The sequence below is a fragment of the Symphalangus syndactylus genome, chromosome 17 (assembly GCF_028878055.3).
Source record: "Symphalangus syndactylus isolate Jambi chromosome 17, NHGRI_mSymSyn1-v2.1_pri, whole genome shotgun sequence".
Taxonomy (NCBI): domain Eukaryota; kingdom Metazoa; phylum Chordata; class Mammalia; order Primates; family Hylobatidae; genus Symphalangus; species Symphalangus syndactylus.
The window spans coordinates 62,259,851-62,531,601 of NC_072439.2; the positions used below are offsets into that span (position 1 = coordinate 62,259,851).

Genomic DNA, 271,751 nt, shown 5'->3' on the forward strand with positions numbered 1-271,751 from the left:
GGTAATTGGAATGAGTCAGGGTGGAGCAGGTGATTGAAATGAGTCAGGGTGGAGCAGGTAATCGAAAAAGATTGCTTTATGAGGAAGTTAAGTTTAAAAGTAGAAGGCAAAGAATTGAACATACTGACATATTGATTCTTTGAAAAGAAATTTAGAACTCATATCTCACAAGCATAAATAAAAAACAATCACAGCTTCTAGAATGAAGGAGACATTTAGAAAAACACAAAAGGCAGTAGAAAATCTCAGCAATAGAATCAAACAGGTAGAAGAAAGAACTTCAGAGCTTGAAGACAAGGCTTTCAAATTAACCCAATTTAACAAAGACAAAGAAAAAAGAATTTAAAAAACAAAGCCTCCAAGAAATTTGGGATTATGTTAAATGACCATCTAAGAATAATTGGTGTTCCTAGGAAGAAGAGAAATCTAAAAGTTTGGAAAACATATTTGAGGGAATAATTGAGGAGAATTTCCTTGGCCTTGCTAGAGAACTAGACATCCAAATACAAGAAGTTGAAAGAACACCTGGGAAATTCATCACAAAAAGATCATCACCTAGGCACACAGTCATCAGGTTACCTAGAGTCAAAATGAAGTAAATAATTTTAAAAGCTGTGGAGGAAAAAGCACCAGGTAACCTACACAGGAAAACCTATCAGATTAACAGCAGATTTCTCAACACAAACCCTACAAGCTCGAAGGGATGGGGGTTCTATCTTTAGGCTCCTTAAACAAAACGATTATCAGCCAAGAGTTTTGTATCTGGTGAAACTAAGCCTCATAAATGAAGGAAAGATACAGTCTTTTTCAAACAAATGCTGAGAGAATATGCCACTACCAAGCCAACAGTATAAGAACTACTAAAAGCAGCCCTATGTCTTGAAACAGATTCCTCAAGATACACCAAAATAGAACCTCCTTAAAGCATAAGTCTGACAGGACCTATAAAATAACACGATGTAAAAAAAAAAAAAAAAAAGGTATTAGGCAACAAATAGCATGATGAACAGAACAGTACCTCACATCTCAATACTGACATTGAAAGTAAATGACCTAAATGCTCCACTTAAAAGATACAGAATGGCAGAATGGGTAAGAATTCACCAACCAAATTTCTCCTGCCTTCAAGAGACTCACCTAACATAAGGACTCACATAAACTTAAGGTAAAGGGGTGGAGAAAGATATTCCATGTGAATGGACACCAAAAATGAGCAGTAGCTTTTCTTATGTCAGACAAAACAAACTTTAAAGCAACAGCAGTTAAAAAAGACAAAGAGGGTCATTATATAATGATAAAAAGGACTTGTCCAACAGGAAAATATCACAATCCTAAATACATATGCACCTAACATTGGAGCTCCCAAATTTATAAAACAATTACTACTAGACCTAAGAAATGAGATAGACAGCAACACAATAGTAATGGGGGAATTCAATACTCCACTGACAGCACTAGACAGCTCATCAAGACAGAAAGTCAGCAAAGAAAAAATGAACTTAAACTATACCCTACAACAAATGGACTTCACAGATATTTACAGAACATTCTACCCAACAACTGTAGAATATACATTCTATTCATCAACACATGGAACTTTCTCCAAGACAGACCACATGATAGACAACAAAACAAGTCTCAACAAATTTAAGAAAATTGAAATTATATTAAGTACTATCTCAGACCACAGTGAAAAAAAATTGGAGATCAACTCCAAAAGGAATCCTCAAAACCATGCAAATACATGGAAATTAAATAACCTGCTCTTGAATGATCATTGGGTCAACAATGAAATCAAGATGGAAATTAAAAAATTATTTGAATTGAACAATAATAGTGACCCAACCTATCAAACCTTTGCTCTGGGATGCAGCAAAGGTGGTGCTAACAGAAAAGTTTATAGCCTTAAATGGCTACATCAAAAAGTCTGAAAGCACACAAATAGACAATCTAAGGTCACACCTCAAGGAATTAAATGAGAGCAAACCAAACCCAAATCCAGCAGAAGAAAAGAAAATAACAAAGATCAGAGCAGAGCTAAATGAAATTGAAACAAACAAGCAAAAATACAGAAGACAAATGAAACAAAACCTGGCTCTTTGAAAAGATAAATAAAATTGATAGACCAAGAAAAAAAGATTAACCTAGAAAAGAGAGAAGATCCAAGTAAGCTCAATTAGAAATGAAAAGGGAGATATTACAACCAATACAACGGAAATACAAAATATCATTCAAGGCTACTATGTATACCTTTATGGGCATAAACTAGAAAACCTAGAGGAGATGGATAAATTCCTGGAAATAAACAAGCCTCCTAGATTAAGCCAGGAAGAAATAGAAACTCTGAACAGACCAATAACAAGCAGTGAGATTGAAATGGTAATTTTAAAATTGCCGACAAAAAAAAAGTCCAGGACCAGACAGATTCACAGCTGAATTATATCAGACATTCAAAGAAGAATTGGGGCTGGGTGCAGTGGCCCACGCCTGTAATCTCAGCACTTTGGGAGGCTGAGGTGGGTGGATCACTTGAGGTAAGGCGTTCAAGACCAGCCTGGCCAACATGGCGAAACCCTATCTCTATTAAAAGTAGAAAAATTAGCCAGGCGTGGTGGCATGAGCCTGTAATCCCAGCTACTTGGGAGGCTGAGACAGGAGAATTGCTTGAACCCAGGAGGCAGAGGTTGCAGTGAGCCAAGATGGCACCACTGCACTCCAGCCTGGGCAACAGAGACAGACTACATCTAAAAAAAAAAGAAGAAGAATTGGTACCAATCCTATTAACACAATTCTACAGGATAGAGAAAGAGGGAATCCTCCCTAAATCATTCTATGAAGCCAGTATCACCATAATGCAAAAACCAGGAAAGGACATAACAAAAAAAAAAAAAGAAAACTACAGACACAAAAATTCTCAACAAAATACTAGCTAACCAAATCTGACAGCGTATCAAAAAGATAATCCACCATAATCAAGTGGGTTTCATACCAGGGATGCAGGGATGATTTAACGTATGCAAGTTAGTAAATGTGATACACCACATAAACAGAATTAAAAACAAAAATCACATCATCATCTCAATAGATGCGGAAAAAGCATTTGACAAAATCCAGCATCCCTCTATGATTAAAACCCTCAGCAAAATCAGCACAAAACAGACATATCTTAATGTAATAAAAGCCATCTATCTATGACAAGCCCTCAGCTAACATTGTATTGAATGGGGAAAAGTTGAGAGCATTCCCCCTGAGAACTGGAACAAGACAAGGATGCCCACTTTCATCACTTTTATTCAACATAGTACTGGAAGTCCTAACCATAGCAATCAGACAAGAGAAGGAAATAAAGGGCATCCAAATCAGTAAAGAGGACGTCAAAGTGTTGCTGTTTGTTGATGTTATGATTGTATAGCTAGAAAACCCTAAAGACTCATCCAAAAAGCTCCTAGATATGATAAATGAATTCAGCAAAGTTTCAGGATACGAAGTTAATGTACACAAATCAGTAGCACTGCTATGCACTGACAGTGACCAACCTGAGAATCAAATCAAGAACACAACCCCATTTATAATTGCTGCAAAAAAATAAAATAAAATACTTAGGGATATACCTAACCAAGGAGGTGAAAGACCTCTACAAGAAAACTACAAAACACTGCTAAAAGAAATCATAGATGACACAAACAAATGGAAACACTTTCCATGTTCATAGATGGGTAGACTCAATATTTTGAAAATGACCATACTGCCAAAAGCAATCTACAAATTCAATGTAATTCCCATCAAAATACTACCATCATTCTTCACAGAACTAGAAAAAACAATCATAAGTTCGTATGAAACTAAAAAGGACCCCACATAGCCAAGCAAGACTAAGCAAAAAGAATAAATATGGAGTCATCACATTACTTGACTTCAAACTACACCATAAGGCCATAGTCACCAAAACAGCATGGTACTGATATAAAAATAGGCACATAGAACAATGAAACAGAATAGAGAACCCAGAAATAAAGCCAAATACTTACAGCCAACTGAAAGCAAACAAAAACCTAAAGTAGGGAATGGACACCCTATTCAACAAATGGTGCTGGGATAACCAGCAAGCCACATGTAGAAGAAGGAAACTGGATCCTCATCTCTCACCTTATACAAAAATTAACTCAAGATATATTGGGGTGATCAGACCCAACACCAGGTCATGGAGGCAATGAAGTCCAGCAGTCAAAGGACTGAGAAAAAGACGGTTTGAGAACAAACGTGGGACCAGGAGGCCATCGGGATTACGGAGGCTGCAGAGGCTGCGAAGGCTGCGAAGGCCCCGAGCTCTGGGAGCCCACGCTATTTATTGGTAATTCAACAAAGAAACAGGTGGTGAGAATGTGGGGGTCAAAAGGTCAGGTGCATGATCTACAGCTGTGACGGTTTAGCATTTATATGGAACATGTTCTGCTACTTGAGATAATGGGAATACAATTGATCTAAGAGCGTAAGAGGGCTGGAAGCAAGGAGCCAGCCAATCTAGACACATTCCAGAGGACATTATGTCAGACATACAAGCCCTGCCTCAGTTTTTTTTTACCAACACTCAGCTTTTTCCCAACAAAGATGGATCAAGGACTTAAATCATATCTCAAGACCTGAAACCATAAAAATTCTAGAAGATAACATCGGAAAAACCCTTCTAGAGATTGGCTTAGGCAAAGATTTCGTGGTCAAGAACCCAAAAGCAAATGCAACAAAAATAAGGATAAATAGATGAGACTTAATTAAACTAAAAAGCTTCTGCAAAGCAAAAGAAACAGTCAGCAGAGTAAACAGGCAATCCTCAGAGTGAGAGAAAATTTTCACAATCTATACATCTGGCACAGGACTAATATCCAGAATCTACAAGGAACTCAAACAAGTCATCAAGAAAAAAAAAACCACCCCATCAAAAATTGGTTTAAGGACATGAATAGACAATTCTCAAAATAAGATATATAAATGGCCAACAAACTTGAAAAAAATGCTTAACATCACCAACGTTCAGGGAAATGCAAATCAAAACCACAATGCGATACCACCTCACTCCTTCAAGAATAGCCATTATAAAAAAAAAAAAATAGATGTTGGAGTGAATGTGGTGAAAAGGGAACATTTTTACACTGCTGGTGGGAATGTGAACTAGTACAGCCACTATGGGAAACAGTGTGGAGATTCCTTAAAGTACTAAAAGTAGATCTACCATTTGATCTAGCAATCCTACTACTGGGTATCTACTCAGAGGAATAGAAGACATTATATGAAAAAGATACTTGCATATGCATGCTTATAGCAGCAGAATTCGCAATTGTAAAAATATGGAACCAGCCCAAATGCCCATTAATCAACAAATCAATAAAGAAAATGTTATTTATATATATATATAACATTTATTTATATATATAAATAAATATATATATCACATTTATATATATATATATATAATATATATATATATATATCTCCATGGTATGTATGGTATTCCATGGTGTGTGTGTGTGTGTGTGTGTGTATATATATATATATATATACACATATATAAACTGTCTCAAAAAAAAGAAGAAAGGAAAAAAGATCTATTACTCAATAACTTGTGTGAAAATGTTCATAACACCTTTACTTATAACAGCCCAAGCAAAAGTAGATACCACCCAAATGTCTACCAACTGATGAATGGATAAATAAACTGTGGCATATAAATACAGTGGAATATTATTCAGCAATAAAAGAAAGAACTGATGCATGCTACATGGATAAACCTTGAAAACATTGTGCTAAGTGAAAGAGGCCAGTTACAAAAGACCACACATTGCATAATTCCATTTAAATTAAATGCCCAGGAGAGGAAAATCTGTAAACAGAGGGAGTTGATCTGTAGTTTCCTAGGGCTGGGTGGGGGATAGGTGAGGAGATTCACTGCTAATGGGTACAGGGTTTCTTGGGGTTTTTTTGTATAATAGAAATGTCCAAAATTGATTAAAAATATTTTTAATAAAAATAAAATTACAAAAGTGATATTTAAACACATATTGGAGAAAATTCAGTCTTAAAATCTGTCCTTTATCTCACTACACTGAGATACTCCAATGAACTATAACTTTCCAGTCTTTTTGGTTTACATTTTCAACTCAAGTAATAACATATACATCTTCCTTTAAAAAGAAGGAAGGAAAGAAAGAAGAGAACATTACAACAAAGTCCCCTCTACTACCTTGGTCCTCAATCACTGCCTACTCTCTAAATCGAGATTTAACCAATGTTTGGTAAGTATATTTCCAGAATTTTCTCTGCATATTTTCGCTCCACGTGGATGTACTCAGAGTAAATATATAGCACTGTTTTGCACGTAAGGTTTTTAGTTATGTGCAGCATAATCATTTGGTAGCTTCATGTGACCATCATCACAATCAAGACACAGAACTGTTCTATCATCACAGGGCTTTCTGGTGCTACCTTTTAGCCTTAGAGCCACATCCATTCGCCCTCTCACCACTTCTTAACTTCTGGCAACCACTAATCTGTTTTCCATCTTAATATTTTTTCATTTCAAGAATGTTATATAAATGGACTCATACAGTGTATAACCTTTTGAGATTGCCTTTCTCACTTGAAATAATTCCCTAGAGATCCACCTAGGTTGTTGTGCTGGTCGTTTTCTTTTTACTACTGAATAGTGTTCCATGATATAGATGTACCATAGTTTGTTGAAGCATTCACTCATTGAAAGATATAAGTTGCTTTCAGTTCTTGGCTATTAAGAGTTGAGCTACTACAAACATTTGCATACAGCTTTTTACTTGAAGTTTCCATTTCTCTGGGATAAATGCCCAAGAGTGCAATTGCTTGGTCATATGGTAAGTGCCTGTACAGTTTTGTAAGAGACTGCCATATTTCTTTCCATAGTGGCTATGGCATTTTTATATTCCCACCAGTAAAATGTAAGTAATCCAGTTTCTCTGCGTCCTTGCCAGCATTTATCACTGGTTATTTCAGTCATTCTGATTGGCATGGTTTTAATTTGCATTTCCCTAATTGCTAAGCTGTCGAGCTTCTTTTCCTGTGTGTATTTGCTATCTGTATATCCTCTGTGGTGAAATGTCTGTTCATGTCTCTTGACCGTTTTCTTATGGATTGCTTGTTTGTTTTTTACTGTTAAGATTTGATAGTTCTTGGTAAGTTCTACATGCAGGTCCTTTGTAAAATAGGTGGTCCACATATTTTCTCCCATCTTTTTTTAAGGTCAGTGTTTATTTTTATTGAAGTTATACATGCACATATTTAAGTAGGCAAATACTTCTATAAGGTTTGTTGTGAAAAACAGTAGTACTGGATCCATTCTTCACAACCCTCCCCTCTGCAGAAGCAATCACTTTCAGCTCTTTTAGTTGGCTCTTTTGGTATTTACCTTAATGTATCTATTAATAAATAACATGCTTATTATTTACCAATGGCGGGGGAACAGTATCTATTGTCTCTCCACTATGAAAAATGAAGATTTAGCCTTTTTTACCCTTCCTTTCATCCCAAGCCCATGTATACATCCGAATTTTTACTCCAATTCCTCCAAAACAAATCTATAATCTCATATTCACAACTTATGAATTGTGAATTTATGAACTACAAAAAGTTCTTTCATAACTGACCCAATCTGAACTCATTTGGCAGCAAAACCTGAAGAAAAGCTAGAAAACCTGAAGAGAAGCTACTATCTTTATTTATACCACTTAATATAAATATTCGTGTGTTACACGGCAGAAATATTGATGTGTTTAGGGAATGATCGCTGTGACCCTGCTGGGGATGTTCTGTAACAAACGCATAGTGTTATCAAGAACTTTGGAATACACACCATTTTTCTTAAACAGATTTGAATTCTGAAACAGATTTGACCCAGGGGTTTTATATGTGGGATTGTGGACCTGAATAGTAATTATTTGGTTATATAAATATTCAGTGTTTAGTTATTACGACTATTAAATAGAATCTATTCACAAGCAAGTCATGTTATGATGATGATTATTAATGTCAAAACCATACAGAATTATTTTTATAGATTAGCACATTAAAATTACAGAGGAATAACATGAGCTCCTCTAATAGGAATTTATGTGATCTTTTTCCTGTGTGTTTTTTTGCGGAAGTTTAAATTGAGCACCACTTCTGTGGGGTGTTTGTGCAAATCTCACCTTCTCAGTGACACCTTCCCATTACACTCTATTTATTGATTTATTTTTAACATTGATTATTTTATTAATATTGTTATTATTAGCATTACCTATTCTTTTTTGACTTTATTTTTAAATTAAAAAATTAAAAAAAATTTCAATAGCTTTTGAGGTACAAGTGGTTGTTGTATAATTGTATAATTGGTGAAGTCTGAGATTTTATTTTTGTTTTGTTTTGGTTTTTTTGTTTGTTTGTTTTTTGTTTTATGGAGACAGAGTCTCTCTCTGTCATGCCCAGGCTGGAGTGCAGTGGCACCATCTCGGCTCACTGCAACCTCTGCCTCCCAGATTCAAGTGATTCTCCTGCCTCAGCCTTCCGAGTAGGTGGGATTACAGGCACCCGCCACCATGCCCGGCTAATTTTTGTATTTTTAGTAGAGATGTCGTTTCACCATGTTGGCCAGGCTCGAACTCCTGACCTCAGGCAATCCGCATGCCTCGGCCTGCCAAAGTGCTGCAATTACAGGCATGAGCCACCGCGCCCGGCGGAAGTCTGAGATTTAGTTCACCCGTCATCTGACTACTGTACATTGTACTTAGTAAGTAGCTTTTTTCCTCAGCCATGTTCCACCCTCCCCTTCCTGAGTCACCAGAGTCCATTATATCACTCCGTATGCCTTTGCACAGTACACCCTGTTTAAAATGACATTCCCCCATCATCTTCGTATCTCCTTCTTGTGCTTTGTCTCTGTTTATTAATTCTGAAATACTATATTTTAAAATGTTTGTTTATAGTATGTCTTCTCCCCATACATACTCATTAAAATGTAAGCAGGAATATTTCTTTCTTCTGCTTACTACTGTTTCTTTATCATCTAGAACAGTTCCCAGGCCACAGTAGGTGCTCAATAGTGACTTGGTTGATAAATGGATTTTGCTATTTGCAGTGTAGGTATTCATCAAGAATGAGGAAAGATATTTTATTCATTGAAAACAAGTGCCACAGAAAGGGATTTTGTCAACTTTTAATTATAAATGCTTTATTATTATAACTACTTTTCTGAAAATTTTGACTGATTAATATTAAGAAGACTTAGAAGATAAAAAATTTCATTGCATAGCAACTACTATCTCATATTGTCTTTTAAGTTAAGGACAAATTGATTATAGTCCTGAACCTATTAATATAATCCTTTTAAAATTATGTTTTGTGCATTTTGCTGTTCATATTTGTATCTACCTTAAAAACACAGAAAATGAAGAGACACTATTATGTTAATGGTGCATATTGAAAGACAGGGCAAGAAACATTGGAAAATTAGTCATAGGTTCTACTATTATTTTAATTCTCCAGCACAGTACAAATATTACTTAATCCCTACTCTATGAAATTACATTCTAGCATTTAATGCTAATCACTTGGAGGGTCTTGGCTTACAAACTCTATTGATATTTTATAGAAATAAACATTATTTATTTACTCATTTACTGGCTAAATGAGTAGCCTTCTGGTACACCTCTTGACTTGAAGACAAGAAAATACACTTTAGGTAGATATTTTAGTGCTTCTGGACTAAGTCGTTTTAAACTCTCTATTTTGGCGATAATACTCTCAAAATGAAAAGGAGCTTAGAGCCACTACTTTTTACTCAACTTACTAGGAAAATAATTTGTCATAATCATTTCCATGGAATTAAAATGTTTTTTCAATTAAAAGTACAAAAAATTTTAATGTGCAAATTTCTTCACCATAGAAGATTATTAGAGTAAAAAAGAGTTTTAGATAATCTAGAACATCTGGAGCTGTCTGAAAGCATGAATTGCTCTAAATTGTTTCAAAATGGTTGTTTTGAAGTGGTCTGTTTTAGAAATTACTACATTTAAAAATTTATGCATAGTGCATGGTGAGTGTATGATCCCCTGGGTTGCAAATGGCCAGGCAGTGATATTCCAGCAGCTCAAGCCAATTCACAGGAACAGAGTAACTTTAAAGTAAAGCAGACAGAATTTTTAAAAATTGACTTTGTTAGAGACTGTAAAAGGTTGGGAGAACCTCATAAATTTTCTGGCCCAGAGATCATTTACCACTGAGCAGAAGACACTGAAGATATACAAGCTAAGGACAAGAAGAAGATGATGAGTCTTTCCAAAAGAGCTGCTGCATGACCTTCTTTAGTTTCTGCAGATGGTTCTAAAAGAAATCCTTACAAGTGATTTTCCCAAAATCCTACCCACAAATTAACAAGTTGTTCTTGGTGAATAACATGAATCCATACATTGTTATTGCTGCATATTACCTCTTAATGCTATGTACATTGTAAATTCTGAATTTTGTCAGTATAAGGATTAATAAGGAAAACGTATTTGAGGTATATCTCCAAACAGGATTTATGTAGCGTACTTCATTTTCAGAAAGGTATATATTTTCTATATGTACAAAATGACAGACATTTGAAGACTTTCTTCAATAGGGACACATGGAAATATTTTATTATAGTAAACCATTTCCTAAGGTATATTTGATTTACAACTTGTTTAAAACTTAGGTTCCATATTATATACCATACCCTCTATACCAAAACATTTTTTTGGATCATCATATTTCAGAAATATCATTAGTTTGTAACAGGGTCAGGTCCTAAGCATTCTGGATAAACAATTTTCTCTGTTTTATATGTTTATGAAATATACAAAATACCTACATACAAAAGCACTAAATTGTATCAAACTCTTCTAAAATGTAAAAAAAAAAAAAAAAAATTTTGCATTAAACCAAATGAAAAGCTTCTACAATAGATATTTTTTAAAGCATAAGACAAAAGCACATACAAGTGCAACATTGGATATAACTGAGGGAGTGACTTGGTGATACAATAAAGAAAAACCAGCCTGGGGAACATGGTGAAACTCCGTCTCTACAAAAAATACAAATGTTAGCCGGGCATGGTGGCACCTGCCTGTGGTCCCAGCTTCTTGGGGGCTGAGCTGGGAGGATTGCTTGAGCCAAGGAGGTTGAGCCTGCAGTGAGCTGTGAACGCACCACCGTACTCCAGCCTGAGTGACAAAGTGAGACGCTGTCTCAGAAGAAAAAAAAAGAAAATCTGAGGCTGTGTGGGCATAGTGGCTCACACCTATAATCCCAGCATTTTGGGAGGCTGAGGTGGGAGGATTGCTTGAGGCCAGGAGTTTGAAACCAGCCTGGTAAAGGTAGAAAGACCCCATCTGTACCACAGAAAAACTAAAAAATGAGCTGGGCGTGGTGGTGCACACCTGTAGTCCCAGTCACTCGGGAGGCAGAGGCAGGAGGATCCCTTGAGCCCAGGAATTCCAGGCTGCAGTGAGGTATGATGGTGCCACTGCACTCCAGCCTGGTTGACAGAGGGCAAAAAAAGAGAGAATAAATTTGATCCTTGTCCCTGGTACATGGCACAGAGCTTCCAAAACCCTTCCATTGTCCTGAGTGATAAGAATGTCTTTGCTATGCTAATCATGGCCTCTTGGGGTGCCTAGATGGCTTCAGGATCAGAGCTAGTCACCAGAAAAACCAGCCACATGATTAGATGGCTAGAACTTTCAGCCACCCAGCCATCAGAGAGAGGACAGAGGTTGGAGACTGAGTTCTATCATGTGGCCAAGAGTTAATCAATCAGGCCTTTGTAATAAAACCCTGATTTAAAGACAAAACAAAACAAAACTCAGGGCCCTGAGGTTACAAGGAGCTTTCTGGTTGGTGAACACATTAATGTGCTGGGAGGATGAGATGCCCAAATTCCAGGAGGAGAAGGCACAGAAGCTGCCATTTTGCCCTATGCATTTCTTACATTTGGTTGTTCCTGAGTTGTACTCTTTATAATAAAACTGTAATCATAAGTACAGCATTTCAACGAGTTCTGTGAGTCATTCTAGCAAAGTATCAAACCAGAAGGCAGGTCTTGGGAACCGCCAAATGTGTAGCCAAGTTGGACAGAAGTGTTGGTAAGCCGGGGAACCCATCTGGCTAGCCTTTGAAGTAAGGGCAGTCTTGTTGGGGTCTTTGCCCTTTAACTTGTGGGATCTGCTTCTAACTCCAGGTAGTTAGTGTCAAAATTGATTTGAATTGTAGGACACCCAGCTGGTGTCAGAGAACTGTGGTTAGAACACATTTTTTTTGTGTCAGAAATACGGGATTTCTAGAATGGCCCTGATTCACAGAAACTTGGCTTGGGAACAGAAAGAATGAATGGGTGGGGGATGAGGAATCTGGTTTCTTGATGACTATCTAATAACTAATACCTAATGAGACTGCACTGTGCTGCAATCAGTTACCAAAGGTAAAAATTATCAGTGGAATTTAGAAATGGTGGTAGACTCAACTCCAAAGGAAGGGGATCATTTGAATTATAAACCAAAATGTATGAGACAGGTCTCAATCAATTTAGAAAGTTTATTTTGCCAAGGTTAAAGACGCCCCTGTGACACAGCCTCAGGAGGTCCTTACAATATGTGCCTAAGGTGGTCAGTGTACAGCTTGCTTTTACACATTTTAGGGAGACATGAGACACAATATGTGTAAGATGTACCATGGTTCCATCAGGTAAGGAGGGACAGCTTGAGGCAGGGGCTCCCAGGTCATAAGTAGATAAGAGACAAAAGGTTGCATTATTTTGAGTCCTTTGATCAGCCTTCCACTGAATATACAGTTTAGTCTTGCTCAGTGAATCTGCATTTTTACATAAACAATAGGGGAGAAATATGGGATTTCTGCAATCAGGTATGTATTTGTCTCAGGTGAGCCTCAGAGGGATGACTTTGAGTTCTGTCTTTTGTCCACAAGGAATTTCCTTGTGGGCAAATTGTGAGGGAGGTATGTAGCTTTTTCTCTTTGCAACTATCTTACTTAGGAATAAAATGGAAGGCAGGTTTGCCTGACATAGTTCCCAGGTTGACTTTTCCCTTGGCTCAGTGATTTTGGGGTCTCAAGATTTATTTTCCTTTCACAGGGGACATAAAGAAACGCAAAATAATAAGAAATATAGTAAACATACAATCCCTTGGCTGTATCTATAATAGCTAAAGTTGAGAGTGAAAGAAAATGCTAGGGTGGATGTTGACCTTGAACCAAACTCAGATTTTGGTAAGTCTCAGCTATGGCCACTAGCCTCAGGCAACCCCCAAAACGAACAATTATGCTGGGACCAACAGAAGGTAGCTCTGGTCAGCAAGAGGGTACTTCATGTTGTGGGAGGGCAAACCCATAAAACTACTGAAATCAGTAGGTATAGTGTGAAGGAGCTGTTTCATTTTGTGGATAGTTACCAGCCTCCTGAAGAATCTTTACCAAAGTGGACTGTGAGAGTATCTAATTTAGGGGCAGTACCTTTGGTTTTGAATGCTGCAATGCAGAAGATTATGTTTAGGTTGATACAGGACCCACAGCTCACTATGGAACAATCATAGAAGGTTGTATGTGATCCAGACACACAGCAGGTTATTCCAGAGGTAACAGCTGGCTTGGCAGACGGATAAAAGCCACTGTAAAGAGTGTATTTACCCTGAGAAGGATTTTCTGATTCTCTCTATAAATGTCAAGTGAAATAGCCCAGATGAAGCAGCTGATATGTTTTGTATGCAAACCACTGAAACTGGATTTATGATTATCAGGATATTTATCTACTGAATTTGCCCATTACCCACTCATGGTAAATGCTGTGATTAAAGGGACCCCTTTTGCAAGTCACCTCATGTAAACTTACTCTTACAGAATTCAGCAACAGAGAAGGCTTATTGGATTTTCTGTCTCTGCTTCTTGATGTGGGTCACAAAGATATCAAGAACATTAATTAACAAGACAATGAGAAGAGACATCAGAAACAAAGGATTCATTCCAGCAGGGTGGAAATTTTTAGATGGTTATTAAGAAATGAGATGAATAAAATGGGCACTGATGGGTTGAAATAAAGATCTTAATATAGCACTATAGAAGGTTGGGTGGACCAATGGGACCCCCTCTCCTGGGCCTCCAACATTAAAAGGACTCCTAAAAGTCTGCTTTATTTATCCCAATTTGGAGGAATTTTTCTTTCTTTTTTTTTTTTAAATAGAGACAGGGTCTCGTTATATTGCCCAGGCTGGTCTCAAACTCCTGGCATCAAGCTATCCTACCATCTTGGCCTCCCAATGTATTGAGATTACAGGCATGAGGAGGCTGACCTTGTATGGAAAATGCTGTAACCCTGTTAAACTTCTTTGTCTCTGCTTTTATAAACGAAACCTTAACTTCTCCACTTTAGAGCACTGACCCCATTCCTTCGGAATCTGTGTTTTCCGGGTGGCTATCCTCGAGCTTTTCACTCAACCCTATATTTAATCTTATTTTCTAAATCTAGTGATTTGAGTTTGACAACAGTAAAACAAGCCATATAAATCCACCCATCAAGCCATATTTATTGGACAGGATAAATGAGGATGAATGAGATTCCCAACCCCACACAGTCCATAATAGAAGCTGGAGTGTTGGTCTGGACAAACTCTTGGTGTAATCGCCCTGCATAGAGCAGAGGGGTTCTGCAAAAGCCTATGAGTGCCTCACAGCAACAATGACTGGACCATTTAGATGTTGGACTAGAGAATTCCCATTTGAGGGGCAATTACTAGCTCGCTATCAGACATTAATTGAAACTGCCTCTATGACTGAAGGACATAAAATAATTTTGAAAACCGTAATATCCATCATATCTGGGTTGATGTCAGAGAAACACTAATGAGGAAGAAAGTGTTTGGAAGCGTTCCATAATAAAGTGGAAATGACTTGTATAGGAATACATACTGGGGGGATGTAGTGTATTCATCAGATGGTAGACACTTTTCCCCTAGGACTGCCTTTGGAAGCCCCCAAGGAGCTGCCAGATTCTGTCATCACTTGGACAATATGCCACAAACAGCTTGTTTGATCAATAAATAGCTGTTTGGTTTATGGATAGCAGTTCCAATGTGATCAGACAACATCATTACTCTGATCAAAAACTGTAAAACAAAAAAATTCTTTTTTGAGATAGCATCTTGCTCTGTCATCAGGTTGGACTGCAGTGGCATGATCATGGCTCACTGCAGCCTCTACTTCCCTGGCTCAAGCAATCCTGCCTCTTGAGCAGCTGGGGCTACAGGTGCATGCCACTACGCCTGGCTTTTTTGTAGAGATGGGGTTTCATCATGTTGTCCAGGCTGGTCTCAAACTCCTGGGCTCAAGCAATTCCCCTGCCTTGGCCTTCCAAAGTGCTGGGATTACAGGCATGAGCCAGCGCACCCAGAGTAGAATGTAAAAACAAATCAGCTTGGTGGGCTGTATTGCATGCTCTTTATTCTTATGTTTGGGTTTCTACATACTCATTGGTGGTGACCAGTGGCCTGGTCATACGGTCAGGCAGAAGAGCAATGGGAGATTGGTCTATTAAAGGGATGCCCTTACACGGCATGGCTCTGTGGAAATCATTATGAGAATTTGAGTGGTGCATTAACGTAAGACATGCCAGTGATCATAAGAGGACCTCCCTTCCAGCATCAAAAGGTGATTGGAGTCGATGAGCAGATACCCCGTTTATTCACTTGATATAACCACCTGGGTCCATAAAATGACTCTGGGGAGCTGCAGCAATACATAGATGGGGTGAATATAGACATGCTCCTCTTACATCTTCTGAGGAAAAAACTACCAATAAAAATTGTTCTGTCTGCCAAAAAGAGAGACAGAGACTCCAGATAGATGGCCAGGGGGCAGATTTCCCAGGGAGAATGCCCTACACATAGAGAACAACTTACACTGATGCCAGTGGCCATCGGCGAGCTACAAATGGGTCCTGACAGGAGCAGGCACTCTGGACTGGGGTTTGCTTACACAGGGAGAGATGCAAATACTTAAGAGTATCAGTTATGCCCAGTCAGGTATGATCTTTTTACCACAAAAGATCCTGAGTCAAAGACAAGGGTGTGGTCTGTGATAACCAAAGAATATATATGGTCTAGTGAAGGAAGGTTCCTGGCACAGATCTCCCAAAGTCCTTAGAATTTTCTGAGTGATAAGAATATCTTCATTATGCTAAAAAGGTGACTACTGGGGGAAGAGTCTAGATAGCTTCAGAATGGGGCTGGTTGCCAGAAAAACTGACCACGTAATTAGAGTTTAAGCCACTAGACCTCTGGGCGGAGGAGAGGGCTGGAGACTGAGTTTAATTGTGTGGCCAATGTTTTAATCAATTATGCCCATGTAATGAAACCCTAATTTAAAAAGAAACAAACAAAACTTCAGAAAAGTAAAGCTCAGGGGAGCTTCCTAGTGGGTGAACACATTGATGTGCTAGGAAGATGACATGCCTCGATTCCACGAGGAAAGGACATGGACATTCTGTGTTCCCTCCACATTCCCTCCCCCAACTTTTTCCCAGACCATGCATGTCTTCCTTGTGGCTGTTCCTGAGTTCTATCGTTTTAATAAAACTGTAATTATAAGTAACGTGTTTCTGTGAGTTCTGTGAATCTTTCTAGCAAATTATCAAACTTAAAGGGGGGTTGAGGGAGCCTCCAAATGTGCAGCCAAGTCAGACACAAGTATGAGTAGCCTGGGGACTCTGATTGCGGCTGGAGTCTAAAATAAGAGCAGTCTTAGGGCAGGGGCGGTGGCTCATGCCTGTAATCCCAGCACCTTGGGAGACCGAGGAGCATGGATCACTAGAGGTCAGGAATTCAGGAGTTTGAGACCAGCCTGGCCAACATGGTGAAACCTTGTCTCTACTAAAAATACAAAAAGCCGGGCGTGGTGGTGGGCACTTGTAATCCCAGCCACTTAAGAGGCTGAGGCACTAGAATTGCTTGAACCCGGGAAACGGAGGTTGCAGTGAGCTGTCATCGGGCCACTGCACTCTAGCCTGGGTGACAGAGCCAGACTCTGTCTCAAAAAATAAACAAACAAATAAATAAATAAAGGCAGTCTTTTTGGGAACCTTGCCCTTTAACTTGTGGGATCTGTTTCTAATTCTAGGTAGTTAGTGTTAGAATTGGATTGTATTATAGGATATGAGAGAATTGTTTAGAACACAGACTTTATTTTTTGCATTTATTGTGGTAAAATATACATAACATAAACCTTTTAACCATTTATTTTTAAACATTTTAAGCTTCTCATTGAAATATAACAATATAGGAAACATATACACAGTACAACTTGTAAGTACACTGCTCAATCAGATTTCATCTGGATCAAGAACAGAATATTCTAATATTCCAGAAAAGAAAAGAAACATGTTAAAAAGAAAAGATTTTTATTTAAAAAACCTAGACACAGTAATTAAAATGGGGGTTAAGAGAGGTAATCTATCCCTTTGTGTGTGTGTGTGTGTGTGTGTGTGTGTATACATTATGTATGATATACCTATCATACATAATCCCATATCTATGCATCTATACCCACCCTATAATGTACCATTTTCAGAAATGGGTTTGCAGAAGACTTTCGAAGGGGTATTTGTTTTATTGTTTAAAAGATTATGTAGTAATAACTTTGGGATACACTAAATTAAGAGTAATCAAGTTTATCACCCAAGGAAATTTTCACAAATTCAGACTTCAGGGCCTATTGACTGATCATTCTCAAGTCAAGAGAGGAATGAGGAGAATCCTTCTTGCCCATTCTAGATATATTTTTAAAATTATGATAAAATATACATAACAAAATTTACCATTTTAATCATTTTTATGGGTACAATTTAGTGGCATTAACATTCACAATGCTGAGCAACCATCATCGCTATCCATTTCCAGAATTTGTTCATCCCAAACAGAAACTATGTACTCGTTAAACAATAACTCCACCCCACATTTCCTCCTCCCTGCAGTCCCTGGCAACCACTATTCTCCTTTCTGTTTCTGTGAACTTGCCTGTGCTGGTACCTCATAAAAGTGGCATCATATCTGGCCTTTTGTGTCTGGCTTATTTCACTTAGCATAGTGTTTTCAAGGTTTATCCTGAGGTAGTATTTATCAGAATTTCACTCCTTTTTAAGGCTAAATAATATTCCATTGTATGTATTATAGCACATTTGTTTATCCATTCATGATAGACACTTGAGTTGTTTCCATCTTTTGCTATTCCAGTAATGCTGCTATGAACTTGGTGTATAAATAGCTGCATTTTATACATTTGTACAAATCCATCCTCATGTATTTTTGTTCTATAAATAAATAAACTTTTGGAGGCATTTTACAATTTAGAGGTCAAATAGAAATTAATGGTAACATACATATCAAAGAGTCCAATGTTTTATTATCAATATTAATATTTGTTCATGCTGAAAATTTAGGGATGAAGTAATGGGCAAAAAACTGAAATATAATCAACACTACACAGGTATCTCTTAAGTACATAGTAATATTTTGCTAATTATTGGACTAAAAAATATAAAAGATAGAAATACATCAATTACTTTGTGTTTCATCTTTCTGAATGTACTTTTACATTAAATACACAGCAAGTACTTATACTCGTTTAAAAATTATGCTTTTTTCTTTAGCAACCAAAACATGCTTACCCTTGGTTAATCAGAACGTGTTTCAAAAGATAAAACTTCTTAAAGATAAGCATGGCATTTAGGGCTTTAGACCCATACTCTTGCTGGATTGGCTGCTTGACGATTGCTCTCTTTCTTTTGTAATTTCCATCTCAATTTTGGCTTTGATTTTCTCCCAATCTATTTGGAGCTGCAATAGAAAAAAAAAGAAGAAGAAATATGCTTAGATAGTATGACATTTTTGTTTACTCCAAAGTAACTAAGAGTAAACAGACTGTGTGACTTCCAAAAGATTAGAGAAAAAGAGAGCACCAAAAGATTAGAGAAAAAGAGAGCATCAAAGTTAAGAAAAAGAAATAATGCTTGGCCAGGCATAGTGGCTTACTCCTGTAATCCCAATACTATGGAAGGCTGAGGTGGGTGAATTGCTTGAGTCTAGGAGTTTGACAACATCCTGGGCAACATGGCAAAGTTCCGAGATGGAAAAATAAATACAAAAAATAAAAAAAGTAGCTGGGTGTGGTGGCACACACCTGTAGTCCCAGCTATTAGGGAGGCTGAGGTGGGAGAATCAACTAAGCCCTCAAGGTCAAGGCTGCAGTGAGCCATGATTACACCATTGCACTCCAGCCTGGGTGACAGCGCAAGGGCCCTGTCTCAAAAAAACAAAAACAAATAATGCTCAAAAACCACAAAGTAGTTTTAAGAATAAGACCAAAAAATAAGAATTATATAATAAAAAGCAAAGACTCTCATTGTGATTTAAAAGACCAAAATCTAGTCACAGCTATTTATAAAGGTGCATCTAAACAGTCCCATGGAGCCTTAGGATTGTGCACACGTGCTCAAGGATAAGGTAGGGGATGAGATGGACCGCTGTCTTCCAAATGAGGAAAAAATGGACCAGACTCTGGTTACCAAGCCATTTTTCAAATAGGCTTCACATCTTATATACTGACATTTCCACTGGAAGCCTAGTTATGAGGCAAGACAGGGATTCATTAGCTTCCCCTAAGCATATTCTGTGAAAGTGGCTCCTTTGCACCAACTCTTAAAGTAAGACATGGTGGTCATTAAGACAATGAGGAAAAGATGTTAGAGAAAGCGAAGGGAAAGCAAGACTGGGAAACACATGAAAAGAATAACTGCAAAGTGCAAACATTTTTATTTGTTTGCTTCCCTTCTATCCGTTATGCAGTCTCCCCTCCCCTAGCCCAGCCCCATTCCTCTCCTAAGTTCATTAGACTTGTTAGGAATAGACTCTGCCCCTGAGTTCTATGAGCAACTTCTTTAGGAAAGCACATTCTACCACTTAACAAAGTTTGGAGATCACTAATTTAGGAATGTTTATCCTTTCTGAGGCAAGACATGGAAAAAATTGGGTCATAAATTAAACTAACTCTGATTTACAGGAAATAAACCCAAACCCCTGAGTCTGAGCCAAAAGTGAATAGATTTTCACCTCTGCTTAGGGGAGTTGAATGCAATAAGTAGTATTAAAGCAGAATGAAGTAATCTCAGTCTGCTTGAACAGATTCAGCTTAAGTAAGTGAGGGGTTAATTTAACTTTAATAGGACTTCATGCCTCTTTTATCTTATGCTGGAGGTTAAAGAAATTAAGTTTTTTTTTAATTCCAATATCCCATATCTGAATTGCTGTGAAGCAATTTGTAAATATTTTGGCTCACCTTTATTTAAAATAACAATGCCATATACTTATGTATAATACATAAAATAGATGAATTAATAAAAGAATTCCTCTTACTCATAGAAGACAAATGTCTGTGCTAAGATGCATGTGACAGCTCATTGAAAAGCCAAGCAGATGTTAGATTATTTGAAAGACTCATTTTTTCAATCAGGGCAAAGTCTGATATTTTTTAAATGACAAAGCACTCATTTCTATGTCTAACAGAACACTTACAGAGAAGACGAAACTTGATGAATGCTTTTGGTTTCTTCCAGCCTTAAACTGACTTACATACATTTCTCAAATCAATCACAATAAAACCATACATTGATAGTATACTGAACAATTGCTGCTCTGTTGCAAGTAAATTGATGATATCTGTATTAGTTATTTGTTATAATACAAATCAGGGTGTCAGTGGATAGCTGTCCTACTGAAAATAAATGTTTCACTTTCACTTTGGCATTGATCTAGTTTTAAAAAGTGTTCTACAGATAATTTAGTTCGTGGATTAGAATATTTCTAATAGTAGGTTTTAGATAAGAGTGTTTTCTGATAGTTGTCAAGTGATTTCTACACTAAAATCCATCTTTTGCTAGTACAGGGACTGCCAATATTATCTGGCACTCCTTATTCAATTCGCTAGCCAATTCTTAGTCACCTAGAAGCAATTCAAAATCATACCAAAAGGCTCTCCATCCTCTAACACATTTCTCTTCCTCTCAGCTGAAGATCAGCTTCCTACTTTACAGAGAATATAGTGGCCATCAGGTATGAATTCACTTTATTTTCCTTCCTTGCATTCACAAACTTAACTGTATCTACACCCATCATTATCTTTCTCTTCTGTCTCAGGCCAACCTCTTAACATATGTCTCTGATTCCATTTTCTTTGACTCTTCTAGGAAATCTGACTTGAATTATTCCTCACACATTAAATGTCCTTCTTTTCACTGGCTCGCTGTCATCATCCTTGGCTCTCTATTCTGTCTTCTCCCTGCAAGCTACCATCCCTCTTCTTCTCATTCCTGACTCATTCTCTTCCCAGTCCACTATAATTCTGATCCTGTGACACTTTAGGAACTTTGCACTAAAACCACCATCGGCTGTTTTCAGTCCTTATCTTATATACCTTCTCTGTATGATTCAATTTTTCATTCAACAAATATTTAGTGCTTAGTATATATCAAGGATTGTCTGAGGTACAAGGATTCACTAGTGAACAAAAAGATAGAAATCACTGTCTTCATAGAGAGATAATAAACAAAGACAGATAAAAATGGAAAAGGCAGATAATAAATAAAACAAAAAATATATCTAGTATGCCAGAAGTGGTAAAGATTTTGAAAATAGAGAAGGGAGATAGTGAACACCAGGAATAGAATAGGAGGTTGCAATGTCATCAGTTTACTTCACGGGAGGCCAAGGCAAGAGGATTGCTTGAGCCCAGGAGTTCAAGACCAGCCTGGGCAACATAGTGAGACCCTGTCTATACAAAAAAATAAAAAATTTAGCTGGGCTGGGCTTGCTGGCATTCATCTCTAGTCCCATCTACTTAGAGGGCTCAGGTGAGAGGATCGCTTGAGTCCGGTATGTTGAGGCCACAGTGAGCTGTCATTGTGCCACTGCACTCCAGCCTGGGCAACAAAGTGAGACCCTGTCTCAAAAAAAAAAGGGCGGGGGGGACCTGAAGTGAGAACCCATGTGTATATCTAGAGAAGGGCATGGTGACATGCAGAAGTACATGGACGGCCCTGGAATAAGAGCCTTCTCTGGACCTTGCTGACCACTACTCTTTGAAAAATCTCTCAGACTGTATAATACCACTCTCTTCTGGCTCCTGCTCTCCTTTCTAAATGCTGCTTCTTTCTTTCTCTCTCTTTTTTTCCCCTATATTCTGCTTCCTAGACAATATTGGAGAAGAAATATAATTTCTCCTCAACGCTTGTAAGTTTATTGATGGGAGAGACAGATTAAAAGAGAAAAACAAACCGGTTCAATAGTATGTGCAGCGTACATCACAGCAGGAGAAATCTCAGTGAAAGGTAACTCAAAACAGTGTCTTGGAACTCTGGCTTACATAGCATTTTCAGCAAAGAACAATAAATTTTAAAGATGTGACAAGACTGTTTTTAGAGAAGTGAAAGCAGAGATTGGAAACCAATCCAGAGATTGGAAACCATGGGAAAAAAATAAATGGGAAGAAACTAATCAGGTGAGGTTTGTTCTATTTTTGAGACAGGGTCTTGCTCTGTCACCCAGGCTGGTGTGCGGTGGCCCAAACATGGCTCACTGCAGCTTCAACCTCCTGCTGGGACCACAGGTGTATGCTACCACACCTGGCTAGTTTTTTAAATTTTTTGTAGAGACAAGGTCTCACTTTATTACCCAGGCTGGTCCTGAACTCCTGGGCTTGGCTTACATGACCCTCCTGCCTTGGTCTCCCAAAGTGCTGAGATTACAGGGGTGAGCTACCACGCGCAGCCACGGAGTAAGGTTTTTTGGTAGATTGCTCTGGAGTCGTCCCTGAGCTGACCAAGAGTTATCTCCAATAAAGGAGAATTTATATTTTGTCTTTAAGAGGAAAAGGGGAAGAATAGAGCTCTTCCATTTGCTGCAGCTTGTCTTTAGCTCAAAAATATAAGTGTCAAAGAGACATATTTTGGGGTGTCATATTTTAGTTTCCTTCAACAACCTCTTAACTGTTAATATTCACCAGGGTCCAACCATAGTTTTCTCACACTTTCCCTAAGAAATATCAATTCATATAGCTTCAACTATACCTAGATGGTCAAGGCAATAAATTTAGTTTTCTAGCCCTTATTTCTCCCTTGTCAATGTCCTTTTGTGTTCATATTTATATTTCTAATTGCCTTCTAGATACCTCCTTCTGGACACCTGATAGACACTCTAAACACATACAAAATGGTATATTTTCATGTATTCAAACTCAAAGGTCCAAAATGTGTATATTCTTATGTACTCTTTAGATTAATGGCATTCCCATCTATCAGCTGCCCACACTAGAGTCATTCTCAAATGCCCTGCCTTACCTCACCACCTCTCCTCCCACCCCCAGCCACAACTGTTCTCTTAATTTTGCTTCTAAAATTTTTTCTTACATTAATCGTACCCTTTCTATTTCCTAGTGGGATTATTATAGTAACTTCCTAACTAGTCTCCTAGTCACCACGCTCGCCTCTAAGCTATCTTTCACGTCTGACATTATCTTTCAAGTCATTCTCTTGATTACAAATCTCCAAGTCTTCTCATTGCCTTCATTACGAAGTCTGTTCTCTTATCCTGGTATTAAGACCTTTCAATGACTTTTCCCAACCAGTATTCCAACCACCCAGGGTCCAGAGCAGTCACTCGGGATTCTTCCTCACTTCCTCATTCGTTGAGTAACTCGTACGTTTGCTCTTATTATCATCTCCTTCAACTGACTGGCAAAATCTTAAGATAATTTTGTAAAAACTGTTGTTTCCATTTATTTTTTAGGAATCCAGATTTTATTTTATTGATTATGTATTTCTTTATTTTTATTTTATTTTTGTCCCACTCTGTTGCCCATGCTGGAGTGCGATGGCGTGATCTCAGTTCACTGCAACCTCCAAATCCCGGGTTCAAGCAATTCTCCTGCCTCAGCCTCCCGAGTAGCTGGGACTATAGGTGCAATAACCACGCCTGCTAATTTTTTGTATTTTTAGTAGAGACGGTGTTTCACTGTGTTAGGATGGTCTCGATCTCCTGAACTCGTGATCTGCCCGCCTCGGCCTCCCAAAGTGCTGGGATTACAGGCGTGAGCCACTGCGTCCAGCCTATTTATTTTTAATACAGACAACGTCTCACTATATTGCCCAGGCTGGTCTTGAACTCCTGGGCTCAAGTGATCCTCCCACCTCAACCTCCCAAAGTGTTGGGATTATAGGCTTGAGCCACTGCGCATAGCCAGGAATCAGGATTTTATTTATTTTTTCAGAGATGGAGTCTTGCTCTGTTGCCCAGGGTGGAGTGCAGTGGCGTGACCTCGGCTCACTGCGACCTCTGTCTCCTAGGCTCAAGTGATTCTCCCACCTAAGCTTCCAGAGTAGCTGGAACTACAGGTGCATGCCACCATGCCCAGTTAATTTTTTTTTTTTGTTTGGTAGAGACAAGATCTCGCCATGTTGCCCAGGCTGGTTGCCGAACTCTTAGACTCGAGCAATCCTCCCACCTCAGCCTCCCAAAGTGTTGGGATTACAGGAATGAAATACTGTGCCTGGCCAGGGATCAGGATTTTATTTTATTTTGTTTTATTTTTTGAGGTGGAGTCTCACTCTGTGGCCCAGGTTGGAGTGCAGTGGTGTGACCTCAGCTAACTGCAACCTCTGCCTCCGGGGCTCAAGTGATTCTCCCACCTAACCTTCCAGAGTAGCTGGAACCACAGGTGCATGTCACCATGCCCAGCTAAGTTTTTTGTTTGTTTGTTTGTTTTTGGTAGAGACAGGGTTTAGCCATGTTGCCCAGGCTGGTCTCCAAACTCTTAGACTCAAGTGATCCTCCCATCTCAGCCTCCCAAAGGGCTGGGATTATGGGCGTGAGCCACCACGCCTTGTGGAATCAGGATTTTAAAAGGAAAAAGTGATCATGTTATTTCCCTCCAATGGCTTCTCTTATTTAATTTGCCCTATGAAACCCTAAAGTCAATCCCTCCATTGCTTTTACTGTTTCCTACTTCAAAGCCTTCCCTCTCCTGGAACATGTTATTCTCATCTCCCACCCAACCTCTACCCTACAGTGAGCTTGTACTATTCATCCTCTAAAGCTGAGTTCAAATATCATGCTCTTTGCTAGAACAGTCTCTGCTGATTGCCTCACCATAGGTCAGGACCCCCATTCATAAAGTCTTATAGCACCACGTACATCTCCTTCAAGGCAATTATCACAATTGAAATGAACAATTTCCTAAATAACTGTCACCTCCATTTGAATATAAACTTCATAAAGCCAGGGCCAGTGTCTGTCACATTTACTAGTATATCCCAAGCACTAAGGAGAAAACATTGTTTACAGGAGGCACTCAATAAATACTGAATGAATAAAAGGTAAATAATTACCCAGCAAATCAGTAATCAGCTAACAACTCCTCACTATTAACAACTCCTCCAAACTTAAAACCTGTAAAGCAGCTTTTCGGTAGTAGCTAAGCCTAAAGTGGTTTGTCCCAAGTAGAGTGTTGACTCAGATCTTCAAAATTTTAAACTTTCTGAAATCCTGCTCATGAGTTTGATTTCTTTCACTCTTTTTCTTTTTCCTAGCAAATGTCTGAAGTATTTCCCAGATCTACTTTTCTTCCTGTGCAGAGTATATATTTAATATAATAAATGTATTCTTTGAGTGGATTTTATTTGCTAGATTTACAATTTGTTTTATAAATATTTACAGAACACTACTGTAGACCAAGTACAATGACGCTAAATATCAGGGTTCTTGGAAAACAGTACTCCTTGTAAGAATCCCAGATTGCCATATTTTAAATTAGAAATGGCCAAATAACATTTCAGGGCTCATAAACTAAGTGTCTATCAAAGTTCTCTCTTCTTCCCTTATGGTAGATTCCATTCATTTATAAATTTCCAGGTGGTATGCATTGTGAGCCCACCAAAATCACCAGATATCTAGAATAAATTTCTCAATGTTATTTTTAAAAGACCCATTTCTATTTAACTCTCAGTTCTGAAATAAAGCATTTATATGATCATAAGCCTGGCAAAGATAAATATGGATGATATATTATGACTAGATTATAGACTTAAATGAAACCAAAAGATCTGCAAGTAATGCAGATATCCCCAAGAGCTATTTTCCCAGGGTTACATTTTATTTCATTGGTGGGAAATTTTTAAGAAAAAAATAATTTTCATCATAAAATACTGCTTTATGATTTTTAGTTAACTCCAAATGACATTTATGAAGAAAAGTAGGAAACGAGAACATAGTACCATAGGGAGTCAAAGTAACCTATATAGTTTCTGGATGAAAAAAAAACCCTAAAATACCTAAGAATGCCATGTTGTTCTGGTACTCTTATGATTAAAGTATTATATTTTGGTAACAGTTGAATATATGTATAATGAAAAAGATGATAAGGATGTTAAGTTTTTGCTATCTAAAATATAATTTTCTTTATAGTAAGGACTTTCTTTTCTTTCTCCTCCCCCGCCCCTTCCTTCCTTCCTTCTCTCTTTCTCTCTTTTTTTTCATTCTGACAAGATCTCACTCTGTCACCTAGGCTGGAGTGCAGTGGCATGATCTCAACTCACTTCATCCTTGACCTCCCAGGCTCAGGTGATCCTCCTACCTCTCCCAAGTAGCTGGGACTACAAGCATGAACCACCATGTCCAGCTAATTTTTAAATTTTTTGTACAGGTGGGATCTCACTGTTGCCTAAGCTGGTCTCAAACTCCTGGGCTCAAGTGATCCTCCTGCCTCAGCCTCCCAAAGTGTTGGGATTATAGGCTTGAGCCACCACACCTGATCAGAACTATATTTCCTATGTTTTCAAAAGTATCAAATGTGAATATTAAAAAAATATTGATGACGAGGAGGAAAAAGCAGAGTAGCTTAATCTGCTTTAAAATTATACAATAAACAAGGTGGGTGCTCAGTTTTAACATATGGTCATATTTTCAAAACTGTGACACAAAGATCAGATTACCTGACCTTTGTGTCACAGTTCTTTGGGCTGCTTAGCACTGTTTTGATGGTGGCTGCTGTCATAGATTATGAATCAGAGTGTAGCCCCAGAGATTCCAGGGATGCTGTGTTTGTCCTAATAGTAGAGTATGCCCAAACTCCCAGGATTCACTTCAGTACTAAGCAGGTTCCAAATGAAATCAAAAAAAGGTTTGTGGAGCTTCTATAAAACATGTCTCCTTTCTACCATGAAACCCACAACTTGTAGCTATCCTGGATCCAGATGTTGAAGTTGCACTGCTAAACTCTAAGAATGGTCTCAAAGGCCTCACTAACATGAAAATTGTTCTGAAGTGCAAAAATGTAGATCAAGACACTACATGTTCTAAATACAATAAGTAGATAATGTTGGCTTTAATAGAAATTGTGGGTGCCTTCTCTTTATCTTCTCTCCTCTTCCTAAGGCTCCTCCAACCCAGTCTGCCCCTATGATCAATCAGAACATTCCATTTTATTCTATACCAAGAAGGTGTGTTCCCACATAATCTATAAGCTCCACAGAGACATAAGAGGCTGTATCTGATTTTAACCCCTAGCATAGTGTCTAGGCCAAAGTGAGAAATCATACATTTTTTGAACGAATGAATGAATAAAAGGCTAAAGAAAGTGGTTCACAGAGCTGAAAGAAAGGTCAGCCCCGTCTTGTAATCACAGCTCTTAGGAGTCAAGCCTCTTGGATCTATATGGCTAGTGACATGAGCTCTGTTTCTGCTGTCTGAGCCTAAAGGAATCTGGGTAAGTGGCTATAATCAGTTATGCTCTAGGCAATGGGGCAAACTCATTCTGGGTCTCCTTGTGTGCTGATCTATACTGGAATGACTTCCTTCTTTTTATTTTTATTTGTTTATTTAGAGGTGGGGTCTTGCTATGTTGCCCAGGCTGGCCTTGAATTCCTGGGCTCAAGCAATCCTCCTGCCTCAGCCTCCCAAGTAGCTGGGACTACAGGCATGCACCACTGCATCCCAGAATGACTTTCTTCTAATTAGAGTAATAAAATCTGAGATTCTGGTAGGAGCCTGGGAGGCAAAGGCTGAGTCTTCTTTGGTTCTAGGTAGTGAAATCTACCTAGGCTAGGCACTTCTAGGAGGTGCAACCTAGCTTTCTAGAATTCTACAAAGTGACCAACTATGCATTTTCTGGTCAGTGCCCTCTGTGCATATATATTTCCCATGCAGCAGAAGAGGCAGCTGGTGGCAGGTAAAATTTATGAGTTAGAAGCTTTTATTCCACCCATCTATATTGTTGATCTAAAAATATCAAATAGCACCCAACCTTAGCACAAATAGAATATTATGAAGACAGACTTGAGTTAATCAAAACATGCCTGCAAGATTCCAGAAAAAAAACGTAGTACTATATATAATTAAGTCAAAATAAGATGTCATAAGGCAAAAAGTAATTCTTTTAGAGGTTAAAAGATTCAAAATTTGAATCATTTACATTTTGTCTCATTAGGATGAATATGACGTATACTTATAAAGCATATGTATTATTATACAAAATTGTGAAATACTTACGCCTTCTGCATAATGCAAGTACCGTTTATTAGTTTCCTGTTTACCAAATGTCTCCAAAAACTTTTGACGGTAAGCAAGAACTGTATCAACATGTGTTTTGTATTTTACAGCCAATTCCAGTGCCCTATAATGAGAAATAAAACAGATTATTAACATCGTTTGTGTCAGACTCCATAAGTAGTAGAGTTCTGGAGTTGGGGATAAGACAAATGGCTTTTCCCTCTGTTTATTCCACAATATGAAATGCCATTTTCTACCTCATCCATCTTGCAAATTCCTACTTATATACTTCAGGGCCCAGATCAAACATGGCCTCTTCTCCCTGACCAGCTCCTCTTGTAGAAATAAATGACTATTATCTTACCTATGCTTCATCCCATTTATATATATACTATTATTACAGCACTCTTTATAGTACAATTTTTATGAGTCTTTTTTCTCCACTAGCCAATACACTTATTGAAGGGAGATATTTCTCTTTGGTGAGTAATACAGAGTACATATGTGGTAAATATTCATTGAGAATATTTTTGAGGCTGGGCACAGTGGTTCATGCCTGTAACCCCAGCACTTTGGGAGGCCAAGGTGGAAGGATCACTTGAGGCCAGGAGTTCAAGACTAGCCTGGCCAACATGGCGAAACCCTGTCTCTGCTAAAAATACAAAAATTAGCTGGGCGTGGTGGTACATGCCTGTAACCCCAGCTACTCGGGAGGCTGAGGCAGGAGAATCGCTTGAACCTGGGAGGTGGAAGTCGCAGTGAGCTGAGCTCGCGCCACTGCATTCCGGCCTGGGCGACAGAGCAAGACTCAAAAAAAAAAAAAAAAACAGAAAATATTTTTGAAATCATCCTGTAATTCAAGTGAATGAACTTCCCCACAATGTAAGTGGTCCCATTATTTTGACCATTTTCATAAGTCTATACTGAGTTTATAAAATTAAAAACTGGCATCTTTACATTATTACTATAGCAAATTAAAAATCTTATGAAAATAACAAATTGAGGCTAAGAAGTATGACAAAATGCCTTTTGCCATCTGAGTCTCAGGAAAAGCTGACAGTCATTTAAGTTTTATAATTCAATCAATACTTATGCAAGTTATTTTTAAAGTAATATTTTATTTAAATGGTAGATGATAACTAAATAAATTGCTGCTGAAAACAGTCGTATAAACTAAAGACATAAAATATATACACTGACGATAATTTGCAGGAAAATAAAAAAATTAATCCTCAGTTCCAGGCTTACTGTCACATGTGGGTTTTGGACAGCACCTCAGCCATTGCAATGCTGTGCATAACTCATATTAGTTGAGTAGGGAACAATCCAGTAGACTATAGCTCTCTTACACTGTTCACTGTCATCTTGTTTCAAAATAAGATAACAGTCATCATAATAGTCAAAAGCACATTATTTCTCAAGTTCTCTTGCTTTCTAATATGACATATAACTTCTGAATATTCCAGCCAGGATTTATCAGAGCCAACTATTAGAAATCTGTTGTTTTAGCAAAGCTGACTACTGATTAGATTTTTTGCAACTAGACTCTTCAATACGAAAATCTGGTTCATTTTTAGTATGCTTTGGTTTGGCTATTTTTTTTTTTTTTTAGATGGGGTCTCATTCTGCTGCGCAGGCTGGAGTGCAGTGGCATGATTTTGGCTCACTGCAACCTCTGCCACCAGGGTTCAAGCAGCTCTTCTGCCTCAGCCTCCCAAGTTGCTAGGAATACAGGCATCTGCCACCATACTCAATTAATTTTTGTATTTTTGGTAGAGACGGGGTTTCACCACATTGGCCAGGCTGCTCTTGAACTCCTGACCTCAAGTCATCTGCCTGCCTTGGCCTCCCAAAGTGCTGGGATTACAGCTGTGAGCCACCGTGCCTGGCTTGGTTTGCCTTACTATTGATCAAACTAAATAGTCACTTTAAAAAGTATTTTAGACATGGTGTATGTATTGATTGACAACTGTTAGACTTTTGAGAGATATTAAACACTTAATATGAAAAAATTATGAATGTAAGTTATATATAATACAAATGGTAATGCCAAAATTAGGCAAAATGATTTCTTATATATATATTGACATATACTGTATTGTGAAATCCAAGGGTCAGTATTTGCTACCATCACACATTCTCACAAAATTCCCTCATTCCTCTGTGACCTTACGTCTTTCAGAAAAAAAAAACAGGCAGAAAAGAATGTAGTTACTAGAATATAGAGGGGAAAAGTGGAAGATAAAGAAGGCAAAAAGCAATTCACAGGGGCTCAAAAAAGGAGAAACAGAAGTAAAGATGCCTCAGTTCTGCTAACCCTCTCCCATATAATCCCCCCATGTATATCCCTAAGGCTCTGATTCCAGTGGTGTTATGTGTGAGTGGAGACTGATGAGCTACTTTTTTTTTGTCACCTTAGAAGCTCCATCTTCCATTCTTTCTTTATGATTGTATATGATCAGGGAAAGAGATCTTGAGTGTGCAAAACTGAAAGTATTCTCAATGGGGAGTACATAAAAGCATCCATTCTGGGTTGGAGCTTTTCCAAAATTCCGAAAGAGATACTATGGTATGAAACATCAATACATTTAATTATGTAAGAAGAATAGAATATAATGTCTAATCCCGCATTTAGATGCTAGATCCTAAGAACTATCTATCATTGTCATTATTATTATTATAATAAAATATGTATCAATTGATTGAATAGCAATGGCTAAGGGTAGACATTCAAATGATATGTGCTATTTTAAATGTTCTCTAAAAGCACATACTGGGTAAAAAAATGTTTCTTCTCCATATTTAGGAGGGAACTTACTCCAAATTATATAAGGGTTTTGGGAACAGTATGTCTCTAGTTTTAAAATGGTTATTTGGCAACCAAACAAATGTGACATTAGATTCTAAGGCTGGAATAAATCCATGTATTTTAAATAGAAGGAAGTTATATAAAAAGATGTTATAACTTCAAAATATGATTTTTGCATAACTTGAATGAAGCAAAATCACTTTGTATAACTGGTAGATTAGAAATTATTTTTATTAATATGCACATAAAGGATTAACATGCATATTCAGAGTTTCTAGTTTCTACCTCTCTTAACTTCAGTTTTTAAGAACAGACTACTACCAAATGTCCAAAGTGGATAGCAAACAGATAACTCGCTTACCTATAACTCTTCAAGAGCTGTACCTTACTAGGTTGCAGGCAATTTTCAAATTCAAACATGAAAGACAGAAGCATAAACCAGCAAGACTATGCTTCTCAAGTGGAATATCACATATGAACAAAACAAAATCTGTTCCCTTCTAGAGAATTTAAACAAATATAGAGATTCAGGGATATTAAAAGCAATCTAATGTATTTAGCATCTAACAAATTCTATCCTTCTGGAATGATAGAATATCACCATTTTGTAAGCTCAAATTAATAGAGTTGGGCAATGATCATCAATGGCTACTAACATCACAAAAAATACCATGAAAAACCACTACAGCCAGTCATTACGAAAACATATAACACTACTATAATGAAGTCTTATAAAAAAATATAAAACCTAAATCTAATCAAGTTCCTAGATTCAACAACCAATTTGCAACTAATTCAGGGGACAGATGACTATGTTAAAGTATACCACAAAGATGCAATCTTTGTCCAAAGATCCAATAATGTCCACACTATGGTAAATTCTATAGGTCCAGTTTCTTCAATGGGAAAATTGCAAGAAAACACAAAAAAGAATAGGAGAAGCTATAGATTAAAATAAATTTAAGAACATATCAACCAATCACAATGTGTGGATCTTTACTGGATTCTGATTCAAACAAACCATAAAACAAAACAAAACACTTATGAGTGAAACAGAGAAATAAGAACAGTGAATATAATTACTGTTTACTTTTTAAGGTATGACCACAATATGGTGGCTATGTTAAAAAAATTTAGAGATACATGCTGAAATATTTACAGAAAAAATGATATAATGATTGGGGTCTGCTTTAAAATAAACGGTAGGGTAAGGGTAGAAATTGTTCACAAATTGATCATTGTTGAAGTGAATGATGGGTACATTCAGACTATTCTCTCTACTTTTGTATTTGAAATTTTCCATAATAAACAATTTTTTAAAATTCCATCTTTTCGTCCCTTCTGATCTCTATTGCTAAATTCTCTTTTTAAAGCACACCCTTAAATATTGGTATTCAGCAGATATCTGCTTGCTGCTCTCTTTTCTTAAGTTTTTGTGATTAACCTCAGCCATACTCATGGCCTCAACTACTGTCTGTAGGCTGATAATTCCTTCACTGGCTTTCCCTCAATGTCTAGGATCTCTCATGAACATTAAACTTGTATATCCCACTCCCTACTGGGCCTTATGAACTGGATGTAGAAAGTCAATTAAAGGTAAACAAATTCAAATTGTTAGATAGCTTAACCATTACCTTATACTCGTACAAAAAAATCTAGTACAGCTCTGTTCTATGCACATATTCAATGTGGGCCTTCCCTGCAGCTAAGGTACACAAACAAATTCAAGCCCTGTGCATAGGTTATATGTAAGTACTACGTCATTTTATACAAAGAACTTGAGCATCCCAGATTTTGGTATCCTGGGGGTCCTGGAACCAATCCTTACCCATCTCATGGATACTAAGGGATTACATTCAATTATCTGTTGAATGAATGAATGAATGAGCAGTTGGAACAAATACTCCAAATTGTTTCAGAAATATCTGTAGAACTTAGAAATGAAAACAATATATAAGTTTCCTGAGAGTTTCTTAGCAGCTATAATTACTTTTGCTGAATATTTGCAGTCCTTTCTTATCCAATCTTGATATTTATGCTAAAAGCAATGGGAAACTATGAATTTCACTGAAGTGGGTTTTACTGAAGTGAATCAGAGGTCAAGAGTGATACAATCAGATTTCCATTGTGAAAAGATCACTATGACTGCAGAGTGAAGAATGGGTAGGAAAGAGACAGAGCAGATATAGGGAGATCAGTGATGACATTAAGCAGAAAAACTTGGATCAACTTACATAATGGTACTGGTAGTGAAGTGGATGAGTGGATGAGTGTTAGAGGCATTTGGGAGGGAAATGGTTGATAATAGGGAGGAGGAAGGTGAGGAAAATGTCAAAAGTAACTTCTAGATTTCCAGCTTTGTACAGCTGAAAGAATGATAAGATAGATTAGTCTGGAAGAGGACCAGGTTTATGAGGGAATAAACATAAATTTGAGCTAAAAAATGTGAGATATCTAATGGAAATGTTAAGTAGGCAGTTGGAGAATTGATTCTGGAAGCAAATATGGGCAGAACAGAAGGCTAGATGAGAGATGCATATTTTGGAGTCTTAAATGTATAGATAGTGTAGTGTATAAATAATGGTCAGAATCCAGGAACAATGCTCTGGGATCTTTATCATCTTGTCAGGGAGACTCAGAGATCTCTACTAGCACCTGATCAGCCCACTGGCTTATAGTTAGGTAAAAGCAGGAAACACAGGAAAAGGAGACGCCAGGAGATAAGAAGGATGGAGGAGCACCCAGAATTCATTCTCTTTCCTCATTACATCTTCTTTGACCTTCTTGTTCTCCCTCTCCCTGAGATCTAATAATCTCAAGACAAGGTCCCTTACTGAGAATTGGAAGGTGAAGGGGGGCATGCGGGGAACAGGATATAAGGATAGCAGGGAAAGTTTGAGGTCTCAGCAAAAAATAAGTAGAGACACATGATATAAGCCTTAAAGGATTGGAGATTCTATAAGATAGGGAAGTAAAGATGAGGGAGGCAAAAAGGACACCAACTCCATTCACACTGGATCCTAAGGAATGTAAAGTGGAGAGAATAAATTGACTCCATTTGAGAGGACTGGTAGAGAAGTGGTGTTCTCTTCTCTACCTTCTCTTCCAAATAAAGGTAGGTTTCATTTGGATCAAGGAGGTACAAGAAATGTTCAGAAGGTTATATTATAGGCCATCAGAGGCAAATTTCCTCACCTTCTTCTGTGATACCTACTCACTCACTGCATGTATCTACACCCAATAAATGTTTGAAGAGGAGGAATGCTGCAAAATGATGAAGAGTATTGCATAGAGAGTAAGAGCATGAATATTAACTACCTACTATGTATAGATAATGTGAAATGTTTCTGCTCTTCAGGAAGTATATAATCTGTAAGAGGAAAGACGATTTAATATCTGCAAAGATAAATAAAGAGAGAAATAGTAATCCAGTAACAACAACATAAGCATGGCCAGGCACAGTGGCTACGCCTGTAATCCCAGTGCTTTGGGAGGCCAAGACAGGCAGATTGCTTGAGGTCAGGAGTTTGAGACCAGCCTGGCCAACATGGTGAAAGCCCGTCTCTACTACAAGTACAAAAATTAGCCTGTAATCCCAGCTACTTGGGTGGCTGAAGTAGGAGAATCACCTAAACCCAGGAGGCAGAAGTTGCAGTGAGCCAAGATCGCGCCACTGCACTCCAGCCTGGATGACAGAGCGAGACTCCGTCTCAAAAAAAAACAAAACGATATATGCAATGGTACCAGCCATAGATAATTGATTGCTTAGTGATAAATTGAGCTCTTCTTTGATATTAGACAACTTGGGGGTTCAAATCCTAGATTTTGTGCTTATTTATAAGTAAACCTCAATTTCCTCATTTGTAAAATGGGGCTGGTAATGTCTATACTTCTGGAGTTGCTGAGATAACCTAACCACATGATATATAGAAAATGTCTAGCACAATTAATTCCTAGCACATCATAACCACTGAATAAGTGGAGGCCAGTGTGAAGAAGTACTATTTCAACCTCTGTATGTTCCCACAAAACATTAGTATGTGGGTCATTTTTTATTCTTTAGATGGAAGTTTTTTTTTTATAGAATTGATGTACTGAACCGTATCAATCTAAAAGGAGGAATGCTGCAAAATGATTATTAATGGTCACCAAGCGGTTAATTATGTACTGCTGGTACCATTGTTTATATTGTTTTTACTGGATTACTGTTTATCTCTCTAATTATTTATCTTTGCAGATATTTATGTTATCTTTCCCCTTATGGATTATATGCTTCCTGAACAGCAGAAACATTTTACATTACCTTTACATAGTAGGTAGTTAATATTCATTCTATGTGCAATACTCTTCATCATTTTGACATTTGACTATTATTAATGACAATAAAATGGAATTCCTAATTAGGTTATAAGCATTTTAAGATAAAGACCATTATCTTAAAATTTTTTTGTTAAATTGTACAGTATTCAGAATGCTATAGCAAGAGTAGTGTCTATGATTTCAACATATTTTTTCAAAAACACTGGTCAAAAGAATGCTATAAACACAATTCTTCCCCATTTCTCATAGAACTCTGTTGGCTGGGTAATGATACATACAATTTTCTATCAGTTATTTAACATAAAATTTAAAAAATATTCACACTCTCTAAACTAGTTACCTTAAACTTTATGAATTATGAATAAATTTAGGACAAAGACAAAGGCTTATTTATTTATTTATTTAGATGGAGTCTTAGTCTGGTTGCCCAGGCTGGAACTCCCGGGTTCAAGCAATTCTCCTGCCTCAGCCTTCCGAGTACCTGGGATTACAGGTTTGTGCCACCATGCCCAGCTGCTTTTTTTGTATTTTTAGTAGAGACGGTGTTTCACCATATTGGCCAGGCTGGTCTCAAACTCCTGACCGTGTGATCCGCCTGCCTCAGCCTCCCAAAGTGTTGGGATTACAAGCATGTGAACCACTGTACCTCGCAGCCTATTTATTTTTATAGAATTAAAAACATCTTTCATGATCCTTTGTACAGATAAACAATGACAATGAATTTGTGTTAATAAAGGACAAAAATAGAGTAGCTAAATTATATGAATAGTATAGATCATTAGGCATAAATTAAACAAGGAGACTACAGTATGTCAATCATAAAATTAACCATCTGCCATTTTTGTTACTTTTAGTCAAGGGAAAGACAGAGATAAAATAACTATACAAATTCCAATCTAAGGAAGTTTAAGTAAAGAGCCTTGTAATTGACAGATACAGGGGTTATTTTTCAGCCCAGGCAGAAACAAAGATCATGAAAGACACTTCAAACCTGGAAAAATATGTCAATTCCATAACATACTAACATCAAGAGTATATAAAAACTATAGTTTTGTTCACTGAGAGACATGTACCTGAGAGAATGAGTGGGAGGAACCTCTTATGTCACAGAGAAGAGCAGCATGCCACTTTGCCTCAGAAAGCAATCTGTCCAAGAGTCTAATGTAAGGCTGTCAATTGCTGTTGACCAATCCTTTCCTCTTTCTTCCTTAGTACTACACATCTCTCTTGGTTCTTCTTTTCTCTGCCTGTCTGGCTGCTTTATGGAATAACATTTGGTGTCTTTCTTTTCTTTCATCCATGTCATAATGTAGTGGATGTCTTTTCATTCCACACATTCCCCAAGCAATTGCATCCATTTCTCTTGCTTCAACTACTATCCATTTGCTAATGACTCCTAAATCTAAACCTCTAGTTCAGATATTTCTTATGAGCTCCAGGTCCATTTAATCAATGATTATATCTCTTTGCGAGTATTTCAAATTCAACTTGGCTAAAATGAAACTCACCATCTTCCCTACCAAATCCACAAATGGTATGGTGTCATGATCTCTCCAGTTACTAAAACCAAAAATTTAGGAAACATCCTAGCCTCTCTTCTTCACACCCCAACTTTTAATCAGTCAAAAGTTCAGAGAAGAAATAAATTGCAAACTATTCACAAATATAAATATGAATAAATTCTTCTGTGGTGTTAAGAAACTAAAACATAGTGGAAAATGTAATTTACTAAGTGGTAGATGGAAAAATACATTAAGGTCAAACAGATTTTGGAATTGATGGAAAGCATTCTTATTACCTTTCCCAGTTGTAGAGATTAATATTGATCTGGATTGCTTGATAAACAAGGCCAGCCTGAAGAAGTACTATTTCAGCCTCCTGTATGTTGCCACTAAACAGTAGTATGTGGGCCATTTTTGATTCTTTAGATGGAAGATTTTTTATAGAATTGATGTACTGAACCTTATCAATCTAAAAAAAGAAAAGAAAAATATTGAAGTAGATAGTAACAGAAATATAACAAATTATGCTAAGAAAAAACACATGTACATATATGTAAACATTAATTACTTACTTCACCAACTGCTGCATAGGCTATTTCTGCAGTAGTCATATCTCCATTAGCAACTGCCATAGCAGCTAGACAAGCCCACATGGTTTGCTCCTAAAGTTAAGTATGAGAACAATTATCTTAACTATGTGACTGAACTGCCTTAAAATAAGCAGTGATTTAAATACTCATACTAAGATGATATTTTAATTTAAAAAATAAAAATTACTGAGCAGGGCATTGAAAAAACTAATAATGTGGAAATTTCATTGTGGCCATTTTGTTAAAATATATTAATACACAGAAAACTTTTGAATGAAATTTTCTGAAATTTTCAATTTTGAGTTATTAAGGATTTATTTCTGAATTTAAAATAATAACTCAAGGTTATAAACCTTCTGGTCTTTTTGACGAGGTGTCAAAGAATGTAATTTATAGGGAACCAAAGAAACAGTGAAGTTCTCAGATAATGATATTATGGTAGATTGCTACTGATGTACCAGTTAAGAAGAAATTACTTAGGCAGATAGTGAGGGTATAGAAGTCCTTTATGATAAGGTTGTTCTTTTAATGCAAAGCAGCCCCCAAATCATTTTCTTTTCTAACAAAGAGCAGCCTGTAAAATAGAGCTGCAGACATAAAAAAGCAAGCTGGAAGCTTGCATGAGTGAATGCCAGTAATTGTGCCCATAGCAATATACTACCTGGGACTAGGGATGTTCAAACGGCAGCTCCAACTTTTCTTTTTGCCAGCCATCTGTACAGTAAGGAGTAGACAAGATGGCACTGGCCAGGTGGAAAGTCTATTTGCATAATAAGATTAGGGTGGGTCGATCAGCCTTCCCTATGCTATGTAAATGTCACACCTGGTCAAACCAATCTGTGAGCACTATGTAAATCAGACACAGCCTCCTCAAGCCTGCCTATGAAATATGCTGCTGTCCACCACTTTTCCCTTTTTGGATTCTTCTCTCTGGCAAGGAGCTGCTCTCCTCTCTCCTTTCTTCTGCCTGTTACACTTTCCACTCCTTAACCTACCCACATGTATCCGTCCTTGATTTTCTTGGTGTGAGATGACAAACTCCGGGTATTTACCCCAGACAATGATGCTATTCACCAACAACAACCCATTGTTAAAAAAAAGCATCTAAAAGTCTTTTCACAAAAGTGTATTCTAAGGAATGTTCACTTATGTTCAATAAAAAAGGTCTATGGTCAAACATGTTTGAAAAATACTAGATTCAACCAAGTTGGAACAAGGCTGATTGAAAGCAGAGATTCTTAACCTTAGCTGTACAAAACAATCATCTGAGGAAATTAAAAAATATGCCCAGGACTCAATCCAGATATAATGAATTAGAATCTCTACGGGAGTAGAACTTGGGAACCTGACTTTCAAAAAATTTCCACAGATTTTTATATGTGCCAGTATGGAAAAACAGTCCAAATTTTTATAGCACCTTCAGAGAATAAATCACACAGCAACATGTATTCCTCTGTATTGCTCATGTCTTTACTTATAAAACAAAAGACATGATCTTATTCACAATTTTTCCAGCCTTTAAGCCTATTATCATTACTCATTTTGCACCAAGGTAAACTACTATGAAATACATATACAACTATTAATCTAAAATGTAAATTACCTTAACAAAGCGACAAAGTCTTACAGCATCTTCCCATTTTGAACTGCTTACATATTCATGGAGAATAGCAGGATATGGTGATATGCTGATGTGAACCAAGGAGCCATCAGCTCTTCTAATAGTTACTTGATTTCCAACAAAACTCACAATATGGGAATTTTTACTAAATTCACTGTTGAAAAAAAAAGCAAAGTACAATTTAAAGTTGTATTCTGAGCAAAATTTTTCATGTATATTAAATCTGGGGAGTGGATCGTGAAATATACACGGAGTCCCCAATCTCCAAAAGGCACACCCCCAAAGGTTAACTCCAGGGAGAATGTATATATTCAAAAAAATTTCAATGTATTTATTTGAATACATACATTCTCCCTGGAATTAATTTTGAATGTAAACATTTGAATATAACTTGCTATATAAAGTAGCAAAAATTATTACATATTTGAGAGCTATTCCTAAGAGCATTTGAAATCATCTTTTTTTCCCTGAGGCTTAAGATAAATCACAACAATAATTTATATAGCTTCAGCTTTTAAAAGTATTAAAGGGTAAAACAATAAAAAGTAAACTAAATTCCAAGACTATTTTCTCAGAATAAAAAGAGGTGAGCCAGGCGCACTGGCTCACACCTGCAGCCTTAACTACTTGGGAAGATCACTTAAGCCCAGGCTGCAGTGAGCCATGATTACACCACTGCATTCCAGCTTTGGCAACAGAGCGTGATCTTGACTCTAAAAATAAATAAATAAAAAGAGATGACCTTTAAATACTAATTTCTTTTCATTAGTTCAAACACTTTTAAAAACACACTGTTTTATTTTGATGCCTCTCTGGTTTTGTTAAGGTTTTGGATTTGAATACTAAAAACAAACTCAAAACAGATTTGAAAACTAAGCTAAGGTCTAGAATTAAGAAGCCTTTGTATTCCTATTTTGTCAAGAATAAGAGATCTCCTTGCTATTTCTTAGAGAATTTAGGAATATAAATGGTTTGATTTTCTGAAGCATATAAATTTTAAAAAATTTCAGTAACTTTGGTCTTTTCCTACTTTTAATATCAATCAAAAATTCAATTCTAGAGACATTTACATTCTTGAAAGTGTTAACGTCAATGATAATCTGTGACAAAGTTGGGTAGTTGTCACAAGGTTGTGCATCCTGAAAAATCTTAAAGAGTGCCTAGACTAAAATCACTTGATCACACTGAGAAAACTACCTGAGCTACCATTACACAATATTAAGCTTGAAAATTATATTCATATAAGGGACAAATAAATAATTCATATCATACCACACTTTCAACTTGATTCTCTCACTTAAGTCTCAAGCTAGCTTTAGCCGAACAATTTATTCATCAATAAATCTGACTGATGTGTAAAACACCTTGCAGGATTGAAAACAGAAGCAAAAACATGATATTCTGTTAGAGTTTTATTTACTACAAAACAGAATTATACGCAGTAAAATGTTACCTTGCATCCCTTTCATATAATGTTTTAGGCAAAATGTCTCTGTCCACATAAACTGTATTGGGGTAATACCACATTATAAATCGAGTATCTTGAAGTCCACAAAGGATATTGCATGTATCATTCCATGCCAAAGTATGCACCATTGTTCCTTAATTTAAAAAGAATGTTAATGTGCTATTAGCTTTAATATGTAAGAATTAAAAATAGATCTTTAAAATGCCTGACAAACAAAATCCCATATAATTTCTGGTAGATATGACTCTACTTTCTGACTCTATAATGGTGAAAAACACATATAAAACAATCACACAAGAATTTACAGAAATATTTGAATGCTTTACTTAGAACCGTTATATTTTTAATTTGCAAATCTTTCTTTCAGTGACAATTTAGCTGCAGCAGCTAAAGACTTGCTACTAAGTTAATCCTCTTGCCTGCAGGCCATAAAGCTCCAGATGATCCTCAGTGAGGAATACCGTCCCCTCAATATTCAAGAGTCACTCTTCTACAGGGGACCCCTAGTCTGCCCATCAGTGGGACATGACAGAGGTGAAGTCCTCCCTTGTCTCCCTTGGACCGAGCTGCATACTGCTTTCACCAACCCACAGAGCCATCCTGCCCTGACAGCTAGCAAGAGGCCAAGATCCACAGAATAACCACCACTGCCCCTCTGTCAGCAGGAAGCAGTTACAGAAGACTGACTTTTGTCCATTTTCCCCATAGAATTGGGGTCTTGGACTCTTGAGGGTGGAAATGTTATAGCAGGTAGTCAGGCAGACATGAGCAAGGCAGGAGAGGCCCCTGCCACCAGCACCAGGAATGTCAGGTGACCATCAGGTGATGGTCAGGCTGTTGTTAAGCTGTCTCTCTAAAATAATAATTGGTTGCAGCCAGTGCCAGGGAAAGGTAGTCTCTCAATATAAACACCAAAACTGGAAATCAGTAGCTTCTCAATAAGATCTCAAGAGCTAGGTGAGTGGGCTCACACATGACTAACAGGCAAAATGGTGGAGGAGTTTAACTGGTATACAAACTTCCTCTAGAAACACTGGAGTGGTAAGGGAAAAACGCCTCAAGTGAGCATGTGTATAACTTTAGTAAACACACTGTGCATGTGGCCCCTCCCAGGTGCCGGCAGGCCACTGTGCATGTGGACAGCCCACCCAAGGGAAGAATTAGGGCAGTAGGGTTGCAACTCCCCAGAAGCATGCCAAAGTATAAAACCCCAAGTCAAAGATCAAACAGTGCACTTGATCTCTCAAGCTGCCTGCTTGCCCTCTTCCAAGTTTACTTTATTTCCTTTCTTTCCTCCTCTAAAGCTTTTAAATAGGCCGGGCCCAGTGGCTTACGCCTGTAATCCCAGCACTTTAAGCGACCGAGGCAGGTGGATAGCTTGAGCTCAGGAGTTCGAGACCAGTCTGGGCAACATGGTGAAACCTTGTCTCTACCAAAAATACAAAAAAATTAGCTGGATATGGTGGCACATGCCTGTAGTCCTAGCTACTTGGGAGGCTGAGGCAGGAGAATCACTTGAGCCCAGGAGGCAGAGGTTACAGTGAGCCTTGATCTTGCCACTGCACTCCAGCATGGGTGACAGAGTGAGACCCTGTCTCAATAAAACACAATAAAAATTTAAAAATAAAGCTTTTTAACAAACTTTCACTCCTACTTTTTAAAAAAAAGGATTAAGTAGCTAAGAAGTATTACAAGATCAAAACATTAAAACATTTCCAGATTCATTCAAATTATTTATTACAGCAAATATAAGAAAGTTGACAATTAAAACTTAAAATGTATTAAAATTATTTTACCAAGCTTGATAATTTGTTCTTCCTTCCCAAATCGTTTCACAGAAGTGATACAGAGATCTCTATTTTTATCAATGAAAGCAATTTTTCTATCATTGGTAAGTCCTTTTTGATCCAGAGCAATTTCCAAGATTTCATTCTAAAATTTTTTAAAAATGTAAATACTGGGTTAGTTTTAGTGTTTGACACTAGATCATTTTAATTAATTATAAAATCATTTCCTTTAAGATCAATTAAATGTCATTTACACATTTATAATGATAAAATGTCCCTGTTAAATAATTTTAAACTGCCAGTATGTTAATTGTTCAAAAGCTGCACTAAAGTGTATTTGCCTGACATCCAAGGAAAAGATACCTATTAAAATACAATAAAATAATATATATTTTGATACTCTGTAGGCTGAGAAACACTCCCATCTGTCCTGTCCTACCTTTCGTAGCCAGGGTGAAAGGGTCAGGCAATTCTGAGTATCATGTGAGAGGCCTATTTTGATTAATAAGTTGCTTAACAACTATATCTTAAATATTTGTAAAAACAAATTTTGGAAATATGTGGAAATACATCATGTGTCCACGGCCTTAAATTCTACAGATTCTCTCACATTCATTCTTGCAAAACAGGAAACAAGCTTGTAATGTAGGTATTACTATATTTACTTTGCATATCGGAAGAATAGACTCATATTCATTAAGTGATTTTGCTCAGAAAAAGCCAGTGTCAAGTATATCTAAACTTGCAACTCAGACTTCTAACTCCAAGATCATTGCTTTTCATTTGCTAGTGAGATGAATTTTACTATAACTTGAAAATGTTTTAATATAGATTCATTTTAATTCAAACCAAGCAAGATTTATTTACTTCCTACAATGTCTGAAGACTTTGGTAGGAATTGTGAATTCAACCAGAATAATGACCACAACATCAAGTCATTGTATCAAAATGTACTATAAAAAACACTTTTTAAAGTAAAACAAAAACATACACCTTTATCCAAATTGATGAATCAGTCATATACCAGTTCATAATACATTTTAAAAAGTTCAACTCTTTCTGGAATACCATAATTTATTTTTAAGAAAGAAAAGAATTTGGTTTCATATATATCAGGGCATGCATGAAATATAACTCTAGGTATTTTCAAAATGGAAATGTTTCAGAGAAACTGATCTTTACAATAAAGAATTGCTTATCGTCATCATCATCAGAACCTAGTGTATTCTTTTAAAAACACTGTTAAACAGATATGATTCTCCTAAGAAATTAAAAATCAAAGATGGATAGCCGGGCGCGGTGGCTCACGCTTGTAATCCCAGCACTTTGGGAGGCCGAGGCGGGCGGATCACGAGGTCAGGAGATCGAGACCACGGTGAAACCCCGTCTCTACTAAAAAATACAAAAAATTAGCCGGGCGCGGTGGCGGGCGCCTGTAGTCCCAGCTACTCGGAGGCTGAGGCAGGAGAATGGCGTGAACCCGGGAGGCGGAGCTTGCAGTGAGCCGAGATTGCGCCACTGCACTCCAGCCCCGGCGACAGAGCGAGACTCTGTCTCAAAAAAAAAAAAAAAAAAAAAAAAAAAGATGGATAGTAATTATAATAATGCCTATGTACACAGGGGAAGAGGGGCTCCCCCACTTCATTCAGCAGGGCTTCCCCCATTTTCCTCTTGTCAAGTCCTTCCACCTCCACATATGTTCTATTCCTCCTGGGTTACTCTTTGTAGTGGGACATAAAAGCGGTTTTGTGTTCATTAGAACCGTCTCCCATGCCCTACACTAATTAATATTCATTTACTAATACACAGACTTGAGTTCTAGTTTGGGCTCTGTTATTATTTGGGAAGATCCTGGATATGAATTTCTTCCACTTATAAAATAAAATAGATTGGGTGATTTTTCTATTATTTTATAGAATGTAAAATTTAAAAATCCTTTGTATTGCACACAAATGTACCGGGTAATTGGGTGAAGTGTGACATGTAGAAGACACTTCCATTGTTATAATTAGGAAATTATAAATTTCTTAATTTTAATTGTCAATTAATTGTAAATTAGGAAATTCTTACACTTAGGAAAAGTGTTACACAAAGAGTTATAACATTAAAATAAATATTCAAGCTTATTAATTGACTCTTCTTTCAATCCTACTAACAAAAATGACTGCATCTTGAAAAGCTGAGACATTTACTCCTTTTGATATGCTTAATCTTACCGAAGAGGAAAAACTCTGCTTACATAGTTTAGATTTAAAATGACAATAACGGAGAGGTTATAGGGAAATAAGCACTTGATATATTACCAGTGCAAAGATAAACTGATACACTGTCTTTGGAAGATAACTTCACAATACTTATTAAAATTACAAATTCTCATATCCTTTGACCCAGCAACAATATTTCAAGAATAAATTCCACAGTTACATTAGCACATGTATAAGAAGATGCATATGCAAGGTAATTCATCTTGGCAATACTGTAATACTAATGGCAAAAGACTGGAAAGTTTAAATTCTGATACATACATAAAATATTATACCATACAGTGGGAGGAAAAAGGGTTAGGAAAGCACTTTATGTATAGATATGGAACTATCTCCAGAAAGAGAGTATTATATGAAAAAAGCAAAGTGTAAAATTGTTTGTTACATTTTTGTAAAAGGGGAGGAAGAGAACATATATCAGTTTTGTTGATACATACACTAAAAATCTCTGGAAGAATATATAAGAGATTAATAATAATGGTTACTTATTTGGTGGAGAGGCACTACAGTGATGAATAATAGTATAGTAGGGAGACTACCACTGTATACTTTTTAATGCTTTCTGATTTCTGAACCATATGAATGTATTTGTTATTCAAATTTAAAACTAAGGCCAGGCGTGGTGGCTAACATCTGTAATCCTAGAACTTTGGGGGTCTGAGGCGAGTGGATTGCTTGAGCTCAGGAGTTCGAGACCAGCCTGGGCAACATGGCAAAACCCTGTCTCTACCAAAAACAAACAAAAAAACTAATAATTACAAAGATATATATATAATTTTGAGTAACAGTTCACTAGAAGTATTACTAAAACTAAAAGTGTCTTTAGACCCTAATATATCAGCAATTTAGAAGGATAACTCAATGCAATGTGCTTCTTTTTCTAAGGCTAAAAATCAGAAACCAATAAACAACTTACAATTCAGGGTCTTTTGTACTTTGTATAGAGTTTTCTTACTACAGTCTTAAAACCTAAAGAAAATGCTGACGAAGAACAGGTCAATGAGAAAACTGCAAGATACTTAGAAACACAAATACATTCTTATTTACTGATAAGTGCTAAAATTTTAATCAAAAAAGAACATGTAACTGAAAAACAGTAAAGAGTTTGACAACAGACATATAAGTCAGATCCCTTCATTCAACTAATTTGCATGTATAGCTTCCTATTACAAACTTTACCAGTGCTTAGTCTTTAACTGTGACATTTTTAGGCAAAATAGTCAATAGAGAATGCACATTGATTTTAAATAAAAAACTAATTCCTTTGTGTCCTCTTTAAGATGAAAACATTAATTTTGAAAAGGAAATAAATAAATAGTGGCTATTTACATTAGAAGTAGTTAATGTCCATTACCTCATGAGAAAGAAACTTTCCATCACCTAACGGCTTTCCAGTTGATGCCTCAAAGAGGAAGATTACTTGAAAAAAAGTAGAACATTAATTAATGTGTTATATTATAATCTTTACTGGTAAAATTCAGTGAAACTATTATAATCCTTATGAGAAATTATTTAACTCTCTAGACCACAGAGAGAGCAGCAGCATCCAATTTTAATTTATTAATGTGGTCACATTTCTTATGAAAACAATAAAACTGAATACTTCTTCCTAAAATACATTCCCAAATTAGAATTTTTATTAATGGTATGGCATCAATGCTCCATAGGCTCAACAATGGGAAGTCCAAATGTGAATGTAATTTATAATTCTGATAACTTTGATTTAAACTAATATAACACCATAGTGTAGAGGCCAAAGGAAAACTTCCTCTTTGTCTTTTGAAGGTTAGCTGAAAATCAACTCACAAAAGGCAGATTAAGAGTAGTGGTTCTCCCAGCACGCAGCTGGAGATCTGAGAATGGGCAGACTGCCTCCTCAAGTGGGTCCCTGACCCCTGACCCCTGAGCAGCCTAACTGGGAGGCACCCCCGAGTAGGGGCAGAGTGACACCTCACACGGCCGGGTACTCCTCTGAGACAAAACTTCCAGAGGAACAATCAGGCAGCAGCATTCGCGGTTCACAAAAATCCGCTGTTCTGCAGCCTCCGCTGCTGAGACCCAGGCAAACGGTCTGGAGTGGACCTCTAGCAAACTCCAACAGACCTGCAGCTGAGGGCCCTGTCTGGTAGAAGGAAAACTAACAAACAGAAAGGACATCCACACCAAAAACCCATCTGTACGTCACCATCATCAAAGACCAAAAGTAGACAAAACCACAAAGATGGGGGAAAAACAGAGCAGAAAAACTGGAAATTCTAAAAAGCATAGCGCCTCTCCTCCTCCAAAGGAATGCAGTTCCTCACCAGCAATGGAACAAAGCTGGACGGAGAATGACTGACAAGTTGAGAGAAGAAGGCTTCAGACGATCAAACTACTCCAAGCTACAGGAGGAAATTCAAACCAAAGGCAAAGAAGTTAAAAACTTTGAAAAAAATTTAGACAAATGTATAACTAGAATAACCAATACAGAAAAGTGCTTAAAGGAGCTGATGGAGCTGAAAGCCAAGGCTCGAGAACTACGTGAAGAATGCAGAAGCCTCAGGAGCTGATGCGATCAACTGCAAGAAAGGGTATCAGTGATGGAAGACGAAATGAATGAAATGAAGTGAGAAGGGAAGTTTAGAGAAAAAAGAATAAAAAGAAACAAACAAAACCTCCAAGAAATATGGGACTATGTGAAAAGACCAAATCTACGTCTGATTGGTGTACCTGAAAGTGATGGGGAGAATGGAACCAAGTTGGAAAACACTCTGCAGGATATTATCCAGGAGAACTTCCGCAATCTAGCAAGGCAGGCCAACATTCAGATTCAGGAAATACAGAGAACGCCACAAAGATACTCCTCGAGAAGAGCAACTCCAAGACACATAATTGTCAGATTCACCAAAGTTGAAATGAAGGAAAAAATGTTAAGAGCAGACAGAGAGAAAGGTCGGGTCACCCACAAAGGAAAGCCCATCAGACTAACAGTGGACCTCTCAGCAGAAACTCTACAAGCCAGAAGAGAGTGGGGGGCCAATATTCAACATTCTGAAAGAAAAGAATTTTCAACCCAGAATTTCATATCCAGCCAAACTAAGCTTCATAAGTGAAGGAGAAATAAAATACTTTACAGACAAGCAAATGCTGAGAGATTTTGTCACCACCAGGCCTGCCCTAAAAGAGCTCCTGAAGGAAGCACTAAACATGGAAAGAAATAACCGGTACCAGCCACTGCAAAATCATGCCAAATTGTAAAGATCATCAAGGCTAGGAAGAAACTGCATCAACTAACAAGCAAAATAACCAGCTAACATCACAATGACAGGATCAAATTCTCACATAACAATATTAACTTTAAATGTAAATGGGCTAAATGCTCCAATTAAAAGACACAGACTAGCAAATTGGATAAAGAATCAAGACCCATCAGTGTGCTGTATTCAGGAAACCCATCTCACAGGCAGAGACACACATAGGCTCAAAATAAAGGGATGGAGGAAGATCTATCAAGCAAATGGAAAACAAAGGCAGGGGTTGCAATCCTAGTCTCTGATAAAATAGACTTTAAACCAACAAAGATCAAAAGAGACAAAGAAGGCCATTACATAATGGTAAAGGGATCAATTCAACAAGAAGAGCTAACTATCCTAAATATATATGCACCCAATACAGGAGCACCCAGATTCATAAACCAAGTCCTGAGTGACCTACGAAGAGACTTAGACTCCCACACAATAATAATGGGAGACTTTAACACCCCACTGTCAACATTAGACAGATCAACGAGACAGAAAGTTAACAAGGATACCCAGGAATTGAACTCAGCTCTGTACCAAGCGGACCTAATAGACATCTACAGAACTCTCCACCCCAAATCAACAGAATATACATTTTTTCAGCACCACACCACACCTATTCCAAAATTGACCACATACTTGGAAGTAAAGCTGTCCTCAGCAAATGTAAAAGAACAGAAATTATAACAAACTGTCTCTCAGACCACAGTGCAATCAAACTAGAACTCAGGATTAAGAAACTCACTCAAAACTGCTCAACTACATGGAAACTGAACAACCTGCTCCTGAATGACTAGCGGGTACATAACGAATGAAGGCAGAAATAAAGATGTTCTTTGAAACCATTGAGAACAAAGACACAACATACCAGAATCTCTGGGACACATTCAAAGCAGAGTGTAGAGGGAAATTTATAGCACTAAATGCCCACAAGAAAAAGCAGGAAAGATCCAAAATTGACACCCTAACATCACAATTAAAAGAACTAGAAAAGCAAGAGCAAACACATTCAAAAGCTAGCAGAAGGCAAGAAATAACTAAAATCAGAGCAGAACTGAAGGAAATAGAGACACAAAAGCCCTTCAAAAAATTAATGAATCCAGGAGCTGGTTTTTTGAAAAGATCAACAAAATTGATAGACCACTAGCAAGACTAATAAAGAAGAAAAGAGAGAAGAATCAAATAGATGCAATAAAAAATGATAAAGGGGGCCGGGCGCAGTGGCTTACACTTGTAATCCCAGCACTTTGGGAGGCCGAGGCGGGTGGATCACGAGGTCAGGAGATCGAGACCACGGTGAAACCCTGTCTCTACTAAAAATACAAAAAAATTAGCCAGGCGTGGTGGCAGGCGCCTGTAGTCCCAGCTACTCAGAGAGGCTGAGGCAGGAGAATGGCGTGAACCCGGGAGGCGGAGCTTGCAGTGAGCCTAGATTGCGCCACTGCACTCCAGCCTGGGCAACAGAGCGAGACTCCGTCTCAAAAAAAAAAAAAAAAAAAATGATAAAGGGGATATCACTACCAATCCCACAGAAATACAAACTACCATCAGAGAATACTACAAACACCTCTACGCAAACAAACTAGAAAATCTAGAAGAAATGGATAAATTCCTCGACACATACACCCTCCCAAGACTAAACCAGGAAGAAGTTGAATCTCTGAATAGACCAATAACAGGCTCTGAAATTGTGGCAATAATCAATAGCTTACCAACCAAAAAGAGTACAGGACCAGACGGATTCACAGCCGAATTCTACCAGAGGCACAAGGAGGAACTGGTACCATTCCTTCTGAAACTATTCCAATCAATAGAAAAAGAGGGAATCCTCCCTAACTCATTTTATGAGGCCAGCATCATCCTGATACCAAAGCCGGGCAGAGACACAACCAAAAAAGAGAATTTTAGACCGATATCCTTGATGAACATTGATGCAAAAATCCTCAATAAAATACTGGCAAACCGAATCCAGCAGCACATCAAAAAGCTTATACACCATGATCAAGTGGGCTTCATCCCTGGGATGCAAGGCTGGTTCAACATATGCCAATCAATAAATGTAATCCAGCATATAAACAGAACCAAAGACAAAAACCCCATGATTATCTCAATAGATGCAGAAAAGGCCTTTGACAAAATTCAACAACACTTCATGCTAAAAACTCTCAATAAATTAGGTATTGATGGGACGTATCTCAAAATAATAAGAGCTATCTATGACAAACCCACAGCCAATATAATACTGAACGGGCAAAAACTGGAAGCATTCCCTTTGAAAACTGGCACAAGACAGGGATGCCCTCTCTCACCACTCCTATTCAACATAGTGTTGGAAGTTCTGGCCAGGGCAATTAGGCAGGAGAAGGAAATAAAGGGTATTCAATTAGGAAAAGAGGAAGTCAAATTCTCCCTGTTTACAGATGACATGACTGTATATCTAGAAAACCCCATTGTCTCAGTCAAAAATCTCCTTAAGCTGATAAGCAACTTCAGCAAAGTCTCAGGATACAAAATCGATGTACAAAAATGACAAGCATTCTTATACACCAATAACAAACAGAGAGCCAAATCATGAGTGAACTCCCATTCACAATTGCTTCAAAGAGAATCAAATACCTAGGAATCCAACTTACAAGGGACGTGAAGGACCTCTTCAAGGAGAACTACAAACCACCGCTCAATGAAATAAAAGAGGATACAAACAAATGGAAGAACATTCCATGCTCATGGGTTGAAAGAATCAATGTCGTGAAAATGGCCATACTGCCCAAGGTAATTTATAGATTCAATGCCATCCCCATCAAGCTACCAATGACTTTCTTCACAGAATTGGAAAAAACTACTTTAAAGTTCATATGGAACCAAAAAAGAGCCCACATTGCCAAGTCAATCCTAAGCCAAAAGAACAAAGCTGGAGGCATCACGCTACCTGACTTCAAACTATACTTCAAGGCTACAGTAACCAAAACAGCAAGGTACTGGTACTAAAACAGAGATATAGATCAATGGAACAGAACGGAGCCCTCAGAAATAATGCCGCATATCTACAACTATCTGATCTTTGACAAACCTGACAAAAACAAGAAATGGGGAAAGGATTCTCTATTTAATAAATGGTGCTGGGAAAACTGGCTAGCCATATGTAGAAAGCTGAAACTGGATCCCTTCCTTACACCTTATACAAAAATTAATTCAAGATGGATTAAAGACTTAAATGTTAGACCTAAAACCATAAAAACCCTAGAAGAAAACCTAGGCATTACCATTCAGGACATAGGCATGGACAAGGACTTCATGTCTAAAACACCAAAAGCAATGGCAACGAAAGCCAAAATTGACAAATGGGATCTAATTAAACTAAAGAGCTTCTGCACAGCAAAAGAAACTACCATCAGAGTGAATAGGCAACCTACAAAATGGGAGAAAATTTTCACAACCTACTCATCTGACAAAGGGCTAATATCCAGAATCTACAATGAACTCAAACAAATTTACAAGAAAAAAACAAACAACCCCATCAAAAAGTGGGTGAAGGATATGAACAGACACTTCTCAAAAGAAGACATTTATGCAGCCAAAAAACACATGAAAAAATGCTCATCATCACTGGCCATCAGAGAAATGCAAATCAAAACCACAATGGGATACCATCTCACACCAGTTAGAATGGCCATCATTAAAAAGTCAGGAAACAACAGGTGCTGGAGAGGATGTGAAGAAATAGGAACACTTTTACACTGTTGGTGGGACTGTAAACTAGTTCAACCATTGTGGAAGTCAGTGTGGCGATTCCTCAGGGATCTAGAACTAGAAATACCATTCGGCCCAGCCATCCCATTACTGGGTATATACCCAAAGGACTATAAATCATGCTGCTATAAAGACACATGCACACGTATGTTTATTGCGGCACTATTCACAATAGCAAAGACTTGGAACCAACCCAAATGTCCAACAACGATAGACTGGATTAAGAAAATGTGGCACATATACACCATGGAATACTATGCAGCCATAAAAAATGATGAGTTCATGTCCTTTGTAGGGACATGGATGAAACTGGAAATCATCATTCTCAGTAAACTATTGCAAGGACAAAAAACCAAACACCGCATGTTCTCACTCATAGATGGGAATTGAACAATGAGAACATGTGGACACAGGAAGGGGAACATCACACTCCGGGGACTGTTGCAGGGTTGGGGGAGACGGGAGGGATAGCATTAGGAGATATACCTAATGCTAAATGACCAGTTAATGGGTGCAGCACACCAACATGGCACATATATACATATGTAACAAACCTGCACATTGTGCACATGTACCCTAAAACTTAAAGTATCATAATAATAATAATAATAAAAACAAAAAAATGCTGTAATAAATAATTATACCTATTCAAATTATATATGTATATTTTTACAATGAGCTTAAAGTGCATATGTATGTGCAGTATATGTGTATATAACTTTTTATACTTAATATGCATTTTAATGAATAAATACAGATCTATAGCATCTTTTTAATGGCTGTATATTATATCAGAGGGATGAAACGTAGTTTGTTTAATGAATGCCCTGCTGTTAGACATTCACGTTGTTCTTGATTTTTCACTATTATAAACACTGCAGTGTTGAACAAAAAAAAGAAAAGAAAAGAAAAGAAAATACAGCGAACAATTCTATAAAAACCCTGGAAGACAACCTAGGCAATACCATTCTGGACATGGGAACAAGGAAAGATTTCATGGCAAAGATGCCAAAAGCAATCACAACAAAAGCAAAAATTGACAAATAGAATCTAATTAAACTTAAGACCTTCTGCACAGGAAAAGAAACTATCAACAGAGTAAACAGACAACCTACAGAATAGGAGAAAATTTCTGCAAACTGTGCATCGGACAAAAGTCTAATATCCAACATCTATAAGGAACTTAACAAATTTACAAGAAAAAAAAACACTAAAAACTGGGCAAAGGACAGGAACAGACACTTAAAAGAAGATATACATGCGGCCAACAAACATATGAACAAAAGCACAATATCATTGATCATTAGAGAAATACAGATCAAAACCACAATGAGATACCATCTCACACCAGTCAGAAAGGCTATTATTAAAAAGTCAAAAAATAACAGATGCTGGTGAGTTGTGGAGAAAAGGGAACAGTTTTACACTGTTGGTGGGAGTGTAAATTAGTTCAATCATTGTGGAGAGGAGTGTGGCAATTCCTCTAAAAGCTAAAAACAGAACTACCATTCAACCCAGCAATCCCATTACTGGGTGTATACCCAAAGGAATATAAATCAGTCTACCATAAAGACACACGCATGCGAATGTTCACTGCAACACCTATTCACAATGGCAAAGACATGGAGTCAACTTAAATGCCCATCAGTGACAGATTTGATAAAGAAAACGTTGTACATAGACACTATGGAATAGTCATAAAAAAAATGAGATGATGTTCTTTGCGGGAACGTTGATGGACCTGGAGGCCATTATCCTTAGCAAACTAATGCAGAAACAGAAAACCAATTACCACATGTTCTCACTTATAAGTGGGAGCTAAATAATGAGAACCCATGGACACAAAGAGGGAAACAGAGACTGGGGGCTTGAGGGTGAAAAGTGGGAGGAGGGAGAGGATCAGAAAAAATAATTATCGGGTACTAGGCTTAGTAACTAGGTGATCAAATAATCTGTACAACAAACCCCTATGACACAAGTTTACCTATTTAACAAACCTGCACATGTACCCTGAACCTAAAACAAAAGTTTCTTTTTTTTTGGTTGTTTTTTAAAGAAGCGGGGTGAAAAAGCGAACGCTGATGGGGGTAAAATGAAAGGGAAAGAGAAAGGGGAGAGTCAAGGGACTCATCACAGCAGGGTGGAAGTCTCGGATCAACACACAGAGGTTGGGTGGACCAATGTGGCGGTCCTGCTAGTGCCCCAACATTTAAGAGTGCTAAGCAAATCTGCTTTATTCATCTTAGTTTGGAAGAATTTGGAAAGCAGAAAGGCAAAGATGGCAACAAGAAACCTGACCTTCAATTACCTGGAGCAATGGTCTACCAATTTAATCAAGAAAAAGATTCAGGAAAGAGCCTGGGTTCCTTGGCTCAATTCTGAGCTGGGGACCAAACACCTTAAGCACATGAATAGGCAAAATGGTCAGGGGGTGGACAGGAGAAGACTCTAAACACCCGGATGCAAAAGTGCCATGTACTTTGGCCAAAACCCCCTGGTGAAGCCCTAAAGGAGACTACAATTAAATTGAGAGAGTACGGAAGTGCAACGGTTGGTAGAATTAAGTTGAAAGTTTGAATGAAAACTGGAGAGTTTAAACAGACTTTATGTGAACAGGCTGTGTCTCCTTTACCTGAATGTTTCATGGGAACAGATATTATGTCTGACCGGAACACTTCCCCCACCTACTACTGAAAGTCCTAATGGGGCCAGGCTCATACCTGTAATCCCAGCATTTTGGGAGGCTGAGGTAGGCAGATCACTTGAGGTTAGGAATTTGAGACCAGCCTGGCCAACATGGTGAAACCCCATCTCTCCTAAAAGTACAAAAAATTAGCTGGGCGTGGTGGCACATGCCTGTAATCCTAGCTATTCAGGAGACTGAAGCAGGAGAATCACTTGAACCTGAGAGGAGGAGGTTGTAGTGAGCCAAGGTCATGCCACTGCACTCCAGCCTGGCGAGACTGTCTCAAAAAAAGAAAAAGAAAAAAAAAAAAAAAGAAAACAAAAGAAAGTCCTAATGGGAGTCATAACTCGATTGAGAAGATATAGAAATGCAAGAGCTAATGGGATTAAGGAGAAAGTTTTGGATGAAAATTCGTATATTTAAAACAAGCTTTGGTGTTTTTTTTTTTTTTTTAGACGGAGTTTTTGCTCTTGTTGACCAGGCTGGAGTGCAGTGGTGCGATCTCGGCTCACTGCAAACTCTGCCTCCTGGGTTCAAGCAATTCTCCTGCCTCACCCTCCCGAATAGCTAGGACACCAGCTAATTTTTTTGTATTTTTAGTAAAGTCGGGGTTTCGCCATGTTGGCCAGGCTGGTCTTGAATTCCTGACCTCAGGTGATCCGCCTGCCTCGGCTTCCCAAAGTGCTGGGATTACAGATGTGAGCCACCACACCTGGCCCTAAATGAGCTTTATGTTAAGTAGTTGTGTCTCATTTACCAGGATATATTATGGGGACTGATATTATGTCTGACTGGAGAGCGTTTCCTCTATCAAGTAATGTGAAACAGATGGCATGTAAACCCACCCTTTAAACAATATTAATTGGGAATGCAAAATGGGAATCAATAAGATTACTCAAGTTCAACAGGCCTTTAAAATCAATCAGTATATGAACTAGTATGGATGAATTCTCTATACAGTAACCCCGGGTAGAATACAGATTGGAACCTACAGGGGAAAGCCTATGAACACCTCTCGGTGAAAATTACTGGGATTTTGGACTAGAGAATTCCCATCTGAGGGGCAATTACTAGCTTGCTATCTGACATTAATTGAAACTGCCCCTATAACCGAAGAATAGAAAATAATCTTGAAATCTAATGTACCCATAGTATCTTAGGTGATACTGGAGACAGATTCTACTAGGAAAGGCAATGCCCAGAAGAGTTTCGTAATAAAATGGAAATGAATTGAATAGGAACACATTACTGGGAAATGCAAAAAGTTACACAGTGTATTCATGAGTCTACCTGCTCTGACAGACTTTGGAACCACTTGAGTTGCTGCCAGATTCTGTTGACACTCGGACAGTGGCCTATAAACAGCTCTCAATTAACCAACAAATAGCTGCTTGGTTTATGAATAGCAGTTCTATTGTGAACATACAACATTTTATTTGTAAGGCCATTCCTCTGACAGAAGAAGGTGAAAACAAATAAGCGTGGTGGGCTGCACTGCATGCTGTTTGCCTCGATATCTGAGTTTTTATTAACTCGCAGGCCATGGTCACATGGTCAGGAAGGAGGACAATGGAAAACAGGCCTATTATAGGGATGCCCATATAGGGTACAGCCTCAAGGAACTTACTGTGGGAATTTCATGGGTGCATTAAGGTATGTCGTACCAATGCCTATCGGGAGACTTCCCCTTCTAGGTTCAAAAGGCGATTGGAATTGATGAGCAAATACCTCAGGATGCCTGCTTGAGGTGGCCCCCTGGGTATATGAAGCAAGTGGACACTGGGGGCTGCAGCAATGCAAAGATGAACTGAATCTAGAAATGTTCCTCTCAAACCCTCTGAGGCACAAAATACCAGTAAGAACTTTCTGTCTGCCCATGACAGACTGCAGATGGCTATAGGGCAGATTCCCCGGGAGGAAGGCCCTACACATAGCTGGAAACTTGGACTCATGCCAGTAGCCCTGGAGGGCTACAAAAGGGTCCTGACATGAATAGATGCCGAGTCCGCACTGGGCTTTGCTTAACCAGTGGTAGCCTGGCAAATACTGAGGGAACTATAAAAGAACCAGCAGAGAAGATAATGCATTGATTTGGACCACCTAGTCACATTTCGTCAGACCAAGGAATATACTTTACAATCCATAATGTCCAACAACGGGCAGAGAGATATCTTCCCCAGAGTAATGGTTTGGTAAAGAATCAGAATGGCAAGTTAAAACAGTGGTTTTCTAAAACAGAGGAAAGCATGAAGAACTGGCTTGCATGCCTGCATGAGTATGGATTCAACAAGAGAGAAGCAAAGAGATAGATTCCTGCACTAGATAGATTCCTCTGTTTTTTTTTTGTTTTGTTTTGTTTTGTTTTTGAGACAGAGTCTCGCTCTGTCATCCAGGCTGGAGTGCAGTGGCACGATCTTGGCTCACTGCAACCTCCACCTGCCAGGTTCAAGCGATTCTCCTGCCTCAGCCTCCTGAGTAGCTGGGATTACAGGTGCACACCACCACGGCTGGCTAATTTTTGTATTTTTAGTAGAGACAGGGTTTCACCATGTTGGTCAGGTTGCTCAAACTACTGACCTTGTGATCTGCCCACCTCGACCTCCTTTTGTTTTTTTGACGGATCTCAGGGAGAGGGAGAGGAGAAAGGAGGATGCTGGTATGGCAAAACACTTTTTTCTTTCTTCCTTGTATCACCTTCTCCTACCTGACGCCACGGTCCCAAGACCAGGGCTACCACTACAAATGCCAGAAGCAGACATGGTTCCCAAGAAAGAAACCGTAACTATACTTTTAAGCCTTAATGTCAAAATTCCTAAGGACCTGATAGGATGGGTTGTGCCTTCACTCCATCTGGAGAATTTGGGTTTAATAGTGAATGCAGCTTTATTGGCTGGTAGTGGAAATAGCCTGTTTGCTCTATACAAATGGATAGGAGAAATAATAGCTGAGAGTAAAGAAATGAATAAATGGGTTATGCAGTAAGTAAAATATTACATTAATGCTTCAAAAGAGGCTCAGAGCAAAGGAATGGTATTGTTTCTTAGCTTAATTATAGCTGATACATGAAAAGATGAAGCCATATATTGCTGAGACCTCTCCTGCTTGGAACTTGACAAACTTGAATGGAATCCTATAAACCTCAGAGGCCTAAACTTGAAGACAACTTGGTCACAGAACATGATGATGGACTGCACTAATTATTAATGACTAGTAGAACTCTAGTAATGCGCTAGTGTCTTCTGACTCTTATTTTATAATATGGTATAACACTGGAATTGTTGGTAAGAGTATAATACTGACAGTGATGATCAAATGTACTGGGAATGGAATTAAAAGCCTCCTTTCTCTACCCAATATTGATTCCTCCAAACATTAGGCATATTCATGCTGGTCCTATTGACAGGAATGATCCTTTTGCCATAAGGGATCCATGGTCATAGGCCAGGGGGTGGTCTGTAGTTTAATAAATAATTTGTCTGGTCTTTGTCCTGGCCTCCTGGCAGGTAGCTTCAAAAATGCTTGGAATTTTCTGAGTGATAGAAGTGCCTTTGTTATCCTAATAAGGTGACTCTGGTGAGCCCCTAGATAGCTTTAGGATAGTGGCTGGTCACCAGAAAGACCAATCTCATGTTCAGAGGGTTGAGTACTTTCAGCCCTCCACCCCACTAGCAACCTCTTGAGAAGGGAGCTGGAAACTGAGTGCAATCACATGGCCAATGACTTAAATAATCATGCCTAATTAATCATGTAATCAAACCCCAAAAGTATTCTCTAGACACCAAAGCTCAAAGCTCAGTGGAGCTTCCTTGTGGAATACATTGATGTGCCAGGAAGGTGATGTACCCTGATTCCATGAAGGCACAGAAGCTCCAGGCCTCATCCAAGGCCTGCCCTTTTTAATAAAATTGTAATCATAAATATGGTGCTTTCCTGAGTTCTGACTCATTCTAACAAATTATTGAACTTAAGGGGCTGATGGGGTCCCCAAATTTTTAGCCAGCTGGTCAGAAATGCAAGTGCCCTTGGGAACCCCCACCCCCACAAAACTAGCGCTGGCATCTGAAGCGAGGTCAGTCTTGGCAGGCCTTTGTCCCTAACTTTTTTTTTCTTTTTTGGAGACAGGGTCCTGTTCTGATGCCCAGGCTGTGGTGCAGTGGTGTGATCTCAGCTCACTGCAACCTCTGCCTCAAGAGGGCTCAAGCTATCTTCCCACCTCAGCCTCCCAAGTAGCTGGGAGTACAGGGGTGCACCACTACGCCTGCCTAAGTTTTGTATTTTTTGTAGAAATATGGTTTCACCATGTTGCACAGGCTGGTCTCAAACTCCTGAGCTCAAGTGATCCACCCATCTTGGCCTCCCAAAATGCTGGGGTTGCAGGCATGAGCCACCATGTCCAGCCAACTTTTGGCATCGCACTAACTCTGAGTAATCAGTGTCTGAATTGAATTGCAGTATATTCAGTTGGAGTAGAGAAAGATTAATTACTAACAAGTGAGATTCTCCATAAGTCATCAATACGGTGTTACAAATTTGTGGCCTTATTGTAAAATATTCAGCTCAAAGTTCCAGAATATCAGAGAACTACGGAGAAGTCTTGAAGAACCTATATTTGTCACAAACACTTGCGTTGGGAGCTAAGCTAAGCTCCCAGTCTGAGAATTTCCTTAAACTCTTGAGGGAGGCTTTCAGAACTATCCTCTCCATATCTCCAGTAAGCCCCCTAATTTTTAGAGTTAGTGGAGGAAAAAGCATACACGCAAATAAGGTGCAGTCTGTAAAATAATTGTTTAAAATAGATGATTATTTTACCATCACTTCTAAAGTGTTTTTCTTTTTAAGGGCTGCTTAGCAATGATTTATCTAACTGATAGTTGGGGAGATCAGCTCCTGTAATAAAACAGGGCAGATATTTCAAGATTAAATATTTTCCAAAGATAATCAAGAGTTGATTTTAAGACAGACAGAATATATGTTTGGGTCAACAGGTAAATGAAAAGATGCTCAATGTCATTAATCATCAAGGAAATGCAAATCAAACCATAATGAGATACCACCTCAAACCTGTTAAGGCTATTGCTTTAAGAAGACAACATGTTGGTGAGGATGTGAAGAAACTGGAACACTTGCCCACTTCTAGTGAGAAAGCAAAATAGTACAGCCACTGTGAAAAACATTATGAAGGTTCCTCAAAAAATTAGAATAGGCTGGGCATGGTGGCTCATGCCTGTAATCCCAGCACTTTGGGAAGCTGAAGTGGGAGGATCGCTTAAACTCAGGAGTTTGAGACCAGCCCGGGCAACATAGTGAGCCTTGTCTCTACTAAAAATACAAAAATTAACTGGGCATGGAGGTGCCTGCCTGCCTGTAGCCCCAGATACTTGGAGGCTGAGGCAGGAGGATCACTTGAGCCCACGATGTTGAGGCTGCAGTGGAGCACCAGTGCACTCTAGCCTGGGCAAAAGAGTGAGATCCCATCTCAAAAAAAAAAAAAAAAATTGAAAATATAATTACCCAGCAATCCCACATCTGAGTGCTTATCTGAAAGAACTGAAATCAGGATCTTGAAGAGATATTTGTATTCCCATGTTCATTGCAGCACTGGTCACAATAACCAAGATGTAGAAACAACCTAAATATCCGTTGACAGATGAACAAATAAAGAAAATGTGGTGTATATGTACAATGGATTATTATTAGTCTTCGAAGAAAAAAGGAATACCTGCAATATGTAACAACATGGATGAACCTGACGGACATTATGCTAACTGAAAAGCTAGTCACAGAAGAACAAATACTGCGTGATTCCACCTATATGAGGTATACTAAAATAGTCAAATTTATTGGAACAAAAAGCAGATCCGGTTGCCAGAGGCAGCAGGGAGGGGGAAATGGGGAGTTGCTAATCAAGGGCATAAAATTTCAGTAATGCAAGATGAGTAAGTTCCAGGTATCTGCTGTCTAACATTGTACCTATATTGTATTGTATTCTGTTAACAATATTGAACTGTACCCTGAAAAATCTGTTAAAAAGGTAGATCTCATGTTAACTATTTCTATCACAATCAAATAAAAATAAATTTCAATCCTAAAAAAAACTGCCTGAAAGCCACTAAATAGATATGAAGTATTCATTAAAATCATGTAAGTATTTTTAAATTTCACCATATAAAAATAAACTTTTGGTAACTTTTGATGTAACAGCTCAATTTCCCTCAGATTTATCTCCAAACTTACTATAATAGTTCTGGTCCTCACCACATACATTCTAATTTCAGCCAAAGGAGTGTCTATTGCTCATACTTCTCCATCCCTACCACATTCTTTACCTGTATATTGTTATTCTATCTGCCTGGCTTTCTCCGAGATATTATTCTATCAACAATCCCCACTTTCTCCTGCACCTTTATACTCTGGTTCATTCTCAGCATATAAACAACTCTGTTATCATCCTCACTAAAAAAAAAAAAAAAAAAAAAAAAAAAAAAAAAAAATCACTATTACAATTCTTTGCCTTTTTTTAACCCTAAACTTTGTGGAACAACAGTTATTCCAGTTTTTACAACTCCTACCCATTCTTCAACCTATGACAATTTGCTGTTCAACCTTACTACGCTGATAGAAAGCCTTTTCCTGGGTCACCAATGACCCATATGTTGCCAAATCAAAGACTATTTTTAGTCCTCACTCTAAGACTCTATTTTCAGTCTTGACCTCCCAGCAGCACTGACGCTTCTGACTATCCTCTCTGTCTTGAAACTCTTATGTGGGCTACACGTAACATTGTTTCCTCCCAGTTCTCTTCTATTTTGGATCATTCCTCATTCTTCTTTGCTAGCTCCTCCTTATCTGACAACCCTTGATCTTAAGGTTTTGTTCTTTGCTGTCTTTTTACTATAAATACTTTCCCCAGTATCATTTAATTATACAGCATCAATCACTATTTAAATAATGATAATTCATAGTTCTCTATTTCCAGCCTCAAACTTTCCCTGATGTTGTGAAGTAGGTAAAGTTGTAAAAATTGCAGGAGATATTCTATTGAAGAAGCCTGGCACAAACGCTGCCTCTGCCCCTTTCTCTGTTTCACCAAGGCTTCTCTTAGTCTCAATCATAACAGTGGTATTGGTAGCTGCTGTTTACTCTTTTGAAAAGATTGTTGGGAAAAAAAAAACCAAGAAATTATTTTGATGATTCTCTTTAAGTAATTCTCAAATTACTCCAGCCCAAGATTAATAAATACAGTAATTTTATATGACAGCATATGAATATGATTACAAGAAATTAAAAGATAGAAATGGCGTAAGACAGAAGTGGCACTGAGTACTCAGCAAAAAAAATTGGACAACATATATAGATTACAAAAATGCTACAATGTGTATAACATGAAATTTAATTCCAGAGGATCGCACTTAATACATTATTAGCTTTTAGTAAATCATAGGATGTTAAGTTGGAGGTCACCACTATATTCACCAAGAAAAATCATGTTGTAACATTTAGTTATCTTCTAAGGCTGCCAATTATGAAAAATAAAAAAAGAAAAATACTATAATAGAATTTTTAATTAAGTAGGAAAACAAAAACGTAAAATTTTTGTCTTTCATTTAAAAATGCTTTGGGTTTAGCTAAATCCTATTATTTTCATAGCTATGCAAACTAATAAACTTTTTAAACAATAGCAGCCTTCCATCCTTTTTCTGACTATATATATAAAAAGCTGGGGATATGTGGATGAACTCATCTACTTTTTCCACAACTGTAAGTGCATCTGATCTATGGGAGGCTGGTCCTGTTTTTCAGTGTTAACATGTAATAGAAACTGGCAGAATGAACAACTAAGGAGCTGTGAGTTGAAATAGTTGCTTCGAAACATGAGTAACTACTCCCCAACTTCTAGACATTTGTTTCAAATAATCACCACACTAATATCATAGCATATCTGTGCAAAGTGAATAGGGAGAAGAAGGAAAGTGAATAGGGAGAAGAAGGAAGGCAAAAACAGCAGCTCTAGTACTTAATCAATCACCAAAAGGGGTACTCAAACCCACCCAAGATCTAGTTATGGAGCACCTATTATAATACAGAGTACTACACTTAACACAAAAATAAAGAAGCTCCCAAATTAGGAAGGAACCAGTGATATCAGCTACAGATAGCACCCTTCTAAGAGTTAAATACATCGGGTACTTCAATTGTGTTTCCTATTGTTAGCATTTACCTCTATTTAGCCATCAATAAATGCTAATTTTTTTTAAAAAGGAACATACAAAATATTTTCCCACTTATTTTATGTTCTACAATAATTTTATTTTAGTCTTTTGAGTTTATATTTACAGCAAAACAAAGTTACATAATTATCTTGTTTAACAATAAAAACTTACATAAGTAAAACAGATAATTTATTGGCATATAAATTCATATTTCTGTAAATGTTAATAATTCTTTCTAGCTTTACAATTATCAATGGATTAAAGAATAATGAAATATGTTCCAGATGTGAATTAACTACAGAAAATTTCAGAATAGGGTATATTCAGTTGGGAACACACATACTGCCATGCCTTGCTCAATGATGGCGATATATTCTGAGAAACGTGCTGTTAGGCAATTTATCATTGTGTGGACATCATGGAGTGTGCTTATACAAACCTAGACAATATAACTTACCATACACTTAGGCTATATGATATAGCCTATTGCTACTAGGCTACAAACCTACACAGCAAGTTACTGTACTGAATATTATGGACAATTGTAACACAATGGTATTTGTGTAACTAACCACATCTAAACATAGAAAAAGGTAATGCACTATGACATTACAATGGCTATGACATTACTTGGTGATAAGAATTTTTTAGCTCCATTATAATCTTATGGTATATGCAGTCTGTTGTTGACTGAAATGTTGTTATGCAGGGAATGACTGTACTTTATTAAAGCTTTTATCTAAAATATGTGGTGTTGAATAAGGAAAGCATAGACCACTCATAGTGATCACAGGGACTTTCAATCTTAAGTTTATTGAAAACAAAAATCTGGCTTCCAAATTACTATTATTTTTACAATTTATAGTTATCTTAATTCTGTCTGCCATCTGGATACTATATTATTCCATTCTCTTTTCCTCTTTTTTAGCCAAAAAGGAAGTCCTTTAAAAAAAATTACCAAAAGTCTTCTCTCAGAGAAGGCCTAAATGAAGAGATAGAAAAGCTCTATTTAGGAGAGTTATATTTCCTGCCAGTATAAGAGGTGCTATTATCTGAAGTACTGAAAATTAAAAATTAGGACAGTTTCTAGTTCATGAATTAGGTCTTCCATGGTGTGAACTAACAAAATTAACATTCAAGTCAGATTTTTTGGTAACAGTAATGTACAGTGTTTCATAATATATATTAACAGAGAGAAATAATTATTTAATATTTAACATTTTTCACTAGGTTTTTGGGATCACTCACTCTTAACTTTCCTCTTACCTCACTGGCTCCTCTTCCTTTTATTCATCCCTAATTACTGATGTGCTGTGTTTGGTCCTCTTCTTTGTGTACACTTACTTCCCAGGTGATTTCATTCAGTGTTATGACTTTAAGCACTAGCAGTATACCAATGACCACCAAATTTATATCTCTAGTCCCAACCTCTCTCCCGAGCCTTGGACTTGTTTATCCTATTGTTCACTCTCATCCCTGCTTGGCTGTCTAAGAAAGATTTAAACACACCAGGACCAAAATCAACTCTTGGTTTGCAGACCGACACCCTCCAAATGACGTCCTTCTCTGTCTTCCATCTCATTTACTCAGGATAAAAACCTATGATAATATGCTTGCCTTCTCTCTTTCCTCCATGCCCACATCTTCACCATGGCCAAGTCTTTACATGATCTGGTTCCTGCCTATCTCCATGTTGTCCTCTCCTCCCACTCTCTACCTAGCTCATTTTGACCCAGTCACATTGCCTTCTAGCAGTTCCTTTAACATGCCAGTTACTCCCACCTCAGAATCCTTGCACTTGATTGTCTGTCATTCCCCTGCCCCATCTTCACAATGCATTATTCTCTCACCCTGCACTAGTTTTCTTCATAGCATGTATCATTATCTGACAATTTATATTTATTAAATTTTAATTTTAATTTGCTAATTTTGTTCACCATTGTATCCTGAACTTCTAGACTAGTAGTTGCCACATAGTAAGCACTCAATAATACTTGCTGGATGAGTGAATCTGTGATACACATATGCCCTAATAAAATGGTTTCATTGTACTATGTAACCCAAAACACCTGACATACTTATATTTATTTATAATTACTAATGTGGCCTAGATTTTTAAACAGAAAATTTAAGTTATTCATACCTTTCTTTCAATTAACTTAAAATATGAATTTAAAAATGTAAACGAATTAAATAGTTCAATGAAGTGCAATATTTACTACGTTACCAAATGAAGAAAAAGGGAATATTTAAAAAGATAAAAAACTTAAGCATTAATATACATTTTTAGGACCACAACATTAAGTTCAAACTCTCTAGCAACAGCTACTGAATATATAAAGATTTTTTTCCTGATTACTGATCTTTGATGTTGTGACAATATCTGTTTGTTCTATTAACTGGATATAGTATGACAACTTTAGCTGTTTAATTAACTCATGTTTTGAAAACAAATTAGAAAGCTCATAATTCTTTTTCTGTAAAGTTGATGTATTGGTAGATAAGAAAATGTAAGTTAATTTGTGAAAATTTTATAGTGTTAACAAATTTCATATTTGACAGGAAAAATTAAAAAAATATACTTACTTTTTTCATCAGCTTTGTCTCTTATTGCTATGGTATCATTACTCAAAGATACAGTCTGTGCATTCAGAATATCTGTTCTCATTCCAGGAAATTTTGGAGATGAAATAAAGCGCCCTTCATATGAATGTAAATAGATACTACTACCATCTACAAGAAGAAAATGTCTAAAAAATAAAGAATAGAAATAGATTCTCAAATAAGAGTATACTTTATTTTCGTTTTTATATTACAGAATAGTTTAACCTTGGGAAAAAAATCTAAATCTTACAATTAATATAAATGTGTAGATATATAAGGAATAAAACATTTCAAACACTGAAAGCCAGCATTGGTTGTTTTGGTTTGTTTTCTGGGTTTTTGTTTTATGATGAAGTAGGAGAAGAAAAATGAAAATGTCCATAATCACCACCCTATACACTAATATTCTGACTTCTTTTACATTATACCAACAATTCATTTCCTTTCCTAAAGAATATTCTATACAAAGGCAATCAAAAAAATCGTATAATTTACAATAGTCATTTTAATGCCAGGTGCTATTTGTTTCATGAAAAAGTCTTAATATATATTTTATAACTAAAGATTATGCTAAAAATAATTAAAGATTAAATAGTCGTTAAAGTCTAAAGCAGTGAAAATGACTTAAAAAATTAACATTAGGGCAGGCATTTATTAAAATAAGGCAGCTGTGACTTTAAAATCATATGGTGACTATCAGTATGTATTCATATCTAAAAACTCCTATTTTTTTGCCACAGGGTCAGATTCATTTGCTATGCTGACAACCATATTTAAGGCACAGGGCTCTCTGCAGTTAATTTTTTATTAACTCAAAACATAAATATTTTATGGCTGTTATATTTTTCCTTTGAAAATTTACAAATATTGTACAAAATAAATCAAGCAATACAGAGAAAACAAAAGATCTCTAGAGATCCTGCCTCCATAGAGATAACTACGGCAAAGTATGAACTTCCAGAACTTTACTAACTCACTCATTTCCTGATATACATTTGTTTCAAATTATTCACTGTTTTAAAGAATGTCTACAGTGTATATACATCTCCATATGTCTGCCCTACTTATTTCCTTAGTACAGCTTCTAGAAGTGAAATTACTGGATTAAAGAGCATACATTTAAAATTTTTAAATATATCTTGTTTTACTGGCCTTTGAAAAGTTGTATTGATTTACACACATACTATGGCTATATTGGTGTGCCTGTTTCCTTAATGCTGAAGACATTATTACTTTTCAAAATCTTATGTTTAATGTTTTAAATATCCTTGATTCAGAACTGGTTCTTGATTTAGGAATTGCTAAATGTTCTTTTTTTGCTATGGAAACAAAAAGGAAATAAATGCCAAAACCAATGAAAAATTAGTATCTAATGAACACCAACCACATACACTTCAATAAAATTAATACTTGAGGGTTAGTAGGTAGTTTATTTAATTGAAGGGTTTGGCCCTTACATACTAGTGTATGGTCATACGTATTGGTTTATGGAAACAATATTTGCTAAACTTGACAAAGTGACATATATTAGTATATATTCCTTTGTCTCAGTCTAAATGCATTTTCTTTTCCAATAAGACATTATAGCTTTTAACCTACTTGTGAGTAAACACCCTGTTTGAAGGGGCAAACATCTCTACATACATAAATAAGACCAATGATAGGCAGTAACTAAATTTTTTAGCTATTTATGCCATTAATATATGTCTTTATTAACAGTATATTCAATAAATACCTTTATAAATAATGTATAAATGAATTTATTTGGAACTGTTAGAGTAAAAAGCATTTCAGAAACATGGTTTTTTAGATAGCTGATATCTTACCTTTTAAATGACAAAAATGACTTATTTTTTAAAATTTATGATATAACTAAATAATTGATATATTTCAATTTCATTAAATAGATAACATAAAATTTGATATAACATTTTCTTGGTCACTCAAGGTCATCAATACGGTGATCACATTTTTCACTAACTAACTGGTAACTTTGATACTCATAAGAATCTGTTGGTGCACAGAATCATTGTACTACTCAGCTACACAGTTCCGTGCTTTTAGTTTTCTCCATGTTCCCTTGCCAGGCAGCTACTTTCCTTCTTGTCATTGTGCCAGCCTCTAACAGCCCACCAGTACCATTCTTCTTCTGGTTTTCTATTTATAAAAAGCTGTGGGCTAGAAAACCTGATAATAAACACTAATAAGAGTTGCCTACATGATGAGGAATGAGGAATAAAGCACATGGTTTTGGTGCAAATGTTTTATGGGTAGATATTTTAGGTAATTGTCGATTATATTTTCATAATTTTTAACAAGTGTTATTGGGTTGTAGCTGTCTAAGTCTTCCTCTGATTCAGTAGGCTATCACTGTACTCAAGAGACTAACTGACAGTTTTCAAGGAAAAGTGTAGGTTCTTGAGTAATAGCTATTCCTAATTTACTCCAGTTAATTGCCTGGCATTTCTTAGCCCTGTATACACTGAATGTCTTAGTAGAGAAAACTAGTTTTCAAACTTCAGGTCACAGCCCAGTAGGCCCATGAAACCAAAGAGTTTCAACCAATATTTAAAATAAAGCAGAAAAGAACAGAATAGAAAATAGGGGGACTATGAGGTAAAAACTCTTTAATAGTTATTTACCTGTGTTGGTCTCATTCTCTCATGTCATTACTGTGATGTTTACTTGTAATGAGTTTATTCTCATCACTTAAAATAAATAGCTTTAAAATTTGTTTTAATTTCTAATATCGTAAATGCTGATATATTTAACCCACATATAACTCTCAATAATTTTCTAAGAATGTTAAGAAATTCAGAGGCTAAAATGTTTCAGAATCACTGATTTAAATAACTTATTTATTCTATTCTTTTTATTCTAAAATGTAAAATAGAAACAGATTAGTTCTAAATGACTAGTATACCATTCTTTTAATTGGATGTTTTTATTAAAGAGTGCTTTAATGCTATTTATTTTAACCCCAGGTCCAATAGTTAAACATATTACCTTTCTGCCTGCAGAATTAAACTAACAGTTCCTTCTCTGAGATCAAATATAATTGGTGTGTTCCAGTTCTTCGTGCTAAAAGACAAGTAAAATGGATATTTATTAACATTTAAAATACCAAATACTTTTAAATAAGTAGATTGGTATTCATTTTAAATAAAGTTACTTCACTTTCATAGCAATTATATACATACTTTTATTACAGCACTTGGTGCATTGTTCTGAAATTATTCACTTATATGTCTGTATCCCCAACTAAAAAGCAGAGACTCTGTATTCCCAGCAATTAGCACATAATAGGAATCCAATAAATGTTTACTGTAGGTATTACAACATGTGAACTGAGGAATTCTAAGTTTGAGTTCTGCCATTTATTGGCTCTGTGAGTTTGGGCAAGTCATCCAATGATTCTCATTTTAAAAACAGTAGCAGCATGGCATAATGAAGAGATGATAGCTTTTTGTTAGACATATCTGGATGAGAAATATGGTTTCACCACCTGTCAGCCACTTGATTTTTTCTTTTTTTTTTTTTTTTTTTGAGATGGAGTCTCGCTCTGTCGCCCACGCTGGAGTGCAGTGGCACAATTTCAGCTCACTGCAAGCTCCGCCTCCTAGGTTCACGCCATTCTCCTGCCTCAGCCTCCTGAGTAGCTGGGATTACAGGTGCCCGCCACCATGCCCGGCTAATTTTTTGTATTTTTAGTAGAGGCGGGGTTTCACCGTGTTAGCCAGGATGGTCTAGATCTCCTGACCTCATGATCTGCCCGCCTCCGCCTCCCAAAGTGCTGGGATTACAGGCATGAGCCACCGCGCTGGCCCACTTGATCTTAACAAGCTTAACCTGCTAAGCGTTAGCTTCCTTATTTGTAAAATGGGGATAATGATGACTTACATTGTGTCTGGCAAAAGACCTGTTATAAAGCAGGTACCAGAAAAACAGAAACTGTAATAATAGTAATATGATGAACATGATTATTTTTCCTGCAGGCCTCCCAGTGTTATTGTTGGGTTGAAACGAAAAGATTTCTGTGAAGCATTCTGCAAACCCTAAAATACTATATAAATGTAAGCCATGAACATGCTTATTGAATAAATGGATTAATAAATGAACAAACAAATCATTTTGTTTTTATAGGGTAACATGAATCAAAGATTGGGGTGGGTAAAGAGAACATTTACAAACAGAAAAACCCATCCTTAAATAATAAAAATCATTCCACAGTTTAAAATAAGTTTTATTACTTCTATATATTCTGAATTTCTCTCAGTGATTTTCATAATGCCAATTCTCTACCTCAGATTAAATCTCATGTTCAAATCCAGAAAATGAAGGAGGGAAGGGGAAGGAAGCAGTGAGTAAGCAAACTGGTAGGCAACTAATCTGGGCTAATGCAAAGAATCTGATAATCATTTCAGTAAGTAAATACATGGACAAAGCAAAATAACAAATAAATTACTGCTAATAATTAGTGATTACTAATTACTGATTTAGTAATTATTAATTAATCTGGGGTTCACAGATATGATAAAGATATATGCTTTTGTACTTTAGAAAAAATATCACAAAATACTTTATTAATTAACCTTCATTCTTTGTCAAGAGAGTTGGTAAGGAAAGTAGTGATTATGTGAGGGTTTAATATCCCCTTAGAAAATATCTGAGATTTCTGACAACTGAGAGATATAAAAATGCCATGGAAACATAAACTCCCTAAGCTATAAATGCCGAATAGAACAATAATATTTTCAATATAATTATCTGAAAAATCAAATGAAAATTTAATGTAGAATGCTTATATATTGTTTTCTTTTTCTGGAACTTCTTTTCATATAAACCAGTAAATTACTTGCATGTCTGTTTTTAAAATTATATTTTTATTACTAAAAAAGAGCCAACAGTTATTAAGAACTTGTTTTCAAATCCCTGCTTTCCTTTAGTAACAAAGTCAATAATCTGATGTAAGGTAAGTTATCTAATCATTCTCTATGTCCTTTAGCTTCAGCTTTCAAATGAGAACAATAATAAACATGAAAGTGTAACAGTTGCTCAATAAATGATAGTCATTATTATCTAAAATGCTAGTAGGTTTTTAAAACTTTATGAAACACGTTTTGGTGGTGATTCATTCCCACTACTGCATCCTTGCATTTCATTACCACTGCTGCATCCTGGTATTAATATTTTGTACCTTAATAAATGTCTTGACAATCAAAAAGTGGAGGCAAGGTTCAATCACAAAAGAAGAAAAGCAGTTTTACATTTGCCACACATTAACTTGTAAGGGAAAAGTAGAGTGACCAAAAAAATTAACAGCTGCTAAACTTTGGGTATTTTTATTTTTATATTTATTTATTTATTTATTTATTTATTTATTTTGAGATGGAGTCTTGCTCTTTCTCCCAGGCCAGAGTGCAGTGGCGCGATCTCGGCTCACTGCAAGCTCCACCTCCTGGGTTCACGCCATTCTCCTGCCTCAGCCTCCCGAGTAGCTGGGACTACAGGTGCACGCCACCGCACCCGGCTAATTTTTTGTATTTTTTTAGTAGAGACAGGGTTTCACCGTGTTAGCCAGGATGGTCTCGATCTCCTGACCTCGTGATCCGCCCGCCTCGGCCTCCCAAAGTGCTGGGATTACAGGTGTGAGCCACCGCGCCCGGCCCAACTTTGGGTATTTTTAAAGGCAACTTCTCCAATACATGTAACACCTAATGATACCAATCCTACAGATTCAAACATTATATCCTTGCCACTATAACTAGTAGAATAATGGGGAAGTTATTATGGGGAAATTAAGAGCCTTACCTTTCTTCAAACAAACACTGAACTGAAAAGATCTCTGTTTTCCCCCACCCCATGAAAATTAATTATTCAAACATCTATCTACATTAAAGTGATTATATGATTTTCTCACATTCTATAATCCCTTCCCCACATCTCAACTTCTTAACTTAGTATCTTTTTTGAATCTTCCCAAATTCTTACTGTTCCTCTTTCACTCTCATGTAAGGGAAAAAAAAAAAAAAACTCACATAAAATTAAATTGCTTATTTCTTTATCCACTTGCCTCTGTTTCTTCTAGTTCATTACTCCAGATTTGGCTATTCGTCCCAAACTGCAGATTCTGATTAGTAGCAGGTTTACACATAATGAGTGGGAATTTTAAAATATATAGTTGTAGCAGTTGTTAATTAAGTTAAATACCTTTGTGTTGTGTACCACTAGACTTGGATACCAAGATGATGCTACATTTTACATATTTTAATTCATTTATTCATTCAAAAGTATTTATTAGGTACCCACAACATGTTGGGCACTGTGCTAGGTGCTAGGCATACAATGGTGAACGAGACACATATAGTCTCCATCCTCAATTTTATATTCAATGACTAAACTATAACTACATAATGTTATAAATATAAGGACAAAATTTTTAAAAAATCCTTAACTATTTCTAATTCTTGAAAGTATTATAGTGGTTATGTGAGTTTTCTGGATAGTTGAGGAATTAACTGGTAGTATGCTAGAGCCAGCCTGTACTAGTTATTAAATTTTCAAGAATTTTGTAAGCCAACTGTTTAATAAAGCCATTATTTATTATTTGAGACAGGGTCTCACTCTGTCATCCAGGCTGGAGTGCAGTGGTAGGATCACAGCTCACTGCACCCTAGACCTCCTGGGCTCAAGCAATCCTCTAGTCCCAGCCTCCTGAGAAGCTAGGACCACAGGTGCGCACCTCCACACCCAGCTAATTCAAAAAATGTTTTCTAGAGATGGGGTCTCACTGTGTTGCTTATGCTGGTCTCAAGCCTCTGCTCTCAAGCAATCCTCCTGCTTTGGTCTCCAAAAGTGCTGGGGTTACAAGCATGAGCCATTGCGCCTCGCTTGTCTATTAACTGTTGATGTACAAACCTCGTTAGATCTATTTTCACTGCTGTAAGTTCACTTTCTCTCACTTCCTGGTTTGAAGTTCAGGATAGCTGAGGTTTTGAAAAAGTTAAGCTTAAACCAAACCACGCTGATGTGAAATCCTGAAAATAAACTCCTCAGCACAGACAGACAAAACCCTGAATTTTTAAGAAATGCAAGATGCTTACGAGAACACGTAACATTGAAGAGACGTTGAAACAACTAAGTGTGCATAGTTGAAAGATGCTTTAATGACTCTATCACGGAATTCCAGTAAATCCACTGCATCATTAAGAACATTACGAACCTAAACAAAGAAAAATAAAATACCAATAAACATTATAACATATCCAAATTTTATTTAGATAAGTTAGCAAGATTTTGAAACACAAAAAATTAAATGCACTACTGATTACCTAATCATATAAAAAAGAATTTAATAGAAACTAGGCATAAGATAGCATACCTAATAGTAAAAAACCAACTGACAAAGTATAGATACAGAAAATCTCTTAGAAATAAGAAGAAAAAGACCTACAGAGATTTCTAACTTGCAAGCCAAACTTAATGATGTAGCAATGGAGTGATATAAAAAATATTCCAACACTGAGATATAGTCAAAGGAGGGTGGCATATTGAAGTTGGAAAGATTCTATGTGATTTCTGCCCAAAACGGTAAGAATATCTCTTTTTGGTGTTAGATTTTACTTTAAAATATACATTCTAAAAGAAGAGACATAATTGCTTTAAAAATCAAAAGTGGGGTAGGAGGTATTGGTAAACAAACCAATTGCATGGTGAAGAAGCCAAGCTGCAGGGAGTGGGGAAAGGTATTTCCATATGCAAAAACACAAAGACAGTGTCTAAAAAAGCCAAGCAGCAATTAACAAAGAGAGATTTGCTTATGACAGTCAGATTTATCATAAAATTTGTAACAGACTATTTTGCAAGGATTTTAATATTTGGCAGTATTGAAAAAAATCTTGAAGTTGATGAACAAATTGCAAGAAATTAAGAAAAATGTTGAGCAAGTTAAATTTACCTAATCTCTGGTCAATAACAGAATGGGAATGGCAGTATAGTTAAAAGGAGAAAAATATAGGCAAAAAAAAGTAATTATATCTAGAAATTAGTATTGCTTTAAGTTCTCCTCAAAACGTTACCATTTTTCTAAATATAATGTGATAATTATAATATTAATGAACAATGAAAAGTATGGAAAGAAAAATAGGAAGGTAAATCAAACTTCTTGTAAGTACTTCAAAGAAGTACTTATGCCTACCAGGCACTGCCATGATCTAAATGTTTGTGTCTTAAAAATTCATATTTTGAAACCTACTCACCAATATGACAGTATTAGCAGGTGGAGCCTTTGGAAGGTTGTGAGCCCTTATGAATGGGATTGGTGCTCTTATAAAAGAGGACCCAGAGAGCTGCCTTGCCCATTCCACCAAGCATGGACACAGCAAGAAGGCACCATATATGAATTAGAAAGTGGGCCCTTGCCAGACACTAAATCTGCTGGCACCTTGATCTTGGACTCCCAGCTTCCAAAACTGTGAGAAATAAACTTCTGTTTTTTATAAGCTACCCAGATTATGGCATTTTGTCACAGCAGCACAAACAGAATAAACAGGTATGTTATGTTTTTTTACTATCTGCTCTCTAACTCCCATCTCCACCAAAATATTGACCCAGCAATCTCATTTCTAGAGTTCTATAAGCAAAACTATAAAATAACATATGCACAGACTATCACTACAGCACTATTAGTAATAGCAAAAGACTGGAAATAGCCTAAACGTCTATTGATAAGGGACAGGTTGTATAAACTATGATATAGTCACACAGGGGAATATTATACAGCTATAAAAAGGAATAAGGAAGATCTATAGATGCCCATGAGATGTAGTAAAGTGAAAAAATGCGCCAGGTGTGGTGGCTCACGCCTGTCATCCTAGCACTTTGGGAGGCCAAGGCAGGCGGATCACAAGGTCAGATCGAGACCATCCTGGCTAACACGGTGAAACCCTGTCTCTACTAAAAATACAAAAAATTAGCCGGGTGTGGTGGCAGGCCCCTGTAGTCCCAGCTACTCGGGAGGCTGAGGCAGGAGAATGGCATGAACCCGGGAGGTGGAGCTTGCAGTGAGCTGAGATCGCGCCACTGCACTCCAGCCTGGGCGACAGAGCGAGACTACATCTCAAAAAAAAAAAAAAAAAAAAATGCAAGATGCAGAACAGCGTGTATAGTATGATACCTTTTATCTAAGAAAGGGAAGAATATGAAGATATATAGATTTGCTCACATTTAAAAAAAAACAAGAAATCTTAAACAGTATTCAGTAACATATTATTAGAATAATAATATTGTTATTTTCAAACTATATTTTGGGATATAATGTTTTTAGGAACCAAAATTTTCTGGTCAGAGAGAGTTGCTCTTAAAAAATCAAGAGTAAAACTCTATAATCTCAAATTTAAATCAGAAACCTCAGCATAAACTCGTGATGTATTTTTATCGGTCAAAAACAAAAACATTTCTTCCCAGTGTAGACTCAAGTAAAAAGAAAAACGAAAAAAAATTTTTGTCTAGAAGTAATGATCAAATCAGTAGCAATGAACACACGTTATTTACAGATCTGATTGTGGTCTATAAATAACATTTCCCTCCAAAAGGAGCAAGGCCTTCATGGAAAAATGGTTGATTCCAAGTCTAGATGGGAAATGTACAAAAGAAGCCTGAAACATCTTGTCACACCAGAAAGCAAGGAAGCTATTGAAATCAGTCAAAAGAACATAGGAGCCAACTGGCCAAAGATGAGACAATTTGAGCATTAAAGAAAATAACCACGATGGGTTGAAACATACAGAAAATGTTAAAATCTACAAGTTTATCATGATAACATCAATGACAAGAAAAAAGAAATTTACTGGGCATGCTAGGAAACCAACTTATTACTTGAAAACTGGCAAACAGGAAAATAATTCAGCATTTGTTACCTCTCCCCACAGGGTAACCTAATGGTTGAGGAGGCAAACAAAGTCTTTTATAGGAGAATTCTAGCTAATAAATGTAGAAGGAATGACAGAATTACAATGTTACTATTTCACAACCCCCAGTGAAAAATAGATCTAAACAACTATCATTAATGACAGCTAAAAACATTAAGGTACAAAACCCAGTGTGAAACTATATGATAGATGAATCAGATTTATAATACCTGAACACACTGATCAAATCTTAATATCAGTAAAAGAGAGACAAGCAGACATATGCGCCTCCTGATGTAATGCAACAGGAAGTGCACAGCATCACCTAAGGCTCTAAACCCAATAACCAGTCTAGAGAAAACACAGGATAAATGAACATATTAATTGTAATCAAGGCTGGGCGTGGTGGCTTATGTCTTTATTCCTAGCACTTTGGGTGGCTGAGGTGGGCAGAGTTCGAAACTAGCCCAGGCAACAAGATGAAACCCTGTCTCTACAAAAAACAAACAAAAAACATTAGCTAGGCGTGGTGGCAGACGCCTGTGGTCCCAGCAACTCGGGAGGCTGAAGTGGGAGGATCGTTTGAGCTTGGGAAGTCCAGACTACCATGAGCCGTGACTGTGCCACTGCACTCCAGCCTGGGTGATAAAGTGAGGGCATGTCTTGAAAAAATAAATACATAAATAAGTAAATAAAAATAAATAAATAAATGTAATCATACCACAAAGATGGAATCAGTCAAATACAGAATGTGGGAAATTCAACAGAATAACCTGGTTCCTTTAACAAATAAATTGTAAGTAAATAAATAATAAGTTGTTTCAGATTTAAAAAGACTTAAGAGACGAATTAAATGCAATGTGGGGCTTTATTTCCTGATAAAAACAAACCAACTAGAAAAATATATTTAGAAAATAATTGGAGAAATGTGATCTGTTACTATAGAAAGACGTTAGGAAAAGACTAGGGAAATGTGAATGTTACTATGGTAATGTTAAAATGAAAATAGTTCTTATCTTTCTGACCGTTTAAAAAGAACTTAAAACAATTCCAGAACTAGTGATGAAGAAAAAGACACGAATATTTTTGTTCACCTCTTCAAGAAGTAGGAGGAATGACTGTAAAGAGGGGAGTAGTCTGATGACAAGTGTTTCAAAAGAGCAAGAGTTTTTTAGGGAGGAGGAGGTTGTAGTGGTCTAGAATCAGCAGGAGTAAGGAAGACATCTAACCAGATCCAGTGATACGCGGCGCATCAAAGAAAAACACCTCTACTCGAGAAGGCTGGAGGAAAAACACTGCTCTCAGTAGTCAGGTGTTGTTTTTTGTTTGTCTGTTTTAAGATGGAGTCTCGCACTGTCTCCTGGGCAGGAGTGCAATGGCGTGATATGAGGCTCACTGCAACCTCCGCCTCCCAGGTTCAAGCCGGGACTCTTCCGCCTCAGCCTCCTGAGTAGCTGGGACTACAGGCGCCTGCCACCACACCCGGCTAATTTTTTTGTATTTTTAGTAGACACAGGGTTTCACCGTGTTAGCCAGGATGGCCTCGATCTCCTGACCTCGTGATCCGCCCGCCTTGGCCTCCCAAAGTGCTGGGATTACAGGCATGAGCTACCGCGCCTGGCCAGTAGTCAGTTGCTAATTACAATAAGAATGCTCTTAGTGAAATGGCTGAGCTTTGTCTGCAAGGCCACAGCTATATGACTGCAGGTTGTGTACTGCACAACTCTGGGTCTATGTGAATGGTGCCCTCTGGAATTGAGCAGGCCGCTGACTGCAGGTGGTGTCTTCAAATTTCTTAGGCCTACAACTACACATATGAAGCCCCATGTAGCAGGTGGCTGTAGATTTTTTAGGTCTCCTTGCAGGATGGAGAGAAAGGAGCTACCTCATAGACCCCCAGGCTCTGATTTCAAACAGACACTTGAATCTAGTCCCTTGTCTCACTTCAAGTATAATACTTTCAGTTTCCTTAGCCAGCAGGAGCAACTTTCCTCACTGCCTTTCCCTGCCTGCTTCTGGACCTGAAGTAGGTCTGAGACTCCACATTGCATTTTTGTTCTGTTTCTGGTCCACAGAGATCTTTATCTTGTTTTTGAGTCCAGATGAGTCTTTTATATATATATATATTTAAATCTTTTGGTGCCAAAAGTATGTCTCTTTCTTCCATGTATGAATTAACACCATTTTCACAAGAAGTCTGAGCTCTCAGAGATTTTTTTTTTTAAGATCCAAAATGCCATCTTCCAGAAACAGTTTAAAGCTAATAGAATGATATAAAATTTTTAAAGGGAAGTTATATGTTAGTTTCTTTATAGCAACATGCTATCTAGTCAAACTGCCTGCAAACTTTCCTAAACAAACAGGTTTAAGAAAATTCAACATTTAAAAATACAATTGTATAGGCCTCTAACATTATTAAAATTATAGATAGATTTCTTAAGATCCATATTTGCCTAAAGCCTCACATGGAGGAATGTCCCTTTTTGTGAATCTGGTACACTTGAACCAAAACAGAATAAAGCATCCTAGCCATAATAACAAAACTAAAGGCACTCTAGTAATTGCTGTTATAGTTTCAAAACTATGGCAAATTCCACATCAGAAATGTTCTGTGCTGAATTTTTTTTTTTTTTATTTGAGACAGAGTCTTGTTCTGTCACCCAGGCTGGAGTGCAGTGGCGTGATCTCGGCCCACTGCAACCTCCGCCTCCAGGGTTCAAGCGATTCTCCTACCTCAGCCTTCTGAGTAGCTGGGACTACAGGCACAAGCCACCATGCCTGGCTAATTTTTTGTATTTTTAGTAGAGACAGGGTTTCAGTATGTTGGCCAGGCTGGTCTTAACTCCTGACCTTGTGATCCACCCACCTCGGCCTCCCAAAGTGCTGGGATTATAGTTGTGAGTCATCGCGCCCAGCCTCTGTGCTGAATTTTAAAATACACCTATTACTCTGTTCAACTCAGGGCAGCTCCAGGATTAATTTCCTGATATTTGCATCACCAATTCTTCTATATGATCACAATATTTAGACTCCTCAGATTGACATAAGTCTAAACATTCTGTTTGCACATTTGCAAAACACTCATTTAATCCTATACATAGCTATAATCATAATCATAGCAATAGCTATCACTTATTTTTGTTTTACATATATTATCTCATTTCATCTTCAAAATTACTCTATTACTAGCTCATTTTTACAAGACATAAAGTGTCCTGTAAGAATTAGACACTTTTGAACTTTGATGACTATTAAAAGCCAAATTTATGCCCCATCCTAAAGTTAGAGTGGCAGGAAAAAAACAAAGGTAACTTTGGGACACTAGAAATGCCTCACCCTTTGTACCTGCATGCTTTCCCTCCTAGGCACTTCCTTCTAACAAAGACATCAAGGATCTCTTTTGGAAAGAATCATCCACTGGGCTGCTTCCTGGAGGCAAGAGGCAGATTAAGAAACTTTTTCACGGCCGGGCGCGGTGGCTCACGCTTGTAATCCCAGCACTTTGGGAGGCCGAGGCGGGCGGATCACGAGGTCAGGAGATCGAGACCACGGTGAAACCCCGTCTCTACTAAAAATACAAAAAAATTAGCCGGGCATAGCAGCGGGCACCTGTAGTCCCAGCTCCTCGGAGAGGCTAGGGCAGGAGAATGGCGTGAACCCGGGAGGCGGAGCTTGCAGTGAGCCGAGATTGTGCCACTGCACTCCAGCCTGGGCGACAGAGCGAGACTCCGTCTTAAAAAAAAAAAAAAAAAAAAGAAACTTGAAACTTTTTCACTACAGGCTACTGAGATGGTAGGGCAAATAAGTCTACTGTAGGAAAACAGCAACAGCAGGTCAAGGTGTAGATTTAACAATCATGACTCAGTGACCTCTGGTTTCTGAGTTAATGAAACACGGATAAACCAAAAGCTGAAGAAGCCTCTATGGAAACTGTAAAATTCTAAATTGGGCAAACAAAAACAATTGTGATTGTTTAGTCTCACTGAAATCCTGTGACTCCACCTTGCAACAAAAGTGGGCTGTTAAAAAGTACAGCCCTCAGAAAGGGAATCCTCCCAAATGTCCAGAGATCTTCCCAGAAAGGCAAACTAGAGTTAACAAACTGACCAAGCAACTACTTTGTTGCTAAGAGAGTTCTCAGGATATTCTTGGTGTAAAACCAAAGAAAATGACTGGAGGCGAGCCTCAATCAATTTATAGGTTTATTTTGCCAAGGTTGGGGATGTGCCCAGGAAAAAGGAACACAAAATCACAGGAACATCTGTGATCCATGCTTTTTCCAAAAAGGGTTTGAAGAGCTTCAATACTTAAAGGGAAAAAAAGTGGGCAGGAGGGGAAAAAAGAAGGAAGGAAGGAAGGAAGGAAGGAAGGAAGGAAGGAAGGAAGGAAGGAAGGAAGGAAGGAAGGAAGAGAGGGAGGGAGGGAGGGAGGGAGGAAAAAAGAGAGAGAGAAAGAGAAAGAGAGAAAGAAAGAAAGAGGAGGGAGGGTATGGTCACATTCTTGTGAGGCTTAGATTACAGCTCACTGAATCCACATGTTGCAAGTGAAAAGAGGTACAGGCATAGTCAACTATGTATTCCCCCTGCAGTGAATCTGAATTTTTACATAAGATAAACACAGAGTAGATGAAGCAGTGAAATATGCATTGTCTCTGGTGAGCAGAGGGATGACTTCTAGTCTTGTCTTTCTCCCATACCTGTGAAGATAAGCTGTTAATTTACATTGTCAGGGTGAAATTCAACAGAACTCTCTTTTAGGGTAAAGATCTTGGGGCCTACAGGGAATTTACTTGTGAGCATATTGTAAGGGAAGCCCTCTGGAGAGGTATGTGCTCTTCTATCTTTGCAGCTATCTGCTTAGGAACAAAATGGGAGACAGTTTTGCATGACTCAGTTCTCAAGCTTATCCTTTCCCTTTGACATAATGAGTTTAGGGTCTCAAGATTTTTATTTTCCTTTCACACTCACCAGCTGGATTTTAGCTATAAATCGGTAATCACTGTGTGCTGTTTTCCTTTCTCCCCTTTTCCAAATTGTTTTCATTGCAGCCACCCTCTTTTCCCTTTGCCATTGTAAACTGGGAATATGGAAAGTGGGAGGGGAGGGGAGAAGAATCAAAATATATATTTATGTATAGTTTTCCAAACCAGAGAGTTGGAGCTGGATGCAATAACCATAGAGTCTAGGTTATCTTTTTTTAGAAAGGGGATGGGTTTGTTTTCAATTACTTATGAAATAGCTGCATGATAAAGTAGTATATTTCTGAATCATATGTATAAGAGTAAGTTGAATATGTATCCATATATATGAATAAAGGAAGCTTGTAAGGTGACTCCCAATGATCCCTGCCTCCTGGTATTCAAACCCTTGTGCAAATCTCTCCATTTAATGTGGTTTGGACCTAATAGCTTGCTTCTAGTAAATGGAATATGGCAAAAGTGATGAGATGTCACTTCTGAGCTTGGGTTATAAAAAACTGTGACTTATGTCTTGCTTGCACTCTCTCTGGCCCTTCTTGCTTGCTCTGCTAAAGCAAACCATCAAGTTGTGAGCTGCCCTATGAAGAGGCCACATACAAAGAACTGAAGGAGACCTCCAGTCAATAGTCAAGAAAAAACTGAGGCCTACAGGTACAAATGACACTGATGAACTGAATCTTGCCAACCATCATGTCAGTGAGCTTGAAAGCAAATCTTTCCCCAGTTGAGCCTTCAGATAAAACTAAAGTCCTGGCCAACACCTTGTTTGCAGCCTTGTGAGACTGTGAAACAGGGGACCCAGTTAAGCCATGGCTGGATTCCTGACTCACAGAAAATGAGAGATAATAATTGTTGCTGTTTAAGCCACTATGTCTACGGTTATTCATTTTGCAGCAATAAGTAACTAACACAGTATAGCTGCTAAACAGCTCAAGGATAGACTATAGCATATATCTATCTATCATTTTTTGTCTGCCCAGAATCAAATGACATCTTTTCTCATAAATATACATTGATTTTCCTTTAGGAAACCATTCCTTCTACTATTCTCAGTGACTGGCTAGATGGGATTGACTCATTTTCCCCTGCCTCTCCCTGACTAAATACGCTTGACTCAGGCTCAGCATATGAAATCCAAGGCTGAGATTTCTCCTGGAATTACTAGGGGAAGAAAAGCACTCTTTCTGCTGAACTTGAAGTTGGTAGAATGTCAACCTGGAACTACCAAGGCCACAAAATAGAGCCTTTCTGAAAACTAAGACAATTACAGAGAAAAGAAGAGTTGAGGAAGAGAAAGAGATGAAGTCCTCTTGGCATTATTTAAGCCTCTGAACCAATAATGCCTCTAAGTCAGTCTGTCTCTTAACTTCACAAGAATCAATAAATTTCCTTTTTTTCCCTCATTTTTCACTTTAAATCAATTACAGCTGAATTTATGAAAAAACATTTTCAAGGTAATAATCTAGAGGATCCATAAAAACAAGGACCAAATCTGTCTTGTTCACTACTGTATTCCTCATTACTTAGCCCAATGCCTGGCAAGTAGGGATCACTCAATAGATATCCATTGAATGAGTGAATAAAATCATTCTAAAAAGAAACAGTGAATAGGCCTAACTTAGCAAAAATGTAGTCAAATGTTTTATAATCATGGAGAAAGTAAAACTTCTTTTAAAAAATCAAAATAATGTTCTAGTTTAAAACTTTAAAAATTATTTATAAATATTATTTTAAACACAAAGATAATTTAGATTAGATAAGCCATTTAAGCATTTCCACGGTTCATCTTATTTCACATAAAAATCTTCTCATCACTAGGATAATTCCTTTTTATTATGAAAGAAGAACTCCTCTTTCTAGATATAGTCTCATGTTGGGGCATTTCTGTAATTAAGGCTAAAACTTATTTTAGCACTACTATATTAGCTATAAATATAATATTATACCCCAATTAGTTGATTAGAACTCACAATGGATTCTATGTCATATACAGAATATTATAATGGTTTAGATCCCAGGTTAATTAGAAGAAATATACATTAAACCATCATGTGGATCCTAAATCCTTCTTAAAGGAAACACAGAAGATAGAGGGACATGTCAAATCACATGATGGAGATACAATCAGCCCAGTCCAGACTGAGAAACTCTACCAGACAGATAACTTGGTTCTTCAACAAACAAACTGCAGGGCAGGAAACAGAGATAGAAGGGGACTCTACAGACTAAAAGAGACTTGAAAGATACATCAGCCATTACAATATGTAAAACTGGATCCTGATTCAAACAAAGTTTTGTGGCATATAGGAAACAACTGGACAGTTAAACGCTTTGTGGATATTTGATAATGTTAAGAAATTATTATTATTATTATTATTATATGATATGATAATGTTAGTGTGGTTATATTAAAACAGAGTCCTTATCTTTTAGTTATATATACTAAAATATTTATAAATGAAATACAATGTCTGAATTTGGGGAACAAGGAAAGTAGACAGGACATGGACTGGGCAGGCTTAAGCATGAATTGGTGATTATTGGGGCCAGGTGATGAGTACATGGGGATTCAATATACTAGTCTGTGTGTGTTTTAAATTATCTAAATAAAAAGTTTTACAATTTTAAAATAAATAAACAGAATGAAGAAAAAGTATACTATACCTAATTATTAGTAATCTAGTGACTATATTATCCAAATTTTAAAATCTGGATATGTGGGCTAACAGAATATTTGAATAGACCTGCCCATGCTTCTAAATTTTTATAGTAATAATATGAATTATGAATACTGAAGATAGAGGCAATTGATACAGGCAAAAGGAAGAAGAGGAAGGTCGAATCCTTCTTTTTCAGAGGATTTGCATTGGCACATTGTACTTTGATCTTCTCCTTGTACCTTTCTTCAACTAATTATTAATATATTAAGGGCAAGGCACTGGGCTAGAGGCTCTGAAGAAGAGACAAAGATGAGCCATGAGGATACTTGTGCCCTCCCACTGATGTCCTTTGACCTGTAAAACATTTCTCCCCAATTCCATTGCCACATCCCAACTTTCTTGTATTAATCTACAAAATATTTCACTTCAAAATTTTCTTCTGATGGGACTGAGGATACACTATACCAAAATATGGCACTATGGCATACTGAGTATTTTAAGCTAAAGGAATTTGATAAAACAAGAGCAGCAGGAGGTCAGTCTGACCTTCCCCTACTCTTCTTCCCTAACACAGGTCATAAAACCTAGAAAGGATTTTCTGACCTTTTCCTGAAGCAGGTCATAAGACTCTCATGTGAGAGGTGCCCTCCCTATACCCAGAGGAAAGTTATATCCTTATTTCTGAAGACACAGGGACACAGAGAAGAATCTAAACACACAGGTCTTGCTAAATTTCCCCCAGCTTATTACCACTAGATCATACCTTTTTTGCCCTATTGTATATCGCCACAACTGTCTACTCTTCATCAAATGTAGCATAAAAGCACACAGGCTTAACTGTTTCTTCAGGTCTGCATTTCCTCAGGAAGGCTCCAGCGTCATGTAAAACTTACATTAAATCAATTTATATGCTGTTTTCTTATTAACATATCTTTTGTTATAGGGACCTCAGTCATGAGCCTAGGATGGGTAGAGATATTTTTCTTCCCCTACACTTCCTAATTCCCAATAAGAACTTCCCATACCATTTTCCCATTTTGACTCTCCTTAGGTAATTCTTAAAATAAAATTTAAAAAAAATCAGGTTAAATAAGTTCATCTAATTACAAATAAGTAAAACAATTAACCCTGTCAGTAACTGGCAGATTAGGCCTGCCTTGGATTCAGATCCAGGAGTCAAATCCAACATGCTACTATTTGTTACAGCTTTTTCTCTCCTTCCCTCACTGAATCCACATTATTTCCTCAATGTTTCCAATTTCACTATATTTGTCCTAAATGCATAACTGAAGTAGCTTTGGGCATTCAGGTTCTATATCTGTGAAAGGTTTTTATGTCAGAGAAAGTGACTAATGGAATAGTTAAAATATTTCTAATGTGACTGAATTTTTATAAGCTTGACTAAATATAATTAATGAAGATAATTCCATATTCTGTACAGTTAACTAATATGAAAAGAAGCAGGTTTAATTAACCTTGGAACATAATCATACCTGCATGGCCCTTCTTTTAGTTAATGTTACTTGAAAATTTTTCCACTCCCAATGTTGTTCCACCACATGTGCAAAAACAACATGTCCATTTCCACAGGCTCCAGCAATCTGAGTGCCATCAATAGACCATGCAATATTAAATATGCTGCCAGTGTTGGGTTTTTCTAATGCATATGACCACTGGGGGAGAAAAAAAACAAGAAAAAAATGGACTTATTGAAAAAAAATTTTTAGGACGTTTTAAATCAGGCGCATGACAACATATTAAGATCATTTTTAAAAGAATGTCTATTCTGGAATTATTAAAGTATTTTTCTTAATAAAATTATAGTGTACTGAACGGAAAATACAGATGTAATTGTTAAAGTCCACAGTAGAACATCATGATAAAACAGTGTATAAAATATCTCAAGAACTGTAAAAAACCCACATCATCTCAATGTTTACTATTCCTTTTAAGTAATAATACTTAATAGGTAAACACAAAGATTCTGTAGAAAAAACAAAGACATCTTACTATTCATTCCTAATATATAGTCTCTACATCTAAAAGAATTTCTCATTACGATATTTTAAGAATGTCACAAAAAAATTGAAACTCAACACACAATGTAACTAAAATAGCTCTGACACACATCTTAAATCATGAAATTACACGAAACTGGATCTATTTCTTATCTTTTTTTTAACAGACTGCAGTTAAGTATGACCTCTCCTTGAACCTATCTATCTGTTTGAGAAAATTATCTAGAGATATCAATAAGCATTAAATAGGACAAAAGAGATTCTTGTGTGTGTGTATATAAATAAGACAAAAGAAAAAAACAAACTTTTTAATACATGGTATTATATGCACTTGTTTCATTTTTCAGATGCAACATATGTTATTTGCTAGGATGATTAATTTGACTAAACTTATATACATATTCTCTTTCCATTCTTCCAGCCTTACAGCGTATAATCACAGTCTTGATTTTGTTGTTGTTGTTGCTCTTGGCTGGATATATATACATATATATATATTGTTTGTTTGTTTTACATTATTTTTTTCCAGAAATACTCATTATTAGCTACAGGCTCACTCTGACAACAAATCTAGGAGAATGGAAAAATATAAAGATTTACTAATTGATGCTATTACAAAGCAAGACTTTAAAATTCCTAATGAAAGTTCATACATAACATAAAAATACTGAAAGGCTCTTCGACCACTCACTGACACTCTTTTACGACTCTCCCCACCCTCCAACTTTGGAGCCACTAACTGTTGATTTAATGGCTTCATTAAAGGCCTAATAATAAAGTTATCAAGGAGAAGATAATGAACAAACCATAACCTTTGCTTCATCAGCAGTATGAAAATACTATAAACTTCCTTTTTGAAAATTAAGAAAAATCAATTTAAAAAAGAATACATATAATATTTGAAGTCCTCTTTTGAAAATAACTGTAGAAGACTGGGAACTTCAAAGATACTAATAACCTGCTTTGGGCGATAAAATGAAATTAATTCATTTGTGTTTGACAAACAAGAATTATGAAACATTACATGAATACTATTTTACATAAAGATTAAAAGTGGTTGATAATGACAAATGAGACTTGATTTATTAATATATAGGCTTATGGCATATCTCTCTCTCTTCCTAAATCTAGTCTATCCTCATGGTGTAGAAGAAACAGAGATCTTAGTTTAATTTCTATTTTAAAACCATACATTCATGTAACAGTCCTTCCTTAACCATGGGGATAAGTCCCAGGATCCCCAGTGGAAGCCTGAAACTATGCATGGTACTAAACCCTATGCATCCTATGTTTTTTTCTATATATATATATATATATATATATATATATATATATATATATACCTATGTTAAAGTTTAATTTATAAATTAGGGAAAGTAAGAGATTAACAATGTCTAATAATACAATAGAACAATTATAAAAATATACCATAGTAAAAGTTATGTGAATGTGGTCTCCATTTCTGGAAATTTCCATTTCGGACTGCAGTTGACAAAGGGTAACTGAACTCACAGAAAGAGAAACTGTGAAAAAGGGAGGACTACCAAATTTAAAGTATGGTTTTAAAACACTGGAAGAACCGAATCAGCCAGAAAGAAATGTCTTACTAAAATTAAACAGAAATATTTATCTAGGAACTTACAGATGCATGATCCTAAGAGGAGAAAATGAAATGTTTAGATAATAGTATATCATCATCCTATATTCAACTGATTTCCTTTACAGTCCACATGAACCAACAAAAATAAAATCTGCAACATGCAACTTATCCCTGAAAACACATCTCAGGGAATAAGATTGAGTATCCTTTACCTGAAATGCTTGGGAGCCAGAAGCAAATTTTGAATTTCTTCAGATTTTGAAATATTTGCATATACATAAGAAGATATCTTGAGAATGAGACCCAAATCTAAACATGAAATTCATTTATGTTTCATATATATGTTATACACATAGCATAAAGGTAATTTTATATATATTTCTTATAATTTTGTGCATGAAACAAAGTTTTGTAAGTGTTTTGGTTGTGGCCTGTCACATGAGGTCAAGTGTTGGAATTTTCTACATGTGGCATCATGTTGGTGCTCAAAAAGCTTTGGATTTTGGAGTATTTTGGCTTTTGAATTTTTCAGATTAGGAATGCTCAACCTGTATAACAATATTGTGATAGTAAAGTTAAATTAAATTCTTACATTAAAAATTTTTAAATTTACAATTTAAAAATTATTTTAAATGTAAGGATTAAAAATTAAAATTTCATCACCCAGGTATTAAGCCCAGTACCCATTAATGATAACAAACCCCCATGATACAAGGTTACCTATATAACAAACCTGCACATGTACCCCTGAACTCAAAATAAAAGATTAAAAAATAAATTAAAATTATTTCTCTCTGTTTTAGATTACTCTAGTAATAAAACAATATAATCAAAACCTAATCAGCAGAGAATAAGTCTTTAATAGTTGCTAAAATTGGAGAGACATACTGGAACTATTCCAAAAAATTGAAAAGGAGGCACTCCTCCCTAACTCATTCTATGAGGTCTGCATCATCCTGATACCAAAACCTGGCAGAGATACAACAAAAAAAGAAAACTTCAGGCCAGAGTCTTTGATGAACATCAATGCAATAATCCTCAACAAAATACTGGCAAAGTGAATCCAGTAGCACATCAAAAAGCTTATTCCACCATGATCAAGCAGGCTTCATCCCCAGATACAAGGCTGATTCAACATACATGAATCAATAAATGTGATTCATTACATAAACAGAAATAAAGACAAAAACCACACGATTATCTCAACAGATGCAGAAAAGGCTTCCGGTAAAATTCAACATCCTTCATGTTAAAAACTCTCAATAAACTAGGTATTGAAAGAATACCTCAAAATAAGAGCCATATATGACAAATTTACAGCCAGTATCACACTGAAAAGGCAAAAGCTGGAAGCATTCACCTTGAAAACGGGCACAGGACAAGGATGCCCTCTCTCACCATTCCTATTCAATACAGTATTGGAAGTTCTGGCCAGAGTAATCAGGCAAGGAAAAAAAAATAAGGGTACTCAGATAGGAAGAGAGGAAGTCACACTATCCCTGTTTGCAGATGACATGATCCCATTATATATCTAGAAAACCCTATCATCTCAGCCCAAAAGCTTCTTAAGCTGATAATCAACTTCAGCAAAGTCTCAGGATACAAAATCAATGTGCAAAAATCACTAGCATTCCTATACACCAACAACAGACAAGCAGAGAGCCAAATCATGAATGAACTCCCATTCACAACTGTCACAAAAAGAATAAAATACCTAGGAATACAGCTAACAAGGGAAATGAAGAACCTCTACAAGGAGAACTACAAACCACTGCTCAAAGAAAGCAGAGAGAACACAAACAAATGGAAAAACATTCCATGCTCATGGACAGGAAGAATCAATATCGTGAAAATGGCCATACTACCCAAAGCAATGTATAGATTCAATGCTATTCCCATTAAACTACCACTGATATTCTTCACAGAACTAGAAAAAAACTATTTTAAAATTCATATGGAGCCAAAAAAGAGCCTGAACAGCCAAGACAATCCTAAGCAAAAAGAACAAAGCTGGAGGCATTATACTACCTGACTTCAAACTGTACTAACAGGGCTACAATAACCAAAACGGCAAGGTACTGGTACAAGAACAGACACAAAGTCCAATGGAACAGAATAGAGAACCCAGAAATAAGACTGCACACCTACAACTATCTGATCTTCAACAAACCTGACAAAACAAGCAATGAGGAAAGGATTCCCTATTTAATAAATAAATTTAATAAATGGTGTTGGGAGAACTGGCTAGCCATATGCAGGAAAGTGAAACTGGACCCCTTCCTTAAACCATACACAAACATTAACTCAAGATGGATTAAACACAAATGTGAAACACAAAACTACAAAAACCCTAGAAGAAAACCTAGGCAATACCACTCAGGACATAGGCATGGGTACAGATTTCAGGATGAAGATGCCAAAAGCAATTGCAACAAAAACAAAAATTGATAAATGGGATCTAATTAAACTAAAGAACTTCTGCATAGCAAAAGAAACCATCAACAGGGTAAAGAGATAACCTACAGAATGGGAGAAAATTTTTGCAAACTATGCATCTGACAAAGGTCTAATATACAGCATCTATTAGGAACTTAAACAAGTTTACAAGAAAATAAACAACCCCATTAAAAAGTGGGCAAAGGACATGAAAAGATGTCTTCTCAAAAGAAGACATATGTGGCCAACAGTCATATGAAAGCAAGCTCAACATCACTAATCATTGGAGAAATGCAAATCAAAACCACAGTGAGATACCATCTCACACCAGTCAGAATGGCTATTACTAAAAAGTCAGGCTGAGTGCAGTAGCTCACACCTGTAATCCCAGCACTTCGGGAGGCTGAGGTGGGTGGATCACTTGAGGTCAGGAGTTCAAGACCAGCCTGGCAAACAGTGAAACCCTGTCCCTAATGAAAATACAAAAATGAGCCAGGCATGGTGGCAAGTGCCTATAATCCCAGCTACTTGGGAGGCTGAGGCAGGAGAATCACTTGAACCCACGAGGCGGAGGTTGCAATGAGCAGAGATTGTGCCAGTGCACTCCAGCCTGGGTGACAGAGGGAGACTCCATCTCCAAAAAAAAAAAAAAAAGGTCAAAAAATAACGGATGCTGGCGAGGTTGTGGAGAAAAAAGAATGCTTTTACACTGTTGGTGGGAGTGTAAATTAGTTCATTGTGGAAGATAGTATGGCAATTCCTCAAAGAGCTAAAAACAGAACTATTATTTGGCCCAGTGATCCCATTACTGGGTATATACCCAAAGGAATATAAATTGTTCTATTATAAAGACACATGCAGCCATATGTGCATTACAGTACAATAACAAAGAAATGGAATCAACCTAAATTCCTATCGATTACAGGCTGGATAAAGAAAATGTGGTACATATATGCCATGGAATACTATGTAGCCATAAAAAGGAACGAGATCATGTCCTTCGCAGGGACATGGATGGAGTTGGAGGGATATTATCCTTAGCAAACAAACACAGGAGCAGAAAACCAAATACCACATGCTCTCACTCATAAGTGGGAGATAAATGATGAGAATACATGGACACATGGGGGGAACAATGCACACTCGGTCCTACTGGAGGGTGGAGGGTGGGAGGGAGGACAGGATCAGGAAAAATAACTAGTGGATACTAGGCTTAATACCTGGGTGATGAAATAATCTGTACAACAAACTCCCATGACATACATGTATCTATGTAACAAACCTGCACATCCTGCATGTGTACCCCTGAACTTAAAAGTTAAAATAAAATTGGGGAGACAGGGTTGTATTTTTCCAATCAGTAAATTGAATAATTTTTATTGGTAAATAAAAAAGATCTATTTATCATCTGTGCTTTTAAAGAGATTTTTTTAACACTCTAATTCTCTTTTCTTCCCTAAATATGCTACGAGATACTTGATTCACATTTGTATTACTACCCTCTAAAAGGGAATGAGACAGCTGCCCTGGGTGTAATTTAGTGGTAGTGGCAGTGAGAACCCTGGTAGATGAATTTTAAATATCCCTCTTGATGGGGCTCAGAACACACTACCTCCAAAATACGGCACATCAACATAGAGAACACAGCAGAAGCAGGAACGTCATTCTCTAACCTTCTTTCACCACTCTCCCGAGGGAAGTCAGTTCATCAAGGGAAAGGTACCTTCCCCGTACCAGGAGGAAAGGAACATCCTTATCTCTAAAGACACAGGGATGCAAAGAAGAATCTGAACAGAAAGGCTTTGCTAAATTTCCCCCAGTTTATTAGCATTAGATCATAACCTCTTTGTCCAATCATACTTTTGCATGACTATTCATTTGTAATAAAACCTAAGCATAAAAATACACAGGTTTCCCTGTTTCTTGGGGGGGTCTTCATTTCTGAAGGCTTCCATGTTATGTAAAGTTTGCATTAAATAAAATTGTATGCTTTTTTTTTTCTTGTTAATCTGTCTTTCGTTATAGGGTCCTCATCCATGAACCTAAGATGGGAAGAAGAGACATACTTTTTCTCCCCTACACTGTTACTTATCTTACTTATCTCTTTCTTTGACCAGACTATCTCTCACGTTAAGATGTTACTCATAGTGTGCAAGCCAGCAGCATCTGTATCATGTGTGAGCTTATCAGAAATGTAAATTCATGGACCCTACCCGAAGCTATTGAATCTGAATCTCTGGAGAGGAGAGACAGGAAGCTTTTAACAAGCTCTTGAGATAATTCTTATGCACATAAAGTTAGGATACTTGTTATCAATGCTAGCTGCACATTATTATCATCTTAGAAACTTTAAAACAAAAGAACAACCAAAACTCTGGCTCTGATCCAACCAATTAAATCCAGACTCTCCTGGGGGTAGGTCTGGATGTGTGTTTAAAAGTCCTCTAGGTGATTTTAATAAAGAACCATTGTTTCAAGAGAAGAGCAAAATTTGTAATTTGGTTTATCATTAGCAGCTGGCTCTCTGACAGTACCTTACCAACTCATCTGCTAACTATTAAGACAATTATACAACCTTGTCTTAGCCTCTAAACCAGCTTCTTCTAGGTGTGTGTATATTTGGCTTCTTATATTCATAACCTAATTTTTCTTTTGCACTTTTTATTTCTTTGAATTTCAAACATAAACTTAAGTAGGAATAATAATACAAAGCAGTGGTTTTCAAACTTTAGTGTGCATCAGAGTTACCTAGGATTGTTAAAATGGATTCCTGGGCCCGACCCCAGCGTGTCTGATTTAGTAGATGTGGGCTGGGGTCAAAAAATTTGCATTTCTAACAAGCTCCAAGGTCCTGAAGCTACTGGGCCAATGACCACACTTTGAGAATGACTGGCATAATAGACCTCTATTTACCTGTTACCCAGTTTCCAACAATTATCAACTAATGGCTAATTCTCATCTCCTCTGTACCACCATCCACTTCTCCATGGCCCAGATTATTTGAAGCAAATCCCTAACATATTTCATCAATAAATATTTCAGTATACAGTAGTCCCTTCTTGTCCACAGGGATAGGTTCCAAGACCCCCAGTGGAGGCCTGAAACCACAGATAGCACTGTACTATCTATATAACACTACGAACAGATTTATTTTTCCTCCTTCACAATTTGATGGATAGAAGATTCATTTTTACTATAGATGTTAGCAACCACAGCCTACTATCTTTTTCTAATTGAGAACTTTCACCTTTTCACTTAAAGGAAGCACTTTATGGCTTCTCTTTGGCACACTGAATTGCTAGCATCCCTACTTTTGTGCTTTGGGGCCATTATTAAGAAAATGAAAGGTTAATTGAACACAAGCCCTGAAATACTGTGACAGTTGATCTGATAACTAAGCCAGCTACTAAGTAACTTACGGGTGGGTAGTGTACAGAGTGGATATGCTGGACAAAGGGATGATTCACGTCCTGGGAAAACAAAGTAGGATAGCTTGAGATTTCATCATGCTGCACAGAACAGTGTGCAATATAAAACTTATGCATTCTTTTTTCTAGAATTTCCCTTTAATATTTTCAGATCATGGTTGACCATAGGTAACTGAAAAATCATGAAAGCAAAACCACAGACAAGGAAGAACGACTATGTATCACTAAAAAGACAGACTTTTTAAACCCAACTTCAATACCTCATTAAGTCACTGTTCAAAATTTCCCAATTGTCATTTTTTTCCAGTTTGTTTCCAGTTTGTTTCAATCAAGATGCAAATAAGGTACAACCACTATGTTTGATGGGTAAGATCTTTATGTTCTCTTTCCACATCTTTTTACCCTTGTAATTTTTTTTTTTTTTTTTTGAGACAATGTCTTGGTCTGTCATCCATGCTGGAGTACAGTGATGCAATAATAGCTTACTCTAGCCTCAATCTCCGGGCTCAAGTGATCCTCCCACCTCAGCATCCTGAGTAGCTGGAACCACAGGTGCATGCCAAGACATTGGGATTTTTATTTTTATTTTTAGTAGAGATAAGGTCTATGTTGCCCAGGCTGCTCTTGAACTCTTGAGCTCAAGTGATCCTCCCGCTTTGGCCTCCCAAAGTGCTAGGATTACAGGCATAAGCCACCACGCCTGGCCTCCCCTTGTAATTTTGTGGTTGTTGAAGAAACTGGGTCATATGTCCTATAAAATTTCCCAGTCTGGATTTTGGCTTCTGCGTTCTCATGGTGTTATTTAACATTCCCTCTGTCCCCTTTATGTCCTGTAAATTAGTAGTTAGATTTAGAGTCTTGATCAGATTCAGGTTCCATATTTTTGGCAAGAAAACTTCATAGGTGATGTTGTATACTGTTGTAATTTGTTAAGTGAGGTATTTAAGCTAGGTTTTGTGTGGCACAGTGAGGAACATTCAGACTGGAATAGTAGAAAGATTAGGTTTATTACTCATAGATCTAAGCGAGAAGGCAGAGACAATGGGAAGGTGTGGGGTGTCATCAAGAACATGAATGCTCAACCAGCAGATGGGGGGCAAGAGAAAGAGGGTGAAACCTTTGCGTGGAGGCTTTTATTGGTGTGCAGGGTGTTACCTAGGTGGGTTTCCCCTGGCAACCCGTAGTGGGGTTGTTTGAAGGGAGCACAAGGATAAGCACGGGAACTTGGGGATTACATTATTAGGTTCCTAACACTTAAAAGTAGGTGATCAAACAGTTTGGGATATGGGGCCTTATCTATCTAGAAGATAAAATGCTAACTAGATGGAGACTATCTCAAAATAGGTGGGTCAAAAGTCAGGGACAAGACAACAAAATGGATGCTGGGACAGCATTACATAAATAAGAGTTATGACATGTACTTCCAGTAGGAAGCAATTAACGTCTGTTGCCTCTCTTCTTAAGCTTTTAGTAAACGACGATCATTGCCTGCATCTACTAATTCAGTAGGGTTGCAAAATAGGTAATCTTCTAATCTTTTCTTCACTTACTAACTGCAATAGTTTTAGAAAAAGAAGTATCTTCTCATCACCTATTTGGTTACCCTGGGGTATATATATCAAAGGCAGGATAAATTCTTGATTATTTCCAGTTAGTTGCCATCATGTGTTGCTTAATGAAGGGGATGCATTCTGAGAAATGGGCTATTAGGTGATTTCATCATGTGAACATCATAGTGTGTACTTTTACAAATATAGATAATATAGCATCTAGACTATACGGTATAGCCTATTGCTCCTAGGCCACAAACCTATCAAGTACCTTACTGTACTGAATACTAAAGGAAACTGTCACACAACGATAGTAGTGTACCCAAACATACCTAGACACAAAAAAGGTATAATAAAATACATCATTAAAACATAAAAAATGGTATAACTGTATATGACACTTACATGAATGGAGCTTGCAGGCTTGGAAGTTGTTCTGGGTGAGTCAGGAAGTGAACGGTGGGTTAATGTGAAGGCCTGAAACACTACTGCATACTACTATCAATTTTACAAACACTGTATACTTAGGCTACTAAAGTTATTAAAAAATATTTTTCTTTCTTCAATAACAAATTAACTTCAGCTTACTATAACTTTTTTCCTTTATAAACCTCTTAATTTTTTAAACTTTTTGACTCTTGTAGTAACACTAAGCTTAAAATAAAACACGTTGTGACAGCTGTACAAATATATTTTCTTTATATCCTTATTCTTTATGTTTTTTTCTATCTTTAAAATTTTTTGTTTTGTTTTTTACTTTTTAAACTTTCTTGTTAAAAACTAAGATATAAACACACACATTAGCCTAGGCCTATGCAGGGTCAGAATCATCAATATCACTGTCTTCCATCTCTACATCTTGTCCCACTGGAAGGTCTTCAGGGGCAATAGCATACATGAAGCTGTCATCTCTTATGATAATAACGTCTTCTTCTGCAATACTTCCTGAAGGACCTATGTGAGGCTGTATTATAGTTAACTTCTTTTTAAAATTGGAGTACTCACTAAAATAACACTAAAAAGAACAGTATAAGAAATATATAAACCAGTAACACAGTCATCTATTATCACTATCAAGTATTATGTACTGTACATAATTGTACGTACTGTACTTTTATATGGCTGACAGTGCAGTGGTATGTTTACACCAGCATCAACACAAACACATAAGTAATATGCTGTACTATGATACTAGGATGGCTATGACATCACTAGGCAACAGGAATTTTTCAACTCCATTATAATCTTATGGGACCACTGTCATATATGCAGTCTGTCACTGACCAAAATGTTATTATGTGGTACATGATCATATTACTTTTCAAAAATATAAATTTGAATAGTGACTAGATACTTGACGATACTTAAAAATTACTGTTAATTGTTTTCAGATTTAATAATGGTATTGAGGTTAGGTTAACAGACTTTGTGCTTTCAGTGATATATATTAAAATATTTAGTGACAGAATGATAGGATGCTAGGGATTTGCTTAAGTGGGTGGTGGTACAGATGAGATATGTTATTAGTTGATAATTGTTGGAAGTTGAGTAATGGGTAAATAGGGGTTTGTTATACCAGTTGGCATAAACACATTTGATGTGTTTCAATAAATATGATGCTCAAATTGGCTCACTTTTTTTTTTGAGACACAGTCTTGCTCTGTTGCCCAGGCTGGAGTGCAGTGGCACGATCTCAGCTCACTGCAACCTCCGCCTCCCAGGTTCAAGCAATTCTCCTGCCTCAGCCTCCAGAGTAGCTGGGACTACAGGTGCCTGCCAGGATGCCCAGCTGATTTTTGTATTTTTAGTAGAGACAGGGTTTCACCATATTAGCCAGGCGGGTCTTGAACTCCTGACCTTGTGACCTGCCCGCCTCGGCATCCCAAAGTGCTGAGATTACAGGCATGGGCCACTGTGCCCAGCTCAAATTGGCTCACTTTTAGCCTGTGAGATCTCTTTCAAGTTGGGTTTTTTGTTTTGTTTTTTTTTTTAGTCTCCTTGACAGACTCTCATAGCTTTTTTTTTTTAAGACATTTTCCTTGTTTTCTAGTATGATAAAATGTCCATATTCATATTTTAGATTTCCTGACTTACACGGGGAATTCTCAGTGAGCTCTGGTTCATTTTATAAAAATATGGAAAATATTATTTAAAGAATGCCCACAAGTGCTTGGATACTATTACTGAGTTGATCATTGCTTTTCTAGGTCCTTTTAGTGGAAAGAAATAGGTAATTTTTTCAACATAAAAAACAAACTCTAATACTTTCCATTCAAATCCACGAACTATCGGATTTCTACTTACCCTCACCAGTCTTACCCCAGGATCTCCTTTAATTAGCCAAAAAAAAAAATCATCTTTTTTTTTTTTTTTTTTGAGATAGAGTTTCACTATGTTTTGCAGGCTGATGTCAAACTCGGTTCGGCAGAAAAATCCCAATTCTTTTTTTCTTTTCTTTTTTTTTTTGAGACGGAGTCTTGCTCTGTCACCCAGGCTTGAGTGCGGTGGCAGAATCTTGGCTCACTGCAACCTTTGCCTCCCAGGTTCTCCTGCCTCAGCCTCCCGAGTAGCTGGGACTACAGGCACCCGTCACCACACCCGGCTGATTTTTGTATTTTTAGTAGAGACGGGGTTTTGCCATGTTGGCCAGGCTGGTCTCAAACTCCTGACCTCAGGTGATCCACCCGCCTCGGCCTCCCAAAGTGCTGGGATTACAGGCATGAGCTGCCACATCTGGCCCTAAAAATCCCAATTCTTAAGACACCAATATAGATACTCAGAATAACACTATTAATACCACAAACAAATGATTATAAAAGAGTTTAAAACTTCTTTTTGCATTCTATTTTCCCTTAGGCCAATTTTCTTTTAAGCAACAACTTTATTCAGATATCACATATTATAAAATTCATCCTTTTAAAGTATAGAATTCAGTAGTTTTTAGTATATTCAAAGTTGTGCAACAATCACCACTATCTAATTTCAGAACATTTTCATCACCATAAAAGGAAACCCCATATCCATCAGAAGTCACTCCAATTCCCTGCATCCCTCAGCTCCTAGCAGGCATCAACCAGCAGATGGGGAGCATTAATCTACTTTTATTTTCTATTTTGATTATTTCATATAAATAAAACACTACATTATGTGGCCTTTTGTGTCTGGCTTCTTTCACTTAGCATGTTTGTTTTCAGGGTTCATCCATGTTGTAGCATGTATCAGTACTTTATTCTTTTTTACTGCCAAATAATATTCTATTGTATGGATAGAACATAGTTGGTTTACACACTAAGCAATGGATGGACACTTCAATTTTTTCAGCTTTTTGGCTTTTATGAATAATGTTGCTATGAGCATTTATGTGGACATATGTTTTCATTTCACTTGGGTATGGAATTGCTGGATCTACGGCAACTCCATGTTTAATGTTTTGAGTAGCTGCCAAACATTTTCCAAAGTGGAGGGGTTACTTTCTACTGGGTTTCTACTGTGAGCACCAGGAGCAGACAATCAAATAATTTAAATCACTGAAAACAGTTATTCTATGAGAAGTTATGCAAATAAGTGAATCCACAATTAGATCCATTTGTTTCATTTGCTTTTGAGGTTTAGGAATTGCTTTCTAAAAAGTTAATTTTTATATAATTATGTAAAATATTTAAATGATTCCAAAGTTGAATTTACAAGAAAAGATATACAAAGTATAGTCAAATAAGTCTAACTTCTATTCCTTTTCTCTCCCCCATTTCCTCCCTCTCTCTATAGATAACAATTTTTTATTTTTGTTTTATCCTTACATCTTTCTTCAACGTGTGTGTGTGTGTGTGTGTGTGTGTGTGTGTGTGTGTATCCATAGCAATGTGTCCCAGAGATCATCTATTGTAATATATGAAGATATACTTTCCTATATAGCTATTGACGGTATGATCAATATGTTTCACCTCAGCTCTATCATTTTATGTAATATGTATGTCTGTGTATCTGTGCCTTTCAAACAGTCTTTTTGTAGATGATCTATTTTATTTGCTCTCTTTTTTTGGGATATATTTTAGTATTCAGGAAAGTTTCCATTTTTAACCTAATGATTACATTTATGCTAATTACTTTTATAAAAATAACTTATCCCCATGCCACACATTTTTTAGGGCAATTTTCTATTTGTTCTCCACTATAAGCAATATGAAAATTAAAAGACAGCCTTTTTCCCCTCCTCTCCTTTTCTCCATATCTGATTTTAAGTAATAACCCTTTTATTACCAATTAATATCTACAAGCCAGTCAGCAAATTTATTCTACTTTTCATATATTATTTTTCATTCTCTTCCTATTTTTGCAATGTTGGTGTCTATAGCCAATATACATACTATGCTGTATCTTTCACATCCACCATTTTATCTTAGTTCTACAGATGAATATAAAATGCTCACAATCAGTCCTGATTTTACTATGTCCCTAGTCATATTGTTTATCTCAAGCTAATTCTCTAGTCGATTCCTCAAAACATCTATGAAAACATTCCATGAGTTCTTACATGTTTATAATAGTTTGCTTATGACCTTTATATTTAAAGGTAAGAATGGGCCGGGCGTGGTGGTTCACGCCTCTAATCCCAGCACTGTGGGAGGCTGAGGCGGGTGGATCACGAGGTCAGGAGTTCAAGGCCAGCCTGGCCAATATGGTGAAACCCCATCTACTAAAACTATAAAAAAAAAATAGCTGGGTGTGGTGGCGGCCTGTAATCCCAGCTACTGGGGAGCTGAGGCAGAGAATTGATTGAACTCAGGAGGCTGAGGTTGCAGTGAGCCGAGATCGTGCCACTGCACTCCAGCCTGGGTGACAGAGCGAGACTCTGTCCCAAAAAAAAAAAAAAAAAAAAAGGTAAGAAAAGTTCTATGTAAAATCTTTGGCTTGCCTATTTTTTCTTTGAGTATCCTATATTAACCTATAGTCTTCTGACATAAAGTGTTGCTATCAAAGTCTGATGATGTTCTGATTTTCTTCTTTATAAGTGACTTGGTCTTTTCTTTAGATGGCCAAAGTATTTTTTTTCCCTTTTCTCTAAATTCTTATAGTTTTCTTAGCATATATCAGGTGTTAGCCATCTGGATCAATTTTCCTAATTATCTGTATGCCTTTTCAATATCAATGTCAAATTCCTTATTTTGAGGAAATATTTATTGAATGGTAGCTTTTAGTATTTCTTTATTCATTGCTTTGGGCTTCATCTTTGCAGACTCCTATTATATGTACTTTGGATCTTCTCTGCCTAAATTCTCTATCACTTTCTATCAAAACTTTTTAACTCTTGAGACTTCAGGTTCTAAAATGGCAGCATAGAAATAAGGTGGCTTCAACCACACCCCACACCCCAGAAAACCAAAAACAATTATACAGCACCAAGATTACCACCAGCAATATCCTAGAACTCAAATATGAAGATGAGATAGTTCCTGGGCATGGATAAATGAAAAAACTCTGAGCAGACAGTAAGAGAACTGGACTTCCATATCAGTGACACCCTTTCCCCCGTCTGCCTGGCACCAACTGCACAGAAAAATTTGTCCCCAGGCTAGGTGCAGTGGCTCATGCCTGTAATCCTAGCACAGGCATCCACGAGGGAGGAGGATCCTAAGCTGTAATCCACAAGGGAGGAGGATCACTTGCATCTAGGAGTTTGAGACCAGCCTGGGCAACACAGTGATACCCTGTCACTACAAAAAATTAAAAATTAGCTGGGCATGCTGGTATGTGCCTGTATTCCCAGCTACTCAGGAGGCTGAGGTGGGAGGATTGCTTGAGCCTGAGAGGCTGAGGCTACAGTGAGCCATCACTGCACCACTGCACTCCAGCCTGGGCAACAAAGTGAGACTCTGTCTCAAAAAAAAAAAAAGAGACCTGAAGGAGATGAGTGAGAACCCATGTGTGTATCTGGAAAAGGGCATGGTGACATAGAGAAGAACATGGCCCTGGAATAAGAGCATTCTCTGGACCTTGCTGACCACTGATCTTTGAAAAATCGCTCAGACTGTATAATACCAACCTCTTCTGGCTCTTGCTCTCCTTTCTAAATGCTGCCTCTTTCTTTCTTTCTCTTTTTTCCCCTACATTCTGCTCCCTAGACATTATTGGAGAAGAAATATAATTTCTCCTCAACCCTTGTAAGTTTATTGCTGGGATAAACCTCTGTAACAAAAGATAGATTGAAAAGACAAAAACAAGCAAGTTTACTATTATGCGCAGTGTACATCACGCAGGAGAAATCTCAACGAAAGGTAACTCAAAACAGTGTCTTGGAACTCCAGCTTACCTAGCATCTTCAGGATGCTATGTTTCTGGAATATTGATAACGCTCTTTATTAATATGGGTGGTGGTTTCTTGGATATTTACATATGTAAAAAATTGAACTGTGCACATAAGATACTGTATGTAAGTAATATCTCTATTAAAAACAACAGTTTGTTATAATTTCTGTTCTTTTACATCTGTTGAGGAGAGCTTTACTTCCAACTATGTGGTCAATTTTGGAATAGGTGTGGTGTGGTGCTGAAAAAAATGTATATTCTGTTGATATGGGGTGGAGAGTTCTGTAGATGTCTATTAGGTCCACTTTGTGTAGAGCTGAGTTCAATTCCTGGATATCCTTGTTAACTTTCTGTCTCGTTCATCTGTCTCATGTTGACAGTGGGGTGTTAAAATCTCCCATTATTATTGTGTGGGAGTTTAAGTCCCTTTGTAGGTCACTCAGGACTTGCTTTATGAACCTGGGTGCTCCTGTGTTGGGTGTATATATATTTAGGATAGTTAGCTCTTCTTGTTGAATTGATCCCTTTACCATTATGTAATGGCCTTCTTTGTCTCTTTTGATCTTTGTTGGTTTAAAGTCTATTTTATCAGAGACTAGGATTGCAACCCCTGCCTTTGTTTTCCATTTGCTTGATAGATCTTCCTCCATCCCTTTATTTTGAGTCTATGTGTGTCTCTGCATGTGAGATGGGTTTCCTGAATACAGCACACTGATGGGTCTTGACTCCTTATCCAGTTTGCCAGTCTGTGTCTTTTAATTGGAGCATTTAGCCCATTTACATTTAAAGTTAATATTGTTATGTGTGAATTTGATCCTGTCATTATGATGTTAGTTGGTTATTTTGCTCATTAGTTGATGCAGTTTCTTCCTAGCCTCAATGGTCTTTACAATTTGGCATGTTTTTGCAGTAGCTGGTACCGGTTGTTCCTTTCCATGTTTAGTGCTTCCTTCAGGAGCTCTTTTAGGGCAGGCCTGGTGGTGACAAAATCACTCAGCATTTGCTTGTCTACAAACTGTTTCTCAGACCACAGTGCAATCAAACTAGAACTCAGGATTAAGAAACTCAGTCAAAACCGCTCAACTACATGGAAACTGAACAACCTGCTCCTGAATGACTACTGGGTACATAGTGAAATGAAGGCAGAAATAAAGATGTTCTTTGAAACCAACGAGAACAAAGACACAACATACCAGAATCTCTGGGACACATTCAAAGCAGTGTGTAGAGGGAAATTTATAGCACTAAATGCCCACAAGAGAAAGCAGGAAAGATCCAAAATTGACACCCTAACATCACAATTAAAAGAACTACAAAAGCAAGAGCAAACACATTGAACAGCTAGCAGAAGGCTAGAAATAACTAAAATCAGAGCAGAACTGAAGGAAACAGAGACACAAAAAACCCTTCAAAAAATTAATGAATCCAGGAGCTGGTTTTTTGAAAAGATCAACAAAATTGATAGACCACTAGCAAGACTAATAAAGAAGAAAAGAGAGAAGAATCAAATAGATGCAATAAAAAATGAAAAAGGGGATATCACCACTGATCCCACAGAAATACAATCTACCATCAGAGAATACTACAAACACCTCTATGCAAATAAACTAGAAAATCTAGAAGAAATGGATAAATTCCTCGACACATACACCCTCCCAAGACTAAACCAGGAAGAAGTTGAATCTCTGAATAGACCAATAACAGGCTCTGAAATTGTGGCAATTATCAATAGCTTACCAACCAAAAAGAGTCCAGGACCTGATGGATTCACAGCCGAATTCTACCAGAGGTACAAGGAGGAACTGGTACCATTCCTTCTGAAACTATTCCAATCAATAGAAAACGAAGGAATCCTCCCTAACACATTTTATGAGGCCAGCATCGTCCTGATACCAAAGCCTGGCAGAGACATAACCAAAAAAGAGAATTTCAGACCGATATCCTTGATGAACATTGATGCAAAAAAACTCAATAAAATACTGGCAAACCGAATCCAGCAGCACATCAAAAAGCTTATACACCATGATCAAGTGGGCTTCATCCCTGGGATGCAAGGCTGTTTCAACATACACAAATCAATAAATGTAATCCAGCATATAAACAGAACCAAAGACAAAAACCACATGATTATCTCAATAGATGCAGAAAAGGCCTTTGACAAAATTCAACAACCTTCACGCTAAAAACTCTCAATAAATTAGGTATTGATGGGACGTATCTCAAAATAATAAGAGCTATCTATGACAAACCCACAGCCAATATAATACTGAATGGGCAAAAACTGGAAGCATTTCCTTTGAAAAATGGCACAAGACAGGGATGCCCTCTCTCACCACTCCTATTCAACATAGTGTTGGAAGTTCTGGCCAAGGCAATCAGGCAGGAGAAGGAAATAAAGGGTATTCAATTAGGAAAAGAGGAAGTCAAATTCTCCCTGTTTGCAGATGACATGATTGTATATCTAGAAAACCCCACTGTCTCAGTCAAAAATCTCCTTAAGCTGATCAGCAACTTCAGCAAAGTCTCAGGATACAAAATCAATGTACAAAAATCACAAGCATTCTTGTACACCAATCACAGACAAACAGAGAGCCAAATCATGAGTGAACTCTCATTCACAATTGCTTCAAAGAGAATCAAATACCTAGGAATCCAACTTACAAGGAATGTGAAGGACCTCTTCAAGGAGAACTACAAACCACTGATCAATGAAATAAAAGAGGATACAAACAAATGGAAGAACATTCCATGCTCATGGGTTGGAAGAATCAATATTGTCAAACTGGCCATACTGCCCAAGGTAATTTATAGATTCAATGCCATCCCCATCAAGCTACCAATGACTTTCTTCACAGAATTGGAAAAAACTACTTTAAAGTTCATATGGAACCAAAAAAGAGCCCGCATCGCCAAGTCAATCCTAAGCCAAAAGAACAAAGCTGGAGGCATCACGCTACCTGACTTCAAACTATACTACAAGTCTACAGTAACCAAAACAGCATGGTACTGGTACCACAACAGAGACATAGATCAATGGAACAGAACAGAGCCCTCAGAAATAATGCCACATATCTACAACTATCTGATCTTTGACAAACCTGACAAAAACAAGCAATGGGGAAAGGATTCCCTATTTAATAAATGGTGCTGGGAAAACTGGCTAGCCATATGTAGAAAGCCGAAACTGGATCCCTTCCTTACACCTTATACAAAAATTAATTCAAGATGGATTAAAGACTTATATGTTAGACCTAAAACCATAAAAACCCTAGAAGAAAACCTAGGCAATACCATTCAGGACATAGGCGTGGGCAAGGACTTCAGGTCTAAAACACCAAAAGCAATGGCAACAAAAGCCAAAATTGACAAATGGGATACAATTAAACTAAAGAGCTTCTGCACAGCAAAAGAAACTACCCTCAGAGTGAACAGGCAACCTACAGAATGGGAGAAAATTTTTGCAACCTCCTCATCTGACAAAGGGCTAATATCCAGAGTCTACAATGAACTCAAACAAATTTACAAGAAAAAAACAAACAACCCCATCAAAAAGTGGGCAAAGGACATGAACAGACACTTCTCAAAAGAAGACATTTATGCAGCCAAAAAACACATGAAAAAATGCTCATCATCACTGGCCATCAGAGAAATGCAAATCAAAACCACAATGAGATACCATCTCACACCAGTTAGAATGGCCATCATTAAAAAGTCAGGAAACAACAGGTGCTGGAGAGGATGTGGAGAAATAGGAACACTTTTACACTGTTGGTGGGACTGTAAACTAGTTCAACCATTGTGGAAGTCAGTGTGGCGATTCCTCAGGGATCTAGAACTAGAAATACCATTTGACCCAGCCATCCCATTACTGGGTATATACCTAAAGGACTATAAATCATGCTGCTATAAAGACACATGCACACGTATGTTTATTGTGGCACTATTCACAATAGCAAAGACTTGGAACCAACCCAAATGTCCAACAAGGATAGACTGGATTAAGAAAATGTGGCACATATACACCATGGAATACTATGCAGCCATAAAAAATGATGAGTTCATGTCCTTTGTAGGGACATGGATGAAACTGGAAAACATCATTCTCAGTAAACTATCACAAGGACAAAAAATCAAACACCGCATGTTCTCACTCATAGGTGGGAATTGAACAATGAGAACTCATGGACACAGGAAGGGGAACATCACACTCTGGGGACTGTTGTGGGGTGGGGGGGGACGGGGGAGGGACAGCATTAGGAGATATACTTAATGCTAAATGACGAGTTAATGGGTGCAGCAAACGAACACGGCACATGGATACATATGTAACAAACCTGCACGTTGTGCACATGTACCCTAAAACCTAAAGTATAATAATAAAATTAAAAATAATAATAAAAAATAAATAAATAAAAACAACATGCTGCCTCTGCCATTATCTTCCCCCCAAGCTATTTTTATAGAAATTATAGTCAGCCCTTGCTTTCATTGTTTAAGAATATTTTGAGACTACAACAATATTATTACTACAATAATATTGAGCTAAAATAAGTATATTATGTCAATACCAAAATGTGAAAAATGCCCGAAGACAAAAACTTGGAAGGCAGACAGAAAAATTAAGATATTTTGTTATGATTATGGGTATTATTTTTTCTAGCTTTTTGTTTTCATTATTTTTGTTATACTAATTTTTTGCCACAAATTTCTCCAAAATATAAGTTTATCCTGTATATCTAATTAAACCACTTACCACAATTTTTGTCTCCAAAATAGTGGTAAGGTTTTCTATTTTTCCTTAATTCTATACAGCAAATTGCAGCTAACACAGTTTTCTTAGGCTACAGAATATGAAAAAGTAAACAAAGATTATTTTTTACTTCATTTGATACAAATAATTTCTAAAAACAAAAGGTGGGTAAGCAAAACATAGAAATGGAAAAAAGTAATTATAAAAGAAGTTTACAGGACACAAAAGTGTTCTGTATTAACAATATGATATCCAACTAAAACACTAATGTTATTTTGAGGTGCTTGTTAAGTAGCACTATATCACTGAACATGAACATATCAATTGCTGTTAGCTTTTGAAAGATTTAGCAACGTATTTTTGTCTGAAGGGAGGGCAGTCTTGAAAAAGTGTGAGGCTGACCAATTTGGTTTTTAGCTCTGGGCAAATATCACTGGCATTTCCCCAAATATCCAGTACCTTGAGGGTGTTCTACAACTAGCCAAAATCTCTTCATAAAGGGCCATCTCCTGGGCAAAAATATTCTATGCGTCTCTTCACATGCTCTAAAGTCTGCTCTCAGCTAGCCAAGTTACTTAGAAAAGGACGTGATAAAAACAAGTTTAATGTGTTACTCCCATGATACTATTATATTTTAAGAAATAATTTCTTAAATCAAAGCAATAAAGCTAGTGAGATAATTTTTTATCAGTAAGAAGAAGGTGAAATCCTCCCCAAGTTATCTACCTACATGACTCATTGCTAACACTGGCCCTAAAATGCAAAAAAGATAGAGTTTATATCTTTGCAGGTATATCTGCAGTGTTCTATTACTGCTTTAACAAATTACCACAAATTTAGAGGCTTAGAAAAACATAATTTGATTATCTTGCAGTTCTCTAAGTCATAAACCCAGCATGAGTTTCACTGAGCTAAAATCAAGGTGCTAACAAGGCTGCATTCCTTTCTGGAGGCTCTGGGAGAAGGACCATTTCCTTGATCATTCAGACTGTTGGCAGAATTGTTTCTTGCAGCTGTATGACTGAGGTGCCCATTTCCTTGCTGGCGATTCATAGTTTCTAGAGGCCACCTGCATTCCTCAACTTGTGGTCCACTTCCTTCACCTTTAAAGCCAGCAACAGCAGGTGGAGCGCTCTTACTTTGAATCTGTCCTTCATCCACTAACCCCCAGCTAGGAAAAGTTCTCTGCTTTTAAGAACTCGTGTGATTATATTGGATGACTGGATAATCCAGGATAATTTTACCATCTAAAGGTCCCTACCCTTAATTACATCTGCAAAGTTCCTTTTGCCATATTAGGTAACACATTCACAGGTTCTGGGGATTAGCATATGGGTATCTTTGGAGGCCCATTATTCAGCCAGTCATGAAATTGCATTAGGAAGAATATAGCAGTTAATTTGGGGATTGTAAAAGTATATTCCTTTTTTCTAAATATTCATATTTAGATATGAGCATAAACACATAAAATGATATTTTTACTACTTTTTTTTTTTTTTTGAGACAGGTTTTCACTCTGTCACCCATGCTGGAGTGCAGTGGCGCAATCATGGCTTACTGCAGCCTGAGCCCAGGCAATCCTCTCACTTCAGCCTCTTGAGCAGCTACAACTACAGGTGCTTGCCACCACACCTGGCTGATTCTTTTCTGGTACTTTTTGTAGAGACAGGTCTCACCATGTTGCCCAGGCTGGTCTTGAACTCCTGGGATCAAGAAATCTGCCTGCCTTGGCCTCCCAAAGTCTTACCATTTTTTAAACGTAGTTTGTGATTTGTGGTTTTGGCTTTCAAGGACTTATTAACAATGATTAAAAAAAAAAAACCTAAATAATAATTTGACCATGTGACCATGTTGTCACCAAGTGGTGGTAGGAACTTGGCATGTGGTACTGGATTATTAAAGGTATCCAAAAGAAAACATTTTAAGTTATTGAAGAAGTTGCTTTTAAAAAGAAAAAAATAGCCAAAATAGGTGCACCTACCCCAACCTGCCTAGACACAACTCATTAGACGGGGCATGTGTACCAAACCTAAGCTGAGCCAGTGATCCCTTCCCTGAGGGAGTGTTTAAAATTGGGACTAAGATTCTTGTCTCAGCCTTACTACTCTCTCAAATAAAAAAAAATGTACACTTGAGAGTTGTTAACACTGGTTACTTTCCAGCACATAAACTGAGGTGGGTAAAAAAGGTCAATCCACTGGAAAAGAAAAAAAGGACCTGGATATACAGACAGAAGCAGAGACAAAAGACACAAAGAGAACAGGTACTTTCTGTGTTCTCCTAGCACTCCAGTTCCTGTTTCCTGAGGTCTGGCTATATCCTTTCCCTGGCTTCTGGAAGATATCCCTGTATCCTTATAATCAATTCTCCTTTTTACTTAATGGTTTATTCTACTTGCACCAACTAAAGGAAAACATAGAGTAAGTCTGAAGTCATAAGATCAGCCACACTTCTCCACACTGCTTGTGTTTTTCTCACTTCTGGCATACCACTGCAGTGTTGCCTCTTCCTATATAATAACTTTATATTAAAAAACAAAGAAACAATCAACACACTAATAGTTATAAGAGGAAGCAAGCAAGATGTCCGATGCCCATGGAAAAGGTATCATAGAATCGTGGAGTTGAAAAGAGAGTTAATCATTTAGCTTAGACAATTTATTTTGTAGATGAGAAATGTAAAGACCCAGAAGAGGCCTTTGACTTTGTAAACTCACCTCTGGAGTCTTGACTCCAGGCTTTACAAATATGCTAATGCTACTCTTACATTAAAACAAAATAAGCAATCATACTAAACAGCACAATATAGAGAATAACAATTCAGAACGTTTTATAAAGTGTTGATATATCAAAAAATGATACATTCCTTGAGGGAAGAGACTATTTTTTTCCTTCTGTATTCTGTCAAATTGCTTAGGCATGCAGGTTATTTCCCAACAGGGAAATAAATATTTAAACTAAAAAACATGACTTGACTATAAGGACTTTTAAAAGTATCTCCTCAATGCCAACCTCACCCTTCTCTTTACTATTCCTGTATAAATATATTACATTGAAAGGATCCTCAAAAGGATAATCTTTGGCTCTTTCTGCCATCTTGGAGCCTGTGGAGGCCTGCTGGGAACAGCATGTCTAAAAGGGAAATATGCTGGAAGGCTATGGTACAAGACCATGTTTGCTTGCTCTAAGTGGGGTCTCCAGAACCAAAGTATGCAGCTCTTCTTAAAGTTGAAGGCGTTTATGCATGAGATGAAACTGACTTCTATTTGGGCAAGAGATGTGCTTATGTATATAAAACAAAGAATAACATAGTGACTCCTGGTGGCAAACCAAATAAACTAGAGTAATCCATGGAAAGATAATTTGGGCCCATGGAAACAGTACCGTGGTTTGTGCCAAAATCCAAAGCAATCTTCCTGCTAAGGCCACTGGACACAGAATCTGTGTGATGCTGTACCCCTCAAGGATTTAAGCTAATGAAAAGTAAATAAAAGTGGATTTGTGTTCTTAGGGGGAAAAAAAGCATAAACTTTGGCCAAGTTCAATAAATTCAATTCATAAAATTGTACATTCACAAAATAAGTTTAAGTGGAAAAAAAATAGATGTAAAGTTTCTTACATTCATTTAGGGCACATTAACTGATGTTTAGGACCAGTTACTGCAGATGGTAAGTCATTGCAATTATTTTAGTTGAAAAGATGAACAGGGAGATGCCTTTTTATTATAATGCCTAAACGAATATTCAAAGACAGAGAAAATGAGAATCACAAAAAAAGTTATCTCTTACACAAGCAATAGCACCACCTGCTGATAAATAAAAGCAACAATGTCAGTTAATTAAAAATGAGGCCAAGTACTTTGTATATTTAGATCTTTCCCCTTGGATGCTATTGTTTAATACAGTATAATTTATTAATATATTATACAATTTATTTATAATAACTATGTTAATTTGAACATTGGTGCCCTTACAACTGGAATCAAGCATTTCTTAAAAATCAAAGGTAAAAATAAAACTTATTATGTAATACAGAAAACATTATAGTACTATGACTTTTAATTTTTATCCCAAAGGTAATTTATTTGTACCTTATTTATTTTACTTACCATCCAGTAATGTACATTTAGTTTCTATATTTGTTTTTATATTTCCTGATCATCTCATTTAAAATAATGCCATCTCCTTTGCCCAGCTTAATTTTTATAGCACTCATTACCATTTAAAATATGTTACCTTTGCTTGTTTACAGTCTCTCATCTGATGAAATAAAAACTGTCAACAACACAGAATTTATTTATTGATTTTCTTTAACAACTAGGGAAGTACCTGGCATCTAGCAGACTCTCAATAAATATTTGTAAAAGAATTGATAAATATGAAAATAAATGAACAAATTATTATGCAATGCATTTTTATACTTCCTTGAAGTAATAGCTATGTCAAAAGTTTCAAAGCTCTTGACAGATTTTACCAAATTATCCTTGAGAAAAGCTGTACCAGTTAATGTTCCCATCAATGTTCTACAAAGAGCCCCATTTTCCCATTATCTGATGAGTGGGAATGGCATAACATTGTAATTTTTATTTGCATAAAACTCATTGCTAAAGAGACAACATATTTTGCATTTCTGGGGGTATGTACCCTTCTTTTATCCTTTGCTTTTTTCCAACTCCAGAATTTCTATTACATTCCTTTTGTCTAATTTCTATCCTTTTACTGGTATTTTCTATTTATTCAGACTGTGATCTGTTTTCCTTTGGCTCTTTGAGCATATTTAAGATCACTGATTTAGTCTTTGTCCAGTCTCTTCAACAAATGGTGCTGGGAAGACGGGATATCTATATGCAGAAGAATGAAACTAGACCCCTATCTCTCACCATATGCAAAAATCAAGTCAAAATGGATTAAAGTCTTAAATCAAAGACCCAAACTATGAAACTACTAAAAGAAAGCATTGGGAAAAATCTCCAGGACGCTAGTCTGGGCAAAAATTTCTTGAGTAATACTCCACAAGTACAGGCAACCAAAGCAAAAATGGACAAATGGGATCATATCAAGTTAAAAAGCTTCTGTACAGCAGAGAAGACAATCAACAAAATGAACAGACAACTCACAGAATTGGAGAAGATATCTGCAAACTACCCATCTGACAAAGGATTAGTAACCACAATATATAAGGAAACCCAACAACTCCATAGGAAAAAAATCTAATAATATGATCAAAAATTGGGCAAAAGATCTGAATAGACATTTCTCAAAAGAAGTCATACAAATGGCAAACAGGTATATGAAAAGGTGCTCAATATCATTGAGCATCAGAGAAATGCAAATCAAAACAACAATGACATATCATCTCACTGCAGTTAAAATGGCTTATATCTAAAAGACAGGCAATAACAAAATGCTGGTAAGGATGTGGGGGAAGGGAACACTCATACACTGCTGGTGAGAATGTAAATTTGTACAACCACTCTGGAGAACAGTTTAGAGGTTCCTCAAAAAACTAAAAATAAAGCTACCATATGACCAAGCAATCCCACTGCTAGGTATATACCTAAAAGAAAAGAATCAGTATATCCAAGAGCTATCTCCATGTTTGTTGCAGCTCTGTTCACAATGGGCAAGATGTAGAAGCAACCTAAGTGTCCATCAAGAGATAAATAAAGAAAATGTGGTACATATACACAATGGAGTACTATTCAGCCATAAAAATGAATGAGATCCTGTTATTTGCAATAACATGTATGGAAATCGAGATCACTATGTTAAGTGAAATAAGCCAGGTACAGAAAGACAAATATTGCATGTTCTCACTTATTTGTGAGATTTAAAAATCAAAACAACTGAACACATGGAGATAGAGAGTAGAAGGATGACGCCTGTAATCTCAGCACTTTGGGAGGCCAAGGTGGGTGGATCACTTGAGGTCAAGAGTTCGAGACCAGCCTGACCAACATGGGTGAAATCCAGTCTCTACTAAAAAAAATACAAAACTTAGTAGCCGGGCGTGGTGGCAGGCACTTGTAATCCCAGCTACTTGGGAGGCTGAGGCGGAAGAATTGCTTGAACCCAGGAGGCAGAGGTTGCAGTGGGCCGAGATTGCTCCATTGCACTCCAGCCTTGGCGAGAGAGCAAGACTCTGTCTCCAAAAAAAAAAAAAAGAAGGATGGTTATCAGATGCTCGGAAAGGTCATGGGTTGGGGGAGGAGAGGAGGTGGGAATAGTTAATAGGTATTTAAAAAATCAGAAAGAATAACTAAGATCTACTATTATTTGATAGTACAACAGAGTGACTATAGTCAATAATTTAACTGCATATTTTAAAATCACTAAAGGAGTATAATTGGATTGTTTGTAACACAAAGGATAAATGCTTGAGGGAATGGATACCCCATTCTCTGTGATATGATTATTATACATTGCATGCCTGCATCAAAACATCTCATATACACCATAAATATCTGCACCTACTGTGTATCTATAAAAATTAAAGTTAAATAAATAAAAAAATCAAATCTATAAAAGTAGAGAATAGAACAGTGGTTACCAGGTGGTGCGTAGTGGGGAATGGGGAAATGCTGATCAAAGGGTATAAAGTTTCAGTTAGGACAGAAAGTTTTCAAAATCTATTGCATAGCATGGTTAATAATAATAACAAAGTATTGTAAATTTCAAAATTGCTAAAATAGAAGATTTTCAACATTATCACTACAAAAAATGTTATGTAAGGTGATAGATATGTTAGTTTGACATAATCTTTCCACGATGTATACATATATCAAAACATCACATAGTACCTGTACCTCATAAGTATATACAATTATTATTTGTCAATTAACAATAAAACTTTGAAAAAAATAAAGTCTTTGTGTAATAAGTCCAATGCTGGGCATTCTCAGGGATGGTTTCTATTAATTTCTTTCCCTGTGAATGGGCCGTAATTTCCTGCTTCCTGTATGCCTTGTAATTTTTTGTTGAAAATTGGATGTTTTTAATATCATAATGTGATAACTCTGGAAATCAGAATCTCTCTCCAACAAGGCTTGCATTTTTGCTTGTTGAGGGCTCAGTCATCTGTCTATTTACTGACTTTTCCAAACTGTTTTTGCAGACTGCTTTTTGTGTGTGGTCACTGAAGTCTCCATTCCGTTATCTCAGTGGTCAGCCAGACAGAGCCAAAAAGAAAGAAAAAAAATACTCTCCTACTCTTTGCCAATTGGCTCTGACCTAGGCACTCCTTTAATACATAGCCAGACCACCTACAACTCTACTTTAGCTTTCACTCCTTGTTTGTTCATAAATGAAAGATATTCCAGTGACACAAGCCTCACATCCTCTGGTCTTTTCTGAGCACAGGGCATGTATGTTACATTCCAGATCCCTCAGTATATGTGAGGACCCTCCAAAGCCCTTATTCGTTGATGCCACTCTGAGAGATTTCTAAGGCGTCAAAACAAAGCCAAAACTTTATGCCAGTCATTCAGGGAACTATGAAAGGTCAAAAAGTGCAATTTGTGAGAACCGCAACTTTTTGAGGACACTGTCCGTATTGTGTACCCTGCTCCACCCCCACTGCACCACCCAATACACACACACCAGCAAGCCACACCAGAATCCAGGTTGCCATCATTTTAGCTACCGCCAGGCTGGGAGTGGGGGATGGTAGGCAGGTAAGCAAAAATGCCACAATGCTTTCTTCCCAAAATTTGGCAGTATATATATATATTTTTAAATTAAGCACTCCTCTGGTTGCTAGTGGTTTTTTTCATTAGATCTCAAAGCTTGGAAAAAATTGATTGACATTTTTTGCCAGCTTAACGGCTGCTTCAGTGGAGGAACCAATTTTTAGGGCCGCCTATTCCACATTTTCTGTGACACCATACCTCTTCTGCTCATTTTTACTGAAGAAAGTTTTAAAACCTTTATTGCATCTGTGTAACTGATATAGAGTCAGAGAGGAAGGCTCACACTACACAAAATCATCTAAAGAGGAAGGAAAAGATGACTCAAATATACTATCCAACAACAATGGGTATACTTTCAGCCATACAGTTAGAGACATGGGTACACAATTTTACTTACGTGAGATCATAGAATAACATGCTATCCTATAACCCAGTCTTTTTACTAAATAACATTCCGAGTATCTTTCCAGGTGATTAAACATAATCCTTCTTCTCCATTTTTAATGAGTTGAGGGTATTGCACTTTAGGTATATAGAATAATAACCAATCAGTCTCCTGCTCATGGACATTTATTTTTACTTTTCACTATTAATACTGTGATGAAAACTGATATGCATACATCTTTGTGTACTTATACAATGATCTCTTTAAAGAAAATTCCTAGAAGAGAGATTCCTGAGTCAAGGGATATGTGCATCTGACATTTGGACATGTATCATCAAAATACCCTTCAAAAAGTCAAATTGCTCTATATTTCCACTATTACTATATAAACAAAGAAGCTCATTTCCTCCTGCTTAAGTGAAACTGAGGGTTTTAGGTCATTATTCATCTTTTTAACTTATTGGGTAAAATATATCATTTTATTTATTTACTTCTTTATTTTATATCTATTTATTAGTTAAATTGAACATCCGTTCATGTTTTTTATTGGCCATTTACATTTGTCTATGAACTATTCACGCCTTTTGGCTATTTTTCTGGATAATTTCTTGAACAATGAAATTCAAACTGGTAGCTTTCCCACTCTACTCCGCCTTGAGAATCACTGCAGTGGTTTAGCATAGCTCTGAAATGTGCAAAGCTGATTTTTACAAACTCATGTTCAATTATTTAAAATAAACTTTTGATATGTAAGGAATCACAATAGCAGAACAGCTGCTATTAGATCTGCCTTCTCACAGATAACACCTATGTACTCCAGACAAAATACAAAAACAAGTATTTGAACACTGGACAGCAATCAAAAGTAGGCAGACAGCCACTTTGGAAAACAATTTGGCAGGTCCTCAAAGAGTTAAACATAGGGTTACACTGGTCGTAGCAATTCTACTTCTAAGTATACACTCCAGAAAAATTAAAACATGTCCACACAAAAATAAAAACGTGTTCACACATTCATAGTGGCATTATTTCTAATAACCAAATTTTGAAACCACTAAGTGTCCATTAACTGATCAATAAACAAAATGTGTTATAAATATTATTTGTCTATAAAAAAGAATAAAGTACTGGATACACGGATGAATCTTGAAAACACGCTAACTGAAAGAAGCCAGTCACAAAAGGCCACATAACATTATTATTTCATTTATATGAACTGTCGAAACTTGACAAATCCATAGGAAAAAAAGTAGATTAGTGGTTGCCAGGGACTAGGAATAGAGTAGGGAAAAATAAGGATTGACAGTTAATGGGTATACAATTCCTTTTAGAGGAGAGGAAAATGTCCTAAAATTAGAGTTATGTAACGGTTGCACAACCCTATGAATATAGTAAAAAACACTTTTTTTAATTGGGTACATTTTAAATGGGTAAAATGTGTCATGGATACACAAATTGTATCCTGATAAATTTGTTTCTTTAAAAAAGCAGCCAGAAACTTGAGTCAATGGTTGAAAGAAGAGAATAGGGCTGGGCACGGTGGCTCACCCTGTAATCCCAGCACTTTGGGAGGCCGAAGCAAGTGGATCACCTGAGGTCAGGAGTTCGAGACCAGTCTGGCCAACATGGCAAAACCCCGTCTCTAATAAAAAATACAAAAATTAGCTGGGCACTGTGGCAGGCGCTTGTAATCCCAGCTACTCTGGAGGCTGAGGCAGAAGAATCTCTTGAACCCAGGAGGCAGAGGTTGCAGTGAGCCGAGATCGCTCCACTGCACTCCAGCCTGGGTAACAGAGCTAGACTCCCTCTCAAAAAAGAAAAAAAAAAAAGGAACACTGCACCTCAACTAAAAATTTGTGAAGAGCTCTCAAACACTAAATAGAAATTTGATAAATTTGTAGAAAATGCTAGGGTATAGATCATTCCTGGAGATTAGATTCTTATATATTTGATATTGAAATTCTTTCACAAAATCTGGCCCTGGATAAATACCACTTTAAGTTACAGATTATGAGAGAAACAAAAAGAAACAAGGGGCTACATTTAAGGGTAACATTTCCAGATTCAAGAAAACATGTACTTTTTAAAAGAAGCCTTGGCAAGTTTTTTTTCCAAAGAGAAAACATTGTGTGAGAAAAGCAGCTGACACAAGCTAACTTAAATTTTCAGGTCTAAATTGACACCATTAAGAGTAAGTTGGGTCAACTTACTCTAAGTTGACACCAGCAGTTACCATATCTACTTACTTGGTAAGAAGAAAAGGTGAAGAGTCTCAATAAGCAATGCCCTTCTTACCTTTCATCACACTAACCTGCTTTGACCCTCCAGACATTAGTTCTCATTACTAAGAGCAGCCTGTTCCTGTTTTTAAAATGTATTGCAACTGTAATTAAATAACTGAGTGTATAATTAATGTTTTAATATATGTCTTATCAACAAGAAAGTAAACTCTATAAAGGCAATGTCTGCTTGGGATTCTTAAAAAAGATATGCAGAGGCCGGGCACGGTGGCTCATGCCTGTAATCCTAGCACTTTGGGAGGCCAAGACGGACGGATCGCTTGAGCTCAGGAGTTCAAGACCAGCCTGGGTAACACGGTGAAACCCCGTCTTTACTAAAAATACAAAAAATCAGCTGGGAGTGGTGGTGGACGCCGGTAGTCCCAGCTACTTGGGAGGCTGAGGCACAAGAATCACTTGAACCCGGGAGGCAGAGATTGCAGTGAGCTGAGATAGTGCCACTGCACTCCAGCCTGGGTGACAGAGCAAGACTCTGTCTCAAAAAAAAAAAGATATGCAAAAAGTATTTACATACTTTTTTTTAACTCAAAATGCTCATAGCATTTATATCTTAGTGAGTAGAATTATTCCCCAATAAAGATGTATGTCACCAGGCCGGGCGCAGTGGCTTACGCCTGTAATCTCAGCACTTTGGGAGGCCAAGGCAGGTGGATCACGAGGTCAAGAGATTGAGACCATCCTGGCCAACATGGGGAAGCCCCAACTCTACTAAAAATACAAAAATTAGCTGGGCGTGGTGATGTGCGCATGTAGTCCCAGCTACTTGTGAGGCTGGGGCAGGAGAATCACTTGAATCCGGGAGATGGAAATTGCAGTGAGCCGAGATCGTGCCACTGCACTCCAGCCTGGCGACAGAGCGAGACTCTGTTTCAAAAAAAAAAAAAAAAGTTATGTTACCTTAAAAATAGTTTCCCATATTTTAACTAATACATATTTCTAAAATAAATTGGATAGCTTCAAAAAACAACATTTCTTAAAAAGAGAAAGAAGGCTGAATTACATGATTAGAGAATTTAGGGAAAGCTAAATAAAATAAAGGATAGAGCTATTTTTTCCCTTTTCAAAAACTGTACATTTTATTTGAAAATGTAGATATGCAAAAAAGAAGAAAAATCACCTATCACCACCTATGACTAAATCACCAAACTCAAGACATGACCATTGTTGAAATTTGTTATATCATGTCAGACTATTTTTTTGTTTATTTATACAGATATATACTAATAAGATTACCCTATGCATAAAGTTTGTAACTACTTTTTTCTTGTGGTCATATATTTTAAAACATTTTCATGGTATTATAAAAGTAATTATCATTTTAATAACAATATAATAATTCATTTTAAGAATTATATTCCATAATTAAGTTAAATAATATCTTATTGTTAGAGATTTAGATTGCTTTTCATTTGTTAAATTATAAAGAATTCTCCACTAAGCATTCTTTATCTTACTATTACGTTAGGATAAATCCTAAAACTGGAATTGCTGGGTTAAAGTACATGTTTATTTCTTGGGCTTTTGATATATAGTATCAAAATATCCTCCAGAAAGATTTGAACAAATATATATATATATATATATATATATAGAGAGAGAGAGAGAGAGAGAGAGAGACAGAGAGAGAAAGTATATATAGACATACATGAATACATAAATATGCATACATACACACATAAATAACACATTAACTCATAAAAATCTAAATATTAAGTAATTCATAAAAATCTAAATGATAACTATAAAAGGATATATTACAGGGTTAATACAAACTTTGCAAAAAGAAATGGTTGCATAAATGAACTCCAAATACTTTTGTGGAAATATACAAGGCAGAAAATGAACAAAAAAACTATTGATAATTCAATGAATGAAAGTTAAGTGTTTGAATAGTATTTACAACTAGCTATTCTGAAAGAATCAGTCTAGAACATTAAGAGATAATATCATCACACATATGATTCATATACTATCAACATTTTTGCTTCAGCAAAGTGGCAGACATAACCCAACAGTAATTTTTTTTTTTTTTTTTTTTTTTTTTTTTGAGACAGAGTCTCGCTCTGTCACCCAGGCTGGAGTGCAGTGGTGCGATCTTGGCTCACTGCAAGCTCTGCCTCCCGGGTTCATGCCATTCTCCTGCCTCAGCCTCCCAAGTAGCTGGGACTACAGGCACCTGCCACCACATCCGGCTAATTTTGTTTTTGTATTTTTAGTAGAGATGGGGTTTCACCATGTTAGCCAGGATGGTATTGATCTCCTGACCTCGTGATCCCCCTGCCTCGGCCTCCCAAAGTGCTGGGATTACAGGCGTGAGCCACCACGCCCGGCCCCCAACAGTAATTTTAAATGAAGAAGATGCTTAGAACAAGTCAGAAGAATAAATTACCCGAGATTTTTAAGAAATGTAATTTTTTCTATTATACTATTCTTTTTTGGTATCACCTGCTTATGGTTTACTATTTCATCTCCAAATTCAAGGTATTTTTTCTACAGTAGACTAAGCACTGCCCATTTCAGAACTTAAAAGGAATATCAAGCATCTCACTAAGTCTCCCTTCAAGTGCCCTCTGAGGACAGCCTGCATAGACAACTAGGAAACTTCCTAAAAATACCACTTCACAGAGCCACATCCTCTGAGATTTTGATTCTCCATATTGCAAATAATGCCCAAGAATGTGTATTTTGCAATACCCAGGTGATGCTTAGGAATGCTGAAATTTAGGTAACTTGGTTTACTATTGTAATGATTGAACAGGGCATCACATCATGAAAGGGCATTGTCCTCAGGCAAACACCCAGACAGTAAGGAATGGAAACTCAGGTAATTATTCTTGTCTCTTTCTACTTATACAGCAAGGATTTATCTCCTGAACCTGTCTATTTCTTTCCATCTCCACTGCTACTTCCCTATTATTCAGGCCAATGTCATCATTTTCTTGTATTGCAACAGCTCCTAATTAGCCATCCTGCCTCTAGTGTACCTCTACTCTAATCTGTCCTCTATGATGATCTTAGAGTATGCTTCCCCAAAAATGCCAAATCTAATAAGGTAACTATCTAAAATGGATCAGTGACTCACCATTGCCCATAAGATAAACTCCAAACTATTGTGGCCATACTAAATTTTTAATTTTTCTAATAAACTATGATTCCTCACCTTCGTTTATTCTATTCCTTCTCTCGAATCACTGTTCCTTTCACCTCAAAGCAGTATTTCCAACATTTGAATACTACCATGTTACTACACACCATCCATGGCTCTCTACCGACTAATATACTCAATTTCCAACTTCACTGTTTCAACTGTTCAAAGAAAATCTTATATTAGATGCTCAAACAGTATAACCGGAACTGCTCTGGTTGCAAGTAGTGAGAGATCAGGGGCTCAACTCCCTCACCTCTTTTCTACCCCACAGCAACCCCAAAGGAGGCTCCACACAACAGAATTAGATTTTAAAGGACTGAAATCTGGATTCTGTTGTATGGCAAACACTTTAGTCCATCTATCTTTTCTGTATTATCTCCTGGTATTATGCTATGAAAATTTTACAGACATTGCACAAAAAGCACCATACTCTTTTGTACTTTGATTCACAAGAGGTTTCTTTTGCCTGCAACTCTCTTCCCCAACTTTGTCTCCTTGGAGAACTACTAATTCTTCAAGGCTCTGCTCTCTAGTCAATGTCCCACAGGCTGAGTTAGGCTCTTCCACACCTTTGCAGTGCTTGTATAAAAAACTTTCTGTATAGCACTTGTCATAATGTACTGTAAGTCTTATAGTCTAATCTTCACTAGACTGTCAACAACTTGAGTAAAAGTCTTTATATCTTTTTCTTATTTATACCCCCAGTTTCTAGAACACTGTCTGATGAGTAGTATATATTTAATGTCTATTGAATAAAAGATAGATGTTAACATTTTAAATAAAATGACTAGACGCTTAATGAGGTAAACCTTTAATAAGTTTTTAAAATTTTAAAATATTTTAATCTAAATGACAAACTAAAATTATGTTTAAATTGGCTTATTAATAAATTGTTGAGTATCTACTGTGTTGCACAGATAATACAGAATTATTGAACTATCAGATTTTATAAACTAGGGAGTCAAAAATAATATACATGAAACTAAAATTGACAATGTAAGAATGTAATACATTGTGAAAATGAGACTACACATTCTATAGATTTAGAATCACTGATAGGGAAAATCAGAGGTAAAAGCTCCTTAAGTGATTAGATGGGATGATCTAACATCCTGACGTTGTAATTGAGAAAGGAGAGACCTAGCAGAAAAGAAATTAGAAAAATATACAAACTTTAGAGTCAATGGAAGGCATGATCAAAGGAAGTCAAACATGAGACAGGCCTTTAAGAATGAGTGGAACTCAGGCCGGGCGGGGTGGCTCATGGCTGTAATCTCAGCACTTTGGGAGGCTGAGGTGGGTGGATCACTAGGTCAGGAAATCGAGACCATCCTGGCTAACACAGTGAAACCCCGTCTCTACTAAAAACACAAAAAACTAGCCGGGTGTGGTGACGAGTGCCTGTAGTCCCAGCGCTAGGGAAGCTAAGGCAGGAGAATGGCGTGAACCTGGGAGGCGGAACTTGCAGTGAGCTGAGACTGCGCCTGGGCAACAGAGCAAGGCTCTGTCTCAGAAAAAAAAAAAAAAAAAAAAAAAAAAAGAATGAGTGGGACTCACTATGGTCTAAGACAGAAATCAAAGTATTCCATGAAATGAGAAAATGAGTGGGGGTGTTAGTAAGAGGCAGGAAAGGTTCAAAAGCCAGTGTTCAATGTGAGTTGAACACACTTAGAGAGTTGTGGGGGAAAAGACTGGATTTTCTTTGGCACCAGGTTTCAAACAGCTTCTAAAGCCAAGCAGAGGACTTCATATTTTATGCAATAGAAAGCAAGTAACCAGAAATCTTAATAGATTAAAAGCTCTAAAAATTTTGTCTTATTCTGCATTAGAGGCAAATAAGCCACAGAACAATTTTATGATTTCCCCAGTTAGGAATAGTATAAAACAGCCGCACTCAAACTCTTTTTACCGCATAATGCTGCTGCTTTTGGGGTACTTCAACGAACAATTCATTCAAGTACAATGGGTAAATGCTGCTGAGCTTGGCTATTTCCCCCGGTTCTAAACAGAATTTGTATGAAGGAGGGCATATTCTCTTATGGGGAAAAATTCTTGCATGTATTCAAATATGAATTCTTGATAAAGAAAAATATGTCCTTTGGTTATTTATTTATTTATTTAGAGACAGGGTCTAATTCTCATCCAGGCTGGAGTACAGTGGCATGATTATAGCTCGCTACAGCCTCCACCTCCTGGGCTCCAGTGAGCCTCCCACCTCAGTCTTCCCAGTAGCTGGGACCACAGGTATGCACCATCATGCCTGGCAAATTTTTTAATTTTTTTTGTACAGACAGAGTTTCACTATGTTACCTGGGCTGGTCTCAAACTCCTGGGCTCAAGCAATCCTCCCTCCTCGGACTCCGGAAGTGCTGGGATTACAGGCATGAAACACCACATCCAGCCATGTCCTCTGGTCTTAAAATGACTATTTTTCAAATGCACTAATTTCTTACACAAAATATGCAATTGAGATTTCGTATGAAACATATTGACAGCAAAAAATAAATAAAAGTTTATGAGCTTCAAGTCAGTGAAAGGTTAGAAAAAAAAAGTTTAAAACTGAATTTTCCATATTGAATGGGCATAAATTTTAATACTTTAACTACTTCATCCTTCACAATCATGCTCAAAATAAGTATTTCCAGAAAGACAAATAGTAGAGATCGTGCCCATTCTTCAAACTTAAACAGATTTTGGTCCCATATATCTGGAATTAATTGAACCAGCATATTAAGAAGACAAATCAGAAAGATTCAACCAAATGCATCCATTGAAAACGTTTTTTAAAGATTGAGAACCATGTGTGTTGTGCATTACCACATTTATAACAGCACATCTGTGATTGCTCACCACTATAACTTACCCCAGTTTTATCACACAAGCGTAAAGTATGAAACGATCCAACAGCAAATAATTCTCCATCTGGAGCCCAGGCAACTGAAGTAATAGGATGCTCATGAGGTTGTGAACTGTACAGTGGGCGGCTGTAACTATCCCACACCTACAAAAGCAATTTTTAAAAATCTTTTATAATATCAGGGAGAAGTTTGCCAAAACTAAAAGAAAAATAAATAAATAAAATAAAAATGTTTTATAACAGACACCACATAAAAACAAGTTTGTCTTCCAGTAAGGTAGTAAATAAAAATTTAGAAATCAGCACCTTATATATCAGCAATTAAACGTCTTTACTATCACACAAGGGGAAAACAAAGCTGTATTCCTTTAAGCCTAAATATCTCAAAAAGAAACTATTTTATAACATTGTCATAATTTTCAGATTTTACTAAATCTCTGAACATAAAATCTACCCATTTTAAATCCTTTTAAATATAATAGTACATTTTGAAATGTTTAGTTCTTAGCTTTGTTTTGTTTTTTGAATTTTAGAGACAGGGTCTCACTCTGTGGCCCAGGCTGGAGTACGGTAGCATGACCATAGCTCACTGCAGTCTTGATCTCCTGGGCTCAAGAGATCTTCCTGCTTTAGCCTCCCAAGTAGCAAGGACTACAGGTACATGCTGCCATACTTGGCTAATTTTTTAATTTTTGTAGAGACGGGGTCTTGTTATATTGCCTAGGCTGTTCTCCAACTCCTGGTCTCAAGTAACCCTACTGCCTTGGCCTCTCAAAGCACTGGGGTTATATGTATGAGCTACCATACCTAGCTTGCTTACCACTTTGTTTAAATTTTTTTCTCCCTGTAAGGGCTCTACCTACTTTCTCTAAAAGTATTTATTTCAATTTAATTGCCTCTAACTCTAGTTATTAATATATTAAACCTCATTCCTCTCTACAAATTATTTTGACCTGAAATTGATCAATATTTAGTAAACCAGCAGGGTTGATTTTTAAAAACATACTGAATTGACTTATATTGAGTCATGGTAAAATTACGGGCTATACTGATATTGTTACTTATTAAATATCAAGCTCTATATATCAATGAGATAGTCTTTCTTTTTTTGAGAGAGAGAGGGTCTCACTTTGTTGCTCAGGCTGGAATGCAGTGGCACGATTATGGCTCACTGCAGCCTCAACCACCTGTGCTCAAGTGATCCATTCACCTCAGCTTCCCAAGTAGCTGGGAACACAGATGTGCTCCATCACAACTGGCTAATTTTTTTTTGTAGAGGTAGGGTCTCACTGTGTTGTCCAGGCTAATGAGATAGTCTTTATGAAGTCCATGCTTTAAAATACCACTTAACATTATAAAATAATTTGCCAAATTACTGGAGTAAAAAGACATGGCTAAAGTAAAAAACTAAAAGAATATTCTTATATGCTATTTATAAATTTGATTATTTCAGCCAAGTGATAAATCTAAACATTACATACCTTATATTTACAGTCTTCACCAGCAGATAAAATAAGATCATTGACTGAGTTCCAATCTACTTTTAAAATAATGCCATCATGAGCTTTCCACTGTGAGAAAAAAGTAAGAATAAGATATTAATTATAACTTTAAAAGCACTTAAGTTTTTTTCTGTAAGAAAATAAATTTTGCCTCTTTCTAACGACTCCCTTGTCATCTTCTCAGGGATTCCTATCTTCCTTTTATAGCCAATGTACAATACCTCATTTCCTTGTTTCATTTGTAATTTACACTAATGCAAGCACCTAGCACCTAAGATATCCACTATATAGCTTCAAAGCTTATGAATTTCCTCAGTTGCCTGGACTCCAGATGGAAAATGACTTGCTGCTGAACTATTTCAAGCTAGACATTTATACAATAACACTGAATGAATATGTTACATATTCCAAAAATGTCAACTGAATCCAAATCTTGCTTTCTCCTTCATATAGCAGATCCCATTACTGATATTGCCTTCATGCTTGTTTACGTATTTATTTATTTTTTTTTTATTTTTTGAGGCAGGGTCTCACTGTCACACAGGTTGGAGTTCAATGATGTGATCAGGGCTAACTGCAGTCTCGACCTTCCACATTCAAGCAATCCTCTTGCCTCAGCCTCCCGAGCGGCTGGGACTACAGGCACGTGCCACTACACCCAGCTAATTTTTTTTTTTTTTTTTCATTTTTGGTAGAGAACTCTTGCTATATTGCCTAGGCTAGTCTCAAACTCCTGGGCTCAAGTAATCCTCCTGCCTTGGCCTCCCAGTGTGCTGGGATTACAGGCGTGAGCCACCATGTTCGGCCCCCACCAACCATTTTTTTTTTTTTTTAAACTTCTGCACAAACATCTTTAATACCCTCTTCATTTCATTCTGTTCATCATAGTCCTCTAAGTTTCATTCACTTTATCTTCATGTGTCTGGTTTACAACTGGACTACTCTGAGAAACTTCTGCTGTATTTACCATGTAACAAAAATATGTTTTCCATAGATAAATACATATTCTATGTATATAGTCATTCTTTGGTATCTGGGGGGATTGGTTCCAGTACCTCCCATTGATATGAAAATCGTTAAGTTCTGCCTTGGCCTCCCAAAGTGCTGGGATTACAGGCATGAGCCACTGTACCCAGCCATGGATTCTTAAGAGTTTCATTTTAAAGGAACAAAATAAATATTGCATATTCAAGATTTATGAATAAAATATGATTTAAATTTTCCTTACACTGTAATTTAGGGTATCAACATATATTACAAATATTTGCATATTGTTATACATATAATAATTTTTATTTATTTATTAATTTATTAGGCATTTTGTAAAATTCCTTTGAACAACAAGCTCCTTGAAGGCAGAAGCTATGTTCTGTTTCATTTTGACTATCTCATACCTACCACAGTGCCTGGTATATAATAGGTATGCATTACATTTTTATTCAATGAATAAATAAAAATTTCCTCACCATAAAACCAAGTTCGAGGTGTTGAGAAGGCCTTAAAAGACATGAGGTATATACTTCTGAACTGCATTCCACAAGCAAGAATTAATTAAGCACACTTTTTTGTGGACAATCCCAATTTGAATATGTTTTTATGCTCAAGAAGAATTGCAGCTGCTTCAGTCTCCCAAAAGGAATAGATAATTTGCATGAAGTTACTAATTATACTTTAAGTCCTGTTTCTCCCTAGCTAATTTTGGCAACGGATACTTTGCTTCTCTCTAATACCTCCTGGCCCAAAGGTTCTACTGAACCACTAAGCCATATTTTACTTGACCAACTGTGATATAACCAGCTTCCTGAGTTTCATTTATACAAGCATAATTACAGGTATCTAAACAAATTTACAGGAACACTATTCCAAAATGGCTGAATAGGAACAGCTCTGGTCTGCAGCTCCCAGCGTGATCGACACAGAAGACGGGTGATTTCTGCATTTCCAGCTGAGCTCTGAAGAGAGCAGTGGTTCTCCCAGCATGGCGTTTGAGCTCTGAGAATGGACAGACTGCCTCCTCAAGTGGGTCCTTGACCCCTGTGTAGCCTAACTGGGAGACACCTCCCAGTAGGGGCCGACTGACACCTCATACAGGCAGGTGCCCTTCTGGGACGAAGCTTCCAGAGGAAGGATCAGGCAGCAATATTTGCTGTTCTGCAATATTTGCTATTCTGCAGCCTCTGCTGGTGATACCCAGGCAAACAGGGCCTGAAGTGGACCTCCAGCAAACTCCAACAGACCTGCAGCTGAGGGTCCTGACTGTTAGAAGGAAAACTAACAAACAGAAAGGAATAGCATCAACATCAACAAAAAGGACGTCCACACCAAAACACCATCTGTAGGTCACCACCATCAAAGACCAAAGGTAGATAAAACCACAAAGATGGGGAGAAACCAGAGCAGAAAAGCTGAAAATTCTAAAAACCAGAACGCCCCTTCTCCTCCAAAGGATCGCAGCTCCTCACCAGCAATGGAACAAAGCTGGACAGAGAATGACTTTGATGAGTTGACAGAAGTAGGCTTCAGAAGGTCAGTAATAACAAACTTCCCCGAGCTAAAGGAGCATGTTCTAAGCCATCACAAGGAAGCTAAAAACCTTGAAAAAAAGATTAGATGAATGGCTAACTAGAATAAACAGTGTAGAGAAGACCTTAAATGACCTGATGGAATTGAAAACCATGGCACGAGAACTACTTGATGCATGCACAAGCTTCAGTAGCTGATTCGATCAAGTGGAAGAAAGGGTATCAGTGATTGAAGATCAAATTAATGAAATAAAGTGAGAAGAGAAGTTTAGACAAAACAGAGTAAAAAGAAAGGAACAAAGCCTCCAAGAAATATGGGACTATGTGAAAAGCCCAAATCTACATTTGATTGGTGTACCTGAAAGTGATGGGGAGAATGGAACCAAGTTGGAAAACACTCTTCAGGATATTATCCAAGAGAACTTCCCCAACCTAGCAAGGCAGGCAAACATTCAAATTCAGGAAATACAGAGAACACAACAAAGATACTCCTCAAGAAGAGCAACCCCAAGACACATAATTGTCAGATTCACCAAAGTAGAAATGAAGGAAAAAATGTTAAGGGCAGCCAAAAAGAAAGACTGGGTTACCCACAAAGGGAATCCCATCAGACTAACAGCGGATCTCTCAGCAGAAACTCTGCAAGCCAGAAGGGAGAGTGGGGGCCAATATTCAACATTCTTAAAGGAAAGAATTTTCAACCCAGAATTTCATATCCCACAAAACTAAGCTTCACAAGTGCAGGAGAAATAAAATCCTTTACAGACAAGCAAATGCTGAGAGATTTTGTCACCACCAGGCCTGCCTTACAAGAGCTCCTGAAGGAAGCACTAAACATGGAAAGGAACAACCGGTACCAGCCACTGCAAAAACATGCCAAATTGTAAAGACCATTGATGCTAGGAAGAAACTACATCAACTAATGGGCAAAATAACCAGCTAACATCATGTCAGGATCAAATTCACACATAACAATATTAACCTTAAATGTAAATGGGCTAAATGCCCCAATTAAAAGACACAGACTGGCAAACTGGATGAAGAATCAAGATCCATCAGTGTGCTGTATTCAGGAGACCCATCGCACATGCAGAGACACACATAGGCTCAAAATAAATGGATGGAGGAAGATCTACCACGCAAATGGAAGCAAAAAAAGCAGGGGTTGCAATCCTAGTCTCTGTTAAACAGATTTTAAACCAACAAAGATCAAAAGGGACAAAGAAGGCCATTACATAATGGTAAACAGATCAATTCAACAGGAAGAGCTAATTATCCTAAATACATATGCACCCAATACAGGAGCACCCAGATTCATAAAGCAAGTCCTTAGAGACCTACAAAGAAACTTGGACTCTCACACAATAATAATGGGAGACTTTAACATGCCACTGTCAATATTAGACAGATCAACAAGACAGAAGGTTAACAAGGATATCCAGGACTTGAACTCAGCTCTGCACCAAGCAGACCCAACAGACATCTACAGAACTCTCCCCCCAAATCAACAGAATATACATTATTCTCAGCACCACATCACACTTATTCCAAAATTGACCGCATAGCAGGAAGTAAAGCACTCCTCAGCAAATGTAAAAGAACAGAATTCACAACAAACTGTCTCTCAGACCACAGTGCAATCAAATTAGAACTCAGGATTAAGAAACTCACTCAAAACCACACAACTACATGAAAACTGAACAACCTTCTCCTGAATGACTACTGGGTACATAATGAAATGAAGGCAGAAATAAAGATGTTCTTTGAAACCAATGAGAACAAAGATACAACATACCAGAATCTTTGGGATACATTTAAAGCAGTGTATAGAGGGAAATTTATAGCACTAAATGCCCACGAGAGAAAGCAGGAAAGATCTAAAATCAACACCCTAACATCACAATTAAAAGAACTAGAGAAACAAGAGCAAACACATTCAAAAGCTGGCAGAAGGCAAGAAATAACTAAGATCAGAGCAGAACTGAAGGAGATAGAGACACAAAAAACTCTTCAAAAAAATCAATGAATCCAGGAGCTGTTTTTTTGAAAAGATCAACAAAATTGATACACTACTAGCAAGACTAATAAAGAAGAAAAGAGAGAAGAATCAAATAGATACGATAAAAAATGATAAAGGGGATATCACAACCAATTTCACAGAAATACAAACTACCATCAGAGAATACAATAAACACCTCTATGCAAATAAACTAGGAAATCTAGAAGAAATCAATAAACTCCTGGACACATATGCCCTCTCAAGACTAAACAAGGAAGAAGTTGAATAGACCAATAACAGGCTCTGAAATTGAGGCAATAATCAATAACCTACCAACCAAAAAAAGTCCAGGGCCAGACGGATTCACAGCCGAATTCTACCAGAGGTACAAAGAGGAGCTGGTACCATTCCTTCTGAAACTATTCCGATCAATAGAAAAAGAGGGAATCCTCCCTAACTCATTTTATGAGGCCAGCATCATTCTGATACCAAAGCCTGGCAGAGACACAACAAAAAAAGAGAATTTTAGACCAATATCCCTGATGAACATTGATGCAAAAATCCTCAAAAAAACACTGGCAAACTGAATCCAGCAGCACATCAAAAAGCTTATCCACCACAATCAAGTTGGCTTCACCCCTGGGATGCGAGGGGTTCAACATATGCAAATAAAAAAACGTAATCCGTCACATAAACAGAACCAATGACAAAACCACATGATTACCTCAATAGATGCAGAAAAGGCCTTCGACAAAATTCAACAGCCCTTCATGCTAAAAACTGTCAATAAACTAGGTATTGATGGAACATATCTCAAAATAAGAGCTACTTATGACAAACTCACAGCCAATATCATACTGAATGGGCAAAAACTGGAAGCATTCCCTTTGAAAACTGGCACAAGACAGGGATGCCCTCTCTCACCATTCCTAATTCAACATAGTGTTGGAAGTTCTGGCCAGGGCAATCAGGCAAGAGAAAGAAATAAAGGGTATTCAATTAGGAAAAGAGGAAGTCAAATTGTCCCTGTTTGCAGATGACACAACTGTATATTTAGAAAACCCCATCATCTCAGCCCAAAATCTCCTTAAGCTGATAACCAACTTCAGTAAAGTCTCAGGATACAAAATCAATGTGCAAAAATCACAACCATTTCTATACACCAATGACAAACAGAGAGCCAAATCATGAGTGAACTCCCATTCACAATTGCTACACAGATACTAAAATACCTAGGAATCCAACTTACAACGGATGGGAGGGACCTCTTAAATGCGAACTACAAACCACTGCTCAACAAAATAAAGGAGGACACAAACAAATGGAAGAACATTCCATGCTCATGGATAGGAAGAATCAATATCGTGAAATGGCCATACTGCCCAACGTAATTTATAGATTCAATGCCATCCCCATTAAGCTACCAATCACTTTCTTCACAGAATTGGAAAAAACTACTTTAAAGTTGATATGGAACCAAAAAAGAGCCTGCATTGCCAAGACAATCCTAAGCAAAAAGAACAAAGCTGGAGGCATCACGCTACCTGACTTCAAACTATACTACAAGGCTACCAAAACAGCACGGTACTGGTACCAAAACAGAGATATAGACCAACGGAACAGAACAGAGCCCTCAGAAATAACACCATACATTTACAACCATCTGATCTTTGACAAACCTGACAAAAACAAGCAATGGGGAAAGGATTCCCTATTTAATAAATGGTGCTGGGAAAACTGGTTAGCCATATATAGAAAGCTGAAACTGGTTCCCTTCCTTACACCTTATACAAAAATTAATTCAAGATGGGTTAAAGACTTAAATTTTAGACCTAAAACCATAAAAATCCTAGAAGAAAATCTAGGCAATACCATTCAGGACATAGGCATTGGCAAGGACTTCATGACTAATACACCAAAAGCAATGGCAACAAAAGCCAAAATTGACAAATGGGATCTAATTAAACTAAAGAGCTTCTGCACAGCAAAAGAAACTACCATCAGAGTGAACAGGCAACCTACAGAATGGGAGAAAATTTTTGCAATCTACCCATCTGACAAAGGGCTAATATCCAGAATCTACAAAGAACTTAAATTTATAAGAAAAAAACAAACAACCCCATCAAAAAGTGGACAAAGGATATGAACAGACACTTCTCAAAAGAAGACATTTACGCAGCCAACAGACACATGAAGAAATGTTCATCAACACTGGTCATCAGAGAAATGCAAATCAAAACCACAATGAGATACCATCTCACACCAGTTAGAATGGTGATCATTAAAAAGTCAGGAAACAACAGTGCTGGAGAGGATATGGAGAAACAGGAATCCTTTTACACTGTTGGTGGGAGTGTAAACTAGTTCAACCACTGTGGAAGACAGTGTGGCAATTCCTCAAGGATGTAGAACTAGAAATACCATTTGACCCAGCTATCCCATTACTGGGTATATACCCAAAGGATGATAAATCATGCTACTATAAAGACACATGCACACATATGTTTATTGTGGCACTATTCACAACAGCAAAGACTTGGAACCAATCCAAATGTCCATCAGTGATAGACTGGATTAAGAAAATGTGGCACATATACACCATGGAATACTATGCAGCCATAAAAACGGATGAGTTCATGTCCTTTGCAGGGACATGGATGAAGCTGGAAATCATCATTCTCAGCAAACTATCGCAAGGACAGAAAACCAAACACCGCGTGTTCTCACTCATAGGTGGGAATTGAACAGTAAGAACACTTGTACACAGGATGGGGAACATCACACACCGGGGCCTGTCGTAAGGTGGGGGGCTGGGGGAGGGATAGCATTAGGAGAAATACCTAATGTAAATGATGAGTTAATGGGTGCAGCAAACCTACATGGCACATGTATACCTATGTAACAAACCTGCACATTGTGCACATGTATCCTAGAACTTAAAGTATAATTTTAAAAAAAAAGAAAAAAAAACAAATTCACATAACTATAAACTAAAGGTATAAACTAAAAGATTCAACTTGCCTGTTTTTGCTGTATAAATTTCATAGCAGATTTTCAGCATAGGTAATTGGCATGGAAGGACTTTGACTAAGAGCCACCAGAACTAGTCCTCTTTCCCAGCTTCTTCCCTTTGCCCAAATTCTTTACCTTAGGTGCCTAAGGACAGGGGCTTGTATGTTCTATTCTTGCATGTCCCTATAGTTCCTAGCAGAGTCCGTAAAAATGTAAATGCATTTTGGCTGTGTAAAATACGTATAGCATAATCTGTACAGATGTTATTAATATGGAACCTCAAAGTCATCTCTATGTTCTTATTCCCTAAAATCTACATCTACTCAACTGTTAATAAATGTTGTAGCCTGTTTTGGACAGTTAATGTTAATAAATGCTGTAGCCTGTCAATGTCTACCAACAAATCTCTTACTCAAGGCCTAGTCATTTTACAATGTTTTCCTGGTCTCCTTGGTTGACTAAAAGGTAGAGATGGCATAGCAACTTATAATAGCATAATAATACAGATAATAACAGGTACTCTATATTGAGTGCTTACTGTATGCCCGGAATTGTCCTTTGCACTTTGCAATTTTAACTCATTTAATCCCCACAGCAATCCTGTTAAGCTGATATTAGTGTCACTAACTAAGAGATGTTCTCGTCTCTTAGTTGAGATGTTGAAGGCTGACATTCAACAATATTTTATAACTTGCCTAAGGTCATGTATAGGTAAGTAAGTGAAGATTTGAACCCAAGTGGCTAACTCCAAAGCCTGTGTTCTTATTAGCAAAACTATGCTGTATCATTATCAAAATGAGTTGGAATAAGGGGAAAACAAACTTTGTTGGAAATATAAAGATATTCCTTGTTCTGTAATAAAGGCTGATTAAACCATGTACTTAAAGACCAGACTGTAAAAAGACCACCCAGAAGAAAGAGACTCCTAAGCAAGTGCCCTCTAGTTTAGCAGTCAGGCAGACATTGATAACAATTTACAAATGACTGAGAAGTACCTGTAAAACTTTAGCATTTGGTTGAAGAGGTTTGATGATTAGCTGCTTGCCTGCTGTATAAAGAACCTTTTCTGAATCAGGGCCCCACGCTACTGAATACACTGGTGTTCCTGTAAGATGAAAAAAGAAAAAAAAAGGCTGATAAACTTTAATTATTATGCCTTATAAAAAGAGAGATTGTTAAGAGGATCAAAAAAGCCACATGAAGTGTCATTTCATTTCTTCTCTTTTCAATGGACCTTTCAAATTAGAGTACAGTCTGATGTTGAAATGCTGACTGGGTTAATATTGACCTTTGAAAATCTACTGTGAGCAACTGATATACTATATTTTTAACTAATTAGGATCTTGCTGAGAAAATATGGAGTTTTTGGAAATTCTATATAGAGTGCTACTGAAATACATAAGATAAAATAAATATACTTCATTTTTAATATATAAAGGAATAGCAGAAAAGTCATGATTTATCATTTCCCATCATTGACAGCCATCAGTATGTATCTATTTATTGGCAGCAAATGTTTTTACATTCATTTGCAACTAGTTCAACAAATCATGTTGGTTTAAAGCAGCAGTCTTGGGGCTTGGCTGCACATTGTAATCACCTAGCAAGCTTTTTAAAAATTTTTATTTTTAATTTTTGTGGGTACACAGTATATATATATATTTATGGGGTACATGAGATATTTTGATACTGGCATACAATACATAATAACTACATCATGGAAAATGGGGTATCCATCCCCTCAAGCATTTTTCCTCTGTGTTATGAACAATCCAATTGTACTCTCACCTTGTTGTGTTATCAAATACTAGGCCTTATTCATTCATTCATTCATTCTATTTTTGGTACCCATTAACCACCCCACCTCCCTCATAACCTGCTCACTACCTTTCCCAGCATCTTGTTACCATCCTTCTCTCTATCTCCATGGGTTCCATTGTTTTGATTTTCAGATCCCACAAATAAGTGAGAACACGCAATGTTTGTCTTTCTGTGCCTGGCTCATTTCACTCAACATAATGAATGAACTACAGTTCCATCCATGTTGTAGCAAATGACTGAATCTCATTCTTTTTTATGGCTGAATAGTACTCCACTGTGTATAAGTACCACATTTTCTTTATCTAGTCATCTGTTGATGGACACTTAGGTTGCCTTCAAATGTTGGTATTGTGAACAGAGTTGCAACAAACACAAAAATGTAGCTATCTCTTTAATATACTGATTTCCTTTCTTTTGGCTATATACCCAGCAATGGAGTTATAACCATCAGTATTAAACTGACTCAATGCATAAAGTAACTTAAATTTTACATATTAAAATACAAATGGTATACTCACCTTATAAATTAATTATCATACCTGATGCTACAACAGGCAACAGAACTTCCCCTCACATGCTACTTAAGCAGCAGACTAATGGACAGAAATAACTTCATCCCAAAATATCTAATAACCTCCCACTCACGAATTCACAAATGGCAAATTTTTTTATATCAGATTAGGGAAAGTTTTGTTATCTATTAGGTTTGGCTTTAGCCTGAAAGCTTGGCTTAAAAGAAGCTCCAATATCTTATAACTAGCATAAAGTTTACTTCCAGAGGAAGAGTACAAGTTTGATTTACCTACCACTCTATAAACTACGTTACACTTGATAGTGTTTTCAATTGCCAATATGAATTTAGAGACGGTATTTTTAAACTCAATTACATTTAAGTATAGTATTTCTTACCTTAATTACTTTCTAGATTACCTAATGTCTTCTGGAAGACTATACTTTATGTAAGCCTAGTTTTAAAAAACGACTATCATATTTATTGAAAACATTGGTTATACGGCAGTAAACAATCTGTTTTCCACTTGCCCGGCACAGCTGCCTAGTCATTAGGCAGGTGAATCAAGGTTATGTAGTTAATCTATGAAATAGTAACCCAATTATATTTACAAAACCATCTTTTAAAAATTGTCTAGGACTCTTAAATCAGACTGTTGTAGTAATTGACTTTCTGTGAATCAATGAATCAATGAATAAATGAATCATTAAGGAATTTACATTCTTAGTAGAATAAAATCTGAATTTCATGGTTTGTGGGCAATCAATAAAATTTAATTGTTTATTCAAATGAAAAGCCCAACTGATGATATAATCAATAAATCAATGTCTTACTGAATAAATTTCAGTAAGACAGATGCTTTTGTTTAAGAGGTACTCTACTTTTTTTGTGCCATTTTCTCCCTAATAAAAACATAATTCGATTGTGAGCAAGTCCCAATGGTTTATAGAGGTTAGAAAGTCTAGTCTAGATCCAGTCCAAAAAAAAAAAAAAAAAAAACCCTGAAACATGTCTTCCACAGTTCAGGAATAAAATGTCTAAATATCCTGTTTAGTCAATGACATCTAGGATTGTTCTGTATCAAAGGAACCCACGGAAATTCTTCCTGATGAGATGGCCAACCTCAGAAGGTACTCCTCCTTTTTCTGTACTTGATGAGTATATTTTCTGGGAATATTCTCTGGGAGCAGCCAGGAGTTGACCTGTGCTTCAAAAATAAATCTCCAAATGAACAAAGTTTAACCTTAATAAACTCCCCAAAAATAGAAGTCAAAATTTCAGATATTTCAAATGTAGTTCTTGGTGAGGACTGGAAAGGAGTAACAGGGACTTACTAGCTAAGGTTGTAGAATTATATAAGCCATCTTTATTTCCATTATTATAGTTATAATTTTTGTACAAAAAAGTAAATTAATGTTTTAATTTATAGCGTATCAAATCTTCATAAATACACTCAGTAAAATTATACTTTCCTGGCGTGTATACCAAACTGTGACAAACATCTACCCTCAAGGAAATAATTCAGTAAATACAACTCCCATTGAGTTATACAGGATGTGACTTTAAGGCTTTAGTTGTGGTAAAAGGCACGGTTGGGGTACAGAATGAGGAACTAAGGACTCTTTAGTCCTCTTAACTTTAACATTTAATTTGTGGTCCCATTAAGTCAGCTATGACACCATTTCCTTGTTTATGAACCTTTCTTCATAGTATTTATCTTCCCTTTTGGGACAAAGAGATAATTCATTTCCTGCTTATAAAACAAATTTGTAAACAATAATGCTAAAGAAATAAGTATAACTATATAATAAAAGAAAATAAGCTTATAAAGAAAAAGTTAAGTAATTCCTTTGTTATAACATGTGGTTTTCAACCACATTCCTTCAATAAAAATACAAGCAATGGAAACAAATAAATTATTTATTTATGATAAATAAGCATGGTCAACAGATAGGACTCATTAATTACTCTCCTTAACCACTAAAAATTCAAAATGGATATCACATCAAAAACCTTGATCTTTATTATAATCATTCCTTATACTTAAAATAAAATATTAAGCATTAAACTACTGTATATGTGAACATTTTCTTTTCTAAAAGGAAATAAACTACATAGCTATACAACTTTCAATTTGGGTGGTTCTAATAAAGATCATTATTAAAAGTGGAAGAATCAGCTTCACAAAATAATTTGTATTATTATGAAATCCATCCACTAGCATTTTAAAAATTTATAATATTTCAAATTTTTAAAATATACTTATTAAAGCATGAATTATTCCCAGTGCTATGTTTCGCTTTGCAAAGTCAGCATGGAAATAACAAACTTAGCCTTTGGATTGAATTACTTTAAAACAAAGAGTTTAGCAAATTATGTAACAAAATGTTATTTATTTCATCATTAACAAAAATGGACAAAAAATAAAAAATAGCTTTATAATAGTTTTTTACTTTTTATATTGGAAATTTTAATTTATGCTCCATTTCTGCTAAGACACTCAAAAAGATCTTGTTTTTCTAACTTTGTACACTAAAATCATGTGACCTTTTTGACATTTTTTAAGAAACCACATGCACCTGGGGTTGTGTTAAATGTCAGACCCTTATCTCTCCATAAAACAAATTATCTAAATTCTTTCAACCTGTTGAAGGCATTTTAAACCACAGAAGAGGAGACAAAAATGTATTTCAATTGTTTTAAGGAAGTACATGGTTAAATAAACCGTGTTTTTCACATTCATACTATAAAAGTATCCCCTAAAAACGTTGTTTTTGTATGTTTTTAAGAATGCCTTTGAAACAAACTGTTCACTACTATAATAAAGCATTAGCTATCTCTGCCTTGAATGCAGTATTGGTCTATATAGAGTGAACAGAAGTAAAGTACTTGGAATAGAGTCTGGCACTATACAGCACTATCTGTTAACTACTACTACTACAAATTATTTTGTAATGTAATAAGCAAGCATTTGCTTACTGTATTGTTCATAGCAGTAGCCATTGATTTTTTTTTTCTGTTTTGGCCAAATCATTGGCATTCAAAAACCAAGAATGATTTCCTTTTCATTTTATTTGTAGGAGACATGAGCTAACAATAGTTAATCAAGTGGGATTTATTCAAAAAATTCCATGCTCCATGCTTACGTATGTCACTGGATCAATACAAGAAAAAGTTTAAATAAAGGCATTTTTTTTTTTAAGTTTCTATCTTCAACCACTTCTCCCTTGGGAGGTCTCAACTTCCCCATAGCTTCACCTTTCACTTAATGTAACTGACTCCCAAATTAATATTTTAGCCTTTACCTCTGAGCTCCAACACATTTCTACTGATCCAAAGAGATCTCCATCACAGAGCTTCAAATTCTACATATCCAAAACCATCACCCCTCCGTGTATATTTCCTAATTTATCCCTCTTTGAAGTCTTTACCCTTACAGGGTACATCCCTCTCAGTCTCTGAGAACTATCCACTTTTCCAACTACTATTGTCGATGCCTCTATTCAAGCCTTAATCGCTGCCTTTGTTCAAGTTTTCATTAGCACTAGCATAGACAATTTGAAACCTTACTGGCTACCTCTATTTAATCTCTACCTCCTCTAGTTTTTAACTTTATTATTACTGCAAAGGGAATCTGTCTAAAAGATTGGCATTATCTTTTACTTTCCTGGTCAATTTTTTTTTTTTTTTTGAGACGGAGTCTGGCTCTGTCGCCCAGGCTGGAGTGCAGTGGCACAATCTCGGCTCACTGCAAGCTCCGCCTCCCGGGTTCACGCCATTCTCCTGCCCAGCCTGTAGCTGGGACTACAGGCACACGCCACTACGCCCGGCTAATTTTTTGTATTTTTAGTAGAGATGGGGTTTCACTGTGTTAGCCAGGATGGTCTTGATCTCCTGACCTCGTGATCCTCCCCCCTCGGCCTCCCAAAGTGCTGGGATTACAGGCGTGAGCCACCGTGCCCGGCCCCTGGTCAATTTTTTAAAGGTTTTGTATGCTTATAGAATAAATGCCAAACCCCTTCTTTTAGCATCCAGGACTGTCAGCGTTTCGGTCCCCTTGGCAGTACTATCCTTCACATGGCCTACACTCTGGCCCAAGGAGTTAGCTCCCACTCACCTGACTTTTATGTCTCACAGTCTTCTGTCTCTCAAGTCTCTTATGATGCTAAGCTTCTTAACAGCTTCACTCCAATGCCAACAAGCCCATTTCCTTTCCCATTTCTTCACTCTTCAAAGCCCAGTTCAAAAGATGTTGCAATATTTGCCAGGAAGCCTTTCCAATACATTCACTCTCCCCAGAACACTAATCTCCACCCTCTGGTCCACTCCCACCTGCCACCGACAACACCTTAAGCACATTCCCTTGTATTACAATTATTTATTTATTAATTTCTATTGATTGATTTTTTTGAGAAAGGGTCTTACTCTGGCACCCAGGCTGGAGTGCAGCAGCATGATCACAGTTCACTGTAGTCCCAACACCCATGGGCTCAGGTGATCCTCCCACCTCAGCCTTCTGAGTAGCTGGGACTACAGGGATGCACCACTATGCCCGGCTAACTTTTGTATTTTTTGTAGAGACGGGGTTTTCTCATGTTGCCCAGGCTGATCTCCAGCTGGGCTCAAGTGATCTGCCCACTTCAGCCTCTCAAGTGTTGAGATTACAGGCATGAGCCACTGTGCCCAGCCACAATTACTTATATTTACAGTTTACCTCCTTTACTAAATCATTATAGACAAGTTCCATGTTTTGTTGTTCTATTCCTCCACTTGAAAACGGTGTGGGAAAAATGTCCTTAAAGGTTTGCAGCATTACTTTATATATTTTAATTAGAGATTAAAACTGGAACAATGACACAAAAGATATGGCCTAAGTATAATTATCTCTAGTGTACATATTATTTTTCTCTAATAAGGAACAATAAACTCCCCATAAATACCAGTAAGAATCATTTTTAAACTAAGTCAAATCCCCCCACCCAAAACTGAGATTAAAGTATCTTCTGGATTAGAAGAGAAGTTAATGACTATGGCTTTTTCTATCTGAACATCTGGCTCCAATAGTCAAGAAATGAATTCAGGAATTAATCTCTATTCATCAAGAAATATGTATAATGAACACACATAGACAAAGTCACACAGATGCTTCCAACACTGTTTACATATTTCCAAATTTTATGATAATTCAGGTTTATGTTATTTCATTTTTGTGTCAAAATTTAGTTTCTCCCTTCAAAGGAGGCAGTAGTCTTGCACTCCCAGCTGCCTTGGCCTTCTTACTTGAGCCTTTAGCATCCAGCTCTCAGTAGTTCAGATTTACAATCACCCTCAAAACTCGCAATCTCTAATAGATCAAAGAAACTTTATAAGTAATTAGGGAACTTTCCTTTTGGGTTACTGTCATTATAACAACTTAACTGCTCTACTGGTTTTTCTGGAGATGAAAAAGGAAAAGTCTATGCCTTATGAGGAAAGTATAAGTGGCACCAATGATTAAACACTCAAAAATTAGATTCATAGTTCTACAGTAAGTTTGTAATTCTTGGTCCAGAAAAAGATATCAGATTACTCTGTTGAAATACTAAGAGGTTAGCCAAAATGGGAATATCTATCTAATTTAATTCTGCTTATTAATCCATAATTAACAAACTTTGAATGAGAATAATAAAATTAAAATAGGACAAAAATGATAGTCATTTCAAAGTCATTTGGTGTTAAGGAAAACACATTTTAAATGTTGATGGGTAATATCATTACATGATATGATGCATACATAAGAAAATCACCTGTATTATATGGTACAATCTGTATTTACCTTTTAAGAAAATCTTGTTTACCCAACTATGGGAAGGCAGTGAGGGGAAGAGCATCACCATCCCCTCTCTAAAATAAACACTGCACACAAAACCAACTCAAAATGAATCACAGACCTGAATGTAAGCACTGAAATTTCACTGTAAGTGAAATTTTTATGTCATGGGCTTAGGCAATAACTTCGTCACTAGAATATCAAAAGCAGAAGCAAACTTTGTATTTTTTGTAGAGATGGGGTTTCGCCATGTTGCCCAGGCTGGTCTCAAATTCCTGAGCTCAAGTGATCCACCCATCTTGGCCTCCCAAAGTGCTGGGATTACAGCAGTGAGCCACGATGCCTGGCCAAAATGTCCTGATTTTGAATATTGGGTCTCCCCCATGCTAGTGGGCCAGATTAAGCTCAGAGGCCATCTATTTGTGATCTCCAATTCTTCATTGTGAACATGTGCTTCCAACCAGCCTTTCCAAGTCTGGAGACTCTGAATGTATTTTCCCCATAAGAATAAAATAAGTAGCAATTTGGTTTCCAGACTCATTATACAGGAAAACTACAGCACTAAACTACTAGCACTATTATCACCTAAACCAGTGATTCCCAGCCTTTTTGGCACCAGTGACTGGTTTTGTGGAAGACAATTTTTTCCATGGACCAGGTAGGGGTGGTTCAGGATAATTCAAGGGCATTACATTTATTGTGCACTTTATTTCTATTATTACATTGTAATATATAATGAAATAATTATACAATTCACCATAATATAGAATCAGTGGGAGCCCTGAACTTGTTTTTCTGCAACAAGATGGTCCCTTCTGGGGGTTATGGGAGACAGTGACAGATCATCAGGCATTAGATTCTCATAAGGAGTGAACGACCCAGATCCCTTGTATGCACAGTTCACAAGAGGGTTTGTGCTTCTATGAGAATCTAATGTCACCACTGATCTGACAGGAGGTGTAGGTCAGGCAGTGATGAAAGTGATGGGGAGCAGCTGTAAATGCAGATAAAGCTTTACTCGCTTGCCCACCCACCGCTCATCTCCTGCTGTACTGCCCATTTCCTAACAGACAACAGACAGCTACCGGTCTGTGGCCCAGGGGTTGGGGAACCCTGACATAGACTAAACAATTAACAATGTTTATATTAAACAACTTATTCCAAATTTCCATTTTAGACTCTGGAATGTCTGAAATGGTGAATCCACAGGTAGTAAATGGGAAGGAGATAACAGAAAAATTGAAGGAATTGGAAGAAGCACTGGGAGGGCACTGGTGAAGGGTCTCGGGAAAGAATTCAAATCTTCAGACTGGCACAGTAGCTCACACCTGTAATCCCAACACTTTGGGAGGCTAAAGCAGGAGGATCACTTGAGCCCAGGAGTTCAAGACCAGCCTGGGAACATGGCAAAATCCCAGCTCTACACATGTACTCCCAGCAACTTGGGAAGCTGAGGTGGCAAGATCGATTCAGCCCAAGAGGAGGAGGTTACAGGGAGCCAAGATAGTGCCACTGTACTCCAGTCGGGTGATAGCAAGACCCTGTCTAAAAAAAAAAAAAGGAAAGAAAAGAAAGAAAAAGAAAAAATCTTCTATGGTGGATAGTGGGATGGGCTTTTAGAATTTCTCTGAAGATCTGTGTCATCTACAGGCAACAAATTGATAGAAGAGAAAAGAAAGGAAAAATGGATATAGCATTTCAGCTGCTGCACACTGTCTCAGCAGTAACAGCAGCTGAAATTCTTGTAGTTCTTCCAAAAGGCCAGTGATCTCTGGAAGAATTCTGTCAATTATTCATAAGTGATTCATCACAAAGTGAGAATGTCAAATAATAATCCTTAAAAGAAAAATCTATGAAGCCAAAAGTAAATCCATCTGCCTATTAGAAGACTAAAGTAAGATTTATGTTCTAAAGGTACATTTATTACTAAAGTAACAATAAGTTGACTTTTGCTGTTAACTGAAACTTACCCATGGCTACCTCTATGAACTCTGAATTTTCTACTCATGAATAAATATTCTACCTTGAGATTATCTGTAGCAAACATTTAAGCTTAGAAAAGAAATACTACCTAGTATTTCTGGTTACCTTTGCTAACATTCAGTTAATACACAGCTAAAGAAATGCAAGTGATTTGAACCTTATCCTAAAAGTAAACGTGATTTTAATAATAAAATTTGGAAATTTTTGGAAGTCAGTTATTGAAAATGTTTCACAATATGACTTTATCAAATAGTTCTGAGGAACAGTCCACAAGTTTTTTGGCAACCTAAAGATCAGCTGATACATGCTCAGGTAAACATTAAAACTGCCTACTGTTCCTACGTAAAATCTAATTAAGAAAATTAACCTGTTACACAGAAAAAAAATCATATGTAATCTAACTTCCAACAGGAAGGACCATTGGATTGACTTTATGGCCACTCCTTTCTATTAACATAAAAAATTAAGATGCTCCTCTAAATAGTGCGGTTTCGGATTCTTAATGTGTCTGTTCCCCTCCATTAGTATAGAAATCAAACATACAACTTAATTTGGAAAGGGTGTTAATATTATGAAGTTATCGGGGGTTTTTAAGTAAGGAGATACTCAGTATCTTTTCGTACTATGATTTACTTAACTAGACACCCAATTCTATTCTATATGATATGCTTCAAACGTTTCACAATTATTTTTTGAAAATATTTAGCTTGTAACTGCCTTTATAGAGATTCACTAACATAAAAAAAAAGCCCTTGAGTATTTCTTATATTTCTTGGCTTGAAATAATAGCGTTACCATGGTACATCAGTTACCAAGCAAAGAAAGACAAAAAAGTATAAAATATAAGAGATTACTGTTTTGAACTCAACCAAAGTCAGTCTCAACCACCATATTAGATTGTTTCTAAAGGAAAACTTTAAGGCATTTTTGTATTGTATAATTTGCAAAAATGAAATTGTCAATTGTAAAACATACCTTGCTGAGCTAAAGTTGATCTAAGCATCCCAGTCTTTGACCAAATTTTTATTTGTCCATCTTCTCCAACTATACAGGGAAAAAAAATTCATCAGTATTTTTACCTATAGAAAATAATTTAACCATTAAATTTGCATATAAAAATCAACAGTATCTACCACATATTCTTTTTTCTTCTAGGCTTCCTCAAATCATGGAATATTACTACATATTTAAAATTCAGATACAGTTTAATTAAATGACAGAGTGCTTTATAATTATCATTTAATAGAAATTACTTTGAAACGATTTATCAAAGTAGCTTAACTTTCATGACTAAAATTTTTATTTTATTTCCTTCAATCTTAGAAGACTTGTAAGTATATTACTCAAATAATATTTCCTTTGTCACTGCAGTCTCCATCTTAGAATTCTAAGAAAAGTGTTTCCAGTGTAATAAGAAGAGCTGCAGCCAAATTCCAGTGAGTTGGGAACCGAATGAAGTGAGATAATAGACTACTCTTTTGAACAGCTTCACTGAAAAAGGGAGAAAGAAAATAGTTGCAGGTAGAGAGAGCTGTTTGTTAAGAGAAGGATTTCTATTTCTTCTTAATTTTTAAGATGGGTGACATCTGAACATATTTACATGCTGACAAAGAAACCACTGGAAAAGATGTTAAAGATACAAGTAAGAGAAGGGCCAATTCACTGAGGAAAGTCCTGGAGAAGGCCCAGAGTATAGGTATGGTGATTTTAAAACACCTCCTCAAATTCTTTCTTATTCTTCAAGAGGCACAGTTTAATTTCCCTCTCTTCTACTGTGGGCTGTACTTAGTGACTTGCTAAGTTAACAGAATATAACTGAAACAGAGTATCATATCTGAGGGTACACTACAAAAGATACAGTAGCTTCTACCTGGCTCTCTTTTGGATCACTGGGAGACACCAGCTGTCATGTTGTAAAAACACTTAAGCAACCCTATGGAGATGCCCATGTGGCAAGGAATTAATTAAGGTCTCCTGTCAAAGCCAGAGAAGAACTAAGGCCTCCTGCCAACAATCATGTGAGTAAGACATCTTCGAAGTGGATCCTCCAGCCCCAGACAAGCCTTCATATGACTGCCGCCCCATCCAACAATTTGACCAGAACCTCATGAGAGGCTCTGAGTCAGACAGAACCACCCACCTAAACTGATCCCTGACCCACAGAAACTATCAGGTACTATATGCTTATGATTTTAAGTCACTAACTATTAGAGTAATTTGTTATGAGCAATAGATAACTAATGTAATAGGTTGAATCCTTAGAGTAGGGCAGGGGATTGGAAACAGACAGAATGGGGATAACGATCAGTTATACGAGAATATTTGGAATTTTCAAATTTTAAAGAATTACAACTTTTATTTATTCCATACTTGACCATTCCAAAAGCCTTCTTTGACAGAACAGTCTACAAAGGTCACATAAGAAAATGATTAATATAACATTCTGAATTATAACATTTATATAGCAGTGTAGAACAACACTACGCCAATTATTTGCTATTAGACAATGAAAGACATTATTGCTAAATGAAAATATCGTCTTTGGAAATTTTTCTTTAAAATATTCATTTCAAATGTCATTTTTACAGACAACTTACCTGTAACTAATGCTGTTCCTTCATAATTCCATCTTCCTGCAAGTACTGCTCCACAGTGAGCTTCTACACTTTTTTCCACTCTTCCCAACTTGGAAATCAGATGAAATTTACCTGAAAGAAATTACATTTGAAAAATCTATTTTAAGGCCGGGCGCGGTGGCTCAAGCCTGTAATCCCAGCACTTTGGGAGGCCGAGGCGGGCGGATCACGAGGTCAGGAGATCGAGACCATCCTGGCTAACACAGTGAAACCTCGTCTCTACTAAAAATACAAAAAATTAGCCGGGCGTGTTGGCGGGTGCCTGTAGTCCCAGCTACTTGGGAGGCTGAGGCAGGAGAATGGCGTGAACCCGGGAGGCGGAGCTTGCAGTGAGCCGAGATCGCGCCACTGCACTCCAGCCTAGGGAACAGAGAAAGACTCCGTCTCAAAAAAAAAAAAAAAAAAAAAGAAAAATCTATTTTATATATTCAATCAACAACAAAAAAAATCTACTACTAGACTAAGTAATAGGCACTAGAGGCATAAAGGCAAATATTAACGTTATAATTATTCTTAATATCACATATAAATCTATTGGAAAATAGGCACAAGAACAAAATTATTTAAATATTTTAAAATAAATTGAAAATGCATATGCTTACTTGGTTCAAAATAACTATACATGCTCATAATAGGGAAAAATCCAAATTCATAAACCTTTTGATTTAGTTAACATAATTTAAATACCTATGGTCTGGGTATATGTCTATGCTTCAGAAACAGTGTGCCAATAAATATACCACACCTATGGATGAGAAAGTGTTTTAAATTACCAGCTGTATATTACTAGAATTAATATTCATTCAGACACCACACTGATCCTTTCTTGGCTTCTTGTATCACTTATTCTTTGCACTGTTGACTTGTGTCTCTGACATCTCTTATATAATTAGCTTATGCCCTTTAAAGTTTTACAGTGTTTTTACTTTTTGCCAATATATGTACATACTTCTGCAACTAAGTGGCTTGCTTTTGTCTACCTGTTGCCTGACACAGTATAAAATTATATAAGGCCAAGTATTTTAAACTTGGGATTATCCATTTTACTATTTTGGTTCTTCTCCTTTATACCTTTTCCAGCTTTTTTATAGCCTACAAAAAAAAAAAAGTCAAGACTGCAAGACTGTGCTTAAATGGAAGACTTTCTTGACATTTCTCTTGACCCTCCCTTGGCCACACCACAACAGTTTTATGTCCCTCTGATTTATCATAGCACTATACACATATGTCTATTATGTTACTTGTTTCAAGGTTTTATATTCACAGTTCTTAGCTCTGTCCACTGAAAGGGCCTTGAAGCAAATACACCCCATTGGAATGAGCACAGCTAGCACAGTTATCTTGTTTTTTTAAATACCATTAACCACCAGAAAAAGAACAGGTCTCTGTGGAAAATGGCTGATTTGGGGGCTGGGACTAAGAAAGTACAAGATAAGCCTGGAACATCTTGTGCCAGCAAGGAAGTGCTCAAAAAATGATGACATATAAAATTTAAAAAAAAAATCACTGTAGCTGGCTTGATGGGGCTCCCACTGGCCAAATCTGGGGCACTTTTAACATCAAAATTTAAAAATGATAATGATAATATATTTATGAAATAAAACAAGAATCTACAAGTCTAATCTGACCCCAAAAAAACAAATAAAGATATAGGCATGGGACAGGAAGTTCTTCCTTGGAGTAGAGTACCAACTAATCAATATGGAAGGAATTACGGAGTTGGAAAAATCACCATTTGGCAAACCATCTTAGTAATAAATGATTCAGCCAAGAGTCATCAATAGACGCTAAGAGAGTGGGAGGAAGTTTGATGAGAAAGATAATATTTTTACATAGTCTCAAAGTATCTTTTCATAAATTATTAAAAGGAATAAATAACTTTACGAGATTAACTTATTGAACATGAACTTATTAACTTATAATTAAGGTTAACATCACCAATAATGGGTCAAATCAACATCATAAATCTCCTAATCTGATGCCCCGAGTATTCCTGCTAAGGACATATAAATTGAATCTAATCATGAGGAAACATCAGACAAAAACAAATTGAAGAACTATAAAATAACAGGCCTATATTCTTCAACACTGTCAAGATCATAAAAGACTGAAGAGTTGTTCCAGATTAAAGGAAGCTAAAGAGACACAGCAAAAACAATATGTTATCCTGTACCAGCAAAAATAAACTTCTATGGAAAATTAGAATGATTATTAAAATTTAAATATAAACTATAGATTAGATAATAGTATTGCAGCAGTGTTAAATGTCCTGATTTTTATCAACAAATTGTGGCAATGTAACAGAAAATTCTTATTCTTAGGAAATGCATTGAAGTATTTATGGTTAAAAGTAGATGTCTGCAAATTGCTCTCACATCTTTCAGAAAAAGGGTGTGTGCTGGAGGGGAGGAGGGTTTGTGTAAAAAGAAACAGAGACAATACTTTGTCCTAACGTATATGGGACAAAATGTTAAACTAGTGAATCTGGATAAAGGACATGCAGGAATTGTTTGTACAATTCTTAAAACTTTTCTGTAAATGCAAAATTGTATCAAAATAATTGTTTAAGTCAAACACTCCCTTTATCACCTGAGGTAAACTCAATTCTAGCTGTGGTTCAGGGCCAATCTTCTAAGTGCCAGGCACTCTACCAAGTGATTTTACACATGTATCTCATTTAATCAAGTTTCTGAAAAACAAAGTTTTAAAAAACTACCACAAGTCTCTCGGTAAATGAGGTGTAATCTGATATTATTGTTTGTCCTAACATCCTTTCCATCTTCAGGTTACAAAAGCCCTCTTCTCTTTCTCTTTTCCTTTGCATGCGGATGGCCTGAGGCTGGATATGCTCAATCAGTATCCCATTGTCTTTTTTTCTTTTTTTGAGACAGGGTCTTGCTCTGTTGCCCAGGATAGAGTGCAATGGCACAATCTCGGCTCACTGAAACCTCTGCATTCCAGGTTCAAGCAATTCTCCTATCTCAGCCTCCCGAGTAGCTGGAACTATAGGCATGTGCCACCATGCCTGGCTAAAATTTTTTTGTATTTCAGTACAGACGGGGGTTTCATCATGTTGCTCAGGCTGGTCTCGATCTCCTGACCTCAAATGATGCACCTGCCTCAGCCTCCCAAAATCCGTTTCTCTTGACTAAACTTATTGACTCAGTGATGGGCATATGACCCAAAATCATTTAGGGTCCCTCTGCAAGCTGCCTGCACAAGGTACTGAGGAAGAAGCAGTCTTATGAAACATGATGAGCCTTGGGCTACTGGTCACCTTCATACTCACCATCATGTTCACCATGTGCAGAGAGCCTGCCCAAGAGATGGTGAGAACAGGGACCTGATGCAACTAGTGCTTGATCTACCCCTACAGCTGGGTGAACCAAAAAACTCCATTTGTGCTTAAGTTAGCCAAGTAAGTTTCTGTTACTTTCAGTGAATGTACTCCTAATTGAAACAGCAGGTAAAGTATAACATAGATGAAAACAGTTCAAGTATTTCTAAGAAAACAAATATAAAAACATACCCTTAAAAAGTGAAAAAAAATCATACTTTCTATTCACCAATAAGAAAGCTGCAGTCAAATTATAAAACTCTTCAACTCTGTAACTGAAAATTAACATGTACTGGAAAATAAAGTATATATTTTAACAGATAACTTACTAAATGAATAGGTATATCTTTTCAGTGTGGTTATATTAAATTTGAAGAATTTAGAAACTAAAACTATGATAACAGCTTAACTCAACTCATAAGAGTACTAAAAAAGTAAAGCCAGCTGGGCATGGTAGCTCATACCTGTTATCCCAGCACTTTGGGAGGCCAAAGCAGGAGGATTGCTTGAGGCCAGGAGTACAAGACTAGCTTGGGCAACAAGATGAGACCCTGTCTCTACAAAAAAAAGTTTTAATTAACCAGATGTAATAGTGTGTGCCTGTAGTCCCAGCTACTCAAGAGGCTGAGGCAGGAAGATTTTGTGAGCCCAGGAGTTTGAAGCTACAGTGAGCTATGATCACACCACTGCACTCTGGCCTGGGCAACAGAGTGAGACCCCATCTCATATATATCTATATCTATATATATATCTATATATATAGATATAGATATATATATACTAGGATTGAATATGGGCCTTTGGCTTTATTTTATATATATATTTATATATATTATATATATTTTATATACATTTTATATATATTATATTACATATATTATATATTATATATTACATATTTTATATTTTATATATATTATATATATTTTATATATTTTTATATATATTTTATATATATATAAAATAAAGCCAAAGGCCCATATTCAATCCTAGTATATGCCAGTTAAATTAACTTTCTTCCATGACATAATTTCATAGCCCATACACAAACCAAGTGACTATTCAGAAAAGAAATACAATGTGTGGATAAAAATACGCAGATCCACAAATACTAGTTTTGTAAAACAACTCAAAGCATAAATCATACTATTAAGTCTTTTAAATACAATGGCAAGCATATAATGTTTATTAAAAACTTACCATCAGAACTTGTGAGGACAAAGCTTTCTGCCTGGGTTTGTTTCTTTACACCTAAACTTTTTGGAAACCAGTGAAAATCAATAGGGTAAATATCATCAGGAAGCTTTACTATTTGAGTTGTTTCACTGGTTAACAAGTTCCACTTCACTATCTGGTGATCATCACTACATGAATACAGCTCTTCAGCAGTAGTCCAGCCCACACAGCTTACTAATTCTTGATGTGTCACCATGTTAAGGAGACATAAAACGTACAAAAGTCTTAAATCTTAATGAATAATTCACAGATGCAGATTATAAGGTGTAAGTAAAATAGGTCAAATGGTTTCAAGATTCTAAATGTATTTTCCATTTTATGACTGGTATTTTTTTCTATATAAAAGAAAATAAGCATCTATTAAAAGAGTTGTAACTTCCTTCCTTCCCTCCCTCCCTCCTTCCTTCCTTCTTGCTTTCTTCTTTTCTTCCCTCTGTGGCCCAGGCTGGATTACACTCGGCTCACTGCAGACTCCCTGCGTCCCGCTCTCATCATTCTCCTGCCCTGGCCTGCGGGCTGCCTGGGATTGCCGGCGCGCGCCACCACCCCTCCCTGGTTTTTCTCCTTTGGCTGGAGGCGCGGTTTTGCCATGTCGGCCGGGCTGGTCTCCAGCTCCTGACCTCGAGTGGTCTGCCCGCCTCGGCCTCCCGAGGTGCTGGGACTGCAGACGGAGTCTCGCTCACTCGGTCCTCGGTGTTGCCCGGGCTGGAGTGCGGTGGCGTGGTCTTGGCTCGCTGCAGCCCCCGCCTCCCAGCCGCCTGCCTTGGCCTCCCAGGGTGCTGGGATTGCAGCCTCTGCCCGGCCGCCGCCCCGTCTGGGACGTGGAGAGCGTCTCTGCCTGGCCGCCCACCGTCTGGGTTATGATGAGCTCCTGTGCCCGGCCGCCCCGTCTGGGAGCTGAGGAGCGCCTCTGCCCAGCCGCCACCCCGTCTAGGAAGTGAGGAACGTCTCTGCCCAGCCGCCCACCGTCTGGGATGTGAGGAGCGCCTCTGCCCGGCCGCCCATCGTCTGGGATGTGAGGAGCGACTCTGCCCGGCCGCCACCCCGTCTGGGATGTGAGGAGCGCCTCTGCCCGGCCGCCCCGTCTGGGAAGTGAGGAGCGCCTCTGTGCGGCCGCCCCGTCTGGGAAGTGAGGAGAGCCTCTGCGCGGCCGCCCCGTCTGGGAAGTGAGCGCCTCTGCCCGGCCGCCCCTTCTGGGATGTGAGGAGCGCCTCTGCCCGGCCGCCCCGTCTGGGATGTGAGGAGCGCCTCTGCCCGGCCGCCCCGTCTGGGAAGTGAGGAGCGCCTCTGCCCGGCCGCCCCGTCTGGGAAGTGAGGAGCGCCTCTGCCCGGCCGCCCCGTGCGGGAAGTGATGAGCGTCTCTGCCCGGCCGCCCCATCTAGGAAGTGAGGAGCACCTCTGCCTGGCTGCCCCATCTGGGATGTGGGGAGCGCCTCTGCCCGGCCGCCCCATCTGGGAGGTCTACCACAGAGGCCAGAAGCAATGTGGGGGCTGGACGTGGTGGCTCACGCCTGTAGTCCCAGTACTCTGGGAGGCCGGGGCGGGTTGATCACTTGAGGCTAGGAGTTCGAGACCAGCCTGGCCAACATGGCAAAACATATGAAAAATACAACTGACAAACCAACCAAGTGACAACAAAACAGGTCTACCCTGGAGTCATACTCTAATTTTTTCTATTTTCCTCCCTTTCTGATCCTTTATCCCACTTTCTTTTTCTTCCTCTTCCTTCTTCTTCTTTGTCAAATAGAGGATTGAGTTATTATCATTGATCCATACAAAGTCCCTCTCTCATTTATTTTCTTTAATTCCCACCCCCCATTTCTATTCCCCGTCTTCCCATGTGCAACCTTCCTAATATGTTTGATATGCATCTTTTTGTTTGTATGTACTTTTAGAAAATGTTTATTGTTTTGTGTGCAATAAAAAAATTAAAAAAAAAAAAGAGTTGTAAGAATGGAAAGCAAGAAAGAAATCCAGATGCCAAAAGGAGGGGGAGAAAAGATCTGACCACATGAAAATTTAAAACTTGTGTTACACAATATTCTATACACAAAGCCAAAAGGTACACAAAAGAAACCTAGTAGATCAAAAGGCATCAAAGAATCTACACTGAACTGTTGGGGGATAGGTAGGGAGCAAAGGGAACTATACTTTTTTCTTTATATATGTCTGTATCATTTAAGTTATTAAAATAAGCATGTATTCTTTTGCTAAGGAAAAAATAATCAAGTGTCAAAAGAAGACTGAAATCTAACAGTAGGCTATCCTTTTCAATCACATATTATCATAACAACTCACCTAGGAAAGAACTTATGGTTTAACAGCTGAAACTAAAATCTTACCAAACTTTTTTAAAATTTTTCATTTTATTTCTTCACTTATTTTTCTTTTTTTTTTTTTTTTTTTGAGACGGAGTCTCGCTCTGTCACCCAGGCTGGAGTGCAGTGGCGCAATCTTGGCTCACTGCAAGCTCCGCCTCCCGGGCTCACACCATTCTCCTGCCTCAGCCTCTCCGAGTAGCTGGGACTACAGGCGTCCGCCACCACGCCTGGCTAATTTTTTTGTATTTTTAGTAGAGACAGGGTTTCACCGTGGTCTCGATCTCCTGACCTCGTGATCCGCCCGCCTCGGCCTCCCAAAGTGTTGGGATTACGAGCGTGAGCCACCGCGCCCAGCCTTCTTCACTTATTTTTAATTGACAATACCAAACTTTCCTACATTAAAATTAGGAAATAATTCAATTATAATTTACTTCACTTATAAGATGCATAGTGCTGGATGAGATATGATCCCTAAAATTTTTACTTTATTTAACCCATTTTTTCAGCTCTAATTTATCAGAAGAATTTCTATGTAAGTTGAGATGCTCAAGTAGCCCTCACTTCCTCCATCAGGACAGGGTGCTTACCCTAGCAGAATTGTGTACCTAAAAGGCATTTCAGTTTGTTATTTACAAAGGATGTTTTCTCTTGTTACATCTGGATTTCTATATTGCCAGATTATTCCTGGTTGAGTTGTTTGTTCTTATTGTTATGATATAATCCTTTTATTTCCTTCATTTCTCACCAATACTTTTACTGTCTTATCTGAGCAATAATATGATTGCTTTTTCTAAGGAAACACAGACAACATGCCTAATTATTCTAGTATGTTCCAAGATTTTTTAATACTTCAAAATATGATAGATTAAGCAGAAACCAAAAAGATAAAGAGAGATTATAGAAAGAGCTTAGGAGTCTGCACAAAAAGGTAATAAAGAGATACTGGAATACTCAAAACTCAAAACACAATCTAAACAAAAGGACACTAGACCATTCCTGAAAAAAAGTTGTATTATCATTGCTGTCACCTAAACAATGTTAGGTAAAACCTAAAATGGGAGAAGCTTAGATAAAACCTAGAAAGGAAGAAAACTCACACAAACAAATATGCACACATCTCAAACCAAAAATCATTAGCTTATCCTTATATAAATTGCTGTAAGTACATGCCAGACATCCATGACATTATCTTCAAACTCATAGGTCAACTAAAATTATGGGAGAAATGAGAAGACTGCCAGATCAACAAAGTCTAAAAACACTGTTATTCTTTGGCTTGAAAGGTAAAGGCAGACAGTAGACATGGTCAAAATCTATAAAATTGTGTATGGCGTGAACTCTTGAAAGCACATTTGTTTTTGAAAAGACAGTAAAAATGATTTAAGGGGGAATAAAAACAATTACATCTTCACTTAATAGTTAAATAAGCAGACAAGATAATATAAATGAAAACACCTATCAATTTAAAATGTCTGCCCAAATGTTTAAATCAGTGTTTTCCTAGTTCTGATGAAGGACCAGATTTTTCTTTATTTCAAATCCACTGCAGATGGATATTTTGTAAGATACAATAACAACGAAATATTAGAAAATTTGGACATTATAACAATGTAAAATTGCTACAAAAATTTCTCAGCCCTTACTTTCAATTTCTTTACCTATTCTTTCAGACCTGCAATACAGTCTACAAAGGATACTTTGAGTAGAATTAGTCCAAATGTATAAGAATGATGATAGTGGGGCCTGGTCATATCTCCTTGACACATAACTGGGGACTCTTGCTGACAAAATATAGGGTCATGTGTTTGAGAAAATATTACTAATTGCCACCTTCCCATGTGAAATAATGAGGATCTGACTGCTCAGATTTCCCCAACTTGTCCTTCACTTTATCATGAATGTAAAGAAATAGGGCACAGCGGAATGAATACATGCTAGATTACACTAGCAAAGAAACAGTTTGGTTTAAAAAATGCTTCATTTTGGCCAGGCGCAGTGGCTCATGCCTGTAATCCCAGCACTTCGGGAGGCTGGGGTGGGTGGATCACCTGAGGTCGAGAGTTCGAGACCAGCCTGGCCAACATGGTGAAACCCCGTCTCTACTAAAAATACAAAAATTAGCTGGGCATGTTGGCAGGTGCCTGTAGTCCGAGCTGCTCAGGAGGCTGAGGCAGGAGAATCACTTGAACCCAGGAGGTGGAGGTTGCAGTGAGCTGAGATCACACCACAGTACTCCAGCCTGGGTGACAGAGTGAGACTCTGTCTCAAAAAAAAAAAAAAATCTTCTTTTTAAGATCCTACTAAAGTAGCAACTGCTTTTTAAGTATTTAAGTATAGTACTTAAGTAGAGTAAGAAAAACGTCAGTAAGAATTTTAAAATAAGATTTATAGCAAATGGTTCACTTTGGAGAATTACGACACATGATCTTAAATATTTTAAAACAATTTAGGTAAACAGCCACTAAAGGAATGAAAAAAAAAAAATCTATTCTTCAACTAGAATATAAAGTAGAGAAACTTTTAACAATACTATAATTAAGAAAATCCAATAAGATTTATAAGCATTAAAAGGATATGCTTTGGTTCTTTTAAAAGAGATATCTTCAGTCTCATGACTCCACTTCCAGCAAAAATTTAAGATGCCACTTGATTGTATTTACTGTAAAAATAAAAGGAGAGAAAATATAAAGTCAGCATTAAAAACAAATGTATGTATACAAACACAAAAAGCAAACAAATATCATTGCACCCCAAAGAGCACCTTCAGTCCTTCTGACATCAAGTACATGGAAAGAGAAAGAAAACTAGTGGGTGTGCCAATCCTAACAAGGGATAACGGAGAGCTTTGGGCTGAACCCCAGGAGTCCTCTAAACCTGCCTGAGACAGTCCTATGCAGAACACCACTAGGTAAATCTGGTTAAGTAAAGAATTTCCATGTCCTGAGGCCAAATCAAAAAATTCCACAAACTGGGAACTCTTCACTTGCAAATCAATTTTGGTCCTGTCTACTGGATACAAATATCCAAGGTCCGATTGAGGGCTAAGCTACAATTCTAGAATCCATGTGGAAAAATACAACATCATAAACTTAGTGGCCTAATCTGGAGTTGACATTCTGCAGTGGTGCAGATACACTGCCCAACAGTTATGGTTACCACAGTGACAATGTGAAAAATAGGTGACTTATTTAAGGAAGAGGTAATAAATTGCTTATAAAAGTTATGTAAAAATCACAGTGTAATTGCCAAATAAAAACTTAGGAAAAGAAGAATAACATTTCCCAAATAGCCATACCATCAAAAGACCAAATCATTGCTATAAATATAGTTGTTATACAAAAAAAAAGAGAAATCAAGAAAATGCTAAATTGTCTGAGTCCGATTTACATTTACAGAATTCTGAGTAACATCACTAACCTAACTAGGCAAATATAAATCAAATGAAAGTGTAATTAAAGGGAAAAAGTCCTCTTTACTAAGTTGAAAATTACTGCTAACTATATCAAAGGAGGTACTGACTATAGATAAGAATTCAGCAGGCCTCCCTTAGATAATTTCTCATTCTCATGAATCCAAGAACCTTTAGATGAGCAAGCTGCTAAATAAAGCTGTATTTCAAAGCACTCTTTTCACTTCTTTCTCTTCCAGTTCTCTTAAGGTGATTTCTGTTGAACTTCAAAAGTATGAAACTATGTGGAACACAGCCAGAGCTAGAATACAATGTCTCCCAGGCACACTTCCTAGGTTCACTTTTTGGTCTTTAGGAGTTCTCCACCTTCCTCCAAACTCCATCTTCCATCAGGACCCCACCAATTAGACAGGGGAAAAAAGACTAATAACATTTTACAAAATGCTGCTTTTTCACAATAATTGAAATTTACTCAGCTTATAAGGATTTTAAAAGAAGAAAGGCAGATAAATATTTGCTTCTGGAAATGAGAATACAATAGACGACAAAAATACACATAAAAATTGAATATACTATTACAATCAGAAACTTAAAAGACATAATGTTATTCTACATCAGAAAACCTCAAACTGCTGAAATCCATAATAATTAGGATAATAGGCCGGGCGCGGTGGCTCACGCTTGTAATCCCAGCACTTTGGGAGGCCGAGGCGGGCGGATCACGAGGTCAGGAGATCGAGACCACGATGAAACCCCGTCTCTACTAAAAATACAAAAAAATTAGCCGGGCGTGGTGGCGGGCGCCTGTAGTCCCAGCTACTCGGAGAGGCTGAGGCAGGAGAATGGCGTGAACCCGGGAGGCGGAGCTTGCAGTGAGCCGAGATTGCGCCACTGCACTCCAGCCTGGGCGACAGAGCGAGACTCCCTCTCAAAAAAAAATTAAATTTAATTAAATTAAAATAATTAGGATAATTCCTGATGAGAATAAATCATAATCCTCTATAAATAGTAGAAGCAGTATGGTTTTTACAAGAAAGGAATCACTAACCATTAAGAAACATCATGCCAAGGAATCAGAGAAAGTAAGACGATGGCATTCTAACACTGGAAAGATTCTCCCTTACTCAGAAAGATTTTCCTCACACATTCCATTTATCTGGGACCATCTGTATGAATGATATGTGCACTTTCATGTGGGACTGAATGAGGGAATAAAAGAAAAGTAATGTTAAAACATAGCCAATTTGGGGAAGTACAGAGCTGCCTGAATGCTGCATTGAGGTGTTTTTATCTGCCTAAAGGGATTGATCATGAGTATCTGACTAACAAGTGGTGTTGGGGCAGTGGTTGGGTTTAGATAATAGAAAGGCAATTTTGAGGGTATAGGTAACTTTGCAACTTTACATAGGGAGCAAGTAGCAGCAACTATGTCTTTGCTACTAAAAATCATTTATAAGTTGTTTTTGGTCCAGTGTGGGTCAACATTTATGAGGCTTGAGAGGAAAAAATGTGCCCAACAAAATCTGAGAGTCCAACCACTAAAATACACAGCAAATCTGGTCACTTCTCAGCACCTCCATCATAATCCAAAGCCACCAACATCCCCTGCCTCAATTATTGCAGTGGCCTCAAAATTGATCTTCCTATTCCTACATTTACCCCTACAAACTATTCTAAATACACCAGCCAGTAATTCTTTTAAAGCTAAGTCAGAATATGAAGGCCAGTATGCCTAAAATAAAATGAGTGAGGGACTGGCAGGAAATTAGGGAAGGAGAGGGTGGGACACAACATGCAGGGCCTTGGAAAGTCATAATAAAAGCTTTAGTTTTTCTTCTGAGTGAACCAAGAAGCCAGTGGAGAAGTTATGAGCAAATAAGCAATACAAACTGACTTACATTTTAAATGGATGCAATGGATGGTATACAAAAAAGAGCCTATCAGGAGGGAAAATGAATAAGCCTGGATGCAGTAAGACCAGTTAGGATTTCAATACTCCAGAAGAGAAATGAAAGTGACTTAGATAAAGGACAAGGAAGGCAACAGTACAAGTAGCATGAAGTAGTCATATGCTAAATATATTTTGAGGAAAGATTCCAGAAATTTGCTGGTGAATTGAGTTTAAGAAAAACAGTTGTAGCCGGGCACGGTGGCTCACGCCTGTAATCCCAGCACTTTGGGAGGCTGAGGCAGGCGGATCATGAGGTGAGGAGTTCGAGACCAGCCTGGCCAAAATGGTGAAACCCTGTCTCTACTAAAAATACAAAAATTAGCTGGGTGTGGTGGCGCATGCCTGTAATCCCAGCTACTCGGGAGGCTGAGGCAGGAGAATCGCTTGAACCCGGGAGGCGGAGGTTGCAGTGAGCTGAGATCGCACTACTGCACTCCAGCCTGGGCGTCAGAGCCAGACTCAGTCTCAAAAAACAAAAAAGAAAAACGGTAGTAAAAAATGACTGTAAAGTTTCAATAGGTGGAATGGAGTTGCCATTTATTGAAATGAGGAAGATTGAGAAACAAGTTGGAATGGGGTGATATCAAACATTCTGTTTTGGATATGTTAAGTACAAGGTTTCTATTAGACAACCCAATGGAGAAGTCAAAGAGAAATGAGATATAATATAGTAAGTCTGGAGTCAAGTGGGAAATTGGAGTTGCAGATATCAATTAGATATCAACTTGAGGTTGTCAGCAAAAAGATCATATTCAAAGCCATGGAATAAGATGAAATTACCAAAGAGACTATGAAAAAGTGGTAGATTCAATGGCCTGGAAATCTTACTGAAGTCTTTAGAATTGTTAGCATTAAGATTCCAGAAGAAGTTAACTAGCAAAAACAAGTAGAGATAGACAATGGGACACTTAAAACAGATTTTAGAGCCAGTATAGATATTGGTAATGATAAGATAGGTTATGACTGTGAAAGTGGGTGGCTGAGGTCAAGGAACTGACAGGCCAGGGATTTATTTGTGGACATTTTAATGATGTCAAGATAATGACAAGAATAGTAGTAGAGATAAGGACAATTAGCCAAATGCTAAAATATTCATTGAATGAGGGAAGAGCAAAGAGATATGCAGATGACCACATAAAAGCACAGCAGAGAATGGTTTAATCTGGTAGGACTTGTTTCAAAGGGACCAGGAGATTTTAGACAGGAAGGAGAAAGAGAATCAACTGCCCAGATACAGTAACGAGAGATAAGACTCTCACATATGGGAGTTTGGGAGGCAAAACAGCTTCTACTTGAGAGATCTGTAAGAAAAGCAGTTTCCAGGGACGGGCATGGTGGCTCATGCCTGTAATCCCAGCATTTTGGGAGGCCGAGGCGGGCGGATCACCTGAGGTCAGGAGTTTGAGACCAGTCTGACAAACATGCAGAAACCCTGTCTCTACTAAAAATACAAAATTAGCTGGGCATGGTGGTGCATGCCTGTAATCCCTGCTACTCAGGAGGCTGAGGCAGGAGAATCGCTTGAACCCGGAAGGCAGAGGTTGCAGTGAGCCGAGATTGCACCATTGCACGCCAGCCTGGGCAACAAGAGTGAAACTCCGTTTCAAAAAAAAAAAAAGAAAAAGAAAAGAAAAGCAGTTTCCTTAGGAAACAACCAGATTTAAGTTAGACTTTGAGAGTAAAGGGATCATTCAGAATAAAAGTGGAGGACTGATTTGGGTAATGACACACAGTGAGTTCCAAAAAATTTAGATGGTGAAGAACTAATGGTTTAAGATAGATGGTTAGAGATGGTAGAAACAGCTGGCTATCCATTCATCCCTGCTTCTGTGGTATAGGAATTTGAAGTTTTGCTATACATCTGGCCACCTAGAACAAAGACTATGTTTCCTAGCTGCCCTTGAAACTAGGTGTGGCCACATAAGGCATTAATAATACTGAAACCAACAGTGGCTATTCTAATATCAACAACCTACCGGCCCAATCCGGATTTTATATTCTGTGAGGGGTAGAAATGAGGTAAGAGGCAGGACTCAACTCTGGAGGCAGAGCTCAGACATGGCACCAGATTGGGGACTGGCTAAAACACAGAAGAGGTGAAAGCACCTCTCTGTAAGACATGCCTATCAGTGTGCCATATCAGTTTACTATTGCCATGGTAACACCAGGAAGTTACCTGTTTTTCTAGAAGTTTCTGCATAGCCAACTTCTTAATTTGCATATAGCCAAGAGTGGGCATAAATATGACTGCAGAAGTGCCTTTGAGCTGCTCCTCTGGGCACACTGCCTATGGAGTAGCCCTGCTCCGCAAGGAACAGTACCTCTGCTGCTGCTATACACTGCTGCTTCAATAAAAGTTGCTGTATAACACCACCAGCTTGCCCTTGAATTCTTTCTTGGGCCGTGCCAAGAACACTCCTGGGCTAACCCCCAGTTTTGGAGCTTGCCTGCCCTGCATCAGATATACTGCCTAACAGTAATAGTACCTAAGTTCACATTGCCTAATTTCACAGTGAGTTATCTAAGGAACCCATTTCATTACTTCTTATAAACGTTATATAAAATTGCCCGGCGTGGTGGCTCACGCCTGTAATCCCAGCACTTTGGGGGGCCGAGGCAGGTGGATCACAAGGTCAGAAGATTGAGACCATCCTAGCTAACACGATGAAACCCCGTCTCTACTAAAAATACAAAAAAATTAGCCAGGGGTGGTGACACACACCTGTAATCCCAGCTACTCGGGAGGCTGAGGCAGGGAATCTCTGGAACTCAGGAGGTGGAGGTTGCAGTGAGCCGAGATCACACCACTGCACTCCAGCCTGGGCGACAGAGAGAGACTGTCTCAAAAAAAAAAAGTTATATAAAATCACAGCATAATTGGCAAATAAAAACTTGGAAGAGTGACACTTCCCATGCCATGCCATCAAGGCCATGTATAACACAGCAAGATAAAAAAGAGCCAAGATTCCTGACCTTGTGGAAAGTCACATCAATCCTGTACCATCAAAGTTTTAAGTGATAGAGAATAGTTGCATCATATTTAAGTTACTGTCTTCAACAGCTAATCCTAATAACAAACTAATGCAGGGAATTAAGTCTTGAATGTGGAGACTGAGGTAAACAGGGATGTAAGGTATGACACAGTAGTCCCAAATGTCTCTTGAGAAAAGGTGGCTAATCAATTTAAACCGTAACCTTCTTGGAACTGCTCTCTTAGGCAGCATTGATACAACTTTCATAAGGGGAAAAGGGGCAGTCGTCCTCTAGCAGCATATGGAACTATGTGGGATTTCTTTTCAATCTTGATAAGGGTGTTGGCATTTACTTCACTAGCAGTTTAAGGAGGAAAAGGAACTACAGAGAATTAGAGGGAATAACCAAATGTTACTTTCTCCTAATATCCCCAGCCTTAAATGGTAGGCTCAGTCCTTCTACCTCTTCTGTATCTGCACTCACTGCCATGGTGAACTCATCCAGTTTTATGGCTTAATATGAATGTAAATATATTCACCATATAGTGACAACTACTAATTTCATATTTCTAGTTCATACCTCTCCACTGAACCCCAGACTTTTATATCTATTTGACAACTCTATTTGTTTTTTTCTTTATTATTATTATTATTATACTTTAAGTTTTAGGGTACATGTGCACAATGTGCAGGTTTGTTACATATGTATACATGTTCCATGTTGGTGTGCTGCACCCATTAACTGGTCATTTAGCATTAGGTATATCTCCTAATGCTATCCCTCCCCTCTCACCCCACCCCACAACAGTCCCCGGAGTGTGATGTTCCCCTTCCTGTGTCCATGTGTTCTCATTGTTCAATTCCCACCTATGAGTGAGAACATGTGGTGTTTGGTTTTTTTGTCCTTGCAATAGTTTACTGAGAATGATGATTTCCAGTTTCATCCACGTCCCTACAAAGGACATGAACTCATCATTTTTTATGGCTGCATAGTATTCCATGGTGTATATGTGCCACATTTTCTTAATCCAGTCTATCGTTGTTGGACATTTGGGTTGGTTCCAAGCTTTGTTATTGTGAATAGTGCCGCAATAAACATACGTGTGCATGTGTCTTTATAGCAGCATGATTTATAGTCCTTTCGGTATATACCCAGTAATGGGATGGCTGGGTCAAATGGTATTTCTAGTTCTAGATCCCTGAGGAATCGCCACACTGACTTCCACAATGGTTGAACTAGTTTACAGTCCCACCAACAGTGTAAAAGTGTTCCTATTTCTCCACATCCTCTCCAGCACCTGGACAACTCTATTTGAATGTCTAACAGACATTTCAAATTTAACAAGATCCAAATCAAAACCCTGATTTTCCCTCCAACTTTGCTCCTACCACATTCTTACCCATCCTGGTAAATGGCAATTCCATTCTTCCAGTTACATACACCAAAAACTTAAGTCATCATTTACTCTTCTCACACATACCAAATCCAACTTGTAAATAAAAACATTTGTTGGCTTTATCTTCAAAATGTAAAATATTTCACCACCTCCACTATGACCGCAATCCAAGATGCCATCTTCTCTTAACCAGAATTACTACAATAGCTTCCTAATTAGCCTCTGAGCCACTTTACAATGTATGCTCACCACAACAGCCAATGTGACTGATTTAAAATAAACCACAGCCAGGTACAATGCCTCATACCTGTGATCACAGCACTTTAGGAGACCAAGGCAGGAAGACTGCTGAGTTCAAGACCAGCCTGGGCAACATAGTGAGACCCCTTCTTTACAAAAAAATAAAAAATTAGCCAGGTATGGTGGTGAATGCCAGTAGTCCTAGCTACTTGGGAAGGCTGAAGCAGGAGGACTGCTTGAGCACAGGAGCTTAAAGTTACAGTGAGCTATGTTCATGCCACTGAACCCCAGCCTGGCCAACAGAGTGAGACCCTGTCTCTCAAAAATACAAATTAGATTAAATAAACCATCGTACTTTTCTGCTGAACACTCTTCAGTGGCTTCCTATCTCACCCAGAGTGAAAACAAGTCCTTACAATGTTGTCCAAGGCCCTTATTAATCTGGATTTCCATTGTGATGGTTAATTTTATGTGACGACTTGGCTAGATTATGGTGCACAGTCGTTTGGGCAAACACTACTGTAAAGGTATTTTTTTACAGGTGAGTATAACATTTTCAACCAGCTAACTTTAAATAAAGCATATTAGCCTGCATAATGTAGGTAGGCTTCATTCAATCAGCTGAAGGCCTTAAGAACAAAGAGCAAGGTTTCCTCCACAAAAAAGGAATTCTGCCTCCAGACTACAACACAGAAATTCTGTTTGAGTTTCCAGCCTTTGGACTCAAAACTGCAACATCAACTCATACCTGAATTTCCAACCTACTGGACAGCATTGCCCTACAGATTTTATCCTTGCCAGCTCCCACAATCACATGAGACAATTCCTAAACTCTCCCTCTATATAGAGACAGATAGATCTATGTATCTATGACTATATATGGGGAATATATATATATATATATTTATATATAAAATATAAAATATATATCATATATGTATAAATAGATAAATATAAAATATATATCATATATATCATAAGATATATATCATATATGTATCATATATATGATATATATCATATATATACAGACAAAGGTATATCTCATTTTATTCTGGTTTATTACACTTCACAGATATTGAATTTTTTTTTTTTTTTTTTTTTTTTTACAAATTGAAGGTTTATGGTAACCCTGCCTTGGGCAAGTCTATCAACCATTTTTCCAACAGCATGTGCTCACTTTGTGTCTCTGTATCACATTTTCGTAATTCTTGCAATATTTCAGATATTTTCATTATTATTATATCAGCCATGGTGATCTGTGATCAGTGATATTTGATGTTACTATTTTAATTGTTTTGGGGCACCGCAAAGCATGACCATGTAAAATGGCAAACTTAATGGATAAATGTTGTGTGTGTTCTGACTGTTCCACCCACCAGCCGTTTCCCCATCTCTCTCCTCTCTTCAGACATCCCTATTCTCTGAGACACAACAATATTGAAATTAGGTGAATTAATAACACCACAATGGCCTCTAAGTATTCAAGAAAAGGGTCTATCACTTTAAATCCAAAGCTAGAAATGATTAAGCTTAGTGAGGAAGGCATGTTGAAAGCCCAGAGAGGCCAAAAGCTAGGCCTCTTATGCCAAACAGCCAAGTTGTGAATGCAAAGAGAAAGTTCTTGAAAAAAATTAAAAGTGCTACTCCAATGAAAACACGAATGATAAGAAAGTAAAACTGCCTTATTGCTGATATAGAGAAAGTTTTAGTGGTCTGAATAGAAGATCAAAGCAGCCACAACATTCCCTTAAGCCAAAGCCTAATCCAGAGCAAGGCCCTAATTCTCTTTTATTCTATGAATGCTGAGAAATCTTAGTGAGGAAGCTGCAGAAGAAAAGTCTGAAGCTAGTAGGGTTTGGTTCATGAGATTTAAGGAGACAAGACTTCTCCATAACATGAAGGCAAAAAGTGAAGCAGCAAGTGCTTACTTAGATGCTACAGCAAGTTATCTAGATCTAGTTAAGATAATTAATGAAATCAGGTGGTTCTACTAAGCAACAGATTTTCAATGTAGATGAAATAGTCAAGATGATGGCATCTAGGACTTTCATAATTAGAAAAGACAAGTTAATGCCTGGCTTCAAAGCTTCAAATGGCATCCTGACTCTCTTGTTAGGTGCTAATGCAGCTGGTGACTTTAAGGTGAAGCCAATGCTCATTTACCATTCCAAAAATCCTAGGGCCCTTAAGAATTATGCCTGTGCTTTATAAATAGAATAACAAAGCCTGAATGATAGCACATATGTATACAGCATAGTTTACTGACTATTTTAAGCCCATTTTTGAGACATACTCCACAGGAAAAAAAAGATTCCTTTCAAAAGATTACTGTTTATTGACAATGTACCTAATTACCCAAGAGCTCGGATGGAGGTGTACAAGATTAATGTTGTTTCCATGCCTGCTACCCACAACATCCTTTCTGCAGCCCATGAATGAAGAAGTCATTTTGGCTTTCAAGTCTTATTGTTTAAGAAATAACATATTGCTTTACAAATTGCAAGAGAACTAGAAATGGAGCCTAAAAATGTGATTAAATTACTGTAATCTCATGATGAAACTTGAACAGAGGAGGGGTTTCTTTTTATGAATGAACGAAGAAAGTAGTTTCTTGAGATAGAATCTACCCCTGATGAAGATGCTATGAACCCTGTTGAAATAACAAAAGATTTAGAATATTACATAAACTTATTTGATAAAGCAGCAGCAGAGTTGAAGAGGACTGACTTCAATTTTGAAAGAAGTTCTACCCTGGGTAAAATGCTACCAAACAGCATACATGCTAGAAAAAAATATTTCATGAAGGGAACAGTCAATCAATGCAGAAAACTTTATTGTTGTTTTATTTTAAGAAACTGCCACAGCTACCCCAACCTTTAGCAACCACCACCCTAATCAATCAGCAGCCATTGACATCCAGGCAACATCCTTAGCCAACAAAAATATTATGACTCGCTAAAGGCTCAGATGAGTATCAGCATTTTTTAGCAATAAAGTAGTTTTTCATTAAGCTATGTACATTCTTTTCTTAGACATATTACTACTGCACACTTAATGGACTACCATATGGTGTAAATATGACTTTTATATGCAGTGGGAAACCAAAAACTTCATGGGACTCACTTTATTGCAATATTAGCTTTATTGTGGTGGTCTGGAACCCAACCTGCAATATCTGAGGTACGCCTGTATATATCCCATGTTTGTTCTGTTTCTCTAGAGAGCCCTGAGTAATATACCCATTATTTCTCTGACAATATCTTCTGCCTCTCTCCTCTTTCACTAAAACTGTTCCAGCCACAATGACATCTATGCTTTTCTTTCAAGCATGCTCCTGCCTCAGGGCCTTTGTACTTAACCCCACCCTGCCTGGAATCCCTATCCCCTGAGAGTTGCATGGCTTACTCCCCTTTCCTTCTTTATATCTTTGTCCAAAAGTCACCTTCTCAGTAAAGCCTTCTCTGTATACCCTATTACGTCTGTCTGTCATACTACGTATTTTACTTACTGTTGCCCCTTTCTAAGATGTAAGCTCCATGAGGGCAGAAATTTTTGTCTGTTTTGTGCACTCAAAAATCCTCTTCAACTAGAAACATGCCTTCCTTACAGTAAGTGCTCAGTAAACATTTGTCCAATGAACAAATGGAGAAAATATGAAGCCAGTAGGCATAGATTATAAGTGTAGAGGTTAAAGGTCTGTAAGTGTGGATAGATAGATGTAGTATGTGCATGTGTATTAATATACCATATATATGTGTGTGTGTGTTTAAAAGTATATAAGTATAGGGTTAAAGGAAAGAAATACAGCTGTAGCTATGAAGGCCTTTTAAATTAGGGTACACCTTAGTATGTTTGGAAGCAGAGGACTCAGTGGACAGGGATAGATTAATAATACCATGGAAACAGAGGAAAACTAAGAGAGCACAGTCCTTAGAAATCATTTGATCAAGGGCACTGATAATGGGGTACCTTCTATTTTTAAAAATGTACAGATGCACAGTTCATAGAAACATAAAGATGGTCATGGGCAATCAGAAACAAACAATGCCCAGCCTCAATTATAATTATAGAAATGAAAATTAAAACAACCAGATACATTGTTCTGTTCTCCAAGTAGTCAAATGCAAAATACCCAAAACCCAGTTGGCCAGTACAGAGAAACAGATACTTCCATACATTATTGAAGGGTAGGTCAACTGGTGCTGCATTTCCTATGTTTGGGGAATTCCCTGTCTTATGAGTCCTTCTTCCCATTATACAAAACAAATTATTTCCTCTCTAGCCTTCCTTATAGCTGAAACACAGGTAAATATTAATAAAACTTAAGCTCTGCCAAATCTACGATCTGTGCCATATTTTAAACTAGAAGCTACTGATGCAAAGGAAGCATCATATAAGGAATATACACTGGGAATAATTCCTAGTCATAGGAATTCACCCTACGCATATGAATGTACATCAAGATATACAGATGCTCCTCAACAATTTACAAAGGGGTTACATCCAATAAACCCATCATAAGTTGAAAATATCATTAAGCCAAAAATACATTTAACACATGTAACAAACCAAACATCATAGCTTAGTCTAGTCTACCTTAAATATGCTTAGAACACTTACATTAGCCTATAGTTGCATGCTGTAGCTTATCAGTTGTTTACCCTCATGATCATGTGGTTGACTGGATGTTGCGGCAGGCTGCCCACTGCCAAGCATCCCAAGAGAGCATCATATCATGTATCACTAGCCCAAAAAAAGATCAAAATTCAAAATTTAAAGACAGTTTCTACTGAAAAGTGCTTTCCTTTCACACCATCATAGTCAATATAAATCATGTCAAACCATCATAGTCTGAGACTGTCTGTATATTCAAATCTGTTCATTACAGAACTCTGAAATACTATCAAAAATTAGAAATTTAAATGTTCACAGATTTTACATCCCTGTGTGGATATATGTGTTTATAATATGGAAGGGTTAAAATCAAGAAAATATAATTAAGAGTTAGACCTAAGTAAGCATTATGCTAATTGAAAAAAGCTAGTACAAAAGGACAAATACTGTATGAATTCTACTTATATAAGGTACCTAGAGTAGTCAAATTCATAGAAACAAAAAGTAGAATGATGGCTGCCAGGGGCTAAGGGAAGGAAGAATAGGGAGTTATTGTTCAATGGGTACAGTTTCAGTTCTGCAGGATGAAAAGAGTTCTGTGGAACGATGGATGAATGAATGAATGGATGTGACAGTGGCACAACAGTGGATATACTTAATGTCACTAAACTGTACACTTTAAAAAAAAGATGGTTTTTAAAGAAGAAAATAAAAGAATTAGATTTAGGAAATAAAACTAAGAGGTAAAAGCACTAACAATAAGAAAAATTTTAGATGATAAACAGGAGACCATGACTTGTCAACAAGAATGTAACTGTAGATAAGAAGTGGCAGAAAAATCTCTAGTATTGAACAAGAATGTGAAGAATAGGTAAGAAATTCAAGAGCTAGATCACAAGCACACTTATACCAAGTTTTCTTTGGGTCACTTGCACACTAGTTAATAGAGACAGCAGGCTGGCTTTTTACTAACCAAGGTCCTATTAAAAGAAGTACAGTTTTTATCAACAGTCCCCTAAATTGATAGCTCTGACCAGACTCCTGTGTCTCTTCTCCAATAGAGAAAGGAGAAAGGAGAAAGGCAAGCCTTTTATTCAGATTGGTGCCATCACAGAACTTGTAAACTTGAGCTGAGATCTCTTGTACGGTAGAAAAGAGAGAGAAGCAGGCTCACCATTTCCAGGCACAGACTCAAAGGCTTAGCCACAGGAAACAGTATGGCAGTTTACTTTATCAGGGGTGTCCAATCTTGCGGCATCCCTAGGCCACATTGGAGGAAGAATTGTCTTAGACCACACATAAAATACACTAACATTAATGATGGCTGATGAGCTAAAGAAAAAAAAAATCACAAAAAAATCTCATAATGTCTTAAGGATATTTACAAATTTGTGTTGGGCTGCATTCAAGGCCGTCCTGGGCTGCATGTGGCCCATGGACCATGGGTTGGACGACCATAGTTTAATTAGTAAAGACCTCCAACTCCCACCCCATCTCAATTCCTATATGCATTTGCTAAAGTGTATGTGTACACTGTGGTATTTACATTTCCTTGAAATTCTAGCTATGATTAATAGACATTCTTCAATATTATTCTTATTGGCTATACTTATAACGAAAATTAGCTGGGCATGGTGGTGGGCGCCTGTAATCCCAGCTACTCGGGAGGCTGAGGCAGGAGAATCACTTGAACCCAGGAGGTGGAGGTTGCAGTGAGCCGAGATTGTGCCACTACACTCCAGCCTGGGCGACAGAGTGAGACTCCATCTCAAAAAAGAAAACAAAAACTATTTTAAAAATGAGATGAATTTGTACATGTTGATATAGAAAGATGTCTATGTTAAATGACAAAAGCAAGGTATACAGCTGTATTATATGATTCAATTCCTTTTGTGAAAAGAAAAAGTGAGATATATTTAAGCTGGTGGATACCAAAACATTTTCTGGGAAGATATGCAAGACACTTAATAATGAGAGACCCCTAAAAGGGTGGGGGCACTGGAATGAGAAAGAAAGCTTTAAATTCTGATTTTATATGTTTCTGTTCTGTTTGAAGTTTTTAACAATGATCACAGTATTTTTTAATCTATCCACTTATATATTTAATATAGGATTATCTGAGTGAAAGGATTATGACCAAATTTTTATGCATTTCTATAAAACCCTGATAAATGACATTTTTATAAGATCACCATTCTCCACACTTGAATTCCTTCTTATTAAAACTCTCACCTGGCTTATTCTCATGAAGATACTATACTTTGTTTTCTTTCTTATGTAAAATGAGGCTAATAATACCTACCTGACAAATTAGTTATGATGATTAAATGAGATAAAGTATGTAAAGTGTCCAGTAGAGTACCCAATACATAGTAAGCACTTAATAAATGTTAGTAATTCCAGTGAAAGTTGTTTTTTCACCCTGCGTATATATAGTCACTCTTTTCCTACCTAAGAAGAATTTCTCTTCGGAACAACCACTTCCTCACTGTTAGCCCATGTGGCATGAGGCCCAGACTTAAGCCAATTAGAGCATTCCATTCCCTTTGCACAGACTGTTTCACAGGTGGCCCCGGACTTTTATTCAAATCAATGCTGGGGAAGAGAAACTCTCATTGCCCCTTTGATTTAAATTTTAGAAGATATGAGGCTGGAGTTGCTGTAGCTATCTTACCACAGCAAGGGGAGAGCCTAAAGGTGCTAGAGGCCATCATATAGAACCTGAAAATACTGCCAACACAATGGAATTCAAAGCAAGGAAAGAAACCAAATCCTTGTGTCTTTGTCTGAACCCTTAATCCAGTTACAGTCACCTGAATTTTTAGTTCCAGGAGACAATATTTGTTTTTTCTCAAGACAATTTGGATTGGGCTTTCTGTCACTTGTAATCAACAGGGTCCTATCCTAGATATTACTGTAATTATTTCTTCTTCTTACATTCTAAAAATGAACATTTTCTTAATATCCTTGGTCTGGTGCTAGCTTCTCTCCACTTACAATCTTAAAAAACTAACCTATTTTTAATGTTCCAGTTATTCTTGTAACACTATCCATTTTATTTTCTCTCTTAAACCATACTCTCTACCTCTACTGCTTGTTGAATATATCTTTCCAGAATTCCAACCTACAGAATAAAAACATACTTATCTTTCAAAATGATATTTCCAAAAAAGAGCTGTTCTGCCTTCTAGCTTCCTGGGTTTTTGGTGGTAAGTTATGTGGGTTTCAGTAACATTAATATACCAAGGTGCTTATATTATCAGGAGGAATATTCACTTCTATCTGCACTGTGTCTGTATCTAATTTATTAATCTTAAACAATATTCTCTAAATATTTATAAAATACATAAATTCATATTAATTAATATCTAATTTATCTAAATATTTACAATTACAAACTTAATCTTTTAAAATATTTACTCAGAAATCTAATTTCAGCCTTTCTGAAATGTTATGACATTAGAAGGCAAACAAAACACGTATTATTAAAATGATGAAAAAACCTTGCACTTAAAGAATTGAAAATGAAGATTTTAATTCTAATTCCAATTTTTCTCTTTGAACTTAATTCCTCCTGTGGGTTATAATTTTTTTCTAATGTAAAAAGTGAGGTTTTCCTTCTAAGACTGCCTGAAATTGCAGATAGAGATTACTGGCAGATCATTTTAGACTAGGAAGATAAGACCCGGTTATAGCAATACTTTCCAAAATGATTGTAACTCAGTCTTTTCCAGGTAGGCCAGCTTCTCTTTGTAATTAAACTCTGTTAATTTCATAAGACATGTCCAAAATATTGGCAACAATCAACCAAAAGTCTTTATTTCTTGTGACTCTAGTATCTTCTCAAAATTTATACTTATTCTGAATGTCTTATTTTTGTGGTATATATAAATCTCCAGATTTAAGTCTACTCTGTAGCTGTTTGTTGTTTTCTCATTATACAACCTGGTTTATGCCCCTTTTCAAAATAGTTTTCTGAGTGGGCAATGGTTGGGTTCAATTAAATTTAAGGCCATCAGTCAGTTTATTTATCAAAACTATATTTTCTGTGACTTATCATTCTTCCTATACCTTATCACTAATTCAAGGATACACAAAGAATAGTATATGACTGACTTCAAGGGTTTATACTCTGAACCATCACAATCTACAAAAGCTATAGATTTTTTCCCCAAAATGACTCCAGATTTTTTTCCATCCTACTTAGGCACTTCTCACTTATTGTTATATAGTAACAATCTTAACTAAAGCCTAGACTGATCTCAGTTTCTTTCCCCTTTAACATACCCCATGTAACTACTGTTAATTATTCTTCCTACATTTACTAAGTCATTCCTTGGCTCAGAATTGTTCTAAAAGCTGTTTCCTCCATATCATATCTAACATCCTTGACTTGGTTTTCAAGATCCTTCAGGAGCTACCCTTCCTCTAAGTTGATATCCCATTATTCACCCTTAGCATACTTTAGTAAGTTCAATGTCATAAACACAGCAAAATCAAATCCTTATGGAATATGTGCTAGATGAACAATCATAAACAGTATGATGAGACAGGTATTATATGCTAGTTTCATAAATAAATACTCTCAAGATTGACAAAGTGAGGAAACTGTCAAGCATATACCTAAAAAATGATGGAACTTGGGATTCTGTTTTCTATATTACATCTTTCCACTACATTGTGCTCTGTTCCCCCAAATACACCACTCAATTTGGTCTATACTTTTTTTTTTTTTTTTGAGACGCAGTTTCGCTCTTGTTCCCAGGCTGGAGTGCAATGGCACTATCTCAGCTCACCGCAACCTCCGCCTCCCGCGTTCAAGAGATTCTCCTGCCTCAGCCTCCCTAGTAGCTGGGATTACAGGCATGTGCCATCATGCCCTGCTAATTTTTTATTTTTAGTAGAGACGGGGTTTCTCCATGTTGGTCAGGCTGGTCTCGAACTCCCAACCTCAGGTGATCCGCATAGTTGATACTTCTCCAACTCACGTTTTGTAGTGTTTTACAACCTTTGGAAATGCAAAAATTCCAGAAGCCCTCAAAGTTAATCCTTGTATCTTCTTGGTATGCTTACCAGCCAAAAAACTTTTTTCATTAAGCTTTATTTTCTGTAGTTTGTTTCATGAAAACAATAATTAGTTTTTAACTTCAAACATAAAGATATATCACGATATTGAGTCTATGCTTATTCAAAACACACCAGTCTCCCAACCTCACCAAATTCTTACAATTGGTTGGGAGGGGGGTGGCTCTCCATACCTTTTTGAGAATCACTGAATCTGACTTCATGCTCTTCGAGGGAAGAACCGTAATATATTTAGAGTGATAATGTAAATTCATTCAAAAGGCAGATTTATTGGTGATTTAACATGCCAGACCCTAAGTAAGCAAAAGTTAAAGAAAAAAAAAGGAGGCTAGTAGTTCTCAATGTCAAGTACTTAAGAGTTGTTGCATGAATACTGGAGATAGTCAAATTAGCCGGTGGCTCTTTAACAATGTAGGGAATTAGGAGCAAGTATGAGATTCTGATTATAAAGTTGTAGGAAAACTAACTTCCCAGAAAAATGCACATAGAATTATGTATACAATGTCAGGCGAGTTATGAACTCTGAAGCCCAATCACCTACCACCAGATCCACAGACCTCAGGTTAAAAATCCACTAAAACTAAGTTCTCGGGGAACAGGAATTGCCAAACTTGCTTACTAATCCTAATTATGCCTCATCCAGTGCAATGTATACAAACACTACTTAGGGAATATTTGCTGGTCGATAATTTCCTCATAAAAATAACCAGAACACTGGCGAGTCGTTTTTTCCATTAAAGAGCCTTTTAGTCAAATTATTTTAAAAGTCCGAAACCTTTCACTAGTAACACCAATGATCTAAAAACTAGTAACTCGAAAATCGTTATTGCGCTATTCACATGTGGACTAAGCTATCACTAATCCAGGTCTTGTTCTAGTTGTCTCTCTACTCCCTTCAAATTCAGGGCTTCCTCCTTCGCATCCCAAAAGCTACACCCAGAGCCCCGCTGCCGCCAGAGAGACAGAAAATGATGCTCCACGAAGCACACACCTTCAAAACAGGAAAGATGGGATCCAGTGACGGCTACAACTTCCAAACTCTTTTCTCACCAGGTCCAGAGGTGAAGAGATTTACCTCAAGTTCCAGGAAAGCGGTGGCGATTGCTCTCAAATACTTGGTACCAGTTACCAACAAGCCTCCCGACCTCCCCGTCACCATAGTGACTTCTAAGAGTTACCCTCCCTTCCTCTTCCCGCGATACTTCTACGCTGCACGTCATCCGAGTGGGCCCGAGACCCCGCCTCTCGGCGAGCCCGCCCTCTTCTGAAGAGGCGTTTCTGGACCACTGAGCCCTTCCTCCAGCTGTGAGCGGAACCCTACCGTTTTTAAAAACATCTTTCAAAACTTACCACGTTGTCTTTCCAAATATTTTTAATAATAGTGCTGCTGCTGTAGACCACAGAGAAAACAATCCCTCGCTCTTCCTTTTCACTTAGTAGAAACTTCTGCGTAGGTCCCGCCAGGAGTTCGCGCATGCGCAGGAGCGACCATAAGATGGCGGTGATAATCGCCGCACTTTTTTTCAAATTAGTGGATCCCACAAATCATTGCGCGCATTTGTAACGAATTTCCGTTCGAGTTTGTATTTTAGGCGCCATTTTCGAGTGAAGGACCCGGAGCCGAAACACCGGTAAGAGCGGGGAGGTGGGTACTACAGAACCGTCTCCAGCCTTGGTCTGAGTGGACTGTCCTGCAGGTAAAGTACTTCTCTTCCTGGTCAGGTTGTCACGCTCTTACTTCCTGCCTTGTCCGCGAGCGCCTGGAAAATAGAGGCCTTGAGCCCGAGCGGCGAAGTCCGGGCTTGAGGCTGCCGCTGGGAGATTTCTCTTGCTGTCACCCCTCCCCCCCTCGGCCGCTCCCCGGCGGCCCGGGCTCCCGCGCGCAGCTCCCGGGCGCCACTTTGCCAAGCTACTCAAACGTCTCGGGGAGGCCCCGAGCCTCGCAGATCTCTTCTTTAAAAAATCCTAGTCTCTATCTGGGAAAGGGCGTCTCCCCCTACCCCTCTTTCTTTTGCCAAGGGACTAGTCACCGGGGCTCAGCCTTCGCTGGTGACCTTTCATGGTTTACTGTCCAACGGGACTCCGCCCTGGGAGCTGGAGAGACAAACTCTTGCCACCCCAAATTAGCAAGCGCTGCCAGCGTCCGACTTGAAGTTGCTAGTGGTTGGTCCCAGCCTTCGCCCTTCGCGGTCCGACCGCAGAGAGGAGGGAGACCTCGTTATGCCCCTGGCCGTCAACGGCGCCAGGAGCTAAAGGGCGGGCAGACGAAAGCGGGCGGCGAGTCGCCAGTTAGTCCTCACCGCTCTAGAGAGAGTTGCTAGCCACGGGATCCAGACCCTGACACGAACTCGTTTCTCCACGTCGGTGCGCTTGCATCCCTGGCCCCGAGAGCGTGGGAATGTCCGGAAGTGCTGGCGTATGGGAGTCCCTTGGTTAGAAATGCGTTAGCGAATATTACACGCTTATACCATGGGCGGACGAATGGAGAGCCTTAAAAAAAAAAATGCTAAGCAGTTGCCCAATCGTTGATTGATCCTCAGGCACGTCTAGTTTTTCCCACTTACATAGGTCTTGTTAAGAAACCAGTTCTGCCTTCTTGCCACTCGTGTCTTTCGATGGCTCCCTTCCCGAAGTCCCGCTGCCTCTAAGCGGGGTGTTAAGCGGGGCTCTCGGAAGCCGGTGGACAGAGGTTTCCCCGGGTGGGGCGGACGCTGTGTAGCGGCCCGCGGGCTGACTTGGTCCTCGCTGTCCGCCGGCCCCAGCGACCATGCCCCGTAAAGGTACCCAGCCCTCCACTGCCCGGCGCAGAGAGGAAGGGCCGCCGCCGTTCCCTGACGGCGCCAGCAGCGACGCGGAGCCTGAGCCGCCGTCCGGCCGCACGGAGAGCCCAGCCACCGCCGCAGGTGAGTGACCCGCCGCGACTCGGCAGGAACGCGCGCTGGGGGACTGGCAGGCAAACTCGCCCAGCCGGAGGCTGGCTGGGGTTGTTGAGCGCGGGCTAGAGGCTGCGGGGTTGACGTCTGAAGGTCTGGTGTCGGTCCGGTAGAGGCTCAGGAAAGCCATTTGGCAACTTTGAGATAGGACTCCCGTGCAATTTTGGTGTAACGGCGCTGGAAGGGATGGGGGCGAGCAAACGGGTTCAGTTGTGAATTTTTGTTTGTGACCTGTGGAATGGTACAGACATCTTTATTGTATTTACGCTAAAATGGAGACGGTCAATCAAGAGAGCAAGTGGACTTTTTTCCCGGAGACAAGTGAATATGACTATGTGAGCATGATGAAAAGTTTCTTGACCCTAATCTCACCTCCGTGGTCTTAGATTGCCTTTAAAGAGAAGACAATAATTTATTTGAAATCATTGTAGCTTTTGTGAGTCCAGGAATTGGGTGACATTATTAAACCCTTGTGGCAGTGTCGCTGAAGTTCATGAGTTTCCAAAATGAAGGTTCCAGGTGCTCAGCGGTACGGAGAATTGGATCTAGAGCCTTAGGATTTAACCTGTTTAGGATAGACAGCAGGAAATAGCTTGTTACGGTTTTCCCAGATTTGCTCTATGCTGTAATGTTTTGACTCTGAAGAGGTGTAGGTGTATAGAATTTTGTGACTGGTGGCATTTCTTTCTATAATTTCTTTTTTAGTAAAACCAAGCTGAAGGTTTAGTCACCCCCATGAGTTTAAGATAATAACATATTTAAGTGGAAAATATAGACTCCTAAGTTTCATAAATAACATCCCTCCATCCCCTACTTTAAAGATGGGCAGTCATTAGTTCTGGGAACTAATTGCACTAATGTAGGCTTTTCCCTCGGTTTGCCTTCCTTTTCCTTTCCTTTCACTGACTTAGAGACTGCAAGTGAGGAACTTGATAATAGAAGTTTAGAAGAGATTTTGAAAAGCATTCCTCCTCCCCCGCCTCCAGCAATGACCAATGAAGCTGGAGCTCCTCGGCTTATGATAACTCATATTGTAAACCAGAACTTCAAATCCTATGCTGGGGAGAAAATTCTGGGACCTTTCCATAAGGTATTTGTATGGAAATAACTATTTTATAACTTTTAAATAACTGTTGTAAGGTAATACGTCTTTACCAGATGTTTCAGTTTTGTAACTCCTAAAATTCATTCACTGCTTATTTATCCTGATAGTCTTTCTCTCTCTCTCTCTGTCTCTCTCGCTCTCTACACACACACACACACACACACACACACACACACACACACACACACGTTTCATATGATTTTAACACTGAAATTATCTTTTGTTTATCTGGTTATCTTTGGTACCTCTAGCTATAAAGTTTTCCGTTGAATGGAGTCGGTGTGTGTTTTTGTTTGAAAGAGTGTTTTCCCTTGGATAATTTTTTTTTTTCTTAAAGCCTTCATTGGAACCCTTAGATAATTTAACTATAAAATGAGTTTTCTAAAACGTCTGCGTTAGAATTGGAGCATTCTTATTGAATGTTGAAGCTTTTAAGAGAGGAGAACTTGATGTAAGAAAACTCAAGTTGTATGCCTGTGATTAGCAATGAGAACTTTTAAATACTGGCAGTTTTTAAGTGCAAGTAAAAAAACTAACAGTTTAAGTTAAAATCAGTAGTATTAGCATGACCTTATGAACTTTTCCGTGTTTTGTTTTTGTTTTTTTAATGCAGCGCTTTTCCTGTATTATCGGGCCAAATGGCAGTGGCAAATCCAATGTTATTGATTCTATGCTTTTTGTGTTTGGCTATCGAGCACAAAAAATAAGATCTAAAAAACTCTCAGTATTAATACATAATTCTGATGAACACAAGGACATTCAGAGTTGTACAGTAGAAGTTCATTTTCAAAAGATAATTGATAAGGTAAGGGGTTTTTACTGTTATTGGCAAGTTCAAGTAAGGAAAATGGACTTAAATGCATTACATATTTTATTTTTGGCTTTAAGAAGTTTGTATATAATTATAGCAGAAAGCATTGGTTTCATTACCTCTGACCGTATTTTATTTTGGGGGAGTGGTGGTGCCTGTTAAAATACTAATTTTTTAGCTAAAGAAATGAATTACAAATAGTTCATAGTAATCCTTTTTGGAATAAAAGCATTGAGCAGTTTTAGGGTCCTGAGTACTAAATAGGCATTATTTTACTATAAATATTCAGTTCATTTTTAAAGTTATATTTTGATTGCGTTAGAATAAATTGGCTAAACTTGAAAATGTAGCAGTTGGCCGGTTTTACCATCTTCATTATTTCAGTGCATTTTAACTCTACTGTTAGTGGCCCCTGAGTATCTGTGATATGAAAGAGCTTTGCTTCAGTTTGACTACTGCTGTAATTAAGTCCTTTAGAAATGGAGGAAGGACAAGCTAATGTTTGTTTTCTAGAAATGGAGAGACAACTATAGGTAAAATGTCTAGATTATTTACCTGTTGAGACTTTTTCTCTTCTGTTTAATAATTAATGTAGGAAATTGATTGTTCAAAAATGACTCGATGGAACCTAACAATATAGAAAACTAATTACATAATGAAATTGGGAGGTGATTTGGCTTTTGAATTTCGTTTTCCTTTTTTTTAATACAAAAAAATACATACTTTAATTACACAGAATCATCTATTTTAATTTGGTTTCTTTTGTGCTTTCTATTGTACAAGTTGGGATGGGAAATAGATTGCCAGGAAATCAGATTTTATTCCATTGCCTATTAATTACATTTGATTTATCTAAATTTTAGAAGCTTTTGCTTCAGTATGACAGAACTTTTAAGGTTAAGGGAAAGTGAGTGTTAAAGTAGATTTGCAATTGATTTTTTTAAAACTGTTTAAAAGAAAATCTAGAGAATTTAGTTGTTATTTCTTTGTGATTCTTTTTACTTTAAATTAATGGCACACTCTTTACCCTCCCACACAAAAAAAACTAAACTGTATCACCCCGTTACTACCTTCCTTCCTTTTTCTTTGAATCATCATTTTAAAAAGCTGCAGCTTTTTAATCTGTCAACATGTTAATAATTTGTGTGGGTTTTGGATATGGTGGGAATCTTGTGTACCTCTTCTCAATCATAAACGTTTTTAGGCTTGTTTGGAGGTGGGTTTTTTCGTTGGCTGGTTGGTTTGGTTTCTTGATTTTTGTGATCTTTGAGAAAGGGACCAAAACAGCATGGAAAAGTATCAATTCTTTGCTAAGTTGGGTTATTAATGAGAACTACTGGCAGTTTGTGTGCATGTTCAATTGAAGTTTTTAATCCATAGAATTAGTTTCAGTATGAAATGAGTGAATTCTGAAGTAGGCCTATGACTTAATACCAACAATTGTTTTCTGGTTTTGTTTTTCCTCAAAACAGGAAGGGGATGATTATGAAGTCATTCCTAACAGTAATTTCTATGTATCCAGAACGGCCTACAGAGATAATACTTCTGTCTATCACATAAGTGGAAAGAAAAAGACATTTAAGGATGTTGGAAATCTTCTTCGAAGCCATGGAATTGACTTGGACCATAATAGATTTTTAATTTTACAGGTAAGTTTATTAAAGACTTCAAAGATTCTCTTATTCTTGTTACTTTTTTTTCTATAAAGCTAGGTTGGATGAATCCTATATTTTTGAGGCCTTAAAGTACTGTAGCAGCACATCATGGTTTACATGCTACAGTCAAGATGCGAATCATTATTTGCTGCTCTAGAAATTTAAGGAAATTCATTCAAAACTATGTTTTCATCATCAGATGTTCATTTTGTTTGGATGAACTGACATACTTGTTCCACTCTAGCAGCACGTAAATATTGGCGTAGTGAAATAGATATTAAACACCAATATTACTGTGCTGCTTTAGTGTGACAGGGGCATAGCAACTATTTTATCAATTGTTTGTATTTCTCTTTAAGGTAACATTTTAAATGAAATGTATTATCTTTTAATCTATCCTTTTCCTTTATTTTTGTTCTTGTTATCTCTTCTGATATATAACCAAAAAATGAAAAAATCTGTATACTTGGTGTTTGATTTACCTAAGCACCTAGTTAATTTAATCTTTGTAACATTTTGGGTGGTTAACTTAACCTTTACTGAAATTGGTTTTTGTTTTGTTGAAAATGACTTACTTGGTGGAACCACTACTACTGAAAGAAAGAAACGTTGATATTACATTGTTAAGTATCACAACTGTTTAAAAGAGCAAGTCCTTTTAAAGAGATGTAAAAATTAAGTACCTGTGCCAAACTGATTTTTATTAGAAACCCTGTTTTCTTTAAGTAAAAGTATATTCTACCAGCATGGCTTGGTAAGAAAAATCGCCTTTTTTTCCCTGTCCTCAAAATTTAGAATTTTTCGGAAAAAAAAAAAATAAATAAATAAATAAATAAGGGTAAAACCATGGCTTTGTCAAGTTCCTGTTTGATTCGAGGGTGTCTTCTTTTCCTGTGTTCTATCCAGAATCACCAAAGCATAATAATAAAAGCAAAACTATTTTGTGATGCAGAAATGACTGAAATAAGTAAGGAATTTTGATTTGATGCTAAAAGTTTTGTTAGGGTGACTGAATGTTCCTAATAACAAACATAAAATATTAGCCTCTGTTTCCATTTTAGTCTTTATTGTTCGATTGTTTTTAAAAATTATTACTTTTAGACATTCATAGTATACAAGGTAAATCAGTATCATTCTAGGATAACCTTTTTAAGTATCTTTTATTACCAGGCACCAGTATATTTGCAATACTTCAACCTAAACTTATTTAAAAATTAATGTTGAGGAAATTAATTGCGGATATGTTTCTAAACAAGATTTGAATTGTTAGAATGTGGCATTAAAGGATTTTGTGTGTTTTTAAAATCAAATTGAACTGTCTTATTGACTTACATAATCTAGGACTTGGTTTGGTTAATAATGGATAAAAAGTTATGTCCCTGTATAATACTAAATTTGATGATGATACCAATTTGCAGGAAATCGTACTTATGTTTATCTTGTGCTTAGTCTTCTTTTACCGTCATCCTGGGATAATCAAAGTTCCACATTTATGCAAAGATTCATCAAAATACACTGCATTTTAACCCTTCTAAGGATAATTTTTTTCTCTCTACAGCATCTCTGTACATAATTCATTAATAAAGGAAGCTAATGTAATATTGTCCCAACAAGTAATTAATTTATAAATTGTCAAATTTATATTACATTTGTGCTTCTGAAGTATATGGGATACTAAAGCCAATTTGTCCACATGATAATCTGAACCTTTTTATGTGATCTTTACAATTGTTTAAAAGACATTTCTTCCCAAATAATACCAAGGTGAATGTTCCAAGTTAACAGATTCAGTTTGACTCAATTAAATTTACAGATAAGGACCTTAGGAACTCACCTGTTAGGAATAAGAAACAGGGATTGGACTACGGTAGAACTAATAGTACCCAATTAAAACTTTGAGGGAAAGTGGCATGGTTTCTATGGATTTTTTTTTTTTAAGTCGCTTATGAAAATTTCAGACGCCTAAGTGGCAATTTAAAGCATTTGATGGTAAGTAAAAATGTGATTTTTATTACCTTCTCTCCTACTGAATAACATCTATCTTAAAAGCTGATTTGGGAGGTTGAGAAATTGGAAACAGCACCGTAGTTATCAACATCCAAGACCTAAATTATTACTTGGAATAAAACATGTAGACTATTTGGCCCGTAATAGTGATTAACAGCAAAAGTAATCTAAATTTAGTAAAAATAAACATTTATTTTTGAGATTAAAAAGAAGTTCCTAAGAGTAAAATTTTTCAGTGTTAATATATTCACTTAGCAAATTTTTCAAGTAGACATTTTTATTACTTAAATTCATTAAAAATTTCATTAATTGGCCATTCAAATGAATTCCTATTAAGGCACTATGCTAAAATGCTATAAGTAATAGTAAGATAGCTAAACCTTGTTTCTTGTCCTTAAAGACACATACATGACCTCAGAAAGTTTGTTATGATTGACCATTGTGTTTTTTATAATTGTACATTTTCTTTTATATATACCTACTTTGGGAGCCTCGGTCCCATTGTAAGTCCATACAAGTAGAGTTCTGTTAGCTCTGTAGAGCATTTCTTGGGTAACTATGACTTGTAAATTAGGGGTGCTTTTGCTACATTCAGGGGTAGAAGAATGGTTAATGTTTTTACTAAAAAGTTGTATTAATGATTGATGCCTCAGGAATATTTTTGTAAACTCAAAAGCTACAACTATTAGCACAACTTTAATTTTGTCAAAGTTTTCAACTTCATATGCTTTTGTCTTCATATTACAAAATCTAAAGTTTGAAACAAGAACCAGACTGGGCGCGTTAGCTCACGCCTATAATCCCAGCACTTTGGAAGGCTGAGGCAGGCAGATCACTTGAGCCCAGGAGTTGAGACCAGCCTAGGCAACATGGTGAAACTATGTCTCTACAGAAAATACAAAAATTAGCTGGGCATGGTGACACACCCCTATAGTCCCAGCTACTCAGGAGGCTGAGGTGGGAGGACTGCTTGAACCCAGGAGGCAGAGGTTGCAGTGAGCCAACATCGTACCACTGCACTCCAGCCTGGGTGACAGACTTTGTCTCTAAATAAATAAATAATAGCCAAGTTCTTTTTTTTTTTTTTTTTTAATTATTTTGTAATTTGGAGATTTAATTAACCTAGGTCTGAGTTGTTGCCTACCCATCTGTTCTTTTTTCCAATGTACTTCTCTTACTTAAGCTTGTCACGTAAAGTACTTGGGTTCTAGTCTCTTAGTCTGTAGAAATGAGCCTATGCTATAATATCAAAAGAAATTTTTAGTTTTTACAATAATACCTCAGTTTTCCAAAGGTGTCTGATTCAATATCCACAACTAGGGTGGAGGTGGTGGAGAGCAGCAAGGAAGCTACCTCTAACCAACCAGAAATAGATATCAAGAAGTCCAACTACTAACAGATTACTCTTTCTGTTTTATTTTAGAAAGATACTAACCTTGGTGGTTTAGTTTCTTGGCCTCTGGTAGCTTACAAAGATCAAATCAGAGTAAAATGTATTAGAGGAAGATAAAGAACACTGATTTATAGTATAGTATAATAAAAGATACAGAAAATAAAAAGATGATCAAGATAAAAACTTAAACCCAGTAATTTTAGGCTGTTTAATTTTTATGCAAACACCCATATTTGCTGTAAGAATGATTGAAACCCTCCTTCATAGTAATTACAAGTAAAAATAAAGAGAAGAATAATTGAGGCCTTACTAGGACAACAAAACTTTGTTATAGCTATGTACTGTTTGAGTTTTCTGTAGTTTATGCTTGCTAAAATTTGAATTACATTTGAATAAGGATAAAGGACATCACACCTATTCATTCCTCTTAGATTTCTAAGCTGTATTTCGTAAATTCATTCTCAAAGAATGGTATAACTGGATCATAATATCCTTGTTTGCCACTCAAGAAACTATTCCATAAATTAAGATAACAGTGGTGGGAAAAAAGCATTTGAGACCTTGTTTCATATGCTTTAAGATACAGCAAATAGAGAACACTGGGAACATATGAAACTTTATCAGCGTCAGATAATAGTATTGTAGCAACTTGAAACACTTTTTGTCTGTGATTGTGCCAGTCACTATTTGTGATTTGGATTGAACCTTGATATGACTTTAAATTCAGGTTGATGTTTTAAAATTATTTCGGAAATATATTGAGCTTAGTGCCCTAAAGGGACTATATTCTATAATTTTACACAAGTTATGTAAGTTTTCTGAAGAAATAAGGAGGAATCCTTTAGGCACAGACTGTCAGTCTATAGATTACATAGGAGATGGCCCAAATGGAAGAAGGAGGAAGAAAGGAAATGGTAGCAAGTGGTAGAGCAGGCAAAGGACATCAAAGAACAGAGCAACAAGAAAAGTCCCAGGTTGTCATTGTAATACCACAGTAGTCTTAATAGTCAAAGGACAAGTAAAGGCCTGTTAATAGCCTGTTGATTCAATAATGCTAATCTGATAGTATGGTAACTGGCTTAAAAAAGAACAATACAGTGTAATAATCTTAAGACTGAATGTTATATAGGATTTGAGATGTAACTATTTTGCTTTGTAAATATCCTGCCTTTTAAAAAAAAATGTTCAACTCTATTAGAGGAAATCATAGCTGTATCTTTCATTTTATTTGGAGAGAGAGGAACAAACAACCAAAAATAAGCAACCATTGTTATTTACCCAAAGCTAAGCTGTTTCTTAATAGCTGTACTCTCTCTCTTCAATAAGTAATTTGCCAGGAGAAATACGATGTTTTTAAGGAATATTTTTTTTCAGCGTAAACTGTTACACTGAATCCCACCTTTTAGCTATCTGAAAAATGTATACTTAAATAATACATTATGGCTATTTGACTCAAATGTAAGTTCTTTTGGGATGGTTTTTCGTTTTCTTAAGTGTTCAGATGTTCTCCTTGAATTGGGTAGAATATTAATTGTCAGATATTGTTTGTTATTTGGATGATAAACACTAACCCACAGGATTTAAACTACAACTTCTAGACTAGGCATGGTGGTTCATGCCCTTAATCCCAGCATTTTGGGAGGCTGAGGCAAAAGGATCTCTTGAGTCCAGGAGTTCGAGACCAGCCTGGGCAACATAGAGGGACCACCATCTGTACAAAAAAAAAATTTTTTTTCTAAAGATTAGCTGGGTATGGTGGTGTGCATTTGTAGTCCCGGCTACTTGGGACACTGAGGTGGGCGGATTGCTTGAGTCTGGAAGGTCAAGGCTGCAGTGAGCTGAGACTACACCACTGTACTCCAGCTTAGGTGATAGAACAAGACCCTGTCTCAAAAAAATAATAAATGAGTGAACAAACAAACTGCAGCCTCTAGATCAGTGGTTCTCAGCTGACAGTAATTCTGCCCCCCCTTCCCATAGGACATTCAGTAACGTCTGAAGACAGTTTTGGTTGTTACAGCTAGGTAGAAGGGGGGATGCTACTGGCATCTAGTGGGTAAAGGTTAGAAATGCTATTAAAGCATCTTACAATGTCCAGCATAGCTCACCACAACAAAGAATATCCAGCCCAAAATGTCAGTAGTGCCACTGTTCATAAACCTTACGTAGAGACAAACTTTGAATGAGACTCTTGGCTTCCTCAGTGACTTAACATTCATCCTGTGTAATCCAAAGGTTTGGGCATTTTTCCAGGGTTCAATCCTGTCTAAAACTTAAACTATTGCTGCAAACATTTAGAGAGAACTAAAAGTTGAGAGTAGAATAAAATACTTTATATAAATATCTACATATTTTCACTTAACTTACCGATTCATACATAATATAATGAATGTTATGGAAAATAACTTTTGGGGTAGCAGTTTTACTTTGTTTGATAATCATTGTGCTTATAGACTGTCAAAAGTATTGAAAAGTGATGTATACAAGTAAAATTATGCCTTAATGAGTAGATTTTCAAATAAGTTGTTTTGTCCACTGTTATTAAATTGTCTACTTTTTTTGTTGAGGCTTTTGGTGAATATGATGCTCTCATTAGTAAGTTTTACCCCACATTTTTTTTTTTTTTTTTTGAGACGGAGTCTCGCTCTTTCACCCAGGCTGGAGTGTAGTGGCGCGATCTCGGCTCACTGCAAGCTCCGCCTCCCGGGTTCACGCCATTCTCCTGCCTCAGCCTCTCCGAGTAGCTGGGACTACAGGCGTGCGCCACCACGCCCGGCTAATTTTTTGTATTTTTAGTAGAGACGGGGTTTCACCTTGGTCTCGATCTCTTGACCTCGTGATCCGCCCGCCTCGGCCTCCCAAAGTGCTGGGATTACAAGCGTGAGCCACCGCGCCCGGCCTTACCCCACATTTTTAAGGTTCACCTGTATTCACTTACGAAATGGGAATCACTAAGATATTTAAATTAATAAAATTAAATTAAAAAAACAAAATATTTTTAATGTGTAATTGTTTTTGTTGACTTTTTTCATCTTAGCTATTTTGCTGAAAATAAGAGGTATATCTTTTTTCATTTGCCTGTACCTGTTCTTCCATTGTAATAGTCTAGAGTACAAACAAGCTACTTCTATAAAGTAGCAGCATTTGGCCTGAACATACTCAGACACAACTTTCTCTCCACCATCAAACTAAATGGCTGCCTGGCAGTCACCCTTGATAGTTACTTATTATGGATTTTTTTTTCTCTTTTCATAATTAAACTGCATAAATGCAAATATGTAAAGTTAATCTAAGATTTTAATTACAGTTCAAAGTTGTTATATTAGTGATTACAAACTAAAAGTTTTCTGATGTTACCATTAGTTTTCTCTAGTCAAGGTGGTCTGTTTGATTTCTGTTATTACCATGAGAAATAGGTAATATCCTTTTCTGTCGAAGGCTCTTGTTTTTAGAAAACTGAACATTTAAGTTTTTGACTACTTTTGAAACCTATTACTTGTTCAGGAACTCCTAAAATCCATGTTTGTAGAGAAAGTTGGTAATACTACTTTGGGGCAGGGTTCCTAGCACAGTTTAACCATGCAAGTGTTTTTGAAAATTCTTTATTTTAGAACAGGAGCTTCAATTGTGTTATTAACAATTGATAATGTTGCCACTATAATCAGATTGCAGATTAAGTGAATGCTTTCCTAAATTTTACTTAAAGAAACAAGTTTTATTTACTTATATTGAACATTCTAGATGGGGCAATGAGTGTGTGTAAGTGGGTGTATATTACACTTTTATAAGGATTTATCTAAGGGAATATAAATTCATGTTTCGTATCTCCCTATATAAAATTAAAACTCTAGGAATAGCAGTGAAAATAACATTTTTATTTATACCTTATTGTTGCACTACTAACTGTACATTATTTAGATGTTTATTACTCTTGGCTTTGTTATTTAACTGCTCCCAATTCTCACTTAAGATTGATTTAGCTAAACATATACAGTGAGTATGAAATATGACTTTTTTTAAAGGGCGAAGTTGAACAAATTGCTATGATGAAACCAAAAGGCCAGACTGAACACGATGAGGGTATGCTTGAATATTTAGAAGATATAATTGGTTGTGGACGGCTAAATGAACCTATTAAAGTTTTGTGTCGGAGAGTTGAAATATTAAATGAACACAGAGGAGAGAAGGTGAATCTTCTGTAGACTTCATTGTAAATGAGAATGTTTCATTTATGATTTAACAAATTATACTAAGTTAGATATTCATATTATAATACTTCATAATGAAGAAATGTTATATTGAAATTTATATGTTAACATTTAAGATGAACATTCTCCTTATTTGTTTTTATCTAATGTTTGCGTATTTTAAGTTCATATTGTACATATGAAGTGTGTATTCAGTCTTTAAACTTTTAATTTCTATAGTTAAACAGGGTAAAGATGGTGGAAAAGGAAAAGGATGCCTTAGAAGGAGAGAAAAACATAGCTATCGAATTTCTTACCTTGGAAAATGAAATATTTAGAAAAAAGAATCATGTTTGTCAATATTACATGTAAGTGCCTTGATTTATCAATTTTTATATTAGTTTTTAACCATTAAGTCAAAGCCCTTTTCCTAGATAAACATGAAGACTGAACTGAAAAAATATCTCTAAACATTGTTTTGTGTGACTGGATGTGTTAGCTCATGCCTGTAATTCCAGCACTTTGGGAGGCTAAGGCAGGAGGATCACTTGAGGCTGGGAGTTCAAGACCAGCCTGGGCAACATAGCAAGACCCCATCTCTACAAAAAAAGAAATTATGTGGTGAATATATCCAATGTGAGGACTATCTGGCTGTGACACCTGTCACCCCATTGATCACCAGGGTTGAATTTATTAAATTAGGCATATTTATCAATTCATTGAAGTTGACTTTTTAGTATCCTGCTTTAAGTTGGGAGGTGGGTTCACAGGTATTTATTACCATACTCAATCCTTTTACATGTGCACTTTTTAAAATTCGTGTAATAGCAGATCTGATTTTTTTCAGCTTACAATGAACTGTTTTTTGAGACGGGGGCTCTTTCACCCAGGGTGGAGTGCAGTGTGTGATCACGGCTCACTGCAATCTCAACCTTCCGGACTCAGTTGATCCTCCCACCTCCACTTCATGAGTAGCTAGGACTACAGGGCGCACACCAACACACCTGGCTAATTATTATTGTTATTATTGTTGCTGGGATTTTTTTGTTTTTATTTTTTTTTGGTAGAGATGGGGTTTTGCCATGTTGCTGAAGCTGGTCTCAAACTTCTGGGTTCAGGCAGTTTGCCTGCCTCAGCCTCCTAAAGTGCTGGGATTACAGGCGTCAGCCACTGCATTGGTACAATGAAACCGATTTTTGTTCCTAAATTCTAGCTTTGACCCAGGGGAATTTTCCCCTCATAGCCTAGGTAGTCATATATTGACTAGTTAATATTTTAGAAACAGTTAATTTTACTAAAATTGTTATACAGTTTTAGAAATGGTATTTTAGGAGTTTCAATTTCTTTTTTTTTTCCTCCCTCTAGTTATGATTTGCAGAAACGAATTGCTGAAATGGAAACTCAAAAGGAAAAAATTCATGAAGATACCAAAGAAATTAATGAGAAGAGCAATATACTATCAAATGAAATGAAAGCTAAGAATAAAGATGTAAAAGATACAGAAAAGTAATAATATTTTGGGAAGTACTAAAAGTATTTAGATAATTTTATTACATGTGTATTTATATATAAAGTTATTGCTAGCACATTATGAGTGTAAGACATTTGCCAGCATATCAAGTGGTGGCCGCCTTAGCAAAAAAAAAAAAACTTGCCTTGCATCCAGTTCGTTATTACAGATCAAATTCCCTACTCTGAAGTCTTAGAACTGTGGGGATGCTACCCCCTAGTGGCATAGCACAGTAACAAACAATAAGCACTTGGCTTCACAGGTTAATCTTTTAATAGTCCAAAAATCTGATAGAGGATTATGATTTGGGTTTTTCTAGACATATTTTTAAGGATTTTATCATATCCCTACTTTATGCCATTTTACAGTGACACTAGTATCTCTATTTTTTTAAATAAAAAACTTTGTATAGTAAGTTTATTGTATAGTAACTTATAAGTATATTCGTAAAAGGTAAAAACAAAATTTTACTCCTATGGTAAAATTTTTATATACCTAGACATTGTAGTCACTGGAAAATGTGTTATTTTCCCTCCAACTTAGGCAAAATAGCTGTCATAATCACAAATACAGGTGCTTCTTCAACTATGGGGAGAGGGATTATCTTGGAATAAGGAGAGTTTTAGGATCCTGCCTTATTAAGAGCCTGGACATATTTATAGAGGAAGTGTACCAGGTAGGAAATATAACATGGTTTTAAAATATCTGCGCATTCAAAATAATGACTTAAAATATACTTGCTTTGCTAGGAAACTGAATAAAATTACAAAATTTATTGAGGAGAATAAAGAAAAATTCACACAGCTAGATTTGGAAGATGTTCAAGTTAGAGAAAAATTAAAACATGCAACGAGTAAAGCCAAAAAACTGGAGAAACAACTTCAAAAAGAGAAAGAAAAGGTAGGTATTAGAAAAAAATTCTTAAAATTTCATGTCTGAATATCATATCTAGTTTTCATGGATGTGTTTGCCCCTTATTGCCTAAGAGAATGAATTAGTATTCTAAATGTTGTTTTAAGGTTTGTCTCTGAACATGATTTTACCCCTTCAAGGGAAGGCTTGCTTCCACTGACTTTATTTTGCAGGAGGTTTTTTGTTTGGTTTTGGAGTTTTACAGAGATGGAGTCTTAGTCTGTTGCCCAGGCTAGCGTGCAGTGGTATGATTATAGTCTTGAACTCCTGGGCTTAAGCAATCCTACCTCAGCTTCCCAAAGTAACTTGGACTACAAGTGTGAGCCATTGCTCCTAGCTTGACTTTGAGTTTTAAAGCTTATATTACAATAATATATGTTATTGGGAAAACATTTACCAAATCAACAATTCGATTTTGGTGTTAATCTTAATTTTCTTTTTCCTAAAGTAGTAGTTTTTAAAGATATTTAAGTTAGGTATTACAGACTTAAAAATATTGCCTGTCTTCTACAAAAACTAAGCTAACAGGATCAGAGCAGGATTTCCCAAGAATTACCAATGTTGGCCAGGCATAGCGGCTTACACCTGTGTTCCCAGTGCTTTGGGCGGCCAAAGTTGGAGAATTGCTTGATAGTAAGATAGATAGTAAGATCCCGTCTCTACAGAAAATCAAAAATTAGCCAGGCTCAGTGGAACATGCCTGTAAGTCCTAGCTAGTCAGGAGACTGAGGCGGCAGGATGCCTTGAGTTCAAGGTTCCAGTGAATAGTGATCAAGCCACTGCATCCAGCCTGGGTGACAAAGTGAGACTGTGTCTTAGAGATAGGAAAGCTCATAATTTGGAATCTCTTCAGCTATGTTCATGTTCATAGCTCTATCATATATAAGTAGATGTGATAGCTTAACCCCAGCCCTGCAAAAAGAAGCTTTGTTCTGTATGGTTACACAATAATTATAGATTAGGCTCTACTTTACGCTATAAGCATTTTCTAAATGTATCTATTCACAAAATACTTTCTGCTTAGCACAGCTGATAAATATGTTGAGTCAGTGTTTAAGGAAATGGCATTTTGGGAAATGTTGAACTTCACAGGTAGTAGATAATCTGAGTAAACAAAATAACAAGGCTTTGGGGGTAACCCCAAAGACTTGACAGACTTAGCTAAGTGTAACTGTTACAGAGTCATTAGCCTTTAGGCACAGACTGCATGGATAAGTGATTATTATCAGAAGATGTTAATGGAGTAAAATATTAGCCCTATATGATGACTCTGGAAGAGTAAAGTTGTGAAAGATTTTAGGGTTGGGGAGATGGTAAAGATAATTTGTAGTAATTTATGATATACCAGGAAGGATAGTTTAGAAAATTCCATGTGGTCAGAGCATATTTATAGCCAAAGAAGAATAATTACAACCTGAAATCAGGAGAGAAGGATGAGAGACCTAAGGCCCTGCCAGAGAGAATTTTCCTTCATAAGAAGTCAGGTGTTTGTAGAAGTTGTTTTACTATTAGATTGAGAGAATATAGAAATTACAGTGAAGAGTCGGGAAAATTTTGTTAAAGCTAGCTAATTTAACTCTGATTATGAAGAAAAGAACTAGAAGGCCCTGAGAAATGCCTTTAAATAAGTCAAATATTGATAGTATTGGGTAACATAAAGATGTATGCTCCTATAACTTGTTTTATAATCTCAGGTTGAAGAATTTAAAAGTATACCTGCCAAGAGTAACAATATTATTAATGAAACAACAACCAGAAACAATACCCTCGAGAAGGAAAAAGAGAAAGAAGAAAAAAAATTAAAGGAAGTTATGGATAGCCTTAAACAGGAAACACAAGGGCTTCAGAAAGAAAAAGAAGTAAGATTTTTTTTTTATCAGTGTTTATTTTGGTGGCCTTTTTTTTTTTTTTTAAACTTAAAGATTATTTTTTCAAAAATACTGAAACCTGAACTGGTAAGTTTGGACTTTTAATGTCCAACATTCCTAAAACTAGTCAACCTAGACTTAGATGACTATTCTTTCGATTCTTGCTGTCCTGTTTTTTAAAAAGTTTACTGAAGGAGAGTTTGTAGTAGCAGCAGAAGGTGTGATGTCAAATACAGTACCTTGATTATTATATATGCCACTCCTAAGCCTGTTGAATCATCATATTTTGTTGCCACCTGTAAAACCTGGAGCCACACTAAGCACAGGTTAATGTCTCCTTTCTTTTTGCTTCTATAGCTCTTGTGTAATAGTTAAAAGCTGTGGCTCTTGTTTCAGTTATTGATTCAAATCCTAGGTCAATCACTTACTGTCTCTGTTCTTGTGCCGGTTGTCTTATCTCCAAGTCATCTTTCTTAAAATGAGAAAGAAAATGTCTACTTTGTAAAAATAAAGAATAAATATATCTATATAAAGTACTGAGAAATGTTAGCTATAATTTTAGCACTTTATTAATAAAACGAGAGCATGAAGTTGTCACATTGATATGTATTATCTACCCCAACAAGAGTAAGCATAAAATTATCTATCTTTGTTTATATGTACCACAGCATTTTTGACAGTGCTAAGCATGTTAAATACATATATTAATGGATAATGGTAATTGACTGCATTAAAAAGTCATGGACTTAATAGAGTCTACTCTGGCGTATCGACATGTTCTAATGTCAAACTGTAAAACTTCACAGGTTAGAATACCTGTGTGATGAAGTGTCACTTAATAGAGTCTGCTTTGGAATATGGACATGTTCTAATGTCAGATTATAAAACTTTACAGGTTAGAATACCTGTGTGATAAAGTGTCAATGGATAATGCAATAGCTTTCATGATGGGATACTTCATGGTTAGTGGATTTTCACTGTTTGCTTATTTAATATATATTGAGTACTCATATGCCCTGCACCCCATGTTAATGACAAAGCTAGGCCTCAAATGTCTTTATTCCTCGGCATAATGATCTATCTCACAAAGCTCTTGTGAAATCAGTTGGGAAAAGACTGTGCAGTGAATATTGACAACTAGGCAAAAACTGAATTTTGTCCACTTATGAGAATTTCTTATTTCTATATACTGTGCTTATAGAATCTCCTTTCTTAGATTGAATATAAAATGTATGGTTTCATTTCAGTGTAGGTTTGAAAGTAAATATCTGTCCAGATTTAATGAACTCATATTTTAACAGAGTCGAGAGAAAGAACTTATGGGTTTCAGCAAATCGGTAAATGAAGCACGTTCAAAGATGGATGTAGCCCAGTCAGAACTTGATATCTATCTCAGTCGTCATAATACTGCAGTGTCTCAATTAACTAAGGCTAAGGAAGCTCTAATTGCAGCTTCTGAGACTCTCAAAGAAAGGAAAGCTGCAATCAGAGATATAGAAGGAAAACTCCCTCAAACTGAACAAGAATTAAAGGAGGTAAGTCTTTGCTTCTCTATTGCATCAGAACATCATTGGTCCACTTTAGCTTTATACATTTTTGTTGTTTTTAATCTCCGCATCTAAGGTGACTAGTGATAGATAAATTTTATTCATTTTGTATAATCTCAAAAGAATGAGGTCAGCATTTCAGTATTCCATGTGAACTGAGACTATCAAGAAACTATATTATCCCCAGAAGCATCATACAGTAAGTAAATCACCACCACCACCCCACTGTAGAAATAATTTAAACAAAAGAAAGTTTGTGTTTCTTTAAATCTTAAGTATAGACAATTTAAGGATAAATAAAAAACGTAAGTGTATATGTATTTATATAATGAATATACAAACAACTACCTTAGTATGTTTTGGGTTTTGAATTTATGGATGTAGTTTCTTTGCTGGCATTCCAAAATGTTATAAACTAACCAAGATGTATAGCTTAGCTCATCGGTGCCCGCCGCCCATCCTTGAGTGAATTAGATGTGTAAGGAATTTCATAAACTTTAATCTCCAAAGATCTCTAAAACCTCAGTAGGCAAGGTGGCAATGAAAAAAAAAAATCTGTTTGAAGTGTAATTATACTGAAAATAAATATGAGTCTTTTTCATTTTAGTAAGTGCATGCTATTTGGTCATCAGGGAATTTCATGACCAGGTAGAATTTAAATGTAAATTAAGTTAGATCCAGTGACTACTTCTATCTTCCTGGTGATTCTGTTTCTTTTGAGATGAATTATGTCAGTAACTTGGTTTAAACTTTATGCCAGTACAGTAAGTAATAGACATAATTTAAATCTAGTGGATGGAGGAAAATACCAGTTACAAAAGATGGCTGCAGCTAAGTTGGAGATTGAGAAACTGAGAGGTTGTGTTTATGTATGTATGTATGTGGTTCCTCTCTTGTTGGGAGCCTGGCATTTTTGTATAGCAATAGGACTATCCAGTCATCTTTCTCCCCTTCGTTTCAGAGGTGTGCTTTTTCTCCAGCAATCCCCAGCCCCGTTCAGCTAAAATAAAGCACAGCATAACCATAGTCCTGCCCAGTCATTCATACCTTGAATCCTATTTCTGGGTCTGGTTTTCATTAGGGCAGAGCTTAAGAATTAGGGCACACTTACGTATAACTATGTAGTATCAAACTGGGATTTCCACAGCCCCAGCTGTACTTTCTCTATCAAGATGAACTGTTTGCTCCTGGAAAAAATATTACACCTAATGTTTTCTTTTATTGACCCAAGTAATTTATGCCCCTTTTAAACCCATCCATATTTTCCACAACCAAACCAGCAATTGCCATACAGCTGCTCAGTTTTGGTTCAAGTTTTTATCGTTGGTCTTTTTTTCTTTATTGTTATTAAAGCGTTACAACTAATTCAGTGCTATGACTGGTCATATTTAGGAGTTAATGCTTCTGAATTTCATTTTATTTTCACTTTTAGAAAGAAAAAGAACTTCAAAAACTTACACAAGAAGAAACAAACTTTAAAAGTTTGGTTCATGATCTGTTCCAAAAAGTTGAAGAAGCAAAGAGCTCATTAGCAATGAATCGAAGTAGGGGGAAAGTTCTTGATGCAATAATTCAAGAAAAAAAATCTGGCAGGATTCCAGGAATATATGGAAGATTGGTAAAATAGATTTTTGGGGGGCATGGCTTTACTTTTTTTTTTTTTTAAGAAAGTGTAACTTATTTTTTTGCCTTGACTTAACCATATTTCAAGTGTCACTGTATATAAAATAAGATTCATTTTGTTTGTTTTAAGGTACATTTCTTCTTAAACATTTTGCCCTTACAGTTTCTTGTTTACTTAGCTTTCGACAAATACAATTATTTCATACATATCAAAAATATTAGTAATGGCACACAAACTTAAAACCATTTTATCCTTTTTTTTTTTTGAAGAAAGACTAGCCAGGCACAATGGTGTGTGCCTGTAGTCCCAGCTGTTGGAGAGGCAGAGGCAGAAGGATCACTTGAGCCTAGGAGTTCAAGTCCATCCTGGGCAATATAGCAAGACTCTGTTTTTTAAAAAATGAAAATTAAAAAAAATTGTTTATATATTTTGGGTTTCACACCATTTTACTTAGGTTTGGGCTAGCATTTATGGATACAACAAGGGATAATCTAAAAATCCAAGCTAGCAATAGTGAGGACCATTACTGCTTCTTAGCCTCAAGGGAAGGGAGTTGTGGTCCAGAGGAAATGGGGAAAATGGATACCTTAACCCCACCTATTGCCTGCCCTCCAGTCTCAGCTGAAACCTCAAATTGGCTGAAGGTGGAGAGTCAAAGGAGCCAGTTGATGCAGTCCTTAAGTCAGCCTTTCGGAGAAGGGAACAAAGTGATTTAAAAACTACCCAACATGATTGCTTCTGCATCTTGTATCGGGACTTCCACCTTATTTTCTTGAAGATAACAGTTTGATCCTATTCATTTGCTCTCAAAGAAAGCCCAAACCAGTGAATACTGCTAGATAGCTGTGTAATAGATAAACAGATAAATGTGTTTCATTCATCAGGATTTCCATAATTTTAGATGCTTTTCAATAATTCAAAGTTTTCTGAGTTTTGCTTATAGTTCATTTAGGTTTTATAGCTTCATGTTTTCATAAAATGAAAACAGTTCTTTCATTTTGTGCTCATTAGAAATTCAAGCTGCATATTCATAAACTTCTGCATATTTTGTATTTTGTTGTGTACCCTTTTGTTCTCTTTAAAACCGTGTCTACATGAAGTTTTTCAATTAAAAGAACTTTTTAAAACTTGATGAATGAAATGGTCCTATGCTTTTCTGCCTAACTCTCTTTCCCCCCACTCTCCATTATTAGGGAGACTTAGGAGCCATTGATGAAAAATACGATGTGGCTATATCATCCTGTTGTCATGCATTGGATTACATTGTTGTTGATTCTATTGATACAGCCCAAGAATGTGTAAACTTCCTTAAAAGACAAAATATTGGAGTTGCAACCTTCATAGGTTTAGATAAGGTGGGTATTCATAATAACCTACCTATAATTGAATTTTTTTTTTTTTTTTTTTTTTTTTTTTTGAGACGGAGTCTCGCTCTGTCGCCCAGGCTGGAGTGCAGTGGCACAATCTCGGCTCACTGCAAGCTCCACCTCCCGGATTCACGGGATTCTCCTGCCTCAGCCTCCGGAGTAGCTGGGACTACAGGTGCACGCCACCACGCCCGGCTAATTTTTTTGTATTTTCAGTAGAGAGGGGGTTTCACTGTGTTAGCCAGGATGGTCTCGATCTCCTGACCTTGTGATGCGCCCGCCTCGGCCTCCCAAAGTGCTGGGATTACAGGCGTGAGCCACCACGCCCAGCTCTATAATTGAATTTTTAAGTGCTAAGTGTGTTTTTCTTTTTGGATTCAAGCGTTTTCTTAATGGTTACTCAGTGAACACCTGATGGATTTTGAGGATTATTTTATGTTCTGGGGTTATATGATTATAAAAAATTGTTTGACATATTGCAGTGCCTCCACTAAAGGAGTGTACATTCCAGTTAAAAGGAAAACCTTTATTGAGATAATTTACCTACAATAAAATTTATCATTTTAGGCCAGGTGCAGTGACTTATGCCTGTAATCCCAGCATTCTGGGAGGCCAAGGCGGGTGGATCACGAGGTCAGGAGTTTGAGACCAGCCTGGCCAACATGGCGAAACCCCATCTCTACTAAAAATACAAAAATAAGCTAGGCATGGTGGCAGGCGCCTGGATCTCAGCTACTCTGGAGGCTGAGGCAGGAGAATTGCCTAAACCTGGGAGGTGGAGATTGCAGTGAACCTAGATTGCGCCACTGCACTCCAGTCTGGGTGACAGAGTGAGACTGAAAAACAAGAAACAAAAAAATCATTTTAAAATATGCAATTTGGTGGGTATTAGTATATTCACAGTGTTGTTCACCCATGACTACTATCTAATTCCAGGATATTTTTATCACTCCCAGAAAGAAACCCCATAGACAGTAATAGTCACTGCCTATACCCCTTCACCCCCTCCAAACACTAACTACTTTTTTGTGTTTATAGATTTATCTGCATATAAATGGAATCATACAATATATGGCCTTTTTATACAGCTACATTTACTTAGTGGGTTTTCAGGTTCATGTATGTTGTAGCATGTATCAGTACTTCATTCCCTTTTATTGCCAAATGGTACTCTGTTACATCATTTTGTATAACCATTTGTCAGCTGATGGACATTTGTGTTTTCACTTTTTGGCTGCTTTGGCAATACTTCTGCTATGAACATTTGTGTACAAGTTTTTGAGTGAACATGTATTTTCAGTTCTCTCGGGTATATATATATACCTAGGGTAGAACTGCTGGGTCATATGGTAATTCTATGTTTAACTTTTTGAAGAACTGTCAAGATTGTTTCCACAGTGGCTGTACCATTTCCCGCAAGCATGTGTAAGGGTTCCAGTTTCTTTACATCCTCGTTAACACTTGTTATGGTACATCTTTTTGATTATAGTCATCTTAGTGAATATGAAATGGTATCTCATGGTTTTGATTAGGATTTTCCTGGTGATTTATGATAGTGAAAGTCCTTTCATGTCCTTGGCCATTTGTTATCTTCCTTGGAGAAATGTGTGTTTCAAATCCTTTGCCCATTTTTTAATTGGTTTCTCTTTGTTGAGTTGTAGGATTTCTTTATTCTGAATACAAGTCTCTTGTGAGATATGATTTACAGATATTTTACCCTATTCCTTGGATTGTATTTTCACTTTCTTGATGGCATCCTTTGAGGCACAATTTATCTTTTTTTTCCTTTGGTTGCTTGTGTTTTGGGTGTCATACCCAAGAAACCACTGCCTAATCCAAGGTCATAGTGATTTACCTCCTTTGTTTTCTTCTAAGAGTTCTATAGTTTTGGCTTTATATTTAGGTTTTAATCTATTTTGAGTTAATTTTATCACGTGATATAAAGTAGAGCTCAAACTACCCTTTCCATGTGGCTATCCAGTTATTCCAGCACCATTTGTTGAAAAGATTCTTTACCCCATTGAATTTTCTTGGCATCCTTGTTGAAACCACCCAACCATTAATGTAAAGGTTTATTTCTGGGCTTTCAGTTTTATTACTTGTGCTGGTATAGCACACTGTCTTGATTATTGCAGCATTGTAATAAGTTTTAAAATCAGGAAGTCTGAGTCCTCTAATTTTGTTCTTTATCATATTGACTGTTCTGGGTCCCCATAATTTGTACGTATGAATTTTAAGATCCAGATGGTCAATTACTGCCACAAAAATAACTGGGATTTTGATACAGGTTGTATTGAATTTGTAGATCAGTTTAGATAGTATAGCCATCTTAACAGTATTAAATCTTTAGATCCACAAACATGGGATGTCTTCCGTTTAGGTCTAATTTTAGAACCTTTTGTGTATAATTCTTGTTTCTTTTGTTGAATTTATTCCTGTAGTTTTTTTTTGTTTTGTTTTGTTTTGTTTGAGCTTTCTTTTTTGTTACTGTTTTCTTTTGTTTTTTTTTTTTTTTACTTTTAGATGGCTGTATGGGCGAAAAAGATGACCGAAATTCAAACTCCTGAAAATACTCCTCGTTTATTTGATTTAGTAAAAGTAAAAGATGAGAAAATTCGCCAAGCTTTTTATTTTGCTTTACGAGATACCTTAATAGCTGACAACTTGGATCAAGCCACAAGAGTAGCATATCAGAAAGATAGAAGATGGAGAGTGGTAACTTTACAGGGACAAATCATAGAACAGTCAGGTAATAGTGTTTTTGTTTCTTGTTTTTTTTTTTCCCCCACAGCATTGACTTTATTTAATCTTGTTGGGGAGACATCTAAAGCTGACTTCTCTCCCCTGTTTTCTAGGTACAATGACTGGTGGTGGAAGCAAAGTAATGAAAGGAAGAATGGGTTCCTCACTTGTCATTGAAATCTCTGAAGAAGAGGTCAGCATATCTAAAATTGTATCCAGATTTTTTTTTTTTTAATAGCTTTACTGAGGTATATACTTACCACAAAATTTGGCCATTTTAAGTATGGTGTACTCAAATTTCAATAGATTAAATTTTCTATAAATGACTAGGGATTTTTTATGTAAAGTCCTTTAAAGTTTTAGAAAACAGAATATTAATCAGAAACTATATGCTCAAAATAAACTTTTTAATTAGTACATTTGGATCATACAGATATTCCATAACTTACATAATTATTTCTGTTTTACATTTAATTTATTGGGGTTTTTTTTTTTGCATTATTGCTGTATTACATAATTTTTTATTTCAAAATAATTCTTTATAAGTATAGCAAAGACTTCTTGATGCAAATCTCAACTTCGAAGTATTTTATACTTTTTTCCTCCTCAAAAACATGTTCTTGAATAGCTTGAATACCTTTTCCCAAAGTGTTGTGCTTTGATTTTTTCCCTCCCATATTTTGAAAATTCGAGTTTATATCCTTCCGCTTAAGTATTTGAATCCTGTACCTTCATTGAAATAACAGGTGACTATACAACACTTAGTTACCTTTCCATCTGATTATTTGATGAAGAAATTACTTGACCATCTCCTGAACTTTAAGATTGGGATTGGAACGGGTGGTTTGATTTTGTTCTGGTCTTTAAGATCAGAAGTTTTAGGCTGGGCGCAGTGGCTCACACCTGTAATCCCAGCACTTTGGGAGGCTGAGGCGGTCGGATCACAAGGTCAGAAGTTCAAGACCAGCCTGGCCAACATAGGGAAACCCCGTCTCTACTAAAAACACAAAAATTAGCCGGGTGTGGTGGCACGCACCTGTAGTCCCAGCTACTCAGGAGGCTGAGGCAGGAGAATCGCTTGAACCCGGGAGGTGGAGGTTGCAGTGAGCTAAGACCGCGCCATTGCACTCCAGCCTGGGCGACAGAAGTTTTAGTTTTCTTCGTAAGTTGACTTTTCTGTCAATCTGAAATGGCTCTTAGAGAAAACTTTCTTTGTAGGTAAACAAAATGGAATCACAGTTGCAAAACGACTCTAAAAAAGCAATGCAAATCCAAGAACAGAAAGTACAACTTGAAGAAAGAGTAGTTAAGTTACGGCATAGTGAACGAGAAATGAGGAACACGCTAGAAAAATTTACTGCAAGCATCCAGGTATGTGCGTGTGTGTGTGTGTGTGTGTGTGTGTGTGTGTGTGTGTTTGTGTGTGTGTGTACTGAAACTATCGGGATTCAACAGGAATTTATCAGAACCATTTCGCTATTTGCTTACAATTTATTAAATATATAAGGGAGGGAGGATCTATAGGCAGATCTAACTCTTGATTTTGTTTCACTGAGTACTAATAGATAACGCCCTGTCACAATGTTGCTCCAACCACAGCTACTCCTGTTTTCTGTTTGTACTCCATAGAAACATTACTTTCCTTAACAACTATATGACCCTTTATTTTTATTCTCTTTTCAAAGTGGAATGCTTTTTTAATTATGAAAAAGCAATGCACGCCTATTTTTTTTTTTAGTAAGTTTCCAGAAAATACCCAAATGATCGCCTTCAATTTTGATGTATGTTCTTTCGACTTTTCTAATACCTAGTTTGCATGTAATATATATGTGGTAGATATGTTAGATATATAAAGTGTGCATATGGTTTTTTTAATGTCATACTAACTTTTCTTAAATTACGGTTTTCTTTCCAAGCCAGTATAAATGTACTTTGTTTTTAATTGCTTTGGAGCATTTTGTTTATACCATAATCTGACAAATATTTTTTGTATTATGTACACGGCTACGTTAAAAAAAAATCCTTGTAGGTATACCTTGATTCATTCAGTTATTTCCTTAGATTTCAAAAATTATAAGTATTACACCATATGTGTACAATGTTTAAGGCATTTGTTGCATAATGCCAGATTGTTTTCAGAAAAGGTTAAAATTCATGCGCTACTAACAGCATATTCAAATAATTATTTTTCCAAGTCTTTGAACATTAGGGTGGTCTACATAAGTTTGCTACCTTGTAAACAGAAATGTGGCATTTTAACTTGTCTTTATAATGAGCTTATGTATTTTGTGTTTGTTGGCCATTTTCATTTTTTATATCAATGGCACATATCTTCCCTTTTCCTATTAGTGTATGTCTTTTTCCTGAAGATTTTAAGTGCCCTTTTTAAAAATTCACAATGTTTAAAGCAAATGTTAAAATATTGACCTTAAATGTTAAAACATTTTTGTAGCGTTTAATAGAGCAAGAAGAATATTTGAATGTCCAAGTTAAGGAACTTGAAGCTAATGTACTTGCTACAGCCCCTGACAAAAAAAAGCAGAAATTGCTAGAAGAAAACGTTAGTGCTTTCAAAACAGGTATGTTTAAAGATAGACCTATTTTGGAAAAAAAAAAAAAAACAGGCTTTTAAAGCTTGCAATATTTAAGAAGCAGTAGAATAATAATAGAAGCTAAGTATATGCAAGTCATTGCACTATTTTATGGTGTTTGTTATAAAGTAAGTGCTATTAATAGTCTTATTTGACAAATAAGGAAACTGAGGCATTTGCCTAAGGTCACACAGCACGTGGTGGTATAGGAATAGGTGATAATAGTCTGATTTTTGAGTCCATGCTTTGAATGTCATACTTTGTATACTTTGGCCCTAATCTTTCCAAAACCCCTTCAAGATAGTGGTTATAGATTTAGAAAAACTATATCACTCAAATAACACAGGGAATAAGTGGTATGCAATCAAAGAAAAACAATGTATAGTTGAAAACTTAAAATACATATATATGTATTTTTTTCTTTCATAACTTCTTCTTGTGCACATATAGACATGTAAATGTTCTACCAAAATAGAATCTTTAGGCAGGAAAAGGAATTCACAGGCAGAATTGGCTCTGTAGCCTTAATTGAAATCCCCTGATCATGGACTTGAGCAGCCGTGCTTCTCTTTCCATGTTGGCTTCAATCAAACATAGATGTGCACCTTAATGGGAGAAGGGATGGTAGATTATGCCACAGTCCCCTTCCAGGTTTACAGAGTCTTAGCTAGTGACTCCAGCAGACACGGCAAGGTTCATTTTATTCTTAAGACAGATCCCTGTTACAGTTTGCTTTGTGAGCCAAGGAAGACAAATACTGATTAACCATCCCAAAGAACTAATGAGAGTGGAGTTGGAGCAATTATCCAATTGCTCCAAAAATGTGGGGATTTTCTTCCAAAAGAAAAAGAGATTTTTAAATGTTGACACATTTCTACAATGCATATCAAATGTGCATTTATACTCATATTAATTTGTGTGTGTGTCTGTGTCTGTGTTTATCTGCATTTCTAATATTCAGGCACTCACTTAAATAGTATCTGCTACTGGCCAGGCTTTGTTTTAGGTCCTATTGATAGAGCAGTAAACAAAAAGTCTCTTTCCAGGGAGCACACATGTAAGATGGCACATATTTGAGTGGAGGCCCAAAGAAAGTATGAGTGCTAACCCGTGTATGTTTGAGAAAAAAGCATTCCAAGAAGAGTATAAAGGAACAAATACAAAGGCTGAATCAGGAGTATGCTGGGAACACAAACCATTGTGGCTGCAATAAAGGATGGAAGAACCCAGATCCTCTGGGGCCTTCAACCACACTCCCCTTTCCCTACAAGCACCCACAACAATGGCTTTGATGGTACCTAATGGTCAGTTGAGAAGCCAAAATGTATATCTGTACTATTAATGGCAACATTTTCATGGAGAGACTACAAGAGTCTGTATGTGTTTCATCCTTATTTGAAAAGGAATCCTTGACTTTGTTAGGAGCTCTATATATCTCCTCATAGAAATGCCATATATTATCAGCAGACTCTGTTAATATCTCATGTGGAGGACCCATTTGTGCAAGCATATCTTTAAAATTAAATATTTTCTTTTCAACTCTTGAACATACTCATATTTTTAAATAAAGGCTACAGTAAACCATTATATCTAAATCTGTGCAAACATTTTATATTTAAGATAAATTGGGCTGTGCATGGTGGCTCACACCTGTAATCCCAGCACTTGGGGAGGCCGAGGCAGGCAGATCACTTGAGGTCAGGAGTCTGAGACCAGCCTGGCCAACATGGTGAAACCCCATCTCTTCGAAAAATACACACACAAAAAAAAAGCCGAGTGTGGTGGCACATGCTTATAATCCCAGCTACATGGTAAGCTGAACCAGGAGAATGGCTTGAACCTGGGAGGTGGATGGAGGTTGGAGTGAGCTGCGATCGTGCCACTGCACTCCAGCCTGGGCCATAGAGCTGGAGAACCTCTAACTTCATTACAGAAAATCCAGACTTCTGTGTGACTGCTTGCCAGAAGAAACATGTCCAAATTTGTTTATGCCTTCCAAATTATGCAAGTACTTTTGATTGAATTGACCTAAATTCTAAACCCTAGCCACAGGGGAATCTGGGAAATGTTAACTTTTACTCTTCGTTGTCACAGGAGGGAATGCTAATTCATCTTACATCCTCCACTTTGTTTTAATGTGGAGAACTGCGAAGTTATGTTAGCAGAAGAAAATAACCACAGTTTCTTCATTGTGGGCAAGTTAATGTTGAGTTAGGTACATAGTGTATCTAAGGCTAAAAATCATTATGAACTCAGTAGTCAAGGAAGTGCCCTAAGCAAAAGTTGTAAAGATACTTTAAAAGAAGCTGAGAACATGAAGCCATTAAGAAATGGTGTGTTTACAGCTGAGCTAGAGTGTTTAACCTTGTGCATTGTTGTAACACCATTTGTTTTGATATAGGATATCATTTTTAAGATGCTTTTTCCCATATGCCTAAAATTTGTTTTAATGCATCACGTTAAGTCATAGCAACTGAAGAAATGTACATCTAACAAATGATGTTAATTAGCATAAAAACACAAATTAGGTTCTTTATTTTTTAATCTCAGAATATGATGCTGTGGCTGAGAAAGCTGGTAAAGTAGAAGCTGAGGTTAAACGCTTACACAATACCATCGTAGAAATCAATAATCATAAACTCAAGGCCCAACAAGACAAACTTGATAAAATAAATAAGCAATTAGATGAATGTGCTTCTGCTATTACTAAAGCCCAAGTAGCAATCAAGACTGCTGACAGGTAGAGTATGCATGTTACCCTAACTCGTTTTCCCTTTCCCTGCCTTCACATTGGAAAGGGGGTTACTATGTAATGTTCCATAAAATTTTTCTCTGTTAATTTATTGAACCTGTCTGACACATTACCTGATGGGACTTTCATGACGGAAAACCTATAATGAACATTTATCCTATGGCCAATTAAAAAGGCTGGTAAACAGGTATGCCATAGGAAAGTACAGGTAGATTGTAACTCCCCAGTTGCTGTGAGGGCATAGAAATCAGTTTTGTTTCTCTGGTCTGGGGGAGGGAGTAGTTGGTCCTTAATTTAAATAGATATAGGCCTTAAAAGAATAAGTAAAAAGAGGTAAAAATGGGATCACTTAGCAAAATTAATTCTCTTGGTAACTTACATTTTATTTTTTATTTTTATTTTTTGATGCAGAGTCTTGCTCTGTTGCCCAGGCTGGAGTGCAGTGGCACAGTCAGGGCTCACTGCAGCCTCAATCTCCCAGGCTCAGGCACTCCTCCCACCTCAGCCTCCCAAGTAGCTGGGACTACAGAAATGCACCACGACACCTGGCTAATTTTTGTATTTTTTTGTAGAGACAGAGTTTGGCCATGTTTCCCAGGCAGGTCTTGAACTCCTGGGCTGAAGCAATCCTCTTGCCTTGGCCTCCCAAAAGACTGAGATTACAGGCATGAGCCACTGCACCCAGCCACCTTAAATTTTTAAATACCTAAAAGATTTCATTGTCCTTAAAAAAAGGTTTATCTACTTAGATTTTTTTTTTCTTTTTGAGACAGTCTCGCTCTGCCATCCCGGCTGGAGTACAGTGGTGCGATCTCGGCTCACTGCAGCCTCCACCTCCCAGGTTCAAGCGATTCTCCTGCCTCAGCCTCCCAAGTAGCTGGGATTACAGGCACACACTACCAGGCCCTGCTAATTTTTGCATTTTTAGTAGAGACAGGGTTTCACCATGTTGGTCAGGCTGGTCTTGAACTCCTGACCTCATGGTCCGCCTGCCTCAGCCTCCCAAAGTGCTGGGATTACAGGCATGAGCCACTGCACCGGGCCTTAATTTTTTTAGAGTATTTATTGAAGTGTGTCTAAAATAAAGCTAGGTATGTATATAAAATATTGAAATTTAAATAGCCATTTCTTTTTTTAGAAAAAATTCTAACAAATTGATTGCATATTGATTATCTGGTTAAATTAATCCCAGAGTGTTTTGCTCAGAGATAAGGAGGTAATAAGGGAGAAGTAGTGTCTTGCTTTTTTGGAAGTATTTGTTGCCTTGTCTTGAACTGGGAAGTATTTGAAGGTATAACTTTATGGGTGTAGAGATTTAAGAATCTCTGATGAGAAAATGACAAAAGAATTTGATAATCTAATGGACAGTGTTGCATCAGTCTAAAGTTGGATGATACAAGCAGCTTATATAAGAAAGTCATGTATAATTAAAAATATACAACTCATCCCATAAGTGTTTGTATAAACCTACAAAAACCGATTTAAGGATGGTTTAGTAAATCATAAACTTAAAAATCTATGAATAGAAAAAATGTCACATTAAATTTCATGAAAAGTTCTTTAGTAGGTTTTCAGAAACAATAACAAATCACCTTACCACATTTTTGATGCATCATTTTGCTTCTTTAGAAACCTTCAAAAGGCACAAGACTCTGTCTTGCGTACAGAGAAAGAAATAAAAGATACTGAGAAAGAGGTGGATGACCTAACAACAGAGCTGAAAAATCTTGAGGACAAAGCAGCAGAGGTGGTAAAGAATACAAATGTTGCAGAGGTATGAGTTGCTTTGTATTGAAGAGGAGATGGGATGATACTGGAACCAATTTAAAGAGCTGGATATATGACAGTGCCTAGAATGTAGTAAGCACTCATAGACTTAAAGTTTTATAACCATCAATTTTTGTTTGTACAATAAGAATACTGTAAATTGTGAATTTAAATGCTTAAATCATTTTAAAATGGAAGGGGCATGGGGAGAGATTGGTGATTCCTTCACCTTTGTAATGCGAAAATGATGGCTCTATTTGGGAAGATTTCTATCTAGCAGTTCTTTTCGGTGTTTAGGAATCCTTACCAGAGATCCAGAAAGAACATCGCAATCTGCTTCAAGAATTAAAAGTTATTCAAGAAAATGAACATGCTCTTCAAAAAGATGCACTTAGTATTAAGTTGAAACTTGAACAAATAGATGGTCACATTGCTGAACATAATTCTAAAATAAAATATTGGCACAAAGAGGTGAGATTGTTACCGTCTAGTTTAATTTTAAACATATTCTTTATGAAAAAGGAGGGTTTAGGGAGGATTGTTTTAGGGGGTTGGGGTTCTTAAATTTTGTTTGTGAGCTACATTGTGATTTTTAATTCTATGATCACTTCTCAGGTTTATAGGGGACATAACAATATAAATTGTTATATACAGAAAAGTCTGAGTAATGGTTAGAATTAGACAACTACGCTTTCACCCTAGGGCTGATCTGGACATTTAAGAAAAGATTACATGAACACTTTTGAGTGTTACAACTATTTTTCTTGAAGTCCTTTGAAAAATAATTGATAAATCAGTCACAACTCCTGTTTTCATAGCTGTGTAATTTGTCATTTTTTTTAAACAGTGAATTGTATGTAATATTATGCCTTCTCTAACTCTCCCCTAAATTAAACTTTTAGATTTCAAAAATATCATTGCATCCTATAGAAGATAATCCTATTGAAGAGATTTCAGTTCTAAGCCCAGAGGATCTTGAAGCGATCAAGAATCCAGATTCTGTAACAAATCAAATTGCACTTTTGGAAGCCCGGTGTCATGAAATGAAACCAAACCTCGGTGCCATTGCAGAGTATAAAAAGAAGGTATGAATGAACTGTTTATGTATACTAGTTGGAATTCTTTTTAGTCCTTAGCCTAAATTCTGACCTTTAGTTTTGTATAATTAACAATGCTGTCGGCCGGGCGTGGTGGCTCACGCCTGTAATCCCAGCACTTTGGGAGGCTGAAGGCGGGTGGATCACAAGGTCAGGAGTTCGAGACCAGCCGGGCCAACATAGTGAAACCTCGTCTCTATTAAAGATACAAAAAATTAGCCAGGCGTTGTGGCACATGCCTGTAATCCCAGGTACTCGGGAGGCTGAGGCAGGAGAATCGCTTGAACCTGGGAGGTGGAGGTTGCAGTGAGCCAAGATCGCGCCGTTGCACTCCAGCCTGGGTGTCAGGGCGAGACTACGTCTCAAAACAAAATAATAATTAACAATGCTAATTCTCATATCAAATTTATCTGAATAGATTTTTCCTATCATAATCTTTTCACAGGAAGAATTGTATTTGCAACGGGTAGCAGAATTGGACAAAATTACTTATGAAAGAGACAATTTTAGACAGGCATATGAAGATCTTCGGAAACAAAGGCTTAATGAATTTATGGCAGGTTTTTATATAATAACAAATAAATTAAAGGAAAATTACCAAATGCTTACTTTGGGAGGGGATGCTGAACTCGAGCTTGTAGACAGCTTGGATCCTTTCTCTGAAGGAATCATGTTCAGGTGTGTAATTATGCTGAGTTTATAATCCCACTGTTACCTTTTTCTACATATTCTCCAAACTCAGTATTTCTTGGGGGTAGGATATGAAGGCAAGATCTACAACTTGTTTCATTTACTAGTAAATACTAATTTGCTTACATGCTATTTATGCTTGCAGTTTACAGGGGCAGACAGCCAGTATTTGCAAAATATTTGTCTAGTTCATCTTTTAAATTTTCAAGACATTTTTAACATCAGGATTGAGAAATTGTATTTGATAAGGAGAAGGAATAGCAAGAAGTATACTTAGCTTGCTCTTTAAATCTTAAAACCTCGGTATGTGTTCCTATGTATGCATCCTCCAATAACGTTTTTATAAAATAACAGAAAAGAGAGTTCATATTTGTGAAAAGCAAATTACAGATTCCTAAAAAAGATAGAACTCAATTATGGAAAACAAATCACAAGGTCTTAACTTTAGCTTTACAGGTAATTTGGCTATGATTTTCTTAATCATTTCAGTGTTCGACCACCTAAGAAAAGTTGGAAAAAGATCTTCAACCTTTCGGGAGGAGAGAAAACACTTAGTTCATTGGCTTTAGTATTTGCTCTTCACCACTACAAGCCCACTCCTCTTTACTTCATGGATGAGATTGATGCAGCCCTTGATTTTAAAAATGTGTCCATTGTTGCATTTTATATATATGTAAGTAATCATTTTGGGATTTTCATTCCAGAAACTTTTAGGGGTATCCTAAACATTACACATGGAATTCTTTATTTCTAACTATTGAGCTTTTTCTTTATTGTGTAACTCCATCTCCTCTGGTATCAGTGGAGACCAAATTATTTTTTATTTGAACCAAATATTTCCATTTTGGAGTAAAATATAAATTAAAAATGCAAATTAGGAGCAGAATCACAGCTAGAATCCTAGGTCATCTTCCTAGATCTTTTCCACTAGAAATCAAAATAACCAAATTCCTTTCACACTCAAATACTGTTTTATGAATTATTCCTGCCATCATTCTTTTACATGTTATCAATGTAATGTTTATTGTCCAAATATTTTTTGGACAATAAACAATAAATGTTTGTGTGATTTACCTGTTATTACTTATGTTTGACTTTTCTTTGTTTCTCTTTAGGAACAAACAAAAAATGCACAGTTCATAATAATTTCTCTTCGAAATAATATGTTCGAGATTTCAGATAGACTTATTGGAATTTACAAGACATACAACATAACAAAAAGTGTTGCTGTAAATCCAAAAGAAATTGCATCTAAGGGACTTTGTTGAACTTGTTTATACTGAAGATTCTTCAAGTTGATTCAGTGTATTACTGATTTTTTTCTCTTTGTAAAGGATTATGAGTTGTATAAAATACTCCTTAAACTAGATCATGAAAGTGGTTTCTATTTTATGCAGTTAAGTCATTTGTAAAGTCTAATAAAATATTCTCTATAATTGCTTCTAAATTACAAAAATATGACAATCTTGTAAGTAGCAGACTATGGAGAAAAATGAGTTACCTGGAGGGTCAGGTAACTTGCCAAACTATAAAGTATGTTAGTTGAGGCAAAGTCCTAAACAACGTTGTGCTATCAAGGCTCAGCATACCTTTGTGGGCCTTTGATTTACCTACACTGGAAACGCCTGCCAACTAATCTTGGATAGATTCTTTGAGGCATTTCACTTAGCTTGCCAGTTTAGACAATCACTACTGTTATTACCCAAATACTATGAACGTATTTTTGTAAACCAGTCATTCTGAATTATAGTGATGAGAATTTAAATATGCTTTTCTAGAATTTGATGTTTGACCATTTATGACTTAATTACCAGAGAGCCAGTAAATTAGGACAGTGTTTCAACAAGCCTAGGCTATCTCGTAAGTTGAAAACTATCCCACTATAGTTGCTTCATGAGTATGAAGTAAGATGGTCCGACTTAACATTGGTTCAATTTACAAATTTTCAACTTTTATGATAGGTTTATCAGGTTACTAAATGCATTTCAACTTCATAGTTTCAACTTATGATAGGTTTGCCAGGATGTAGCCCCACTGTTGAGGAGCATCTGTATTTGGGGGTTAATTACTTTAGTAATAAATGGAAAGTAAGATATCTTGAGTAATGTTTGCCTATAAAATTGTCAGCGTATTTTTACCCTTTTGGCTCAAGAATGTTATAATGCTACTGGACATAAGTTGGCAACCACTTGTTTTCTGGAATTTTGATATTGTATTAGAAGTCTGCCCTAGCTGTTAAATTTCTGGGTATTTATCCTAAGGAATTAAAGAGTTAATTGTTCCTTTCTTCAGTGGGCCATTGTTTTAGATATTTTAAAAATCCAACAGTTTGTATCATAATGTAACTGTAAAAATGTAAACACATATTAGCATGGACTTTAAAGATTTAAATAAAGCAAGATCTGAAATTCAAGTATGGTAATTTGTTCTAAATCAAGAATATATAAGGGAAAAGTAAGTTTAAAATGCTATAATGATAAGTGTTTTCATTTGGTGGGAAATGGAATTTAATACTTATATTTTAATAACCAATGTAGTAGAGCTCAGATTTTTTTTTTTTTTTTTTTTTTGAGAGTTTCACTCCATCACCCAGGGTGGAGTGCTGTGGCAAGATCTTGGCTCACTGCAACCCCGCCTCACGGGTTCAAGTGATTCAAGTGCCTCAGCCACATGAGTAGCTGGGACTACAGGTGCACACCACAGTGCCCAGTTTTTGGTAGACGTGGGGTTTTGCCATGTTGGCCAAGCTGGTCTCAAACTCCTGGCCTCAAGTGATCTGCCTGCCTCAGCCTCCCAAAATGCTAGACTACAGGCATGAGCCACCGTGCCCAGCCTGCAGTACTAAGTCTCAAAGAATTAGAAGTACCTAGAACCCATGTGAAACTCAACTCTCATAGCTGCCACTCCTGAGTTTGGAAGTCTCATTAAGACAGTGCAAATAAAATATCAAAAGGAGTTTATTAAAATACATATTTTGTTATACATAAAACTTACTTAGAAATATTTCAAGATTTATATACGTTAACTTTTGCAATCTTCCTGCTGGTAAAAATACAAAACAGCAGCATAAGAACCAGTTACTCATATATTCAACTATATTCATGCATACTTAACAAAATGAAAAGTTTTCCTAAAAACTAGCAAGATACAAAATAATGTCATCTAAAATGACGTATATACTTACGTTTTTAGCTATTTTCTTACAGATTACAAACCCTTACCAACATTAATCTTGGCCTACTTTAAAGTTGAGTGATAGCATGAACTCTGAAAAGAGAATGCGTGGGTTTTCTCACAGCTCTATGGCCTTGGGCAAGTCACTTGTCGGTTCCCTCATCTACAAAAAGTGGGGGTTAAAAATATTCACATCACAGAAATGAGATTAAGTAGCTTAACAATGGCTAATAAACATTTCATTGCTTGTGTTTTTGAAACTACAGGGCACTTTTATGGTGTGACTAGTATTTTAAGTAATCAGTGCAACTTAACATTTTTATCTCTAAATAGCTGAGTATGTGTTTCTCCTTAGCTCTACTATGCCCTTTAAATGTTCTTTGCCCACACAATAGTTAATTGTGCTAGGTGTAAGTCTGATTCTAATAATAAATTGATATAATAGTCATCTTAGTGTTAAGACTTATTCTCAGCAGATAAGAGTTTTAGAACTAGTTCCCTGAAAAAGCTGTATTTATTTATGATAGTTTATGTGCAATTTGTAGGGCCAGGAGCATAGTCTAATCTGACCCAGAATGTCTTTCTGAACTAGCTCTTCTTCGGTGATCCAAGAGCAGCCCCTTTGGGATTTCTGGAAAGCACCATCAACCTGCACTTAGGGTTGCATGGACGGTGGGCCAAGAGTCGTAACACATGCATCATAACTCCAGTCCCTCTTAAAGGGAACTAAAGGGCTTTGATTTAATAGGTCCTCTTAAGCAAAGCTAATAGATTAAGTTGTTGGGCCAGGCGTGGTGGCTCACGCCTGTAATCCCAGCACTTTGGGAGGCTGACGCAGGTGGATCATGAGGTCAGGAGATCGAGACCATCCTGGCTAACACAGTGAAACCCCGTTTCTACTAAAAATACAGAAAATTAGCTGGGTGTGGTGGCGGATGCCTGCAGTCCCAGCTACTCGGGAGGCTGAGGCAGGAGAATGGTGTGAACCTGGAAGGCAGAGCTTGCAACGAGCCGAGATCACGCCACTGCACTCCAGCGAGGGCGACAGAGCAAGACTCCATCTCAAAAAAAAAAAAAAAAAGATTAAGTTGTTGGTACTTTTGCATTAGCTTAATTAAGGGAATGTGGTAGAAAATTTAAATGAGTTAAGATGAATAAAGTCCACATGATGCCATCAAAACCTGTTGCAGACCAAGTTACCAACATGATTCTGTTCTAGTAAAAATGAGTTTTTAATCCAAGAACTGATTTGACTGACGAGCAGAAAAAACATACAATCTTAAATTTACACAAACTATAGAATACGACAAGTATTAGAAAATGCTGGCCCCCAGGCACAGTGTGGCTAACATCTGTAATCCCAGCACTTTGGGAGGCAAGGTGGGCAGATCTCTTGAGCCCATAAGTTTGAAACCAACCTAGGCAATATGGCAAAACCTCGTTTCTACAAAAAATTTTTTAATTAGCCAGGCATGGGGGTGTGTGCCTTGTCCCAGCTACTCCAGAGGCAGAGGCGGGAGGATCAATTGAGCCTGGGTGGTCGAAACTGCAGTGAGTCATGACTAGACAACTATACTCCAGCCTGGGCAACAAGGTGAGACCCAGTCTCAAAAATTTCTTTTAAAAAGCCACTGTTCTCTAACAGTTATCCAAAAGCAATAGCTTTATTTGGAGTGAATGGTGATAAACATTTAGGGCTCTTAAATCTATCTAAAACACAGGTATGTTTGATCAAAAGATCTTTAAGCCATGCCTTATCACTTTAAGACTTTGTTGCTTGATTTTGAAACCTTTCTATCATCCTTATTCATCCATTCAAAAGCTTCAAGCCACATCAAAATAAAGGTATATGTACTTTCAGGATTTTGTTATATATATATATAAAGAACTGTAAAGCCAATTAACTGCAGTATATAATAATGATAAAAGACAATATTGGTACAAGAATGTTTAAATGTCACAGCAACATTATGTCAACCTTCATAAAGCCAATAAAAATGGGATGGTGTATTAATTTTCAAATTGTTACTAGATTCTGTTTCCCAAAGATTTTAGTATTTCAGATATTTCTAACTTTGACATATCATTGCTAACCAAAAGAAGTAACAAATATAAACATGTTTATATTAGTTGCAGCGCTAATAAAGCTTAGTTTGCTATTTATCCATGCCACCCCATTTTTCATTTAGCAATGTACAGAATAAGCCCATTTAAACAATTCAGGTTGACGTTTTCAATGGGAAACTATTTTCCATACGAATTCCTTCAACAAATAGAAAATGTGACACAGTGTATTCTTTACCTCATGCAGACTGTTAGATAAACTTTGGTAAACAGATAGAGAGGCTTCAGAAAACCATATTAAAGTGATTTCATTTAAAAAGGTTATGATGTGTTGGTTGAAAAAGAGTATCGACATCAGTATCACTGAAATCAATGTAACTACAACAATGTTTAAAATTTTTAAAAATTCAATTTCCTTTTCATCCTTATCAGGCCAGGAACATGGCATCCTTTTTGGAGAAATTTTCATTTTGGGAATGAGAACGTTCTTAATTTGTCCAATTTCTGTTCTGCTCCATTCTTCTTTCAATATTTTGCTTACTCGAGGATAAATTTCAACAGGTTGAACCTCAGGAAGTGGTCTTTGTTTCAAGATCTGTACATGCTGGCGTACATCATCAACTTTTTCAAGAAATGTAAGTGGAGACTCTTCTTGTAAAGATGTTGTCAGTGTCATTAATTCAAGCTGCTGCTCTCTTATTTTCCTCATTCTTTCAATTTGTGGAGTATATTCTTGATTAATTAGATTACCAACATCACAGAGAGCCGTTAGGAAACTTTTTTTTTTCTGTTCTAATATATCATTAAGCTCCTTAAAATACTGGAGAACAACTTCCTTATCGCCTTGGATCATTTTCTCAGAATGAGATTTTTGTTCTTCCAGCTTTTCAATAAGACAGGTAAGATCTGTCCAGTGTGTGTCAGTCAACTGTTCAAGCAGTTTTTGAGGAGTGTCCTTTTCTTTCAAATAGGCACTTTGAAGGTCATCTATAGGATGACCATGATGTTGACCTATGGTAAGGCAATGACCACAAACTAATTTTTTGTCTAATAGACAGTAAACATTTAATGGTTGCCTGTAATGTTCAGGGCAGGTGACAATATCTGGATGGTCTTCTTGCTGGTACTTTTCAATAATAGCTCTTAGTGCAAAATTAACAGGTAAAGATTCAATGCCAGTTGGAGCAATTTCAATAATACTTCTGCAATTAGGGCACTTGAGTGGAATTCGTAAAGGTCTCCATATATAAAAGTTACCAGATGCCTGAAGAATGTTTTCCAAACAATTTCTACAAAATGTATGAGAGCATGGCAGTACACGAGGATCTTCAAAAATACTGTAACATATGGGACAAGTTAACTCTTCCTCAAAATTGTGCATTTCCTGTCAAGAGAAAAATGTATTTTAAGTTTACATAGAGACACCTGTACATATTATTTAACATTCTAGGCATTAACCTCCAAATTGTTACCATACTGCTTGTCATTTAAAAGAGAACAAGGTATTTTTAAAATGAAGCTTTCTGAGTAATTCAATTCCTAGTATATACAGTGAATAATTGATCACAATTAAGAGTTTATTCCTTAGGGACCAAAATCATCCCAAGGCAATTATCATTAATTTGTAGTAAAATGCTTCAAATTTAAGTTATTTAAATTTGTTGCTATGTGATATGGTTTGGCTGTGTCTCCACCCAAATCTCATCTTGAACTGTAGCTCCCATAATTCCCACACATTGTGGGAGGGACTTGGCGGTAGATAACTTTAGTCATGGGGACAGTTCCCCCATACTGTTCTTGTGGTATCACGAGATCTGATGGTTTTGTAAGAGGAAACCCCTTTCGCTTGACTCATTCTCTTTTCTTGTCTGCTGCCATGTGAGACGTGCCTTTAACCTTCTGCCATGATTGTGAGGTCTCCCCAGCCACCTGGAACGGTGAGTCCATTAAACCTCTTTTTCCTTATAAATTACCCAGTCTCAGGTATGTCTTTATCAGCAGTATGAAAACAGACTAATACACTACATAATAAAGACTAAAATTCAAAGTGTTCTGTTAAAGTCTACTTAGTGATTACAACTATTTTGTCCAACGTTTTAACATTTAAGATGATAAAATCAAAACCAAGCACATATAATGAGTAGACAAGACTATTTCTATTATAACAAGTTAGGCCTAGCAAAAGTATATTCTTTAATACAAAAGGAGGAAACATGTCCCAGTTGGCTCAATAATGGTTTCTAAAGCAAGTTATCAAATTTCTCCACAGTAAATGTTACTACCATAAATTTTTTAGCTTCTCAAATTAGAATACAAGAATGCTTAAACCCCAGGATCAGCATAGTATAATTTTCTAAGGCAATAATTTTAACTTGGAGATTTAGAAGGCAGAAAAATTTTGAATTAATCCTCATAATAAAAATCAGTTTGAAAGATAAGAGTTGACTATGGTAACTGTGAATTATTGCCTTAATTTTTAAGTGAAAAACTAGAGCACTAAATGGTAAAGAACAAAAAGGAGACCATTAGTCATCTTTCCTTCATGAAAAAGTCTCTGGATCAGTATTTCTCTGAGACAGAAAAAGAAATGCAGCAATTGTTCAGAGACCATCTCTGACACAAGTAACTTGACCTCTTGGCAAGCTACTATTGATATTTCCAGTAACAGAAGCCTGACCATTTTGCAACCTACCACCTCCTACTGTTTTCCTTTATACCTGCCCTCAATGCATAAGCCACAATTCTAAAGACTAGCTTACCCCTTGATAGAGAAAAATCAAGTTACACCACTGTTGAAAGTACCTTAGGCAAAACTTAAAAACCCAAGTGCCATGGCCAGGCGCAGTGGCTCACGCCTGTAATCCCAGCACTTTGGGAGGCTGAGGTGGGTGGATCACCTGAAGTCGGGAGTTTGAGACCAGCCTGACCAACATGGAGAAACTCCGTCTCTACTAAAAATACAAAATTAGCCCAGTGTGGTCCCAGCTACTTGGGAGGCTGAGACAGGAGAATTGCTTTAACTCAGGAGGCGGAGGTTGCAGTGAGCCAAGATTACACCATCACACTCATCTGGGCAACAAGAGCAAAACTCCATCTCAAAAAAAAATAAACACCCAAGTGCCATTCACGTAAAATATAAAGGTTACCAAATCACATGCTATAAAACTAACTTTTAAGATTAAAAATCTGTGAAAACAGCAACTAAAAGTAACTAACTGCATTTTTAATAAAATGCAAACTTGGCTCCTTATCTTTATGATCTGTCAAACTCTTACTCTTCCTTCAAGGCTCAACTTGAGGCTGCCTTTTCCCCAGATTAGGTCCCCTGTTATTCTCATTAAACACTGCATTTTTACTTCATAGCACTTTAACAAGATTTTATTTAAAAGAATTTTGTAACTTTTCTGTATACATTAGAATGTAGGCCTCCTATAAGGGCAGGAATTGTGTCTAAATGGTTATGTTCCTGCAATTAGGCACAAATTTTAACACAGCAGGCATTCACTTGTTATTGGTTCAATGAACAAATGCCTTTTCAGAGACCTGTGTTAATACAGATTTTTGTTTTGGGGTTTTTTGGTTTTTGTCTTTTAATAGCAAAATCTCTACTTAGGAAAAGGTGTAAAAGGAATATCTATGAGAAAATACTCCATTCAGGCCGGGCGCAGGGGCTCACGCCCGTAATCTCCACACTTTGGGAGGCCGACAGGGGTGGATCATGAGGTCAGGAGATTGAGACCATCCTGGCTAACATGGTGAAACCCCATCTCTACTAAAAATACAAAAAAAATTAGCCAGACGTGGTGGCGGGCACCTGTAGTCCCAGCCACTTGGGAGGCTGAGGCAGGAGAATGGCGTGAACCCGGGAGGCAGAGCTTGCAGTGAGCCGAGTTCACGCCACTGCACACCAGCCTGGGCAACAGAGTGAGACTCTGTCTCAAAAAAAAAAAAAGAAAAAAGAAAACACTCCATTCAGAATGACAATATTCAGATCCCGAATGAGCCAAAGTGTGTCACACAGAGACTACGCTTGAACTGTAAAGCACTCCAGTAATCTAAAGTAATTGAGCAACAGTAAAGAAGATGACATTCACTGCAGATAAATTCAAGTGAGTGCATGTTGGCAAGACTTTACAACTTTACCCTACACCTACAGAAAGCTATGAAGTCATACAGAAACCACCCAAGAAAAACAAAGGTGTTTTTCAGAGTATTTCAGTGATGTCAGAATTCACATTGAAGGAATAAACAGAATAACACTTTGTAGGAAATAAAATTTGGGCAGTGGACATACATTTAATCTAGATTTAATATTACTGGAGCTATTCAATTGTTTAAGTAGCAAAACTAGTCCTAAAATAGAATCTAACTTTTCTCTCCAAACCCCTATTCTGTGCTTGCAAAAAACGAGGGAACAGCTCTGAGAATGCATTTAGGGGCCCAAAAGCTCAACCTTCTTTAGAATGAGAATATTCACAACATTGTAAAGCATATCCTAAGCTTACATAAAATGGAAGCAGGCCAAAGCAGGTGGATCACTTGAGGCAAGTAGTTTGAGACCAGCCTGGCCAACATGGTGAAACCCTGTATCTACAAAAAATGCAAAAATTAGCCAGGCATGGTGGCGCACACCTGTAATCCCTATAATCCCAGCTACTCAGGAAGCTGAGGGATGAGATGGCGCAACTGCACTCCAGCCTGGGTAACAGAGCAAGACTCTGTCTCAAAAAAAGGGAAAAAAAAAAAAAAGGAAGCAAAAATCATGGTTGGTCTCAAAGTTACTGCTATCATATGTAAAATTTTTAATAATACTTTTTAGACAAAAATTTGTGGATAACTTGAAGTTCACAGAAGTCAAAATCTATTCTCAGACTACCCTTTTCTCACTGATTTATTGATTAAAAACTAATTTTAGGCAACAAATTCAAGAGAAACTAGAACTGAAAAATAACTTCATAAGGTCAGGAACTTTCTGACTCTGGTTGCTGCCTGAGAAGTAAACTATATAGGTGGGCCAGGTGCAGTGGCTCACGCCTGTAATTCCAACACTTTGGGAGGCCGAGGTGGGAAGATCACTTGAAGCCAGTTCAAGACCAAGCTGGGCAACACCATGAGACCCCATCTCTATGAAAAATTAAACATTAGTTGGGCACAGTGATACACACCTATAATCCCAGCTACGCGGGAAGCTGAGGCAGGAGGATCACTTCACTTGAGCCCAAGAAGTTGAGGCTGCAGTGAGCCACGACTATTCCACTGCACTCCAGCCTAGGCAACAGAGCAAGACCCTGTCTTTTTTTTTTTTTTTTTTAGAAAAAAAAAAGATACAGGTGGCTACCATGCTTACAGGCTAGTTCTTTCAGAAACCAGTATGAAATTTTATGCAGCAGAAATTTTCCACAACCAGTCTAGGCTTCTGAAAGGAAGAAAAAGAACAAAAAATTAACCTATGTATATTTTCTAGGATGAACATCTTGGATTTAGCTATGCTGTATGTAGGTTTCCAAACAGTAAAAACATCAATAACACTGGAAATAATAAGACAATGGAGTAATGCCTTTGATATTCTCAGGGAAAAAAAATGGCTTCTGAAATGGAAATTAAAATTCTATACCTAGAAAAAAAAAATCCATTTTTATATAAAGACAGTTGGACAATACAAGATCTCAAAAATGAACAACCTTCTTCCACTCTTTCTAAAGAAGCTACTGCAGGGAGAAAAGAAAAGCAAGAATGTTCACCAGCATAATGGTGAAATAAAGTCCAGGACAACTGTGAAAGCCTAGGGAAGAGTCACTCTAGAAGAGGAAGAAAGATCCAAAAGACAGATCTTTTTTTTTTTTGAAACAGAGTCTCGCTCTGTCGCCCAGGCTGGAGTGCAGTGGCACTATCTCCGCTCACTGCAAGCTCTGCCTCTTGGGTTCATGCCATTCTCCTGCCTCAGCTTTCCCAGCAGCTAGGACTACAGGCGCTCACCACCACGCCCAGCTAATTTTTTTGTATTTTTAGTAGAGATGGGGTTTCACCATGATAGCCAGGATGGTCTCAATCTCCTGACCTCATGATCTGCCCGCCTCGACCTCCCAAAGTGCCGTGATTTCAGGCATGCAGAAGACAGATCTTTAAGTAAATAAATGGAACTGACAGAAATGCTTCATGTATATGAAACATATTGAGAGGTAACTAAATTTAGGGAAAAAACGTGATAGAATCATGAAAAGAGAGGAAATATTAATAATATAGTATATGGCTCAGCTGTCACTGTAACAGTCATAATATTGTAAATATCAAATACTGATTTTACCAAAGAGTAACAAAATTATATTGAGGGGGAAAATAAGGAAAGGAAACAGTTTAAGAACTAAATCTTAATTTTTCCTTATGAGAAAGTCAATACATACTTAAAAAATAACCCACAAAAAATAAATATCTAGAAATATAAAAGAAAATACCAAAAGAAATGTTAAAGCAGATAAAAGTGACTGCTTCTAGAGGGCAAGAATCTGTTTTTCATTATAAGTCATGGTTTCACTTTTTTTTTTTTTTTTAAAAAAAAGAAAAGGTTATGTGAGAAAAGGACCCTGGCTAGCAACAGTGGACTTATTACGTAGGTGAAACCTCACTGGGAGCAGTCCTCAGAGAGAATAGACAGAAAATGTTTCTTTCAGACCTTTGGAGACCTCAGACTCTCAGTTAACCTTTCCTAGATCCAGACAAGGGGGCAGACTTCAGAGAAAGCCTGGCTGCATCAGGGCAGATTCTCTACCGATGCAAATCTCCCCAAGACAGCTTTGCAGCTATGTTTGCATTTCCAGCCCTTCTGAATAGCCATTTTGAAACATATCAAGGAAATATATTTTGGGGTAAAATATATTGGTTTCCTTCATACAGCTATAAAACATGGTTTCACTTTTAACTATTAAGCAATTAAAAATATAATACAATTTTAAGGAAATAAGGATAATCCTACAAGTATCCACACAGAAAAGAAGGATGAAAAAAGGAAAACAAAACCAAAGGTCTCAGAATTCTCCTCTGGGAGACTGGAATTTCCAAAATTGGAATGGCCACAATAATTATCTCCCACATGAGCTGTCCTGTAATGTGACTTTGCTGCTACTCCCTGCGCATGAAGAGATGAAATCTATTCTCCCCCTATTAGAATATGTGTGGGCCATGTGATTGCTCTGACCAACAGGATACAGTATAAGTGATGTGGTGAGTTCTAGGTATAGCCCTTAACTAGTTTGGCAGGTTGCGGCCTCGGAGCCACAAACTGCTATGTAAGAAGTCCAGGCTACTTTGCTGAAGAGACAGGCCAAATAGAAGGGCAAGGAGCTGCCAGACACATGAGTGAAAAAGACATCTTGAATATCTGGCCAGCCAAGCTTTCAGATGTTTGTTACACAGCAGGAAATAACCAGAACATCACCAGCAACAAGGAATGCTAGACCACAATGTAGCAATGTCCACAAAGTCTAGAAGGAAAGGGATATGAGCTGAGAATTCTGTACACAGCCAAGACATAATTTATTCATGTGAAACAACAGAAATACTCTTCAGTAAAATCTACAGAGCTAAAAAAAAAATTACATGGGCAGAGCTGACACCATACACTTTACTTACCAAACCAAAAGGAATATAAAATAACTCAACTTAAAAAAAGAGGAAAAAAAAAGGAAAAGTGGAAAAAAAAGAATAAAAATTGGCCTGGCATGATGGCTCATACCTGTAATCCCAGCACCGTGGAAGGCCAAGGTGGAAGGATCACTTGAGCCCAGCAATTTGAGACCAGCCCTGGCAACACAGTGAAACCCCATCTCTACAAAATATAAAAAAACTTAGCCAAGTATGGTGGCGCATACCTATTAGTCCCAGCTACTCAGGAGGCTGAGGAGGGAGGATTGCTTGAGCCTGGGAGGTCCAGGCTGCAGTGAGCCATAAGCCATGGTCGTTCCACTGCATTCCAGCCTAGACTACAGAGCCACACTTTGTCTCAAAAAAAAAAAAAAAAAAAAGAATAAAGATAAATGGAAGATGATAATGAACTAGAAAACTTAAATTGCTAGAACTGGCTGGGCACTGTGGCTCACACCTGTAATCCCAGTACTTTGGGAGGCCGAGGCAGGCAGACCACCTGAAGTCAGGAGTTCGAGACCAGCCTGGCCAACATGACAAAACCCCGTCTCTACTAAAAATACAAAAATTAGCTGGGCAGGGTGACAGGCACCTATAATCCCAGCTACTCGGGAGGCTGAGGCAGGAGAATCGCTTAAACCTGGGAGGCGGAGGTCGCAGTGAGCTGAAATCATGCCATTACACTCCAGTCTGGGTGACAGAGCAAGACAGTGTCTCAAAAAAAAAAAAAAAATTGCTAGAACTGATAAACCCAGTTTTTGAGACTGAGTCTTGCTCTGTCACCAGGGCTGGAATGCAGTGGTGTGACCATGGCTCACTGCAGCCTCAACTTCCCAGGCTCAAACAATCCTTCCAGTTCAGCCTCCCAAGTAGCTGATAGGTGCGTGTTAACACACATGCCTAATGTTTTTATGCTTTGTAGAGATAGGGTCTCACTATATTGCCCAGGCTGGTCTCAAACTCCTAGCCTCAAGAGATCCTCCCCCTGTCAGCCTCCCAAAGTGCCAGGATTACAGCTGTGAGCCACCATGACAAGTCTAAGAGTTGGTTCTTTAAGTAAATAAACAAGCCATTAGCTATCTGTGATAGGCAGCCTCTAAAATGGCCCCCAATGACCTACACTTCCTCGATACTCTTGAAATCTCCTCTCCCTTGAGTGTGGATTAGGTCCTACTCAACTGTTCCAGAATACAAATATGAAAAGTTTGCTAAATGTTTTGAAGACAGTGTAACATGATTCCAAAACCTGAGACAATACAAACTAAAAATGGACTAATTTCAAAAATGGACACTGATGTAAAATTCTGAATACAATGTTAGCAAAAACAAATACAGGAGTACATTAAAAAAAACACTGTACTATGACTAAATAAGGTTCTTTCCAGAAATACAAAGTTAATTCAATAACGAAAAATCTATTAATATAATTCAGTCAATTAGTTCAATGGAAAAAAATTTACATTCACATTATACGTGAAAAAAGCATATAATATATACAATATCAAAACCAATAAGCAGTCCTCAAAGACAGAAAGTAGAATGGTAGTTGCCAGGGCTTGAGAGCAGGGAAGATGTAGAGTTATCGTTTAATGCAGGGGTCCCCAACCCTTCCTACCCACCCTGCACCCCCACCATGGCAGCAGGCCAGCCCACCTGAGCTCTGCCTCCTGCCAGATCAGTGTCAGCATTAGATTCTCATAAGAGCGTGAACCCTACTGTGAACTGCACACACGAGGGATCTATGTTGTGGCTCATTGTGAGAATCTAACTAATGCCTGATGATGTGCGGCAGAACAGTTTTATCCCAAAACCATGCACCACCCACCCCCACCCGTCCATGGAAAAATTGTCTTCCACAAGACCGGTCCCTGGTGCCAAAAAGGTTGAGGACTGCTGGTTTAATGGGTACACAGTTTCAGTTTGGGAAGATGAAAAAGTTACGGAGATAGTTGATGGTGATAATTACAAAACAATTTGAATGTATTTAATACCACCAAACTGCATACTTAAAAAAATTAAAATGGTAAATTTTATGTTTAGTATATTTTACACAATAAAAAAAAAACTTTAAAAATTTTTCAAGTGTCTTGCCTATTATCCAGTCTTTCTTTTGCTAAATGAATTTGAATCAATTTATACTACTGTATGTTTTTAAAAAGCAAAAAAGTAAAATAATACATGTACAATGTATTTTCCTCTAGTGAGTACTAAGCTCATGTAGAAACCAGTAGTTCAAGATTTCCTGCTTCTCTTTTAAAAGTAACTGAGAAATATGAATATGAAAAAATGAATCTTCTCAGAAAGAAACCTGAGGCTAAATCACTCTACTTACAAATTATTTCACTAATGTCTTGTGTGTTTAAGTGTCAAAACAAATACATTTCTGAATTTCCAAACTTTGTATTAAGTCTTTCTCCAGAGGGCCAATTCACTAGGGAGCCTCGCTGATGTCTAACTGGCATATTAGGTAATAGACAGTATAATAGACGATTAAATAGCACCAAAAATATCATTACACATTCTCCTGTGTAAACCAGTTTTTAAGTTTTAATTCACTAATGCTTTCCTGCCTTTCAACTCTAAACATCAACAGTTGTAAAATGTTAATTACATTTCACAACTTCTGAAAGGAAAATACATTTACTACGTTATAGAATTCGATGACTTGCCCCAAGACTTCTAGCGAGTCAGCTTTAAGTATGGGAAAATTCAAGTGGTGCCACCACCCAAATTGGGGCTCACATCTTTGTGGCGCTAACTGATAAAGAAGAAATACATTTCATGCAATTCAAGACTTAATAATTACAACTGCACCATTTATATACATATATGTTTTTTTAACATTGTTGCAGAAAGTCTGAGAAAAAAGATTTTTAAAAATAATTCTGTCACATATAAATACACAAAAATAATGAGAGATCACCTTAACTTTTTCAAATTAAAAAATCCTATGGTGAGCTGATTTTAACTCTCTTTGTCCATCTGTACTATTTTCTTTCATTTTGATATCAACCTGTTTCCCTAAACTAAAAAATAAAAATAAAAACTAAAAACAAAACAAAAAAAGACTATTAATTCAATTTAACCAGGAATTGACTTGAGAAATTAAGGCTTTAATTGCTTTTGTTATACTTTTCAAAGTAAAAATATATCTGGTGGGAAATATTCATCAACGTGTTTGGTGAAAGGCAATGTCAAAACTAACATTACCTAAAATCAAAATTTCACCTTGCCAGATTAAATAGCCACTTACTCATTTAAAAAGACCAATATATGAACGCACAGTGAAAAAGTATCCAGGTAACTTAATTTGCAGTTTTGTGTAGTTCTGCAGATCTGTATGTATAAAATAACAACTTTGCATGTGTTTTGAGATGTACACATTCTTGTAAAATTTCTAGAAGGATGTACAAAAAAGTTAAGTGACTACCTTTAAGGTATAGATCAGAGAAGGGAGTTGTTTACTTTTCACTTTATGCTCCGCTCCTTCGATAAGATGGTTGGAATTTTATACACCACCAACACAATGTTTTTTCAAAAGACTTGTAAATTTCACTTTATAGTTTAAAATCATACACTCTGTAAAAACTTAATTGTTTTTCATATTTAATTTCCCAGAACTTACCTACTTCGTCAATCTCGTGGTTTGGGGACTGAATACACTCTTCTCCAACTCCTCCAGAATCTTTTATTCTTATTCTAAAATTAAAATAATGTTATCTTTAATGTTTTCAATTTATTGTCTCATGTCATAAAAATGGTTGTTAGTTCACTGTCTTTGATGTTTATCTTCACGATGCTTCACTGTGTTTTCAGAAAAGTCACAAACACCAACACAGCTGCTGGAGCTGCAGTAGAGGTATGACTTGTTCCTTGAAAATCCTAACTGACCAAACAGACTGCCACAAAGGACCTCTTTTCACAACGTCAAGTAGCTTATGAGCTCTCTGGTGATGGCAGAAAAAACATTCACGGTCATTTTAGAGTGCTTAAAATTAACTACAAGACAAAAGCATCCACGGGAGTAAAATACTTTGCCAGCTCTAAATTATAACTGATTTAGTATAGTTTGCTCATCTCTCTGTTCTGCCATGTCAATGCTGTGGGACCTGGGTCAGTATTACCAAATACCTCTCAAAAGTGAGGCTTCACATCTGTAAAATGGGTAACTGCACCTACCTCAATTAAGTCCTGCGAGCACCCCCCACAAAGGGGCTCAAAATGGCAGTACTCTTCCCTTCCCCTTCTCAAAGCTCCTCTCTCCCAGGCCTCCCTCCTAACGCGCCTCCGCCTCGGCACCCGCCCGTCCCCAACCCCGCGGGGCTGACCGACTCGGTGGCGTCCGCTCAGCTCACCCTCGCCACCACAGAGGGCCTCCTCCCTCACAGGAACGCAGCTCCACAGTGGAGGGACGGGAAAGTGGCTTCCCAAACTCCAGTGTGGGACAAGAGGGAATGAGTGCAGGTCCCAAGCCACTCCCTCCATCGTCACGCCCCCAGGACTCACCGCCAAACACACTGGGCACACCAGCCTGTGCTACAGGAAAAGAAAAAAGACTCAGAACCACCTTCTCGCATCCGTAAAGGTCCTTAGACTCACCGGGGGGAGGAGGCGGACCAGGCAACTCCACAGCGCCGAAACACAGCGCCACGGACTCCAGGCGGATGCTGAGAGCCGCCCCGAGTCCCCGCCCTCCTCCGCCCCGAAGGGCTTCAGGTGCCCAGACCGGGCGGGGCCTCGCGGAGCCTCGCGGCGCAGGCGCAGTCTGCAGGCAACGTTCAACTGCAAGGCATTGGCCAATGGGAACTATTGCTGGGCTCGTTCGAAAATAAACGGCAGACGGCGCGGCCCGAAGCAGGTGGCTGGGGTCAGTTCAAGGCTGGCGCTCAGCTTTCCGCGCCTGCGTGCTAGGCACAGGCCACCTCTCGGAAGCTTGGCCTCGCAGTAGAGGCTCTCTATCCTGTGGGGGGCTTCGGCCAGTGGGCTTCGTGAGCTGGGGTCCCGCCTGGGGAATCCGGATGGCACCGGTGGTCTGGGGGAGAGGCGGGGCCTGGCGCGGGACAAGGCGAAGCGTCGGCGGCCGACGGCTTCTGAGGAATTATCTTTCACTTGGAGCCACACGGGGCGGGGCCTGCTGCTAGGCTGTGGAGCGCAGTGTCTTCCAACGTTGCCTCACAGACCCGCTGCTCCCGGAAGTCGCCACGCATCCTCAGGGCACACCCACACCTGTTGCCTGCGCCCTTCGCCGCTCAGCTGTTTGCTTTTGTTTACGCATTCCGGAGACCTGACCCACCGGAGCACTGGGTTTTGGAGCGCTCTTTGTATTCAACTCCGAGAGCGAGTGGGAAACCCGGAACTGGGTTGGGTGGATCCCTGCGTCTCTCCCTAGCCTTCGTCCTCTTCTCCCATTTTTCCACTTTATGAAAGTATTGCCTAGAGATGAGGGCTGTCCAACTCAACACTTCCAACTTCAAGTTCCTACTTCATCTCTAACTCCCTAGAGTTAGAAAACAACGTACAGCTCAGAGGTCCCTTTCCCTTTTTTTCTTGAGAAACTTTATTCAGCTTTATCTCAAGACATCACCGCTTCCCTCTCCTGTCAACCTTAAATAGTGAGGTTCTGGAAATATGATTAAGGATAGAGTTTATTCCAGCGTAAGGCTTGAGGGTAGCCACCCAGGAGACACCAGCTCCAAATGGGGTCAGCATTCCAAAGTGAAGAAGTTAAGGTTTCACTTAGGTGGCCAGAGACAAATTTTAACAGGATTTCATTTCCCGTTAAGAGACCAGTGCATACTTACAGCTATTTGGTAGGTTACAGATGGCTACATTCCAAGAAAGGGTACTTTGTTACTCCATGAGGAGGGGTAGTGATCTCAGGGGGTTGTATCTCCGGTATGGTTTGGTCCTCCTATTTTAATTATTTATAGAAACAAAAGGCAGACGTTGCAGATGCCTGCTGCTTGACTCAGGCTGTAGCCACATTCCTCTCAAGGCTCAGAATAAAGTTCCAACAGCTTTAAGTTTAAATTATTTAACTTCAAATAACTATACTTAGGTCATTTTGTTTACTAATGTGCTAAATAAAGATGTGGGCTCTAGGCCGGGTGCAGTGGCTCAGGCCTGTAATCCCAGCACTTTCGGGAGGCCAAGGCAGGTGGATCACCTGTGGTCAGGAGTTCGAGACCAGCCTGGCCAACATGGTGAAACCCCGTCTCTACTAAAAATACAAAAATTAGCTGGGCGTGGTGACAGGCACCTGTAATCCCAGCTAGTCGGGAGGCTGGGGCAGGAGAATCGCTTGAACCCGGGAGGCGGAGGTTGCAGTGAGCCAAAATGGCACCACTGCATTCCAGAAAAAAAAAAAAAAAGCTATGGGCTCTATATACTGCACATTGCAGTACATCCAGGTCCTAGATTTTTATTCAGTAAATTACAGAAAATATTAAAGATATAAAGCAGAAAGTAAGGCAATATTAGGCCTTAGTCCATCTCAGCTTCACCAATTCAGCTCCTAGAAAGGTTGCTTATGAAGTGTGAATTGTAGTGGTAGCTACTGTTTCATGGTGGTAAATATTCGTTTTGACTTTATGTACATTTTCTATTAAACATTGGAGTCATCCTGATAGACATCTTTGTAACTTCCTGTCAAAACAACATGTGGGACAGGCCTAGTGGCTCATGTGTGTAATTCCAGCACTTTGGGAGGCCAAAGTGGAAGAACTGCTTGAGCTCGGGAATTTGAGAGCAGTCTGGACCACAAAGTGAGAACCCATCTCTACAAAAAATAAAATAATTAGCCGGAGTGGTGGCTCACACCTGTAGTCCCAGCTACTTGGGAGACTGAGGCAGGAAGATTGCTTGAGCCCAGGAAATCAGGGCCACAGTGAGTTATGATCACACCACTGCACTCCAGCCTGGGCAGCTGAGTGAGACCCTGTCTCAAAAACGAACAAAAAAACCCAACATATTATGAATTATCTATCCATAGCAGTAAATGCACTATATTTCTATTAAATTATTGTCTTTTAAAAAAAGTGTAATTGCTTCTGGAATTGAATTAATATGGCTGAAAATGTTTTTGAGCTATAATTTTTTTCACCTGTTTTCCCCTCTGTGCTTTCTTACCCCAAAACAGTTATGTATGTAGCAAGAAAACAGAAGAACCTCACACTAGACTTACTGGCTGTTGTTTCCCAAAAAGCCTGAGCCCATGGAGAAAAATAGTATTTGAGAGATCCCGCCTGCTCGGTCGCGGGCGGCGGCGCGGCCATGAAGTTGAAGCTGAAGAACGTGTTTCTCGCCTACTTCCTGGTGTCGATCGCCGGCCTCCTCTACGTGCTGGCCAGCCATGTGACTGCCTTCCTCCCCTGCGGGCAGCAGCCAAGCAGCTACAGCAGAAGGATCTGAGGATTTCCCAGCTGCAAGCGGAACTCCGACGGCCACCCCCTGCCCCTGCCCAGCCCCCTGAACCTGAGGCCCTGCCTACTATCTATGTTGTTACCCCCACCTATGCCAGGCTGGTACAGAAGGCAGAGCTGGTACGGCTGTCCCAGACACTGAGCCTGGTGCCCCGGCTGCATTGGCTGCTGGTGGAGGATGCTGAGGGTCCCACCCCGCTGGTCTCAGGGCTGCTGGCTGTCTCTGGCCTCCTCTTCACACACCTGGTGGTCCTCTTGCCCAAAGCCCAGCAGCTTCGGGACGGCAAGCCTGGCTGGGTTCATCCCCGTGGTGTCAAGCGGCGGAACAAGGCCCCGGACTGGCTCCGGGGCAGAGGGGGTGCTGTGGGTGGGGAGAAGGACCCACCACCACCAGGGACCCAAGGAGTCGTGTACTTGGCTGACAATGACAACACCTACAGCCGGGAGCTGTTTGAGGAGATGCGCTGGACCTGTGGTGTCTCAGTGTGGCCTGTGGGGCTGGTGGGTGGCCTGCGATTTGAGGGCCCTCAGGTACAGGATGGCCGGGTAGTGGGCTTCCACAAAGTATGGGAGCCCAACAGGCCCTTCCCTGTGGATATGGCCGGATTTGCTGTGGCCCTGCCCTTGCTATTAGCTAAGCCCAATGCCCAGTTTGGTTCCACTGCTCCCCGGAGCCACCTGGAGAGCAGTCTTCTAAGCCACCTTGTGGATCCCAAGGACCTGGAGCCACAGGCTGCCAACTGCACTCGGGTACTGATGTCGCATACATGAACAGAGAAGCCCAAGATGAAGCAGGAGGAGCAGCGACAACGGCAGGGCTGGGGCTCAGACCCAGCAATTGAGGTGTGATGGTGGCCCCAACCCAACTACCACCTCTTTTCTGTCATAGACCTTGTGGGACTGGGCCCCAGGCCTGCCCAGGATGTGGTTTTCCAAGTCCTGACCCCTTGAAGCCAGAAGTGGCCCCTCTGCCCCTCCAGGCCCAGGGTATGGTCCTGCTGCTTCACCTCTCCCCCAGCCTGCCATATGGCACTGCCCACAGGCTGGGGACAAGCAGCCCTTGTATTGAGCCAGGTTGGCCCTGTCTAGGGTGGAACAGAAGGACAGATGGACCCAGGAGGGAGGGCAGCTGAGTAACTGGGTAACTTATTGGGGCTGGACATGCACTGGGGGGCTGGAGGAACTGGGCTGGACCCTCCCCACCTGAGCATGCTGACCCCCTTCCTACCTCCAGAATAAAGAATCTCAACCTGAAGAAAAAAAAAATATTTGAAGGAAGAGGCCAAATGCTTGAGAGAAGCAGAAAGAATTGTTTGCCCCAAAATAGAGATGACTCAGGTCCTAGTGGGGGAAAACTATGACACCAAAAGGGAAGGGTTATATTGGTGCCTCCAGGGAGTCTGCTTTAGAGGCCCATGGGTTCCCAACCCTGCCAAAGATTCAAGATTTCTGTAGCCCAGCAATAACTTGGGGGTTGAGGAGGCTGGGATGGTGTGGAGAACCACAGGAGCCTACAAAAACAATGGTGGCCTCAGTGGTGGCAGACAACTTGGCATACTTGGTTTTGTGGACTGTGATTAACATACTCTACAAAAGATAATGTTTTTCTGGGAAGGTGGGACAAGAGAACTAATACTCAAATGCAGGAGTACATGCTTCAAATCCATAAGCCTAAAACTCAGGTGGTAAGTTGCTCAGCCACCCAAAAAACAGGTGGGGAAGAGGACAGTTGAGTTGAGCTGCGTGGGGGTCTCTCTCTCTCTTTTTTTTTTTTTTTTTGAAGCTAGAGTCTTGCTCTGTCGCCCAGGCTGGAGTGCAGTGGCGCGATCTCGGCTCACTACAACTTCCACCTCCCAGGTTCAAGCGATTCTCCTGCCTCAGCTTCCCAAGTAGCTGGGATTACAGGCATGTACCACTATGTCCAACTAATTTTTGTATTTTTAGTAGAGATGGGGTTTCACCATGTTGGCCAGACTGGTCTTGAACTCCTAACCTCAAGTGATCCACCCACCTTGGCCTCCCAAAGTGCTGGGTTTATAGGCTTGAGCCACCGCACCCGGCCTTACTTCCAGTAATCTTTTGATAGAATATTGGAAAGAGATAAAAGATGATAAACATTTGCAGTTATTACCAGGTGTAGAAGAGGAGGCAATATAACATTAATTTTATGACAACCAGGCCAAGTGCGGTGGCTTATGCCTGTAATCCCAGCACTTTGGGAAACAGAGGCAGGCGGATCAGTTGAGTTCAGGAGTTTGAGACCAGCCATGGGCAACATGGTGAGACCCCATCTCTACAAAGAATTTTTTTTTTTAATTATGACAACCTTTTGGTGCTCAGGTCAGACTTTTTGCTTCTAGGCATCTTCTGTCTCAGTTGCTAAAACAGGAGGCATCAGTAACAGAGAAGTGCCCTATAGGCAAGCTAAAACACTTTGATTAGGGGTATTAATAGCTATAGAGTTTAAATACTCCACTCCTGTCTCCCATCACATTAGCGTCAGCAGAATTCTTTTTTTTTTTTTTTTTTTTGAGACAGAGTCTTGCTGTCGCCCAGGCTGGAGTGCAATAGTGCGATCTCGGCTCACTGCAGGCTCCGCCCCCCGGGGTTCACGGAAGTCTCCTGCCTCAGCCTCCCGAGTAGCTGGGACTACAGGTGCCCGCCACCTCGCCTGGCTAATTTTTTGTATTTTTAGTAGAGACGGGGTTTCACTGTGTTAGCCAGGACGGTCTCTATCTCCTGACCTCGTGATCCACCCGCCTCGGCCTCCCAAAGTGCTGGGATTACAGGCGTGAGCCACCGCGCCCGGCCAGCCTCAGCAGAATTCTAATAAAGAGAACGTGATTTTCTGAAGTTAGAAAGCTCCTGTGTTTCATTTCTAGGACTTCACAGAAAATGCACAGCTCTCATCTGGAGCCTGGAGTGCAAAGAAAACAAAAAAACAGCAGCAGCTGGCACCATAATTATAGTGGCAATCAATCTGTGATAATGAGCTAGGAGAATCTATCTGACAGTTCACAGAAGGTCATTTTATCTGGAAAAAAGCACACAGCTATATGACGCAGTGGAGTTTATAGACTCAGAGACCTGGAGTTTGGGGGGATTTTGGAGGCAATGTAGAACCTCATTTTTAGAGGAGAGAAACCTATCAACCATGTTGGTGTTGCTTTCAGCTGAGCTTGAGTTCGTTTGCATATTACTACCTAAAAATATATAAACTACACAATTTTAAAAACTAGAACATAAACAGACTTTGTTTTCACACAGCCCTTTTCAGCTATATCTCTGAATGCACCTTGGAAGACTCCAAAGATGTGTCTGTCCTGTAGCAGTTTACCTTGTAACTAGTTTTCCTTTTCTTTATTATCATAGAGTCTTTTTTATTTCAAATGCCACTAACTTTTTTGCCACCAGCTTTTTTAAGTACTCAGTTTTATGGGTGGCTGTAACCTTAAGTAAATTTGGGGATCTCTTTATGTAGGCACTTAATATCCAATTTTCTAGACTATTTTGTAATGGTTATGCATGCATCTATTTTTTAAAAATGATCCAAACATTTTGAATTTCAAGAATTTTTTCTGATAAATGATTCATAGAATTTTTATTTTGATACAGCCTTGTGTGATTCTCTAGTCCATTTCTTCAAACCAATATCTGTTAGTTGCCTTCTAAAATACACAGCATTACAGAGGCAAAGAATACAGCTCCTGTACTGAAGTTGCTTATCTAAGTGAGCTAACATACAGATCTAGTTAAATGACAATATCAGATAAACTGCAGATTAAAGTGTACCTCCAACTGGGACAAGCAGCCCAGGCTGTATGCCACTGAGTTTCCGAGATTTCTGGTGACTGATGACCAGAAGTTGGAGCTGTACCTGGATGATCTTCACCTGTTCTGAGATCCATAGAGGGATTTCCAGAATAGATACAAATCACACCGGCTGCCCACCTCACAATTAGGCCCCCATTCATCATGTCTGTGCTATCTCACCTTTTCAGATGATAATCTCTGTCTCCTGTAATTCAGAATGGTTGGATTTGGGGCAGCAAGACAAGTCTGGGATTGGGTAATGTCTTCCTAATGCTGGTTGGCATTATAGCTGAAAAGCCAAGAAACATGTATCTTTGAAGTTTTCAAGATTTGAGAGAATAAAACACCTCCGTAATTTAAATCCTCTACTGAGACACTGCCTTGTTGTCTTTTAAAGGAGAAACACTAGGACTTTTCTAGTTACAAAAACCCTCTTACAGTATATACATGTCACTCTGTATGTTCAGAATGGCAAATCCCAAATATATGTGTGCGCTAAGGACTTGAAATAGTTCATGTGGATGATTACTTACACTGTTAACCCTTGAAGAACACAGGTTTGAACTGTGAGGGCCCACTTATGGGTGGATTTTTAAAAATAAATATATTAGAAAATATCATGGAGATTTGGACAATTTGAAAAAAACTCACAGATGAACCGTGTGGCCTAGAAATATCAAAAAAAAAGGTATGTCATGAATGCATAAAATATAGGTAGATGCTAGTTTATCATTTACTACCATAAAATATACACAAACCTTTTATAAAAAGTTAAAATTTACCAAAACTTATACACACAGACTGTACATAGCACCATTCAAAGTTGAGAGAAGTGTAAAGAAACATAAAGATGCAATGTTAAATCATAACTGCATAAAATGAACTATAGCACATACCGTCCTACTGTAGTAATTTCATAGCCCCTTCTGTTGCTATTGCAGTGAGCTCATGATGTATCTGCTTAAAACACTGTGTGACCTTAATCTTCTCCCCATGAGCAGTTCATCTCCCTAGTAAATCGCTTATTGTGGTAAAAAGTGATCTCTCGCGGTTCTCATGTATTTTTCATTGTGTTTAGTGCAATACTGTAAACCTTGAATAACACCATGGGACCCATAGAGTGTCAGTAATGATGCTGGAAGTGCTCTCGAGAAGCAGAGAAAAGTCATGACGTTACAAGAACAGGTTGAATTGCTTGATATGTACCATAGAGTGAAGTCTGCAGCTGAGATTGCCCACCATTTCAAGTTAAATAAATCCAGCATAAAGGCCACTATAGAAGAAAAGGAGGCCGGACGCGGTGGCTCACGCCTGTAATCCCAGCACTTTGGGAACGCCAAGGCAGGCAGATCACGAGGTCAAGAGATCGAGACCATCCTGGCCAACATGGTGAAACCCCATTTTTTGTACTAAATATACAAAAATTAGCTGGGCATGGTGGTGCGCACCTGTAGTCCAAGCTACTCGGGAGGCTGAGGCAGGAGAATCGCTTAAACTCAGGAGGCAGAGGTTGCAAGTGAGCCGAGATCATGCCACTGCACTCCAGCCTGGCGACAGAGTGAGACTTCGTCTCAAAAAAAAAAAAAAAAGGAAATTTATGAAGGTGTCACTATAGCTATGCCAGCAGGCACAAAAACCTTGCACTTTTTGCAAAATACTTTATCTCATATTGAGAATGCAGCTTTTACATAGGTATAGGATTGCTATAAGAAAGGCATACCTATAGACTCTAATATGATTCAAGAAGAAGCAAAGTCACAATATGACAACTTAAAGCGAAAGGAAGGTTAAAGGATCTAAAGCTGGAAAATGTAACACCAGCAATGGAAGGTTTGATGATTTTAGAAAGAGATTTGGCTTTTAAAATGTCAGGATAACCGGAGAAGCAGCTTCTGCTGACCAAGAGGCAGCAGATGAATTCCCAGATGCCATTAAGAAAATCATTAAAGCCAGTGACCGTAGGTCGCTCCTGTGATCCCAGCACTTTGGGAAGCTGAGGCAGGAGAATAACTTGAGTCTGGGAATTTGAGACCAACCTGGGCAACATGATGAGACTCCATCTCAAAAATACGAAAAAAAAAAAAGTCATTGAGGGGAAATGATATCTGCCTGATCGGGTTTTTAATACAGATGAAAGTGCCCTATTATGGAAAAAAAAAAGGCACAAAGGACATGTATTAGTAAGGTAGAGAAGTGAGCACCAGGATTTAAGGCAAGAAAGTATAGGCTAACTCTAGTGTTTTATGCAAATGCTATCAGGACTGCGATTTTCTAGAAAGCCACTAATCCCCAAGCCTTGAAGAGAAAAGATAAACACCAGCTGCCAGTCTTGGTGTACAACAGGCCTGGACAAGGAGAACCCTTTTTCTGGTTTGGTTCCATTGATGCTTTGTCCCTAAAGTCAAGAAGTATCTTACCAGTAGTGGACTGCCTTTTAAAGTTCTTTCGATATTGGACATTGTCCCTGGCCACCCAGAACCCCAGAAGCTCAACACTGAAGGTGTGAAAGTGGTCTACTTGCCCCCAAACACAACGCGTCTAAAGTAGCCTCTAGGTCAGAGGGTCATAAGGACCATGAAGGCTCATTACATACACATGGTACCCTAAGGAAAGGAAGAGAACCCCAACAGAGAAAACACATGAAAGTCTGGGTTACACCACTAAAGATGGCATCATTGTTATAGAAAAAGCTGTGAAAGTTATCAAGCCCCAACAATACATTCCTGCAGTTTTCTTCAGCAGGAATGTATTGTTTGGTGCTTGCTAACTTATATGTAACTTGTTCTGTCATAAATCCAGTTATTATTTATTTTGACAGAACCAATCGAGGAAATCGTAAAAGAGATTGTGAATATGGCAAAAAAAAAGGTGGAGGGTGAAGGGTTTTAAGATGCCTTGGAGAAATTCAAGAACTAATAGACATTACACTAGAGGAATTAACAGAAGACAACTTGATGAAGATGAGCACCTCTGAACAGTGCCAAATGATGAAGAAAAAGACATAAAAGAAGCAGTGCCAGAAAACAAACTGACATTAGACAACCTGGCAGAAAAGTTTCAATGATTCAAGATTGCTTTTGACTTCTCTTACAGCAAGGACTCTTCTATGATAAGGGCACTGAAACTGATGCAAAAAGTAGAAGAAGAATTGGTACTGTACAGAAACAATGTTAGAGAAATAGAAAAGTAATAAAAGCCAGACAGAAATTGTGATATATTTCCACAAAGTTGCACCAAGTGTGCCTGCCTTTCTTGACTCCTCTTCCACTTCCTCCACCTCTGTCAGCCCAAGACAGCAAGACCTACCCCTATTCTCTTCCTTCTCCTCCTCAGCCTGCTTAGCGTGAAGATGACAAGGATGAAGACTTGTATGGTGATCCACTTTCACTTAATGAATAATAAATATATTTTCTCAAGTTTTTAAAAATGTTTTCTCTAGCTTACGCTATTGTAAGAATGTAGTACATAATACATGTAACGTACAAAATATGCGTTAATACAGGTGTCCCCAATTTGAGGAACTGGGCCACAGACCAGGAGGTGAGCAGAGGCTGAGCTAGCAAAGCTTTATCTGTATTTACAGCCGCTCCTTTTTGCTTACATTACCACCTGAGCTCCACCTCCTGTCAGATCAGTGGTGGCATTAGATTCTCATAGGAGTGCAAACCCTATTGTTACGGGATCTTTGGGGTGTCGATTTTCTGGACAGAAACCTCTGTGGCCACAGTGCCTTTGCTTGAGTTCTTGTCCTACGTCTAGGAAGAATGAGATATGCAGACAAGTGAAGGGTGAACAAGATGAAGATGAGCTTTACTGAGTGTTACAACAGCTCAGAGGAGCCCCGCAGTGGGTAGCTCCTCTCTGTAGGCAGGTCATCTGTCAAATGGTCAGTTCTCAGCAGAGAGGAGGCCTTGGAGAGGGTGGCACACCCTTGCCAGCAGGTCATCTCTGCAGCTCTCAGCAGAGATGGTTGGTCCTCTCTGCAACTGGTTGTCCCATCATCTCCAGCTATCAACAGAGATGGTAGTTTCTCTCTACAGCTGGTTATCCCATCATCTCTCTGCCCTCTTCATCCTCTGGCCATCCTCTGCCCTGTGCTAGCCAAGGCCAGGGCTTTTATGGACTGCAGAGGGGAGGAAGTGTGTGCTCATTGGTCAATAGGCAGCCATGGGCAGGCCTGGAAGAGGCACCACGAGTCCCCTACTCCAGTCCGCGGAACTGGCAGCCTGGCCCCCAGTGGTCAGCCAGGCCCCTCCTGGGCCTGAAGGTGGGGCCTTACTAGGGACCTGCCCCCTTCAGCCCAGGAATCTGTCTGCCTCCTGCTGCCATTTATGGCCCCAGGGCTTGGCCCCAACCCCACTCCAAGATTAGAGCTGGCACTGGGAGAGGAGAGAGTCCAGGCAGTGGGAGCAAACACCCCCTAGCCAGCAGGGACGGAGAGGTGGGGGGCCCTTCCCAGGCCCTTGAGGATGCAGACTACAGAGATACCCAGGTCCTTCACCTGGGAGGACAGCTACAGCTGCACCCAGGAAGCTCCCGCCCCACCAACACAGGAGGGGCGGGGTCCCTGCTTGTCCCTGACTCCTGCCTGCTCCATGGAGCGGGAGGCCCAGGTCTGCAGCTGCAGGTCAGGTGGATGCAGCTGCACCCACGAGGGCAGATCCTGCCTGCTCCCAGCCCCCTCCAAGAGCACAGGGAGGCTCGGATCCACAGCTGCAGTTTGGGTGGCTGCAGCCCCGTCCAGGAGGGTGGGCTCCTGCCTGCTCCTTAGAGAGCAGAAGGCCTGGGTCTGCAGTCATGGTTTGGGTGGTTGCACCAGCACTGGGGAGCTCCATGAAGTGTGCAGCCCCAGTCACACCACCCTGCTGCAGCCGCTGCCATCACTATCGTGAACTGTGCATTTGAGGGATCTAGGTTGTGTGCTCCTTATGAAAATCTAATGCCTGATGACCTGTCATTGTCTCCCATCATCCCCAGATGGGACCATCTAGTTGCAGGAAAACAAGCTCAGGGCTCCTAATGATCCTACATTATGGTGAGATGTATAATTATTTCATTATGTATTACAATGTAATAATTATAGATATAAAATGCACAATAAATGTAATGCACTTGAATCATCCTGAAACCATCCTCCCTACTCCCAACTCTGATCTGTGGACAAATTGTCTTCCATGAAACTGGTCTTTGGTACCAAAAAGGTTGCAGACTGCTGTGTTAATACACTGTTTGTGTTATTGGGAAGGCTTCTGGTCAACAGCAGGTTATTATTAGTGAAGTTCTGCGGGAGTTAAAAGTTTTATATATGGATTTTTTACTGCATGGGGAGTCGTCACCCCAACCTCCACATTGTTCAAGAGTCAACTGTTGTTCCTTTTGTTTTCCCTTTCAGGATACCTTTCATGTTCATCATAATCAGAATTGGCCTTTTTAAAAAATTTAGGCAGACTTGTGGTATGATTTGTACCCTGCCTCATTTTTAAGATGATCCTAGCAATGTATGAGTAAACACCAAATAAGTTTCAGAGATAGCATTCAAAAGGAAAGAGACTGTCACCTCATATATGCAATAACCTTAAATACAACGGGCGAACATTTATGTAGCACTTATTGTGAACCAGGCACTGTATTAAATCATTCATTATCTTCTGTAATCCTTACAAATGGGCTATAAAATAGTTACTATTTTTTAAACTTTCAAATGAAGTATAGAAAAGAAACAGTGGTCTCTATTTTCATCCTTGTTTTACAAAGGAGGACACTAAATGCTAGCAAGGTTAAATAATGCCCTCCAGGCTGCTTAATGTTGTTCTCTAATTCCAAAGCAGGAGCTCTTCACTGCCAGATTGTGTGCTCTTATTTTCTTCCTCGCCTTCTGTTATTAGTTTCCTAGGGCTATTGTAACAAGTTACCACAAACTTAGTGGCCTGGAGCAACAGAAATTTATCCTTTCATGGTTTTCGAGGCCAAGTCCAAACTTACATGTAAGTAAGGCTGTGCTCCCCCTGAAGGCTCTAGGGGAGAATCTGATCTTGCCTCTTCCAGCTTCTGGTGGTTCCAGGCATCCCTCGGCTTAGGGTTACATAATGCCACTCTCTGCCTCTGCCTTCATGTGGACTTCTCCTCTGTATGCCTTCTTTTCTGTCTGTTATAAGGACATGTGTCATTGGACTTTGTCCTACCTGGGTAATCCTGGACAATCTCATCTGAAGATTCTTAATTACATCTGCAAAGACTCTTCTTCCAAATAAGGTCACATTCTAGGTTTTGAGGGTTAAGATGTGGACATATCTTTTGCAGGACCGCCATTTAACCTATTATACCTTCCTAATGCGATCCCTATGGGTTGGAGCTGTCATTTATATGATGTTGAGAGCTTCACAGACTCATAGAATACTAAGTGGAGAGTGAATCCCAGAGATCGTCTCCACATTTTCAACAGGATAAACTTAGTTCCAAATGAGAGGTAGCTGATTCGTGATAACACAGCAAGGTCACAGCAGATTCAAGACCATGCTTAAACTTCCTGATGCCTTATCCAATGGCCATTTCACACTATCAGAGAATGATTACATCATTGTGTGATTAAGAATGTTTTTCATCTCATAGTGTTTTTCATCTGCCAAAGAATTATGGTAAAAACAATTATCAGTAGTCTCTGTGAGAAATTTCTGTCAGAGCTCAAGCCCTTAAAAAGTTTTTTTTTTTTCCACTGATGGGCTAAGTTTCACATGGCTAGGAAAGCTACATAATTATCCCTCTTCATGGCCAACTGCTAAGTGATTAGGTCCAAATCTTAGAATCTCATCAATTCCCCGCCTTCCAGGCCAAATAAATTACTTTTCCTTGGATGGCTTTTGTGTTAGAAATTTTTGCTGCAACTTCAAGATACAGGCTAACGAACATCAAAGGGTACTGCAAGGCAGACAGAACTCTGGGGAACATACACAATATAGGGGCTTGAGAATTGTTCTGGGGCATTGTAACTTCTCACCCTCAGAGAGGGTATGCAAGGGTTGGGGAGGGGATTTGTGAGAATTCCCTTGGAAAGAGTTGGGGGGGTGCTTTCAGTCCAACCTTCTCACCCAGCGTCTGCCCCCACATCAAGCCTAGTGGGAAGGACTCAGCTATGTCTACTCTGCATTGGAGGAATTGAGTAGCCTAGCATTTACTAAATCCTTGGGGAACCAGATACAGAGATAGCTGCCTACCGTGGTGGCCAGAGACGGAGAGTTGCTGCCACATTCCCAGAGTTGGTGGTGCTGAAAAAGCCTGAGTGCTCCCAAGGGTCAGATGAGCAGGTGTGGAGTTGCCAAAGGTCCTGCCCAATTGTTCCAAGGAGAGGGGCAAACAGGCCTCAACAGAGAAATACTACTGAAAGAGTAAGCAGTGAGCCTGAGGGGAGTGAATCCACCAGGTCAAGCAAACTGCAGGTGAGAAGTCCCAGTAAAATGCTTTAAAGAACCCATGAAAGAACTCCAGAGTCTCCAAATAATCACAGAAGATCCTCCATAACAAGAGAGTCAGCCTGAAACATTACCCCAGCCCAGAGAATGTGAGCTGGGCTTTCCACAGCACCAGCCAGGTAAGAACTCTCCCACTTCACCTCCCTCTCCTCCACCCTCTGCTCAAATGCAGGAAGGATGAGAAACAGCGGTCAGCTGGGGAAGTGGGGCGGGAGGAAAGGAGGTAATTTAGGAGCAGCCAATCCTGTATGTTCCTCAGGAGTCAATAACCCCCCTGGAATAGGCCTTATCTGAGGGAGAGGGAGTAACTATAGTTTCAAATGAAGTCTCAAGCTTTGACAATGGAACTAATTTCTGAAATGAGACTGTTTTGCAATTTAAAGGGGCCTCAGGACTTTGTGTTAGCAAACAGTGACTAGAAAAGTCATGGGCTGGCTGGGCGCGGTGGCTCACGCCTGTAATCCCAGCACTTTGGGAGGCTGAGGCAGGTGGATCACCTGAGTTCAGGAGTTCGAGACCAGCCTGGCCAATATTGTGAAACTCCGTCTCCACTAAAAATACAAAAATTATCTGGGCGTGGTGGAGCATACCTGTAATTCCAGCTACTTGGGAGGTAGAGACAGGAGAATTGCTTGAACCCAGGAGGTGAAGGTTGCAGTGAACCGAGATTGTGCCACTGCACTCCAGCTTGGGCAACAGAGGGAGACTCTGTCTCAAAAAGAAAAGAAAAGAAAAGCCATGGGCCTACTGACCACTTCCAACCAGGGTCAGAGGAAGAACTTTCTTCATTAAGTAAATTTTAAATGGACAGTTGAAGAGCAAAATTAAACTATCTGTGCAGTTGATAGTTTCTTGTTCAAATTAGCAGTTACACTGTGGTGAAAACAAAAGCCACAACCTCAAACACCTGTCGATGAACAATTGGAGATCTATCACTCTTTAACAAAACAATGTTTGTTATTGTGGGACAATGCTGGCAGAGATGGGTCTCATCTTGTGATGACTTCAGCAGACTGCCACTAGCAGTGTGTGGTGAACAGTGTGCCTTTAGTTTGCTGGACTTCTCTTCCAGTGGCCCTCTCTCAGGAGCAAAAGGAGCAAAACACAGTCTATTCACTTTTCCTTATAGAGCAGGTTAGCCATTTCTTATTATGTGAGCTTCTGACCTCCATACTCACAGAGTCAAGTTGGTTTTCCTAATAGTAATGATAATTCCTTCTCTAATAATAATTCTGATGTCAACTGAAGAGAAAGTGTTTTTCATCCCCACTGCACTTGATAGTAACCAAAAATGAGCTTCTCATTTTGTACATTTAAAAGATAATCTTTTTTCTTCAGTAAAAATTGCACAGCTGTCAAAACCATGAAACTCACATATATGGTGAGACTTTGCTTGGCTACCGTTCAATGTTTCTGGTTCCTAGTGGTTATTAAAGAGTTATAAGCTTCATGTTCACTCAAGCTTCTAAATTCTTATTCATAAAGTCTGCTCAATCCAACTATAGGATTGACAAAAGTAAGGAGTGCCAAATTAGTGGCCAGGTTATTGATAATGATTTGATGACGTTTCCAACAGGATGAGGGTCTGGATGTCATAAAACTAGGAAGCTTTCTACTATTTAAAACCACTCAGCTGAAGAATGTTCTGGTAAATAAGAGATGATTGACAGGATTTTAAAAATAACTCATGATCTTAGACTGTGAAGAATTACATATCATTTGCAATTGACAAGACATTTGTCACAGGAAGAAAAATTATATACTGAAACCATTCCTAGCGCTGATTCTAATATCCTAAAATATTTCCAATTTCTCAAAGGTTATTACATTTAAAAATATCTTCTCAACATAATTTCTATTAACTTCAGTTTTTAAAATATGTATGTAAAAGTTATAACCATAAGGTAAGTTGTATGATTTAACTTCGTAATAGCTCATACCAGATACATTTATAAACATCAATACTAGGCCTCTAAGTTGTAACACATTGGGGGACTCAAATAATCACTAACATTGCTTGAGACACTTCTGGAACTCTTCTTTGGAATTATCTTTAGAGTTGGTCTATGAACCAGACCAGAAAACAGACAAAACAAAAAGTCATATTATTTCATGGATCTATCTTCTATTTCTTTTTAAAAAGAATGAACAGATTACAAGGGGGGAAACTAGCCCAACCCGACATTAAAACATACTAAAAAGCCTCTGTAATTAAAACAATGAGTTACTGGTGCAAAAATAGATGAGTGAAATAATCTAGAGCAGGGATTAGCAGTCTATGGTTCAAGGTTATATATTTTTGTAAGTAAAGTGCTATTGGAACACAGCCATATCTATTCATTTACAAATTGTTTATGATTGCTTTTGCCTATAACAGCAACACTTGTGGCCTGCAGTCCTAAGTATTTACTGTATGGCCCTTTAAAAAAAAGTTTACTGGCCAGGCGCAGTGGCTCACGCCCGTAATCCCAGCACTTTGGGATGCGGAGGTGAGCGGATCATGAGGTCAAGAGATTGTGACCATCCTGGACGACATGGTGAAACCCTGTCTCTACTAAAAATACAAAAATTAGCTGGGTGTGGTGGCACGTGCCTGTAGTCCCAGCTACTCGGGAGGCTGAGGCAGGAGAATTGCTTGAACCCGGGAGGCGGAGATTGCAGTGAACCGAGATGGTGCCCTGCACTTCAGCCTGGAGACAGAGCGAGATTCCATCTCAAAAATAAAAAAAAGTTTGCCAACTCCTGGACTAGAGTGTCCTGAAATATATTCAAGTGCATATAAAAATTTAGCATATGATCAAGTTGGCATCTTAACTTTATCCAACTCAATTTTATGCCAACTATTCAACCCAGTCGTTGGCATCTACTGGGATAGAGTTTTAAGTAAATGATGCTGGGACAATTAATTCACCATTTGGAAAAAGATAAAATTAGATCCATACTTCATACCCATATATAGGAATAAATTCCAAATGGGTCAAGATTCTAAATAAAAGGAAATTAAATCATGCAAGTATTACACAAACACATGGATGAATACTTCTTAAATCTCTGTGTAGGGAAAGCTTTCTAATTATGATTCAAAATCTGGAGTCAATGAGAGAAAATACTGATAAATTTTACTATGTAAAAATGAAAAAAATTAACATGCAAACCCACCATAAACAGACACACACATACACACACAAAAAAAGACTGAAAATTTGGCAAAGTATTTCAACATATGTCAAAGGCAAGGGCTAATATCTTTAATATATAAAGAACCCTTAAAAACTGAGGAACAAAGAACCACAAATCTCATTTTAAAAACTGGGAAAAGAAACAGGCAACTCACACAAAATATACAAAAATGGCCCTTAAACATATAAAAAGATACCCAAACTCACTCATACTTAGAGAAATGCAAATTAAAACATCATTCTAGGTACCATTTCTCACCTATAGTATTGATGAAAATTGCAAATTAAAAATTATGACAACACATTATGAGGTTCTGGGGAAATAACAGTCTCATTTATACATTGCTGATGGGAATGCAAACCTTTTTGGAGCAGAATATGGCACTATCTAACAAGATACATTACCAGTCCTCCTCCAAGTCCTGGATAATTTAAAGAGAACTCAAATTTAGGATCTCATCTTGAAGTCAGTTTTTTTCCTTTGTTCTCACTCTAGCACCTCATCCCTGTGATTAGGCCCAGGTCTTGTGATCCTGTCTTCTTTATCCTGTCAGGCCTGCCCTGTGTTCTAATGACCTGAAGTCCATATGTGGGTTGTGGAACTAAACCACCATCAAGAAGGGAAGTCTATATACCCATACAGCCACATTCATCACGAGTTTCTGTTGGATTGATTGTTAAGCTCATTACAAGACAGATTAGTTCAGTTCGGTTTCAAACGCACATTTATAAGGTGATCATCTCTATCTGCTAAGTATCAATACAGTAAAGTAAATTTTTGTTTCCGTTTTATCTTTATGATAAAGCTGTTTTATTCTTTTCCCCTTTTCAAGTGAAAAAAAATCTCTAGTTTCATGAAACAGTTGAAAACTAGAGTATGAAATAAAATCTGCTTTTAGTCAGGCATGGTGGCTCACACCTGTAATTGGAATTTGAGACCAGCCTGGGCAACATGGTGAAATTATGCCTCTATAAAAATACAAAAATTAGCCAGGTGTGGTGGCACATTTCTGTAGTCCCAGCTACCCAGGAGGCTAAGGTGGGAGAATCACCTGAGCCAGGGAGGTCAAGGCTGCAGTGAGCTGTGATCATTTCACTGCACTCTAGCATGGGTGACAGAGTGACACCCTGTCTCAAAAGAAAAAAAAAAAAAAAAAAGGAAGGAAAGAAAGAAAGAAAGAAAAATCTGCTTTCTAAAAATATTTTGATTACAAAAGTAATGAAACTCCCTGTTTTAAAAAAATCATCCATACAGAAATGAAGAAAGTGAAAAATGTAATTACCCCATTCAGCACCGTTAACAGTGTGGTATGGCCAGGCGCAGTGGCTCACGCCTGTAATCCCAGCACTTTGGGAGGCTGAGGCAGGTGGATCACGAGGTCAGGAGATCAAGACCATCTTTGCCAACATGGTGAAACCCCGTCTCTACTAAAAATACAGAAATTAGCTGGGCATGGTGGCTCGTGCCTGTAATCCCAGCTACTTGAGAGGCTGAGGCAGGAGAATTGCTTGAACCCAAGAGGCAGAAGTTGCAGTGAGCCTGCGTGACAGAGTGAGACTCCCTCTCAAAAAAAAAAAAAAAAAAAAAAAAAAAATTCTGGTATGTGTAGAAATTTCCTCTACTTACAATCTTTCATAAATGGGTATATATGGAAAAGTTACACTACAGTAAAAACCTCACTGTTTCTCCCAATTACCAATGGATGAAGTTAGTGGATACTTGCATAGTCTTGTCTCATTGGACTTAATGAACACGTGGACTTAGTAATGAACAAATGGGCTTATTAAAAGCCATTTGAGGCCGAGCACAGTAGCTCATGTCTGTAATCCCAGCACTTTGGGAGGCCGAGGCAGGTAGATCACGAGGTCAAGAGATCAAGACCATCCTGGCCAATGCAGTGAAATCCCATCTCTACTAAAAATACAAAAAATTAGCTGGGTGTGGTGGCACGCGTGGGTAGTCCCAGCTACTTGGGAGGCTGAGGCAGGAGAATCACTTGACCCCAGGAGGCAGAGGTTGCAGTGAACCAAGATTGCATTGCGCCACTGCACTCCAGCTTGGTGACAGAGTAAGACTCTGTCTCAAAAAAAAAAAAAAAAAAAAAAAAGCCTTTTGAATCCTTTCCTGTTGAGGAGCATCTGTCTTCCCCAGGTTTTCTGTGTGTTGCTAACATCTGATGAGTTTTGAACATTAGGCTTCCTCAGGAATGATACTGTATAATGTTTAATTTTCCCAGAACCTTTCTTTCTCTCCAACAAATACTTCTTCCTAGATGACATGCAATGTAGAGGTCAGCTGAGGTACACAAACCCCACCTTATCCCTTGATTTTTCTTTAAACCACCTACCATTCTCAATTTTCACCACTTGGGAAAATTTTCAAGTGCTGCACTAAGATTTCTGAAAATGTTCATGGATTTAATTTTAAGTCTCCTTGGCCCCACAGATGATGTCTGTTTCACCCTCATGTCCTCTCAGAATGCAGAGCTCAACCCCATTTCCAGTTCCCACAAGAAATCTCTTCACCCCAAGAATGTTATATTCAAAGTTTGGAGGATTGCCTCACACAGTATTCAGCCTGCCTGCTACCAGCTCTATGGCCTCCCTTTTCTCTCCTTCCCTTCTGAATCCTCTCCCCCTGATATGGTTTGGCTGTGTCTCCATCCAAATCTCATCTTGAGTTGCAGTTCCCATAATTCCCACATCATGGTATGGACCTGATGGGAGGTAATTGAATCATGGGGTGGTTACCCCTATACTGTTCTCGTGATAGAGAGTGAGTTCTCATGAGATCCGATAGGTTTATAAAGGGCTTTTCACCCATTGGCTTGGCATTTCTTCTTCTTGCCGTCATGTGAAGAAAGATGTCTTTGCTTCCCCTTCCACCATGATTGTAAGTTTTCTGAGGCCTCCCGAGCCATGCAGAACTGTGAATCAATTAAACCTCTTTGCTCTATAAATTATCATCTTGGGAATGTCCTTATAGCATTGTGAGAACAGACTAATATGGTAAACTGGTACCACAGAGAGTGGGATGCTGCTGTAAAGACACTAGAAAATGTGGAAGCAACGTTGGAACTGGGAAACAGGCAGAGGTTGGAACAGTCTGGAGGACTCAGAAGAAGACAAGAAAGTGTGGGAAAATTTGGAACTTCCTAGACACTTGTGGAATGGCTTTGGCCAAAATGCTGATAGTGGTATGGGCAACGAAGTCCAGGCTGAGGTGGTTTCGGATGGAGATGAGGAACTTGCTAGGAACTGGAGCAAAGGTGACTCTTGCTATGCTTTAGCAGAGACTGGTGGCTTTTTGCCTCTTTCCTAGAGATCTGTGGAACTTTGAACTTGAGAGAGATGATTTAAGGTATCTGACAGAAAAATATTTCTAAGTGGCAAAGTGTTCAAGAGGAAGCAGAGCATAAAAGTTTGAAAAATTCGCAGTCTAATGAAATAGTAAAGAAAACCTATTTTCTGGGGAGAAATTCAGGCCAGCTGCAGAAGTTTGCATAAGTAATAAGGAGCCAAATGTTAATCACCAAGGCAATGGAGAAAATGTCTTCAGCGTGGCAGCCCCTCCCATCACAGGCCTGGAGGCTTAGGAGGGAAAAAATGGTTTCCTGGACTGGCCCAGGGCCCCCCTGCTCTGTGCAGCCTTGAGACATGGTGCCCTGCCTTCCAGCTGCTTCAGCTCTAGCCTTGGCTAAAAGGAGGCAATGGACAGCTCAGGCCATTGCTTCAGAGGATGCGAGCCCCACACCTTGGCAGCTTCCATGTGGTGTTGGACCTGCGGGTGTGCAGAAGACAAGAACTGAGGTTTGGGAACCTCCGCCTAGACTTCAGAGGATGTATAGGAATGCCTGCATGTCTAGGCAGAAGTCTGCTGCAGGGTTGGAGCCCTGATGGAGAACCTCTGCTAGGGCAGTGCAGAAGGGAAATGTGGGGTTGGAGTCCCCACACAGAGTCCCCACTGGGCACTGCCTAGTGGAGCTGTGAGAAGAGGACCACCATCCTCCAGATCCCAGAATGGTAGATCCACTGATGGCTTGCACCATACACCTGGAAAAGCTGCAGACACTCAACACCAGCCATGAAAGCAGCAGGAAGACAGGCTGTATCCGGCTGTATCCTGCAAAGCTGCAGAGGCAGAGCTGCCCAAGGCTGTAGGAGCCCCCCTCTTGCATCAGTGTGACCTGGATGTGGGACATGGAGTCAAAGGAGATTATTTCAGAGCTTTAAGATTTGACTGCCCCACTGGATTTCAGACTTGCATGAGGCCTATATCCCCTTCATTTTGGCCAATTTCTCCCATTTGCAGTGGGTGCATTTACCCAATGCCTGTACCCCCATTGTATCCAGGAATTAACTAACTTGTTTTTTATTTTAGAGCCTTTTAGGTGGAAGGGACTTGCCTTTTTCTCAGATGAGACTTTACTTGGACTTGGACTTTTGGATTAATGCTGGAATATGCTTAGACTTTGAATTATGTGCCTGTAGTCCTAGCTACTCAGGAGGCTGAGGCATAAGAATTACTTGAACCTAGGAGGTGGAGGTTGCAATCAGCTGAAATCACACCACTGCACTCCAGCCTGAGTGACAGAGGATGTATAGGAATGCCTGCATGTCTAGGCAGAAGTCTGCTGCAGGGGTGGAGCCCACATGGAAAACCTCTGCTAGGGCAGTGCAGAAAAGAAATGTGGGGTTGCAGCCCCCATGCAGAGTCCCCACTGTCTCAAAAATTAAAATTAAAAAAAAAAAGGCTTTAGGGGACTGTTGGGAAGGCATGACTGTGTTTTGAAATGTGAGGACATGCTATTTGGGAGGGGCCAAAAGTAGAATGATATGGTTTGGCTGTGTCCCCACCCAAATCTCATCTTGAATTGTAGTTCCCCCAAATCCCCATGTGTCATGGGAGGGACATTGTGGGAGGTAATTGAATCATGTGGGCATAAGAATCATGGGGGCAGTTATCCCTGTGCTGCTGTTCTCATGATAGTGAGTGAGTTCTCACAAGATATAATGGTTTTATAAGGAGATTTTCCCCCTTTTGCTTGCCACTTCTCCTTCCTGCCATCATATGAAGAAGAACATATGATGTTCTTCCCCTTCCACCATGATCGTAAGTTTCCTGAGGCTTCTCCAGCCATGTGTAACTGTTAGTTAAACCTCTTTCCTTTATAATTTACCCAGTCTTAGGCATGTCCTTATGGCAACATGAGAATGGGCTAATACAACCACAACCTCAGATTCTTCTCTTCAGTTATTCAGGTAATGTCTTCTTTTTTGAAAGTCAGTAGTTCTCAAAACTTCTGAACCTGCAACATTAGCACCACCCACGAGTGTGTTAGAAATGCAAACTCTCAAGCTCTACCCCAGGTCTTCTGAGTGAGAAACTCTGAAGGTGAACTGACCAGCACATCTGTGTTTTAGCAACCCCAGGGTTTCTGCTGCATGCTAAAGTTTAAGGACTTCTGCACCCAAACACAAGGTTTACAGTCTTCCCCATGCTTGCCTCTGAAGTAATTTTACAAAGACACCTTTCCCCCCAAAAGGAATCTTTGCACCAGCTACTGAGAGAATAAATATATACCTATCTTACTATATTCCAAATCCGTGGTGGTTTCCCCTTCTCTTATAGTAAACAGAAAACCTGCTAGATAAATTCTAAAAGAGCTGTAACATTTTATTATAATACATTTGCTTCTTGCTTTTCTGACTCTTTCTCTCTAGTCAGACACCTTCCTTGTTGCTGACCATGGAGGTTGAACCAGGGACTTGATCTTCCCCTTGACCACATCCTGTCTGCTGAGTTGCTGAGCCACTCTTGAGTGACCTGACTGGGTCATGCCTCTGGGTATCTAATAGACAGGGGATTCACAATAGGACAGTTAGGTCTACACACATGTAAGAGCATTTGAGGGTAAGATGTGCATGGAAATGACTAGCAAACATTAAGGTAGTTGGAAGGTTAATATAAATTAAAGGCACTCCCATTACACCAACAGGTATCAGCTTAAAGTTTTTGCATTACCTCAGATAAGCAGAAGAGATACTGGAAAGGGAGAAGCATGGCAGCAACCAAAACCCCAACTCCCACCCTGCCCTGGAAGGTCATGAGTAAATCTTCCCAAGAAGTAGGGAATACTATCAGACCAGGTCATGAATAAATTTTCCCAGGAAGTAGGGGATATTCCTTCCACCAGAGACTGCTACTCTTTCTCAAGAATGGGAAGAGACCTGGAATTTCACTGGGCTGAGAACCTCTTGGAAGCACAACTGATTCTTTATGGGATCTGAATTTGCCTTCCTGCTCCTACCTCCCAATCTCTCTTCCATCCTAGAAGTCCTGATTATCTTTGGTCATTGCCATCTCTGCTCATCTCTCCTCTTATGCACTCTCAATCCCCTATTTCTCTATTTTTTATTTTCCTCACCCAGTGTTCTACCATTCCACTCTCTCCTAAAACTTTCCTTTCAACTGTGACCTTTGGAAAGGTTTCCCAGGCAAACAAACTCCCCTATACACTTCACCTTTTCACTACAAGTTTATTCTACTTCCAGAAAGCTGGCTTTGCCCTGAGGAATCATGTCTCCTGCAGCTCTCTCCAAGAATGCTGCTTTCTTCCACACTCAGATTCTTGAATAACCCAATCTCACCAGCTGTAGACACAGATGGGACCACATTTTGTGTTTGCTCCTTGTTCCAGCAACCAGCAAACTCTCAGCCCCCAAAGTCTTCCCAGTGATGTGTTGTAGCCTCAGAAGGTGACTCACATGTACTCTTGGTCTTCTATTCAAGGTTCTAAACAGAGTTCACTGCCTCTGCAAGCCAGTAGAGGCTGGCCCTGATGCTGCCTGCAGATGCTCTGTGGGTCCAGCCATACAGTAGTCTTGGGTACTGCATAGCAGTGAGGATTCTTTCTCCAACCCTGTATCCCTTAGGTTCCAAAGTCCCATAAGGTCCTTCATTATCCAGTCCCTACAGCTTCTACCAAAACCTCCTGAGGTATCGATTTCTTTCATTTTTCTCTGTCTCTTCCACAAACCCAGACAACAACATCTTTTCCTCCTTTAGCCCAAAAAAGGTAATGGCATCCATGTACATTAAGAATACAAATGGATGCCATGGATTGGAGCTATTTACAGCCACACACAGCCAGCATCCACAGCATTACACCCTTAACCTCCCGTCTTCTAGAAAGGACTTAGCCACTTCTATCTTCTGGAAAGGCTCTTAATTTTGGCTTTCAGGACACAACCTCCTTTGACCTTCCTCCTTCCTATCTGGCCCATCTTCTCTTTTGGAACTCCTTTCCTGGGCCCTAGCCTACATGTTGATGTTCCTCTCCTGAGCCCCATTTTCCTTTTACTCCACACATTTCTCTTGGCCACCATTACTCACTGACCATATGGCTTCAATTACTAGATATGCCGAGATTCCCAGATTCATAACTGCAACCCAGACCTCCTTCTCCCCTTCAGAGCCATGTATTTACATGCTCACTGGACATCACTTCTTGGATGTCTTCCAGGTACCTATCATTAGTATGTCCTAACTCATAGTCTTTCTCCACAAACTCTTCACCTATATTCCCTATTTCAGTGAATGGTACCATCATCCTTCTAGTCATCCCAGACTAGGGGTCTCTTACTTACTTCTACTTACCTTTCACTACCTACAACCAGTAAGTTACAAAGTCCAGAATCAGGTCTTGACCTCTTGGTTCAGGTCAATATTGTTTCCAGTTGGAATTCCTATCAAACCAGTCTCCTCACCTAGGGTTTTGCTCTCCTCTACGGCAGCACTTTCTCATCGTAGCACACAGAAAATGACAACTTTAGTACAGCACACTGGGATAACAACTTGAGGCTACTGGAGGAAGCTACCAGGTCTGCCTTCTGCCTTGGAGTCTAAAAGGTTCATTACCTTGGCTCAAAGCCTGCTAGTAAGCTCTTCTCTGATTTTTTTGCACCCTTCTGCAGTCAAAGTGGTCTCTCTAAAGCATAGACATTACCAAGTCCCAGACTCCCACTTTGGCTCTCCACCAGCTAGACTTCTTAGATCAGACCCCACCTCCCTCTCTAGCCTCCTCATCCCCTTGCCTTCTGCTCACGCCCCTTTCCCCATGTTCCAATCACACCAAAATGATTTGCTGTTATTACCCACAGAGGCCCGTGAGCTCTTGTCTCTAGACTTCCTCACCCTCCCACAGCACTCTGTACCTACCCTGAGGCTGCACTCACCATCTTCTAACAAACATGGAAATCCACCGAAGGCAGGAGCTGTGACCAGAATTGCACCTGGCACATAGTGAGAATCCAAACACTTTTTGAAGAATGAGTGAATGAATGAGTCAGCTTTTGTGATAAATCAGTAAGCCAGGAGAGAGAAGCTTGGATCCCTGTTCTGCCACTAACCTGCTAAACCACTGTGGATACCTCTGTCTGGGCCTCGGTCTTCTCACCCCTCAAATGAGAGGATCCATCTCTGAATTCCCCTTCCTGCTGCAAAGGCCTGTGCACCCCTGGCTCTTTGGATCATAGAAATTCTGCAGTTATACAATTCACTTTTTTAAAAGACGTTTGCTAAAAATGTCTGCATAAAAATGTCTGCATCAGCAGAAATAGGGAAGTAACTAAATGTAAACAGTATTTTTTAAACAATACTTAAAAAAATTCTACATTTAGCTAAGGCAGCAAACCTTGAATTCCCCCCTCTCCCCTGCACTTGGCAGGAGGAGGTAAGGCACTTGACTGTGGAGGAGGACGGGTTTCAAAGTCCCTGTTCCTCCTCTCTTCCTGCCGTGATCCTCTTCTTCTCCTACCTCCACCCTATTCATTTCATTCCAGGAAAGAACAGATTCACTGTTTCTTTAAGACTAACTATGAAATAAGGTCCATGTGAAGGAGGTGAAGAGGTAGGTAACACAAGGTCTGAGGCAGGCTCTTCAATAAGTCCTTTCAAGACTGTCCTGATGGGCCAGGCGTGGTGGCTCATGCCTGTAATCCCAGCACTTTGGGAAGCCAAGGCTGGTGGATCACCTGAGGTCAGGAGTTTGAGACCAGCCTGGCCAACACGGTAAAACCCAGTCTCCACTAAAAATGCAAAAATTAGCCCAGTATGGTGGCAAGTGCCTGTAATCCCAGCTACTTAGGAGACTCAGACAGGAGAATCACTTGAACCTAGGAGGCAGAGGTTGCAGTGAGCCAAGATTGTGCCACTGCACTTCAGCCTCAGCGACAAGAGCAAAACTTCGTCAAAAAAAAGATTGTCCTGATCTTCCCAGGCCATAGTCATCAGACAAAAAGCTTTAGTCATCATGAGGAAAATGAGTTATATACTAGTGCTACACTTTATACTGGGCAGTAACGCTAAATGAAAATGATGCTAATAAATGATCTAACTCAAGAAGAAAGAGAAATGTCAATCTTCCCACGGAAAAGAACCTAAGAAACTCAGTCACTGTTAAGGACCTTTGATATTGAAATTCTGTTGATGTGTTTAGGATTAAAACCAAGCCTCAAACCAAGTGATTGCTTCTACTAAGGTTTCTGCCAGGTAGAAATTTTACAGTTGAAAGGCCTTGCTAATAGCTGCTCATCATAATAATGTTAGCCATCAAATGCTGAACCATTGAGTTATTGTGTCCATTGTGGGCAAAACGAAGCTTATGCTATAGTATTCTTTTTCATGTATATATTTGTTCTTTAGTTTGAGGGAAACTACCATCATAGTAACCACATACACACATATGTCTAGCCCTTCTCATAATCTAAATCTAGGGCAGGTGTGTTGGCTAACGCCTGTAATCCCAGCACTTTGGGAGGCCAAGGTGGGTTCATTGCTTGAGCCCGGGAGTTCAAGACCAGACTGGGCAACATGATGAAACCCTGTCTCTACAATAAATACGAAAAATTAGCTCGGTGCAGTGGCATGTGCCTGTAGTCCCAGCTACCTGGAAGGCTGAGGTGGGAGAATCAGCTAAACCCGGGAGGTCGAGGCTGCAGTGAGCCATGATCATGCCACTATACTCCAGTCTGGGTGACAGAGTAAGAACCTACTTCAAAAAATAAATAAATATATAAAATAATAATGAAATACAGTAAAATAATCTGCTGGGTGCAGTGGCTCACGCTGTAATCCCAGCCCTTTGGGAGACCTAGGTGGATGGATCACCTGAGGTCAGGAGTTCGAGACTAGCCTGACCAACATGGCAAAACCCCATCTCTACTAAAAATACAAAAAATTAGCCGGGCATGGTGGCTGTTATCCCAGCTACCCCGGAGCCTGAGGCAGGAGGACCGCTTGAACCCGGCAGGCGGAGGTTGAAGTGAACCAAGATCGCGCCATTGCACTCCAGCCTGGGCAACAAGAGCAAAACTCCATCTCAAAATAAATAAATAAATAACCTAAATCTATAGATTAATGACTGTTTTTATTTCCGTAGTCCTTTACATTTGTAGGTATATATTTCTTATTGTCATATTTTACCTTCATTCACAGTTGCTTCTTTCTAATACACCCACTAGATTAGCATTCTGGCGTCGAGATTTGATGGCCTGAGAAATTTTAGAAACATGTCACTTACTGGGTGTGGTGAGAATGAGGACTGATAGAGAGAAAAGTAGATGAGAGAGAGGAGTGAAAGTTAAAATGAGTTCCTGTTTTGGCAGCTTCTTATTTTGCAATGTGTCCCCCTGGAGAGAAAGTGACTTTTCTTTTGACTTTAGAGCAAGAGATACTAGGGTTATCTCAGTCAATATATGACTGCAGGCACTGCCTCCCAAAGGTAGCTTCCCACAGGAGGATGGACCCAGAGCTCTGTTTTCTGGGAAGTGGGATGATCAGTCTTCTGGGTTTCAAGTGTTAAAAATGAAAAGCTGAGCAACCCAAGAGGGATAGGGACAGTTTTGGTCCTTCAGGAGTGAATGCCAGAACCAACCATGACACAGAGGTCCCAAGGTAGGGAGTGACCTGCCAGGGACTCACAGAGATGAAGCCCCTTGGCTGGCCCTCTGGGAGTTAACCCCAAGTGAGAGCCTTCTTTCGCTGAGTCTAGCACTAAGGCTGGGAGTATCCAGCCTTGAAGGTTCATTTCAGTCTGCTGCCCCACCTGGGTCTGTGGAGCATTATCTCCCAGTGGACAATGGTAACTGCAGGTGCTGATGGAGGCCCAGCCTTGAAAAATGACCCTGAATGCCAGTGAGACACAGAGGCAGCAATGGCTGTCTGGACTGATTGGACATGATTGCTTTTCTGGCTTGAGGTAGCAGTCAGCTGACCACATCCTTTTAAATAGGGCAGGCCCTGAGGTTTTTGGAAAATTGGGAGGGGAAGACGTAGATTTTTAAATTCCTTTGGTTTGTGTGAAAGTCCATCTTCAGGTATTTGGAGAGTTCTTCTAAGGTCTCAGGTTCTTCTTGCTGTCACACAGCAAACAACCTATTTGAGCAGTCAATATTTTGTGGCAAACCTTGGTGTAGAGTTGGAGCTGAAGGTGAGATTGGAGATGAAGCAGTCTTAGTTTTTGCATTTTATCACAGGTAAATACAATTCTCTGTTTGTTGATCTTTTACAGGATAAGAAAACTGATGAGAGTTTAGGGATTAAGATGGCAGCTGGAGGCAGGACTAGCTTGCAGCTCCTGCTCAGACGGATAAAGCAGTATGTGGAGACTCACATCATGAACTTTTGCTGCAAGAACTACCGCAGGAACATAACAGGAAAGCTGAGAGAATCGACAGACCCTTTGAAGAAACTGGATCACCACTGCAGGCTCCTTGAGGAGCTGAAAAACTGCGAGCCAGCTTGCTTTCTCAACAGAGAGGCTCATGGTATGGGGCAAGTTCTCAGCCCTGGTCACCGGCTGCCTGGAAATAGACTCAGTGCTGTTGTGGGGCACAATTCTTTTTATTTATATTGACATTCTGTTTCATTTCACAAAGGGTTTAAGCCAAATCACCATTTTTTTTTTTTAAGACAGAGTCTTGCTCTGTTGCCCAGGCTGGAGTGCAGCGGCGCAATCTCAGCTCACTGTGCAACCTCCACCTCCCAGATTCAAGTGATTCTCCTGCTTCAGCCTCTCGAGTAGCTGGTCTACAGGTGTATGCCACCATGCCGAGCTAATTTTTGTATTTTTAGTAGAGATGGGGTTTCACCATGTTGGCCAGTCTGGTCTCGAACTCTTGACCTCAAGTGATCCGCCCACCTTGGCCTCCCAAAGTGCTGGGATTACAGGTGTGAGCCACCACGCCTGGCACAAACCACTATCCTTAATGCACAATTTAAAAACCAATTCTTGCAAAATCCATAAGGGATGAAAAAATCTGTGAAAACAATTTAAAAAGTTGAACTGTCTAGTGACTATACCCCCTTGTATAGTCCCCTCACCTGAGTGTGAGTGGGACCTGTGACTTGCTTGTAACCAATACATTATGGCAAAGGTGATGGGATGTCACTCTTGTAATCAGATTATGTTTTATAAAACTTCCTCTTGCCAGCAGTCTTGTTCTCAGTCTCCTGCTGACTTTGAAGAAGCAAATACCCATGCTGTGAACGGCCTATGGAGGGACCAACATGGCAAGGACGTGCAGAGAGTTTATAGGAGCTGGGAGCCTACAGCTTCAAGGGAATGAAGGCTGCCAACAATCCGAATGGACCTCAAAGTGGACACTTGCTCAGTCAAACTTTAAGAATAACATTCAGCCTACACCCTGGTGGCAGCCTGAAGCAGGGACCCTGAAGCAGAGAACCCAGCTAAACCATGCCTGGACTCTTGCCCACAAAAACGCTGAGATAAACAGATGTTGTTCTAAGCTGCTAAAAAATGTTGAACGTTTTGGCCGGGCACGGTGGCTGTAATCCCAGCACCTTGGAAGGCCAAGGCAGGCAGATTGCTTGAGGTCAGGAGTTTTGAGACCAGCCTGACCAACATGGAGAAACCCCATCTCTACTAAAAATACAAAATTAGCTCGGCATGGTGGCATACGCCTGTAGACCAGCTACCTGGGAGGCTGAGGCAGGAGAATCACTTGAACCTGGGAGGCGGAGGTTGTGGTGAGCCGACACCATGCCATTGTACTCTAGCCTGGGGAGGAAGAGCAAAACTCCGTCTCAAAAAACAAATGTTAAAAGTTTCAACTATATGGCAGTATTTTTCAGCAACTCTATATGCAGAATGATTTTCTTCCTCACCCAATTTCCCCAAACATTAAGGCCTCTGCTGTTCAAAAGGGGGCAGGCAGCTTTAAGAAGGGAAGTCAAATGGCAAATAAATGGAAGGTAAGTTTAGCAATAATATTTGAGACATAAAGAAGACAGAACTTGCTGGGAGGGATTTTGTGAGATGACTAACCATGGTCGTTCTTGGTAGCCATCTGTACATTTTTCTTTTCTCCTTTTTCTCTTCTAAATCTCCTTCTCTTCTTTTTCCTTTGCCTCTTTATGTTCCAGAAAATTATGCTTAGCACTTTGCAGGTATTTACTACCTCGTTTAATCCTCCCATGGCACAGAATGCATGTATTTTCCTCAGGTAGGGAAACTGAGGCTCAGACTGATTGTTATTCTCATCTAACAAATTAGCTAGGATAAATAATATATGGAGGTAGGATTCAAATTCAGGCTTGCTGAAAACAGAGGCCCATGTTCTTTCCACCAAACTGAGGTCTAAGAAGGGAACCAGAGTCTAAGTGTCTGCCAGTACAGAGATTTGGTGGACAATCCATACTTTGAGGATCTCCCACCGCCCCCTCCCCACTTTTTTCCTACTACTTACAACACTTTATAAGAATTTGGCTTCAAGAGTGTTGAAATATTGTTTATTTTATTTTATTTTTTTTGAGACAGAGTCTCATTCTGTCGCCCAGGCTGGAGTGCAGTGACGTGATCTTGGCTCACTGGAACCTCCGCCTCCCAGGTTCAAGTGATTCTCTTGCCTCAGCCTCCAGAGTAGCTGGGATTACAGGTGTCTGCCACCACACATGGCTAATTTTTTGTATTTTTAGTAGAGATAGGGTTTCACCATGTTGGCCAGGCTGGTCTCAAACTCCTAACCTCAAGTGATCCACCCACTGCACCCTCCCAAAGTGCTGGGATTACAGGCGTGAGCCGCCACCCCTGGCCAACCCACTGTTCACTTAATTTCTCCCTGTGCTGCTAGCATTCAAGGCTGAAGTCTGAGGCGGATGTGAATGTAAATGGAGGTTGCGCTCTCTCACCTTGGGCAATGCTCCCAGTGATGTTCCCCTGGCTGGCTGGCTTTCCTCTGACTCCTGGTGGCAGGCCCCTGAGTCTCTGCAATATCTTCTCTCTCCAGTCTTTGAGACTTGGTCTCTACTCAGCCTCTGAGTGCGGGTGAGTCACCTTGCTTTACCTCACTGAGTCTCAGGGCAGATGTGCTGCTACTAATTCAGTGTTGGCAATGCTGGGGAGCTGTGGGTGTGTCAGGGAAGCGAAATATGAAGACCTCCTTCTGTTGAACCATGTCACTACATTCATATGGCAGCTCTCCTGTTGTGTAGGGCAGCCTGAGAGGTGGTGCTTTCCAGGAGCCTGAACAAAGTTGTGCCTATTCCCCCTTCCTATTTCTTTTCTGTTTCTACTTGAAAGATTTAGGAGAGCTGAGGTGGGTGGATCACCTGAGGTCAGGAGTTCAAGATCAGCCTGGCCAACATGGCAAAACCCTGTCTCTACTAAAACTACAAAAATTAGCTGGGCATGGTGGCAGGCACCTGCAGTTCCAGCTACTCAGGAGGCTGAGGCGGGAGCTTCGCAGGAACCCAGGAGGCAGGGGTTGCAGTGAGCCGAGACTGCACCAATGCATTCCAGCCTGGGTGACAGAGTGAGACTCCATTTAAAAAAAAAAAGAAAGAAAGATTTAGGGAAAAGCAGGAAAAATAAAGATCATTTAGAGAAGCCAAGCCAAGAGACTCTATCTTTCCCTAAACAGCCTTTAGGCGAACTGCAAGGGAAGAATGTTTAGGAGCCTTAATAACCGTCTTCAAAATCAAACCCAAGACACCGCAGGCCTTGATAGAGCAATCTAAATAGTAACCGGAAAATAAGAGCTGCAGTTGCAATGAAAGGTCTACGGGAATAAGATGGAACATGAGAGAGGCGAGCAGGTCCTGAGGTGGCGCTACCCTTCACATTATCCTCTTGACATTTATGGCAAATTCAGAACAGCAGGAAGGAAGGACTGCAACTGCCAGTAAACAATGACCCTATGCAGACCTTGAGCTCTTCCTCTCACCCTTGCACACTCTTTGGCCTGGACTTAGAGTTGCAGCTGTAATGCCCAATGATAAATTATCTGTAGTTCTTTGTTACAATCAGCTTTAATATAAGATCCACGAGAGGAGGAACTTTGTCTTATTTTATTTACTACTAAATACTCCTAGGGCCTAGGGCCTAGCACAGCACTCAGTAAATAGAAGCCTCAAGAAATATTTGTGGCCGGATTAATTGATTATTTTATTAATTGTGTACTATGTTGAAACTTCTTCATCAGCATGTTCTGTGTTGAAGGCAATAATTCTATAGTGTATTAGCTTAATTTTTTTCCATGTAATAGTTATCATTATTATTATTATTTTGTCAAAGGGCCTTGTTCTGTCACCTAGGCTGGAGTGCAGTGGCACGATGATGGCTCACTTCAGCCTCAACTTCCTGGGCTGAAGTGATCCTCCTGCCTTAGCCTCTGGAGTAGCTGGGACTACAGGTGTGTGCCACCATGCCTGGCCGATTTTTTTTCCTTAATTTTTATTAGAGATGAGGTCTGGCTTATGTTGCCTAGGCTGGTCTTGGACTCCTGGGCTCAATCTTCCCACCAAAGTGCTGGGATTGCAGGTGACAGCCACTGCACCTGGCCATACATTTTGAGCTATACTTTAGATATATAACAATTTTTTTATTACAATGCTAGTTCTATTAAAAAATGCTTTTACTGGATTTATTTTTTGTTTTGCATAACCAAAAAACATAATCCCACAATTACGGCAAAAACATATATGGTCATTGCTATAGTTTGGATATTTGACCCTCCAAACCTCATGTTGAAATCTGATCTTTAATGTAACAGGAGGCATCTGGGTTATGGGGGTGGATCCCTCCTGGATGGTTTGGTGCCTCCTCGCAGTAATGAGTGAGTTTTGCTCTATTAGTTCCTGCAGGAGTTTCCCTGAGAGCTGATTGTTAAAAAGAGCCTGGCACCTGTTCCACCTCTCTCTTCCTTCCTCTCCTGCCATATGATCTCGGTGTGGCCAGCTCCCCTTCACCTTTCACTGAGGGAAGCAGGCTGAAGCTTTACCAGAAGCAGATGCTGGCACCATGCTCTTGTACAGTGTGCAAAACCGTGAGCCAAACAAACCTCTTTTCTTATAAATTACTCAGCCTCAGGTATTCCTTTATAGTAATGCAAACTAACTAGATGGTCACATTGCAAATATCCAATAAGGCTTTAATTTGAGAACAAAGTTACTAATCTTGGTTTAGTCTACTATTACAATTATTTTGATGTCATTCAATTTATCAAGTATTCATAAAGTATCAATTGTGATAATGAAATATTTGACATTTATAGGATATGAACCCAGTCCTCTCTTCCTGGGATGCCAGAAAGCCGCTCGTATCCTTAGGAGATCGCTAAGTAACAATACAGTGAATATATGACTAATATGCTCAAATGAGTGATATTAATGGTGAATGCTCTGGGAACATGAAAGACAAGGGTGAGGTCATATGAACTGTAAGAGACAAGGGAGGCTTCAGGGAGAAGTGGAGAGAGCCCTGACCAGAACCCCTTCTTAGAAGGCCCTGCTCTGGCCCTTCTCTGGCCACAGTCCAACAACAGAGTGAGAGGAGTCCGTCGGGAAATGCCCGCCAGGGCCTGCACTCACCCCCTCTTCTAGAGCACACTCTGTGTACTGGGACCCCCAGAATTCTGGCCAAACACCCTGAGTCCACTTCTAAGGCCTGTATAAGGCCTCTTATGCTGGCATCCACAGCAGGCGAAGGAATGAGTAAAAGGTAGAAAAGAAACTAGGTGGGCCACGGGCCTGAGGCAGAGGGCCAAGGGCTGGCTCTTCCCGCCCCACTACATTTAGGCACAGAACAATAATTCAAAATTAGAACTCCCTCTTCCAGGTTATTTATGAAGTATATTGGTCAAGGTAGGAAGATAGAGCACATCTTCTCTTTCAAGTTTTTAGGTTAATTTGTATGATTAAAATATTTAGATATAAGTAACATTGACCCATATTTGTACTTTTGCCCGATACCCAACAAATGTTATAAACAGGCCTGATCAGAAAGAATGAGGAAAGCGAAGGACTGGTATGGAATGAGAACAGAATAGCTAGTAGAAATGCTATGGACTCCATTCAGGTGTGAAAAGTGAACCTCTCACAGTGCTTGGATAGTAGACGAAATATTCTTTTTGATGAATAAGAAAAGAAAAGCCCTTACCTGAACTTGTGCATGTATGATTTTGCGAGCTACTAGCTTTCTTTTCAATAAATTCCTTTGCGGCCGGGCGCGGTGGCTCACGCTTGTAATCCCAGCACTTTGGGAGGCCGAGGCGGGCGGATCACGAGGTCAGGAGATCGAGACCACGGTGAAACTCCGTCTCTACTAAAAATACAAAAAAAAATTAGCCGGGCGTGGTGGCGGGCGCCTGTAGTCCCAGCTACTCGGAGAGTCTGAGGCAGGAAAATGGCGGGAACCCGGGAGGCGGAGCTTGCAGTGAGCCAAGATTGTACCACTGCACTCCAGCCTGGGCGACAGAGCGAGACTCCATCTCAAAAAAAAAAAAAAAATTCCTTTGCAGCTTAAATCAAACAGAGTATATTTTTTAAAAAATATTTTTTAGTTTTTAAAATTGAGACAGTCTCACCCCTGTTGCTGAGGCTAGAGTGCAGTGGCATAATCACTGCTCACTGCAGCCTTGACTTCCCTGGCTCAGGTGATTCTCCCACCTCAGCCTCCTGAGTAGCTGGAATTACAGGCACATGCCACCACGCATGGCTTTTTTTGTATTTTTTGTATGTTTTGTACAGACAGGGTTTCTCAATGGTGCCCAGGCTGGTCTTGAACTCCTGGGCTCAAGCAATCCGCCTGCCTCAGCCTCCCAAAGTGCTGGGATTACAGATGTGAGCCACTGTGCCTGGCCCAAAGTCCATTTCTGAATTGCAATTAAGACAGATATCACAAGCACACAAGAGAGGCCAGGTATAATAGAAGTGTTCTATAATAACAAACTAAAAAACAAACAAAACTGAGACCAAGCAAAATGTCCAACAGGAGAATAAGAGGTAATTCAGATAATGGTCATTTCAGATAATGAAATACTATGTAGCCTTAAAAACCATGTTGAAAAAGACCATTTTATGACTTGGGAAATTATTCACGATATTAGTAAAAAGAACTGTATACAAAATTGTACATAGTATAAATAATGTCGTTTGTTTTTAAAAATGCACCATATGCATATTGAAAGGCTGAAAATAAATATACTATAATGGAAACAGTAATTGTTTGGTGGATTATAGACTTTTTTATTTCTCTGTATTTCCAAATTATATACAATGAATATATATTACTGTTGTCATCAGAAGACCAACAACTGTAATAAACACAAACACACACATCTGAGGGACAAAGATCTGAGTGAAGAGAAAAGCAGAACTAAGAGTTATCTCCAGAGGATTCCAGTCCAGTATGGTGATGGAACATTTGTGTTTTCTCTATTCTCACAAGAGAACCTGATGAAATAAATATAACTACATAGAAGAGCAAAAAGGCATAAACGCTTACTTACCAGTGAAGGCTGAACCATTAGATGAGAGGTATCAAATGACTTCAGGAAGATGAGAAGATCGGAGCATGTGGATGGGTTAATCAGAGTGGAGGAAGCCCATAACACAAGTCTAAGTAAGGAAGAGGCTAAAGTGGAGGTGAGAGCTTAGCTTAGTGATGGAAAGCTGAAGAGGCTCTAGGCCAGGGGTGGGCGCTATGCAGAAACAAGAAAGGGGTCTCGGGTGTGACCCACCATGTCTGGCCAAAAATGCTTTTGTATTATCTTTTTCTTACCATGGTCCTGTAGTGCTTTAATTAAAGCAAAGCCAAAATAAAATATACTGTGATTACAAAACTACAGAAATAAAACATATTTACATGACTCCTAAAATATACTATCTTATATGAAAATACATTTTACCTATTTTCAATCCCCAATTAGATCCTTGAAAATTACAGGCCCAATACAAAAATTTGTCTTGAGGCAAATTTCAAAATACTCTTCTTTTATAAAGACTTTAACACTGCCACCTTGTGGCAGCAAAAAGCACTCTTATTTATGTAAAAGGTTATGTGTTTTATTTTTACTATTCACGTGGTTCAAAATTCAGTTTTTAAAACATCATGTGATAAAAGTCTCCCTCCAACCCCATCCTTTCCATAGAGAATACAATGTTTATAGTTTATGTGTATCTTCTTCCAGAGATGTTTTAAGAACATTCAAACAAAAATATAATTTTAATACAAATGCTAACATACTACATTGCTATATATTTTGCTTTTTCAGTCTTTTAATAGTATTTTGGAGATTTTTCTGTATCAAGACATAAGAAGTCTTTTTTATTTTAAAAATAGGTATAAAATTGTTCACTATATTGATGCTGGTTGATTTAACCAGCACATTAATGATAGTTAGTTCCAGTCTTTTTTTTTTTTTTTTTTTTTTTGAGACAGAGTTTTGCTCTGTTGCCCAGGCTGGACTGCAGTGGCATGATCTTGGCTCACTGGTTCAAGCTATTCTCGTGCCTCAGCCTCCCCAGTAGCTGGGATTACAGACATGCACCACCACACCTGGCTAATTTTTGTGTTTTTAGTAGAGACAGGGTTTTGCCATGTTGGCCAGGCTTGTCTTGAGCTCTTGGCCTCAAGTGATCCAACCACGTTGGCCTCCCAAAGTGCTGAGATCACAGGTGTGAGCCACTGTGCCCAGCCAGTCTAGTCTTTTTATTTTCCAAATGATGCTGCAATAAATAAATTTGTATGTCATTTCACACGTTTTAGGAAGAGTACATGTATTTATAATTTTGATAGATTTTATCAAATTTACCTCTCCTGAGTTTGTACCAATTTGCACTCCAAACAGGAAGATATGAGGGTACTGTTGTCTTATACCAATGACATTTTGTTATCCAGACTCTTGATCTTTAGCAATTTCATTAGAACAAAAATGGTTTCTTGCAGTTTTAATGTGAATTTCATTTACTATAGGGGAGGCTGAGTAAATTTTCATATGTTGTAAGACCCTATATTAGTTTGCTAGGGCTGCTGAAGCAAAGTACCACAAACTGGGTATTACTTTAAATAACAGAAATCCATTGTCACAGTCTGGAGGCTAAAAGTCTGAGATCGAGGTATCTTGCGGGTTTGTTCCAAGGATTGTGAGGAAGGATCTGTTCCATGTCTCTGCCCTATCTTCCAATAGGTTGCTGGTAGTTCCTGGCATTCTTTGGCTTGTAGAAGCATCACTCTGATTATTGCCTTCATCTTCGTGTGGCCTTCTCCCTGTGTGTGTGTGTCCAGATTTTCCTTTAATATTTATTTTTACACCTTTCTTTAAGGAGACCAGTCAAATTGGATTAGGGCCCTCCCTACTGACTTCATTTTTACTAGATTACCTCTCCAAAGACTCTATTTCCAAATAAGGTCATATTCTGAGGTACTGGGGGCTAGGATTTAGACGTATGAATTTTAGGAGAATACAATTCAACCCATAACAGAGCCAATTATATTTTCTTACATTTTCTGTTGACATAATTTATCTATTGAGTCTTTTAAAATTGGCTGGGAATGGTGGCTCATGCCTGTAATCCCAGCACTTTGGGAGGCCGAGGTGGGAGAATTGCTTGAGCTCAGGAGTTTGAGACCATCCTGGGCAATATAGTGAAATCCTGTCTCTACAAAAATTAGTCAGGCATGGTGGCTCCTGCCTGTGGTCCCAGCTGCTCGGGAGGCCGAGGATGAAAGATCACTTTAGCCGGGAAGTGGAGGTTGCAGTGAGCCGAGATTCCGCTACTGCACTCCAGCTTGGGCAACAGAGCAAGACTTTATCTCAAAAAACAAAAATAAATAAATAAAATAAAATTGATGTGTAGGACCTTTTCACGTTAGAAAAATTAGACCTTTGTCTAGAATAATTAGAAATATCTTCTCATTTGCTTCATTTTGCTTATGAAGGTTTTCCTGCATAGAAATTATTTTTTATGTAAATAGATTTTATCAATTTCTTGTTTATGGCTTCTGAGTTTTTGTATATACCCAGAAAGATCTTCCCCATGTTGCAGTTGTATAGTAATTCTTGCAGGGCTTTCCACTAGTATTTTATAATATTAGTGTTTGCTTTTATTCATTTGGATTTTTTTGTCTGGTAGGATATGTGAGGTATAAAGCCAATTTTCTTTCTGGATGTCTATTCAGTTTTCCATTAATATTTATTGAATAATTCATATTTCCCGTTATTTGAGATGCTACCTTTAATACATGGTATGTTCCTATGCTGGGTCTAATCTGGATTTTTAAAAAAATTGGCTCTAGTGAACTATTTATTAATGAGCCAGTTCTATGCTATTTTAATTACTGAGAATGTATATTTTAAAATTTGACAAAGCTAGTCCCCCTTTTCAGAATGTTCATGGAATTTTTTTCTTTTAAAAGATCAGCTTAGGATAACTGACATTTTATATCTTTTTGTTTGAGAAAATCATATAACTTTTGATTCAAATCTCCATTTGTGTTCAACAGTAGCATTTAAAAAATTAAGCTGGGTGTGGTGGTTCATGTCTGTAATTCTAGCACTTTGTGGGAGGATTGCTTTAGCCCAGGAATTTGAGACCAGCCTGGGCGACATAGCAAGACCCTGTCTCTACAAAAAAAAATTTTTTTTTTTTTGAGATGGAGTCTCACTTTGTTGCCCAGGCTGGAGTGCAGTGGCGCGATCTCGGCTCACTGAAAGCTCCACCTGCCGGGTTCACACCATTCTCCTGCCTCAGCCTCCCAAGTAGCTGGGACTACAGTCGCCCACCACCATGCCCGGCTAATTTTTTGTAGTTTTAGTAGAGACGGGGTTTCACTGTGTTAGCCAGGATGGTCTCAATCTCTTGACCTCGTGATCCACCCAGCTAGGCCTCCCAAAGTGCTGGGATTACAGGCATGAGCCACCATGCACGGCCTATAAAAAATTTTTAAAAATAGCTGGGTGTGGTGGCACACATCTGTAGCACCAGCTACTTGGGAGGCTGAGATGGGAGGATCACTTGAGCCCAGGAGGTCGAGGCTGCAATGAGCCATTATCACACCACTGCACTCCAGCCTGGGTGAGAGAGTGAGACCCTGTCTTAAAAAAAAAAAAAAAAAAAAATTAAGCCAGGCAGGGTGGCTGGTGCTTGTAAACCTAGCACTTTGGGAGGCAGAGTGAGACCTCATCTCTAAAATATATATATATAGTAAACATTACCCTTCTTATCATACAGTTCTATGAATTTTGAAAAATGAATATGTAACTACCACTGCAATCAAAATATAGGATTTGTTCATCACCCCCAAAATTCCCCTTGGGCCTCTTTATAGACAATCTCTCCCCTTCCTAGTACATGGTAACCACTGACAGAATGTTCTATCCTTATAGTTTACCCTGTTCCAGATTGTCATATAAATGGAATCATACAGTATGAAGTCTTCAAATTTGGGTTCTTTCGTTAGCATAATGCATTTGAAATTTATCTATGTTATGTGAATTGGTTTTTTATTGATAAGTAATAATCCATTACATGGATGTACCAGCTTATCCATTCACCAACTAAAGGAATTTTGAGTGAGTTGTTTCCAGTTTGAGATTATGAATGATGCAGCTATAAACAATCACACACAGATTTCATGCAGACAAAGTTTTTACTCCACCTGAGTAAATACCTAGGAGTGGAATTGCTGGCTGTAGGGCAAATTGCATGCTTAACTAAGAAACTGCAAAACTGTTTTCCAAAGAGAATGGACCATTTTGCACACCCATCAGGAATGTATGAGAGTTCCAATTGCTTTGTATCTTTGTCAGCACTTGGTGTTGCCAGTTTTTAAAATTTTAGCCATCTAATATACGTGTGTAATAGTATCTTGTAGTTTTTGTTTGCATTTCTCTCATGATTAATGATGTTAAACATCTTTTCATATGTTTATTTACCATCCACATATCTTTTGTGAAGTGTCTATGCAAATTTTTGCTCAATTAGGTTGTTTACTTAACTGAGTTTTAAGAGTTTGTATATTGAGATTAAATTGATTTCCTGCAGTATTAAAGTTTTCTTCATCTTAATCTGGTACTTGTTTTTCCTTACTGTGTTGCCCATGCTGGTCTCAAACTCCTGGCCTCAAGCGGTCCTCCTGCCTTGGCTTCCCTGGGATTACAGGCATCAGCTTCCTCGCACAACAATTTCTTATAACGTTTATTCCTTGGATGAAATTCCTACTGTAAATACATTTTCTTTTCTTTTTTTGAGATGGAGTCTCACTCTGTTGCCCAGCCTGGAGTGCAGTGGCATGATCTCGGCTCACTGCAACCTCTGCCTCCTGGGTTTAAGCAATTCTCTGCCTCAGCCTCCTGAGCAGCTGGAATTACAGGTGCCCACTACCACGCCTGGCTAATTTTTGTATTTTTAGTAGAGACGGGGTTTCACCATCTTGGCCAGGCTGGTCTTGAACTCATGACCTCATGATCCACCCACCTTGGCCTCCCAAAGTGTTGAGATTACAGGCGTGAGCCACTGGGCCCAGCCATAAATACATTTTCAATTCTTCTATACAACACATACATGCATACATTGCTGTGGAAGTGGCTTGTTGTGGAAGCATCTGCCACTGACAGAGTGTGGCCTAAAAGCACAGGAGCCAGTCCCTGAGGACAACTGGGCTCTAATGGTGAACAGTAAAAATGGACGATGCAAACTTGAAAGTGTTTTCTTGCCACACATAGTCTGTAGTGTCACCCTAGTGCTCTCTTTTGACAAAGCTTAACACTGTGCCAGCTAGTAAAGTTCAGCTAGTAACAGTTCAGCTCCAGTGTCAAAAAGTAGGGCAAAGAAGAGTGGATTTGGAGCTGGTGGGGCAATAAACTGAAAATAGACACACTTCTCTATTTTGTGTCATCCCTCTTTTCTAATCCAACTATTTCAACCCCTATTCAGGATCCCCATCTCACGCCCAATTGCTCTAAAAGCTTCCTAATCCATCTTCCTGCCTCTATTCTTATAATATCTTCCCAAATCCATCTTCAACAAAGATGACAGTGATTTAAGAGTCCAATTTTGACAATAATATTCTCATACTTAAAATTCCTAAGTCCCTCCTCCTAAACAAAGCATATTACATGTTGCCTGGTCTGCCACGTTCCCACCACTACCTGCTGTGAACTTTTAGACTAAAAATTATTCCATTTTTCCCTTCCCTGACATTGCCCACAGAGGAATGCTCGTCTCCACTTCATTTGTTAAGTCCTGAGTCACTCAGGAGGTCCTACCTCCCCCAACTCTGGGCTAAGTATCCATTCTCTTTCTCCCCACAAATCCATTTATTTAATCATCTGAAGAATATTTGTGCTCTATGTTCCAAGTAATGTGCTACATAGTTCCTGTTATAGTCTAGTGATGTATGAATTTTAATTGTGAACTTCAATGTGCTCTAAAGTAAAGGAATGAATTCTGAAATTGTATTAAATGAGGAAGAGCTGAAAAGCCAGTGCAGTTGAAACACAGAGCAGAGTGGTATGTGCGAGAAGTAGCTAGAGAAGTAGGCAGGGGCCAGAAAATGAAAGACCATGTCCATGTTAATGATTTTTACTTAAATCAAGGATATGTAAACACAAGTTACTTGTATTAAGGAACTGTTCATTTTTAAAAGGGTTGATAATAGTACTGTAGTTACGCTTAAAAAGTTTTTTTAGAGACACATAATGTTTGGGATTTGCTTCAAAATAATCCTAGGGAGACATGAAAGGTGGGTGGGCTGGTGATGAAACAAACTGGACCATGTGTTGATGACTGTGAAAACTGGGTGATGCATACAGGGGGATTATTTTATTCTAATTTTGCACGTGCTTGCAATTTCCAATAATTTAATCAGGAGAAAAATAGATGGGTTTTATTCTAAGAAAGGTGAAAAAATATGAACAGTAAGAATGATCTGAACACTCAGATTTGATTTCAGAAAGATCACACTGTCTTCATTGCAGACATCAGAGGAAGAGGGTCAGAGTGGCTGTGAGAGATCATCTTTTTTTTTTTTTTTTTTTTTTTTTTTTGTGACGGAGTTTCGCTCTTGTTGCCCAGGTTGGAGTGCAATGGCGTGATCTCGGCTCACTGCAACCTCCGCCTCCCAGGTTCAAGCAATTCTTCTGCCTCAGCCTCCCGAGTAGCTGGGATTACAGGCATGCGCCACCATGCCCAGCTAATTTTGTAATTTTAATAGAGACAGGGTTTCTCCATGTTGGTCAGGCCAGTCTCAAACTCCTGACCTCAGGTGATCCGCCTGCCTCGGCCTCCCACAGTGCTGGGATCACAGGCGTGAGCCACTGCGCCCGGCCTGTGAGAGACCATCTTAACGGACTTACAGTGGTTCAAGAAAAGAGATGATGGGCAGACTAAGGAGGTGGAAATGGAAATAAGTGAAGGAATGCAAGAACCATTCTGGAGAACTTTAGGGGGAGGGCAGGTGACATCCCCTCAGATAGGGAACAATGCAAGAGGATCATGTTTGGGGGTGGAAGAGAAAGACATGAGCTTAATCTTGAACGAGAGTTGTGGTTGCCTTTCAGATAAGTGAACATTTCAAGGAGGCAATATGGAGATTTCAGAGAAAGCCAGTACTCAATTAGGGATCAGTAGTATGTCACAGATGATCACTGAAGTGTGGTCATCATAGAATAAAAGAATAAAAGAAGTTTGAGAAGAGAAATTTGGTTGAGGCTTGAAAAACTCTTTAACATTTAATGACCAGGGAAAAAGATGTGCTAGAAAGGAGACAAAATTGCTGGCCAGGGGTCTGAGGGCATAGGCAGGTGGCAGTGGTTAGAGGAAAAACAATGTGGTGTTGTGAAAATCTAGAAGGGAGTCATGAAGTGCCTAGTGTTTGAGTCAAGACGAAGACAAAAACTGCTCATTTAATTAAGTAACATGCAGGCTGGTGATTTTTCAAGGGCTTTATGGAGTGATGGGGGCAAATCAAAGACTGGGATGGGTTGAGAAGTGAATGGAATTTGAGCAACTGGAGAGAACAAATTTACATGAACTTTGGCTGTGATAGTAAGGGGAGGATGTAGTAGCTGGGTGCTAAGCTTTAAGATAACAAAAGTTTCAGCATGTTTGAATGTTAGTGGGTACAATCACATTGAAGGTGCATAGTTGAATATATAGGAGAGAAAAATCGTAATTCACAATGTGAGATTCCTAAGTAGCAGGATAGGATTCAAGACAGTAAGACTGCCTTGGTTATCAGGAAAGCTCCTCTAATGGAACAGTAAGGAGTGGAGTGCTATCTAAACGGGTTTCTAAGCTGGAAGTGAACTAACGGAGTTCCTTTCATAGAGTTTCTCTTTGCCACTGCCCCCCACTGAAATAGGAAAGGGCATCTTCTAAGAGGGGGAAGCAAGGAGTTATAGGCTTGAAAAAATTGACTTCTGAATAGTTGAAGGAAGTTTGAATTTGGAGGTAATGAATTTAGAGATACCAAGTCTAAATTTTGTGTGTGTGCCATCGAATGCTCTGATGCAGTACCAAAGCAGTGGAGTTTGCTTAATGCATCATGTACATCTATCACTGCTTTTATTATGCTTTCATTTACCATTTATTTATTACTTCTTTTTATTTGCCTATTTATGACTGTGTCTCTCCCAGCAAACTAAATTGAGAGCGCTTGCTACATTTAATTGGTGTGGTATCCCTAGCTCCTGGTTTACTGCCTAACCCAATGTAGGTTCTCAGATATTTGACAAAGGTAGAAATGAATAAAGCTTCTGCCTTTACTTGCAACAAACTTTAAAGGGAATTTCCCCTAGATACTATAGATGAGTGTTTATTATCTACCTATAATTATTTTGTATGCTTTACATGAATTAACTCACTTAAGCCATACGAGTAGGTACTATTACTGTTTTCCATTTTTTCAGATGAAGAAACTGAAGCACATAGGGATAAAATAACTTCACATACATAAATAAACCAAAGCATTCTAATACTTTCATACTATAGCTGACTGACCAAAACAGCAATCACTTAACTTTGTGGTTTGGATATTTCCTTGTAAAAAATCTTATTATAATAGCTATTTCAATAAATCATCCATACAGTATTTCCAAAAAATAAACTGTATCAATAGTGTTAGACGATATTAGGTTACCTCTGCTTCACAGTATATATAATGGTATTTGAAAACCACACGAGGATCCATTTCAGTATCCTTATGGATGTCAGATATCCAGACCAGACACTGGGCAAAATATCAAAAGTGAGGAAAAGGAAATAAGGAAATGGGCATTCATCTGGCAAGCTATGAAGTATCTTCCCTTTCTATCCAAGGCTTTCTAAAACTCAGATGCAATAAGACAAATTTAAAAACTGTAGATTGAAGGCTTTCAGAGGTAGTCACTACAATCAGTTCATCTGAGAAGTTGCATCATTATCACAAGCATTTATTTAGTACCCATAGAACTCATGGTACCTTCACGGTGTTTACAGAACTTTGCTTATATGCCGACCTTGCCCTTAAGGAGCTTACAATCTAGTGGAAAGAAAGACGGAGAAACTCAGATGCGATAGAGCAATGAGTGAACAGATACTATAGACTGAAAAATTGCCATAAATGTAAAACACATACTGAAAAATGAGGGTTAATGGGGATGGCAAGGATGATAGGTAGTCCTGGATATACTCCTGACTTCTTGAAGGAGTAAGTATCTAGAATATTCAAGGACGTAAAGTGCAGTTGAGAAAGCCAGGATGCAAACACTTCCTATCTGCTGCCTCTTTTCTTGCTCCCTGCAGCTGAGAATTGCAAAAAGAAAACAGGAATAGAGATAATGGGTAAAAACTTTTTAGTATTCTTTTAGCACTTCTGATTCTGAATTAGACTGGAACAGTCACCATGTAGGTAACTTAGCTATCCTAGATCATCCTAAACTGGTTAAAAGGAAAAAGATCTTAAAAACTAGCTTGTCTATGAGTTCTATAAACATATATAATTTTACCTTAACTAAAAGGTTAGGATGACTAGGACTGCCACTATGCTAAAGACTACTCAACTGAATATAATACTGACATGGCAGAAGTGCGAGTTTTATCAGTGATACACATTGTGTACTGCATTGGCGGCTTACTAGATGTGTGGCAGAATATACCCATTTATGAAGGCAGCACATCGGCAAGTAAAAATTTAAGTGGAGGTAGGAAATATCTAGAATACATGATGTTTTATGCAGCTGAACAGGACAACCCTGAAAAGACAAGAATTATGGTAATACCAAAGTGACTAAGGTTGACTAAGGTTGTCTTGATCCCCCCCCCCCCACAATTATGAATCAAAACATGGAGTCTTTTTTTTTTTTTTTTTTTTTAAGGTAAATACCCTCTTTAGCTGAGTCCAAGACTTTGGATATTAGATTACTGTACCTAAAAAGAGTAAAATGGTGGCCAGGCGTGGTGGCTCACGCCTGCAATCTCAGCACTTTGGTAGGCCAAGGAGGGTGGATCATCTGAGGTCAGGAGTTCGAGACCAGCCTGGCCAACGTGGTGAAACCCCATCTCTACTAAAAATACAAAAATTAGCCAGGCGTGGTGGTGCATGCTTGTGGTCCCAGCTACTCAGGAGGCTGAGGCAGGAGAATCGCTTGAACCTAGGAGGTGGAGGTTGCAGTGAGCCAAGATGGCACCACTGCATTCCAGCCTGGGCAACAAGAAAGAGTAAAATGGTCTATGCACAAAGGATGGGGGAAAGGTAGCTCACAGGGCTCAAACATCAGAGGAATGGAGAGGACAGGACAGTGAGGGAATTATCTGGAAGGTAGGTAACTGGATTGAGAACCACAAAAAGCATGTAGGTTTAAGCAGATTACGAGTCATTTTAAATAGCTGTTTCAAAGTAAGAGTAGAAACAGGCTGGAGAAAATCTTGGGTAAAATTAGAGTAACATAGTCTAGGATAGGAATCCATCAGTTATGGAGATCAGAGGTAAGATATAGTCAGGGAAATTAGGATTCATGCTTGAAGAGTAATAGAAAAACCTAAGTGAAACAGGCTATTTGAATTTTCTTTATAAAGAATAAAACTGGAAGAACTGAGTCTGGAAAGGTGAAGTAATCTGGAGTAGGCAGCTACAAAAGGTATAAAATTTGTGGAGAAAGCAAAAATTGGGGCAGAAAATATAAATAACAAGGGAGTACTGCAGTCCTCTGGTGGGAGGTAGATCATAAAGAATAGGTAGAACCATTTACTTTTCCTCACAGTCAACTGCTCTTACACCCAGAGCAGTAGCTGTCAAGTCAATTTTATTGAAAATACACTGGACTTGGACATCCTGAGTGAAACTGCCATCACATAAAGGGCCTGGATTTAAAAGGAATTTTCAAGATTATTGTAACTTCTGGGTTAAGTGTATAGGGAAAAAAATGTTAAATCTACTTTTCTTATACATGATTGGTGTGTTTAGTTTTTTATCAACTTGACACCACAGTCCAGATTTGCTTCTGATCACACTGGAATATAGGTTTTACCAATGTTCACTATTTTTCAACTTCCTTTATTAAGAATTAAGGCTGGTCGGGCACAGTGGCTTGCACCTGTAATCCCAGCACTTTGGGAAGCCAAGGTGGGCAGATCATTTGCGGTCAGGAGTTCAAGACCAGCCTGGCCAATACGGTGAAACCCCATTTCTACTAAAAATACAAAATTAGCCAGGCGTGGTAGCGTACTACTGTAATCCCAGCTACTCAGGAGGCTGAGGCAGAGTTGCTTGAACCCTTGAGGCAGACGTTGCAGTGAGCCGAGATTGCGCCACTACGCTCCAGCCTGGGCCACAGAGTGAGACTGTGTCTCAAAAAAAAAAAAAAAAAAAAAAGACTGCACTAACGCCATCAATGTGCATATTGATTCGAAGGCATCTTGCAGCAACTTTTAAAAATTACTGTACATATATATTTAAAAGCATACTTTATTAATGTGCTTATTAAACATTTTAGGGAAAACTTTAAGTGTTCAAACTGTCAAGTTTGTTAGGCATCAATTTGTTAGTGTTTGGGAGTATTGCTTCAGGTATCTGGGCAAAATTTTTTCCTCCCATAATATTAAATTATTGGCTGACAATTAATGAATTTTGCCAATGAGTAGAATAATCAAGAAGTTACAAAAAGGATAAGATACTCAGCTATCTTGGCCTTCAAAACAGTCAACGGTGGATTCCAACTGAAATTTTATATATAAATGGTAAATAATCCACCAAACCCGAGGAGTTAACAATTAAAGTTGGCCTATTTATAGTTCACTTTAATAGCTACAATGGAAGATTCAATTTTGGAAACTCAAAAAGGTCAACTAATTTCAAAATTCTTAGGCAAGCTTCTATAACAATGTTACCCATTCCTTAGTAAACAAAAAAAGATCCAAAAAGCTACATTCACTTTTTTTTTGCATTGGTTCACAAATTTAAATGAATTTAGATTACTTTTAGAATTAGAAGCCCTGGGCAGTATGGGAGTTGAGATGTGGGCCTTATTTGGCCCTTAGTAGCTGTGTGACCTTGGGCAAATCACCTCAACAACTCATGATCTAAAGGGGAGGGTTGGGACAGACTGTAATTCACGGACTCTTATGAATCCCCTAAAACTGTATGAAAAACTACCATGTATATACACTTTTTGGGGAAGCTGGTCCAGTTTTCATTAGGTTCTCAGAGGCAACCTTCATCCCCAAATAAGCTTGCTATGATAACTATATAAGGTTATCACTTGTAAATTGTTCCAGTTCTAAATAGTTGAGTCCTTGTCATAGGAAGAACTCTAAGATGGCTCCCAAGATTCCCTGGTATACATACTCCAAATAACCCCCTCCCTTGACTGTGAACAGGATCTTTGAATATGATAGATATCACCCCTGTGATTGGACTACAATGCAGGGCAAAGATGAAGGGATTTTGCAGGTGTAATGAAGGTACCTCATAATGAAGGCTTTGGGTTAATCAAAAGGGAGATCACCCTGGTGGGTAGGTGGCCTGATCTAATCAGGTGAGACCTTCAAAAGAGCGCTTAAGGCCTTCCCTGAGATCAGAGATTCTCCTGCTGGCCTTGAAGAAGTTGCCATGATTTCTTCAGTTGCTAGGCAATGGATTTTGCCCTATGTGCATAGAAGAGGACCCCATAGCTTCAGATAAGACTGCAGCTCTGGCTGACACCTTTACTGCAGCCTTGTGAGACCCTGAGCAGAAAACCATAACTAGACTCTTGACCTACAGAAATTGTGAAATAATGTATATTAAGACACTAAATTTATGGTAATTATACCAAAATTACACAGCAGTTATTCTCTAAAGCCAAAATTTAGCTTAATCTCTGTAACTTTTTCCTTGAGGAAACTGAGGCAATGGAGAATCCAAAAAGGGTGCCCCCATAAATTAATGTTACAATAAACCCAGTCATTTTACAATGCAGTTATACCTTTAAAGAAACAAAAAACTCCTCACCCTATGAAGTGCTGCTGAGGTAAGCCTAAACTAAATGATACGCTCCCTCTCCCCAAAATTCTTCTAGATCCATTTTTAATGATTCATAGATAGCTCTAATTATAGAAATGCTCCAGGTTTGGTCCAGAGCAATGTGGATCAATGGAAAGTATTATTTCCACCATAACACACAATTACTGAAGTCTTTGAAAATTACAAAGGAAATATATTTAAAGACAGATTTTAGACTAGGGCGTCTCGCACACCCCTAATATAATATTCGTATTTTTACGGCACTTGAGGTGGTCTCAATGTTCAAAAAGACAGCTTAAGACATGAAACGTTAAGAACATTTAGCTTATTAGGCATATTATTCTATGCCCCCATCCCCATCAGAAATAAGCCTGTGTTAAAAATGAATCAATTTCCTAGATCACTGGAGAATTAAAAAAAAAAAAGTTTAACTCAGGTAACCGTGATGAACTGTCAACTGTACTGAAATAATTTCAGAGACAGAAAAGCCCTTCCCAGAATTTCTACTAGAAAATCAATGTTCAATATTAGGCTATACATGGAAATAAAATATTTAAATGATATGGTAGTCCTTATACCCAGAGATACTAATATCACCCTTACCTATTTTCCATATCACTATTCTATACAATAATCTGTATATAAAATTTGTATACAAGCTCATTGGCTTACTTTGAATCCAATATTTTTTACTAAAAAACACAAATTATGTAAAGTATTGCTGTGTT

General features: G+C 38.2%; 3 protein-coding genes and 2 pseudogenes across 15 annotated transcripts; 2 read left to right on the forward strand and 3 right to left on the reverse strand.

The window, feature by feature from the left end:
- Window positions 1-17,246: 17,246 nt before the first annotated feature.
- IFT80 (intraflagellar transport 80) lies at window positions 17,247-171,413 on the reverse strand. Of its 5 annotated transcripts, none has more exons than XM_063620374.1 (20): window positions 171,277-171,413; window positions 152,830-152,914; window positions 147,899-148,118; window positions 143,323-143,433; window positions 141,701-141,769; window positions 131,597-131,706; window positions 123,048-123,137; window positions 121,573-121,710; window positions 84,599-84,778; window positions 72,663-72,781; window positions 68,566-68,640; window positions 65,542-65,705; window positions 46,386-46,450; window positions 42,777-42,912; window positions 40,966-41,113; window positions 39,495-39,666; window positions 37,874-37,963; window positions 37,598-37,770; window positions 28,671-28,794; window positions 17,247-18,914 (listed from the first exon to the last, which is right to left on the reverse strand). In XM_063620374.1, the coding sequence occupies exons 2-20, from the start codon at window positions 152,866-152,868 to the stop codon at window positions 18,804-18,806; spliced, it is 2,334 nt and encodes a 777-aa protein (XP_063476444.1). In that variant the 5' UTR covers window positions 152,869-152,914; window positions 171,277-171,413; the 3' UTR covers window positions 17,247-18,803. The 5 variants fall into 5 exon arrangements, with proteins under 5 accessions (XP_063476444.1, XP_063476443.1, XP_063476445.1 ...); XM_063620373.1 differs by lacking the exon at window positions 171,277-171,413 and adding an exon at window positions 170,918-171,126; XM_063620375.1 differs by lacking the exons at window positions 84,599-84,778; window positions 171,277-171,413 and adding an exon at window positions 170,918-171,126.
- Window positions 171,407-206,897, forward strand: SMC4 (structural maintenance of chromosomes 4). 4 transcript variants are annotated; one of them, XM_063620370.1, is made up of 24 exons: window positions 171,407-171,557; window positions 172,689-172,829; window positions 173,771-173,949; window positions 174,578-174,769; window positions 176,248-176,424; window positions 183,853-184,017; window positions 184,258-184,385; window positions 185,383-185,523; window positions 186,277-186,427; window positions 188,134-188,298; window positions 189,609-189,842; window positions 191,287-191,472; window positions 192,672-192,833; window positions 195,369-195,594; window positions 195,701-195,780; window positions 196,806-196,958; window positions 198,040-198,166; window positions 200,729-200,918; window positions 202,560-202,704; window positions 202,995-203,168; window positions 203,600-203,782; window positions 204,240-204,472; window positions 204,974-205,157; window positions 205,600-206,897. In XM_063620370.1, the coding sequence occupies exons 2-24, from the start codon at window positions 172,694-172,696 to the stop codon at window positions 205,750-205,752; spliced, it is 3,864 nt and encodes a 1,287-aa protein (XP_063476440.1). In that variant the 5' UTR covers window positions 171,407-171,557; window positions 172,689-172,693; the 3' UTR covers window positions 205,753-206,897. The 4 variants fall into 4 exon arrangements, with proteins under 4 accessions (XP_063476440.1, XP_063476439.1, XP_063476441.1 ...); XM_063620369.1 differs by having other exon boundaries at window positions 171,492-171,623; XM_063620371.1 differs by having other exon boundaries at window positions 171,515-171,623; window positions 173,846-173,949.
- A 526-nt stretch (window positions 206,898-207,423) lies between these two features.
- On the reverse strand, window positions 207,424-222,100 carry TRIM59 (tripartite motif containing 59). 6 transcript variants are annotated; one of them, XM_063620388.1, is made up of 3 exons: window positions 221,960-222,100; window positions 220,990-221,059; window positions 207,424-211,106 (listed from the first exon to the last, which is right to left on the reverse strand). In XM_063620388.1, exon 3 carries the CDS (start codon window positions 211,101-211,103, stop codon window positions 209,892-209,894), a length of 1,212 nt encoding a protein of 403 aa, XP_063476458.1. In that variant the 5' UTR covers window positions 211,104-211,106; window positions 220,990-221,059; window positions 221,960-222,100; the 3' UTR covers window positions 207,424-209,891. The 6 variants fall into 6 exon arrangements, with proteins under 6 accessions (XP_063476458.1, XP_063476454.1, XP_063476453.1 ...); XM_063620384.1 differs by having other exon boundaries at window positions 220,986-221,059; XM_063620383.1 differs by having other exon boundaries at window positions 221,867-222,094.
- Window positions 222,101-224,601: 2,501 nt separating this feature from the next.
- Window positions 224,602-226,047, forward strand: LOC134732947 (galactosylgalactosylxylosylprotein 3-beta-glucuronosyltransferase 3-like; annotated as a pseudogene).
- Window positions 226,048-244,848: 18,801 nt separating this feature from the next.
- Window positions 244,849-244,917, reverse strand: LOC134733370 (uncharacterized; annotated as a pseudogene).
- Between the last annotated feature and the right edge of the window lie 26,834 nt (window positions 244,918-271,751).

What these genes read in the sequence shown, in the direction of transcription:
- IFT80 (XM_063620374.1), bottom strand. Translation starts at nt 152,868, where the DNA reads ATGAGACTGAAGATATCTCTTTTAAAAGAACCAAAGCAT. An exon ending in GTGAAGACTGTAAATATAAG is followed by an intron (nt 121,711 to 123,047) that starts GTATGTAATGTT and finishes TTGCTTTTGTAG; the next exon opens with GTGTGGGATAGTTACAGCCG. An exon ending in AGACAAAGCTGATGAAAAAA is followed by an intron (nt 46,451 to 65,541) that starts GTAAGTATATTT and finishes CTTTTTTTCAAG; the next exon opens with TAATCTTCCTCTTTGAGGCA.
- SMC4 (XM_063620370.1), top strand. Translation starts at nt 172,694, where the DNA reads ATGCCCCGTAAAGGTACCCAGCCCTCCACTGCCCGGCGCAGAGAGGAA. An exon ending in CATGTTTGTCAATATTACAT is followed by an intron (nt 184,386 to 185,382) that starts GTAAGTGCCTTG and finishes TCCTCCCTCTAG; the next exon opens with TTATGATTTGCAGAAACGAA. An exon ending in TTGAAATCTCTGAAGAAGAG is followed by an intron (nt 195,781 to 196,805) that starts GTCAGCATATCT and finishes CTTTCTTTGTAG; the next exon opens with GTAAACAAAATGGAATCACA.
- TRIM59 (XM_063620383.1), bottom strand. Translation starts at nt 221,937, where the DNA reads ATGCGAGAAGGTGGTTCTGAGTCTTTTTTCTTTTCCTGTAGCACAGGC. An exon ending in TGTGCCCAGTGTGTTTGGCG is followed by an intron (nt 221,060 to 221,866) that starts GTGAGTCCTGGG and finishes TTTTAATTTTAG; the next exon opens with AATAAGAATAAAAGATTCTG. An exon ending in CAAACCACGAGATTGACGAA is followed by an intron (nt 211,107 to 220,989) that starts GTAGGTAAGTTC and finishes TTCTCTTGACAG; the next exon opens with GAAATGCACAATTTTGAGGA.